Source organism: Delphinapterus leucas, chromosome 11 (assembly GCF_059928025.1).
Source record: "Delphinapterus leucas isolate spDelLeu-1000000601 "Yukka" chromosome 11, BTC_Dleu_Yukka2, whole genome shotgun sequence".
Classification (NCBI taxonomy): Eukaryota; Metazoa; Chordata; class Mammalia; order Artiodactyla; family Monodontidae; genus Delphinapterus; species Delphinapterus leucas.
This window is the reverse complement of record NC_143139.1, coordinates 38,299,597-38,587,954: the sequence shown is the minus strand read 5'-3', so window position 1 is coordinate 38,587,954 and position 288,358 is coordinate 38,299,597. Positions and strand designations below refer to the sequence as shown.

General features: G+C 41.2%; 8 protein-coding genes across 26 annotated transcripts; 5 read left to right on the top strand and 3 right to left on the bottom strand.

Annotated features, from left to right (window-relative positions):
* The first annotated feature begins 30,492 nt into the window (after positions 1–30,492).
* On the top strand, positions 30,493–31,734 carry LOC115803517 (olfactory receptor 5BS1-like). Its single transcript, XM_089920633.1, is given in 2 exon segments — positions 30,493–31,439; positions 31,441–31,734. Coding segments are annotated over 2 exon segments (927 nt in total). The 5' UTR covers positions 30,493–30,741; the 3' UTR covers positions 31,670–31,734.
* Positions 31,735–53,561: 21,827 nt separating this feature from the next.
* Positions 53,562–64,525, top strand: ZNF641 (zinc finger protein 641). Of its 2 annotated transcripts, none has more exons than XM_089920632.1 (6): positions 53,562–54,005; positions 56,673–56,881; positions 57,505–57,596; positions 58,826–58,913; positions 59,712–59,825; positions 60,697–64,525. In XM_089920632.1, the coding sequence occupies exons 1-6, from the start codon at positions 53,599–53,601 to the stop codon at positions 61,449–61,451; spliced, it is 1,665 nt and encodes a 554-aa protein (XP_089776758.1). In that variant the 5' UTR covers positions 53,562–53,598; the 3' UTR covers positions 61,452–64,525. The 2 variants fall into 2 exon arrangements, with proteins under 2 accessions (XP_089776758.1, XP_022427996.1); XM_022572288.2 differs by having other exon boundaries at positions 53,758–54,005; positions 58,784–58,913.
* A 6,670-nt stretch (positions 64,526–71,195) lies between these two features.
* Positions 71,196–72,867, bottom strand: H1-7 (H1.7 linker histone). The gene has a single exon (XM_030763107.2). It carries the CDS (start codon positions 72,764–72,766, stop codon positions 71,960–71,962), a length of 807 nt encoding a protein of 268 aa, XP_030618967.1. The 5' UTR covers positions 72,767–72,867; the 3' UTR covers positions 71,196–71,959.
* A 50,281-nt stretch (positions 72,868–123,148) lies between these two features.
* Positions 123,149–125,635, top strand: OR10AD1 (olfactory receptor family 10 subfamily AD member 1). Its single transcript, XM_089920631.1, is given in 3 exon segments — positions 123,149–124,934; positions 124,937–125,149; positions 125,152–125,635. Coding segments are annotated over 3 exon segments (840 nt in total). The 5' UTR covers positions 123,149–124,477; the 3' UTR covers positions 125,322–125,635.
* A 14,327-nt stretch (positions 125,636–139,962) lies between these two features.
* Positions 139,963–141,463, bottom strand: CCDC184 (coiled-coil domain containing 184). Its single transcript, XM_022572338.3, has one exon. The coding sequence runs from the start codon at positions 140,985–140,987 to the stop codon at positions 140,400–140,402; it is 588 nt and encodes a 195-aa protein (XP_022428046.2). The 5' UTR covers positions 140,988–141,463; the 3' UTR covers positions 139,963–140,399.
* Positions 141,464–159,319: 17,856 nt separating this feature from the next.
* On the top strand, positions 159,320–167,389 carry ASB8 (ankyrin repeat and SOCS box containing 8). Of its 8 annotated transcripts, XM_089920629.1 has the most exons (5): positions 159,446–159,774; positions 159,870–160,469; positions 161,962–162,125; positions 163,589–163,693; positions 165,546–167,389. In XM_089920629.1, the coding sequence occupies exons 3-5, from the start codon at positions 161,997–161,999 to the stop codon at positions 166,176–166,178; spliced, it is 867 nt and encodes a 288-aa protein (XP_089776755.1). In that variant the 5' UTR covers positions 159,446–159,774; positions 159,870–160,469; positions 161,962–161,996; the 3' UTR covers positions 166,179–167,389. The 8 variants fall into 8 exon arrangements, with proteins under 8 accessions (XP_022428034.1, XP_022428040.1, XP_022428035.1 ...); XM_022572326.3 differs by lacking the exons at positions 159,446–159,774; positions 159,870–160,469 and adding an exon at positions 159,320–159,427 and having other exon boundaries at positions 161,966–162,125; XM_022572327.3 differs by lacking the exons at positions 159,446–159,774; positions 159,870–160,469 and adding an exon at positions 159,328–159,427.
* Positions 166,188–211,771, bottom strand: PFKM (phosphofructokinase, muscle). Of its 5 annotated transcripts, none has more exons than XM_022572277.3 (24): positions 210,525–211,771; positions 209,749–209,871; positions 191,125–191,217; positions 183,522–183,595; positions 182,586–182,663; positions 180,765–180,954; positions 180,371–180,536; positions 179,561–179,605; positions 179,031–179,139; positions 178,823–178,918; positions 178,470–178,562; positions 177,761–177,886; positions 176,610–176,674; positions 176,029–176,092; positions 175,146–175,295; positions 173,977–174,047; positions 173,534–173,621; positions 173,300–173,452; positions 172,639–172,803; positions 171,597–171,658; positions 171,262–171,373; positions 169,847–169,946; positions 169,662–169,767; positions 166,188–169,420 (listed from the first exon to the last, which is right to left on the bottom strand). In XM_022572277.3, exons 1-24 carry the CDS (start codon positions 210,604–210,606, stop codon positions 169,276–169,278), a joined length of 2,556 nt encoding a protein of 851 aa, XP_022427985.1. In that variant the 5' UTR covers positions 210,607–211,771; the 3' UTR covers positions 166,188–169,275. The 5 variants fall into 5 exon arrangements, with proteins under 5 accessions (XP_022427985.1, XP_030618962.1, XP_089776750.1 ...); XM_030763102.2 differs by lacking the exons at positions 209,749–209,871; positions 210,525–211,771 and adding exons at positions 202,236–202,274; positions 202,798–202,942; XM_089920624.1 differs by lacking the exons at positions 209,749–209,871; positions 210,525–211,771 and adding an exon at positions 202,798–202,942.
* Positions 211,772–211,783: 12 nt separating this feature from the next.
* SENP1 (SUMO specific peptidase 1) lies at positions 211,784–271,482 on the top strand. Of its 7 annotated transcripts, none has more exons than XM_089920628.1 (20): positions 211,784–211,904; positions 216,264–216,311; positions 216,834–216,933; positions 218,220–218,350; positions 219,395–219,476; positions 220,332–220,373; positions 224,572–224,731; positions 228,461–228,632; positions 236,346–236,449; positions 236,532–236,818; positions 238,369–238,423; positions 244,271–244,309; positions 245,158–245,242; positions 245,474–245,629; positions 246,505–246,636; positions 266,005–266,208; positions 267,070–267,149; positions 268,076–268,160; positions 268,688–268,783; positions 269,717–271,482. In XM_089920628.1, the coding sequence occupies exons 4-20, from the start codon at positions 218,237–218,239 to the stop codon at positions 269,777–269,779; spliced, it is 1,956 nt and encodes a 651-aa protein (XP_089776754.1). In that variant the 5' UTR covers positions 211,784–211,904; positions 216,264–216,311; positions 216,834–216,933; positions 218,220–218,236; the 3' UTR covers positions 269,780–271,482. The 7 variants fall into 7 exon arrangements, 6 of the variants coding, with proteins under 6 accessions (XP_089776754.1, XP_089776752.1, XP_022427991.1 ...); XM_022572283.3 differs by lacking the exon at positions 216,834–216,933 and adding an exon at positions 212,428–212,537 and having other exon boundaries at positions 211,812–211,904; XM_089920626.1 differs by lacking the exon at positions 216,834–216,933.
* Positions 271,483–288,358: the final 16,876 nt, after the last annotated feature.

Here is a 288,358-nt window from a genome sequence, read left to right as displayed (position 1 = left end):
ACATTTCTTGTATCTTCTCGGTCTGTGCCTCCATTCTTTTTCTGAAATCTTGGATCATCTTTGCTATCATTACTCTGAATTCTTTTTCAGGTAGATTGCCTATCCCCACTTCACTTAGTTGTTCTTCTGAGGTTTTATCTTGTTCCTTCATCTGGGACATACTCCTTTGCCATCTCTTCTTGCCTACCTTTCTGTGATGGTAGTTTCCATTTAACAGACTGCAGGGTTGTAGTTCTTCCTGCTTCTGCTGTCTGCCCCATGATGGATGAGGCTGGGTTAAGAGGCTTGTGCACGCTTCCTGGTGGAAGGGACTGGTTCCTGCCCACTGTTGGGTGGAACTGGGTCTTGTCCCTCTTCTGGGCAGGGCCGTGTCAAGGCATGTGTCTAGTGGGTAGCTGTGGGCTCAGGAATAGTTTAGGCAGCCTGTCTTCTGATGGCTGGTGATATGTTCCCACCCTGTTGGTTGTTTGGCCTGAGGTGTCCCAGCACTGGAGCTTACAGGTTGTTGGGTGGGGCCAGGACTTGGTGAGAAAATGGCAGCCTCCAGGAGGGCTGATGCCAGTGAGTACTCCCCAGAACTACTGCCACCAGTGTGTTTGTCCCCACAGTGCACCATAACTACCCCCCACCTCTGCAGGAGACCTTCCAATACCAACAGGTAGGTCTGGTCCATGCTCCTATGAGGTCAGTGCTTTTTCCCCTGGGTTCTAGTCATATGAATCCTTGTGTGCACCCTCCAAGAGTGGAATATCATTTACCCCAGTCCTGTGGAATTCCTGCAATCAAACCCTGCTGACCTTCAAATCCAAATGCTCTGGGGGCTCCTCCTCCCACTGCCAAACCCCCAGGTTGGGGAGCCTGATGTGGGGCTCAGAACTTCACTCCTGTGGGATGAAATGATATAATTATTTTCCAGTTTGTCGGTCCCCCACCCAACAGGTAATGGATTTGATTTATTGTGATTGTACCCATCCTACCATTTCATTGTGGCTTCTTCTTTGTCTTTGGATGTTGAGTATCTTTTTTGTTAGGTTCTGGTGTTTTTAGTTGATGGTTGTTCAGCAGTTAGTTGTGATTTTGGTGTGTTCATAAGAAGAGTTGAGCTTATGTCACTGTACTCTGCCATCTTGTCTCCACTCCCCGTCTCTAAGATCTTTATATATATTAACTAATTTAATGCTCTGAACAACCATATGAGATAGTTACATTATTATCCTTATTTTACAGATAAAGAAACTGATGCAAAGGGAGGAAAAGTGCCTTCTTCAAGGTCATTGGAAGAGCTGGGATTTAAACCCAGGCAGTTTGGACCCAGAATCTATGCTCTTAACTGCTAGGCTATAATGCTTCTGGATTCATTCCAGTGAATGTGTATCATTCTCCCTGTTGGAGTTCTCCTATTAGGATCATTTCTATTAGAATTTTCCTATTAGACTCACTAGCCTAGATGGTCTCTACGTTTTATCTCCTGCCCCTGCATCTAGCTGGTTTGGGTATATGCTTAACTTCTAGGATTTCTGCTTTCACTTCATTTGTGAACTGTGAAGAGCTAAAAATGTCATCTTGGCAACACATTAATTTTTTAAAATTCAGCTTGTTAGTTATTTAAACCAAAAACATTGTTTGAGTCAATTAGTGTACTATACTGTCAGAAGTAGAAGTCATCTCCTCAGTCAGTAATTCTTGACACTTTCTAATCCTACCATCCCAATTTCTGGCCCAGGTGTCTCTGGCTTCCAAATTTGTCACTGACATTTTTAGTATTTTATACTGAAAGGTAAGGAAGGTAAGGAAGATGTATCAGATGTATCAGAACCTCGTTTTCAATAAAACAATTTAATTAAACAAAAAAGTCAATAACTGCATTATATTTAATTACAATACTCATACTAATTTTTTCAAAAATAGAAATTAATCCTTTGGTGTCAGCTCCTTATTTATTTTGGAGGTAACAAATTTACTCCTTCAGAGATAAAGGGTCTTGGTAAAGAACATAACCAGCCACATATCTTATTTAGAATATCTGATTTCCCTAGAACTTCATCTTTAAGAAGCCAACATCTGAGAAATATTTAGAAAGTAGAATTAAGACAACTTGATAACCCATTAGATCTGATGAATGAGGGAAAAGCAAGAATCTGGCATGCTTTAATTTGATTTGGGTTAATGTGAACTCTTTCATAATTATGGAACTATTAGACTTTTTGTCAGGTTTTTCTGTTACAAGTAATATTGTTCTTGACATCTTTGTGCCTAAATACTGGTCTGTATTTTAGGTTCTTTGCTTTAAAAAGAGTCCCAGAAGTAGAATCACCAGCTCAAATTGTTTAACATGATATCCACATTGCTCCTGGCCATACCTGGGCATGAAAGATGGAGTGACATAAACTATTTGGAAGGATTTGGCAGAGGGATGCTTGCTTTCATGAGCTACTATTAGATATGTGTTCCCTCCCTTATGACCTGCCTTCATTTACAGGAAACCCCAGGAGTGTTTATTGGTTCTCTAATCATGTCCTCCCAAGTTCCATAAACTTCCAAGAGCAGTTGCATGGGAGGTATTGAAATGGCCCTAAACCACTACCACTGATGTCAGTGCCTGAGAATATTTTGCAATATTCAGTATTCTGATCCAGAAAAGTGAAATTCTCTACTTATTGAGATCTTCTACTTAGGACAGAAATAGGTGGTTTCTCTTCATACTGATTCCACATGTTTCTTGTTCAGGATTAGTCTTAGGGTTTTTTTAATAGATTATATAAATGGAATCTATTTTTCTGTTATTGTGATTGTATTTCCAGTGATTGTTACTGGAAAATAGAATATATAATAGTGAAAACAATGATACCATATACATGATATTTCTGATACACTGACAAATATATATGTACAAGTAGTGTCTTGGGAAAATGCTTGGTGTTTTCCTTTACTCTTACGCTCACACTTCTGTGACCAGATGTGTGGGTTTTTCCCCACACTGACCAATTCTGACACCAGTCAGCTGTCCTACAATTCAATTCAATTCTGATACTATCTACCTATGGTTAGCACAGACCCCAAAGTTTAAGGGCTTAGTCCCACAAGACTGCCCTCCACCCAGACTTCAGATATCAATCACAATCCAGGTTGTCACCTGTGCTTCTGACCCACCAGCTATAAATCAGGGATTCCCATGACCCCCTCCTTGGATTTGATAATTTGATAGAGCAGTTCACAGAACTCAGGAAGACATTTTGCTCACTAGATTACTTGTTTATTATAAGAGAATACAACTCAGGAATAGGCAGATGAAATAAATGCATTGGGCAAAGCATGTGGGAAGTGGCACAGAGCTTCCATGCCCTTCTGGAGGCCACCCACAGGCATCTCCACAAGTTTAGTTAGCTGAAAGCTCTCTAAACCCCATACTTTAGGAATTTTTATGGAGACTGCATCATGTAGGCATGATCAGTTAACTCATTTTCCAGCCCCTCTCTCTTCTCCAGAGGACTGGGTAGGTAGGGCTGAAAGTTACAAGCTTCTAATCATGGTTTGGTCTAATGACCATCCCTCATCCAGGAGCCCACCAAGAGTTGACACTCCTATGAGTCAGGAAATTGTAAGAGATTTAGGAGCTCTGTATCAGAGACTCTTATCGCTCAAGAAATTACAGTCATCCTCCCTTATCTGTGGTTTCACTTTTCATGGTTTCAGTGACCCACATTAAACTGTGGTCCAAAAATACTACATGGAAAGTTCCACAAATAAACAATTCATAAGTTTTTAACTGCACACCTTTCTGAGTAGCATTATGAAATCTCGTGCCATTCTGCTCTGCCCCAGCCAGGACATGAATCATGCCTTTGTCAAGCTTGTCCATGCTGTATACACTACCAGCCCATTAGTATAGGAAAAATCATAGTACAGTTGACCCTTGAACAATGCAGGGACCAGGGGCCTGGACCCGACACAGTAAAAAAAATCTGCATCAGCCTTGCATATCTGCAGTACCAAATCCATGGATTCAACCAATCAACTGCAGATTTTCTAGTACTATAATACATATTTATTGAAAACTAACTCTTGTATAAGTGGACCACCACAGTTCAAACCCGTATTGTTCAAGGGTCAACTGTATATTTAGGGTTCAGTACTATCTGGGGTTTCAGGCATCCACTGGAATTCCTGGAACTTATTCCCCATGGATAAGTGTTTAAGAGCCTTATATCAGTAATTGGGGTCAAAAACAAAATTTTGGTAGAAACATGGGGGCAGACCAATATATATAATGTACATATTACATATACTATGTATTTGTTATTTCACAAGTATTTATTACACACACACACACACACACACACACTCATTTTCACGGTGTTGTTTCTCTAACCCAAAAAGTGTACATACCCATTTAAATAAAAAAATCTTTCAATATTATCAATCTTTTCCTGCATTATTTCATTATAACATTTAAAAATATGTTCAAACAAGAGGAAACATAACTTCCTTACCTTTATAACATATAATATACTGTGAAACCAAATCAAACATGTAAATTAAACATGTACAATATTACGACTCATAAAACTCCAAATAACTACCTTAATGGGATGGATACTATGATTTGCTGTATTTGCTTGCTTTATGTTTGACTGGCCAATTTTATTCATTTGATTCTGAGCATAATGGTTTATCATTTGAGTCACTGTAATTATCATTATTTTTAACAATTGACTCTTTTTATCTCTAATGTGCATTTTGATTAAATAGTTTAATGTTATTTCAGTGAAATACTGAATAAACAACATTGTTTAATTAAAAGACTTTCATTCATATTTAATAATGCAGTTACTGCTAATTACCTTTATTTTTTACTGCACTGTGATGTCTTTCACCCTTCACTTCACCCAAGAAATGAATAGTCATCAGTATTTTCTCTCGATTGCCTATAACAATTAAAATATCCCCTCACTGTGGAAAAGTCTTTTAACTGTAAATTAGCACTGTAACAGAGGAACACATTCTAACTAGTAATTAGGAAAATAATTAATCATTAATAAAACAATGGGAGAGGATTATTGTAGGGTTTCTACATTGAACATGCAAACCTAATGGCCGCCAGAGTGCTTAACATATCAAATTAACTTCCACTGTTATTCCTTCTCTGATCTGTGGGTTACATGTAATTATATTGCTTTTTCACCAAACATTTAAGGTTTTCTAGCTATTTTTATTGATTTGTACTTAAATTAGAGACCATCATGCTCTGTATGATTTCAATCCATTGGAAATTTATTTAGATTTTTAAAATATTTTTATTTTATCTTGGCGTATAATTGATTAACAATGTTGTGTTAGTTTCAGGTGTACACAGAGTGATTCAGGTTTACATATACATGTATCTATTCTTTTTCAAATTCTTTTCCCATTTAGGTTATTACAGAGTATTGAGCAGTGTTCCCTGTGCTATACAGTAAGTTCTCGATGGTTATCTATTTTAAATATAGCAGTGTCCTGGCTTATGGTGAACTTTAGAAAATGTTTCCTGTGCCTAAGAATGAAAACAGTGAGCATTCTGCAGTTGTGAGCTGCAATGATTTGTGTATGTCAATGAAGTCAAGATGTTACTCATTCTTTTCCAATCTTTCACATACTTACTGGGTTTTGGTCTACTTTTCTATCAGATGGTTATTAAGGGTGGGGTTTGTCTATTTCTTTTTTTAGTTACATTTTTACTTTATATATATATATGTATATATATTGAAGTTTTGTTATTAGGTGATCTATCAGTCATTTGTTGTTGCACAACAAGCATCCACAAAATCTTAGTGTCTTACAGCAGTAACTACTTAGTTAGTTCTCACTCATGGGCATACAGATCAGCTGAGGTAGCACAGCTGCAGATTGGCTGGACTTGGTTCCTGGCTGTAATCTATTCCAAATGTCTCATTCTGGGGCTTAGGTTGAAGGGGCAGTGCCTTCCTGGGGCTATTAGTTTCATCATGGAGGTTAGAAACTCTCAGAAAGACAAATGGAAATATGCATTCCCTCTTAAAGCCCATGCTCAGAGCTGGCAATCTGGCACTTCTATTTACATTCCATTGGACAAAGCAATTCATTCCCATGGACAAGCCTAACTTCAATGGAATAGAGAAGTGTATTTCTCTATGGAGGTGGTGAGGAAGGGTTAAGTAGTAGATATTTGCTGAACAATGATCTAATCCACATGTGCTTACAATTAGCAATTTTATATGATCCTATTGGATAGACTCCTCTATCATTGTTAAATGTGTCTTATCTCCAGTAAATTTTTTTTGCTTTAATTCTACTTTGTTATTAATATAGTTTCACCAACTTCCTTTAGGTTAGTGTTGCTTGATATATAATTTTCCATCCTTTTAATGTCATCCTAAGTGTCTTTATATTTCAAACATGTCCCTTATAAGTAGCATATACTGGAGTTTTGTTTTTAAATCCAATATGATCATCTTTATCTTTTAATTGGAGTGTTCAGTAGATTAACACTTAATATAATTATTCATACATTCTGGTTTAAGTTGACTATCTGACTGTTTTCTTTAAGTTCCATATGTTCTACGTTCCTTTTTCTATCCTTTTATTTCCTTGCTTTCAATTTACTAAGAATTTTTATTATTCTATTTTTCCCCTTTACTAACTTGTTAGATATAAATTTTTTCCACTATTTTTAGGAGTGGCTCCAGAAATAACATGTGTTCTTGTTTTATTCAAGTCTAATGTAGAGTAGTACTTTTGTTACTTTCTAAATAGCAGAAGGACCCTAGAACCTTTTAACTGCATTTCTTTTTTTTTGCCTTTTATTCTACGGCTAGCATATATTTTGATTATATATATTATTTATAAACAGTTGAACATTGAACAACATGGGTTTGAACTGTGTGGGTCCACTTATACATGGATTTTTTTCAATAGGAAATTCTACAGTACTAAGCAATCTGTAGTTGGTTGATCCAGGGATGTGGGACAGCAGATGTGGAGGAACCCAACTGCATATATGTAGGGCTGACTATAAGTTATATGTGGATTTTCCACTCCACGGAGGGTCAGTGCCCCAACTCTCTCTTGATTCAAGATCAACTGTATATATATATATATATACATATGTATATAACTTCTGTATGTAGATAACTGTATATATATACGTATATATAATATCACAAGATATTGCTGTTTTTTTAACATCTTTATTGGAGTACAGGATATTGTTATTTTATTATTACTGTTGTTATTTCATGCAGTCAGTATTCTTTCAAATTTACCCATGTATTTATCTTTTATTTTTTTATTGAAGTATAGTTGATTTTCAATGTTGTATTAGTTTCAAGTGTACAGCAAACTAATTCAGTTATTTATATATATGTATAGATATTCCTTTTTAGATTCTTTTCCATTTTATAGGTTATTACAAGATATTGAGTACAGTTCCCTGTGCTATACAGTAGGTCCTTGCTGTTTACTTATTTTAGATATAGAAGTATGTGCATGTTAATCTCAAACTCCTAATTTATCCCTCCCTGCCCCACTCTCCCCACTCTCCCCTATGGTAACCGTAAGTTTGTTTTCTGTCTGTGAGTCTTTTCCTGTTTTGTAAATAAGTTCATTTGCATCATATTTTAGATTCCACATACAAGTGATGTCATATGATATTTGTCTTCCTCTAACTTACTTCCCTTAAAATGATACTCTCTAGGTCTATCCATGTTGCTGCAAGTGGCATTGTTTCACAAGTCCAGGCAGCACAGAGAGTCCCATACAGTATAAATACAAGGAGAAACAAGACACATATTACAAGACACATATTACAAGACACATAATACAAGACACATATTAATCAATATCAAAAATTAAATACGAAGAAAAAATATTAAAAGCAGCAAGGGAAAAACAACAAATAACACACAAGGGAATCCCCATAAGAATAACAGCTGATCTTTCAGCAGAAACTCTGCAAGCCAGAAGAGAGTGGCAGGACATATTTAAAGTGATGAAGGAGAAAAAACTACAACCAAGATTACTCTACCCAGAAAAGATCTCATTCAGATTCACTGGAGAAATCAAAAGCTTTACAGACAAGCAAAAGCTAAGAGAATTCAGCACCACCAAACCAGCTTTACAACAAAAGCTAAAGGAACTTTTCTAGGCAGGAAACACAAGAGAAGAAAAAGACCCACAAGAACAAACCCAAAACAATTAAGAAATTGGTAATAGGAACATACATATCACTAATTACCTTGAATGTAAATGCATTAAGTGCTTCAAACAAAAGACACAGACTGGCTAAATGGATACAAAAACAAGACCCGTACATATGCTGTCTACAAGAGACCCACTTCAGATCTAGGGACGTGTACAGACTGAAACTATGGGGATGGAAAAAGATATTACATGCAAATGGAAATCAAAAGAAAGATGGAGTAGCAATACTCATATCAGATAAAATAGACTTTAAAATAAAGACTGTTACAAGAGATAAGGAAGGAAACTACATAATGATCAAGGGATCAGTCCAAGAAAAGATATAACAATTATAAATATTTATGCACCCAGCATAGGAGCACCTCAACACATAAGGCAAATGCTAATGTTCATAAAAGGGGAAACTGACAGTAACACAGTAATACTGGGGGACTTTAACACCCCACTTTCACCAACGGACAGATCATCCAGACAGAAAATAAATAAGGAAACACAAGCTTTAAATGACACAATAGACCAGATAGATTTAATTGATATTTATAGGACATTCCACCTGAAAGTGGCAGAATACACTTTCTTCTCAAGTGAACACAGAACATTCTCCAGGATAGATCACATCTTGGGTCACAAATCAAGCCTTGATAAAGTTAAGAAAGTTGAAATTGTATCAAGTATCTTTTCCGACCACAATGCTATGAGACTAGATATCAATTACAGGAAAAAAAATCTGTAAAAAATACAAACACATGGAGGCTAAACAATACACTACTTAATAACCAAGAGATCACTGAAGAAATCAAAGAGGAAATCAAAAAATACCTAGAAACAAATGACAATGAAAACACGACTACCCAAAACCTATGGGATGCAGCAAAAGCAGTTCTAAGAGGGAAGTTTATAGCAATACGCTCCTACCTTAAGAAACAAGAAACATCTCAAATAAACAACCTAACCTTAAACCTAAAGGAATTAGGGAAAGAAGAACAAAAAAACCCCAAAGTTAGCAGAAGGAAAGAAATCATAAAGATCAGATCAGAAATAAATGAAAAACAAATGATGGAAACGATAGCAAAGATCAATAAAACTAAAAGCTGGTTCTTTTAGAAGATAAACAAAATTGATAAAACATTAGTCAGACTCATCTCGAAAAAAAAGAGGACTCAAATCAATAGAATTAGAAATGAAACAGGAGAAGTAACAACTGACACTGCAGAAATACAAAGGATCATGAGAGATTACTACAAGCAACTATATGCCAATAAAATGGACAACCTGGAAGAAATGGGCATTGTTTCATTCTTTTTTATGGCTGAGTAATATTCCATTGTATATACGTATATACACCACACCTTCTTTATCCATTCATCTGTCAATGGACATTTAGGTTGCTTCCACGTCTTGGCTATTGTAAATAGTGCTGCTATAAACCCTGAGGTGCATGTATCTTTTTGAATTAGAGTTTTCTCCAGATATGTGCCCAGGAGTGGGATTGCAGGATCATATGGTAACTCTATATTTAGTTTTTTGAGGAACATCCATACTGTTCTCTATAGTGACTGCACCAGTTTACATTCCTACCAGCAGTGTAGGTTGGTTCCTTATTCTCCATACCCTTTCTACCATTTATTATTGGTAGACTTTTTAATGATGGCCATTCTGACTGCTGTGAGGTGATACCTCATTGTAGTTTTGATTTGCACTTCTCTAATAATTAGCAATATTGAGCATCTTTTCATGTGCCTGTTTGCCATCTGTATGTCTTCTTTGGAGAAATGTCTGTTTAGGTCTTCTGGCCATCTTTAGATTGGGTTGTTTTGTTTGTGATATTAAGCTATATGGGCCGTTTGGATAGTTTGGAAATTAATCCCTTGTCGGTCACATCATTTGCAAATATTTTCTCCTAATTTGTAGGTTGCCTTTTCATTTTGTTTACAGTTTCTTTGCTGTACAAAAACTTTTAAGTTTAATTAGGTCCCATTTGTTTATTTTTTTTATTTCCATTACTCTAAGAGACAGATCCAAAAAAATATTGCTACAATTTATGTCAAAGGGTGTTCTGCCTATGTTTTCCTCTAGGAGCTTTATAGTATCTGGTCTTATATTTAGATCTTTAATCCATTTTTAGCTTATTTTTGTATATGGTGTTAGAGAATGTTCTAATTTCATTCTTTTACATATCCAGTTTTCCCAGCACCACTTATTAAAGAGACTGTCTTTTTCCCATTGTATATTCTTGCCTCCTTTGTTGTAGATTAATTGGCCATAAGTGTGTGGGTTTATTTCTGGGCTTTCCCTCATGTTCCACTGATTTATATGTCTGTGTTTGTGCCAGAACCATACTGTTTTGATTACTGTAGCTTTGTAGTATAGTCTGAAGTCAGGGAGCATGATTGATTCCTCCAGTTTCATTCTTCTTTCTCAAGATCGTTTTGGCTATTTGGGGTCTTTTGTGTTTCCATACAAATTAAAAAAAATATTTGTTCTAGTTCTGTGAAAAATGCCCTTGGTAATTTGACAGGGATTACATTGATTCTGTAGATTACCTTGGGTAGTATGGTCATTTTAACAAAATTGATTCTTCCAATTCAAGAACATGGTATATATTTCCATCTCTTGTTTTGTCTTCAGTTTATTTTACCAGTATCTTATAGTTTTCAGGGTACAGGTCTTTTGCTCCCTAAGTAGGTTTATTCCTAGGTATTTTATTATTTTTGCTGTGATGGTAAATGGGATTGTTTCCTTAAGTTCTCTTCCTTTTTTGTTGTTAGTATATAGAAAATCAGGAGATTTCTATATATTAATTTTGTATCCAGCAACTTTACTGAGTTCATTAATGAGCTCTAGTAGTTTTCTGGTAGCATCTTCAGGATTTTCTATGTATAGCATCATGTCATCTGCAAACAGTGACAATTTTACCTTTTCTTTTCCATGTTAGATTTCCTTTATTTCTTTTTCTTTTCTGATTGCTGTGGCTAGAACTTCCAAAACTGTGTTGAATAAAAGTGGTGAGAGTGGGCATCCTGGTATTGTTCCTAATCTTAGGGGACATGCTTTCAGCCTTTCACTGTGGAGTATGATCTTATCTGTGGGTTTGTCATATATGGCCTTTATTATGTTGAGGTATGTTCCCTCTAAGCCCACTTTCTGGAAAGTTTTTATCATAAATTTATGTTAAATTGTATCAATAGCTTTTTCTTCACCTATTGAGATGATCATATGGCTTTTATTCTTCATTTTATTAATTTTAATATTATTCTTTAATTTGTTATCACATTGATTGATTAGCAGATATTGAAAAATACTTGCATCCCTGGGATAAATCCCAGTTGATTATGGTGTATGATCCTTTGAATGTATTGTTGGAGTCCATTTGCTAGTATTTTGTTGAGTATTTTTGCATCTATGTTCATAAGTGATATTGGCCTGTAATTTTCCTTTTTTGGTGATATCTTTGTCTTGTTTTGGTATCAGGGTGATGGTGCACTCATAGAATGAGTTCAGAAATGTTCCTTCCTCTGCAGTTTTTTGGAATAGTTTCAGAAGGATAGGTATTAACTCTTCTCAAAATGTTTGGTAGAATTCACCTGTGAAGTCATCTATTCCTGGACTTTTGCTTGTTGGGTGTTTTATAATCCCTGATTCAATCAGTACTGATAATTGGTCTATTCATATTTTCTATTTCTTCCTGCTTCAGTCTTGGAAGATTGTACATTTCTAAAGATTTGCCCATTTCTTCTAGGTTGTCCATTTTATTGGAGTATAGTTGCTCAAAGTAGTATCTTATGATCCTTTGTATTGCTGTGGTGTCAGTTGTAACTTCTTTTTTATTTCTCATTTTATTGATTTGGGCCCTCTCCCTTTTTTTCCTGATGAGTCTGGCTAAAGGATTATCAATTTTGTTTATCTTTCCAAAGAACCAGCTTTTAATTTCTTTGATCTTTTCTATTGTTTTCTTCTGTATTTCATTTATTTATGCTTTGATCCTTATGATTTCTTTCCACTACTAACTTTGGGTTTTGTTTGTTCTTCTTTCTTTAGTTGATTTAAGCATAAGGTTAGGTTGTTTGTTTGAGATTTTTCTTGTTTCCTGAGGTAAGCCTGTATCACTATAAACTTCCATCTTAGAACTGCTTTTGCTGCAAGCTGTAGGTTTTGAATCATCATGTTTTCATTTTCATTTGTCTCTAGGTATTTACCTTTGCTTATTGATCTTCACTCCCTCTTGCTTCTGGCTTGATTCATTGTCCCTTTTCCTGAAGGACTGTTATTAAATGTGCTGGTGATGAATTCTCCAATTTTTTGATTGTCTAAAAGTATCTTTCTTTAGCCTTTTTTTTAAAGAATATTTTTACTGGCTGTAGAATTCTTGACAAATATTTTCTCCCAGTGCTTTGAGGATCACATGACTTTGTCCTTCAGCTTCCACTGAGAGGTTAGCTCCAAGTTTTAGTATTGCTAATTAGAAGGTACTATATCTTTTTATTCTAGCTGCTTTCGTTATTTTGCTCTTGGTCAGCTATTTCATTATATATTTTGTTGTGGAATTCTTTGTATTTATCCTGTTTGGAGTTTAGAGTTCTTCTTAAATCAGTAGCTTGATGGAAGCTTGTGTCAGATTGGGATAATCTTTAAATATTGCATCTGCCTAATTCTCTCCTCCCTCTCCTTCTGCGCATTAGATGCTTCCACCATTAGCTACATGTCTTTTATGCTCTTCTCTATATCTTCTGTCATGTTTTTCTCACTACTTAAGTCTGGATGTTTTCTTCCAACCCATCTTCATCAAATCTCTCTTCTGTTATATCTAATAGCTCTTGTACATATCCATTAAATTATTAATTTGGGTTATTTTTGTTTTCTGTTCTAAAACTCAAATGTGGTTTTTATTTTTTTTATAGATTTCAAGTCTCCTGAAAATGTCCATTTAGTCATCAAATTTCTTAAACATATTAGTTATATGCGAGTCCATGTCAATATCTGGATCTCCTATGGATCTATTGCTTTCTAATTTTCCTATTATTTTCCAATCATGTGGTATTGCCTCCTGGCATCCCTGATTCTTTTTTAAACTGAATTCTGAGCATTTTGTTTAACAAATTATAGAAATAATTTTACCCTATGTGATATTTTCTTTCTTCAGAGAAGATATAGCAATGAAGGTAGATGAAAGATAACCTTAATCCAATCAGATTTATGCTGCTTTGAAACTGACCATCAGCCTTTAATGATAGCTGGTCTATTTCCAGTTTATACTTACTCTCTTAGCATGTAGCTCTTCTGAGGTCCTAACTAAAAATCTGAAGTGCTTACCAGATCCTCTCTTCTTTGGTGGTGTTAAGCGCCAGTTTTTGTCCTCTCAGACTTATAGGACAATTAGCATTTCTGCTCAGATGCCACTTACTGTTCTGATTTTTAACTACTCTGCTTCTGATTTTGTGTTAAAAATCAATGGACGACTTAAGGCAGAAAGCAGTATCAAATGTCATCATAACTTCTCTTCAGTTATATTGATCCCTCAAATTTCAGCTGTTTTGGTACATCTCTGGTACTATCAAAATTCAAAAAAGTATATACTTATATATTTACATTTGCTTAATTTTTAAAGTTGTTTTGGGGAGGGAATTTGGTCTTCAATACACTAGTCTGCCATTACCAAATAGGACATCAAATTTAATTGCTTTCACTTTAATTTGGCATCCTTGCTATAATCAGAATGCATATCAGGTGCTAAAATCAGATTCCACTATCCAAATGATTTAGAATTAAAATAGTTTTATATTGCTTTGATGTGAAAACAATTAAAAGTTGTTCTAAGGAAATACAGAAATATCCACTAGACCAGAGAAAAATACCTGATCTAGGAGCTGCTGATAGGAATACTCCAGTTGAAATGGTGATTAAACAACCTAATTAGAGTCTCCTAATTTATGGACACTAAAGATAAAAGTCATAGGCTCAATGTTAGAAAAACAATATCCATGAGGAAAGTGGATTAGGGCTGCCTCTAATCTGAATGTACTCCAATTCCAATCCAACAACCTCTATCTTTTCCTTAAACTAATCTGACATTCTCCTTGTCCCTTAATGACCATAATGTGATATCAATCATATTATCGATAAAAAAGCAAGTTAGGTGTCCTTCTTTCTCATCCTTAAAATGTCCATTTCTTACTCCTATCTTTTAACATACACTAATAATTCCGTAATAACAGGAAAAAAATAATAGTTTGAGTGGTCAGTCTTGTTTAGTTTCTAATTTTAATAAAAAAAGCCTCTGATAATTCACTGTTAGTATGATGTTAGATGTCAGCACATAGCCCATGTTTTTATCAAGTTATAGTGATCCATTTTAGTTGTAAAGAGATATTATCAAAATAGATATTGAACTTTGTGGATTTTCAAAATTTATTGAGATTATTATATATTTCTTCTTGTTGGACCAATTATAAAAATTTCTAATATTAAAAGATTACATTCCATGAAAAAACCTATTAATTGATATACCATTTCATAAACCATTAAATTAACATGTATTTGAGAAGTGTTAACATATATTTATAATTAAAAGTGATTGATATTTAGGTTTCAGTATCTAGATTTTCTTAACTTATTTATTTTTCTCAATTTAATTTTTTATATTGGAGTATAGTTGATTTACAATGTTGTGTTAGTTTCAAGTATACAGCAAAGTGATACAATTATACATATACATATATTCACTCTTTTTCAGATTCTTTTCCTATGTAGGTTATTACAGAATATTGAGTAGAGGTCCCTGTGCTATACAGTAGGTCCTTGTTGATTATTTTATATATTGTAGTGTGTATATGTTAATCCCAGACTCCTAATTTATCCCTCCTACTGACCTTTCCCCTTTGGTAACCATAAATTTGTTTTTGAAGTCTGGTGAGTCTGTGTCTGTTTTGTAAATAAGTTCATTTGTGTCATTGTTTTAGACTCCACATGTGATATCATATGATATTTGTCTTTCTGTGTCTGACTTACTTCACTTAGTATGATAATCTCTAGGTCTATGCATATTGCTACAAATGGCATAATTTCATTCTTTTTTATAGCTGAGTAATATTCCATTGTATATATGTACCACATGTTCTTTATCCATTCCTCTGTCAATGGGCATTTAGGTTTCTGCATGTCTTGGCTGTTGTAAATAGTGCATGTATCTTTTTGAATTACATTTTTTTCCAGATATATGCCAAGAAGTGGGATTGCTGGTTCATATGATAGTTCTATTTTTAGTTTTTTAAGGACCCTCCATACTGTTCTCCTTAGTGGCTGTACCAATTTACATTCCCACCAACAGTGTAGGAGGGTTCTTTCTCCACACCCTCTCCAGCATTTATTGTTTGTTGAATTTTTTGATGATGACCATTCTGACCAGTGTGAGGTGATACCTCATTGCAGTTTTGATTTGCATTTCTCTAATTAATTAGTGACATTGAGCATCTTTTCATGTGCCTTTTGGCCATATGTATGTCTTCTTTGGAGAAATGTTTGTTTAGACCTTCTGCCCATTTTTTGAATGGGTCATTTGTTTTTTTGATATTAAGCTGCATGAGCTGTTTGTATATTTTGGAGATTAATCCCTCATCAGTCACTTCAATTGCAAATATTTTCTCCCATTCCATGGATTGTCTTTTTGTTTGGTTTATGGTTTCCTTTGCTGTGCAAAAGCGTTTGAGTTTAATTAGGTCCCATTTGTTTATTTTTGTTTTTATTTCCATTACTCTAGGAGACAGACTGGAAAAGATATTGCTGCAATTTATGTCAAAAGTGTTCTTTCTTTGTTTTTCTCTAGGAGTTTTATAGTATCCAGTCTTACATTTAGGTCTTTAATTCATTTTGAGTTTATTTTTGTGTACAGTGTTAGAGAATGTTCTAATTTCATTCTTTTACATGTAGCTGTCCAGTTTTCCCAGCACCACTTATTAAAGGATTGTCTTTTCTCCATTGTATATTCTTGCCTCTTTTGTCATAGATTAATTGACCATATGTGCATAGGTTTATTTCTGGGCTTTCTATCCTGTTCCATTGATCTATATTTCTGTTTTTGTGCCAGTACCATACTGTTTTGATTAGTGTAGATTTGTATTATACTCTGAAGTCAGGGAGCCTGATTCCTCCAGCTCCACTTTGTTTCTCAGGATTGCTTTGAATATACAGAATCTTTTGTGTTTCCATACAAATTAAAAAATTTTTTTGTTCCAGTTCTGTGAAAAATGCCATTGGCAATGTGATAGGGATTGCACTGAATCTGTAGATTGCCTTGGGTAGTACAGTCATTTTGATATTTATTCTTCCAGTTCAAGAACATGATATATCTTTCCATCTGTTTTTGTCATCTTTGATTTCTTTCATTAGCATCTTATAGTTTATAGAGTACAGGTCTTTTGTTTCCTTAGATAGGTTTATTCCTAGGTATTTTATTCTTTTTGATATGATGGTAAATGGGACTGTTTCCTTAATTGCTCTTTCTGATCTTTTGTTGTTAGTGTATGGACATGCAACAGATTTCTGTGTATTAATTTTGTATCCTGCAACTTTACCGAATTCATTGATGAGGTCTAATAGTTTTCTGGTAGCATCTTTAGGATTTTCTATGTATAGTATCATGTCATCTGCAAACAGTGACAGTTTTTTTCCCTAGAATTTTATTAGTTTTAGATTTTACATTTAGTTCTATGAGTTGATTTTGCATAAGGTGTAGGGTATTGGTCAAGGTCTTTCTTATCTATGTATACATACAAATGTATGTATATATATATATATATATATATATACACACACACACACACACACACATACACACACATATAATACATACATTATTTGCTTCTAAATGTCCAAATGTTCTAGCACATTTCTTAAAAAATACTGTAATTTCTCTGTTGAACTGTTTTGTAGCTTTATCAAAAATCCACTGACCATAAATAAAATGGTTTATTTCTGGACTCTCAATTCTGTTTCATTGATCTATATTCCTATCCTTTTGACATTATCATACTGTCTGTAAGTCTTGAAATTAGGTAGTATGAGATCTCCAACTCTGTTCTTTTTCTAATTTTTCTGTTTGTGTATTTTTAAGCTATTCTGGTTCCCTTGACGTTTCATATAAAATTTTTGTTTGTTTGTTTTTGTGGTACATGGGCCTCTCACTGTTGTGGCCTCTCCCGTTGCGGAGCACAGGCTCCGGACGTGCAGGCACAGTGGCCATGGCTCATGGGCCCAGCCACTCCGTGGCTTGTGGGATCTTCCCAGACCGGGGCACAAACCTGTGTCCCCTGCATTGGCAGGCGGACTCTCAACCACTGCGCCATCAGGGAAGCCCAAGAATTGACTTCTTAACAATACTGAATCTTCCAATTCATGAATAGTGTATGTCTCTGCATTTTTTAAGATCTTTGGTTTTTCTCATCAATCTTTTGTAGTTTTTAGCATATACATTCTGCACAAGTTTTGTAGGTTAATACCTAAGTACTTCACTTATTTTTGGTACTATTGTAGATGGTATTTTTAAAATTTTGAATTAACTGGGATTCCTTTTATTTCTTTTTCCTCTCTGACTGCCATGGCTAGGACTTCCAAAACTATGTTGAATAAAAGTTGTGGGAGTGGACATCCTTGTCTTTTTCCTGATCTTAGAGGAAATGCTTTCAGCCTTTGACTATTGAGTATGATGTTAGCTGTAGGTTTGTCATATATGATCTTTATTATGTTGAGGTTTGTTCCCTCTCCAGTTTCTGGAGAGTTTTTATCATAAATGGGTGTTGAATTTTGTCAAAAGCTCTTTCTGCATCTGTTTAGATGACTGTATGGTTTTTATTCTTCAGTTTGTTAATGTGTATCACACTGATTGATTTGTGGATATTGAAGAATCCTTGCATCCCTGGGATAAATCCCTCTTGACCATGGTGTATGATGCTTTTAATGTATCGTTAGGTTCGGTTTGCTAGTATTTTGTTGAGGATTTGTGTGTCTATGTTCCTCAGTGGTATTGGCCAGTAATCTTAGTTTCTTGTGGTATCTTTGTCTGGTTTTGGTATCAGGGTGATGGTGACCTTGTACAATGAGCTTGGGAGTATTCCTTCCTCTGCAATTTTTTGGAATAGTTTCAAAAGGATAGGTTTAACTCTTCTCGAAATGTTTGATAGAATTTGCCTATGAATTCATCTGGTTCTGGACTTTTGTTTGTTGGGAGTTTTTAAATCACAGTTTTAATTTCAGCATTTACTTGTGATTGGTCTGTTCATATTTTCTATTTCTTCCTGCTCAGTGTTAGGAGATTGTACATTTCTAAGAATTTGTCCATTTCTTCTAGGTTGTTCATTTTTTTTGGCATACAGTTGTTTGTAGCAGTCTCTTATGATCCTTTGTATTTCTGTGATGTCAGCTGTAACTTCTCCTTTTTCATTTCTAATTTTATTGATCTGATCCCTCTCCCTTTTTTTCCTGATGAGTCTGCCTAAACGTTTATCAATCTTTTTATCTTTCCAAAGAACCAGCTTTTCGTTTGATTGATCTTTCTATTGTTTTCTTCTCTATTTCATTTATTTCTCTTCTGACTTTATTCTACTAACTTCGGGTTTTGCTTTCTCTAGCTGTTTTAGGTGTAAGCTTAGGTTGTTTATTTGAGATTTTCCTTGTTTTCTGAGGCAAGATTGTACCACTAAAAACTTCCCCCTTAGTACTGCTTTTGGTGCATCCATAGGTTTTGGATTGTCGTGTTTTCATTCTCATTTGTCTCTAGGTATTTTTTATTTCCTCTTTGATTTCTTCAGTGATCCACTGATTCTTTAGTAACATATAGTGTAGCCTCTACGTGTTTGTATTTTTTACAGTTTTTTTTTCTTGTAGTTGACTTCTAATCTCATAGCATTGTGGTCAGAAAAGATTCTTGATATGATTTCAGTTTTCTTACATTTACCAAGGTTTGCTTTGTGTCCCAGCATGTGATCTATCCTGGAGAATGTTCCATGTGCACTTGAGAAGAATGTGTATTCTCCTGCTTTCGGATGGAGTGTTCTATAGATATCAGTTAAGTCCATCTGGTCTATTGTATCATTTAGGGCCTGAGTTTCCTTATTGATTTTTTTCAGGAGTCTGTCCTTTGATGTAAGTGGGGTGTTAAAGTCCCCCGCTATTATTGTGTTACTGTCAAGTTCTCCTTTCATAGCTGTAAGCATTTGATTTACATATGAGTTACTCCTATGTTGGCTGCATATATATTTACAAGTATTGTATCTTCTACTTGTATTGATCCCTTGACCATTATGTACTGTCCTATTTGTCTCTTGTAACAGTCTTTATTTTAAAGTCTATTTTGTCTGATATGACTATTGCTACTCCAGCTTTATTTTGATTTTCATTTGCATGGAATATCTTTTTCCATACCCTCACTTTCAGTCTGTGTGTGTCCCTAGATCTGAAGTGGGTCTCTTGTAGACAGCATATATACAGGTCTTGTTTTTGTATCCATTCAGCCAGTCTATGTCTTTTGGTTGGAGCAGTTAATCCATTTGCGTTTAAGGTAATTATTGATATGTATGTTCTTATGGTCATTTTGTTGATTGTTTTGAAGTTGTTTTTGTAGGTCTTTTTTTTCCCCTTCCACTTTTCTTCTCTTCTCTTGTGATTTGATGACTATCTTTAGTGTTGTGTTTGGATTGCTTTTTATTTTTTGTGTACGTATCTACTGTAGATTTTTGCTTTGTGGTTACCATGAAGTTTTGATATAGCAGTCTATATATAAACAATATTGTTTTAAGTTCCTGGTTTCTTAATTCCATATGTATTTCCAGTATCCTGCATTTTTACTCTCCTTATCTCATGATTGTTAGTTTTGATGCCATATTTGTTTGCAGATGATATCCTACCTTTCCTGTATTTTCACTTTTACCAGTGAGCTTTTCCATTCATAATTTTCTTGTTTCTAGTTCTGTGCTTTTCTTTTCCACCTAGAGAAGTTCCTTTAGCATTTGTTGTAAAGCTGGTTTGGTGGTGCTGAATTCCCTTAGCTATCCTCTTCTGTAAAGCTTTTAATTTCTCCATCAAATCTGAATGACAGCCTTGCTGGATAGAGTATTCTTGGTTGTAGGTTTCTCCCTTTCATCACTTTAAATATACCATGCCACTCCCTTCTGGCTGCAGAGTTTCTGCTGAAAAATCAGCTGATAACCTTATGGGGGTTCCCTTGTATGTTATTTTTTGCTTTTCTCTTGTTGCTTTTAACATTTTCTCTTTGTCTTTAATTTTTGATTAATAAATGTCTTGGCAAGTTCCTCCTTGACTTTTTCCTGTACGGGGCTCTCTGCACTTCCTGGACTTGAGTGAGTGTTTCCTTTCTCATGTTAAGGAAATTTTCAGTTATTAACTCTTCAAATATTTTCTAAGGCCCTTTCTCTGTCTCTTCTCCTTCTTGGACCCCTATAATGTGAATGTTAGTGCATTCAGTGCTATTCCAGAGGTCTCTTAGACTGGCCTAATTTCTTTTCAGTCTTTTTTCTTTATTCTGTTCTACAGCAGTGGTTTCCACCATTCTATCTTCCAGCTCACTTATTCGTTCTTAGGCCTCATTCATTCTGCCGCTGTTTCCTTTTAGTGTATTTTTCATTCCAGTTATTGTATTGTTCAACTCTTGGTTTGTTCTTTAAATCTTGTAGCTCTTTGTTAAACATTTCTTGTGGGGAATTCCCTGGCAGACCAGTGGTTAGGACTCCGTGTTTTCACTGCTGAGGGCCTGGATTCAATCCTTGGTCAGGGAACAAAGATCTCAGAAGCTGTGCAGTGTGACCAAAAAAACATTTCTTGTATCTTCTGGTCTCTGCTTCCGTTCTTTTTCTAATATCTTGGATCATCTTCACTATCATTATTCTGAATTCATTTTCAGGCAGATTTCCTATCTCAACTTCACTTATTAGCTCTTCTGGGTTTTTATCTTGTTCCTTCATGTAGAAAATATTTCTCTGCCATCTCGTTTTGTCTCTCTGTTTGTAGGCTCCATTCTGCAGGCTGCAGGATTGTAGTTCTTCTTGCTTCTGGTGCCTGCCTCCTGGTGGGTGAGGTTGGTCCAGGGGCTTGTTCAGGTTTCTTGGTGGGAGGGACTGGTGTCTGCCCACTGGCGGGTGGGGCTGGTTCATGTCCCTCTGGTAGGCAGGGCCATATCAGGTTGCATGTCTAGAGGTAGCTGTGGGATCAGGACAACTTTACACAGGCTGTCTGTTGATGGGTGTGGCACTGTTCACACTCTGTTGGTTGTTTCACCTGAGGCACCCCAGCATTGGAGCCTGCAAGCTGTTGGGTGGGGTCAGGTCTCAGTGCCAAAATGGTAACCTGTGGGAGATCTCATACTGAGTAATATTCCCTGGGGCCTCCACCACCAGTGTCCTTGCCCCCACTGTGGGCCATAGCCAACCTTCACCTCCCCAGTAGAACCTCCAAGACCCATAGGTAGGTCTGGCTCAGGCTCCTATGGAGTCACTGCTTTGCCCTGGGTTCCAGTGCATGTGAAACGTTGTGTGCACCCTCCAAGAGTGGAGTTCTGTTTCCCCCAGTTCTGTGGAGCTCCTGCACTCAAGTCCCACTGGCCTTCAAAGCTGAATGCTCTGGGGGCTCCTCCCCTGATGCCAGACCCCAAGGCTGGGAAGCCTGATGGGGGCTCAGAACTTTCACTTCTGTGGGAGAACCTCTGCCATATAATTATTTTCCAGTTTGTGGGTCACCCATCCAGCAGGTATGGGATTTGATTATATTATAAAAAGCACCCCTCCTACCATCTCATTATGGCTTCTTTTTTGTCTTCAGTTGTAGAATATCTTTTTTGGTAGGTTCCAGTCTTTTTTTGTCAGTGGTTGTTCAGCAGTTAGTTATGATTTTGGTGTTTTGTGAGAGGAGGTGAGCTCAAGTCCTTCTACTCCATCATCATGTCCTTGTTCTATTTATCATACACTCAAATCGTTTGCAATGGTGTTGACTTTCACTTCATTTCTTCTGTCAAAGACTGAAAAAATATGTATAAGTTTGACACCAACATTGTGCCTCTGGATGTATTTCATGGTATTACCATGTTTTTGCTTCATTTATTTTGAAACTGAATTTTGTAGCCTTAAAAGATCATGAAAGTTTTGTCTTCACTGTGGGTTATACCTCTTATCATTATATTATAATGATATTATAAAATGGAACTCTTTTATAGTTTAATGTTTTTTCTTTGAATTTCACTTTCTGTGATGTTAATATTTCTACCTTGTTCTTTCTTTTTTAGAAGTCACCATGTATATCTTTGCCCATCATGGCAGCTTTAATGTTTCTGTATCATTTTGTTATATGCTTAAAGCACCATATCATTAGATTTTTGTTTCTTAAATCTGTGCCTTTTAATGAGGATACTTAAAACTTTGTATTTAATACCACTGTGATTTTTACATACACTGTTATAAATTATGGGTTTAATTTATTCAACTGTCTTATTTGATCATTTTTGTTGTAAACTTCCTTTCTCTACTTTTATTTTTGCCATAAAAATAGACAAAAGAGCTAAAGTTCATCAAGCTATCAGCCAGCAGTGTTCTGTATACTATTAAAAAAAGTCTTTATTCATTATAACATCCTTGTAAGGTAGAAGTTCCATTTTTAAAAACGAAGATATTGAGTGTGTCTGAGACCATTAACTTGCCTAAGTCACTTAGCCAGTAAGTGATGGAGTCAGGATTGATGTCCAATACTTCTTCAGTACAAAATGAAAATTCATGACCAATCTCTTTCCCTTTCTCTCTCCCCCTCTCTCTCTCTCTCGGCTTCATTGTTTTATCATCTCTAGTGAATTGGAACATATAGCTTGTGACCTTCTGATTATAAAATGGTCTACTGAGCATATGATGCAGTATTTCTTTTAAGAAACAAACCATGGAAAAATATTAAAGAGGGTTTTTAAGTGAATTTACCTATTGTCAAATCAAAAGGGTGATTACTTAGAAGACCAGATATTAAGCAGTTACTGAGAAACTGAAAGCAGTTCTGATGGTACTAAAGAGAGAAATAGTAACTTGAAAGTATGCAGGGGTGAACAGAAAAGTACCAACACAAAAAAGTAGGAGAAAAATCAGAAAGTTTCCTGATTAGACAAGTAGAAGCCAGGAAGAGGGGAAAGTAAAAGGGTACCAATAGGGACTTTGGTTGGAGTAATGCATGAGCAAATACACATGGCATCAGACAGGCAACTGCAACTGGGTGACATGTTTCATTGTAGGACCAGAGCTCGGGAAGAAGAGAGTGCCTCCCTTTGGCTGATGATGTCAGGGAAGAACAATAAGTAAGTACTGGAGGCCAGAATAATATTACCTGGTGTACCCTATCTGGCAGCATATGCCCACATAAAATCAAATTTCTCCATAAAGGTATGGAGCTCAAGCCCTAGAAGCTGCTGCTACTTCTCCACAAAGCTATGTAGTTGGGAACCTCAACTGCAAAGTTCATGAGTAAAAGAGCAAAACAAAAAGTATATATAATACACAGACAAGCTCTACCCACCACCAGTCCCTCCCATCAGGAAACTTGCACAAGCCTCTGAGATGGCCTCATCCACCAGAGGGCAGACAGCAGAAGGAATAAGAACTACAGTCCTGCAGCCTGTGGAACAAAAACCACATTCACAGAAAGACAAGATGAAAAGGCAGAGGGCTATGTACCAGATGAAGGAACAAGATAAAACTGAAGAAACACAACTAAATGAAGTGGAGATGGGCAACCTTACAAAAAAAGAATTCAGAATAATGATAGTGAAGATGATCCGGGACCTCGGAAAAAGAATGGAGGCAAAGATCAAGAAGATGCAAGAAATGTTTAAAAAAGACCTAGAAGAATTAACGAACAAACGAACAGAGATGAACAATACAATAACTGAAATGAAAACTACACTAGAAGGAATCAATAGCAGAATAACTGAGGCAGAAGAACGGATAAGTGACCTGGAAGACAGAATGGTGGAATTCACTGCTGCAGAACAGAATAAAGAAAAAAGAATGAAAAGAAATAAAGACAGTCTAAGAGGCCTCAGGGACAACATTAAACACAACAACATTCTCATTATAGGGGTTCCAGAAGGAGAAGAGAGAGAGAAAGGACCAGAGAAAATGTTTGAAGAGATTATAGTCAAAAACTTCTCTAACATGGGAAAGGAAATAGGCACCCAAATCCAGGAAGTGCAGCAAGTCCCATAGGGGATAAACCCAAGGAGAAACACGCCGAGACACATAGTAATCAAATTGGCAAAAATTAAAGACAAAGAAAAATTATTGAAAGCAGCAAGGGAAAAATGACAAATAACATACAAGGGAACTCCCATAAGGTTAACAGCTGATTTCTCAGCAGAAACTCTACAAGCCAGAAGGCAGTGGCATGATATACTTACAGTGATGAAAGGGAAGAACCTACAACAAAGATTACTCTACCCAGCAAGGATCTCATTCATATTCGATGGAGAATCAAAAGCTTTACAGACAAGCAAAAGCTAAGAGAATTCAGTACCACCAAACCAGCTCTACAACAAATGCTAAAGGAACTTCTCTAAGTGGGAAACACAAGGGAAGAAAAGAACCTACAAAAACAAACCCAAAATTATTAAGAAAATGGTCGTAGGAACATACATATCGATAATTACCTTAAATGTAAATGGATTAAATGCTGCGACCAAAAGACACAGGCTTGCTGAATGGATGCAAAAACAAGACCCATATATATGCTGTCTACAAGAGACCCACTTCAGACTTAGGGACACACACAGACTGAAAGTGAGGGGATGGAAAAAGATATTCCATGCAAATGGAAATCAAAAGAAAGCTGGAGTAGCAATGCTCATAACAGATAAAATAGACTTTAAAATAAAGAATGTTACAAGATAAGGAAGGACACTACATAATGATCAAGGGATCAATCCAAGAAGAAGGTATAACAATTATAAATATATATGCACCCAACATAGGAGCACCTCAATACATAAGGCAACTGCTAACAGCTATAAAAGAGGAAATCGACAGTAACACAAAAATAGTGGGGGACTTTAACACCTCATTTACACCAATGGACAGATCATCCAAAATGAAAATAAATAAGAAAACAGAAGCTTTAAATGACACAATAGACCAGATAGATTTAATTGATATTTATAGGACATTCCGTCCAAAAACAGCAGATTACACTTTCTTCTCAAGTGCGCACGGACCATTCTCCAGGATAGATCACATCTTGGGTCACAAATCAAGCCTTGGTAAATTTAAGAAAATTGAAATCATATCAAGCATCTTTTCTGACCACAACGCGATGAGATTAGAAATGAATTACAGGGAAAAAAACGTAAAAAACACAAACACATGGAGGCTAAACAATACGTTACTAAATAACCAAGAGACCACTGAAGAAATCAAAGAGGAAATAAAAAAATACCTAGAGACAAATGACAACGAAAACATGATGATCTGAAACCTATGGGATGCAGCAAGAGCAGTTCTAAGAGGGAAGTTTATAGCTATAAAAGCTACCTCAAGAAACAAGAAAAATCTCAAATAAACAATCTAATGTTACACCTAAAGGAACTAGAGAGAGAAGAACAAACAAAACCCAAAGTCAGCAGAAGGAAAGAAATCATAAAGATCAGAGCAGAAAGAAATGAAATAGAAACAAAGAAAACAATAGCAAAGATCAATAAAACTAAAAGATGGTTCTTTGAGAAGATAAACAAAATTGATAAACCATTAGCCAGACTCATCAAGAAAAAGAGGGAGAGGAATCAAATCAATAAAATTAGAAATGAAAAAGGAGAAGTTACAACAGGCACCACAGATATACAAAGCATCCTAAGAGACTACTACAAGCAACTCTATGCCAATAAAATGGACAACCTGGAAGAAATGGACAAATTTTTAGAAGGTATAACCTGCCAAGACTGAACCAGGAAGAAATAGAAAATATGAACAGACCAATCACAAGTAATGAAATTGAAACTGTGACTAAAAACCTTCCAACAAACAGAATTCCAGGACCAGATGGCTTCACAGGTGAATTCTATCAAACATTTAGGGAAGAGCTAACACCTATCCTTCTCAAACTCTTCCAAAAAATTGTGGAGGGAGGAACACTCCCAAACTCATTTTATGAGGCCACCATCACCCTGATACCAAAACCAGACAAAGATACTACAAAAAAAGAAAATTACAGACCAATATCACTGATGAATATAGATGCAAAAATCCTCAACAAAACACTAGCAAACAGAATCCAACAACACATTAAAAGGATCATACACCATGATGAAGTGGGATTTATCCCAGAGATGCAAGTTTTCTTCAATATACTCAAATCAATCAATGTGATACACCATATTTACAAATTGAAGAAGAAAAACCATATGATCATCTCAATAGATGCAGAAAAACTTTTGACAAAATTCAACATCCATTCATGATAAAAACTCTCCAGAAAGTGAGCATAGAGGGAACCTACCTCAACATAATAAAGGCCATATACGACAAACCCACAGCAAACATCATTCTCAATGGTGAAAAACTGAAAGCATTTCCTCTAAGATCAGGAACAAGACAAGGATGTCCACTCTCACCACTATTATTCAACATAGTTTTGGAAGTCCTAGCCACGGCAATCAGAGAAGAAAAAGAAATAAAAGGAATACAAATTGGAAAAGAAGAAGTAAAACTGTCACTGTTTGCAGATGACATGATACTATACATAGAGAATCCTAAAGATGCCACCAGAAAACTACTAGAGCTAATCAATGTATTTGGTAAAGTTGCAGGATACAAAATTAATGCACAGAAATCTCTTGCATTCTTATACACTAATGATGAAAAATCTAAAAGAGAAATTAAGGAAACACTCCCATTTACCATTGCAACAAAAAGAATAAAATACCTAGGAATAAACCTACCTAGGGAGACAAAAGACCTGTATGCAGAAAACTATAAGACACTGATGAAAGAAATTAAAGATGATACCAACAGGTGGAGAGGTATACCATGTTCTTGGATTGGAAGAACCAATATTGTGAAAATGGTTATACTACTCAAAGCAATCTACAGACTCAATGCAATCCCTATCAACTTACCAATGGCATATTTTATGGAACTAGAACAAAAAATCTTAAAATTTGTATGGAGACACAAAAGACCCCGAATAGACAAAGCAGTCTTGATGGAAAATAACGGAGCTGGAGGCATCAGACTCCCTGACTTCAGACTATACTACAAAGCTACAGTAATGAAGGCAATATGGTTCTGGCACAAAAACAGAAACATAGATCAATGGAACAAGATAGAAAGCCCAGAGATAAACCCATGCACCTATGGTCAACTAATCTGTGACAAAGGAGGCAAGGATATACAATGGAGAAAAGACAGCCTCTTCAATAAGTGGTGCTGGGAAAACTGGACAACTACATGTAAAAGAATGAAATTACAACACTCCCTAACACCATACACTTAAAATAAACTCAAAATGCATTAGAGACCTAAATGTAAGACTGGACACTATAAAACTCTTAGAGGAAAACATAGGAATAACACTCTTTGACATAAATCACAGCAAGATCTTTTTTGATCCACCTCCTAGAGTAATGAAAATAAAAACAAAAATAAACAAATGGGACCTAATGAAACTTCAGAGCTTTTGCACAGCAAAGGAAATGATAAACAAGACAAAAAGACGACACTCAGAATGGGAGAAAATATTTGCAAACAAATCAAGGGACAAAGGATTAATCTCCCAAATATATAAACAGCTCATGCAGCTCAATATTAAAAAAACAAACAACCCAACCCAAAAATGGGCAGAAGACCTAAATAGACAATTCTCCAAAGAAGACATACAGATGGCCAAGAAGCACATGAAAAGCTGCTCAACATCACTAATTATTAGAGAAATGCAAATCAAAACTATAATGAGGTACCATCTCACACCGGTTAGAATGGGCATCATCAGAAAATCTACAAACAACAAATGCTGGAGAGGGTGTGGAGAAAAGGGAACCCTCTTGCACTGTTGGTGGGAATGTAAATTGATACAGCCACTGTGGAGAACAGTATGGAGGTTCCTTAAAAAACTGAAAATAAAATTACCATATGATCCAGCAATCCCACTACTGGGCATATACCCAGAGAAAACCATTATTCAAAAAGACACATGCACCCCAGTGTTCATTGCAGCACTCTTTAGAATAGCCAAGTCATGGGAGCAACCTAAATGCCCATCGACAGACGAATGGGTAAAGAAGATGTGGTACATATATACAATGGAATATTACTCAGCCATAAAAAGGAATGAGACTGGGTCATTTGTTGAGACGTGGATGGATCTAGAGACTGTCATACAGAGTGAAGTAAGTCAGAAAGAGAAAAACAAATATCATATTAACACATATATGTGGAACCTAGAAAAATGGTACAGATGAACCCGTTTGCAGGGCAGAAATTGAGACACAGATGTAGAGAACAAACGTATGGACACCAAGGGGGGAAAGCTGCATGGGGGTGGGGGTGGGGGTGTGATGAATTGGGTGATTGGGATTGACATATATACACTGATGTGTATAAAACTGATGACTAATAAGAACCTGATGTATAAAAAATATAGACAAAAAAGCCTAGGGCCTATGTGAAGAAAATAAAAAATTATACTGTAAGCAAAAAGAAAAGGCTGAAACAAAGAAAAGGTAGAACAAATTGTAAAGCTTACTGCCAAAGTAATATTGACATATTGGTGAAAAAACAACTCCAGCTGAAATCTCAAGGGAATTTTTCAAACTAAAAATCCAATTATGAAGTGAAATTATAAGAATAAATGAAAAAATAACATAAAAGTATAAACATTAGAAACTGGCATCGTTACATATTAAAGTATATAACGTATCTACAGTCATTAGAGAGTGCGGCACTACTGTAAAAACAGACACATCAAAGAATAGAATAGGAAACCTAGAAATAAAAGCCAGTGAATATAGAAATTTAAGACAGGTTTATAAGCTCTCATCTCCAATTCCAAAATCTCCAAAAATCTCTAAAAGCCAAACTTTTTTTTCCAGAACTAGTTTGGAGGAAACACTGGAAGTTAATTGATATGAGGCTATTTGTAGACTCTTAAAATCCCATGTAGAAAGGGTACTCAGAAGTTTCATTATAGAAATAGTAATATGTTTGACTACAGGGTGCAGCAGAGGTGTTATATAATATGTGGTATATTCCATATAAATTTTTTCTGGAGGATTGGGGTAACATCAGAAATATACTAAAATCTAGATGGGTGAGTAAAATTTTCACTAATGTGGACTTTATGTCTCAAACGAAAAGTTGTCTAAGTCTTATTACATGTAGAAAACTTTAAAGGCAATATATTTTATTACCGAAGGAAGGGTGCCAAATTCTATTATATTTTTAAGGCTTCTTATGGAAGAAAGAAGGTTATTAATCGTTTCTGCTCTATTTTAAATGGATAAATGTGAGTAGCTCTGCATATAAACTGAGTGGATATGCTTGATGGAAAGGGAGAGACAAGGGAAGTGAAAGAGCATGGTTGATTCAGAGAGATGCTCAAAGAGAAGGATTAAGATGGAATCCAGAGCAGAGAGAAGCACTCACCAGAGGTGAAGGAGAAGGGCCTCCTCCCCACGCTGGAGGGGAGAAAAGAAGAATAACTCCATGTGTGGGGATTAGGGAGTTAGAGATCGCCCATAACAGGAACAGGAACATGTCCTCTGCCAATTATCAGCTGAGAGCTAGGAGTGTGAGGTTAAAGGAGTAGGTAGCTTCACGAGAGTAATGAAATGGCTCAACTTGTCACAGTGAGAAAGGAGAGTATATGTACTTGGTTGAATAGAGAGAGAGAGAGAGAGAGAGAGAGAGTGTGTGTGTGTGTGTGTGTGTGTGTGTGTGTGTGTGTGTGTGTTTTCAGAATGCTAGGACTATCAGGGAATAAAGACTCTTAAGCAGAGTCTCACACATTGGAGTTCACCTGGTCCCCTAATAGTAAAGCCATTTATAGCCAGAAGCATTCTGCAGTCCTGTGTCCTCCACTGGCCACAGCAGGACTAGTAGCTTGTCCCTCTCTGGACTGAGAACCACTTCGGCTGTGGCTACTGCTGCCTCTCCCATGGGCAGTGAACTGGTCCTGGCTCCCAACGGTTCTTACTCAACATCTGTCTCCAGGGCTCAGCTGGCACAAGATTACCAACGAGTTGATGAAAAAAGAGATATAAGTCACACAAACTGGGCAGGCGCTGTCCTCAGGACTGAGGGAGACAAAAGGAGAGTAAAATGTTAAGGAAGAGTACCAGATTCTCTTAGCTGAGACCAAAAGACTCAAATCAGCGCAACTGGATACTGGGACACTTCAGCCTTAAAGAGTGGATCTTTTATAGATTAAAAAGTCCTATTCACTGAGTGTGACTCAGATCGTTGTCCCACCAAATGAATATTTGTTTCTCTCCAGGGATAGGATATCTAAGAAAACATGACAAATCTTAGCATTACTGATGAATTTGTGCTGCTTGGATTGTCTAGTGACCCGGAAATCCAGACCATGCTCTTTGTTCTCTTCCTGGGGATTTACCTCCTGACCCTGATAGGGAACCTGACGATGATCCTGTTGATCAGGGCTGATTCTCACCTCCACATGCCCATGTACTTCTTCCTTGGACATTTATCTTTCCTAGACATATGCTACTCTTTAGTCACTGTGCCCAAGATGCTGCAGAATTTCCTATCTCAGAAGAAAACCATTTCGGTGTGGGGCTGCATTACCCAGAGTTTCTTTTTCATGATTTCTGGAGTCACTGAGAGCTGCTTGCTCTCTGCTACGGCCTATGACCGCTATGCTGCCATGTGTCACCCTCTGCTCTACACCGTGGTCATGAATAGACCTCTCTGCACTGCAGTGGTTGGTACAGCATGGTTGATGGGGTTTCTGAACTCACTAGTGAATAATCTTTGTGTTCAGAACTTACAGTTCTATGGTCCCAATATCATCTCCCATTTCAGTTGTGAACTGCCTTCACACTTCCCTCTGTCCTGCAGTGATACCACACCTAACACCATCCTGCTGGCTAGGTTTTTTGCATTTCTAGGACTTGTGACACTTCCCCTGATTCTCTTCTCTTACTCAAAAATTATTCTTGCCATTCTAAGTACTTCTTCCTCTAAAAGCCAAGGTGCTACTCTCCACCTGCTACTCCCATCTCACCGTGGTGCTCTTGTTCTATGGGATGGCTCTATTCAGGTACATCAGCCCCTCTTCAGGACCAGTCCTGTAGTGAGTTATCTCTATACGGTATGGTGTGATCACTTCCTTATTAAACCCTCTCATTTACAGCTTCAAGAACCAGGAGGCAAAGGCAGCTCTGCAGAGGATGCTGAGGCAGCAAATATGTGTCTCAGGGTAAGAAACCTCAACATGATGTTTGCTGTATAAGAGAACCAATCTACAAGGGCTGAGAACTTTGTAAGCTTAGAGCTCATGTATAACTTGATTTTTAATTAAATGCAACTGTATTTATTTCTCATTCAAAGTTAAGTAACTTCCAAAAGATAAGCAATATAGTCAGAGAAGTATTTGGCCCATCCTGGGTTTTAGGGGAAAGGTTCACAGACATTAGCTCCTACCATAGCCTTTGCAAACTAATCCAGAAAGAATGACTTCACTACAGTTGAGGAGGCTGAACCAGAACAAAGACTCTGACAAGAACTAAGATTCTGAGCCCAGGACTTTTACCTGTGGAGTTACACAAAGGAACCCATTAGTAGAAGGGCACAGGACAAGTAAACTACACACAGACAATGCTCCAGGATAAGATAGTTCAGCACCCTCCATTCACCTGACCTGGTGGCACCATAGGCATCAAATGGCATGTGTGCCTGCAAATAGTCAAAGAATAGTGAACACAAAGAATGAACATATTAAATGTCCATGAACAGGTGAATGGATAAAGAAAATGTGATATATACATACAATGGAGTATTATTCAGCTTTAAAACAAGAAGGCAATTCTACAATGTGTGACAACATAGATTAACCTTGAGGCCATTGTGTTAAGTGAGATAAGCCAGTCGCAGGAGAAATACTGTGTAGCTCTACTTATATGAGATATCTAAAGCAAACTCACAGAAGCAGAAAGCAGAATGGTGGTTGCCAGGGACTAGGGGAAAGGGGGAACTGGGAAGTTGCTACTCGTTGGGTATAGAGTTTCAGTCAAGAAGATAAAAATAGTTCTGAAGATCTTCTACACAGCAATATGCATATAGTTAACAATACTGTACAGTTAAAATTTGTTAAGAGGGTAAAATTTATGTTTTGTGTTTTTTACCACAATAAAAATAAATAAATATATATATAAGAAGATTGAACATATGGTTATGCTAAAAATTGATTTTTCATTCTGCTACAGCCTCTTGCCTGAAGGCATACATTATAAAATGCAGCATTTGTATTTGATGTATAAACATTCTGTAAACAAAAAAAAGCAGAAGTAAATTAAAGCAAATTAAAACATCAAGAGAGCATTATTTTTATATTTATCTTAACAAACATAAAGAAATATCAAGAAATACAATGATAAAATGGGCACACAGATATGTGTATACATTGTTGACCATGCTTTATTTTAGCTAAACCTTTCATAAATCAATCTAGTTATATGTATCAATATTAAGAGTTTTAACATGATCATACAGGTTTTAAAACACCACTGTTATTATAAGTGAAGAAGTTCTTACACCTTCCCCTAAATGAATATGCACACTGTCCCACTAGTCATTGTAGCTACCCTGGCTAAATTCATCACTACACATATTCCACCACAGTATCACGAAATAATCTGTTCCTTAAAGATTAAACTGCGAGTGAGATCAGCAAAATGAAGAAATAGGAATACTCAATCGTTGTTCCCCCATAGAAACAGCGATGTAAAAATTATACATGAACCAAAATACCTTTATGAGAATTCCATATTCCAAATAAGAAGTTTCAGCACCCCAGATAAGCACAAAAACCAAGAACAGCCACGTTGAAACGGGTAAGAAGAGCAATTTCACTTTAACTGCATTAGCCCCTCCCTGCAAACTGCACAGCCCAGGGCCAAGAGAGATCTCCTCAGCCAATGACTTCTCCCATGGTGGGGAAAAGAGAATAGAGTGTGCGCTCAGCCTCCCAGCCTTTCAGTGCACTCACTCCCCAAGGGTCCAGGTCCTGTCTCACCTCACACCAAGTGCTGAAGGTACTAGCACAGTCCAGATGCCTGGGGCAGCTAAGAACAAAGGAAAAGCAGAGGGTGGCTTCCTACAGCTAGCAAGGATCTTCAAGATTGGGAAAATGTGCAGAACTGAGGCTTCTCCCTCAGAAGGGAGGCAGAGGAGTAGGGCATGCCTCCAATGTCTTTACCTTTCAGGGTCCTACCCACGGCACCAGCTTCTGTATAGCCTCACATCAAGTGCTGACAGAACCAGCAAAGTTAGACACCAGAGGGAATAAGAGATTACAGCCTCCATTAAAAAAAAAAAAAAAAAGGCTGGTCATCTGGAGCAATTTAGAGTGTTTGTGTCTTCAAAAAATGCAGACATCAGCACAAAGCTACAAGGGATTCGACGATCTTTCAGGAAAATATAACATAGTCAAAGGAGAAAAATAAATCTCTAGTAACTGACCCTAAAGAAATAGAGATCTATGAATATGCTGACAAAATTCAAAACAATCTTCTAAAAGAAGCTCAGTGAGTTACAGTAGAACTCAGTCAATTAAGCCAATTCAGGAAAATGATATATGAACAAAATGAAAAACATCAATAAAGAGATAGAAACAATAAAAAGGACCACTCAGGAATACTGGAGATGAGAGCAGATTGGTGGTTGCCAGAAGTGGGGGATGGGGGTTGGATAAAATGGGTAATGGTGTCAAAAGGTACAAACTTCCAGTTATAAAATAAATAAGTCCTGGGGATGTAATGTACAGCATGACGAATATGTTAATACTCTATTGTATACTTGAAAGTTGCTAAGAGAGTAACCTTAAAAGTTCTCATCACAAGAGAAAAAAAAAACGTAACTATGTGTGGTGATGGATGCTAGCTAAACTTATTGCGGTGATCATTTTGCAGTATATACATATATCAACCATTATGTTGTACACCTAAAACGAACACAATGTTATATGTCAATATCTCAATTAAAAAAAAAAACCTCACCATTTAAAAAATGACCATAAAGATACAGAAAAGGAGAAAAACTGGCAACGACACTATGGATTTAAAATGAGAGAGGAACAGTTGCTAAAATCCAGGTGGAATTTCAACCGTTTCATTGATGATGGACTGAAAACATACTTTTAAACTACTTTTCATGAGCCCTTCCCTCTGAAACATGACAGATGATGTCAAAACCCAGGGAAAATTTGGCATCCCCTACCCACACTGTCTGCATTTAATTCCAGTATGCAGGTACTTTGCTGACCATAAACAAACACCTACTGAGCCCGACAGAACTAAAGTTCTATTATTTACCTTCTCTTCCACCTCCTCATCTCATTAGCGTCTATCTCTCCTTTAATTCAGGAACAAGTCCCAGAAACAACACAGCAGAAAGAGGGATTCTGTGGGTCAGAAATTGGAAAGGGCACAGTGAGGATGACTTTTATGTGCTTCACCCCATCTGGGCTTCAGCTAGGAGGAGTCAAAGGCTTGGGGTGACTCAACAGCTGGGAGCTGAGATTACCTATATGCTCCTTCAGTCACAGAATCTGACACATAGGCTGGGAGGACTTGATGACAGAGAATGCCCATCAGAGTGGTTTGGCTTCATCACTGCATGGTACCCTTTGGATAGTCAGACTTATGCATGGCATTCCTGGGCTCTGAGTATGAGAGTTCAAGAGAAGAAGGTAAAAGTAGCATGGACTTTTCTGGCCTTACCTAGGGAGTCATCCAGCATCACTTCTACTTCACTCTGATTACAAGTGAGTCTAAGCCCACTCAGATTTGAGGTCAAGAGCAGACCCACTAATCAGTGAGAATGTCAAAGGAGATATTGCATCATCTTTAGAAAATAGAATCTGCCGTACCCTGTAAAAGAAACTAATGAAATAAAAATACTGGAGCTGAAGAGTGCAATGACTGCAGTGAAAAATTCAACAGCAGACTTAGAAAAAAAACAGAAGAAGGAATCAGTGAACTCAAAGACAAAGCATTTAAATTATACAGCCAGAGGATCAAAAAGGAAAAAGAATGAAAAAGGTGAAGAAAGCCTAAAGGGCTCAGGGAACTCCATCAACTGAGCCAATGTACACATTTTAGGAGTCCTGAAAGAGAAGAGATAGAGAAAGGGGCAGAAAGCTTATTTAAGGAAATAATGGCTGAAAACTTCCCAGATGTGGAGAGAGAAATGGGCATCCATATTCAGGATGCCAAAGGATGTCAAATAGAAGAAACCAAGAAGTCTATACTGATACATTATAATCACATTTTCACAGATAAAGAAAGAATTTTCAAAGCAGCAAGAGAAAAGCAACTCATCACATATAAGGGAACCCCATAAGGCTGTCAGTGGATTTCTCAGCAGAAACCTCTCAATCCAGGAAAGATTGAGATGATATATTCAAAGTGCGGAAAGAAAAAAATTAACAACCAAGAATACTGTACCCAGTAAAACTGTTCCTTAGAAATAAAGGCAAGATAAAGTCTTCCAGAAAAACAAAAGAAGAAATAGAAAACCTTAACTGGCCAATATAAATAAAGAGATTATCAGAAAAAGTAAATAACCACATTAAAAAATGGGCAACAGAACTGAATAGACATTTTCCACAGAAAACATACAAATGGTCAACAAGTATATGAAAAAGTGCTAAATATCAGTAATCATCAGGGAAATACAAATCAAAAACAGTGAGATATCACCTCAAACCTATTAGAATGACTATTACAAAAACAAACAAAAGATAAAAAGTGTTGTCAAGGATCTGGAGAAACTGGAACCATCTACTCTATTGGTGGGAATGTAAATTGGTACAGTGGCTGTAGAAAACAGCACTTATATTAGGTGCATATTTGTTTATGATTGTTGTATCTTCTTCTTGGATTGATCCCTTGATCATTATGTAGTGTCCTTCTTTGCCTCTTGTAATAGTCTTTATTTTAAAGTCTATTTTGTCTAATATGAGAATTGCTACTCCAGCTTTCTTTTGATTTCCATTTGCATGGAATATCTTTTTCCATCCCCGCACTTTCAGTCTGTATGTGTCCCTAGGTCTGAAGTGGGTCTCTTGTAGACAGCAAATATATGCGTCTTGTTTTTGTATCCATTCAGCCAGTCTATGTCTTTTGGTTGGAGCATTAATGTAGGACAATGTTAACTCTCATTTGGGAAAAAGGTTTAGTTACCCATTACGTAGTAAAGTTAATTCGGCCCAAAATTGTACTATTAGGGATTTATCCTAGAGAAACTCATACACACTGTACCAAAATAAATGTACAAAAATGTTCATGGTAGCCATGTTTGTAATAACCAAATATAGGAAATAACTCATGGACACGTACAATAGAAATTAAAAGATAAATTTTGATATATCCATACTGTGAAGTGAAAACAACCAAAGAAAATGAATAAACCTTTTCACATGAAGTAGCATGGATCAATCTTAGATATAATATTGAACAAAATGATACATAAAACATTATTCCATTCATATAAAGTTCAAATAAAGGCAAACAGGACTATACTATTTAGGGTTGCACGTCTAAATGATAAAACTATTTAAAAAGTAAGGAAGTCAGTAAGAATTTTAGGGCAACCTGTGTTATCACTAAGAGGAGAAGGAACAGGGTTCTTGTAGCAGAGTTGTGTACAGTCCCAGTGCTGGTAATGTACTATCTCTTAACCTTTAAAATTTTTTCTTGTACAGTGGTCACATAGATCTTTGCTTTACAATTATTCGTTAAATTGTACGTATATGTTGCGTGTACTTTTCAGTATATATGGCATATTTTACTTTCTTGAATAAACTGTAAACAACAAGATAAATGGTGAAATACTAAAATAATTTCTATTAAAACCAGATATTGGGCAGAGATGCCTGTTTTCTCCACTATTTCCTAACATTGTTTTGAAAGTTATAACTAATGTAATAGACATGAAGATGAAATACTTAGAATAATTATAAAATACCAAATTACTTATTTTGTATGCACATGATATGATTATATTCTTGGACTCAATAGGCTGAGGGTTGGGGGGAAGAATGAGAATAAGAGAGATTAAGTTGGCAACACAAAAAATAAATACACAAAAAATAGTCTTTCACTATCCTATTAATAATCAGTTTGAACTGAAAATAGGAGAAAATCCATTCACATTACAACAAAATCATAAAATAGTAATAAATTTAACCAAAACAGGTATAGAATTTGTACGACTAAAACTATATTTAGTGTCATAAAACAAGACCTGTATAAAAATTTCTGAAAACAAATGTTTGTAGAATTACTATCCTTTTGTTTAAGCTTGATCAAATACACCAGGAAAACCACCTGGACCTTGGGTTTCCTTCTGATTTATGGTTACAAATTCAATTTATTTAGTTGATATGGGACTACTGTGGTTTCCTATATTTTCTTGTAATTTGGTAATTTGTGTCTTTCAAAGAATCTGTCCACTTCAACTAAATTGTCAAATTCATTGGCATAAAATCATTTATAACATTCTCTTATTAGCTTTTAAGTCTGTGAAGGATCTGTAGTGATACACTCTTTTATTCCTGATACTGATAATTTGTCTTTTCTCTTTTTCTCTTAATCTAATGGAGGTTTATTAACTTTACTGATTTAAAAAAAAGTTTTTGGTTTAATTCATTTTCTTTATTGTTGTTTCTTATTTTGTTGACTTCAACTTTTCATTATTGTTTCTTTATATTTATTTTCAGTCTACGTTGATTTTTTCTGACTTCTTAAGATGGATTTTAGACCTTTCTTCTTTTCTAATATAAGCATTTAATTTCCCTTTAAGTATTAATTTAGCTGTACCCCACAAATGTTGATGTTTTCATTTTCATTCAGTTAAAAAATAATTTACTATTTCCTTTGTGGTTTCTTCTTTGACCTCTGGGGTTATTTGAAAGTGTGTTGTTTGACACTTAACTATTTTGGGATTTTCCATATACTTTCAAATATTGATTTATAATTTAGTTCCATTGTGATCAATTTGCTTAATGGATAATCATAGTTCTAGCTTCAGACTGTTCCATGTGTATTCAGCTGTTGTTGAATGGAGTGTTCTATAAATGTCTACTAGATAAAGTTTGTGGTTATGTTATTCAAGTCTTCTATATCCTTACTGATTTTCTGTCTACTTTTTGTATTAATTACTGAGAAAGGAGAGTTAAAATAAATTCACAGGTATCATTGTGAATTTGTCTATTTCTTCTTTCAATTCCATTAGTTTTTCCTTCATTATTTTGAAGCTCTGTTGTGTCTTCTTGGAAAATTGATTTTTTTATTATCATGAAGTGTCCTTATTTATCCCTAGTAGTATGGCTTGTTCTGAAGTATACTTTTCCCTATACTATGGCTTGTTCTGAAGTCTACTTTGCCCTAGATTTCTATAACGCCTTCGCTTTCTCATAATTGTATATAATGTTATATCCTTTCCCATCCTTTTACTTTTAAACTAAGGCAAAGGCTGCCATTGCCAATAAGAGTGTGCACACATAGAGGCAACAGAGCTGACTTGAACTCCAGACCTGCCTCTGAGCAGGGCAGAAGCAACCTTTCCAGTGTATGTGTTCCTGCCTACATTTGGGAGGAGCAAAACTAGTTCCAGGGTGGAGACCACCAAAGCCTGTAGGAGAAAAACCAGCTTAATAGTGTAGCACCAGGCACTGAGGCCCCAACCCAGCCTCTAACTAAGGCATATACACAGAGGAAAAAGTGAAACCAGCATAGAAGTGCAGTCCCTCAGGCCCAGCCATAGCCCAACCAAGGCAAAGATTACCATCACACCCAGGAGAAATACAACTGCTTCAGGGGTCCTGCTCCAGCACCTTGGGCCCCAAACCTGCCTCCAACAGGGTGGTAATAGCCATTAAGCATAGGAAAAGTCCTGATCACACTTGGCTCTGGCTCTAGCCCTTCAAATCCATCCCTACTTCCCACCAAGGTGGTGGTTGCCAGCAGAACCCAGGGTAAGATGTGGCCCATGCTCACTTCATATCCAGCTCTCCTACCAAAGCCACTGGGCACATGCAGACTACATAGGGATGCTCCCACACAAGGAAATGACTTCAAGACTGAGATAGGTAACTGCTTCACCTAATTTCATAAAGAAAGAGAAAGTTAAAAACAAGATGAGAAGACAAAGGAATATGTTTCAAACAAAAGAACAAGAAAAAAACCACCCTAATGAAACAAAGATAAGTAATTTACCTGATAAAGAGTTCAAAGCAATAGTAATAAGAATGCTAACTGAACTTGGGAAAAGAATAAATGAACACAGCAAGAATTCTTTTTTTTTTTTTAAGAATTCTTAAAAAGAACTAGAAAATATAAAAAAAAGAGCCAGTCAGAGCTTAAGAATACAATAACTGAAATAAAAATTACACTAGAAGGAATTAACAGCAGCTTAATGATACAGAACACACAAGTGATCTGGAAGATAGAATAATGGAAACAACCTTATCAGAACAGCAAAAAGAAAAACACATTAAAAAAAAATAAGGATAGTTTAAGGGACCTCTATGACAATGTCAAACATACACCAAGAAGAGAAGAGAGAGACAAAAGGGGGTAGAAAATGTATTTGATGAAATTACAGTTGAAAACTTCCTGAACCTAAAGAAAGAAATAGATGTCCAGGTACAGGAAGCAAAGAGAGTCCCAAACAAGATGAAACCAAAAAGACCCACACCAAGACATGTCATAATTAAAATACCAAAAGTTAAAGAGATAATTTTAAAGGCAGCAAGAGAAAAACAAAGGGTCACACACAAGGGAACCCCCTTAAGGCTATCAGCTGATTTTTCTGCAGAAATTTTGCAGGCCAAAAGGGAGTGGAATAATATGTTTAATGTGCTGAAAGGGAAAAACCTACAATCTAGGATACTGTACCCAGCAAGGTTATCATTCAGAATTAAAGGAAAGACAAAGAGCTTCTCAGACAAGCAAGATCTAAAAGAGTTAATCAGAACTAAACTGACCTTACAAAGTGTTTAAGGGTCTTCTTTAACTGAAAAAGAAAAGACTACAACAACAATAAGACATTATAGGAAAGGAAAAATCCCACATGTAAAGGCAAATATATGGTAAGGCTGTGGATCAACCACTTAAATAAGTTAGTACAAAGATTAAAAGACAAATTGTAAAATCAACTATAACTACAATAAACAGTTAAAGGATAGACACAAAGATGTAAAACATGATATTGAAAACACAAAACGTAGTGGGGGAGGGTAAAAATGTAGAGCTTTTAGAATGTGTTTGAACTGAAATAACAAGATTAAAACGAGCAGGTAAGCTATAATAGGTCAACATATATGAACTCTATGGTAACCACAAATCAAAAACCTCCAATAGATACATAAAAACTAGAGAGAAAGGAATACAAGCGTACCACTAAAGAAAATCATCAAACCACGAGGGAAGAGACTAAAAGAAGAAAAGAACAGAGGAGAACTACCAAAACAACTAGAAAACAACTAACAAAATGTTAATAAGTACATACCTATCAATAGTCACTTTAAATGTCAATGAACTAAATGCTCCAATCAAAAGAAACAGGATGGGTTGTTTGTATAAAAAACAAGACCCATCTATATGCTGCTATAAGAGACTTATTTCAGAGATAAAGACACAGAATGAAAGTGCAGGGATGGAAAAATATACTCCAAGCAAATGGAAACAGAAAGCTGGAGTAGCAATACTCATGTCAGGCAAAATAGACTTTAAAACAAAGTCTATAACAAAAGACAAAGGGCATCATGTAATGATAAAGGCATCGATACAAAAAGAGGATATAACACTCATAAATATGCACCTAATATAAGAGCACTTAAATATAAAACAAGTACTAACAGACATAAAGGGAGAAATTGAAAATAATACAATAATAAGAGGACACTTTAACACCCCACTTACATCAATGGACAGATCATCCAGACAGAAAGTCAATAAGAAAACTATGGCCTTAAATGACACATTAGACCAGTTGGACTTAATAGATATCCATAGGGCATTCCATCAAAAAACAGCAGAATAAAACAAACAAACAAACAAAAAACAGCAGAATACATATTCTTTTCAAGTGCACATGGAACTTTCTCTGGGATACCTCACATGCTAGATCACAAAGCAAGTCTCAACAAATGTAATAGGATAGAAATTATATCAAGCACATTTTCCAACTATAATTGCATGAAACTAGAAATCAATCACAGGATGAAAAATGGAAAAAACACAAACAAGTGAAGACTAAACAATATGCTACTAAAAATCCAATGGGTCAACAAAGATATCAAAGAGGAAATTAGAAAATAGCTTGAGACAAATGAAAACAAAAATACAACTTTCCAAGTCTATGGGATGCAGTAAAAGCAGTTTAAGAGGGAAATTTATAGTGATATGGGCATACCTTAAGAAACAAGAAAAATCTCAAACAACTTAAACTACCACCTAAAGAAATTAGAAAAAAGAGAAAAAACAAAGCCCAAAGTCAGGGGAAGGAAGGAAATAATAAGGATCAGAGAGGAAATAAATAAAATAGAGACCAAAATAATAGAAAAGATTAATGAAACCAAGAGTTGGTTCTTTGGAAAGATAAACAAAGTTGATAAGCCTTTAGCCAGGCTCATCAAGAAAAAAGAGAGGGCCCAAATAAAATAAGAAATGAAAGAGGAGAAATTACAACCAATATCACAGAGATACAAATACTACAAGCAATGTATTCATGTAGTATTCATGAGAAAATACTACAAACAATTACATGCCAACAAATTGGACATACTAGAAGGAATGGATAGATTCCTAGAAACGTACAATCTTCCAAAACTTAACCAGGAAAAAACAGATAATCTGAACAGACTGATTACTAGTATTGAAATTGAATCAGTAATGAAAAAAACTCCTAAGAAACAAAAGTCTAGGACCAGACAGCTTCAAGGGGAAATATACCAACATATAAAGAAGAGCTAATACCTATCCTTCTCAAACTATTCAAAAAAAACTGGAGAGGACAGAATACTACCAAATTCATTCTATGAGTTCACCATTACCCTGATACCACAACCAGACAAAGACACTACCAAAAATAAAGAAAACTATAGGCCAATATCCATGATTAATATATATAAATCCTCAACAATATATTAGCAAGCTGAATTCAACAATATATAAAATGAATCATACACCGTGATGAAGTGGGATTATTCCAAGTGTGCAAGGATGGTTTAATATTCACAAGTCAATCAATGTGATACACCACATTAACAAAGCAAAGGATAAAAATCACATGATCATATCAATTGACACAGGAAAAGCATTTGGCAAAATTCAACATCCCTAATGATAAAAAACCTCAACAAATTTGGTATAGAGGGAACATATCTCAACATAGCAAAGTCCATTTATGACAAAATCAAAGCTAGCATCATACTCAATGGTGAAAGCTGAAAGCTTTTCCTCTAAAATCAGGAACAAGACAATGATGCCCACTCTCACCATTTCTATTTAATATAGTATTGGAAGTCCTAGCCACAGCAATCAGACAAGAAAAAGGAATAAATGGCATCCAAGTTGGAAGGGAAGAAATAAAACTGTAACTATTTGCAGGTGACATGATGCTATATATAGAAAACCCTAAAGTCTCTACCAAAAAAATTTAGAATAAATGAATTTAGGAAAGTTGCAGGATACAAAATTAATATACAGAAATCCATTGCTTCTCTATACACTAATAATGAGCTATCAAAAAGAGAAAGCAAAAAAACCCATTCAATATCACATCAAAAAGAATAAAATACCTAGGAATAAACTTAACCAAGGAGGTGAAAGACCTGTACTCTGAGAAATATAAGACATTGATGAAGGAAAGTGAAGATGATACAAATAAATGGAAAGACAGCCATGTTCATGAATTACAATTAGAAAAAGTAATATTGTTAAAATGGCCATACTACCCAAAACAATCTACAGATGTAATGCAATCCCTATCAAAATACCCATGACGTTTTTCACAGAACAAGAACAAACAATCCTAAAATTTATAGGGAACCACAAAAGACCCTAAAATAGCCAAATCAATCTTGAGAAATAAGAACAAAACTGGAGGAATCATGCCCCCTGACTTCAGATTATACTTCAAAGCTACAGTAATCAAAACAGTATGGTACTGGCACAAGCACAGACACATAGATCAATGGAACAGAATAGAAAGCCCAAAAATAAATCCATGCACTGTGGTAAATTAATCTATGACAAAGGTGGAAAAAACATACAATGGGAAAAAGACAGTCTCTTCAATAGCTGGTGCCAGGAAAACTGGACAGCTACATGTAAAAGAATGAAATTAGAACATTTTCTCATGCCATATACAAAAATAAACCCTCAATTTGGATTAAAGATCTAAATGTAAGACCAGAAACCATAAAACTCTTAGAGGAAAACATAGGCAGTACACTCTTTGACATAAGTCTTAGCAATATTTTTTATGGATCTGTCTCCTTAGGCAAGAAAAACAAAAGCAAAAATAAACAAACAAATGAGACCTGATTAAACTTAGAAGCTTAGAAAGCATCAACAACCTACCGAATTTGGAGAAAATATTTACATTGGTATGTCTGATAAGGGGCAATATCTAAAACATGTAAAAAGCTCATACAACTCAATATCAAAAAACCAACCTGATTAAAAATGGGCAGATTGCCTGAATAGACATTTTTCCAAAGAAGAGATACAGGTGGCCAACAGGCACATGCAAAGATGCTCAACATCACTAATAATCAGGGAACTGCAAATCAAAACCACACTGGGTTATTACCTCACACCTGTCAGAATGGCTATCAGCAAAAAGACAACAAATAATAAATGTTGGCCAGGATGTGGAGAAAAGAGAGCCCTAGTACACTGTTGGTGGGAATGTACATTGGTACAGCCCCTGTGGAAAACAGTATGGAGTTTCCTCAAAAATAAAAATAGAACTATCATATTATTCAGCAACTCCACTCCTGGTTATATATCGAAAGAAAATGAAAAAACACTAATTGGAAAAGATATATGCACCCCAATGTTTATAGCAGCATTATTCACAATAGCCAAGATATGGAAGCAATCTAAGTGTCCACCAACAGATGAATGGATAAAGAAGCTGTGATTATATATATATATATATATATATATATATAAAATCATACATACATACACACACACACACACACACACACACACAATGGCATATTACTCAGCCATAAAAACAAGCATGAAAATTTGCCATTTGCAACAACATGGATGGACCTGAAGAGTATTATGCTTGGTGACATAAGGCAGACAGAAAGACAAATACTGTATGTTTTCACTTATATGTGGAATGTTAAAAATAAAACAAATGAATGAATATAACAACACAGAAACATACTCAGAGGTACAGAGAACAAACTAGTGGTTACCAGTGAGGAGAGGGGTGAGGGGAGAGGCAAGATAGGGGAAAGGGATTAAGAGGTACAAACTAGTAGGTATAAATGAAATAAGAAAGGCAAATATATTGTACAGCACAGGGAGTATAGCCAATATATTATAATTACTTTAAATGGGGGTAAAATCTATAAAAATATTAAATCATTGCTGTACACCTGAAACTAATATAATATTGTAAATCAACTATACTTCAATTTAAAAAAAGACAACAAATAACTAAATTAAGAAACTATACTATGTCAATGAGAAATCTGCTTAGAGTAAGTTTTTGCACTATAAAATAATGGCAATTTGAGATTATACCACTTTGAAGCCGTCTGCCTGTAACATGATATTTCACAAGTGCTAGAATTCCCTGGTGATCCTGTGGCTAGGACTCCGTGCTTCCACTGCAGGGGGCCTGGGTTCGATCCCTGGTCAGGGAACTAAGATTTTGCAAGCCTCGCAGCATGGCCAAAAAAAAAACCAAGTGCTGTCTTGACCCAGTCTTCCTGCCATGACTGAAACCCTCTATTCCACTTAACCTGCAATTTGTCAAATCCCCATCCCAACTACTTCCCTTATCAGGCTCTAACATTACTGGGTTATTTCTTTTTCTTTATTTTTTTGGCTGTGTCAGGTCTTAGTTGCGGCCTGAGTGGTCTTCGTTGCAGCCTGCGGGACTTTGTTGTGGCTCGCGGGCTTCTCTCTAGTTATGGCCTGCAGGTTTTCTCTCTCTAGTTGTGACGCATGGGCTCCAGAGTGCATGGGCTCTGTAGTTTGTGGCACGCAGGCTCTCTCGTTGAGGCGCACGAGCTCAGTAGTTGTGGCACGCTGGCTTAGTTGCCCCACAGCATGCGGGATCTTAGTTCCCCGACCAGGGATGAACCCGCATCACCTGCATTGGAAGGCGGATTCTCTACCACTGGACCACCAGGGAAGTGCCCACTCTTGGGTTACAATACATATATACCCAACTGCCAGAGGCCCCCTTCTCCATACCTATACCGAGGGACAGCCCCTTCTTTCTTAGGCCTGAAGAATTATTCAAAATACCCAATACCCTAGAAGCCTATGAAACCTAGCTACTCCATCCTGTTTGCCATACATAAGCATTTCCTGCAGTTCCAGCTTACTGTTACCTATCCCTGGGTGCAAATTCCTGTGTGGCCCTGTGTGACAGCCTTGTCTGGTTTGGAGCTATAAGTAACAAAGAGTTCTGCCTTTCATCTCTCTGTCTTTGAGTTGTGTCCCATCATCAAAAAAACTTTAAATCTTATAAAACATCTAGTCTTACCCTGACTGCAACACCAGCTGTCACTAACTGACAGCTGCCTGTACTTGGTTCACTATTTACACTGACTACAAATTATTTCTGCCAAGTAGCGCCAATTGCCAACTTCTTGCCTTTAAATAGTGCTTTATGAGTTTTATACCATATGCCTATATTTTTCCTTAATTTAGTCCTCACAACAGCTTTTAAGGAAAAAATGGCATGATATTACACCAATTTGATTGATGAGGTTAAGGCTCTAATCTGTCACCCAGAGGCAAAGCCAGAACTAAAAACAAATCTTCTGGTTCTTAGTTTAGTGCTATTTCTAGCACAACTTTGTGCCCACCATTCAATTTAGCACTACCTTTTAAATTAAAATTTTCCTATTTAAAGAGTACACAAGAAACCGTTAACTCCTTGTAAGGCCACTCCTTTCCTCCCCCTCAATATCAAGGACAATAGGACTTAAGGGTAAGCCACAGAACTCCCTAAGCCTTGACACCATCACCACCATTGCCAAGCATGATTTAAGGGACCTCGGAACTCTGGCACTTCTGGAAAGACAGCCCCTCTAGCCTTAACTCTGTCCACAATAGGATTGGAAGAGGGTCCACAAGTGCAGCACACTTCTAATGAGATCCTCATTCTACCACACACACCTCATCTACTCACTGCCAGCCAACCCTTATACCTTACCTCACCACTGACAAGATGACTAGACCAGTCCCAAGAAGGGGGCTATAATTAGAACTGATTATCCACCTACCCCTGAGAGTACTAAACCCCTCATGTCCTATATCTCTGCTTACAACACAAGAATCCTTGGCCTCCAGATCATTCCTCATCATAGAGATTCTTACCCTATCATAGTCCTCTACACTGCCTAATTTGAATTAGACTCTAACCCCCCAAATAACATCTAACTCCTTCCACTGTGACCTCTGGAATTCAGGATTTGTCATCAGTAAAATCGAGTAAATATTCTCTTTGCTCTTCATTGCTGCCTCAAGTACCACTTTCCTCCTTCCTCCCTAAATAATGTCCTGATCCTTTGAGACATCAAGCCATTCCACACACTACCCTTCCTTGTTATTATCACCTACCATAGTCCTGGTCATTCTCCTTGTTTCATTAAAGACTCCCTCAACTAGCTTGCTATCTCACTCTCCATAACCCCATCATCATTCCTGGTAATATCCATGTGGACGATCCATCTTATGGCCTGGGTTCGACTGCACAAGTATGATCATTAAAATACTGAAACATTTTCATAGCCACTAGTGCCTCCAAGACCCTGCATAGCACGATAGGCTACATTCATTTTGATGGATCCATGCCTACCCTAGTACTGGCAGTTAAATATTTTGATTACTATCCCTGCTAATACCAAGCCTCCCAGTTCTTTGACTTTTTCTTACCTTAAATGATCTTGTCCACCACCTCAGTCACCCACTTGCACAATCATATCCTATATCTAGTTAGTACCAACGACTGCAACCCGCATCCTAATCTCCAGTTGAAGCATCCTACTTTGCCACCTACACCTTCAGCTTCAACCAATTTGTCTACCTCGCTGTGACTCAGGAATAAAATTGATCTTTCATCCCATCTTTGCTCTGTTCCACCCTACTAAAGTCTTCTTTTCACCCATTATGCAGCTTCAATTCCTAAGTCTTATCATTTACTCTATTCTTACTATGTATTAAATTGTCTATTTTGTCAACTGAAAAAAATGCACAATGTGAAAGTTGTGAGTTAAGTTTTATTTGGGGCAAAATGAGGACTATAGCCTGGGAGACAGCCGCTCAGATAGCTCTGAGGAATTGCTTCGAAGAGGTGTGTGGGGGGGAGGTCAGTATATATGTGATTTTGCTGAAGGGCGATACGTGCAATCAAGCACACGTTTTGGCAGAAGGTTACTGCTGGTCACAAGAAGGTTGCTGATAGTCATAAGGAGTAGATGTCTCCATTAATGATTTTAGTGCTTTCCTAGATATGAGAAGATGCAAAAAATTGGGCTCACAAAACCTTCTCCTAAAAATATCTAACTATCTGAAGGCCTGTTCTGTCAGTTTTTCCCAGAGCACAGAGTGCCTCATTCCTGACCTCCACCCTGAACTCCTTTTAGGGTGTGTTGAAGGTCAGCAACTACAGTGGCTAGTGACCTAATCCTTGTAGAGGCAGATGGCGAGTGACAATTTCAAGGTGGCAGTTTACATCATCTCATTTACTCTTCACAACAACCCTACAAAGTAGGTATAATGATTTTCATTTTATTAATTAGGAAACAGGTATATCTACATAAATCTGCCCAGGATTATAAAAATAAAAAGTGAGATTCTACGATTTTAAATGTCTGAACCACTATTTCCTTAAATATAAACTAGGGATAAAGATAATTTATCTATCTCCCTGAGTTGTGAAGATCACATGTACAAAAAAGCACTTTGTAAATTGTGAAGTGCTCTACAAATACCAGTTTTAATTATCGACTACTGACTAGGGGACCCTTACCCTTTCTTTCCACAGGAATCCTAACCTGACACTTCCCTCAACCTTCCTCTTTCTTTTATAGTCCTAGACATAGTGGACACAAACAGCTGCACTGCCCTGTTGGTAGAAAACTCATCTCTGACATCAAGCTTCAAAACTTTGAATGCTTCCGAAAAGCAGTGTTATAAATGGTGATTAGACTCTAATTAGCAACTGGAGGTATGGTTTATTATAGCGGAAAAGGTTTTTGTAAGCCAAGCTGCTAATTCATTGCAATCAACTGACTAATAAAGAAACTCTTATAACACAATCCTAAACTGGTGAACACCTGCATTATATGTTTTTATTCAAACCACAGCAGAACAAGAGTTCAGAAATGAAGGAGCTAAGGCTGACAGGCAAGAGACTGAGTCTCTTAAGGTCTTTTGAAGTCCAAAGGAGAACTCGGAACCTTAAATGATTGTGACCTCTCCCTGAGCCCCAGGAAGAACACAGCTGTGTCCTGAGGAACTGTACTCCACACACTAGAATCTGGCTTTGGGTCCAACTCATCCCATTCAGTCGTTCTGAACTCTATCAACAGGGCAGCCCTGGATGACCAAGTTTCCTTAGAATGATATAATTGGACCCACCAGGTATATCACTTCCTTATAACACTAAATATAGTGACTCTCTATTACTTGATATGGCAAATTAAAAATCCTTGACCCACTATTCTAATCTTTCTATCAATTTCCCCATTTCTTCTCTACTCTAGATACGCATGTCCACACCTGTGTGTTCTTCACCCCACAGCAGGTACACTTCTGCCTTCTGATTCTACCCAAGATGCTGTTCCTACATTTTGCCTTCAAAGCTGATCTTGAAACTCTTCCACCAGAAAGTCTTAAAAAGATGGAATCACCTGCCTGCTACTCACTGCATATTTAATTACCCCACCTTACACAGGAGTTTGGACTCGTCCATATATTACTGTGAAAGGTAAAGTACCACTCTGGTGACAGGTGCACCAGATTATAAGTCTAAGGCCAGGGTTCAATTCCTAATTTTGCCTTTTGGCTCACTGAATGCTCCTAAACCCACGCTGAGATAATATCTACAGTTTGCCGATTGAAAGCTAAAAAGATGGCACATTAAAGCTAATAAGCTAAATATAAAGGTATTTTATATTTTTTTCCCTGTGATGTTAAAAAACAAAGTTCTGGCATAAAGTAGATGTTTATTAAATATTAATGACCCATTATTGTGCCATCAGGCCAAAGATGACAATTTTGCCTCCTTTTTCTTTCCTCTTTTGATATACTCTGCCAGCTCTCCCCAAATCTCTCTTTCAAGTAAAGACAGCTTGGTTATTTAACTTAATTTAATTATATGTGTGACAGAGGCAATGCTAATTGTTCATCAAACCCCATTTCCTTTTCTACTGGGGTGCACACACTTTACAGCCACCCCTGCAGTTAGGTGGAACCATATGATCATGCACCTTAGTCATGAATTCTGGCTAAGGAAATGGGTGAAAATGATGTAGAGCACTTCCAGGGCTTGTCCCTGATATCTCCAATAAGTCAGCCACAGCTTTCCTCCTTTATCTGAGGCCCACAGATTGGATGATTTCAAGGCAACAGGGGATGGTAGAACCACAAGATAGAAGAAACCTGGTCTTTCCATGATTGCAGGGAGCAGACACCCCACCCACTGGCTCCGACAAGCCTGCTACACACTGTGACTTATGTGAAACATAAGCTTTTATTATGTTAAACCACTGAGACACTGGTATTGTTAACATACCCAGATTAACATACCTTGTATTTCTCACCTGTGGAAACATAAATGCAAAGAACCCCTGGACTTAGTTCCAGGACCTGAGATACAAATCCTGGCTTAACACCTCCCCCAAATACCCTATGATCTGCTCTACAACATGGTCTATACCCTTCCTCAACTGCATGTCTAGCACATTCTCCTTTTTTTTTTTTTTTTTTTTCCTGGTACGCGGGCCTCTCACTGTTGTGGCCTCTCCCGTTGCAGAGCACAGGCTCCAGAGGCGCAGGCTCAGCGGCCATGGCTCATGGGCCCAGCCGCTACGTGGCATGTGGGATCTTCCCGGACAGGAGCACGAACCTGTCTCCCCTGCACTGGAAGGCAGACTCTCAACCACTGCGCCACCAGGGAAGCCCACATTCTCCTCTTTTTCATTAATGGAGCCCTCCCCACTCTTCTCTCCCTCAAGACTTCTGTCAGGCTTATCTCTGAGCTCCCACCCATACATGTTTACTTCTTTGCTCCTAGTGCAAAGTATATTCCTCTACTTCAGCATTTGTCACATTTTATTGCAAATATTTGTTGACATGTGTTTCCACAGACTGAGTTCTTGAATCCACAGACAGACAATTCCTTTGGGACCTTTGACTTCCAGGATTTAGTTACAGTGCCTGGCACATAGCAAAAAATAAATATATATTAAAGGAATGTTTGTCACCTATGACCTTAAGTGAGTCACTTAATTTTTAAGTCTATAAAATAAAATTGTACAGAATTGTTCAGATGATGAAGTAATGAATGTGATTTGTAGATTATAAACAGATTCTAATAGTAATCTGTTTATTCTGTTTTGTAGGCCCTTCCTCATCTTTTCCAGTCAAATCTGTCTAATGCTTCGAGGTAGCTTTGTCCAGTAGAAATAAAATGTAAGCGGCAAATATAAACACCTTAGTACCCATAATTTTAAAAGTTGAAAGAAAGAATCAACATTGTGAAAATGACTCTACTACCCAAAGAAATCTACAAATTCAATGCAATCCCTATCAAACTACCACTGGCATTTTTCACAGAACTAGAACAAAAATTTCACAATTTGTATGGAAACACAAAAGACCCCGAGTAGTCAAAGCAATCTTGAGAACGAAAAACGGAGCTGGAGGAATCAGGCTCCCTGACTTCAGACTATACTACAAAGCTACAGTAATCAAGACAGTATGGTACTGGCACAAAAACAGAAAGATAGATCAGTGGAACAGGATAGAAAGCCCAGAGATAAACCCACGCACATATGGTCACCTTATCTTTGATAAAGGAGGCACGAATGTACAGTGGAGAAAGGACAGCCTCTTCAGTAAGTGGTGCTGGGAAAACTGGACAAGTACATGTAAAAGTATGAGATTAGATCACTCCCTAACACCATACACAAAAATAAGCTCAAAATGGATTAAAGACCTAAATGTAAGGCCAGAAACTATCAAACTCTTAGAGGAAAACATAGGCAGAACACTCTATGACATAAATCACAGCAAGATCCTTTTGACCCACCTCCTCCTAGAGAAATGGAAATAAAAACAAAAATAAACAAATGGGACCTAATGAAATGTAAAAGCTTTTGCACAGCAAAGGAAACCATAAACAAGACCAAAAGACAACCCTCAGAATGGGAGAAAATATTTGCAAATGAAGCAACTGACAAAGGATTAATTTCCAAAATTTACAAGCAGCTCATGCAGCTCAATAACAAAAAAACAAACAACCCAATCCAAAAATGGGCAGAAGACCTAAATAGACATTTCTCCAAAGAAGATATACAGACTGCCAACAAACACATGAAAGAATGCTCAACATCATTAATCATTAGGGAAATGCAAATCAAAACTACAATGAGATATCATCTCACACCAGTCAGAATGGCCATCATCAAAAAATCTAGAAACAATAAATGCTGGAGAGGGTGTGGAGAAAAGGGAACCCTCTTGCACTGCTGGTGGGAATGTGAATTGATACAACCACTATGGAGAACAGTATGGAGGTTCCTTAAAAAACTACAAATAGAACTACCATATGACCCAGCAATCCCACTACTGGGCATATACCCTGAGAAAACCATAATTCAAAAAGAGTCATGTACCAAAATGTTCATTGCAGCTCTATTTACAATAGCCCAGAGATGGAAACAACCTAAGTGCCCATCATCGGATGAATGGATAAAGAAGATGTGGCACATATATACAATGGAATATTACTCAGCCATAAAAAGAAACGAAATTGGGCTATTTGTAATGAGGTGGATAGACCTAGAGTCTGTCACACAGAGTGAAGTAAGTCAGAAAGAGAAAGACAAATACCGTATGTTAACACATATATATGGAATTTAAGAAAAAAAATGTCATGAAAAACCTAGGGGTAAGACAGGAATAAAGACACGTACTGGAGAACGGACTTGAGGATATGGGGAGGTGGAAGGGTGAGCTGTGACAAAGCGCGAGAGAGGCATGGACATATATACAGTACCAAACGTAAGGTAGATAGCTGGTGGGAAGCAGCCGCATAGCACAGGGATATCAGCTCGGTGCTTTGTGACCCTCTGGAGGGGTGGGATAGGGTGGGAGGGAGGGAGATGCAAGAGGGAAGAGATATGGGAACATATGTATATGTATAACTGATTCACTTTGTTATAAAGCAGAAACTAACACACCATTGTAAAGCAATTATACCCCAATAAAGATGTTAAAAAAATAAAGTATTAAAAAAAAAGTTGAAAGAAGTAGGTGAAGTGAATATCAACAATACATTTTAGCCGAACATATTCAAAATATTGCTTATTAGCTATTGTACATTTTGTTAATTAAGTCTTCTAAATCTGGTGTGTATGTTAACAACACACCTCAATCCGGAGGCTGGTGGCTCCAGCAAATTGGACAATGCAGGCGCAAGGCCGACTTCAGACACACGTCTTGGTGAAGTCAACCTCGTTCAGAATTAGTGACTCCTCCTCAACGCTCTCTCCAGCCCCTTATCATCACCCTGGCTATCCTGAAACCTAGAAGGTGAGCTCCTTGAGGAATTCCAGACCGTTGTCTCGAGAAACCTCTCTCACATCGATCGTTGGCATGTGAGGATTGGTTGTTAAATGTCGAGGTAATTAATGAACCTGTGTGCAAAGGACCCCACGGGAGGCCGCGTGGCCGGGACGGAAGATGGTCAGTCAGGGAGAGGGCGGGGTCGAGCCGCCAAGGTCGGCCGGGATCCTGGCGCCTGGGCCCACGGCGTCCAGGGGCGGCGGGCGCCTGAGATGCGGGGCCGGGCCGCCTGGGGGCCCTGGAGGCGCAGCCCGTCCCCCGCCCCGGCCCCCACGCCCCTCGGCGCCGCCGCGGCCGCCGAGCCCCGGAAGCGGGCGGGGATTTCCTGTGCCCGCCCCGCTCGCGCCCGCCGGGCTGCCGTCTCCGCCTGTCGCTGGCTCCGCGGCCGCCGGCTCCGAGGAAGCGAGGGCAGAGGGGAGGGGCAGGCGGCGGCCGGGAGGGAGGCACCGGGCCGCAGGCCAAGACGACCGGGGTGAGTGGGGCCGGGCGGAGGGAGTCGCGGCTGGAGGGAGGGACGCCTGGCTTCCCGGGGCGGTGAGTGGGGCCGGTCACCCGTGGGGGCGGGGAGGAGGGTCGTCGCGGCTTCTGGGTCGCTGCCATTCTGGGGGGGGGGGTGGGTCGGCCACACTGACACTCTGTGCTCGCCCCTCCGTCTCCCCGTCCCCCCATCGTCGCTGTCAGGCCCCGCGGGTTCCCACCGCTGTCACCGCTCGCAGGTTACCCCGCGGCTCCTTTTTCTTCACTTGCTCATGCCCCAGTTCACGAGAAACCTGTTTTCTGACCTCACTTCCCCTGCTCCAGCTCTGCCTCTCTCGGGTTCTCTGAAATCTGACCCTCTCCAGGGGCACTGTGACAAGGAGGGCAGAAGCAACCTTACTCTGGAGTGGGCGCCCGTCCCGCCCACGCCCCGCCCGGGACAGGGGCCAGGCTTCTCTGACAGCGCGACTGTCCCTGTGTCCTTGGACTACTCATTTCGGTAGCATGGCCCTTTCTCTATCCAACAACACTTGCTGCAGAAACCAACTTCTGCAGGTGCCATGCCCCCCAGATATGTGAGGAAAAGGGGGAAGTGTCTTAGAACCCCGACTCCAGTAGGCCTGGGATCATCCTGGAGCCTGGAGAAACCAGGTTAGGGCTGACACCTTAACTGCCCAGATGCTGGCTCTGAGAGAGCAAATATTTTAGCAAATGCAGTTTGAGGACAAGTACCTGCCCCCTCCTTTGCTGATATTTCTGCTAGCACTTCCACAGGTTTTCTGTCAGTGGTCTGGAGAGGCTCACATCTGGCCTGCAAAAGAGGCTTCCTATCAAGGGACTCTGCTGCTGGAGAGATGGAGAAGTGGGTCTCAGGTGTCCAGATACTTACCTAGAGGTAAAGTCCTGAAGGAGGACTTTCAAACGGAGCTAGAGAATGAGGAAGACATCTGGTGAAGAGGGGGAATCCATGCTTTACATGTTAAAAGTTAAGTGAATACAGGGGCTGGAATTCAGAGGAAAAAGCTAAAATGGAACTTTCCCTTTATTGCTTTATTGGGAATTTTCCTTTCTCATGAGAAGTCTCTGAAAAGGAAACCTTGTAAGCTGGGAATCAGTCCAGGATGCTCCCATGAGGCCCTGAGACATCTCTGGACTTCTGAGATGAAAGGGAAATTTGTTCCCTTCCTGTGCATTGAGCTTAGAGTTCCCACCTACCTCTTTTGTCGAAGACAAATAGGCAAGAAAATAAACAACTTGACAGTTGTCATTACCAATCCTGGGCTCCTGGATTCTTGCAAATGTTTTTGGATGGATATGAGTTAGCCAGAACAGTTACCAAGGTTCTGACCTGTTTTTGGAAGACTTTCACTGGCTCTCACTGCTTGGACATTGAGTAAGAATCACAAAAATATGACGTTGCCAAGCAAAAAGGGACTCTTCACAGTCTCATAGACTATTTCCCTGCTGTAAGGCAGGGAGACCGCTATCACAACACAACCTGTCCTGCTCCTAAGATGTCCAGAGCAAAAAGCCTTCAACCAGGTCCTATGCACTGCAGGACTATTAGGAATTTTTTTTTAATCTAACCTAAATCTCTTCTCTTGCAATCAAGAGAAGAGATCTGCATAGAGATAGAAAACATCTCTTTTTATTCATTGGCAGCATCATTCATCAGCCTTCTTCCCTAGTCAAGAGAAGACTATGTCCACTGTTTTGAACTTTCCCCCAGTGTACATATTTCCCATCCCTTTCTTCACTTTTGTTTCTTCTGATGGAACACACTCTGGCTTGACCATACGCTTCTTTAAAATTGAGTACATTTTTATAATGAGATCTGACTGGTTCTATCCTGTGTCTCAGGTTCTTTCCTGTGTCGTAAATCACAGGGCTGTTAATTCACCCCAGGGTCATGTTAGCAGCACCTGCTTCCCCTTTTCTACCTAGTCCAAACCCTTTCTGTTCTTTTTTTCTTTTCCCAATCAGACATTAGCTCCTCACTGACCAACAGTTTCTCTTATCTTTTAGGGTTGCTTTAGAGTCTTATACTTGCTTTCCAAGTTATTGATCTTTCTACCATATTTACTACCAGTTCTCATTTTCTACAACAGAGTGACAAGTTATATGTCTGTTTGTTGAGGCTTGTCCTAAGTAAGGCACCATTTGGTACAGCCTCATAAAAAATACACCCTTTGACTAGGATTTCTACCTATAGTAATCATTTCATTCTAAACTAACTGATGAGAATGGGATTTGTGGCAGAAAATCTTATGTGTAGTTACATCTGTTTTTGTTGAGTGCAAGTCTGTTTGCATCCTGTCCTGCATATTTCCAGATTGCTTACATTCAGTGGTTGAAATTTCCAGTTAAGTATTTTCAGTTGTTGAAATTAATTTATAGCTTTTGAATTTCCAGGATTGTTCTTTTTTTTTAAAATGAAGTTCTTCCAGCCCCAAAATAACCATTTGTGACTTTGCTATGTAGCACCTGCTCTTTTCTGGCTCAGCTTCAATTGATTGGAACACATCAAGCTTTTAAAGTTCATCTTTCATCAAGCTCCTCCTATCCAGTGTCATCTTTTATCCCTGGGCTGTTCTCCATAACTCCCTTAGGAATATCACCCCTTTCCATTTTCATGGGCATAACTGATATGAATTTGTTCCAGGTCACAATTTGGGTTTGTAGCAAAGATGCTTTCAGAACAGACTGCAGCCCTGGGGACAGGATGGGAGTCAATGAGTGTTCAGCTGGATGGAGCAGGGCCCCAGGTGGAAAGGGGAAGCCAGGAAGAGGGGCCATGGAGGACAGCACCAGGGCCACTGGAGCACCTGTGCTGTGACCTTGAAGAGGAGCCACAGTCGCTTCAGGAGAAGGGTGAGAGCCCGGAGGGGGTGTGTGGGGGAAGCACAGTGCAGAGAATAGTCTTCTAATCTCTGTTGAAAAAGTAGAGTTAAAAATCCCCAAATCGCCATGGACTGACTGCACAGCATAGTCAGTACCAGGACTAGGTCACAGAAATATAAGGAACTTCTGGGCTCTGGTCACAGAAATACTAATATAATGAACACCTGGATTCTGCAAACCATGTAACTGGGCTTCTCCCGTTTCTTGCATAATCACTCCCTCCACATGCTACATGGTTAGTGGTAACAAATATGGGAGACAAAGGAAGTGACAGAAACACTGACTGCTGTTGGAAAACACACTCAGTAAAATGCACTTTACAAGATGAAAATTACATTCAAATAATATAAATTCTATCATTTCTAGTCGAGTAGAAATGGATGAGATAAATGCTCTACTAACAACCACTCAGTACCCTTTCAGGATATTTTGAGGGAGGGTCTTTTCTACTACATTTATGCGTTGGAGTCTTACCAATGGGTATAAATATAGAAAAAAAAAGTGACCCTTAAGCCCCTCTAAAATAGGGCCCAGGCTCTAATTGGGAAAGGATGGATGCTCCATCTCTAACGGTTCTTCTCTCCCCTCACCAGCTCAGTCGGCTCCCTGGGTTCCTGCCATTCCCCAGGAAGGGAGCACTGGAGATTGGGAGATGGCAGCTGCACTTCTTGCAGCTGGATCACAGGTGGGCTGTGTTCTTCCTTTGGCCTCTCTCAGGGTTTTCTCAACGCTGCCTTTCTACAGCCTTTGCATCATTCCACTGATTTGTCATTTCACATGACCACTAATGGTATGTCCATTTTATGTCTGAACAGATTCTGCCCCTTTCCAAGGGGCTCATAATACCCTTTTAAAAAATGAATGGAGGCATGATGAGAAGAAGGGAATTCCTAGAGGTTAGGTGTTTTTTTGTTTTTTTTTTTTAATGGATGGCTGTGCTATCCACAGGGGGAATTTAAGAATAATTCATTAACGTCCTTTAAGAAATAAATCTGGAAATATTAGGAAAATTCTAAGTTCCTGAAGGAAGCTTAGAAGAACATAAAGTAGACAGGATTGGGTGGATGATAGAGCATTTATGGAAAAGAATAGAAGATAGAAAGATGTAAAAAGGGGCAGAGCCAGAGAGAGAAAACAGGTTTAGATTCAGAAGGCAAGGGGAGAGCCATGGGAAGACAGTAATAATAGTAGTAGTAGTATCCATACTCCCAAAGTGCTTACCATGCTTGCTGTTCTCTGAGTGCTTTAGGTATATTAACTCATTTTACCCTGAGAGAAACTCAGTTATCCCCATTTTACAGATGAGAAAATTGGACAGGATAAGATTAAGGCACTTGTGTAAGGTCATACTGCTAATAAGTGGCAGAGCTAGGAGTCCTTTGGCTCCAGAATCTGGGCGAACTGCCACGCTGTGCTGCCTAAGGATATGGCACAGTAGGGGAAGGGGGCAAGGAAGGGCACTTTATCTGTATTCTTCTGTGCTGATAGGAAAGGAAAGGTCAAGTGGAGAAAGGAGGAGCTAGGACACAATTTCTACAAGGAAAAGAATAAGGCCGGTGAGAAGAGACTGGGCAGACACCTGTAACTAAACAGAGGGACCAAAGGGTTTGTGGTGCCTCCAACTTCTCATGGTCCCAATTTGGGGAAATCCTCTACAGCCGTTTTCCTCACTCATTCACGGACCATTACCTTTACCCCTTTCCTCATTTCCTCTTCACCAAAACCATGTGCCCTGCCCAGGGACCTCTGGGCAGTTCTTTTTCTAGACACTCTCTAGCCCTCTCCCCTCTACTACTACCTCAGCCTTTTATACTGAGAACCCATTTCCCTTAAGGAACAGCTGCTGACAGATGATGCTACATTTTGTTTCAGGGCCTGGTAACCATCAAGGATGTGTCACTGTGTTTCTCTCAGGAGGAGTGGCGGAGCCTGGACCCTTCTCAGACAGACTTTTATGGAGAATACGTCATGCAGGAAAACTGTGGGATAGTAGTCTCTCTAAGTAAGCATGACCTTCCCCAGCCACTAAATGACTGTACTCTGGGAGAATGGAGTCGTCTGCTCCAGGGCTGTTGGAGAGCGTCTATTTGGGGTTCTTTTCTAGGCAGAGAATCTGTCTAAGCTTCCACTAGAGAAAGAATGCTAGAGTTAATTCAAACGGAATGGAAGTAAAGTGTCATATTTTTAAAAACAACAAAATGATGTGAATTATTAGAGAAGAGAACTTTAGGCTCTTCTTGGTTGGGAATTGGGAGGTTCTTTCAAAGCAGAGAGAAGGACATCTAAGAGATGGAACTGAGTCCTTGGAAACTCAGAAACCACCTAGGGAAAGATGGGAGTGTAGGTGGTGAGACAGCTGCAGTAGGGCTAATTAAGTGAGGTTATGACCAGAAAAGACAGTTGGACTGGAAGTATTTGAAATTTGAGTGGAAGAGAGCACTCATTGGGAAGAAAGTATGATTTTCTGAAAGAAAGAAGAGGGACTGAACAGAAACGGGAGGGGGGAAGAGGGAAAGGCTTGTATCTGGCCTTCTATCTTTTCATTTTTTAATATTTCTCTACTGATGTGGTTGCGCTGTGTCTTAGCTGCGGCACACGGGATCTAGTTCCCTGACCAGGGATCGAACCCGGGCCCCCTGCCTTGGGAGCATGGAATCTTAACCGCTGTACCATCAGGGAAGTCCCCTGGCCTTTCTTTTATCTATAGAGTTCCAGGGAATAATCTAGGAAACAGCTTTTTTCAGAAATGAGAATTACGGTTGAACTAATTGACATCTCTGTTTTCCTTTCCCATGGGCAGGATTTCCAATCCCCAAACTGGATATGCTTTCTCAACTAGAAGGAGGGGAAGAGCAATGGGTTCCTGACCCCCAGGACTTAGAAGAGAGGGACATTCTGAAGGTCACATATACAGGTAATGACGTAGAATACACTCAGCTACGGCCTTCACCCCTTTTGGAGTTTCATCATTACATGTCCCTCTAATCTCTCCTCTGCCTCAGAGAGTTACAGTACTGAAAGGTTTAGAGATCTTTTTCTTCAAAAGCAAGACGGTGTAACACAGTGGTTTAGAGGGCAGGCTCTGGAGCTAAACTTTGTGGATCTGGATCCAGGACCATACCTGTGGAACCTTGGAAAAGTAATTAACTTATCTTTGGGTTCCTCATCTATAAATTATCGTGAGATTTAAATATGTAACCATAGTAGAACAGTACCAGCCACATAATAAGCACTCAATAAATGTTAATTGTTGTTGTTCAACCTGCCACCCATTGTGGAAATGCCTTCCACAATGTCTCTAGTGCTGACAGGTGGTCACCCGGCCAGTGATGATTGTAGCACGTTTCTTAACTCTCTCCATCTATGCTTAGGCAGGAAGATGGTGATTAATAGTTTTTTTTTAAGTGCTAAATAAATAACAGTAATAAATAAGTAACAACAATGGCATAGACCATTTACTAGTGCTTACTATATGCAGGTACTATCCTATCTGTCTTATAACATCTATCTTATAACGATTCCCATTTTACAGAAGAAGAAATGAAAGCCTACAGAAGTTAAGTGGGAAAGCTGAGATTCAAAATTGGGTATCTGTCTCCTAAGCCTAGGCTTTTAACCTCTGTACCTCTTGCACTGTCTTATACAACATTAAAATCTGTTCTCTCAGCCTTTATGGGGTGAGGTTTAGGCCCTAATAGGCATCATACAACCTCACCTCTGACTCAGGTCCTGGGGTACTCCCTTGTGACTCCCCTCTTGGGGTCGGTATTTTCCCTTCTCCACAGGAGATGGAAGTGAGCACGAAGGGGATACCCCTGAACTAGAAGCAGAACCTCCCAGAATGTTATCTAGTGTGTCTGAAGATACCGTTCTCTGGAACCCAGAGCAGGATGAGAGCTGGGATTCCATGCCCAGGAGCTCCAGAGGCATGCTCCTTGGCCCACCGTTTCTTCAGGAAGATAGCTTCTCAAACCTTCTGTGTAGCACAGAAATGGATTCCCTGTTAAGACCGCACACATGCCCCCAGTGTGGGAAACAGTTTGTGTGGGGCTCCCACCTTGCCAGGCACCAGCAAACACACACTGGGGAGAGGCCCTACAGCTGCCTCAAGTGTGAGAAGAGCTTTGGGAGAAGACATCACCTGATCCGACACCAGAAAACCCACCTACATGACAAGCCCAGCAAGTGCTCTGAGTGTGGCAAGAATTTCCGATGCAACTCCCATCTGGCCAGCCACCAGAGAGTACATGCAGAAGGCAAGTCCTGCAAGGGCCAAGAGGTTGGAGAGAGCCCTGGGGCTCGGAAGCGGCAGCGCGCTCCACCAGTGCCGAAGTGCCACGTGTGCACTGAGTGTGGGAAGAGCTTTGGCCGACGGCACCACCTGGTGAGACACTGGCTGACGCACACCGGGGAGAAGCCCTTCCAGTGCCCGCGCTGTGAGAAGAGCTTCGGCCGTAAACATCACCTGGACAGGCACCTGCTGACCCACCAGGGACAGAGTCCCCGGAGCAGCTGGGACAGAGGGACATCTGTCTTTTAAAATCTGTTTCTGTTGCAGCTGTGGTCACATCTTTCAACCGGTGCTACCAGGAGTCTCTGCCAGAGCTGACCCTCTCCTGCACCCCCGTGGCCAGAGTCATGAGTCCCAGTCCATCCCTAGAAAGATGAGGTTCCAGCACTGGCCAGAGTATTTCTCACCAGTTCTATGAGATGCCACATAAAGTAGAGTTCTTTGGGCAAAACTTTTGGGAAACAGTGCCTACTGCATGGGCTGATATTCAGCCTGAGCCCATTCTCCAGGGTACAGTGGTACCAGCAGTTTTTGGCTAAGGCCCAAACTGCTTGGATTGGTTGGTTGGAGCTTATGCCATACCAGTCGTTAAATATTTTGAGTATCACCCTTCCGTAACATAACTATTCTCTCTCTCTCTCTTTCTCTTTCCCTCTCTCTCGCTCTCTCTCTCTCTATATATATATATATGAAGAGAAAGACCATATTGGCATATTAAAGGCTCTGAAAATTTATGCAGTAGAGCAAATGGTTAAGCCTCTTTTAATGCAGTGTTTCCTAAATTTATTTGACTTCAGTATCCTTATCTCACATCCCACAGAACTGGTGACTCCATGAAACATACTGGTGAACACTGGGTTAGAGAGTAACGAGGAAACAGGAAAGAGATAGTGATCAGGCACCCAGAGCCCCCTTTTTTATCCAGATGAAAGCTGAGGGGCCGACCTCATTCTTGTGTGGGCCCATCATCCTTACACAGATCATCTGAACATACATCCACACCTCTCACCCAACCTGCTGAAAAACAGAAACAATAACCTTCTCACCCCTATTCCTGCTCCCTTCACCCTGCGTATACATATATCCAGCTGAGAGACCACACTACAGTGCTAAGAGATGGACCTTATACCCCCAAGTAACCCAGGCCCACACAGAAGAAAAATACTTTATCCCCTTGAACAGACCCCTTTCCTCTTGACAGTGTCTTTATGTGTCTGTGTATCTGTGTGCAGGGTCTTTGAAGAGAGCATGCAAAGTGCAAACTGTATAAGCTAGATTTTCTAGGGGCTGTGTTCTGGGGATGAGGGTAGTGGGGATTGTAAGGATTTTTTTGTTTTGTTTCAAGATAGTAAGTAAGCTGAGTGATCAAGGGAGCCCTAGTGGAAAGGGTTAAGTTGTGGGAGTTGAGATATAAAGCCTTCCCCAGTATCACTGAGATCAAGACAACTGGATATTTAAGTCTAGGTCTGAATCTCTGGGCCACAGATTCTTTTTGCCAAAGTGGAGAGAGAAAGAGACATCCTCAGTGAGGTGAGCTGTTTCTTAATTGATTTTAAGCAAGGTACATATAGAAGCTTTGTGCTTAGTGGATTTTTTGGTCTTGTTTTAAGTGCTGGGAAATTAAGGCAGGAGTCACAGTGCCTGCAGGTTGTTATCATCACTCTTGTTTGACCTTGACTGCCTCATCAAGGGGGCAGAGTTATTCTTGTGGATCTCATTCCCCTAAACAGAACTTTAGGGGAAATGGCTGTGGCTTAGCTATTCAGCTGATGGAGGGTAATGAGCTTTCTGGTTGATTTTCCTCCCAATTCTGGAAAGGTGTCTGCACTAAGACTCTTGACTCCAGAACTTGCATAAGTATTCTAGCATCCATTAGTTGATGAGTTGGTCATTGTTTCTCTTTGTTGATGATGTGTTAATACCAACCTTATCATTTAAAAATTACCTTGTATGTAAGAGCAGTTTGGGGTTAGGGAGGGAGAAAAGCAAAGAGGATGGAAGTGGGATATTTTCTCTTTAATGCTTAGATTCCGGTTTTTCCTTAACACACGTTTCTCAACCACAGCTGGTGGAATTAACCAGAGAGGCAAGAGGAAGTTAGCTGCAACAGTCTAGTTTAATGACTGTTCCACTTGCTTAGGAAAAACTGGGTGAATCATAGCTCCTTAGAGTCCTGGGCCCAAATGGAGCCAAAAATAGGGTCATTTTGCTCACTGGGCTTCTTAGAGTGGATATGACTTGAGCAACCCAGCCCCTACCTCCCTTCTACTCAGAGCAGCCTTCCCTCTTTGCCCAGAATGTACTTCTCTTGCTTATGTTCCTATGAATAGAGCAAAATGGCCAGCCCTTTGTAAGGCATCCTTGTCCCAGGTCCTCAGAGACAGGAGCATTTTAGGATCAGTATTAGGAGATGCCCCAGGGCACAGGAAAATATTGGGTTCCACTGGCAAAACTGGACTACGCCATTTCTTTTACCCTCCCACTATGCCTCATTCATTAATACAAGTCAGCTGTATGTGAGCAATGGTTCAGAACCTGTTTTGGATCACAGGCCCTTTTGAGAATCTGATAAAAACCAGAAACTCACTTTTGAGGAAAAAAAGATATTAGTAATTCACTTAGTTTTGCATACACACTTAACAGGTTCAGAGCCCATCCATGGATTCACTAAACAGGGGTCAAAGAAAGGGAGTCACCCTGTCCCAATATGGTCATTATATATTTGTGTCAAGAATTACAAGGCGAGGATCACTAAACATTTTAAGGACTAAGATACCAGAGGCAATAGGATATAAGGAGTGTCTAGTCTTTAATGACTTGAAGGGTATTTCTTACACTCTATGTTTTTTAAAAAATTCATATGACATGCTGACAAATCCAGCTCCTCACGAACCTTGTTTTAAAGACTTGTATGAGGTGACTGTCCGTACCATCGGATCATGCCTCTTAACAACCAGGTGTTAACCTCCAGCCTTTGATCTGTTTTAGTAATTGTAAGGTGAGAAAGTGAAGCCCCCAAAGTGTAGGTGCACTCATAGCACCCAACTGAAAGGCAACATGGCGTCTAAGGGCATTCTGCAGAAGGGGCATCCCTTTAGGTCATTTCTGCTGTACTGCTGTCTTCTCTACCTCTGCCCAACACCACTTCCCTTGGACGAAAAATAAAATAAGCAACAGCCATCAGCTGGGCAAAGAGATTTGAGTGATTTTTCCCACAGGGAACACTCCCATCTTCCTCCCAATTGCCTCTGCCACATGTCTACCCTATCCTATCCCCTTTAAATAAAAAATATCTCCGTGTTTTCTCTGAGCAAAATGGAAAATAGGGAAGTCCATCTTTAGGGACCTGTCACCTTTTTCCCTCTGTGTGGTGCCTCTACCCTCTTCAGAGCCCAAGTATCCTTGCCTTTCCACCCCATCAGAGTATCTGCAAAGAATCCCTTACAATGGAGATTGTAACCAAAGGGTTAGCTTTCTCAGAGCTATCTACATTTTAAGCTGTAGTTTTGATAGTGGAAGTGGAAAAGGGAAAAGATTTTCCCTTGTTAAAGTGATGTTACGCCTTCAGGGAGCAAAGGGGTGATAACTGGGGACAAAATCCTCCCTTTTCCAGCACTCCTACAGTCAAACCATTGTTTCCTATTTCCATCAAGGGCAAGGTGAGCCCTGACTCAGAACCAGAGGTTCCAGAAGACAAGTTCTTTCCATCTCTATTCAGTTGAGTACACTGGATGGGGGTGAGTGGGGTTGGGCAACAATGGAAAAGTGAAATCTATTCCCTTAGGCCCCTTAGAGATCCTGAGATGGCAAAGTTTACTTCTATTCCTCAGAGTGCTGTACTAGGCCATGGATCTCAAAATGCAATCTTTGGACCAGAAGCATCAATATCACCTGAAACTTGTCTTAGAAATGCAAATTCTCACCTTGGACAAACTGAATCAGAAACTTTGGGGATGGAACCCAGGAATCGGTCTTTTAACATGCCTTTTAACCAGGGTATTTGATGTAGGCTTAAGTTTAAGAACCACTGGCTAGGAGATTCAAATTCCATTTTAATCAGTGGTTCCTCACCGTCTTCAAATAGGGAGAGATGGAATCTTCACACCCCTGTTCTCAGATTTATTTTCTGCAAAATCCTAGGCTAGTTGCTCCTCAGTTCAGTTCCTCTCGAGTCCCAAGTTATTCCCCCACCCTTAAGTCAGTGAAAGAACTGCATTAGTCACCAATTTCAGAAACTGTGGTGGGGTAACTACCAAGCTGTTGTAATTGGTTGGGGCTGGAGCTTCTTAAATGGGTATTGAGAATTCATGGGTCTAGAAATCTGAAAAGACAAAAAGGAGCAGACACCTCAAAGAAGGTAAATCCAATGTAAAACCGAAAAATCCAAAGAAATGGTCCTCCTTTGTTAGTTATCTGGTCCTTTTGCAGGCCTAATAAGTTGCCCTGGAGGTAGGCAGGGTGGGCATTCAGCACAAAGGTAGAGAGTAAGGCCATCTGTCCCAAGCCCCTAAGGACCCATGTATTCCTACCCCACAATTGCACTGGAGACCAGTAAGGGGCCATGCAGAGGATTCCTAACCATGATTTGGCCAACCCAAATCATGGGCAAGGGCAGCAGGAGTATTAGAGAGCCCCCAGGACATAAGAGGAAACCAGGCTCATTTAGTAAGATATGACACAAGCAAGATTTGAACCTAGACTCTGTTTACTAGGTAGAGGTTGTAACCAATTAAGCCATGGTACCTATGTCAAAACTGCTTCCTCCTGCTTTGAAGATTCTGTCCAGTTCAGGCTACAGGAAGGGATCTGTCTTGCAGGCCCTGGCCCTGATACCTCCTCCATCCCCTCTCCTAGACATACCCATGAAGACAGTTGCAAACCTGCCACCTCTGTGGGGCTCTGCAACGTCAGAAGGTTAGAGTGAACCCAGGTTTCTTTGGGGGAGGCAATCAACCCCTGTCTCCTAAGGCAGAGAAGGTTGGCTACAGCTTTCTTCAATTCCAGGCCTCAGGCTCTCCCTCTCTCCTTTCCTGCCACAGCCTCCATCCAGTAAGCAGAGCTCTTCCTCCACTCTTCACTCCCACTTCTGTTTTTCAGTTGGTTTGGTTTGGTTTGGTTTGGCTTTCTGTTTTGTTTTGCCTGGGGAATGCCACACCTTTCCAAGGGTATTTGTTCTTCCCGATTCCTATCCTTCTTCCATTATACTTTCTCACTTCAAGTTTCTAGCCAGTTCCATTCCATCGTGAGCCCACTTGCTACCTGTCCCTCTGCCTATTATCCCGTTTCTTTTCTGTCATCTTCAAGCCTAAGTAGAGTCCATTGCTCATATTTCCCACTTTCTTCCCTCAGATTCTTGGCTTGGCTATAGCATCTCAGCTGCCATCTCCCCACTCTACCTCTCTCTCTCATACACATCTCCACACATCTGGACTTGGCCAAGGTTGCCTGTACTGCCAAATCCAGGCTCTTTACTCCCTCCCTACAGGCTCTTCTTCCCTTGATGAAGTTTCCGTTTTTTGCGTGCTTACTACGTCCCAGGCACTGGCTGTCCCAGGCCTGGGAGACTGAGTATGGTGATGGTCCCTGTACTTAGCATGTTCCTCAGCCAACCCCTCCACTGCCACCACTTTCCTGCCACACCTCAGGACACTGTGCGCCAAGGGACCCTCTTCCAGGCAACTCTGGGGGTGTATGCCACTGGCCATCCAGCCCAACAGCCTAGTGCCTGCCAGATTTCTAGCTATTGTCCGACTTGGTTCCCTCTGATGGACAGTGAACTTCCCATGGATTACCCAACCAGGGACCTTCATCTGTATCTTTAGAGATCTATAATACAGTACGATCCCTGTCAGTTGAATAAAGGATGTATTGGCTGTGTCGCTGACTTCCTTTCTCCATCCTCTCCTCTCGCTTCCATTCTCAGCTCTTCTCTCCTGATAAAAAGGCTGCAGCAGAGTGGGAAACACCAGATGGCTCCAGGGGGAGTCACGCAGCCATGCAGGAGCCCCCTCGCTGCCCCTCCCAAAACACACACCTCAAGATACCACAAGTTAGGTCTCCCCACCTCCCTCCTAGTGTCTTGGCTCCCAGATGTCATTCCCATCAGCTAGGGAGGCAACCCATTCTGGAGACTCAGGGAGCAGAGTGCTGAGCAGGCCAGGCCAAGGGTGAGGTGAGTGAGGGCCTAGCACATGAATTTAAGGAGGCCTTCCATCTCAGGGTCGTTTAAGGGCTGATCCACTCTTGAGAGACCCTTAGAGTGCTGAGCCTGAGTCTGGAGCCTGAGGTGGTGGTGGTGACTGAACTGACCCCCTAGACAAATTTGCAATTATTGGAAGTTTGGGGGGATCCAGAGGAAACCTGCACAGATGGGGTTAGACAGGAACTGGGTCCACCAGATGCATTCACCTTTGAGGGTGAAGAGGATGGGCATCTGGTAGAGGGTATCAAGAGGACAGGGTAAGAAACAGTGTGGGGAAAAAACATGGAAACCTGTCCTGGGTAAAACCACCAGCCTGTGACCCACTGACATGGCCTCTCACCTATGGATCTTCACTGGGGTGGGGAGAGGGAATCACTTTGCAGGCATTGGGTGCAGCCCAAAGGCTTTGCTCTTCTTCATGGGAGTTGCCTTCAAGAGCTTCAGTCCTACTGCTTAGGGGGTGATCTGCCTCTGCAGCTTTCTTAACACCAGCCAGGCTGTTTTGCTACCTGCCTCGTACTGCATATGTTTCATTATTTTCTTGCGTTCACTCTTACTTCCCCCCCAGGCACTTGGAGTAAAACGTTTGACATGTCTGATCTTTCCCCTAACCAAAAAGGGGAAGAGGGAAGGAACTGACAGAGGGAGCAGAAACACAACTGTGATTGTTCACTGATGGGCCTGTTCTCTCAGCCAGTTCCAGTGGTCGACTGAAATCCTGACTTCCTTCTACTTACTCTCCTATCAGTGTCTTTCCTAGCATTGACAGGACTCATGCTGACACTCCGTCAGTCTTCAGTTCCTCTCTTCCAAATCCTTTGGCTTTTTTAAAGTCCTTTCCAGCATGGTGTCCATCAATTAATTCCCCAAGCAACCTGTCTTCCTGTCCTTGCTAGGCACTTAGGTTTTGGCTGGATCTGCAGCCCAACCAGACAGCCTTGCCATGTTAGAAGTCCTCAGAGGAGAAAGAAGAATAGGACAAATCTATTGCTTTGAGACCACTGACAAATGGAAATATTTTCATGTTCTGAAAACACACTCCCCCCAATGTGTTGGAGAACACCTTTCCCTACAAGAAACCGCTAAATTATTAAAACACTCAAGTGTATAAATGAATTCTAAACTTCTGACCTTTCCCTACATAAAAAAAGATGTAGAGCTAATGAGTAGATGGTGAGGCCCCACTCAACATCTATAACTGTAGTGAAGAGAGCACTGGATTTGCAGTTAAAAGTCAATTTCTAAATTGTACATTTTCTAAACATTAGCTTTTCAATTTAAAATCTAAGAGATTGTAGTGAAGTAAAATGAAATAGTGCATGCGAAAGTATAAACCGCCTTATAAACGAAAAAGCTATAACTGACAATTATGTGGAAATTTCTACCTTTTTTGAACAAGTTACAATTTATACGAATCTGAAAATGTGTTAAATGAAACACATTTCTATGTGTTTCCTACAATTCCCATCACCTTCCCTCACAATAGAGAACCACTTAGATTTTTTTGTGTGTAATCTTCCAGAGTTTCTTTATACAATTGCAAAGAGATATGTTTTCCTTCATTTTACACAAAAGGTAGTTGGTATACTCAATGTCTTGAATTTTTTCCACTTAATCTATCTTGGGGAGCTTGTCATAACAATACATAGAGAATCTCCCCCTTTTTGTAGCTGTATGCTGTTTCACTGTATTGAATGTTCACAGTTTAACCAGTCCCCTAGTGATATTTCCATTAATATCATTTAGTGCAATGCTGCACTAAATACCTTGGACATAAGTCTTTTCACAAATGCATTAATATCTAAAAGGTAAATTCCTAAAAGTGGTTCCACTGGGTCAAAGGACATCTGAATTTGTAATTGTGAAAGCCAAATTTCTTCCACTGGGGTCATGGAGATTTACACTCCCACTAGCATTGTATGTGAGTGCCTGTTTCCCCACAGCCTCACCAATGGAGTAGGTTCTTAAACATTTTAGATTAAAAATGCTGTCTTATTGTTTTAATGTGCATTTCCCTTATGAGTAAAGTTACACTTTTTTCATATATATATATATATATATTTTTTTTTTTTTTTTTTTTTTATTTTTTTGCAGTACGCGGGCCTCTCACTGTTGTGGCCTCTCCCGTTGTGGAGCACAGGCTCCGGACGCGCAGGCTCAGCGGCCAGGGCTCACGGGCCCAGCTGCTCCGCGGCACGTGGGATCCTTCCGGACCGGGGCACGAACCCGCGTCCCCTGCATCGGCAGGCAGACTCTCAACCACTGCGCCACCAGGGAAGCCCACTTTTTTCATATTTTTAAAGGCCATTTGTATTTGTTTTTTCAACAACTATTGAATATTTGATGCTAGAGGACATTACAACTCTAAAGTCCAACAATTTTCTGATCATCGTTACACTAGGCAGTTGAGATAAAAGAAGAGCAAAGAATTGATGTCAGGGATGTTCTGTTTGCTCTGACCAAAGTTAAATACCTGAATATGCCACTAGAATGTGAGCACTGAAAAGTGGGGATTATGTTTTATCCATCTTTAGTCCCAGCAAAGGGTTGAGAATCTTGCAGACACTTAGTCATTTGTGAACAACAGGGATGAGATGAGCTATTCTTAGGAATTTCTTCCACAGAAGTATGGTCTAGATAATCTGGATAGCCTACCTATGAGTTAAGGTCATTTCTCATATTTCATCAGAACCACCCTAAGGCTTATCAATGAAAAATAATCTGAAATGACTATTGTTAGCTATGTAAGTTATATAAGTCTGGCACTTAATAAATCTGATAAGTTTACTGAGTGAATGAAGTTTGCTTAAATGAAGAAATCATCATAATACAAACAGAAGCATGAAGATTCTTAGGAAATCTAGAAAACAAATTGTTGTCAGTGTCCTTCCCATCCTAACTTAGGGGAAAAGGATTTCTAATTCCAGACCATCTTGTTCTTTAGGTAAAAACATCCTGGGACTATGAAGGAACAATACATCTGGCTATCATAAGAGCATCTGATTAATTTTGTTCTGTGTTCAATAGACAATGTTTCTCATTGCCTCTTTTCAGGTGTCTGTTTTCTGACCGTTTGCTTCATTCTGCCGCTCACAGACAATTCAAGTGCACAATAAACCTAACTACAGCAGGGGCAGATTTCAAAATTCAAATCATCTATTGATGAGATACACTGCAAGCATTTTGCTGTTACACTGTATAGGCTTAAAGCAGTGATTCCCATTTAAGGGTGTGAGAGTGAATATCAGCATCACTTAAGTCTGTTTGTTTTAAATACAAATCCTGTTCCCCCTTGTAGAAGATATCAGACTTTCCTGGGGAAAGATTGGTCAGGTATACTCTAAAAAACACTGATGTTTACTTCCCTAGGCATCATTTCTGTGTCCTGTCATGGCCTAGGCCCTGAGAACCACTCTCACACTGTGCTTAACCCCTGCTTTCAGAACCCAAAGAAATCATACATCTGCTCCAATTTGGTATATGAAGCTTAGTACATGTTGTTGTTTTAAGAAGAGCAAAGACCTAGCTATTCATTATTTAGCCTTCTCCATCTTATATTTCTGATATGCATTCTGTATATCTTAATAGTTTCCTCTCTAGGAGCTATTACTTTCCCAGTTGATAATTCCCTTAATGAATTTTGTCAATCAAAGCATATACCATGATGTCTAAGTCCCTCTTATCATTTTACTGACACTTAATATCACCTAAAATAATCCTAGTCCAATTCCAACATTTTTTTTTACAGAGAAGGAAACCAAGACCATGAATGATTAAGTGAATAACTCAGCTAAGGTCAGAGTGGCAGAACTCTGACTAGAATCCTGGTCTCATTAAGTACTGATCCAGTGTAGTTTTCTGCTGTAGCACATTATCACTCCATCACAAATTAGTTATACTCATACTTAACTCTCTGTGATAAGCACCTACCATGTGTCAAGCCTTGTGCTAGCTTTCACACACACTGTTACTTAACTAAGGATTAACATATGAGACATATTTTCTAAGTTAAAACAATTATCAAATCAGGGCAAAAACTACAAACCCATTACAATCAATTTTGGGAGAAGGGATTTTTTCCTAAAAGGAATTTCAGGTAAGAACACTTTGGATCAGTGGGACCACTTAGCCTAAAGGCTGTCTATTCTTCTCTTGCCCCAGTGATGCCCACACTTCTCTCCTTACATGCCCGTCCCCCCAGAACTCAATATGTATTTACTAGGGTATCTAACATTAATTCAACACTTCGTCTAATCCCATGAAGTTGCTGGCTTTCTTCTACCTGTTTTCTTTCCTTCTGAAAGGCACTTTCTTGGCTCCTGCAACAGGAACCGAATCTCAACTCCTTTTTCTCTCTTCACCCGTCATGCTTCTGCTACAGGTCTCACCTCAATACCCACCCTTTCCCTTCCAGGTGCGGCAGAGAGGAAACAGACACAATGTGGTGTAAAGGTCTTGTAAATAGTTTTGCCCATTTCAGTGAGTGCGGAGCTGCTCTCATTGGAGCCTGTGGGGAAAGGCATCTGTGCCCGGAGGAAGGGAAGTTGCTCCCGCACTATGGATTCCTGGCTGCATTCTGAGGACCTTCAGATTTAATGGAAGTCTTTGTGCGAGCAGCCCTTGGGTCATGAGTCCTCCCCTGCCTATTCGAAGCCCTGTCGGTTTTAACGGAGGTTGGCTTCTGGATGGTACATTTCACCGGCTTCTCCGGGGCCCGTTTCTTCGCTTCCCTGGGCTTCGAGCGTGGCCTCTTCTTGTCTGGGGTCCTGGGCCTGATGTCTTCCTTCTCGGTCCGTCCTCTCCCCTTGTCCACTGCCTTGGCCCTCCTTTCCTCCTTGGCTCTGGAACTCACCGGTTCCCTGGCCCTTGGCCTTATCCTCATGTCTGCCCTCAAGCTCTGTCTCCACACTTCCTGGGCCTTCTTGGCTGCCCTGCGTCTCCCGCAGCGCCTGCGTGGGCTCTGCGTCCAGAGAGGGGTTCTCCTGGGCGAGCGGACACCCTCCTCCAAACTCTGGCATCCCGGCTTTCTCTTCGACTTCATAATCTTCCAGACCCTGAAGCAGCCGGCGGCGTCGCTGCCGCTGACCCGGAGGAGGGTGCCTTTCACACGAGACCTGGACCCTTCGTGCAAGTGGTGGCCGTAGTTCCTGCTCACTCTGTAGCCGGCATTTCTGAGCTCCTTTTTGAGAGCTGCCAGAGTCAGCCCTTTGTGTGCAGCGATGGCTTGGAGCAACAGCTGGGACACTTTGAGCACAGAGAGCGGGCCCTGCCTCGGCGGTCCCCCGAGGACGTTTTCCGTGGTCTGCTGGGTTTTAACATCAGCACCTTGGGATTCGCCCATGGTCTCGGCCCCCTCAGCCATGGCCCCGCTCCCACTTCTGCGGGGCCGCTGGCTTTGGACCTCACTCACCAAGGTGTGAGCTAAGGCTGAGGCTGGCTGGGCCACGTCACAAAGGCAGGTAAGTCACGTCCTAGTAAGAGGGCGGCAGATTCCACCCAGGTAGCGGGTCTTTCTCACTTTGAATAGCCAATCAGACGCCACTTCCTTCTAGGTCTAAACCAATCCGGATTTTCAGAGCCTATGCAGACCTAAAGAATCACCATAATGTCCAGGGTTTTGTTTCCTGCTCTTATGTTCATACTTCTCATTGATCTTGATCTCAGCCGCTTTCTGAAGGTCACTATTTTTCCTGTGGTCCTGCACGCCATCTACCCACATTCTCCAAAGTGAGAGAAGTTGCTCCCAACCATCCACAAGTAATACAATGCCTTTAGAAAGTAGGTGTAGTAGTTTATAAAACACAACCCGGCCGAGAAATTCCCACTTTTAGGTCCCACCAGATAGATATATGCAGTCATATCTCTCTGACTCTCTGCACGGTCGATTTTTTGCAAGAGTATGAAACAAAGGAAGAACCCACTGTGGTCCCTCTATCCTAAACATAATTCCCACACCTAGGAAGTTCAGATGCTTCATTCAATTGGATTGGAACAATCCAGATTCCAAATAGCCTAAGAACATTGGTCTAATCATTATTCTCTGAACAGACTTTGTGCTTTTCTGCTTCTTGTCCTGACTGCCTATCCCTTCCCTGTCCAGATAAATCCTGCTCATCTTTCAAAGTCCTACTAAATGCTTCCTTCACTGAAGCCTCCTCAGACTCTTTCAGTCAAATAATTTCTCTCCTTTTAACTCCCACAATTACTTCTGCAATCCTATACTGTTTTTTCTTTATTTTAAATTAATTTGGTATTAGATGGTACAATGTGGCACAATATTTAAAAAAATAAAAAAACCTGGACCTGGAGCTGGAAAATATGGATACATATCCTAGCTCTTTAATAGCCATATGACATTAATAATCCCTTAATATTTTTGAATCCTACTTGTTTATCTAAAAAAATAAAATAAAAAGGCTTAATAATCCCTTCCTACCAATATCACAGAATTATTGCAAAGATTCAAAAGAGGTGATGGTAGATAAAAAAGGGCTACTCAAATATAAAGCATAAAATTATTTTACTCTGAATGTTAATGTCTTTCCAACTAAATAAAAAGGTCCCTGAGAGTCAGACAGTCTTTGAATTTCTATGCCCCATGCTGTACCTAACACTATCCTTCATTATATATAGCAGGCATTTGATTGAGTCTGCTTAAGTTCCTTGCTGGTGAGGACCTCTTATTTTGGACACAGTTTAGCTGGGAATAATTCAAAGAATACCTCAAGTTGCAAAGCATATCATACGTTTCCAGAGAACATTCACATATAATCTGCAGTCATAGGCTAGACTGTGGCATTGTTTCTTCCAGGAATCAAAGTTCCAGGAAGTTGCTTAGACCAGTGCTTCTTAAACTTTAATGTGCACTTACTTCATAAAGTGCAGACTCCAATACATTAGATCTGGGATGGATCCAAAGATTTTACCTTTCCAACAAGCTCCCAGGTAGTTCCTGGTTAAAACACAAGTGTTGGGGGGTGGGGGAGAGTAGACAATGAGAAGGGAAGTGGCAGGAGATGAGGCTGGAAAGGTGGGTTAGGGCCAAGGTGTGAAGGACAGATACAATAATAATGACACAGATGTCAGTGGTCACACAGTAGTACATGGTAGAGTTTGGATTTAAACCTAAGTCTACTTAATTCTAAGGCCTGAGCTCTTAAAACTACTATGCTAGGTTTCCTTTTCTCCAAGGTTGACCCTCCCCACCCCCTTATACATCTCCATTGTAGACTAGAGGGAAGTTTATAATCACAGCGCAGAATCAAGAGTATCCATAAGCACTCACTATACCTTCTCCCAATCTTTTAATCAGGGCAGAGTACTGTCACGCTGAGGATCTCCAGGGGCAGGGGCTAACACACCAGCACAGGGACAGTGCATCAAGGAAGAGTTGCCAGATGGAGAGGCAGAACCACATGGTGCTGATTTCTCCCATTTGTGGCTATTCTTCATGGTTGCATAGGCCAGTGGTCACAGGATGGGGCAACCACCAGAGAAAAAAAGAAACAAAAGCGTTTGCTTTGAGAATAGGAGGAAAGTCAATGAAGTCTGACCTTCAAATCAGCTGACTCCAGGTAAAAACAGGTTGGCTGCACATAATGGTATCATCACAAAAGAAAGACAAGAACCAGATCAAACAACCATGTTTACTGAAAGGAGGCCAACTGGAAACCTTTGGGAGAGGTTGAAATCAAAGGAAAAGAAATACATGAAAAAAATATCAAAAACACCTATGGCAAAAAAGAGCAAACATTTTGATTTATATATAACCATTCATTTCACATAGATTTCTGTATAAATATGCTGTAAGTAATAGAGGAATAACCAAAAATGGGAGGTAGGAAACAAATGCCCCACCACCACTCAGCTGGTTCAGAGGGCAAGAAAGCCAGTTGACATTTTCCATAGCACCAATCCCTCCCTCTTTAGAATAAATCTACTTGCTAGCCCCCATTATCTGACACCCCAAAAGGAAAAGATACTTCAGGAAAAAATGATTTCTTCAGGAAAACAGTCAGTGCAAACCAACATCATACCCCCAATCAGGAATTACCAACCCCAGCTGCAGAAATATAAGACTGAACTATCCCTTCCAATTTTAATAGTCTATGATTACAAACTAGAAGTTATCACCTAGAGAGGACAGCACCACCCTGTTGTGAGAAAGAGCAATAGCTCTTAATTTCTGGAAGTTCTGGGGGCTGGAGGTGGCAGGGGGTGGGGGGAGAGGAAAAAGCATACTTGGGAATAATGTCTGGTCGTAATCCTTCTGCTTCAAGTTCCAGAGCAAGATCGTTTTGTCCTTGGTTGGAAACAAGACCCTTCCTCTAGGATAGTCATGCCTCTATGAGGTGTCTATAGAGTATCTTCTTTGATTTAGACAATAAGCAACCTTTAATTACTATACTAAATTCTAAGAACATCAAGGTTTTATTAATCTCATTCCCTCATACAGAGTTATATAACTCTAACGTCACCAAGGATAACTCCATGTCAGAGCACAGCAAAATTTAGTAGCACACTCTGATCTAAACTCAATCTATATCTCACTGCCCTTCCCTGATCCACAGGCCTGGGGTTCCCAGGGGCTAGGTCTTTCTGACTCAGTTATCTTGCACTGATTTGATTTATCTCTCCCCAAACTGAATGACAGAAACCTGTTCAACAATCTATTACAACTGACCTTAAACTGCTAGCTCTTTTTTTTGCAAAAGTAACTTGCCATCTCATTTTGTTTTATATTCTAAAACCCTTTTCCTCTCCTGAACTATTGTGCCTTCCACTTTAATGCAAATAACCCCACAACAGTTATCTGAGCAAATAAGCCCCACTAGTCCACTCATGGCTTTCGGGAGGACTAAAGTGGTTTCACAAAAAGGAATGCAAAGATAAAATATCAAGATTCCTTAAAAGCATGGAGACAATCTGGCAATTGGACATTCATCATTTTAATCCTCAGCCCAACTGTTCAGAAGTGAGTACAGAGAATCTAGATCCAGGTGATCTTACTGGAGGACCAGGCAAACCTCTCAGCAATTAGCCTGCAGATATGAAGATCTGGTCTCCCTAACCCCTCCCAAGAAGCTCTAAGCATACCCATCCCCACATACATAAAATCTATATCCCCCCAAAAAATGACGGCAAGAAAGAAATATGGGCTTTGGTATTACTGAAATCTAACCCAAACAAAGATATGCTATACAAATTAAGCCTTTCATCCAAGGCTTATTAATAGTTAAGTCTTTCCATGAGTCTAAAATATGGGACATCTAAGAACTGTTCTACTACAGTCAGTTACATCTCAAGCTGAAAACCCATTTCTCTGAGGATTTATACTTTCAACATGAGGCTTGGGAAATCGTTAGACACAGTCATACTGCAGCCCCCCAATAACACTACATCCTGGGGATCATTCAATTCTGTTATCATAATTCCCAGCCATCCACCCCTTTTCAAATTCCCAGAATATTGTACAAATGAAGCCGAAGCAGAAACAGAAATTTGCAAAGTAGCAATCATTTACCATGTATATGTTAACTCCTATAGTCCGAGAATTAAAACATCTCATACCTACACGCCCAATTTGATATACCAATCCCACCATGAAGAACTTTATTTCTATCCTAATCTCTAAACACCTAAAGTTCCACAAAATTGAATTCACTTATTAAAAAATTCCTTTCCACCAAATTGAGTAACCATGTAAATAAATGTCCATGCTAAAGAATACAGCCAAAAGCAGGCTTTATTTGCATTCCCATTTAACAATACACATTCTTGTATTATACTGCATAACTTCCCCCAATTTTTTCTTCAAAATTCCAGTTCTAAATATTTCAATTCAAAAAACAATTCTCGGGCTTCCCTGGTGGCGCAGTGGTTGAGAGTCCGCCTGCCGATGCAGGGGACATGGGTTCGTGCCCCGGTCTGGGAAGATCCCACATGCCGCGCGGAGCGGCTGGGCCCGTGAGCCATGGCCACTGAGCCTGCGCGTCCCGAGCCTGTGCTCCGCAACGGGAGAGGCCACAACAGTGAGAGACCCGCGTACCGCAAAACAAACAAACAAAAAAAACAATTCTCCATTTCCTGGGAAAATCATACCCATTTTTAAATTTTAACACAACTACTCTCCCATGGACTTTTGTCAGCCTTTGATCCATCTAGGGAAGAAGAGCTACTATTTATTGAAGGCCTATGGACCAGGCATTATAATTAGTTATAAATTATCACTAATTCTTTCAACAACACTGAAAAGTGGATAATATTATTCACATTTACAGATGAGAAGGTAAATGGTGTATAAAAGAAAAATTTCAGAATGAGAATTCTCCACACCTCACAAATAAACCCAACAAGGATCTCAAATTTTCCTCTTCCACCTAAGGAAGAGAAATTGCAGCACCATCTCTCTTTTCTTATATCATCTCACTAATCAAAGCTTTGAACAAGCAATACATATTCTCCTTTTCCTACCATAATTTCTACCATACTAGCTATTCCAGTTACCAGTTTATTGCCTCTCCACCAAATCACCCTTTATTGCCAGATATGTGACAATGGATCTAGGCCTTTTAAATATTTTTCCTTTTCCAGCTGACATGATGTTAAGCCTTGTCAGTAGAGGGCACTGGAGAGATACTGCAGGAAGAAAGGGTTTCTCCTCCTCTACTCAACACAAGAAAATTCCTACTGGTGAGAAATGCTGTGAATGTAATTAATGTGGAAGATGTTTCAGTACTACTCTTAACTTTCTATGCGTATGGGAATACATAATGATGAGAAACCCTAAGAGTGTAAGAACTATAGGAAGGCCTTTGGTTATCACTCATCCCTTTGGATACATATGAGAATTCACACTAGAATAGAACACTATGAACATAAGTAGTGTTTTTGAGTCTTTAGCATTAGATCTGTCCCTGGAGGGCACGAGAATTCATACTGGGGACAATCCCTATAAATGAAATTGATATGGAAAGGCTTTCAGTGTAAATTCTACCTGCACTGCACACATAAGACTGGTGAGAAACTCTATGAATGCCATGATTGTGGAACAATCTTCAGGAAGCACTCATGAGAACTCACACCGGAGAAAACCCTATGTTTGTAATCAATATGAAAAATCCTTCAGGAGTAGCTTTTCCCTTACTGTGTACAACAGAGCACAAAATGGAATTCACTGACTGTGGGAAAGCCTTCAGTGCTACTTCATCCCCTAGGAAACATGACAAACCACATCAGAGAAAAGCCCTATGAATGTAATCAGTACAGAAAATCCTTCCACTGAAGTTCTTTGCTCACTGTGCATAAGAGAGTACTCAGTGGGGAGAATTCCTATGAATGCAATGTGTGTTGAAAAGCACTTATTGATCTTTCATCCCTTAGACAACCTAAGAGAATTCACACTGGACAGAAATCTTATGAACGTTACCAATGAGTAGGGGGCAATTTCTCTATCCTTAGATAATGGATGAGCAGTCACACCACGGAGAAACACTTTGAATGTCATCAGTGTGAATGAGCCTTCTATTTTGTACAAGATAAATAACAAAACAGGAATACATAAGGAATGTGTATCCCTCATCTTTTACACTGGAGAAAATAATGTAATTAGCAGGGCCAGGTTCTTGGGCATGTGACTAGTGCAGTCACACAGGGCTTCATGCATGAAGTTTAATACTGAGGTTGCTATCTTAAAATTCTTAATAACTTTATTTTTGAGTTTGTGTCTGGTAAGTGTAATTGTATGGGACAATTAAGCATGAGCTGGAAGGCTGGAAGCTCATGCATGGTCTTGCCTTATACCACCCCCTGCCTCTTGGGGACAAATTCTCTATATCAATATATATGAGAGTTCTGAAATTATTTTTACAGCTAAGTATTATACAAAAAAGTCTCCTTTGACACTAATATACAAAAATATGCCAAAAAGAGGTGCAACCTTCTCTACAAATACTAAAAGAAATAAATACAGGGACCTGTGGACCTAGGCTAGAAATCTGGATTATCGACCAATACTACAACTGCAAGACGGCTACAAACTTAACAGATTAAAGAACTAACTTTACAAAGCACTTAAACTGATTCAGAAGTTATACTATTAAAAACATAGAATTCTACTATTCATATTATGTGCTAGAGAATCATTTATCTAGCATAAACTGACACAAAACAGCACATGTTGGAAATAAATCCCACATATTTCAATCCCCACCCTCATCACCACCAGAAGTAGTTTTGTCCTTCAACAACTACACTGCTCTTCTAAAACAACAGATATGATGGTCCAACACTCAAGGATAACTCCAACTTGAAATCAACCCAAAGTTTTCATATATAAAATACTTGGCAAGCTTTTCCTCTTACACTGGATTCCTGTTGGCCTATCAGATTCCACCTTTCATAGATTTCAGGAAAACCGAGATACTCTTTCTTTGCCACTCATTTCCAATTTCCCTTATTGGATGCTTGAGAAACATTCCCCTTCACAGTTCCTGTCCCACTTTCTTACATGCTTCCTCCTTCAACCATCAAAAGAATAAAAGTTATGGTTTAAACTTATTTTTTAACTATTTTTAAAACCAATAGGGAAAAAGCCTCTAGGGTCTCTGTCAATAAAGTATGTTTAAACATTAGCAAAAAAAATTAGGTTTCAAGATTAGTATCCAAAGGCCTTAATTATCCAAAAGAGGGTAAAATCACATTCATTTCATATATCAGAATTCTAAAATATGTCTTTCCAGAAGAAAAGGACCAGACTACAGATAAAATACCTAGTCTGCTGAGAACTATTATTTCGGCACTTTAAGAACTTTCAGATACAGCTGCTCCTTTTTCCTAATCTACTAGTTGCTTTTATCTAGCCATTCTTCATATGTTCCTCACCTGTGTCCTTTCGCCAGGATTCAGTTGCCTTAAGATCCTTAAGATACAGTACCAAGTCTCTTTGTGCCTGTAGCTGGATAAGGTTGAAGAAGGCACCTTGAGTCCTAAAAAATTGAAACAATATGTTAGATAAACTAATTCTGCCCTGTCTGCAGCCTCTGAACTTCAACAGTTATTTTTCTTTTCAAATAATATTTATATCCTATTTTTCTGATTCATATAGGTGCATTATTAAGAATGTGGAATATACAAAAAGTGCTACAGATAAATAAATAAATAGGGGCTTCCCTGGTGGCGCAGTGGTTAAGAATCCGCCTGCCAGTACAGGTGACACAGGTTCGAGCCCTGGTCCAGGAAGATCCCACATGCTGCAGAGAAACTAAGCCTGTGCGCCACAACTACTGAGCCTGCGCTCTACAGCTCGCATGCCACAACTACTGAGCCCACGTGTCACAACTACTGAAGCCCGCACGCCTAGAGCCCGTGCTCCGCAACAAGAGAAGCCACCGCAATGAGAAGCCCGCGCACCGCAACGAAGAGTAGCCCCTGCTCGCCGCAACCAGAGAAAGCCTGTGTGCAGCAACGAGGACCCAATGCAGACAAAAATAAAAATAAAAAATAAATAAATTTATAAAAATAGATAAATAAATAAGAGTATTCCTAAAGGAGCCTTAAAAGTGAAAGCATCTACTCTGAAGAAGTTAGGGTAGGCCTTTTTTAGAAAGAGAAAATTAAGGACAGGGAAAGAATGCCCAAATAAATTAAGACTCCAAGGAGGACTGCTCCTCCCGTGGTCACAAAGATGTAGGGGTTTTCAATCCATAAAAGACAGGGAAATTTTCTCAAAGAAAATTTGAGAAATTTTCTCAAAAAAGTGAATCTTCCTCCTGCTCGCTTTACCCGCACTGATTACATAATGAATCTCCATCTGCCTCTTCCATTCCTTCCACAGTGTGTTTATCATTTATACATTCTCAAAGGCATAAACTAGCAGTAACACTGGGAGTTAATTTTAATAACACTACTTGTCAAAACTTGCTGATGGGCAGGAGAATGAGGTAAAGAGAAAGCGTGAGTGCTCAAGGCCACTACAAGCACGCTAAATGGAGACCCTGTAGTAGGAAAGAACATCAAAAAACCGTCAGAAAACCTCCATTAACGGGTCTTCTAAAACCCGGTTTCAAAAATTCTTAATCTTTCTCACCTCCAGAAGTGAGGGGTCACAACAGGAAGTCCTGTGAGTGATGTAGGCAGAAGGCTTGCCAGGGTGGTTGCGGGGCCCTCAGGAGCTCAGAGTAATCCACATTAAAACGATGGTTTCCAGAAAACCTCCTTCAGAGAGAGGGTAGAACCTCCCAGAGCTGCCCCGCCCACAGAGGAAGGTAACCCAGTGCCTTGAGGACCGCGAAACCATGCGCCCAATAGCAGTGAAGTCCAGTAATTAGGGCAGTGCTTCCCCTCCCAGGAACCCCCCCTCCCCAGAGGTGGGGGGCAGGGAAGCAAACGTTGGCCAATGAGAGCAGCTTTCCCCTGGCCCCGCCCATGCTGTGTTCCCACCCTTTGCCCCGAGGCGGGAGGTAGGAGGCTCCTCAGAGCCTAGAACGGGAATTGTGAAGGGAATTGGTAACCGCTGGCGAAGAGCACGTGCCGAGAGGGATACCCGGAGGAAAAAAAAGACAAACAGTTAAGGCGTGAAAAGTCTCTATTAGGGTAAGGCCAAAGAGCAAAAGGAACGCAGAGAGCAAAGGTTACTTCGCTAGGCCGGGGAGAGGAACACGCTGGCCAAGTGGACCGCTCAGGAGACTCCTGAGGTGAGGAAGAGTTGCTTATCAAAGGACTAGGCTGGGCAGAGAAAAGGAAACAAGGCATTTAGTCAGAATGAATGGCGTGGGCAGAGCCAGGAGACGGCCTTTCCCCAGCGCTTAGAGATTTCTGAATAATTAACGAAAATACCCTTTCCCTTCCTGCGTTTCCTCCGCCTTTTGATGTTCTTTCCCACTACAGGCTCTCCATCTAGCGTGCTTGTAGTGGCCTTGAGCACTCAGGCTTTCTTTTTCTCATTCTCCTGCCCATCAGCAAGTTTTGACAAGCAGTGTTATTAAAATTAACTCCCAGTATTACTGCTAGTTTATGCCTTTGAGAATGTATAAATGATAAACAAGATACTGATACTTGTAAATATATCTTCAGGAGAATTTCGGTTTTTTTGTCATGCTGGGAACTAATTCTCAAACTATACATATTAGAATCACTTGAAGAGCCTGTTAAAAAAACATTGCTGGGTCCTACTCCAGAAGTTTCTGGTTTAGTACATTTAGGGTTAGGCCCAAGAATTTGCATTTTGTTTGTTTTTATATAATTAACATATAGCATTATATGAGTTTCAGGTGTACAACATAGTGATTCTATATTTGTATATATTGTCTAGTTACCATCTATATATATAGTTACAAAATTGTTTTTCTTATAATGAGAACTTTTAAGATCTACTCTTAGCAACTTTCAAATATGCAATGCAGTATAATTAACTCTAGTCACCATGCTGTACATTACAACCCCATGACTTAGCTATTTTATAACTGGAAATTTGCACATTTTGACCCCCTTCACTTATTTCACCCACCTGCACCCCCCACTTCTGGCAACCACCAGTCTGTTCTCTGTATCTATGAGCTTGTGCTTTTTTTTTTTAGATTCCACAGATAAGTGAGCTCATATGGTGTTTATCTTTCTCTGTCTGAGCATAATACCTTCCACATCCATGCTTGTTGTCGCAAATGGCAAGATTTCATTTCATTACTCAGCCATAAAAGGCTGAGTAATATGCCATTGTGTGTGTGTGTGTGTGTGTGTGTGTGTGTACACATGTACATACCTCATCTTCTTTATGCATTCACCTGTTGATGGGCACTTAGGTTGCTTCCATATCTTGGCTATTGTAAATAAAGCTGTGATGAAATTAGAGGTGCATATATCTTTTCTAATTAGTGTTTTTGTTTTCTTCAGATTAATTTCTAGGAGTGGTATTGCTGGAACATACGGTAGTTCTAGTTTTAATTTTTGAGGAACCTCCATACTGTTTTCCATAGTGGCTGCACCAATTTACAAGACCAACAGCAGTGCACGAGGGTTCTCTTTTCTCCATGTCCTTGCCAATACTCATTATTTCTTGTGTTTTTGGTAATAGCCACTCTGACAGGTGTGAGGTGATAGCTCATTGTGGTTTTGAGTTGTATTTCCCTGATGATTAGTGATGTTGGGCATTTTTTCTGTACCTGTTAGCCATCTTTATGTCTTAATAATTTGCATTTTTAATAAATTCCCAGCTGATGCTGTTGCTGATCTGGGAACCACATTTTGAGAACCACTTGTCTAGCATATCTAATTGGTAAAATTTATTGAATTTCAGGCATTCTACTAAATGAGTGGTTTATTTTACATGAAATTCTTATAAAAACTGTAACAGAGGGCTTCCGTGGTGGCGCAGTGGTTGAGGGTCCGCCTGCCGATGCAGGGGACACGGGTTCGTGCCCCGGTCTGGAAAGATCCCACATGCCGCGGAGCGGCTGGGCCCGTGAGCCATGGCCGCTGAGCCTGCGCGTCCGGAGCCTATGCTCCGCAACGGGAGAGGCCACAGCAGTGAGAGGCCCGCGTAACGAAAAAAACCAAAACAAACAAAAAACTGTAACAGATAGGGGTTAATATTTCCCTAACAGCAGAAGAAACCTGACTGAACATAATGACTGATATTATTCATTCTCAGACAAGGCTACTGAAGTTTACAAAAAACACACCTCTCCACCTTCAGGCCAGCCACCAGCTTCACATTCTTCTCTGATCTAAAGAATAAGCAGTCACAGAACACTATTGCCCTATGGTTTAAAATACCTGTGCAGATAAAGACAGGCATATACACTACTGGGACAGAATGGAAAGCCCAGAAATAAACCCTCCCATACACAGTCAAATGATTATTTTTTTTTTTTGCGGTACATGGGCCTCTCACTGTTGTGGCCTCTCCCGTTGCGGAGCACAGGCTCCGGGTGCGCAGGCTCAGCGGCCATGGCTCACGGGCCCAGCCGCTCTGCGGCATGTGGGATCCTCCCAGACTGGGGCACGAACCCGTGTCCCCTGCATCGGCAGGCGGACTCTCAGCCACTGCGCCACCAGGGAAGCCCCAGTCAAATGATTTTTGATAAGGGTGCCAAGATCATTGACTAGAGAAGGATAGTCTTTAAACAAATAGTGCCGGTAAAACTGTATATCTACATGCAAAAGAATGAAGGTGGACCTTTACCTAATACCATATACAAAAATTAATTCAAAATGGATCAAGGACCCAGATGTAAGACCTAAAATAATAAAACTCTTAGAAGAAAACATAGGACCAAAGCTTCACAACATTGGACTTGGTAATGATTTATTGGATATGACACCAAAGGCATGTAACAAAAGAAAAAATAGACAAATTGGACTTACAAAAATTTTTTAAATTTGTACATCAAAAACCACTATCCACAGAGTAAAAAGGCAACCTACGGAATGGGACAAAATATTTTCAAATCGTATATCTGATAAAGGATTAATATCCAGAATATACAGAGAACTCCTAAAATTCAACAACAAAAAAGCAAACAGCCTGATTCAAAAATGGGCAAAGGACTTGAATAGACTTTTCTTCATAGAAGATATAGGAATGGCCAATAAGCACATGAAAAGATGGTCAACATCACTAAGCACTGGGGAAATGCAAATCAAAACTGCAATGAGATACAGCCTCACACCCATTAGGATGGCTACTGCTGAAAACAAACAAACAAACAGAAAACAAGTGATGTGGAAAAATTGGAGCCCTTGTGCTCTGTTAGTGGGAATATAAAATGGTATAGCTGCTATGGAAAACAGTATTGTTCTTCAAAAAATTAAAAATAGAATTACCATATGATCCAGCAATTCCACTTTTGTGTATATATCCAAAAGAATTGAAAGCAGGGTCTCAAAGAGATAGTTGTATACCCGTGTTCATAGCAGCATTATTCATAATAGCTAAAACATGGAAGCAATCTGAATGTTCATTGATAATAAATGGATAAGCAAAATGTGGTATATATATCTAATGAATATTTTTCACCCATAAACAGGAAGGCAATTCTGAAGTATGCTGCAACATGGATGAACCTTGAGGACATTATGCTAAATGGAATAAGCCAGTAACAAAAAGACAAATACCATATGATTCCACTTATTTGAGGTACTTATTAGAGTTGTCAAAATCATAGACAGAAAGTAGAATGGTGGTTGCCAGGGGTGAGTGGGAGGGGAGAATGGGGGGTTATTGTTTATAGGTATAGAGTTTCAGTTTTACAAGATGAAAAAGTTATGGGGTTGGATGGTGGTGATGGCTGCACAGTAATGTGAATGAATGTATATATAATACCACTCAACTGGACACTTAAAAATGGTTAAGATGGTAAACTTTATGTTATGTATATTTTAACACAGTAAAAAACATTTGTTTACATACCTTTGCTGAACTGTGTTCCCTAGGAGAGTAGCTTTGGGCAAATTATTTCACCTCTCCAAGCCTAGGTATCCTCAAAATGGGCAGGTTGACTACAGCAGTGAGACCATCAGGAACCCTAACTTGTTACTATTTTTCCTCCTTGGGTCTCATGCTTTGAAAGATTCTGTCTTGTAAGGTACATACCATATTTATTAAGAAACTGTTTTCTATTTCTTATTAATTAAAGAAATTTTTGTTTCTGATTAGCATAAGATAAACATGATTGCCACCCTGAGTTGCTATGTCAGTCAAAACCAAAAAACAAGGTTTTATTTAGCATGCACAGACTTAGGTAGCTATGTGATTTCTATGAGAACATTTGAAATATTGAAAATTGTTTATGAATTCCTACAGGTTTGGAGACCACAGGCTTGACATCCCAGAAATGTTTGATTTTCAAGGTTATTCTTCCTAATACTATGATTCTCTGAAGGTCTGGCTTCCTATAGGCTTAGTGCTGACATAAGGTTATGGAAACTTGTACTACATCAATTATAATTGGCTTGACCAAGGCTTGAGTCTGTAGGATAATTCCATAGATATCTCTGTTTCTTTACTTTGACCCAGAGATGAAATAGGAATGAGAAGTGAAAATGGAGTTCAGAAAAATGAAATTCAGTTTATATCAACACATTGCTTGGGATCTGGAGCCCAGTTCAAAGAGTCAGAGCACAAACTTCAGCCACAAAGCCTGGCTTGCACTGTTGTAATGCTTAAGAGCATAGACTTTGGAGTTGGGCCGACTTGGGTTTGAATCATAGCTCTGTCACTTATTTGCTGTGTGACCTTGGGGAAGTGACTTAACCCCTCTCAATTTCATCTACAAAATGTAGATATTTCGAGGAATAAATAAGGCTAATATTTCTAGAGCGCTCAGTGCTTTATAGACAGTGTTGTTATCATTTAAGAAAGCAAATACAGTAGTCTTTTACCTTAGCTCTTAATATCCTCCTTCTCATTTCAACATGTGGAAATCATAAATTCTCCTCTACTTTGAGACCAGTTTCAAAATATACCTCTTCATGAAGTTGTTCTGATTTCCCTCAATATAATATAACCTTTGCTTCTGCTTAAAATTCAAGCATTTTGTGCCTCATTAGTGTGCTCCTTTTGTCCCTCAGTAGATTATAATCTCCTTGGCACAAATACTTCCTAGAACCTAACACCTTACCTTGCATATAATATAGGGTCAATACATGTCTAGTGGAATTTATCACCAGTTACTTTTATATTTATGCTGTCTACGCTCTTCAGCCAAAAGCTACAGGAACACCTGCAGTTAAATTAGTTGAATCTATTACTCATTGTAGCAAGGTAGAACACACACCATGGGAAGCTGTGCGGTGTCTCAGTAAGAGGATGTTAGCAAAAACTTATTCTGGGATTTTGACTTTGATAATTTTGGGGAGAGTCTAAGGAAGTGGACATTCTAGATTTGGTGGTGTCAAAAAGCAGGGACAACACTGTGATTGGATATATCAATAAATTTTATCTATAGGGAGAGGAAACTAGAGCAAAGGTAAAGCTATAATGGTAAAGAAGAAGCAATCATTCATTTAGGTGACAGGGAAATATTTGGTATTTTGTGGGGTTGTTGAATAATCTTATCTGAAGTGGATGTTCTTGTGAGATTGTTTATGTCCAGGGACAACATAGCTTAGCTGTACCAAATCGGTTCCTGGATATTAAGGGTAGTTTTTTTTTTTTCTTTCTCACCACATTTCACTTATAAAAACCTCATTTGATGTTTCTAATTCAAAAATTATAAAAGGTAGTTTTGCTTTGCTCTTGTTGTTGAACTCTAAAATTTAGGCTATCACAAATAAGTGTTGGAGGGCTCTCTAATTGGTCTTGGACCTAAGAAAAATTTTTCCTTTTGGGAACTTTCTTCTCCCCTCAAAAGTTTTGCATTTTGAGCAGTATAAGAACTCCTTGATATACATGTAGATAGAAATATTTTATTACCCTTGATTAATTAACCCTGATCATAACATAAAGGTTTTAAAGTGACCTTGGAGTCAGGCCACCTAGGTTTATTTCTCAACTCTGACACTTGCTGGCTTTGTGATTTTTAGAAAGTTGTTTAATTTCTCTGTTCGTCAGGTTTCCTTATCTATAAAATAGGTTTAATAATACCTATGAGACATTGTTGGAAGGATTATATAAGATAACTCATGAGCTCTACTAGAAAATAAGCCCAGTGAAAGCAAGAATCTTGTCCAAGTTGTTAACCACCCTATTCTCACTAGCACAGTACCTACTAGCACATACCAGGTGCTCAATAAATATTGGTTAAATGATTGAATGTAAAGCACTTATCATGGCCTTACAACATATTAAGCATTCAAAACTGTTGGTTATTATATTTATTGTTATCACTATTATTATTCTCATAAGGATATGAGAATATCCTTTTACCCAAATGAAATTGCCCATTCATCTCATTCTCTAGAGCTATACCAGCAATGTAGGTATAATACTGTTTGGATCCAGTCATATTACAGCAGCTGTACTTTGCTTATATCTTTTAATTGGGTCTAAACTTTTGATTATGCTTATAAGCTTTCTACCATCAAGTTTAACCTGCCATCACAGTGTTATATAGTGAACTCCTTCAGCAAACCCACTGAAGCCCTTATTCTTACCCCCTCTATAAAACCATTTCAAAGTCTATGTGGCAGTTTCACTTGGAGCCTGACCCTTACCACACCATAACCCTGAAATATGTGTGAGCCCTGCTCTTACGCCTCTTTACCAGTTGGACTTCCTTAGACTTGCTTCTTGGTTACATTTTCTATTCTCTTCTTATTTATGGTGGAATTACTTGCATAAGCTCAGATGATATCTGCAACCGTGGGATACACTTTTGTCAAAATTTTAAAAGGCCTGGAGTTTGATCATATTCTTCTCCAAGTTCTGTGTTAATTATTAAATAATGGCTCATGGTGAGAGGAAATGATATATTTGGTTTTGAGCATTTTGCATTGAGTTAATAAAAGGAGATATTCCAGAAGGAAGTGAAAATATGAAAATTAAGCTTCAGTGAAAGTTAAGCATATAGAAACAGTTTTAAATATTTTATCATGAATAGGTTTATATCCTACTAGTATATTACACATTTTTCCCTAACCTCATTCCTGAACTCTCACCCAGTCCTTGACCCTATTTGGCAAAGCCCAGAATTGGAATAAAGCCAAGGATTTGGGTAAGGCTCAGTGATAAAAATAATAGGGCCTGATGCTTGGTAATTAAAAATAACAAAAGTGCATAAGAGCAACCAGATTTTAAAATAGGTCATGGAGTCTGGGTACTTTTGGAAAATCTTGTTTTCCCTTGTGAACTCTTCTCTGCATAGGGACTATTTTTTGACAATCGTTTAGCCAGTCCAGCTAGTCTGGATTAGTACTTGCTGACGTGTTGTAGGCTGCTACATTTTTTAAATGTTCTTGTTCATTTCTAAAAGAAATGCATACTAATTAATCACAGTTTGGAAATACTGAAAATTAGACAGAAGGGAAAAAATTTCCCATAGCCCCGCCATCTAAATGTACTATTCATATTTAGGAGTATTTCCTATCTTTTATTTTTTCCTTTGGAAATTTTTTTAAAAATAGAATCATACTGATGTATAACTATGAGTGCTGCTTTCCTTATTAAATGTTATGTCATAATTGTGTTCCTATGTTGCTACTTAGAGCCATAAATATTGACTTTCAAGTGTTTTTTTTAAATTAAATAACAGAAAGTTAAATAAGATCAAACTTAAACTACTGTGAATTATTCCTTTTTGCCAGTTATTTAGGTTTTCCAGTTTTTACTATTATAAACATGCTACAAAAATATCCTTTTATATTCCTCTTTGTGTACATGTGCATAAAATTCTCTAGGAGAGATTTCAAGAAATGGAATTCCTGGTTGAAAGGTACTTGCATATAATATTTTGGTAGATATTGTCAAATTGCCATCCAAAAAGCCTGGACCAATTTAAATTAACACCAACAGTGTTTTGCTGTTTTAATTTGCATTTTCCTATTGGTGCAGTTGAGCATCTTTTCATGTGTTTAATTATTCATTTTTATTTTTTCTTTTGTGAATTATTGTTCTTATACTTCCCTAATGTTTGTGTTTATTGTTTTGTTATTGACTTCTATGAGAAACAAAAATGACAGGTGTCAGATAGGAGGAGCTAGCCTGCAACTAGTACCTAGGCCCAGGCATTCCCTACTTAATATAAACAACTACAGAGAATAACCAATGTCAGACAAGGTTATTCTGTGATTCCAATGTAGCAGGACAACAATACAACCGTTCTGAAATTATCTGAGCACAGATAAAAACAAGAACACTGTACAAATCACAAAAAATGACCAAACATCCCCTTCTCCCAGGGAACAGGAGGGCCTGCTGCTGCTTTACCAATTACAGCTTCAGCTCCATTCGGTTTCTCTCACATCCCAGATAAAAATTAAGATATCCAATCATAGAATTGCCTCAATTTCTGACAGACTCTCCACAAATGTAACACAAGCCCAAATCACAAAACAATCCCCTCTTAACCCCATCTTACGGAAATGTCCCCCTTGTTGCCCGTGGTGTGCAGTCTTCCTTGTTGCAGTAAGTATTAGACTCAACTCTGCTTGCCTACTGTTGTGTTTCCTGGTACTTTTGGCTGGTGGGCACAAAAATCTGGATGTCGATTGCTCTCGTGCATGACACAGATATTTTTTTCCTTGTCTGTCTCTTGTCTCTTAACCTTGTTTATGGTATCTTCTGTTATTGATAAGTTTCTAATTTTATGTTGTCAGTTATTTTAATTAATTTTTATTGGAGCATAGTTGCTTTACAATGTTGTGTTAGTTTCTACTGTACAGCAAAATGAATCAGCTATACATATACATATAGCCCCTTTTTTTTTGGATTTCCTTCCCATTTTGGTCACCACGTTGCATTAAGTAGAGTTCCTTGTGCTATACAGTATGTTCTATGTTGTCAGTTTTATCAGTCTTCTCCTTGATGACTTCTTAGTTTTGTGACTTGTTTCCCTGCCTTAGATCATAGAAAGAGTATTAGTATCCTATATTTTCTTTTAATACTTTTACTTTTTTTTTTTAATGTTTAGCTCTTTAATCATCTGGACTTTAATTTTTTTTTGGACTTTAATTTTGTGTACAGATAATGAGGATTGAAGTTCTTTACAAATATAGGTCACTTCAGAACTTAATTCACATCCATCACTTTCTTTGGACGGCTTTCCTTGACTCTCTCCCCCTCCATTTTAATGGTCGGGGTTAGGAGTCTTTGCCTTTTGCTCCCATACCACACGTCACAACAATCATCGCTTCTGTCTTAGAATAGTTTGCAGGAGAGCAAGGGCAGCACTTTATTTATTGTTTTACCTCCGTGTCTAATGTGTTGCCAACATAGGAGTTTAATAAATATTTATCGATTGACTGTCATCTTTACTTCGTCTTCTAGAGAACAAGGGCCAGATCTTATTTGATGGGCCTCTACCAGTGTTTGTTGATCTGAGAATGAAAGAAAAGAGAAATTTTTGTCCCTGGGCTATTTATGTTGCCTTGGTAACGGGGCGGGCCTTTCAGGCCTGCAACTGCACTTGTGCATTACAATTGGATAAAAAATTGACTGCTTATCTCATTCTTGTTAACAATTTTCTCCCCACCTACTACACTTAAAACTAAAATTATGCAAGCTGCAGGAAAAATTTCCATGAAGATTCGCCAAAGCCGCTTTTGTGGGGCTTTGGCTCCTCCTTCTTGTCTTAAGGCTGAGGGGACGCACGCAGCGGACTCCCGTCCTCGAAGGACGACGGGCATCGAAAAGAGGGACGATGTGGGGTCCCGGGACTACCAAAAGAGGCGGAGAAAGACTGGGTGCCTGGAGTGGGTGAAAGCCAAAAGCTCCGGTCTTGTTGCTCACCCCTTTCCGGTACTCTGAAGGCTGGGTGGGTCTAACTTGTCAATACTCCAATCGCGGGGTTGGGGGAGATAGGGGGCGGAGGAGAATCTGGTGCTAATGGTCAGAGCATGCGCGCCCCCTCAAAAAGCTGTTCTGAGACCACAAGCGGAGCGGTGGTTTCTGGGAAATGTAGTCTCAGAGCCTCCTGTATCCTGAGGCTGATGTGGAGCCTGAGAAGCCGCTAAGCCTCAAGATGCTGTCGTGGTCATTTGCCTCTGAAGGAAAAAGGCTGTTGTGCTCCTTATTAATGAGACATATATGAATAAGAAATAGGTAGAAAGATAGCTATAGACAATCTGGAGTAGAATTTGGCAGCCTCCTAAATTTCACCCTCCTGAACAGACCCTACTCTCCTTCAGTCTCTTGCCTTGGAACTGCGGAGTGTTCCAGAATCTGACTAGGACTTTTATTTTGTTCACCCAAGCATTAGGTGTGGAAGTGAGGATGTGTTTAGTTTTTGTTTCTCCCTGAGAGTGCCAATTGGAAAGCCCCAAATATGTGAAGATGCTCAGCACAGTGCTTGGCACAAAAAAGCTAGTAGATATTGGTGTTTGTTTGTACCCTAACATGGTAAAGGGCTCTGGGAATAAAAGCATTACCCATTATGGGTTAGGAACTTGGAAGGGAGCAATATATGGTGTGGGTCAGAGGCTCCATGGATCTGCCCTTGTCCATTGCTTGACTACTGACAGTAGGTCTTGGCCAGCTCTCTCATTTCACAGAAGAGAAAACAGAGATAAAAGGCCCCGCCCAGGGTTCCACCACTGTATAGCAAAAACATTGAAACTAGTACCCAGGGCTCTGCCTCCAATGATTTAGCTCTAAGTGAGCCAATGAAGTATGGAAATCAGCTTCTCACACCTCCGGGGGTGCATAAAGGCCAGGCAGGCAGTGTCAGGGAAAGGTAATGTTAGAATCTGTGTTTTCTGCCTAGACAAATGGAAGCCTCCTGCTCCTAGGGAATATGTGGTGTAGCTTGGCTCTACAAAGAGAGCTTACCCTTCCTTTGAGCTTCAGGACAGGAGGATTAACTGTTTGAATCCCCAGTGACAAGGAACTTGGGACATATGAAATTGGTAAAGTGGACATATTCAGTTGTATCACACAGTCCGGCCTAAGCTAGATTATCCTTTCCATGTCATGTCTCTTCCTCCTCCTAATGATTCTTATCAATTCTAAACTAACCTCTGAAATGATGGATTTAGAGGGTTTCATTCTTTCTTTCCTAGATAACTTTAGAAATTGAATTTCTAATTGAGTGATGACCCCCAACATGGAAAATGGAAAGAACAGAGGCCTTGGTTTTAGAAAAGCCTAGATTCAAATCGCAGCTCTATCATTAAATCTGACATAATCAAGTTACTTCTCTGAGTTTTCTCATCTACTAAATGGGGATACGAATACTTCATAAGGCTGTGGTAGATAGTCTTGAAAAAAAACCTCACAAATGAGATTTTTATCAGAGTAAAGCACTAACACATGGTAAAGCACACTGGTTTCAAGGGTTTTGAACTTGGCTTCTCTCTGATCCCCAAATGTCCGTGAATTATAGTTGAAGAACTAGAAAAGCAGGGTACACAAATAAACGCTTTTAGAGGAAATCCTGGAAGAAGATCTTTCTCCCTGAGGGAACAATGTATAACAGAAATTTGGAATGCTATCACATAGACTGAGATAGTGTTTAATTTCCATATAGCTCCTGTATTCACAGGGCTGCACTTCTGAAGTCTGTATCTCTTTTCACCTGGGAATAAAGGAGGCCTAAGGAGGCCAAAGACCTGTATGCAGAAAACTATAAGATACTGATGAAAGAAATCAAAGGTGACACAAACAGATGGAGAGATATACCATGTTCTTGGATTGGAAGAATAAATATTGTGAAAATGAATATACCACCCAAAGCAATCTACAGATTTAATGCAATCCCTATCAAATTACCAATGGCAGTTTTCACACAACTAGAACAGAAGATTTTACAATTTGTATGGAAACACAAAAGACCCCAGATAGCCAAAGCAATCTTGAGAAAGAAAAACAGAGCTGGAGGAATCAGTCTCCTTAACTTCAGACTATATTACAAAGCGACAGTAATCAAGACAGTATGGTACTGGCACAAAAACAGAAATATAGACCAATGGAACAGGATGGAAAGCCCAGAGATAAACACACGCACCTATGGTCAACTAATCTGTGACAAAGGAGGCAAGGATATACAAGGGAGGAAAGACAGTATCTTCAATAAGTGGTGCTGGGAAAACTGGACAGCTACATGTAAGCGAATGAAATTAGAACACTACCTAACACCATACACAAAAATAAACTCAAAATGGATTAAAGACCTAAATGTAATACCAGACACTATAAAACTCTTAGAGGAAAACATAGGCAGAACACTCTTTGACATAAATCACAGCAGATCCTTTTTGACCCACCTCCTAGAGTAATGAAAACAAAACCAAAAATAAACTAATGAGACCTAATGAAACTTAAAAGCTTTTGCACAGCAAAGGAAACCATAAACAAGATGAAAAGACAACCCTCAGAATGGGAGAAAATATTTGCAAATGAAGCAACGGACAAAGGATTAATCTACAAAATATACAAATAGCCCATACAGCTCAATATTAAAAAAGCAAACAACCCAATCAAAAAATGGGTAGAAGACCAAAATGGACATTTCTCCAAAGAAGACATACAGATGGCCAAGAGGCACATGAAAAGCTGCTCAACATCACTAATTATTAGAGAAATACAAATCAAAACTACAATGAGGTATCACCTCACACTGGTTAGAATGGCCATCATTAAAAAATCTACAAACAATAAATGCTGGAGAGGGTGTGGAGAAAAGGGAACCCTCTTGCACTGTTGGTGGGAATGTAAATTGATACAGCCACTATGGAGAATAGTATGGAAATTCCTTCAAAAACTAAAAATAGAACTACCATATGACCCAGCAATGGGCATATACCCAGAGAAAACCATAATTCAAAAAGACACATGCACCCCAATGTTCATAGCAGCACTATTTACAATATCCAGGACATGGAAGCAACCTAAATGTCCATCAACAGAGGAATGGATAAAGAAGATGAGGTACATATATACAATGGAATATTACTCAGTCATAAAAAGGAAAGAAATTGTGCCATTTGCAGAGACGTGGATAGACGTAGAGACTGTCATACAGAGTGACATAAGACAGAAAGAGAAAAACAAGTATAATATCGCTTGTATGTGGAATTTAGAAAATGGTACAGATGAACTTATTTGCAAAGCAGAAATAGAGACATACAAGTAGAGAACAAATGTATGGACACCACGGTGGGAGGGGGGTGGGATGAATTGGGAGATTGGGATTAACATATATACACTGTTGATACTATGTATAAAATAGATAACTAATGAGAACCCACTGTATAGCTCAGGGAGCTCTACTTAATGCAATGTGGTGACCTAAATGGGAAAGAAATCCAAAAAGGAGAGGATACATTTATATGTATAGCTGATTCACTGTGCTGTACAGTAGAAACTAACACAACATTGTAAAGAAACTATACTCCAAAAAAATTAATTAAAAAAATAATAATTAAAGAAAAAGAAGCTGGCTTCCCGCTGGCCTGAAGTTGTTCTCTGAGCTAGATAATGCCTTTAGGGCCAGGCATTGGAGCCAGAAGGGTACCTGCAGTGAAACTCAGGAACATTCCCCCATGGAATCAGAAGTTCAGCCTAAGTGGGATCTCTTTTGGCCCCAATATTTTCTGCCATAGCTTCTTTGGATTAGTTCTGACTCAATTCTGGCAGCTATGCCTTGAGTTCAGGTCAGAACCACACCAAGGAACAATTCTGCCCAAGAATATCTAGTCCTGGGTTCAGTACCAGCATCCAAAATGTGGTGAAGAATTTGTGACCATGACATAAGAGAAAACTTGCAGAAAGAGTCCTGGAAGCTCACATAGTAGATGAAATGGGGTACTCGTATTAAGGGGGGGTGTGGGGCTAGAAGGGCAGAGTTGGAGAAAAGGAATGGAGCTCATTGCCTCTTTGTTTTCTGTAAGGACACATACAAATACAGTATGAAGAATACTTGTAAATGTTTTTGAGAATTTTCTCCCAGAAAGGAAAACAATGAACAGAGAGGAAGGAGTTTATGTTTGGGCCAGTACGCTTCCTTCATGTTACGAAGATTTATATTTCTTTTGGGCCCCTAATCTTTTGAGAGAAGAGGTTAGTGATTCTCTCCTGAGGCCCATTAGCCCCCAGTATTGACTTGTTTCTTTGCTTGAAGTTATTAAATATTGAAGCACAGCAGAGGTCATGATAGGTATGAATGAAACTAGAGGGCAACAAAGTAGAGTAGTGACTGGAAGGTCCTGCTAACTCTCGTTACCCTGTATCTCAGTAGATCCTAGCTCAAGCTTTAGGCCATAAGTTTTTGGAAATTTCTTTATTCTCCTTAACAGCCCCTGAAAACAGGACTTTATTTTCTGTTTTCCCTTCTCTTATTCTATGCAAAAGTCAGGCCACTTTTTTCAAGAAGCCTCAATCCTGAATGCTACAGCAAACAAGGAATGGTGTTCAGGTCACAATCCAGAAATAGGATCAGAGAGTTCTTTTGGTGGAGTTAGCATCACTGAGTTCCCCAGTAGCGAAAACTGTACCGTAACCTGAAGAAGAAGAGTCACAACATCTGTATCCCAGATTAGAGGAAGAGGGAAGGCCTAGGTAAGTGAGTGGAAGTTTCATAAGTTTAAGCCCGATATGGACTCACGGGACAGAGAACTGTTTATGACCTCTATCCTTTGTCCCCACCCAGAACTTTTTAATCTCACTTTCTGAGAAGCATATTCAGATTGGGACCAACCAAACTAACTTTCTAGAATCAATTTTATGGAGAGTGGATCTAGATTTCAAATTAATGATTAAAAAAACTACATTTCAGTTTTCATTTTCTTAGGGTCGCTAGTAGTAGTACCTTTGGGGAGATAGACCCTCTTGTAATGAAAAAAATCAAAATATTGCTTTTTTCTAATTACTTTCTTTTATGGATCATCCACCTTCCTAGTTTCCCTCTCTTCCTACTGACAGTAATACTAGACTGGAATATGGCATCCCTAGTTTTCTTACAGTCAGGTCCTCAGTTTTTCTCTGTTAATTGAGAAGATGACAGACTAAGTTAATGATTCCAAAATGATAGTGCTGGGAAATGGGGACTGCAAGGAAATTTCGGTGATGAAATTTGACAAAAAGCTTCAGTAGTGAAGCTAAAGGAGATGATTTTCTGATAGTTTAGAGCGTGTGTTCGCTTATATGTGCATGTATTTCTGGAATATGATTTCAGAAAGGTGCTAAAAGAGGAAGGATGGTCCTATGTGTACCCATCCTGTGATACTAAGCGTCCAGGTTATGGGTATACAAACCTTTTCTGTAGAGGGCCAGATGGCAAATATTCTTTACTTCTCTGGCCACAGTCACTGTCACAACTACTCAGCTCTACTAGTAGCAAAAAAAAAAAAAAAAAAGAGCCATGGACAAAAAATAAGTGAGTGTGAACGCCGAAATATGAATTTCATATAATTTTATGTGTCATAAAATATTCTTCTTTTGATTTTTTTCAGCTGCTTAAAATTGTAAAAGCCATTCTTACCTCATAGGTCATACTAAAACAGGTGGCAGACTGATTTTCTCTAAGGGGTATAGTTTGCCCACCCATGTTCTATGTCCATGAGATTTCTTTGTGCATTTTGGGACATAAAGAGGGGAGTGTAAGCTGTGGGCATTTACAAGGGGAGAGCAAGCTGGGTATTCAGAGTGAATATCCAATTTATATATAGGCCAAAATCAGGTATTATGGCCTCTCTTGGAACCCAGGAATTTTAAATATTACTTTTGATTTTGATTAACATAATACATGCACTAAGTATAAAGAGTTATCAAATAGTACTGAAAGACTTAGTGTAAATATAGTGACTACCCCGCTCCTCTTTGCTTCCCCAAGTCTTCCTCCTCAGAAGCAACAACTTCTGACTCCTTTTCTAGCTGTGTCTTCTGGCTTTTATACATCTCCGTTTACTTATCTCCAAATTTCTAATCTTGTTCATTCATTTATTTTTGACATTGTCCTTTGACATCCTATTTTGGTAGATAGGAATGGTAGAGAGAGGATTTAGCTCTGGTGTGCTTCCATCCTCTCTGGCTTTTCCTTCCCCATCCTCCCAGTGGAGTTATAGTATAGTTTTTTATTAATCAGTATTCAGTATTTATATGATTATTGTCTGTCCAGATATGTCTATCATATTATTGTAAGGTACTAGGATTACATTCTTATGTCTTTCCCTAAAGTACATGGGGAGGGGGAAGGGTAAGCTGGGACGAAGTGAGAGAGTAGCACTGACATATATACACTACCAAATGTAAAATAGATAGCTAGTGGGAAGCAGCCACATAGCACTGGGAGATCAGGTAGGTGCTTTGTGACCACCTAGAGGCGTGGGATAGGGAGGGTGGGAGGGAGATGCAAGAGGGAGGGGATATATGTATACATATAGCTGATTCACTTTGTTAAGCAGAGACTAACACACCATTGTAAAGAAATTATACTCCAGTAAAGATGTTAAAAAAATAATTGCTTTGTTTTTTTCGTAGTTTTTACGTAATTTTTCTTTTACCGATTGCTATTTCTTCTCATATCTTCCAATAATCTCTCACTATAATTTTCCACAAGAGCAATTTTATCAGCTAATATATCAGTTCCAGAGTGTGTGTGTGTGTGAGTCTATGGGGGATTGAGAGAGAGACAGACACACAGACAGATACTTAAGACTCTTCCAAGAGATTCATTCTGCCCTGATTGCTTTTTGGTCCTGCTCTGAAACTATGATCCTGGGACTTCCTTTTACTGCCATCCTAGGAATTTCCTTTGGCTTTCTTCTGATTTGGATTCCCTGTTTCCTGGATCTCATGCTTTTGTGTTTTGGGGGGGAATACACTTACTAGTAGCTTTGTGAAGATTAAAAAATGGAATAATGACAGGGAATGGGGATGACAGCCCTTAATATGTATTTTTTTGAGTGGCACTGCTCTAATCTGGTACATAATTCTCATTTTAGGATATCTCTTCATCCTTGGGGATTTCTTTCACCTCTCACTTCTGCTGGATCTCCTGTCTTCTGCATCCCATATCTTCCTCTTAGTTTACTCCCTTTTTTTGAAGTAAACTGTCCTCTATTATCTACTGAGAAAAAAGTGCAAAGAAGATAAATGTAAGAACTTGCATGTCAAAAATGTGTTTATTATACCCTCTCATTTGATTGGCAGTTTCACAGGATACAGTATTTTAGTTTGGAAATACTTTCTTCTTTGGTATTTATCCATTGTTTTCTAGATTCTGGAGTAACTTTTGAGAAGTACAAAACCATTTTCGGTTTATGATTCTTTTTAACTTATTATTTCTATCCTATTTTTCCATATTTCTATCTGTCTGGAAGCTTATAGAATTTTCTTTGTGCCAGTGTACTATAATTTTACAGTGGTGCACTTCAATGTTTTTTTATTTTCTTTATCACAATGATAAAGAACCCTTCAATCTGAAAATTCATGCAGTGTAAGAAACTGTTAGGTTCTAAGAAAAAAAAATTATCGTGGTGATGGTTTTCTCCCACGTGGTAGCCTCTTTGGCTTTTTGCCTTACTTCCTGGGAGATATCTTTAACTTTGTTTTCCAATTCTATTGAAATTTTCATTTCTGTTATCATATTTAATGCTAAGAGCCCTTTCTTTGTTTTCTAAATATTCTTTTTTATACTTGCTTCATGGATGCATTTCATCTCTCTGGGTGTTGACTTTTGGTTTTCTTCTCTCTGCATATTGTCTTTTTCTTCTAGCTGCTCTTTTTTTTTCTATTAGTTTGATTTGGTCTTTATCTTTCATATTGAAAGCTTTCCCCATTTGCCTAGTAATACTTTGTTGCCTGTTCATATTTACAGTGGAAGACGAAAACATGGATGAAATTCCAAGTTCTTTGGTGGGACTTGTCAACTTTGAGGGGTTTTTTATTGTTTAATTTGGTTGGGTCTTTGGTTAAGAAGCCCTGATGTCAATACATTTAGGCCTTTCCTCTTAGGCTGCTCTGATTCCTCAGAGAAGACTCTTCCAGTCTTCTACCTGGAGGCTTAAGACGTGGCTGTCAGCATCTGGAAGTTAAGGTGGGAAAGAGATCTGGGCCTCTTAGCATTTAGGAAGCATATGTTTCTTTAATCCCTCCTATTTTAAGCATAATATTAATGCTTTCAAGTAGACCTAGTGTGTCTGAGACCAAATCACTGCTTCTTCTCTGCAAAGAATAAACTCCCAATTTTCTGCTAGGGTGAGTGAGAGATGATCTCACAACAGTGTGCAATGCGGAAAGGGATGAAAGGATTGAAAAGTTTTTAAGGTAGCTTTCAACCAGTTCTTCCTATTTTAGCCTTTACCTCATACCTTTCACTCCCAATTCCAGAGGATTTTGCAGTACACATCAGTTTATTCTCAGTTCCATACCCCTGCCTAGCTACTGGCCTGGAATTTATCTTTCTTAGCTCTGCAAAATCAGATACCACACATCTATCTACCTTCAGTTTCCAAAATATATTGTTGCTGATGTTTTATCTTTTGTTTACTCTGTAGGTTTGTATCTTTTGAAAAAAAAAACAAAACCCTCTTTCCTATAGCTTATGCAAGGTTTAGGAGAGAGCAAAATTAAATGTTTGTGTTCAGATTACAGTTTTCTGGCTCCCATAAACTTTGACCTCTCTCGTTGGCCCTCAGTTAATTCACTAACAATATGTAGAATGCCAGTTCAACAAAAGCAAATGGCTAGTTTGCCAAATTGTCAATTCACCAAATCATCATTTCAACAAATTTACCTCTTTATTTTAACTATATACTACTATTTAAAGCTTTTTAAAAATTATTTGTTGCCTAACAGCGTTTTAAATAATGTTTTGTTTTCTTTACCCCATCTCTTGCTACTATAGCTAGATTTTGAGGGACAGATAGAGGAAGAGATTAAAGATCATAAAAATAATAGAGTAATAAGAATGTATTCTGGAATATGAAGACTTCTCGTAATTTTATTTAAGAATATATTTTTCATGAGTATATTTTAATAATTACTTAAGTAGATTCTATTTATTAGGATAAAAGTATTTGTTGAAAAATTCTTATTAATAGAATATTAATGTTCTATTATTATATAATAATCAATGCCAATAAAGCTCTCCTTTGGGCAGAAATCCTTATTTTTTAATGTATTTTTAAATTCTTGTTTAAGAATTCTTTCTCAGCAGATTATTTCATAATTGATGCTAGATATAATAAACTATCTTGAAAGCAAAAAGAAAAGTTCAACCAGAAACTTATTCATTTGACTTCCTCTATGATGAAGTTTTTATGAATCCTACTATAGAGAATTTTGTTCCCTATACATGTAAAACGAAATTTAGACTCCTTCCCTGACCTACACTCCCTGCATGAACTGTCCTCTGGACACCTGTGCCACTCCTCTCCACTTTGCTCACCCTGCTCTAGTCACACTAGTTTTTCTTATTTCCCTCTTAACACTCGGCACTTTCCGTTCTTTCTGCCTGTAACCCTCTGTTCCAAAATCTTCATACTTGCTCCTTCATATCATTCTTTTCTCAGGTCATTCCTTGAACACCCAATATAAAGTAGTATAGCATTTATTATTATCTGAATAATATCCTGTTTGTTTACTTATTGATTTGATAGTTAACTTCCCCTTCCCCTAGAATCTACAATCCATAAGAGCAAGGGACTTGTCTGTCTTCTTCACTGCTAGATCTCCTGCATCTAAAAGAGTGTCTGGAGCATAGTAGATTCTCGATAAATATGAGGCTGAATCTCAAATGTTTAAAGTTCTAGAATACAGTGGTCTAGAAGCCCCCTGATACATGGATAAAGGAGGAACCCATATGACACACACATATAACAGTGTGTGAAGACTTACGTGTATCTTTCTTCCAGAAAGAATGGAGGAGCAAAATTCCTCAATCAGAAGAGGGACTCAAGCAGGAGACCTGCTGAGATATTGTTTCACTGGATAATGATTTGTGCTGGCTTTTTTTCATTAAGCAAGAGCTGACTTTAATTTTATATAAAGCAGAGTGAATGGCCCATAAGTAGAAAAGGAATTACAAGAATTTACTGGAAATAATTGAGCAGTGATTTATCATTAAGAGGAAGTCTATGCCAATAGGAAGTCTCTGCCCCTTCTGCTCACTTCTGTCTTTCCTTAAAAAAACTTCTTACCTTCTATTTGGCTTTCACCTCTTTTGCTTGTTGCCTACTCTTTTCCTTTTAACTAGACCCCTTTCCATCACTTACACAATAACTTCTTGGGTTATAAAGAGAGACTTGGTTTCTCTGTTAAACAGTGCAGGAGTCAGGAAATACTACCACATTCCTCAAGTATTAAATCTCAAATTTACTTACCTTTGTGCATTTAAAAAATTTCTATAGACTTTTGCCTTTCTACTATTTGAAGAAAACATCCAGCTAAGGAAAGAAAAAGTGAGGAATTTTTTAATGGGATACTACCAAGGTTATGGGCAGACTTCATGTGGGGGAATGAATGGTAAATCTTGCAGGATAGTACTAGACTGGCACTTTATCTAATATTGTTCTTCCTTCTGAAATTTCATTGGGCCTATTCATGACTGACCTTATCCTAGACTTAGAAATAAGAAGTGACAGAATGGGAATCGTTAATTAGTTGAGTCAGTGTCTAAAAATTCCTAGTATAGGACTTTCTGGTAAATTATGAGTTAGCAGGTATTGCTTAGGCTCAAGCCTTAAATGAAGGCTTTCTCTTTTCTCTGATCCCCAGCTCTAAATTTTGGGACCTATACTCCCAGGTGTGCTTGCAAAGAGAAAATAATAGTGTGGCTCCCCAAGAGGAGCCCTAAGTCCACTTACGCATTTAGCTCTATGTGGAAGAGAAATGTTAATAAGGGTAGCTGGCCTGCCCCCTAGGGACTAAGGTCAGCGGAGGCAAGAAGGCAAGAAGGTGCTTGGGGACTTTAGAGCTTATATAATTTCCATGGTTTCTAAAGCTTCATGCATAAACGTGAAAACAGGCTGTTTTTTCACTGATGATGCATACTTGCAATAACAGCAACCATTTAATGGACCAGTGGAATATATTGTGGAAGGAAAAGGTGATCAAGATCCTTGCAAACTAAATTATGAAGTAGGGCTGGAGAGTTGGTATATCTCTGAGGTAGGACAGTGAAGGTGTATTGCTTGCCTTGTCAACTGAAAGCGAACTGCTTCTTGTGGTCTTAACTAACAGGTATCAAGAAAAAAGCATTTGGTTAAGCATTGAAACCACATCTGGTACAGAAGCTGCAATTGGAGTCACCACCTGATAAGCTTATGATAATCCACTCTCATTCTCCAAGATCCATCTGCCTTCTGCACAGGCCACATAGGAGAGTTGAATGGGGATGTAGTGGGACTCACCACTCCTGCATCCCTCAAGTCCTTGATGGTGGTACTAATCTTTGCAATCCCTCCAGCAGTATGGTAGTGCTTTTGGTTTATGATTTTCCTAGGTAGAGGCAGTTCTAGTGGCTTCGACTTTGCCTTTCCCACCATAATAGCCCTCACTCCGCAAGTCAGAGAACTAACGTAGGGATTCTGCCAAGCGTGTATTCTTATTTTTTAGTAATCTTTTATTTATTTGTTTATTTTTATATTTATTTTTGGCTGTGTTGGGTCTTCGTTTCTGTGCGAGGGCTTTTTCTAGTTGCTGCAAGCGGGGGCCACTCTTCATCGCGGCGCGCGGGCCTCTTCACTATCGCGGCCTCTCGTGTTGTGGAGCACAGGCTCCAAATGCGCAGGCTCAGTAGTTGTGGCTCACGGGCCTAGTTGCTCCGCGGCATGTGGGATCTTCCCAGACCAGGGCTCGAAACCGTGTCCCCTGCATTGGCAGGCAGATTCTCAACCACTGTGCCACCAGGGAAGCCCTAAGCGTGTATTCTTGAAATGGAGAAATAACCACACAATAGGTTTGGTGACCCACTGCGCCCTCTCTGAGATGGATCTGACCTAAAACTTCATTGATCACCTAACTTCTATAAGCCTGTATTCTGCCTGGTGGACCACAGTGACATTTTGGGTTTCCTGGAATTTGTATCAGTTCAGAATCAGTGTCCAGTAGTCCCTGAAAGGTTTGATTATTTCATTTTCTTCAGTGCACAGTAACTCTGATAAAAGGCCATAAGTCCCTTTGGGGAAGGCCGGGAGAAAGATTAACAGTATAAATGTCATATATCTCGAGAGGTTTATTATGAGGAACTGGCTTGTATGATTATAAAGGCTGAGAAGTCCCACAGTCTGCCATCTGCAAGCTGGAGACGCAGCAAAGCTGGTGGTATAGTTCTAGTGCAAGTCCAAGGGCCTGAGAACTGGGGCACCAATGATGTAAGTCCCAGTATAAGGGCAGGAGAAGACCAATGCCAAAACTCAAGCAGTCAGAGAGCACAAATTCTCCTTTCCTCTGCCTTTTTATTCTTTTCAGGCTCTCAACAGATTGAATGATGCCCACCCACACTGGAAAACACAATCTGCTTTACTCAGCATACTTATTCCAATACTAATCTCTTCTGGAAACACCCTCACTGACACACCTAGAAATAACATTTAACCAAATATCTGGGCATCCTGTGGCCTAGTCAAATTGACACATAAAATTAACCATCATACTTCCATTGTCCCCTATTACCCTACTAGCTCAGGTTGCCACAGCAAGCCTCTTACAATCAGACATTTCAAGGCAAAATGTAGGCACACGTCTTTAGGAACATATAAATATGACAAGATCCCTACAAAATTTGGTGACAGCTCATCAGTTCCACCATTCTGTGAGCATCCAATCAGGGATTTACACACCTGCTTCCCTTTTCTAAATACAGCCCCCCAAACTAACTGGAGGTTTTCTTGGGACCTCCCTCCTCGCTTTCTGGGGTGGTGGTGGAGGAAGCTGCCCTGTCCTCTATGAGAAAGAAGAAGCTGCTTAGGGTGAGAGTAGCTGGAGGAGGAACTAGAGCAAGCAGCCCCAGGCCTGGGCATATATACCCTGAGAAAACCATAATTCAAAAAGAGTCATGTACCAAAATGTTCATTGCAGCTCTATGTACAATAGCCCGGACATGGAAGCAACCTAAGTGTCCATCAACAGATGAATGGATAAAGAAGATGTGGCACATATATACAATGGAATATTACTCAGCCATAAAAAGAAATGAAATTGAGATATTTGTAGTGAGGTGGATGGACCGAGAGTCTGTCATAAAGAGTGAAGTCAGGGCTTCCCTGGTGGCGCAGTGGTTGAGAGTCTGCCTGCCGATGCAGGGGACACGGGTTCATGCCCCGGTCTGAGAAGATCCCACATGCTGTGGAGCGGCTGGGCCCGTGAGCCATGGCTGAGCCTGCGCATCCGGAGCCTGTGCTCTGCAACGGGAGAGGCCGCAACAGTGAGAGGCCCGCGTACCAAAAATAATAATAATAATAAAAGAGTGAAGTCAGAAAGAGAAAAACAAATACCGTATGCTAACACATATATATGGAATCTTAAAAAAAAAAAAAGGTCATGGAGAACTTAGGGGCAAGACGGGAATAACGACACAGACCTACTAGAGAATGGACTTGAGGATATGGGGAGGGGGAAGGGTAAGCTGGGCCAAAGTGAGAGAGTGGCATGGACATATATACACTACCAAACATAAAATCGATAGCTAGTGGGAAGCAGCCACATAGCACAAGGAGATCAGCTCGGTGGTTTGTGACCACCTAGAGGGGTGGGAGAGGGAGGGTGGGAGGGAGGGAGACGCAAGAGGGAAGAGATATGGGAATATGTATATGTATAACTGATTCACTTTGTTATAAAGCAGAAACTAACACAACATTGTAAAGCAATTATACTCCAATAAAGATGTTTAAAAAATAAAATAAAATAAAATGGTGCCCCATTGAATCTCGAATAAAATGGATGCTAAATGGAATTTTAATGGGCATGTGCAGCAGTTTTTGTATTCTAATAAAAACCATTATTGATTTTCAAAAGTGGAAAGAAATATGCAAGGATCTCTCTCCCCTCCAATTCAGATGCCTTGCTCTAGATCATGTTAAAAAGTTTTTTATTAATTTCTGAATTTTTGTTCTGAGCAAGGCATTGTTGGATATTAAAAAACAGACCCTCTTTCACTTTTAGGAATTTATCATACAGAAATAGTTGTTTGTTTAACTGTGTCAAGGATATGTGTTCAAGGTGTTCATTTACTTGTAACAGTGAAAGTTTAGAAAACTAATTATCCAACAGTAGGAGAATGGTTCAATAAATTATGATTCATCTTTGAAGGCAGTACATGTAACAGTGGTTAAAAGCATGGGCTCTGGAGCTAGAAAGTCTGTCTTCAGAGTTTTGCTTTACTGTTTACTAGACGTGTGACTAAACCCCAATTTCCATATCTATAAAATAGAGATACACTAATCCCTACCTAATATAGTTATTGTGTGACTTTGAATACATTTTTTCTCTCTGCTTGATCTCATTTTTTCACCAGTAAAATAAAAGTAGTAATATCTACCTGGAAAGAAAATAATGACTGTGTAAGTTGCCTAGTTTAACGTCTGACATAAATAATAACAACAACAGTAATAATAATATCTCACATTTATTGCACCCTTGTAATATGTGAGTCATTGTTTATGTACATTGATGGATTTAATCTTCACAAAAGATATGTGACATAGGTATTATTATTACTTCCATTTTGCAGATAAGAAAACTGAAGAGAGGTTAAATTACTTGCCCAAGGTCACAGACTTTAATAAGAGTTAGATACTCAGTGTGGCATAGCTGCTGTTTAACAAATAAGTCATAGTGTTGTCTGTCGGGATACTTTTAGTTGAACTTAATATAAATTCAACCAAAAGTGACACAACAATGAATACATCGTTAACTCACATAACAAGGACTATAGAGATGGATGATCTGGGGTTGGTTAATTCAGCAACATTATCAGAATCCCAGGTGTTTGCTAAATCTTTCTGCTCTGCCATCTTCACTTAGTGTTGGTTTGCCTTCTTAGTCTGGATGCCCACATGCTTCCAAGATGGCTGACATGGTTCTGGGCATCAGATGCAAAAAAACTACATTCATAGGAGCAAGAAGTGTCTCTGTGTTTGTGTCCCTTTTAAGAATGAGGGTGATCTTCTCAGAAGCCTCCCAGGAGGTTAGCCTCACATAGTTTTTGCCAGAATTGTATCATACACTTATACTTAAAGTAACCCTTGGCAAAGGAAATAGGATAACCATGTTTGGTTTAGGCTAATTAAGATTGACCCCCTGGAGCTGGGAAGGGACCCAGCTACCTCTGAAGCATTTGGTTGTTAGGAAGAGGGGCACAAAATTAGCCCTCTATTAGAGAGAATGAAGGGGGCCGTGTTGTTCACGTTCTTATTTAATTCTTTCCCCTTGAGTGTGGACTAGACCTACTGACTTGCTCCTGATGAATACAGTACAGGAAAAATGATGGTGTGTCACTTCCATGATTAGGTCATAAGAGACTCCAGCTTCCATCTGGCTGGGATTTTCTCTCTCTGGATCTTCTTGAGTCTTTACTTTGATGAAGCAATGTAAAAGGCTCACATGGCAAGGAACAGCCTCCCAACAAGTACTAGGGAGGAACTGAGGCCTCAGGCCAAACATACAAACATTCATGACACTAAATAAATATGCAGTGTTCTAGGTAGCTTCCTTTTGCCATTACAACTCCATTCCTCACGCTGCTCAGTGCTCCCAGAGGATGATGTGTATGGTCTCCATCATAGGCTTCCTTGCCCTCTGGCTTCCATTTAGGTTCTACCATTTGGCTAGAGATGGGAGATAGAACAGAGTAAAGTCTGGGTATTTATTCTCCCAGTAACCTCTCTGTGAATGTGACCTTATTTGGAAATAGGGTCTTAGCAGATGTAATCAAGTTAAGATGAGGTCATACTGGATGAGGGTGGACCCTTATCTAATGACTGGTGTCCTTATAAGAAGAGGGAGATTTGGACAAGAACACACAGGGAAAATGCCATGTGATGATGAAGTAATATTTCTACAAGCCAAAGAATGCCAGGGATTGCCAGCAACCACCAGAAGGAGAGCTGTATGGAACAAATTCTCCCTCAGAGGCTCCAGAAGGAACAAACCCTGCCAACACCTTGATTTTGGACTTCTAGCTTCCAGAACTATGAGAGAATAAATTTCTGTTGTTTTAAACTACCCAGTTTGTGGTAATTTGTTATGGCAGCTCTAGGAAACAAATACATTGATCAGTGATTTTTCTTTGGTGTTATGTGAGACAATCAAATCTCTGTGCTGAATGGCTCCATTACAATTTTAATGTGTTTTTCCTTATTATGATAGCAATACATGCTATTGAAACTATAGAAACATTTAAAGAAAAATAACAAGTAGGAAATATTATCTATAATACTTCCATTGTTCTCATTTTGGTATATTTCCATTTATTCCTTCCCTAAATGTGATTTTATATAGCCTTTTCATATTACATATAGAATTCTTCATCCTGACTTTTCACTTAAAATTATAGGTAAATAGGTATTCATGGAGTAAACAACTCATAAATATTTTTATGACTGCATAAAATGTCATTATATAGGTGGTCCATATTTTATTTAACAGTTTATCTATTGTTGAATAATTGGATTGCTTTTACTTTTTTGTTATTGCAAACAATCTGTGATACAGGGTAAATAAGATGAAAGTCTTGTTTCCAGAGGAATTTAATCTGTCTATGGGTGATTGGGATGGATTAGAGAAATGCACAGTTAACAGGGATGTCCCAAAAGCAGAGACCTGCCTTTCCTGACTAATCCAAAAGAGACTGCAAAGGAAAGATTTGTGGTGGGAGTAGAGAGAGTCTTCCAGGAACAGTCTTTAAGTTACTTAGCAGGGACAGTTGGCCCTGGAGTTGCCAGGCTACTCAGGATGTTCAGAACAAGATCTGCAGGGACATCTCCTGGACGTATGCCCTTTGCTCACTCCTTTAATAAATCCCAGCTGCTCCTGATCCTCTTTAGGCTGTCACTCAGGGAGTTCCTGTAGGCATCTTCTTAACTAACCTCCTGAGACTCATTTAGAGTAAAACCAAAACTCAGTCTGGCCTTAACTGGTCTGAAGTAAAGCTGCCTGTTGGGATGTCCACACTTGGAACCTCTGGGAATCTCTGAGTAACAAATGCTAATGAGGCCGTGAGGGTCTCAGTTTCATTCTACCTTCTCTTCCCCTTAAACCTATTCCCACACACACCAAAGGAGGGAAGAGACTGGCTGGGACCCAAGTGCCTCCTCAGAGTGTGTTCAAGACTATTACCAGGTTTCCCCAGGGAGAAAAGTTTGCAAGTTCAAAGTAATTTCTATTGGCCTTACTGGGTTGTGCTGGGAAATGCTCTGTATTATAATCATTTGGGAAATAACAGACTTTTTACTCAAGATTATTAATTCTGGAAAGAGGTCAATCCATTATTTGTATATTTCTTTGGTCTCCCTCAGAAAGTGAAGCATGGCAAGCTCATGCCCTGGGCAAAGAACTTTTGTGATGAGATTGGAAAACTTTCAAGAAGCATGAGCCCCTCCCTCCCCTCATCCTAGAACAGGAAAATGTTCAGATCATCCCCTCATCCTTTCATTCAAAACATATATTCAGTCTACTATTTGCCAAGTCAGGTGCTGCATATTATGGGAGATAGATGAATAAAATACAGTCTTTGCTTTAAGATAGGTAAAAATCTGACAGGAGAGAGTAGTTGTTCAAAACAATCACTACAAGAGTTAGAGAATGTTAAGTACCACAAATTAGGCAGAAACAAAAATCAGAGATCGTTCAGCCATGGAACACTATACTCAATTTCTTAATAGAGAGATAAGGAGAGGCCTCAGAAAGGATTGGACATTTAACCTGGGTCTAAAAAGTTTCAAGTGTTCTTTCTTTTCTTTCCCCATGGCCACTGCACTGGATAACAACTTCATTATTTCATTTATTCATTAATACACTCATTTGTTCAACATTTTTTTTAAACCTACAAAGTACCAGTGTCAAGGCCAGGTGTGGGGATACAACAGTGAGCAACACAGAAATGGTTCCTGCCTTCATTGTGCTTACACTCTAGTTGAGGAGATAAGTAAACCAACAAGTAAGAGTTATGATAGAATCAAACAAAGAGCTAGGTAGAGAATAGCAGGGGGACAGACTTTAGAGAGGAGGGTCACAGAAGGCCTATCTGAGAAAATGATACATAAACTAAGACTTAAGGGATGATGATGAGCATTCTAGAGAGATTAACAGCATATGCAAAGGGAATGATACAGGAAAGAGCTTGGAAATTTTTTTCTGAAATAAGACTCTTGTGGCTGGAATATAGTGAATAAAAGAAGAAACCAGAATGAGATGAGATTAGAGAGATAGGCAGACGGAGAATAATATATGGCTTCCAATGCTGTTAGGAGTTTAAATTTTATTCTAAGTACAATAGAAAGTCTTTTTTTAAGTGAGTGAACAATGCAAACTGATTTACATCTTAAGATCAGTCTTGCTGCAGTGAGGAATATTGATAGGCGAAGTGTAGGAGTAAAAGCGAGAAGACCAATTAGGAGACTCTTGGAGCCCAGGCAAGAGGTGATGGTATCTTAGATTAGCGTGGCAGAAAGAAAATGTATGGACTCTATGTACTTTGACAAAAGATTCAACAGGATGTCCTGATGGAGTAGATGTGAAGAGTGAGGAAAATGGAGGAATCAAAGGAGACTCCTAGGTTCTTGGAATGGCAATTGCATAGCTTGATTTAATAGACTAGTTTCTATCTCCTTGCAATAAGATAATAATCCCTATCCATCATCATGTGACTATACATTTCTACCCATTGAATCTAACTTGACTAAGTGACTTTCTTTGACCAACAGAATGTAGGCAGAAGTGATAGTATGCTAGTATCCTCGAGGTCATCTCATAGTCACAAAGAACTTTTGTTGTCAGTTGTTTCAAGAAGAAAAGAGAATATCTTTAAAATATCCATACTACCCAAAGCAATCTACAGATTTAATGCAATCCCTATCAAAATACCTATGACATTTTTCACAGAAGTAGAACAAATAATCCTAAAATCCATATGGAAACACAAAAGACCCCAAATTGCCAAAGCAATCTTGGGAAAAAAGAACAAAGCTTGTGGTATAGTCCTCCCAGATTTCAGACTGTACTACAAAGTAATCAAAACAGTATTGTACTGGCACCAAAAAAAAAAAAAAAGACACATAGATCAATGGAACAGAACAAAGAGCCCAGAAATAAACTCACACACCTATGGCTAACTAATCCATGACACCGGAGACAAGAATATACAATGGAGAAAAGACAGTCTCTTCAACAAGTGGTGCTGGGAAAACTGGACAGCAACATGTAAAAGAATGAGGTTAGAACATTTCCTCACACCATATACAAAAATAAATTCAAAATGGTTTAAAGACCTAAATGTAAGACATGAAACCTTAAAACTCTTAGAAGAGAACATAGGCAGAACACCCTCCAACATAAATCATAGCAATATGTTTTGGATCTGTCTCCTAAGGCAAAATAGCTAAAAGCAAAAATAAACAAATGGGACCTAACAAATTTTAAAGTTTTGCACAGCAAAGGAAGCCATTATCAAAATGAAAAGATAACCTATTGAATGGGAGAGAATATTTGTAAATGATGTGACCAATAAAGTGTTAATATGTATACAGCTCATATTAACTCAATATCGTAAAAACAAAGAACCCAATCAAAGAATGAGCAGAAGACCTGAATAGATATTTTTCCATAGAAGACATACAGATGGCTAACATGCACATGAAAAGATGCTCAACATCTCTAATTACTAGAGAAATGCAAATCAAAACCACAATGAGATATCACCCCACATCTTTCAGAATGGTCATCATTAAAAAGTATACAAATAACTGCTGGCAAAGGTGTGGAGAAAAGGAAACCCTTGTACACTGTTGGTGGGAATGTAAATTGGTGCAACCACTATGGAAAATAGTATGGAGGTTTCTCAAAAAAACTAAAAATAGAACTAGTATGTGATCCAGAAATTCTACTCCTGAGTATACATCCAGAGAAAAACAAAAACACTAATTTGAAAGGATACATGCACCCCAATGTTCATAGCAGCATTGTTTACAGTAGCCAAAATATGGAAGCAACCTAAATGTCTATCTTTATGTTATTGATTTCTATTATAATTTTGTTATTATCAAGTAACATAATTTGAATGATTTAAGTTCTTTAAAATTCCTTATTTATTGCCCAGAGTAACGTCTATCTTGGTGAATTCTCCTTGTGCATCTGGAAAGGACATGGTATTTATATTGTTAATGCTAGGTTCAGTGTTCCGTAAATGTCACTTTGGTTAACATGAGTGATAGAGTTGTTCAGATCTATTATATTTTGGGATTTCATCTACTTGTAGAATTGATTACTGTGACATCTCTGACCATAATTTTGTAGTCTTTTTCTCCTAGTTTTATTTACTTTTGCCTCAGGTATTTTGGAGGTTTTTTTACTAAGTTATACTTGACATACAATATTATATTTGTTTCAGATGTACAACAAAGTATATATGTTCAGTATTTTTATACATTATGAAATAATCACCACAATCAATCCAGTTACCATCAAGCGCCATACAAAGTTGTTACAACATTACTGACTCTATTTCCTATGTGTACATTACATCCCCATGACTTATTTATTTTATAGCTAGAAGATTGTACCTTTTCATCTCCTTCACCTGCACCCACATTTTATCCATCCCTGCACCCATCTTTCTTCTGGCCAGCATCAGTTTGCACTCTCCATCTATGAGTCTCTTTCTGTTTTGTCTTGTTTGCTCATTTCTTTTGATTTTTAAGATTCCACATATGAATGAAATAGTACAGTATTTGACTTTCTCTGTCTGCCTTATTTCACTTAGCATAATACCCTAAAGGTCCATCCTTGTGGATTTGATTTGCACTTCCCTGATGATTAGTAATATTGAGCATCTTTTCATGTGCATTTGTCTGTCTTCTCTGGAAAGATGTCTATTCAGGTCCTCTGCCCAATTTTTAATTTTTTTTTTAGTTGTATGAATTCTTTATGTATTTTGGATATCAACCACTTATCAGATACATAGTTTGCAAACATCTGCTAGTTGCTATCTTCTACATATTGTTGGTGGTTCCCTTTAGTGTGCAAAAACATTTTAGTTTGATAGAGTCCCATTTGTTTATTTTAGCTTTTGTTTCCCTTGCCTGAAGAGACAGATCCAAAAAAATATTGCTAAGAACTATGTCAGAGGCTGCCCTACATATGTTTTCTTCTAGGAGCTTTATGATTTCAGGTCTTACATTTCACTCTTTAATCCATTTTGAGTTCACTTTTGTATATGGTGTAAGAAAATGGTCAAATTTCATTCTTTTGCATGTAGCTGTCCAGTTTTCCCAACACCATCTATTGAAGAGACTGTCCTTTCCCCATTGTATATTTTTGCCTCGTTTGTCAAATATTAATTGACCATATAAGTGTGGATTTATTTCTGGGCTCTCTCTTCTGTTCCATTGATCTATGTGTCTGTTTTTGTGCCAGTACCATACTGTTTTGATTATTATATCTTTGTAGTATAGTTTCAAGTCTGGGCATGTGATACCTCCAGCTTTGTTCTTATTTCTCAAGATTGCTTTGGCTTTTGTGGTTCCATACAAATTTTAGGATTATTTGTTCTAGTTCTGTGAAAAATGCCATTAGTATTTTGATAGGGATTGCATTGAATCTGTAGATTACTTTGAGTAGTATGGACATTTTAATGATATTGATTCTTCCAATCCATGAGCACAGTATATCTTTCCATTTGTGTGTCATCTTCAGTTTCTTTACTCAGTCTCTTATGCTTTTCAGAGTACAGGGCTTTCATCTCCTTGGCTAAATTTATTCCTAAGTATTTTATTCTTTTTGGTGCAATTGTCATTGAAATTGTTTTCTCCACTGCTCTTTCTGATAGTTTATTATTAGTGTATGAAAATGCAACAAATTTCTGTATATTAATTTTGTATCCTGCAACTCCACTGAATTCACTTATTAGTTCTAATTGTTTTCTGGTGGAGTCTTTAGAATTTTATATATATAGTATCATGTCATCAGCAAATAGTGACAGTTTTTTCTCCTTCCTTTCCAGTTTGGTTGAATTTTTGAGTTCTCTTGCCTAGTTGCTCCAGCTAGAACTTCCAATACAATGTTGAATAAAAGTGGTGAGAGTAGGCATCCTTGTCTTGTTCCTAATCTTAGAGAATTGAGTTATGATGTTAGCTGTGTGTTTGTCATATTGGCCTTTATTGTGACGATATATGTTCCCTCTGCACCCACTTTGTTGAGAGTTTTTATCATACATGAATGTGAATTTGTCAAATGCTTTTGCTGTATCTATTAAGATGATCATATGACCTTTATCCTTTGTTTTGTTAATATAATGTATCACATTGATCAATTTACAGATGTAAAATCATCCTTGCATCCCTGAAATGAATCCCACTTGATTGTGGTGTATGGTTTTTTTTAATGTTAACTTCAGTTTTCTAATATTTTGTTGAGAATTTTTGCAAATATGTTCATCAAGGATTTTGTTGTTAACGTTTTTTGCATTGTCCTTGTCTGGTTTTATAATCTGTCCTCATAAAATGAGTTTGAATATGTTTCTTCTTCAATTTTTGGAATAATTTGAAAAGGATAGGTATTAAATCTTCTTTATAGGTTTGGCAAAAATTCACCTGTGAAGTGTTCTGGACCTGGAATTTTAGGATGCAAGTTTTCTTATTACTGATTTAATTTCATTACTAGTAATCAGTCTGTTCAGATTTTCTAATTCTTTATGATTCAGGCTTTAAAGATTATATGGTTCTAGGAATTTATTCACTTCTTCCAGCCTGTCTAATTTGTTGGCATTTAATTGTTCATAGCATACTCTTATAATCCTTTGTATTTCTGCAGTGTCCATTGTAATTTTTCCTCCTTAATTTCTGGTTTTATTTATTTGGGCTCTCTTCTTTTCTTGGTGAGTCTGGCTAAAGGATTTTTTATTTTTTAAATTTTTATTTATTTATTTTTAACATCTTTATTGGAGTATAATTGCTTTACAATGGCGTGTTAGTTTCTGCTGTATAACAAAGTGAATCAGCTATATATACATATATGTCCCCATATCCCCTCCCTCTTGCATCTCCCTCCCACTCTCCCTATCCCACCCCTCTAGGTGGTCACAAAGCACCAAGCTGATTTCCCTGTGCTATGCGGCTGCTTCCCACTAGCTATCTATTTTACATTTGGTAGTATATATAAGCCCATGCCACTCTCTCACTTCATCCCAGCTTACACTTCCCCCTCCCCTTGTCCTCAAGTCCATTCTCTATGTCTGCGTCTTTGTTCCTGTCCTGCCCCTAAGTTCTTCAGAACCTTTTTTTTAATATTCCATATATATGTGTTAGCATACAGTAGTTATTTTTCTCTTTCTGACTTACTTCACTCTATATGACAGTCTCTAGGTCCATCCACCTCACTACAAATAACTCAGTTTCGTTTCTTTTTATGGCTGAGTAATATTCCATTTTTTATATGTGCCACACCTTTTTCTTTTAACATCTTTATTGGAGTATAATTGCTTTACAATGGTGTGTTAGTTTCTGCTTTATAACAAAGTGAATCAGTTATACATATACATATGTTCCCATATCTCTTCCCTCTTGCGTCTCCCTCCCTCCCACCCTCCCTATCCCACCCCTCTAGGTGGTCACAAACCACAGAGCTGATCTCCTTGTGCAATGCAGCTGCTTCCAACTAGCAATCTGTTTTACGTTTGGTAGTGTATATATGTCCATGCCACTCTCTCATTTTGTCACAGCTTACCCTTCCCCCTCCCCATATCCTCAAGTCCATTCTCTACTAGGTCTGTGTCTTAATTCCCATCTTACCACTAGGTTCTTCATGACCTTTTTTTTTTTTTCTTAGATTCCATATATATGTCTTAGCATACAGTATTTGTTTTTCTCTTCCTGACTTACTTTACTCTGTATGACAGACTCTAGGTCTATCCACCTCACTACAAATAACTCAATTTCGTTTCTTTTTATGGCTGAGTAATATTTCATTGTATATATGTGCCACATCTTCTTTCTCCATTCATCTGTTGATGGACACTTAGGTTGCTTCCATGTCCCGGCTATTGTAAATAGAGCTGCAATGAACATTTTGGTACATGACTCTTTGAATTATGGTTTTCTCAGGGTATATGCCCAGTAGTGGGATTGCTGGGTCATATGATGGTTCTAATTTTAGTTTTTTAAGGAACCTCCATACTGTTCTCCATAGTGACTGTATCATTTTACATTCCCACCAACAGTGCAAGAGGGTTCCATTTCTCTACAACCTCTCCAGCATTTATTGTTTGTAGATTTTTTTTGATGATGGCCATTCTGACCGGTGTGAGGTGATAACCTCATTATGCATTTGATTTGCATTTCTCTAATGATTAGTGATGTTAAGCAACCTTTCATGTGTTTGTTGGCAATCTGTATATCTTTTTTTGGAGAAATGTCTATTTATGTCTTCTGCCCATTTTTGGATTGTGTTGTTTGTTTTTTTGATACTGAGCTGCTTGTAAATTTTGGAGATTAATCGTTTGTCAGTTGCTTCATTTGCAAATATTTTCTCCTATTCTGAAGGTTCTCTTTTCATCTTTTTTATGGTTTCCTTTGCTGTGCAAATGCTTTTAAGTTTCATTAGGTCCCATTTGTTTATTTTTTTATTTCCATTTCTCTAGGAGGTGGGTCAAAAAGGATCTTGCTGTGATTTATGTCATAGAGTGTTCTGCCTATGTTTTTCTATGAAAGTTTTATGGTTTCTGGCCTTACATTTAGTTCTTTAATCCACTTTGAGTTCATTTTTGTGTATGGAGTTAGGGAGTGTTCTAATTTCATTCTTTTACATGTAGCTGTCCAATTCTCCCAGCACCAGCGTCTTATTGAAGATGCTGTCTTTTCTCCATTGTATATTCTTGCCTCCTTTATCAAAGATAAGGTGACCATATATGCGTGGGTTTATCTCTGGGCTTTCTATCCTGTTCCATTGATCTATATTTCTGTTTTTATGCCAGTACCATACTTTCTTGATTACTGTAGCTTTGTAGTATAGTCTGAAGACAGGGAGCCTAAGTCCTCCAGCTCTGTTTTCCTTTCTCAAGATTGCTTTGGCTATTCAAGGTCTTTTACGTTTACATACAAATTGTGAAAGTTTTTCTTCTAGTTCTGTGAAAAAATGCCATTGGTTGTTTGATAGGGATTGCATTGAATCTGTAGATTGCTTTGGGTAGTACAGTCATTTTCACAATGTTGATTCTTCCAATCCAAGAAGATGGTATATCTCTATATCTGTTTGTATCATCTTTAATTTCTTTCATCAGTGTCTTATAGTTTTCTGCATACAGGTCTTTTGTCTCCTTAGGTAGGTTTTCTCCTAGGTATTGTATTCTTTTTGTTGCACTGGTAAATGGGAGTGTTTCCTTTATTTGTCTTTCGGATTTTTCATCATAAGTGTATAGGAATGCAAGAGATTTCTGTGCATTAATTTTGTATCCTGCTACTTTACCAAATTCATTGATTAGCTCTAGTATTTTTCTGGTAGCATCTTTAGGATTCTCTATGTAGAGTATCATGTCATCTGCAAACAGTGACAGCTTTACTTCTTCTTTTCCAATTTGTATTCCTTTTGTTTCTTTTTCTTCTCTGATTGCTGTGGCTAAAACTTCCAAAACTATGTTGAATAATAGTGGTGAGAGTGAACAGCCTTTTCTTCTTCCTGATCTTAGTGGAAATGGTTTCACTTTTTCACCATTGAGAATGATGTTGGCTGTGGGTTTGTCATATATGACCTTTATTATGTTGAGGAAAGTTCCCTCTATGCCTGCTTTCTGGAGGGTTTTTATCTTAAATAGGTGTTAAATTTTGTTGATAGCTTTTTCTGCATCTATTGAGATGATTGTATGGTTTTTCTCTTTCATTTTTTTAATATGGTGTATCACATTGATTGATTTGCCTATATTGAACAATCCTTGCATTCCTGGGATAAACCCCGCTTGATCATGGTGTATGATCCTTTTAATGTGCTGTTGGATTCTGTTTGCTAGTATTTTGTTGAGGATTTTTGCATCTATGTTCATCAGTGATATTGGCCTGTAGTTTCTTTCTTTGTGACTTCTTTGTCTGGTTTTGGTATCAGGGTGATGGTGGCATCGTAGAATGAGTTTGGGAGTGTTCCTCCCTCTGCTATAATTTGAAAGAGTTTGAGAAGGATAGGTGTTACCTCTTCTCTAAATGTTTGATAGAATTCGCCTGTGAAGCCATCTGGTCTTGGGCTTTTGTTTGTTGGGAGATTTTTAATCACAGTCTCGATTTCAGTGCTTGTGATTGGTCTGTTTATATTTTCTATTTCTTCCTGGTTCAGTCTTGGAAGGTTGTGCTTTCCTAAGAACTTGTCCATTTCTTCCAGGTTGTCCATTTTATTGGCATATAGTTACTTGTAGTAATTTCTCATGATCCTTTGTATTTCTGCAGTGTCAGTTGTTCTCCTTTTTCATTTCTAACTCTATTGATTTGAGTCTTCTCCCTTTTTTTCTAGATGAGTCTGGCTAATGGTTTATCAATTTTGTTTATCTTCTTAAAGAACCAGCTTTTCGTTTTATTGTTCTTTGCTATTCTTCATTTCTTTTTCCTTTATTTCTTGTCTGATGTTTATGATTTCTTTCCTTCTGCTCAGTTTGGGTTTTTTGTTTGTTTGTTTTTCTTTCTCTAATTGCTTTAGATGTAAGGTTAGGTTGTTTGTTTGAGATGTTTCTTGTTTCTTGAGGTAGGATTGTATTGCTATAAACTTCCCTCTTAAAAGTAACTGCTTTTGGGCTTCCCTTGTGGCGCAGTGGTTGAAAGTCCACCTGCCGATGCAGGGGACACGGGTTCGTGCCCCGATCTGGGAAGATCCCACATGCCGCGGAGCGGCTGGGCCCGTGAGCCATGGCCGCTGAGCCTGCGCGTCCGGAGCCTGTGCTCCGCAACGGGAGAGGCCACAACAGTGAGAGGCCCGCATACCACAAAAAAAAAAAAAAAAAGTAACTGCTTTTGCTGCATCGCATAGGTTTTGGGTCATCGTGTTTTCATTGTCATTTGTTTCTAGGTATTTTTTGATTTCCTCTTGGATTTGTTCAGTGATCTCTTGGTTATTATGTAATGTATTGTTTAGCCTCCACATGTTTTTATTTTTTACATATTTTTTCCTGTAATTGATATCTAGTCTCATAGCACTGTGGTCGGAAAACATGCTTGATACAATTTCAGTTTTCTTAAATTTGCCAAGGCTTGATTTGTGACCCAAGATATGATCTATCCTGGAGAATGTTCCATGAGCATTTGCGAAGACAATGTATTCTGTTGTTTTTGGATGTAATGTCCTATAAATATCAATTACATCCACCTTGTTTAATGTATCATTTAAAGCTTGTGTTTCCTTGTTTATTTTCATTTTGGATGATCTGTCCGTTGGTGAAAGTGGGGTGTTAAAGTTCCCTACTATGATTGTGTTACTGTCAATTTCCCCTTTTATGGCTGTTAGCATTTGCCTTATGTATTGAGGTGCTCCTATGTTGGGTGCATAAATATTTACAATTGTTCTATCTTCTTCTTGGATTGATCCCTTGATCATTATGTAGTGTCCTTCTTTGTCTATTGTAATAGTCTTTATTTTAAAGTCTATTTTGTCTGATATGAGAATTGCTACTCCAGCTTTCTTTTGATTTCCATTTGCATGGAATATCTTTTTCCATCCCCTCTCTTTCAGTCTGTATGCATCCCTAAGTGTGAAGTGGGTCTCTTGTAGACAGCATATATACGGGTCTTGTTTTTGTATCCATTCAGCCAGTCTGTTTCTTTTGGTTGGAGCATTTAATCCATTCACATTTAAGGTAATTATCGATATGTATGTTCCTATTACCATTTTCTTAATTCTTTTGGGTTTGTTATTGTAGGTCTTTTCCTTCTCTTGTGTTTCCTTCCCAGAGAAGTTCCTTTAGCATTTGTTGTAAAGCTTGTTTGGTGGTGCTGAATTCTTTTAGCTTTTGCTTCTCTGTAAAGGTTTTAATTTCTCCATCAAATCTGAATGAGATCCTTTCTGGGTAGAGTAATCTTGGTAGTAGGTTTTTCCCTTTCATGACTTTAAATATGTCTTGCCACTCCCTTCTGGCTTGCAGAGTTTCTGCTGAAAGTTCAGCTCTTTACCTTATGGTGATTCCCTTGTATGTTATTTGTTGTTTTTCGCTTGCTGCTTTTAATATTTTTTCTTTGTATTTAATTTTTGAGTTTGATTAATATGTGTCTTGCCATGTTTCTCCTTGAATTTGTCGTCTGTGGGACACTCTGTGCTTCCTGGACTTGATTGACTATTTCCTTTCCCATATTCAGGAAGTTTTCAACTATAATCTCTTCAAATATTTTCTCAGTCCCTTTCTTTTTCTCTTCTTCTTCTGGGACCCCTATAAATCGAATGTTGGTGCATTTAATGTTGTCCCAGAGGTCTCTAAGACTGTCCTCAACTCTTTTCATTCTTTTTTCTGCTCTGCAGTAGTTATTTCCACTATTTTATCTTCCAGGTCACTTCTCCATTCTTCTGCCTCAGTTATTCTGCTATTGATTCCTTCTAGAGAATTTGTAATTTCATTTATTGTGTTGTTCATCATTGTTTGTTTGCTCTTTAGTTCTTCTAGGCCCTTGTTAAATGTTTCTTGTATTTTCTCCATTCTATTTCCAAGATTTTGTATCACCTTTACTATCATTACTCTGAATTCTTTTTCAGGTAGACTACGTATTTCCTCCTCATTTTTTGGTCTGGTGGGTTTTTACCTTTCTTCTTCATCTGCTGTGTTTCTCTGTCTTCTCATTTAGCTTACCTTAATGTGTTTGGAGTCTCCTTTTCACAGCCTGCAGGTTCGTAGTTCCTGTTGTTTTTGGTGTCTGCCCCCAGTGGCTTAGGTTGGTTCAGTGAGTTGTGTCATCTTCCTGGTGGAGGGGCAAGACTAGTGCCTGTGTTCTGGTGGATGAGGCTGGATCTTGTCTTTCTGGTGGCCAGGACTGCATCTGGTGGTATGTTTTGGTATGTCTGTGAACTTTGTATGATTTTAGGCAGCCTCTCTGCTAATGGGTGGGGTTGTGTTCCTGTCTTGCTAGTTGTTTGGCATAGGGTGTCCAGCACTGTAGATTGCTGGTTGTTGAGTGGAGCTGCGTCTTAGCGTTGAGATGGAGATCTCTGGAAGAACTTTTGCCACTTGATATTACGTTGAGCTGGGAGGTCCCTGGTGGATCAGTGTCCTGAACTCAGCTCTCCCGCCTCAGAGGCACAGCCCTGACACCTGGCAGGAGCACCAAGACCCTGTCAGCCACACGGCACTATGGCCTCCACGGTCGAAACACCTGCATCCTGCTCTGTTTTCAGGTTGATGGGTCCTCGAAGGTCACACAGAGGACTCCAGAGACTTTTGGATCACTTGACATCAGGTGCTGCAGCCTGTCAGGGCCAAGGAGGCCTCCAGCTCCGCCTGTGACCTGCCCCGAGAGGTGTGGCTCCTGGAGACCCCACAGGCCGATGACTTCTCGTTTTTTTCTAATTTTGTTTACCTTTTAAAAAAATCAGCTCTTAGTTTCATTGATTTTTTTTTAAGTCTCTTTTTCACTTATTCCCACTCAGACCTTTATTACTTCCTCTTTCTACCTATTTTGGTGTTTGCTTGTTCTTCTTTTTCTAATTTTTTTAAATGTACGTTTAGATTTTTTTTTTCGGTATGTGGGCCTCTCACTGTTGTGTCCTCTCCCGTTGCGGAGCACAGGCTCTGGACGCGCAGGCTCAGCGGCCATGGCTCACGGGCCCAGCCGCTCTGCGGCATGTGGGATCTTCCCGGACCAGGGGACGAACCCGTATCCCCTGCATTGGCAGGCAGACTCTCAACCACTGCGCCACCAGGGAAGCCCCTACATTTAGATTTTTATTTGAGATTTTTTTTTCTTTCTTGAGTTAGACCTGTATAGTCACTATAAACTTTTCTCTTAGAACTGCTTTTGCCATGTCCTATAGATTTTGGAAATCTGTGTTTTTATTTTTATTTGTCTTGAGGCATTTTCTCTTTGATTTCTTTTTTTTTTAATTTCTTTTTTGACCCATTGATTATTTAGTAGCATGTTATTTAGTCTCCATGTGTTTGTCTTTTCTCATTTTTCTTCCTGTAATTGATTCCTAGTTTCATATCATTGTGGTTGGAAAAAATACTTGATGTAATTTCTGTCCTTTTAAATTTGTTGATACTTGTTTTGTGGTGTGTATTCTGCTATTTTTCGATGGAATGTCCTGCAGATATCTATTAAGTCCAACTGGTGTAATGTGTCATTTAAGGCCAATGATTCCTTATTGATATTCTGTTGGGTTGGTCTGTCCATTGATGTAAGTGGGGTGTTAAAGTCCTCTACTACTATTGTATTATTGTTAATCTCTCCCTATACATCTGTTAATATTTACTTTATATATTTTGGTGCCCCTATATTAGGTGCATATATGTTAACAAATGTTATATCCTCTTCTTCTATTAATCCCTTTATCATTATATAATGCCTTTATTTGTCTTTTATTATACACTTTGGTTTTTTTAACTTTTATATTGGAGCATAGTCGATTAACAATGTTCTGTTAGTTTCAGGTGTACAGCAAAGTGATTCAGTTATACATGTATCTATTTTTTTCAAATTCTTTTCCCATTTAGGTTATTACAGAATATTTAGCAGAGTTCCCTGTGCTATACAGTGGGTCCTTGTTGGTTATCTATTTTAAATATAGTAAGTGTACCTGTCATTCCCAAACAGTACTTTGTTTTAAAGTCTATTTTGTCTGATATGAGTACTCCTACCCCAGCTTTCTTGTCACTTCCATTCGCATGAAATATCTTTTCCATACCCTCACTTTCAGTCTGTGTGTTTAGCGCTGAAGTGAGTCTCTTTTAAGAAGCAGGTAGAAAGACCTTTTTTGCTTATCCAATCAGCCATCCTATGTCTTTTGATTGGAGGATTTAGTCCAATTGACACTTAAAGTAATTATTGATAGTTGTATACTTATTGCCATTTTGCACTTGTTTTCCAGGTGTTTTTGTAGTTCTCTGTTCTGTTCTTCTCCTTTTAGTTTCTTCCCTTGTGGTTTGATGATTTGTTTCAATGGTATGTTTGTGTTCCTTTCTCTCTAGTTTTTGTATATCTGTTGTATATTTTTGATTTGTGATTACAATGGGGTTCATATATATTGACCTATAACTATGTCTACTTGTTTTAAACTGGTAATCATTTAAGTTCAAGCACATTCCAAAAGATCTACATTTTTTCTCCCCTCCCCCACGTTTTGTGTTTTATTATGTCATATCTTACATCTTCGTGTTTATCCCTTAACTGTTTATTGCAGTTATAGTTGATTTTATATTTTTTGTCTTTTAATCTTCATACCAGCTTATTTAAGTGGTTGATCCACAGCCTTTACTATATATTTGCCTTTACTAGTGGGGGTTTTCCTTTCCTATAGATTCTTACTTCTTGTTGCAGCCTTTACTTTGCCATTTAGAGAAGACCCTTTAACATTTCTTATAAGGTTGGTTTAGTATTGATGAACTCTTGGTTTTTGGTTCTCTGAGAAGTTCTTTATATTTCCTTCAATTCTTAATGATAACCTTGCTGGGTAGAGTGTCTTGAGTTGCAGGTTTTTCTCTTTCAGCACTTTAAATATATAATGCCCCTCCCTTCTAGCCTGCAAAGTTTCTACAGAAAAGTCAACTGATAGCCTCAGGGTTCCCTTGTAATATGACCCTTTGTCTTTCTCTTGCTGCCTTTTGTATTCTCTCTTTAACTTTTGCGATTTTAGTTATGATATGTCTTGGTGAGTGTCTGTTTGGGTTTGTAGTTTTTAAGGAACCTCCATACTGTTCTTTGTCACGTGGTTCCTAGATCATTCGCAATCTTTTTTGTCTCTGAACATAATCCCATTGGTATATAATCATTTGAAGTAGATATCACAGAACTGGATACAGTATTTCAGTTCCAACTTGATTCATACGAAGTACAACAGAATCTCTCTTGGTTCGTAATATGTTTCCATTATTCCTGCCTACGGTAGAACTGGTATTTTCAGTGCCCATGACACTGCCGACTCACATGGAGTTTACTGAAATTCCCATCTCTTTCACCCTTTTGCCCTTAATCTATTTTTATACAAGTGGATAAAACCTGTATACAGGTATCCTGTCTGTGTTTTGCTGTCCTCCCTCTCCAAGCAGGCCTCAGATTGTGGATATAGGGAATAGGAGCACAGTGATAGAGTTTATCCTCATGGGCTTCGAGCAGAGCTCCCCTTCCACACGGGCATTGCTCTTTGTCCTCTTCCTAGCCCTCTGCCATGCCCATGAATGGCCTCATCATCTTCATCACCTGGACAGATCCCAGGCTCAACAGCCCCACGCCGTTCTTTGGCCACCTATCCTTCCTGAATATCTACTTCGTTCCTACCACCATTCCACCTGGTGGAATGCTGATGCGGATCCACCTGGTGGTCAAGAACTGTGTTGTCTCCTTTGCCTCGTGCTTGACCCACATGTATCTGGTTTTTGGTGTGGGTGTGGCTGAGTGCATCCTCTTGGCTTTCATGGTCTATGACCATTATGTTGCTATCTGCCACCCACTTAGCTGTGCCCAGATCATGAGCCAGCAGGTCCGTGTGACGCTGGTGAGTACTGCCTGGTTCTTTGGGCTGATCAATGGCATCTTTCTTGAGTATATGTTATTCCAGAATCCCTTCTGCAGAGATAACCACATAGAAAACTTCTTCTGCGAGGCCCCCATAGTGATTGCTGTCTCTATGGAGACCCCCAGTTTAGTCTGAGAGTCATCTTTGCCGATGCCATTGTGGTGCTGCTCAGCCCCATGGTGCTCACTGTCATCTCTTATGCCCGCATCCTGGCCTCCATTCTGGGCAGAGCCTCCTCCTCTGGTCTGGGGAAGACCTTCTCTACTTGTGCCTCCCATCTGACTGTGGTCATCTTTTTCTACACCTCAGCCATGTTCTCTTACATGAACCACACAGCACACATGGTCCTGACAAAGACAAGCCTTTCTCTCTCCTCTACACCATTATCACCTCCATGTGCAACCCCATCACCTACAGTTTTTGAAATAAAGAAATGAAAGGGGCCATGGTGAGGGCCTTTGGGAGGAGCAGCTTTTCCCAGGCAGAGTCTGTCTAGTGGGAAGACTCCTGGAGGGGAAGATCCCTCCTCCAACCCTGACTATTGGGTAACTCTCCAGTGCTGAAAGGCTCCAGGAAAGAGCATTCATAGCTTCCTTTGCAATAGCATCAGACCTGGAAGATCCTATTGATGTCTAATGCTCATCTGTCTGATGTAACTTTAAGCACTGTTTTCTCTTGGACCCTCCTCAGGAGAATTTGAGACTTTCCTGAGTGATTTTCTTCTAAGTTATCACAACAGGATCTATAAGCACACTTAAGTCCATTTCATTTTCTTTCTGTACATGCTCTTCTTAGCCTGAGTTCTGCATATACATTTAGGTAAACTTTTTTCTCTTTCAACTTATCATTTTAATCTGTTTTTCTTTCTCACACTCCACTCTCACTTCCTGAATCTGCCCTCATCCACCCTGCTCCTATATGAGAAACAGTAGAGGACGAAGTAAGAAAAAGGGAATTAGGGAGCAGTGTTGACATTAAGAAAAGTCAGTTAGAGAAAAGAAGAAAAAGAAAAACTAAGGATCAGCAGCCTGAGCTTCATCTTGTTTGCCTCCACTAGGCCATGAGGGAGAATTTGTGGTGGCATTAAATAATCAACACTGCATTCCATGTGTGTTTATGCTTGTGTGTGTTGGGGAAGGGGAAGGGGGAGAGGCCAGGTGTCAAACCCCTTCTTCCTAAGTCCTCTAGTTTCCTTAAATACATGACTGTTTGATATTTCCCTTCAGATCCAAGTAATAAGTACTTCTACCAAGCTTCTTAGGCTACCAGTTTCCTTCCCTGTTACCCATACTCCTAGTTAACTCCCCTCTCCCTACTGCCTGTTTTTCTCAACCATCTTTCATTTCATTCCAATTCAGTCCTACACCACTTTACCTCCTCATCGTAAATGGGTCCACTTAATTCCCCGTACTTTAAGGAACACCTCTCCACACTACCTCCACCACTGCAGAATGCTTTCTATTTGCAACCCTTCCTCTCTGGCTTAGCTTCTCTTCTTAACAAAAGCCAGTGTCCCTTGAGAGGGCATTATATTCTCAGCTGTTCTCTTTTTTTGAAAATTACATCTTTCTCATGCTCCTTTCATAATAGATAGGAAAGGAAAGGGCATAGGCCTGTGCTTTGTTTTCTGGTGCTAATTCCATAAGATGAACACACCTCACTTGGGATGCCCTCAAATAGATGTACTGCCCTTTCCACATCCTGCACATCACATACTAACTACCCTGCAGTGAACTGAAGCAGTAGCTTCACTCCACAAAGCTCTACTCTTTTCAGTCCAAATTGGTGAACCTCTAGATAATAGAGGACATGTGAGAAGCACTTCTCAGACAGCAAGAAGTAAGAAATGAGACAACACTGTAATCAAGAAGAAACAATAAGCACAGAACCTAAACATTTACATTATCAAAGAAAGACTACACCAAGGCAAAGTTAAGCAGGCAAGAAAGATTTTATTTAAGGCTACTGCAAGAGGTAGGAGACTGAATTCAACTCTGCTGAAACAAGTGGCTGGAGAGTTTTTAAGAGCTGCAGTAGGGAGATCTTAGGCCACCTGTGGGTGGTAATTGCTCTTACCCAAAGGAAAAGTAAGTTTATATGCTGTATTTTACAATTTGGAGCAAGACACCCAGTAAAGTTGGGCTCCTACCCTCCCACAGAGACTAGGAAACAGGGGTGCTATCTTCCTTGAGGATTACACTTCAAAGGGATGGCTCTTGAGAAAACATTCCCTGGGTCTTAAAACTGGCAAGGGGCTTTTAGGGAGATTTCTGTACATTTCAAAGGGGCAGAGAAAGAATTTGTAATTGCAAGTTTCTAAAGTAATGAGTAATGCGCTGAGAAAAAAGAGATCAGGAGACAACAGTCAAGAAGAAACTTGCCCTAAGTGTAGTCAAGGGAAAGGGAAATGTTAAGGCTTTCCTGGTCACCATGGAGAACAAAGAAGTGCTTATTCTTGCCTCAGGATCTCAGCTCCCTCTCCAAGTTTGAAAATTCCTGTCTCAAGGAGCCTTTAAGAGTAAAAAGAAAAAGTGAAGGAAAGAAAAAAGGAAAAAAGCGAAAAGAGAGGAAAGGGTGCTTTTTACAAAGTTTTCTGAGAAATAATATAACATTTTCCCAGCACTGTTTACGCTGATGCTATAAACAAAACACAGTTCCAGCTTTTAAGCTCTAACAGGGCAGATAAGAACAAATAATGGTAATACAATGGGCAAACTTAATAACAAGCCTATACAAAGTACACTGGGATGACAGATAATAACAGAGTACAATGTACAAAGTACATTGGGATGACAGATAATAACAGCATTCACAACTATTAAGCACTTAGGTTCTAACAACGTTACATCTAAACCTCACAAAACCCTTGAAGTAATACTACTGCCTCCATTTTGAGAAGCAAAACTGAGGCTCAAGGAGGTTAAGTAATTTGCTCAAAATCACAGCGCATTTCAAATGGCATAGCCGCAATACTAACTGGGCACCACTTCCTGAGCCTGCACTCCTTAAGAGGTAATAGAATAACTATCCTGAAGAATGGGCAGGCTTTATGCTGAGGTGATACTAGATCTAAGCCTTAAAGAATAGTGAATTAAAAGGTAGAAAATGGGGCGGGGTGCGGCGTTGGCAGGGACTAGTAATTCCAGGCAAGAGGAACTGCGTGATTCGTCATAAAAATGTTGCGTTCAACATGGTTGGAGAAGGGCAAGTAAGGCCACGAATGCTGGAAAACCAGGCTGAGTGACCTAGAACTGTCTTCTCAAGGCCACGCACTTTCTGGTCCAAGGTCCGGCTCCCAGGAGCCACGGGCGCCAGACGGGAACCGACGCATGGTGGGGCTGTAGCGCTAGAGATACACCGCCCTGGCCCTGTATCCCTTGCAGCCTCTGCCTTGGTCCCTGGGGGCACAAGAAGAGCCCACAGGGACAGCGAAAACTGCTGTAAATGCATTAACTAGAAGCCATCCTGAAATGCGCGTCATCTCCCGCTACAAAGTCACTGGTCACCAGACCGCGCGACCAGACTCTAGGGTTACCACAGCCCGACCGAAGGGCCGAAAATGTGGGAAGAAAACCCAGGAATTCTACCGAGAGTCCCGACTCAGCCCGACCTCAGCTGTGGCCCGGCCCTGCGCTCCTCCCATCTAAGTCCGGCGCCATGTTAACCAGCCCGGTTTGGCGCCGCACCAATAAACTACCCAAGAGGCCTCGGGGCCCTGACCTGATTGCAGCTGGCAGAGGAGGTGGGCGTGGTCCGCGCTAAGAACCTGCGGCCAATCAGCCTTCCTCAGCCTCTCGGATCGCCTCTATGGCAACCAATGAGCGCCTTGTCCTTGGCTACCCCTCCCGGGCAAGAGAGCCCTAACCAGACCAGTCTGGGAGACACCAGCTATTCTGGGAGACTCTGCAGACATCCGCCCCAGCTGGTGATGCGGACCTCGGGCTTGGGATGTCCCCCCAGCCGAGTGCAGTTGTTGAAATGCCGCGCCCCTTTGGCTGTCGGTGGGGTGGGATGGGATGGGGGCGGAGCAGGGCTGGAGGCTGGACTGAGCGAAGATCTTTGCCCGTCACGTGCAGTCACCCTAGCTCCGAGCCTTGTACGCGGATCTGTATCCTAGTTCTTTCCAGGTGATAGCCCCCCTTTCAGCGAATTGCATAATGTTGGGCTCCTCTTCCCTCTTTAGACAACGGCAGTGTCCTCTGAGCTTCCTTGCCTCCCTTTCCAGTTACCGACTCCGGGAAGCCTTCCTTGATCCCTCGCCCCTTCTGGGTTCACTGGACTGTCTTTAACCCTTCATCACCTGTGCGTTTTCCTAACACTGTACTGTTACTTTTCTGTCTTCCCCACTAGTCTGTGGTTCGAGTCCTTAGCACATTGCCTGACTATAGGTGGTGCTATAGCGCTGTTTCCTCAATGAAATCTTAAGCAGAATCCTGTTGTATTAACCAAATAAAAGCAGAGCTGTTCTGATAGGAGTGGAGAGGGAGTGTCCAGAGTCCTGGACCTCCAAGGAAGCCCCTGAGGCACCATAATTAGTGACTTCAGCTGAAGTGATCAGTTTAATATATATGGCTTACCCAGGACATGAAAATTAAACATATCTAGAGCCTCTAGGAACACCCTTAAAAATCTCATTTTTGGGTTTCAAATCTGACTACACGTGTTTATTTTTATTTTCCAGTCTAACGATCTAGATAGCTGTTTCTTTCTTCTGTTTAATTCCTTATCTTCTTCACCCAGCTCTGGGCTTTGAGGCTAACCTGTATGGACCACATCAACAGATTCCCTTACTTCCCTGGCTTTCTATTGGGTTCAGCCAGTGAGTAGCATAGGCAGAATATCAGATGGAAGTAGGAGTGTAAGGTTGGGTATTTAATCCTCTGTTTCCCTGTGAGGGTTGTGGACTCACTTGAGTCCCCTTGCTAAGATCTCACTCCCGCCATGTGACCCCCTCTACATAGCTCTCTGTTTCTAAGTTTGAACCACCATCTCCCGTTACCTCTTCAGGCTCAGCCTCTCTAATACTAGATTCTGGGAACTGCCCACTGCCCTTGTGATTTCCCTACACCATGCCCACACCTTTGCAAATAAATCTTTATTAAACTTCCTCAAATTATTGTGATTTGAATGTGCCATCTGTTTCCTGGGTACGCCCTTATACAAGACCATTCTCTTTTACTGAGGTAATGGAAACAGTTATCTCACATGCAAACATTTGAAGGCTACATGATGTATTAGAAAGAGCATGCACTTTGAAGTTGGAGAAACCTGAGTCTCCTGTCATTCAATCATTCATTCATTTGGCAGATACTGCACAGTCCTATCAGTTGCGGTAGAGATTTTAGGGAGTATCTGCTATGCACACAGCCCATTCCCTAAGAACCCTTTTCTCCTCCCATAATGGTGAACCTGGCAATCAAGTTAGTAAGTGCCATGGGACACCACCCTCCACCATCAGCACAATCAGTGCAGCAAAGCTAGATGGATTAAGTCCTCTTTCACAGGAGTTTGGAATTGGTATGCAGTGGGTATAATCAGTTCAGGGCTGGAACAGGCAGACACTCAACCTATGGAGCAATTGTCTTCTGCCATGTACCTGAAGAAACAAAGAAAGTTAGCAGGGAGAATAGGTTGAAGTCAGAGGAGAGGGAAGCAGAGATAAAACACCATATCTCTAAAGAAAGAGCCCAAGATAATGACTGCCCTGGTTTTAGTCAGCCTTGGAGGCCCACCTGCATTCTTGCTCTTGGGTTTTATGAGATAACCTTGCATCCTTATAATAAGCTCCTTTTTTGTTCCCCCTCAAAACTAATACAGATGGGTTTCTGTTGCTTGCAACCAAAAAAGTCTTAGCTGAGGCAGTATCTACCACAATGAGGTTATAAGGACTAAATGAGATAAAGTATTTCAAACATCTACATCAGTGCCTCCAAAAATGTTACTTTCTCCCTTCCAACTGTAAATGGCACCCATGTGCTCTGAGCATCAGACTTCCCTGTTCTTTGTACTTCTTATTTGGAGTGACAAGCCCATTTCGCTGTCAGTATTTTTGCAAGATTTTCTTCATTCCTGCTTTTCCTCTTCCAGTTGCCATTCTGTTCATGGTCCAAGCGCTGATATATTTGCGTTTTGCTATGTTTTGTTTTGAAGTTTTTGTTCCTCAATGGATGGAATTAATCATAATCCTCAGTTCACGAGACACCATCATTGGTCCCTGCAAGGAAAGGCTCTCTTGTTTTATGTCTTTATTTATTGCTTTATTCTATCTTTATACCCTGTATCTTCACTCCCTCCAAAACAGGCAGTTTTCTAGTGTGTATATATCTGTTTAAATGTGTCTTCAGAAAATAGTTATCATTTTGTAGGCATTTATTTTTAAATGTACTCCAAAGCTACTGTTACATGTCTCATTCCGTGTCTTACTTTTTTCACTGAGCACTGTTTTTCATCTCCATCCACATTGCCAGATGCTAATATTTAATTTGTTGCTTCACTTTGTTGCCTGCTATTCCACTGTGTGCACTCTTCACTCACGATGTTGCATCTGTCCACTCCTCCATTGATGAACACCCACATTGCCCCCAACTCCATACCACTACAAGTAACCCTGCAAAGAACATCCTCCTATTAGTCCCCTGCTGGACTTGTAAAGAATTTGTTTTATATTTCTTAGGGGAGGAATTGCTGGGCTATAGGGTATGAATCTATTTAATGTAACCAAGTTTTGCCAGATTGCTTTCCAGAAGTGGTGAAACTAGTCTTGCAGCAGCGCAAGTTTCTACATTTCCACATTCCTGACAACATTAGTAATTGTCTAGATTTCTAATTTTTGCTGTTTTTATAGATATAAACTGATCTCATCGTTGGTTTAATTTGCATTTGATTAATAATGGTTTTGATCAAATTTCCATATCCATATTAGTTTTTTTCTATTCTGTACATTGCCTATTGATATTATTTGTACCCTTTTTTTCTATTGGGTTGCTGTCCTTTTCCTGCTTATTTGCAGGAGTTCCATGTATATTTTAGGATTATATTACATCCTTGTCAGTTTTAGACAAATATTTTCTTCATTCTGCCATCTGCCTATTAACTTTGTCCATGGTGCTGTTGATAGAACATAAATCTTTAATTGTTTTGTAATCGAATTCCTCAGTTTTTGCCATATGGTTTATGCTTTTGAAAGTGTCGAAATATGTGGACTACTCTCTTAGTTATACCTACTCTCAGCCTGGCGTCTCTAAATCTGAGTTCACTGGAGAGGTCCCTGTAGTCATTGCATCTACTCCTCTTCATTGGACTCCAAAGGACTTGCACTGACTGAGTTTCATTCTTAACAGAATCACATCTTCCTTGAGCCTTTTCCTCCATAGAATCTCAGGCTATGAAAATCATATCTTTTATCTATTTGAAGTCAATTTTCCCATAATCCTGGACACACATCTCACTTTATCTCCTTGGCTGTCAGGGAGAACCAAATCACCATAGTTACTGTCTTTCAAGATTTTCTTCACTCCCATTCCACTAGTCAATTTCATCTTTGTTGGTCAAAATTAGATCCAGAGTTGCAATCTATTCTCTGCCAACCTCTTCCTTATGAAGGATGAGACTACACTAAATCAACGTTCTCCTCACTTCTGGAACTTGGCTTTGTGCCGTTTCATGACTTGCCCTGGGATCTGTAATAGAGTTTATCTGTTTTGGCAGACTCTAGCACATTTTTACAATGATATTACTTATTTTCCTCTCCTTTATCCTCACCTAAATAATTCCTTTCTTGTTTCCACTCTCAAGGTTATAAAATCCCATAAAAGACTCTATCTTCGTGATGTAAAGTACTACTCTGACTTTCCTTCTATCATTTTTTTTTGTTTTTATTCCTCCTCCTTACTTCCTTGTGTCTCTTTTCTTGTTTCCTTCTTTCCCTCCCTGCCCTTTTTCTTCCTCCTTTCCTTTCTGAATTTCACAAATACTGAGGGCCAGGGCAGGCTTTCTGTAGATCAGAGCAAAGAAGCTGCTTCTATCCCAGAAGTAAATTCCCCACAAACAGGTGGTGTGTGTCACATGACTGGCAATTCCTTTCCAGTTGCACATCAGAACCCAGTTCTGTTTCTTTGGAACAACGTACTCCACCTTTTTTCACTGCCATGGTCCAGGCATAAGTACCATCCTACCAAGTTTCTTTATATATGTGACATTTTATTTTCCTCATTGTGTAAAAACTCAAGTTCTATTTTATATTACCTGTACTTTGTGCACTGGTGTAGAGACCATAACTACTTATTTTTTTCCCCAACCCTTTTCTACTTACTTTTTCCAGAGAATTATGGGATGCCGCTTCGGCTACTGCTTTTCTTCTGGTGTCATATCTGATATCCTCTGTGGTATAAAATTTTGTGAGCATTCTTTTTAACTGTTGTCCTCTCCATTTTATCTTGTCATCCCACCCTCCCACTGACTCCCAACACACCACACACACACACACACACACACACACACACCCCATTCCCATTTTCAAATTGAAGTTCTCTTAATTCAGTTAACATTGCTCACAGAAAACATTCCCTTCAATCTTTTTTTTTTTTTTGCTGTACGCAGGCCTCTCACTGCGGTGGCCTCTCCCGCTGCGGAGCACAGGCTCCGGACGTGCAGGCCCAGCGGCCATGCAGCATGCGGGATCCTCCCAGATCGGGGCACGAACCCGCGTCCCCCGCATCGGCAGGCGGACTCTCAACCACTGCGCCACCAGCGAAGCTCTCCCTTCAACCTTTTGAGAAGCGCTGCGTTCCAGTTCAAGAACATATCATCCCCTCATCATTAGACTGAGAGCAACATAAGGACAGGGACCCTGACTTCTTGGAGTCTTCTCCAGAGCCTACCACCTTCCATGAGACATGGTAAGCAGTTGGTAAATACTTCCTGGTAGATTGATTCAGTCATGGTTCTCTTCTTGGATGTCTTTTTCCATCATCCTTATAAGAATTATTCACCTACTCTAAAAGGAATTTTCAATTTCCCTTTTTATTCCCAAAGCAGAATCCAAGCCACCATAAGCTTCCCTTAGTATATTGTAATTACTTATAACAGAGTAAGATGCAGAACCATTTAATGAGAAAAAAACAAAACAAAACAAAAAATCCCTGATTTTTATTTCAGACGAACAGGATTCTAGTCCTAATGCTGTCATTGACTATGCAAGCTTTCACATGTCATTCCATCTATTACTTTATTTATAAGCAATGACATAATGTTTATTCACTGTTAACCTTCTTAAAAGGAGACCATACATTTTTTTAAAGTACTTGAGGTAGAAATAAGGTAAATTTCCCTGACCCAGGGGTCTAAATGTGAGATAAACTATTTGATAAGAAAAAGACTTTGCTTTCTTCAATATTCTGAAGAAATATTAGTCCTGGTCGTTGTCTGAACATCTTTCTTGACCTCTCACTGGCAAGATCAAAAAAGTCCCCGTTTTAAAACTTTCAGCATAGGTGATGTGGTCTGTGAGAAATTCCCAGAGATAATAGTCACCCTCTCTTTCAAGAAATGCTGCTTCACTAACACTCAAAATGGCCCAGAGAATATAAATGCATGAAAAATACAGGCATCAACAACTCTGAGTCAAAAAGTGATTCAGAAGTGTCAGACTCAGTATGAAGAAATTACAATAATACTATAATGACTTTCAGTTATGTTTGTGTGCATTGTAGTGATATAAAAAAGTTCATTTTCTAAATAAGTCTACATAAGCTCTTTAAATAAGAATGAACTTTTAAAATATGTGATAAGAAAGCATGGTGATAGTTGAATTGGCAGTATTTTTTCTTTCTTAATGGTACCTAAAATAATGACGTGCCACACAATTGATAGTGCCTTAAAGTCAATAAAATAAGATAAATATTTCAGAGACTATAAAAATGAGAAAGCAGTTCCAGCTCAAGATATTCATAATCTGGAAGGGGGAATAACAAGCATAAAGAATAGTAGAAGTGAGGGAAAATATACTAATTGTCCCCCAAAGAGTGACAAACAAAAAGATTTAGATATTTAAGGGAGGAAGAGATCACATTAGGAAAGGTTCCATGGAGGTAGTAGCCTTTGAGAAGGGCCTCGAAAAACTGATAAGATTCCAACTGGCAGAGATGGAACAGAGTAAGAATAATAGAGAGCAAGAAATCAGCTGCAGGAAAATGGGCATTTCTAGAGAATGGTGAATAGCATATTTTGATTCAAGGGTTTGTTAACCTTTTCTGGCTTTAAGAATTTTATGAAAACTATGAACCCAATTCCTAGAAACAAAAGCACAAATTTCATAATCAAAAGGTTTTTTGCATACTGTTTCTGGGGATTTCCTACTTACAGATAGCAGAAGAGACAGGAGGGAAAAGCAGCCTTGCAGGACACCCCTTGAGAGGCTGGTGCAGGTGACCAAGGCTGCAGAAGTCCCTTTTCTGAAGGAGAAATTTGGACCTGACTGCATTTGGGAAGAATGGCTAAGAGAAATTGTAGCAAGGGCCAGGGGGACACATCCAGTCCACTCATCCAGAGATTAAAAGAGCTGAGATACACTTGGGAATCGTTTCTAGCTGACTGGATGATATAGGCTTCCAACTGATGGTATGATGGCTAAAAAATGTACCTCTGAAATGAAATGTATGGGTTTAAAAGTATGCCATGGCCTTAACTGGGGGGAGCTTGGCTACCGCCACTGTATTTTATGCTTAATTTGAGAAGTAATGGGACATGATGCAGATTTCTGAGGAGAATGAATGTTCAGAGCTGTGGTTTAGGAAAATCAATCTTCAGGATTATAGGTGAGTGAGAGGCCAGGGGAGACCATTTAGGGGTTCACTGCAGTTAGTTTTTATATCCTTCAAATACATCCTATTTATTCGGTTCCCCTTCTGTCCTCGCCACCCATTATTTGGCAGAGCCAGGCCTTTAGTAAGCATTTGGTGGTGCTTGCTGAATTGAAAACCACAAATTTACTTTGAGGGTCCCTTTGCAATGTCCCTATTACTCACCAGGTGGCACCATTACAGCATTACTTACAGAGCAGACGTCCTTCTATATGCACAGTGCTTCCAAGCAGAAAGGCTGTGTTTCTTTGAGGGAATTCTCCTTCTGGGGACAATCTAGAGGTGTGGGGTTGGGGAGGGGGGTGGAGGGAATGGTAGCTAAAGATTCAAGAATATTCTTTTTGTATTGTACATCAACTATCCCTCAACTTTTAAAAATATTCCTTTTGTACTTCTATATATCATTTCTTATTGTAGCTGAGAATCTTGGCTGAATTTCTATTCCTAGGCATATAAATGGAGAAAGATGCTTAGGAAAACCTGCCTTTTCAAAGGTGCAAGCAGTTTTCTGTCTTGCAAGGAGTATTAGACTCAAATATATCTGCGGAAGAACTGTCCCTTAGTTCTGGGAATACTTCTAGGTGAGCCATTTCATTATACATATCAAGCAAAGACCATACTCTGGTGGATACTGAAGCCACAAAAAACTGCATATTTATGTTGTAGGCCAGTTTGCATCTCTTAGAGAAATAACTATTTCTCTAGAACAGATTTTAGTTTTACCACGCTAAAGTTGTAGCTTATTTCTATGAAGTTGTATGTTTTCATTTTGAGATTTAGAGCTAACCCTGAGAGATTTCCCAGTGAGAGATAGGAGTGCCAGAAACAGAAAGAGCTGTGATGACTTACATGCAGCATTGCGCTGGGTTCAGACATAAAGTGCAGCATAAAGCTATGGGGGGAGGGGATGGGAACCATCACCTCACTGCCACACATCAGCAGTGCTCTGACAAACTCCCAAGTACTGGAAGACTTGGAAATAATGGTAGACAAGATCCTTAGTGCATTCTAATGGGTATCAGTATAATTTGAATTTGTTGAATAAGTGGTAAGTAATCAGGTTTATGCAAAGATTTCAATTCAGTGTAGGAAATACTCTGGAGGCCCCAGGAGGCAAGGGTGTATCAGTTCAGGCAGGGTCATTTCTTCTTTGTTATTTTTTGAATTTAAAAGTCTCATTATCTTTTAGTTCAGTGATTCTTACCTTTTTACTTAATTCTTACCTTTTAGAATTAAGTTAAAACAATAGATCTTCTCTCTAGAGAATATACGTACACGATTTTGCATTCAATTTCAAGGGGCTATGGCCCCCTGAAATTCATAGTGACCCCATCCATGAGTCCCAGGTTAGAAATCTCACCTGAAACTCACTCATCAGAAGCATTACAAAGGAGAAATGCCAGAGGAGAGTGGGGAATCTGGAGAAAGGAGGAGGTGGGAGAAAAACCTGTGCTGTATCCCTCTGAAATGCTGATGCAGGTCACTAAAGAAAGCTGAAAAATTGCTTTATCTGGGGAGATTTTTATCTATCTGGACTTGGAAGAGCTGGAGAACTTCTAGGAGCCCTGGGCTAAAGGACTGATGACCATTTAGGATGGTAGGCATAGGAAGAGGAACTGAATTGGCATCAAGGGTTAAAAGCCTAAACCAGACATTTCTACAGGTGCTAAAGAGCTAAGCTGCCTTGAGATTCATGTCACTCTCTGCGGAATCTGAGCTACAGGGAACAGGAAAGAGGCACACGAATGGATCTGTGTCAGGGAATATCTGGGGACATCAGCTTCTTCCTCTCAAGAAGCAAGTCCAGAAGACCATCCTCTCTGTGCCATTATTGAATTATCACCCACTAGACTCTGAGAAGGCTCACTAACCAAAACCTGATCTGCGATTACTTGTTCCCACTGAGAAGATGAAAAGTGAGTAAACCCAGCATTTCTTCCTGTTCAGGACTCTTAGACTCTTGATTGGGGAAGTAAGGGATTTCCTTCTCTGAAGATGAAATAATAAAGCAATTAACAGAGTGGTTCCCATCTAGGGTTCTTTAAGTCAGAAGATCTGGATTAAGTCCTGGTTCTGCCAAGTACTAGCTGTATGACCTTGACCAAGCCTTGGAAGTCTGTTTTTGGAACTGTTAAGTGAAAATAATAATAGTGCCTGCTTCATAGGGCTGTTGGGAGATAAAATTGGGCACAGTGTCTGGCACACAGTAAGTGCTCAATAAATGATAGCTATCATTGTTGTTATTGGTGCAGAATGCTGGAACTGTAACAGGAAACTATCTTCCAGCCCTCAGGGACACTTCCCCACTAATATACTTTAGCTGCCCTCTCTAGAGCCCTGGCACATATTCCCCAACCACTGCACAACTCAAGGCTTCCTCTGGTCATCCTATGTGTACAGAGCTGACTTTAAGTCCCTTTTGACCCATAACTACATGACATTTATGAAGAAAGTCCATGTCAGCTTGGGAATCTCATCATCCCCTTGACTATCTTGAATGATAAGAGTTTTAGATAGGGAAGGATTATATTAAACAAGAGCTTCTAGAACCTTCCCTAAGTAATTGTATTTTCCCAGAGGAGCCAGTCACCACCACCACCGCCTATCCCAAGAGAACTGTAAGAAAAAACTAACATTTGCACAAGACTTCCCAGGAATCTTAGATATTTTTCTCCTTAACAATTTTTGTCCCCATTTTACACAGGCAGAAACTAAGCCTCAAGCAAGGAAGCAAGTCTCAAGCACTCATTTACTGTTGGAACTGAGATTCAATGCCAGTGCTCTTTCCATCTCTCTGCAACAACCACACAGCAAGAACACACACACATACATAACACACATACACATACATATGCAGATATGCAAGTGCAAGTGCACACACACACACAGAACCCCAGCTCATTCTTCTCCCAAATTTTGTTTGGAGCAGCTTGGAAAATCTCCAGTGCCCCAGGGAGCAGACTAGAGCTGATGTCAATCTAAGCTCCCGGGGGAACACCTTACAGGCATTCTCCACAAGAGGCCTGAGGCAGTTTTTGTGGTTTCCTTTGTGATATGTCACTCTACTGCCAGAGATTCCGGGCAATCCCTCCTGAACAATACCCCTTCCCTAACCCTCCCATGGAACAAGTGTCATGCCTACTGTTCCAGGACTCAGATTTGGAAATCATCTCCCAGGAGCCAGGTGCTTCACTGAAAAGAAGTCTCCTGCACATCTGGAGTTCTAGCTACCAAAAACCCTTGTTAGTTTGGGAGTCTCAACACGTACCGTCTCCAGCTTGAGGTGAAGGTCCAGGTCGGAAATGACCGCAGGTAGAGTTGGCAACGCATGTCCCAATCACGGCAGGGACGGTCAACTCCTTGGAACCAGAGGCAAGAAGAGAGGAGGAAAGGCATGGTCCCTGTAGTTCCCGCTAAGCCTGTGTCCATGCAGTGGGTCCAGAAGCCCCACCCTGACATCGCCCTAGTACCAGTCAGCAAGGAGGGGAGATGACGCCGCTTTATTAAGGTTAACACCAAGGAAAGCACTGAGAAGGGATACACGGAGGAGGAGAAAGGGCACACAAAGTCACCACTTGAGGAGGTGGGAAGGAAGCACATCAGTTAGGAACCTCAGGGCAGCCACATGCTCCATGCCCTGGTTGTGGGGGTGAAAGAGGAGAGGAGAGGGGAAAGCGCCGTGAGAGCCTGGGCCTCACAGAAGGGTCTGAAGCCCCCTGAACCTAACACCAGAGCCACAAGCCCTGCCCCTCAGGGCTCACACACTACTACACAGGTCGACACACATAACGCACACAAGACATTATGGAGGCAGCACCAAGAGGCAGCGGGCAGGGAAGTGTTGACGGGAAAAGGAAACTGAAGTTAAGCAGGTATAGCCAGGAAAGAGACAGTTTTTGGCTGCGGCCCCCAAGAGCCCCTCAGTGTCCCCTAAATCTGGGCTGTTGCTGAGCATCCCCAAGTCTCTGCCTGTGAACTGGGCTCTTTGTTCTCTAAGCCTCAGTGAATGGATAAAGCAATCCCAGATGAAGTCAGTGACAAGGCAGGATCCACTCTGCATGCAAAATCCTAGAGGTTGAGCTATTATGTCTTCATGCACATTGATAGTCAGCTCCTCCCAGCCCAGAGGCCCTTGGAACCCCATTCACCCAGACTCCTAGGGCTGCAGTTCCCTCCTCAAGCTTCTTTTACCAATCAGCAGCCGCAGAGATCTGAGAGGGGAGAGGCTTCTGCAGAATGCTGAATAGCTTGGAGTTCATCAGAAGGGTAAATTTTCTGTTGCCAGAACAGAATACCCCCAACTCCTTAATTTCTAGGTAAATCGTTAGAGATTATTTGCCAGAGTCCTAGATAAGTCCTTTTTCAGAATAGAAAAAGCAGAATTTTATTTACACAATTCAGGGGTTCTCCTGTTGGCTGGAGAGGGGGAAAGGGCAGGGTAGGGGGTTGGATGGGAGTCCAGAGATGGGCGCTTCCTCTCCTGCAACCTCACCTTTCCGCAGTTTGCTACGTCTCGCTTGGTCAGGCAGAAAGAATTCCTGATGCTCCCAAAGTCCTTCACCCTATAAATGCTTCCTCCAGGGAGTCTCTTCCGCCTGAACCGCAAGAGTAGCGGTCGGAGTGAAGCATGCTGCACCGCGCGGTTCAGTCCTCTCGCGTCATGCTCTCGGAAACCCAAAGCCAGCCCGGGAAAGTAGTGCCCCCTCGGAGTCCCCTCACAGAGAGGCCTCTCCCTCCAGCTGCAGCAGGGTAATGTCGGGCAGGTCGAGGGGCTCCACAAGTGGCCCGTCCCCCCCAAGGAGGCCAGCACAGGGGCTCTCGGGGCGCTCACAGTGACTAGTGGGTGTGGCGGAGCTGGGCATCTCCTTCTCTTCTGAATCGTCGTCCTCCTCGTCCTCAGGATCGCGACCCAGCAAACCGCTGTCCTCGATCCCAAGCGAAGGGGTCTCCGGCTCTTGAGGGGCGCCCGGGAAGCTCCCCTTGCCGCCGACCACGCCCAGGCTACCCTGGCGGGGCGCGGTGGTCATAATCCGGCACATGGAGACGATGGCTCGCTGGTTGGCGCACACGTCGTCCGAGAGCACCTGGATGTGCGAGGCCTGCTCATCCAGGGCCCCCCGCATGGCCCTCACGTCCTCAAACAGGGCCTGCAGCTGGGCCTTCAGGTGCTCCATCAGCTCCTTCATGCCGCCGTTGTACTCCCCGGAGATCACGTCCCCCACGGCCGGCACTGTGGACACCTCCAGAGGTGCCGGCATGTCGCCGCCGTCCTTGGTCATGATCTCCAGCAGACCGTCCTCCATTGAATGGCAGAAGCGGGCGGTGGCGGCTCCGGGTCCGGTCCAGCCCGGCCTCGAGGTGGGAGGAAGGTACGGGGAGGGGAAGAGGTGCCTGGAGGGGCTGGGAAGAGGAGGCTCCCGAGAGGGGCAGGGAGCCGACGTGAGGAGGTGAGTCTCGGGCGGAGGGTGCGGGCGGGATCGGGGAGGCCGGGAAGAGCCTGCGGGACGAGGATCGCGCTACAGTCCCAGGGCCGGCGTCTCTGCGGCTCGCCACGGGGCGAAAGCGCCCTGCCCTACCTAGCCTCCTGAATTGCACCCGTGTCAGCTCCGCCCTCTGGGCGCCAAGAGCGGCAAGTGCCTGCGGGTTTCCTGGGTCACGGAAGCGCTCGCACAGGGGCTCAGGTCGAGGCAGAGGCCAACAGCGGGTCGAGCTCGGGACTCCCCTCGGCCATTAACGGGCAGCGTCCGCGAGTGTGGTTGGAAGTGACACGGACGGGTCTCCCAGCCGAGCCGCGGATGCTCCTCTGTTTCCAAGGCGACGCACGGCACTTAAATGACGTGTGTCTCCATGGCAACCAGGAAGTGGAGAAGAAAAGGGAGGATGGTTGGGAAGCTGCAGTGGGGCTCTGGAGTCTGAGCTAGCGGGCGGAGCGGGAGGGGAGGGGACGCTGCAGTGGCCTCAGCTGAGGCTGAAAGAGCGTGTGGCTGCAATGTTTAATAGGGAAGCATGAGAGAGCAGTTTGCTGCATAAATCCCCAGGTCGGGGAGACATCGTCCCTCCCCTAGCCTGGGTGGTAGACACTGAGCGCGACTGCCTTGGAAGGATTTTCACCCGCCCGAAATCCTTTCCCTGAGGATGACGGTAGAGCCGTGTCCTACTTCTCTGTCCTCCAGCAGGGAAGCAGAGCGGGTAGCGAGGCCGACCCTATTACCCAGACTAGAGCTGGTGCGCGACGGCGACCTGGAGCCGGCCCCGCCCGGCCTTAGAGGTGCAGAGGCGCGGGAGGGCACGACGGAGGTTTCCGCCACTCCCTTCTGCTTCTGCAGTAAATCAGCCCTCGCTGTAGATAAGATAGTACAGGAGCCGAGAAAAGATGGGATTCCCTCCCATATGAGACCCAACCGCTTCTACTCAGGGCACTGGGGGTTCTTCCAGCACGGTGAGGCAAAGCGCTTCAGTTTTGAGAAAGAAAGCTCCGTAAGAACAGAGATTTTTGTCTCCTCCGTGTCCTCCAGCACGGAATCCCCAGCACCCAAAATAGAACCTGGCGCGTAGTAAGTAAATGCTCAGTACGTTTGTTGAATGAATAATTTAACAAGAACCACTGCGTCCCATTCCCTCATCCATTACTCTCCAGCTCACAGGTAGTGGATTTTAGGAGACCTGAATTCAGTTTTGTTTCTTCCATTTATTAGTTCAGAGACCCTGAATAAATCATTTCCCTGATCTGTTAGGGGATTGGACTGGGCAATATTGGGTAATATTATTTCTAACTCTGAATAACACTGCATCAGCTCACAGTTGAAAGGGCGAACTGTCGAAAATGTGTGGAAGGGATGGGGAGGAAGGATTATGTAAGGGTAATTCCCCCTCAGCAGGCCCACCACCCATGTACAGACATACATGGGGTGTCTCAACCGTTGTGACAATGCCTTTCCCTTTTTGAGGAGCAGAGTGGGAAAGGAGGAGGAGGAAGAAAAGTTGAATTTAATACATTTACAGATGACTTCAGTTTGCAAAGCAAGCAATACCTAGGCAGCAGCATATTAACTAATAATGACCTTAGTAAATTGGAGAAGCCAAGTGTTCAGAAACCAAAAATGAAGTTCACAAGAAGAAGTAAATCTGAGGAAGAGAAAAGCTGTATCATTTCAAGATGGGGAAGAGCTAGGTATGGGTGAGTGTTTTGTATACTAGTGGTTCAGTGATAGCAAATGTGTTACCTTGAGGTTTCCCTGCTTGCATACTCTAGTGGTGAGGAGTGGGGCTGGCCCAGAGAAACTTTTCTGGCACTAAAAAACTCTTTGGCTTATTCCTTGTCTTACTGCTATTAAAATAGAAACAAGTGGGAAAATATCCTAAACAGCAAAATGTTTAATCAAATGTTGATATAATAAAGTATTATGCAGCCATTAGAAATTTGATTTCCCAAAACAAATATATGGAGAAAGTTTTTAAACCTATTGTATTTTCTCTGATTCCATTCTATTTGCTTGCTCATTCCATCCTTCCTCCGTTCCACAGACTTGTGACTCTCACCTCAGTTATCACTCCCACCTTCACCATGTGTCCCACAGGTTATTCCTAAAGCTCAGGAGAAGACAGAAATGCTTTTCCTTGGTTTCCGTAAGCACAGCCAAAGTGCGCTGATATTCACAAAAAGACTTTACCAAAAAGGAGCTGTAGGAAAACTAGAAACAGACAAGACACACCAAAAACAGCTGAGCTTACACAGTATAAGTTTATAGCAAGCATAGTCTCAGGGTTTACGGAGTCAACCCTGCTGTTCGTCTTTCCCTGGAGACTTTTGCTATAGTCAGAAAAGACTGGCATGATTTTCAGATTTTTTGCCTGGGTCTGTTACTTCACATCTCTTGACCAGCACTTTGCAAGGATGATTTCACCTTGCCAGCTCCCTCACTCTTCAGATAGGCCCCTGCCTTCTACCTACAAGAACTGACCCTGTCCCCAGCACAGGGCCTCCCGTCTGAGCCTTAACCTTACATTAAACATAGCCCCTATACAGTAGGAGCTGGTTTATGCCGTCATACAAGGCCCTTTGCCACTGTTGTTGTGGATACCATTATGTCAAGGCTTTCAGCATAGATTACATTATGCTCCCCAGAGACGCTGGCATGAGGTCTGCTGAGAGTACAGGGGGTCTGAGCCTTGAGGAAGTGGAAATTATTGGAGAAGCAAGAAAGAATATGGGAAACAGTGCAGAGATCAAGGGGTGTGGCTGATCCAGTCAAGTTCCAAGTCAGACATTGGAGAGCCAAGGGTAGGTGGGATCTGGGGGTGTGGACTAGTAGCAAGACTTGAAAATACAAGGAGACAATTGGCGCCTCAGATTCAGAACCAGATAATTTTAGGAATTCTGTGTGAAATTGAGGCAAGGGGAAATAGGAGAGGTCTAGTCTCAGAAAAGTAAGGGGGACAGATGCAGAGAGTGGAGCAGAGCCTCAGTCAGCTGTTTGCGTTACAGTGCTGGACCCTCTGGAAGCCAGGGCCCTGGGGTTTGTTAATTGGGTCCATCCCCAAGCTGAATGGATAGGTACTCTGGCCATATCACTAGAGTGTTCGGACACAGCAAGAAAAAATAAGCCCTATGCACTCCTCTTCTGCTTCCTGCCTTTTTCTTTTCCTCTGGGAATCACCTTAGCTGTTCTATTCCTTCATCCCAATCTCATCAGCTCATGGGGGGAAGAGAGTCATGCTGCATAGATAAAGGTCTCCATCAGGTACACCTAGTTCCAAACTTCAAATTGTCACTAAAATTGTGATTCTTAATAGTCTTTGCCATTTTCCTCTGTCTCGTGTCTAGTTTATCTCCAGTGTCTATTTTATATAGCTGGTGTACTTTTTGCACTATAAATCCAGCAATTGTAATTAAGATGCTCGCTTGACTCAGATCTAGAATGATGGTCAAAATCAAGGAACAGCTGACTGCTGCACCACAGGTCTGCAATTCCAGACAGTACTCCCCAAATGTAAATTTTATGAAGCTGAGCTGCCTTGTGGCCCATCTCAGCATGATATCACATTCAAAAGAAACACATCTAATAACAAAAAAGAACTGAAAAGCAATTGAGATTTTTATTATGTCTCTGGAAAAACTCTAAAGGGGTTTACATTCTTAGCACAGAGCAAAACATCTTAAACTTCTCTTTCCTCCTTCTCTATTCATCTCGCTCATGTGAGCATAGCTGTTGCTGCCCTTCTCTCTCCCCTCTCCCCTAACACCGCCAAACTTTCTCTCAAGGCTGGCCCTTGCTTCTTCACTCCCCCACCCCCTTTACTTCTTTTTTTTTTTTGGCGGTACGCGGGCCTCTCACTGTTGTGGCCTCTCCCGTTGTGGAGCACGGGCTCCGGACGCGCAGGCTCAGCGGCCATGGCTCACGGGCCTAGCCGCTCCACGGCATGTGGGATCTTCCCGGACCGGGGCACGAACCCGTGTCCCCTGCATCGGCAGGCGGACTCTCAACCACTGTGCCACCAAGGAAGCCCCCTCTTTACTTCTTGAGTGTATTCTTTTTCTCTTCTGCAAGAAGAAACTCCTTGTCCTTGTTTCAGCTCCTTTGATTCTGTCCCTCAGTTCCCTGATCTGCACAGGTACCAGGAGCCCCAGCTGTCAGTGACAGGGGTCTCCTTCCAAGAGGGTAAGAAAGACTGAGAGGCTGAGAATAATCATATTATTGTGGATTTTGTCTGTCACATAGACTAAATTTTCTCATCATGAGTGGGTGGGTGGCCTGGTGTTACAGCCAACCTGCTTTGCTCATCTCCACACTTGTACGGAGAAATGAGCGTGGTCATTTGCAAAGATCCGAAATCCATATGAGCCTCTGACTGGAGAGGGGGTCCAACTGTTCACACGCTCAGGAGTCTCTACTGTCACAGATATGGTCATGAGGTGAGACACACACACACACACACACACACACACACACACACACACACACCCCTCACTTAAGCCCAGAGCTGGGCTTTCAGTTGCTTGCTTTGTGCCTTCAACCTAATTTTAGGAATCCTAAAGGCCACCCCTCCCCATTTCTTTTTCACTCATATTAACTTTACTCAGAACAAGAATACCAGGGGACCTTCCGACTTCTCATGCAGTCTGCACTTCCACTGAAAATAACCTGTCACTTCAATTAAACCTGCTTTACTTGTTTTTACACTACTTCCCCTTTCTTCATTGCCCACTGCAACAGCTTTTCTTGTTTCAACACTTGCAAAGGGTTTTTCCCTTTTCAGTGCATGTTTAGTCATTTATCCTGTACCACTCTGGACTAGTTCCAGTCCAAGTGTCGCTGGGCAGTTGGCCATAGACACAGACATTCCAAGCTCTGGAGCCACCCATGACCTCTGGTGCAGGGCCTGGGGCACCCTCCTCATGCATCCTCTCCATATATTTTTCTGCCGCCGGAAAGTTGCCAATAGCTCAGGGCCTGGTTTGTCCCCAAGTGAGGATCTTCATCAGGCATGGATAATGCTGCACCACCTGAGAACACCCACAATTTCTGGTGCCATGGGGCAGTTTTGCTTGGCAAATTGCCTCTCCCAGAGTATCAGTCAAATTTGGAGGAAATTATGTCCAAGTATCTGGGCAGGGTATGGACTGTGGTATGTCTGCCTGAGACTTCTCTTCCATTTAAAAGAATTTTTAGAAATTTAGTTCCTTAATACTGACTTATGCAAATTTCTAGGCCCCTTCTCACCTGTCATATCGTAAGGAAGTCTGTGGACAATATATAAAAAATTTTTCAGGTCTCACTCTTACTAATGCCTCTAATTATACTCTCTCCACACTTCTCAAAGGCCCTAAAAATACTATCAAAAGTGGTTCCTACCACTTCCCTTTTGCTATGAGGTGGTATTCCAAGGGCCAACAAGGCACTGTCAGCTGTACTAGTAGAGCAACCACTGTGAGGGTGCACTATGGTTCTACTCAACACAACTACACTAGTATTCATGATTATGTCATGAACAGGGTCCCCCAAAAGTAATCCACATCTTCCAAGGACTGCAAAGGTGCTGCATCTTAGGCAGAAGTGAGGAGGAGGGCCCTTTCTCCAACTTTTTCACCAAGACCCTGAAGCCCCTGTTTTAAGAAGTCTTACATGAAAGCAGCTCCATCTTCTGTGGTCAACTACGCATTCACAGTTTATAGACACAATGCCTGCTTTATTTGTTTTAAGGCACTAGGATCCCCTTTGCTCTGGAAAGCTCTAGTCCCTCTACTTTGCTTTATACATCTCCACAGCCATTAACATCTGTGATACTGTATTTTTACTTGTTTGTTTATTCAGTTATGTATTTATTTACTGTCTTTCACCTCCAACTAGGTGTAAGATCCATTAGGACAGAGGTTTGGTTTTGTTCACTGCAGTACCTCCAGCGCTAGAATAATGCCTGGCACCTGGGAGATGCTCAATAAATACATGTTGAATAGATGAATGAATGAAGCCTGAATCCATACCTAGAAAAGGAAACATCTCCCTTAAGGACACATAGCCTGCAGAGCTCCAAGTCTGCCTTATCTTAGAGAGCAGGTTATCTTTGGTTTTAGCCATCTACTTTGATGATCTGTGGCTTATGTTCACACAGTTAAATGGCCCTTTTACTGGCTTTCCTTGTACAAAGGAATACTTACTGTAAGACACATGGAAGTCCCCACCTCCTGCAAGATAGCAAAGTGCTTGTAGCTTTGAAATAAGAGTTATCACTTAGCCACCCACTGGAACCCCCAGCAGCATATTCCACCACTATCCCCATTGAAGTGTCAAAGAATGGGGCCAAGTTTTAGTCCAACTTCAAGGTCAGAGGACTGCATGCTCTCCTCTCCCCTCAAATGTTTAAGAATGGGATGATGCCAAACCTGTATCCCCACCCTGTATGTCACAGAGAAGAACTCCTGATTTATACTCTTATTCTACTGGAGACAGGCTCAGAAAAAGTACCCTGCTTCTGGTTATAAGATTGGTAGCTGGGCTTCCCTGGTGGCGCAGTGGTTGAGAGTCTGCCTGCCGATGCAGGGGACACGGGTTCGTGCCCCAGTCCGGGAGGACCCCACATGCCGCGGAGCGGCTGGGCCCGTGAGCCATGGCCGCTGAGCCTGCGCGTCTGGAGCCTGTGCTCCACAACGGGAGAGGCTACAACAGTGAGAGCCCCGGTTACCGCAAAAAAAAATAAAAGATTGGTAGCTAACTGAGAAGGGATACTATGAAGAGAAAGGTTACTGTGCTGTAAAGCTAGGATTTCTCTTCCCTTTGAGTTCTTGAGCTGATAGGCTAGTAATTTAGTGTAATGTTAGCCCAGGGTACTTTATACTATAATAAAATTGAGGCCTTTTTGTCCTCTGCTTAGGCCTTCCCTACTTCTGTTCTATGAGCAAACCAAAACAAACAAACAAAAACTCTCCACATTGATCAAATATATAACAAAGGAGATATAAAGATCAGTTTTTCCAGGATAGTAAAATCAAATTAAAGACCAAACAGCAAACCTGGATCAGAAAAACAGTATTCCAGGAATTGAGGTTAGTTTTAAACAATATTTGTAGGACAATTTCAATAAGAACTTGCTATTCTCAGCAGGGTTATCTGGTCCTCCAAGAAGCAGAGGGCAATTTCACTGGTAATTGACCAGATAAAATGCATTAAACTGGGACTCAGTTCCCCTCAGAGGGTGATCCTGAGTCACATACCCAATCTCCTATTCATCCTAGCTCATCCATCACCATATCACACACCCTTCCAGTTACTTCATGTATTATTAAAAATCAATTCCCTCTTACCAAGGACATTAGTGGCTTTTGCTGCTCAGCAGAACAATGAGTACCATCCAAGACACTTGCAGGTGTGAAAGACAATAAACTGCTCACAATTTTACATTACTAGAACATTGAAATCACTGGTGTTTCAATTGTAATGATATCTCTGGGACATAAGGCCTCTCTGCTTCATACTTGTGAATTTTTATTAGTGTTTCGGGGATATTCTTTTCATAATAAAGAGTGATTAAGGAGACAGGTTCAATGCAGATGGAGATGGAGCATGGAGATGATACCAGGGCTATAATTTGAGTCTAAAGTCTAAGGGAAGAAAGGAAATGATCAACAGAGGTGAGAGAGAAGGAAAAGCTAGAAGGAGATTCTCCATAGATTTTAAACTCTGAAACAAACCAGCACAGAGGATAGAGGGCAGCATCATACCCTGATTCCACTATGAGGACAAGAGGCAGGATGAAGCATTTAAGTAAGATTTCTTAAAGGACTTCTTGAGAGTGCTGCGTCCCTGAGAGGAAGGAGCTTGCCTTTCCTTTCCAGGAGGACTTGAAAACTGCGAGAGTCTTACTTGTCTGAGTTTAGCTTGGAAGGAAATAGATTTATTTACCCTTGAGACCAGCTCTGTGATATTTTTGGCACCCCACTGCCTGCATTTGAAGCACAGACCTAAAGCTGAAAGAGTCCTGAAGCAATTGTGTATTTTTCAAAATAGGAAGATCTACAGTAATCTCTGGTCCTATAGACCCTTCTCTAATCCATTCCCTCCTCCCTTTTCTATAGGCAATGCCATCTTTCAGGCCCTGGTTATCTCATGCCTGGAGGATTGGGACAGTTCCACTTTCAGCCTTTTCTCTGCCCCTCCCCTCTCTCCTCGCTGTAAATCCCTCTCCTCACAGCATTTAGAAGAATCTATTTAAAATTCACATTTGAGCCTTCTCACAACCCAACTTAAAATATTCCAAAGGTTTCCCATAGCTTCCAGCTTCATTTTTTCCCACCGCTTTCTGCCTCACTGTTTGCCTTCTAGATGCACATACACCCAGCCTCACCTTTATTCATGCTGCTCTCTAAGTTTTCTCACCTTTTTCTCCCTTTCCTTTTCTTTTCTTAAAATATATTTATTTATAAAAGTTTCAATAACTACATAACAAAATAAATATGAATAATGCTTTTTTTAAATTTTTAAATTTTATTTTATTTATTTTTTTATACAGCAGGTTCTTATTAGTCACCAATTGTATACACATCAGTGTATACATTTCAATCCCAATCGCCCAGTTCACCACACCACCACCACCACCACCACCCCACGGCTTTCCCCCCTTGGTGTCCATATGTTTGTTCTCTACATCTGTGTCTCAATTTCTGCCCTGCAAACCGGTTCATCTGTACCATTTTTCTCGGTTCCACATATATGCATTAATATATGATATTTGTTTTTCTCTTTCTGATTTACTTCACTTTGTATGACAGTCTCTGGATCCATCCACGTCTCAACAAATGACCCAATTTCGTTCCTTTTTATGGCTGAGTAATATTCCATTGTATATATGTACCACATCTTCTTTATCCATTCCTCTGTCAATGGGCATTTAGGTTGCTTCCATGACCTGGCTATTGTAAACAGTGCTGCAATGAACATTGGGGTGCATGTGTCTTTTTGAATCATAGTTTTCTCTGGGTATATGCCCAGTAGTGGGATTGCTGGGTCATATGGTAATTCAATTTTTAGTTTTTTAAGGAACCTCCATACTGTTCTCCGTAGTGGCTGTATCAATTTACATTCCCACCAACAGTGCAAGAGGGTTCCCTCTTCTCCACACCCTCTCCAGCATTTGTTGTTTGTAGATTTTCTGATGATGCCCATTCTAACTGGTGTCAGGTGATACCTCATTGTAGTTTTGATTTGCATTTCTCTAACAGTTAGTGATGTTGAGCAGCGTTTCATGTGCTTCTTGGCCATCTGTATGTCTTCTTTGGAGTAATGTCTATTTAGGTCTTCTGCCCATTTTTTTATTGGGTTGTTTGTTTTTTTAATATTGAGCTGCATGAGCTGTTTATATATTTTGGAGATTAATCCTTTGTCTGTTGATTCGTTTGCAGATATTTTCTCCCATCTGAGGGTTGTCCTTTCATCTTGTTTATGGTTTCCTTTGCTGTGCAAAAGCTTTGAAGTTTCATTAGGTCCCATTTGTTTATTTTTGTTTTTATTTTCATTACTCTAGGAGGTGGATCAAAAAAGATCTTGCTGTGATTTATGTCAAAGAGTGTTCTTCCTATGTTTTCCTCTAAGAGTTTTATAGTGTCCGGTCTTACATTTAGGTCTTTAATCCATTTTGAGTTTATTTTTGTGTATGGTGTTAGGGACTGTTCTAATTTCATTCTTTTACATGTAGCTGTCCAGTTTTCCCAGCATCACTTATTGAAGAGACTGTCTTTTCTCCATTGTGTATACTTGCCTCCTTTCTCATAGATTAGTTGACCATAGGTGTGTGGGTTTATCTCTGGGCTTTCTATCTTGTTCCATTGATCTATGTTTCTGTTTTTGTGCCAGTACCATATTGTCTCCGTTACTGTAGCTTTATAGTATAGTCTGAAGTCAGGGAGTCTGATTCCTCTAGCTCCGTTTTTTTCCCTCAAGACTGCTTTGACTATTCAGGGTCTTTTGTGTCTCCATACAAATTTTAAGATTTTTTTGTTCTAGTTGTCTAAAAAATGCCATTGGTAATTTGATAGGGATTGCATTGAATTTGTAGATTGCTTTGTGTAGTATAGTCATTTTCACAATATTGATTCTTCCAATCCAAGAACATGGTATATCCCTCCATCTGTTGGTATCATCTTTAATTTCTTTCATCAGTGTCTTATAGTTTTCTGCATACAGGTCTTTTGTCACCCTAGGTAGGTTTATTCCTAGGTATTTTATTCTTTCTGTTGCACTGGTAAATGGGAGTGTTTCCATAATTTCTCTTTAACATTTTTCATCATTAGTGTATAGGAATGCAAGAGATTTCTGTGCATTAATTCTGTATCCTGCAACTTTACCAAATTCATTGATTAGCTCTAGTAGTTTTCTGGTGGCATCTTTAGGATTCTCTATGTATAGTATCATGTCATCTGCCAAGAGTGACAGTTTTACTTCTTCTTTTCCAGTTTGTATTCCTTTTGTTTCTTTTTCTTCTCTGATTGATGTGGCTAGGACTTCCAAAACTATGTTGAATAAGAGTGGTGAGTGTGGACATCCTTGTCTTTTTCCTGATCTTAGAGGAAATTCTTTCAGTTTTTCACCATTGAGAATGATGTTTGCTGTGGGTTTGTCATATATGGCCTTTATTATGTTGAGGTAAGCTCCCTCTGTGCCCACTTTCTGGAGAGTTTTTATCCTAAATGGGTACTGAATTTTGTCAAAAGCTTTTTCTGCATCTATTGAGATGATCATATGGTTTTTATCCTTCAATTTGTTAATATGGTATATCACATTCATTGATTTGCGTATATTGAAGAATCCTTGCATCCCTGGGATAAATCCCACTTGATTATGGTGTGTAATCCTTTCAATGTGTTGCTGGATTCTGTTTGCTAGTATTTTGTTGAGGATTTTTGTGTCCATATTCATCAGTGATATTGGTCTGTAATTTTCTTTTTTTGTAGTATCTTTGTCTGGTTTTGGTATCAGGGTGATGGTGGCCTTATAGAATGAGTTTGGGAGTGTTCCTTCCTCTGCAACATTTTGGAAGAGTTTGAGAAGAATGGGTGTTAGCTCTTCTCTAAATGTTTGATAAAATTCACCTGTGAAGCCATCTGGTCCTGGACTTTTTTTTTTTTTTTTTTTGATGTTGGGGGTAGGAGTTTATTAATTAATTAATTAATTTTTGCTGTGTTGCATCTTCATTTCTGTGCGAGGGCTTTCTCTAGTTGTGGCAAGCGGGTGCCACTCTTCATCGCAGTGCACAGGCCTCTCATTATCGCGGCCTCTCTTGTTGTGGAGCACAGGCTCCAGACGCGCAGGCTCAGTAGTTATGGCTCATGGGCCTATTTGCTCTGCGGCATGTGGGATCCTCCCAGACCAGGGCTCTAACCTGTGTCCCGTGCATTGGCAGGCAGATTCTCAACCACTGCGCCACCAGGGAAGCCCTGGTCCTGGACTTTTCTTTGTTGGAAGATTTTTAATCACAGTTCCAATTTTATTACTTGTGATTGGTCTGTTCATATTTTCTATTTCTTCCTGGTTCAGTCTTGGCAGGTTATACCTTTCTAAAAATTTTTCCATTTCTTCCAGGTTGTCCATTTTATTGGCATAGAGTTGCTTGTAGTAGTCTCTTAGGATGCTTTGTATTTCTGTGGTGTCTGTTGTAACTTCTCCTTTTTCATTTCTAATTTTATTGATTTGAGTCCTCTCCCTCTTTTTCTTGATGAGTCTGGCTAATGGTTTATCAATTTTGTTTATCTTCTCAAAGAACCAGCTTTTGGTTTTATTGATCTTTGCTATTGTTTTCTTTGTTTCTGTTTCATTTATTTCTGCTCTGATCTTTATGATTTCTTTCCTTCTGCTAACTTTGGGTTTTGTTTGTTCTTCTTTCTCTAGTTCCTTTAGGTGTAAGGTTAGATTGTTTATTTGAGATTTTTCTTGTTTCTTGAGGTAGGCTTGTATAGCTATAAACCTCCCTCTTAGAACTGCTTTTGCTGTATCCCGTAGGTTTTGGATCATCGTGTTTTCATTGTCATTTGTCTCCAGGTATTTTTTTATTTTCTCTTTGATTTCTTCAGTGATGTCTTGGTTATTTAGTAACGTATTTTTTAGCCTCCATGTGTTTGTTTTTTATGTTTTCTTCCCTGTAATTCATTTCTAATCTCATAGTGTTGTGGTCAGAAAAGATGCTTGATATGATTTCAGTTTTCTTAAATTTACTGAGGCTTGATTTGTGACCCAACATGTGATCTATCCTGGAGGATGTTCCTTGCGCACTTGAGAAGAAAGTGTAATCTGCTGTTTTTGGACGGAATGTCCTATAAACATCAATTAAATCTATCTGGTCTATTGTGTCTTTTAAAGCTTCTGTTTCCTTATTTATTTTCATTTTGGATGATCTGTCCATTGGTGTAAGTGAGTTGTTTAAGTCCCCCACTATTATTGTGTTACTGTCGATTTCCTCTTTTATAGCTGTTAGCAGTTGCCTTATGTATTGAGGTGCTCTTATGTTGGGTGCATATATATTTATAATTGTTATACCTTCTTCTTGGATTGACCCCTTGATCAGTATGTAGTGTCCTTCCTTGTCTCTTGTAACATTCTTTATTTTAAAGTCTATTTTATCTGATATGAGTATTGCTACTCCAGCTTTCTTTTGATTTCCATTTGCATGGAATATCTTTTTCCATCCCCTCTCTTTCAGTCTGTGTGTGTCCCTAGGTCTGCAGTGGGTCTCTTGTAGACACCATGTATATGGGTCTTGTTTTTGTATCCATTCAGCAAGCCTGTGTCTTTTGGTTGGAGCATTTAATCCATTCACATTTAAGGTAATTATCGATATGTATGTTCCTATGACCATTTTCTTAATTGTTTTGGGTTTGTTTTTGTAGGTCCTTTTCTTCTCTTGTGTTTCCCACGTAGAGAAGTTCCTTTAGCATTTGCTGTAGAGCTGGTTTGTTGGTGCTGAATTCTCTTAGCTTTTGCTTGTCTGTAAAGCTCTTGATTTCTCCATCTAATCTGAATGTGATCCTTGCCAGGTAGAGTAATCTTCGTTGTAGGTTCTTCCCTTTCATCACTGTAAGTATATCATGCCACTGCCTTCTGACTTGTAGAGTTTCTGCTGAGAACTCAGCTGTTAACCTTTTGGGAGTTCCCTTGTATGTTATTTGTCGTTTTTCCCTTGCTGCTTTCAATAATTTTTCTTTGTCTTTAATTTTTGCCAGTTTGATTACTATGTGTCTCGGCGTGTTTCTCCTTGGGTTTATCCCCTATGGGACTTGCTGTGCTTCCTGGACTTGGGTGGCTATTTCCTTTCCCATGTTAGGGAAGTTTTCAACTATAATCTCTTCAAATATTTTCTCTGGTCCTTTCTCTCTCTCTTCTCCTTCTGGGACCCCTATAATGCGAATGTTGTTGCATTTAATGTTGTCCCAGAGGTCTCTTAGGCTGTCTTCATTTCTTTTCATTCTTTTTTCTTTATCCTGTTCTGCAGCAGTGAATTCCACCATCCTGTCTTCCAGGTCACTTATCCTTTCTTCTGCCTCAGTTATTCTGCTATTGATTCCTTCTTGTGTAGTTTTCATTTCAGTTATTGTATTGTTCATCTCTCTTTGTTTGTTCTTTAATTCTTCTAGTTCTTTGTTAAACATTTCTTGCATCTTCTTGATCTTTGCCTCCATTCTTTTTCCGAGGTCCTGGATCATCTTCACTATCATTATTCTGAATTCTTTTTCTGGAAGGTTGCCTATCTCCACTTCATTTAGTTTTTTTTCTGGGTTTTTATCTTGTTCCTTCATCTGGTACATAGCCCTCTGCCTTTTCATCTTGTCTATCTTTCTGTTAATGTAGTTTCACAGGCTGCAGGATTGTAGTTCTTCTTGCTTCTGCTGTCTGCCCTCTCTCTCTTTCCTTTTCTTGGACCTTCATTAACTGTGAAATATAGGACAAATATATAAAAGTAAATAAACATACATGTACAATTTAATGAATAATCACTCTACCGAGGTCAAGAAACAGAGTACTGCAATCATCTTTCCTCCCCTCCCCAATGTCCCCCACTGCTATGCTGAAGTCAAAACTCCCTCCCTCCTGTGGGTAACCACTGCCTTGATTGCCATGATGAAAATTGTCTTGCTTTTCTTTATAGTTTATCACATATTTTTACAGTGCTAAAAATGTAGTGTGATTTTTGCCTGTTTTTGAACATTATATGGATAGAATCACAATGAATTCATTCATTTGAACTTCATATGAATGAAACCATACAATTTATCATTTTGTGTCTTGCTTCTTTTTCACAACATTATATTTGTAAAAGTCATCAGTGTTTTGGGGATACCTGTGCATTGTTTATATTTATTTTTCTACTGTATTCCATTGCATGAATATACTGCAATGTATTTATCTGTATTCTACTGCTGTATTCTACTGTTGATGGACATTTCAGTTGTTTAAAAATTTAGGATATTACTATTGTTACTAATGTTCTAGTACATATCTTATGGTGCACATAACGAGTTTTTCTAAAGTTTATACATACAGATGGACTTGCTGAATCATAAGGTATGAGCTTCAGCTCTATTAGAAAGTATCAAATTATTTTCAGAAGTGGTTTTGTAATGATTTACACTCCACCAGCAGGGTAAAAGTTCTCATGACTCCACATTCTCTCCAACATTTGGTATAGTCAGACTTTTAATTATAAATTTCTCTCTGATATAGTAATCCCAAGTGTCTAGACTGTGCCTGGCTTATAGTATGCATGCATTAAATATTCATTGAATAATATTTCTTATTTTCCAAACGTGGGAGTTTTCTAATTATCTTTTGGTTATTAAAACTTAAATCCATTGTAGTTGAAGAACGCTTCCTGTTCAATATCAACCTTTGGAAATTTGTTGAAATTTTTCAAATAGACAAGTTGTTTGCAATTGTTATGTATATGCATCATGGAAGAATATGTGTTTTGTGTTTGTTGGATGCAAGGTTTAGAGACACCCATTAGTACAAAATTTAAAACAAATTTATAAATTGTTTATTAAAAATTTTTATATCCTAAGTGATTTTTTCTATACATATTACTAAGAAGAGGTTTTTTTTGTTTTTTTTTTTGCGGTACGCGGGCCTCTCACTGTTGTGGCCTCTCCCGTTGCGGAGCACAGGCTCCGGACGCGCAGGCTCAGCAGCCATGGCTCACGGGCCCAGCTGCTCCGCGGCATGTGGGATCCTCCCAGACCGGGGCACGAACCCGTGTCCCCTTCATCGGCAGGCGGACTCTCAACCACTGCGCCACCAGGGAAGCCCCTAAGAAGAGGTTTTTATAATCTTCCACTATATGAATTTATTCTTCTGATAAATTTTTTGTAGTTCTGATAATTTTTGCTTTATATATTCTAGTGCTATGTTGTAAGTATAATTTAAATTTTTGAATTGTCATATTTTCCTGGTGAATTGAACAGTTTTCATTGGGCAGTGTTTTTGTTCTCTAATAATGCTTTTTGCCTTAAAGTCAATTTTGACTGATGTTAATATAGCTACACCAGCTTTCTTCTTTTTTTCTTTTTTTTTTTTTTTGCGGTACGCGGGCCTCTCACTGTTGTGGCCTCTCCCGTTGTGGATCGCAGGCTCAGCGGCCATGGTTCACGGGCCCAGCCACTCCGCAAAACTCCAAAAAGGAGTTGTACAAAAGCCCACCACTGTTAGGTTGCTGCAGCACTCAAGAAGAAAGACACCCAGATTTGTAACCTGGGACAGTTCGATGGCATCTGTCCATGGAGACTGGATGCTAATATATGTTGAACAGTGATAGCAGCATTCATTACAAGCAAAACATTATTATCAGATTTCTAGTTCCAGTTTATGCCAAGGTCTGAAAATAGGAACACTAGTTGTACTGTCAATCAACACCATCTCATGAACAGTTCTTCAAAACAGAACTAGAACTAGCAAGGGAGAGAAGAAAAAATAAAAGTCTTATGAGAGACACAACATATTAAAAAAAAAACCAAACTCAGGGAATCACTTGTAATCAAAGCATGAAGATCGTAAATAAGCTGAAATATATAGAGATGGTGTTGAGATGTTGAATGGAAGATTCATGGGATATGATCAAAATACCACTTTACTTTTTGGCTTTTATCATCTTTTAAAAATATTTATTAGGAGGGGATAATTCATGCCCCTGAATGGAAAATTGGGCAGATTCTCTGACTTTTTGGTTTATTCTTTGATAATGGACAGTATTTTAAGTAACAGTCATTTTAAGTCAAGAAAAGAGTCTTGATTTAGTAATTAGAATGTTTCCAGTCCAAGATGGTAACTTCAGGCTTCATTCTAAGGTGCTAGTCTAAGCCCTCTCCTCCCCTCCCCCATGAGGGGAGGGCTGGTGGCTGCCTCCTGTGGCTGGTGGCTGCTGCCTTCAGGTTTCTCCTCAGCTTACCACTAGCTAACTGCTGTTTGATCTGCTGTGTAAAAGTGGGAGGAGGCAGGACAGCCAAGGGGATAGGGCGGTTCTGTTTTGATAGGATGGGTCTGTACTACCTGGGTCTGGTACATGGTTACTCTTTCTCTTGTAAGGTGCTTTTAGAGGTTCTTGGGAGATTCCCATCATCAGAGACCTCTCACTTGAGTCCCTTTGGCCTAGACAGACACAGGTGGTTGCCTGCAACAGCCTCTCTGGTTTCTAGGATTCCTGTGTTCATCTCTAACTTCTGGTCACTGGGTCCCTCTACACTTCTAGACAAGTCTTTTGAATAGACCAAAGGCAACCTCATGCTGACTGTCCTCTATGTGGCCCACATTGGGTCCAGGAAAACATTTCACATTTGTCATCCCTACCGAATCTGGGTGTGCTGGTGGATCCCAATGCAGTCACCTCTGTTTTATGGCCACTGCCTTCTTTTATTTATATGCAAGAGTCAGTGCAATCCTCTGTGTTTTACAACTATGGGAAACAATTTCCAAGCTCTCTGGTCCCACAGAGTCCCCTCTTTAGGCTTGAGAAGGATGCAGCACCAGCACTGCCTCTTCCTCTGAGTGGGAAGGGAGCGGGATCTCAACAAAACACATTTCTCCACAAGAAACCTCTTCACAGACCCTCTCTCTCCACACTCTCTTGATCTCACCATGAAGTAGAACTGTTCTTCAACATCAGCTTTGTACAGTAAAATGTTGTTGAAATAGTGATCTTTAACTGCAATTGACTGTTTGCAAATCTGTCCCCCAATCCTTAATAATAAGGAAATGTACTAAGCATCCTTAATTTACAAGATGCTGGGAGGAGGCTCACTGAACTTTTCCAGTTCGCCATTCCCTCGCTGACATACAAGAACTATCCGGGCCCTGCTTTACTCTCAAACTGGTTAAATTCTGTTGCTCAGAGCAAGCTTTGAGGAAGGGGTGCTGGGGAACTCTTGGTTAAACGGGCTGCGGGGTAGATCACGGCTCTTAACAGTCTGCCTGTGTGGGCTGCTTTACTCTTCGCATGCACCACTACGTGCAGCTGGCTTCGAAATGTTTATGCTTTGTATGGAAAAATCATCACTCGGAGGTGTCAGCATCTCTCTGGTTGGGAAAGGTTAATGTCAGCATGTACGTATTTGTTCAGCCCTCAACATTTGGGCTAGTACTCCTCATGAGTGCTTGTTTATCTTTGATATATCAATAGTTTCCTTTGAGGGAGGGTGGACAATAACCAGAAGGGTTCCGAGGAGCATCGATGCGTTCCAATGTTATGAAAAATGCTGGAAGTCTCTTTTATTTGCCAAAGACACTTCTTACTAACAGTGTATTCTCCTAACGAACCGCATCGGAGTCGCGAGCTTGGGAATAATCTGGGAATTGGCTGTTCAGGTCCGGTATCAGATGGAGACAGTGGGAGGCAGCGGAGGGCTCGGATGAACTCATTGCAGGCCTGCTCCACGCAGGCACAGCCCCACGGAGTTGGTCGAACAGCCAGCGGGGAGTGAGCTCTTTGCCCACGACCGCCACGGACTCAGCGCCCGGCCAGCAGCCGACAGCGCCACATTGCGCCTGCGCAAACCCTGTGGCGGGCCTAGATAGCAAAGTGGTTAACTAAGCCTCGGTTGGACCAAGGCGGCGTCACAAGTCTGCGCAGGCGCGTTCCGCCTTCGGACACTGGTCGCTGCGCAGGCGCCCGTTCTAGTCACCTATCCTGTAAACAGAGGGGCCCCCGGGAGGCAACTTCTGCTTCCGGGTCACGTCTTGACAGCGGCTTTCACCACCCAGGTCAGCCCTGCAGTTCGGTGAGTGTTGCCCCGCTGCAGAAATGTCTGCAGCCTGGTTCCCTAATCCGGGGCACCACGCCCGGTAACGCTTCCTCCACTCCCAGCTCGGGGTCCGCCAGCCCTCGAGGCTGGGACCTCGTTCCGGGCCTTGGGGAGATCGGGGCAGGGGTTGGTCCGCCTCAGGGGCTCTCCCGCCGGATTTCGCGACCCCGTTTCAATACCGGCCCCGGGACCTGCTGGAATTGCTGCGGTCTCTGAGGAGCCCGTGCGGAAAGTGACACCACGTGTCTTCGCATTTCGTGCAGTTGTCCATCGCCCCCCTAGATTCGGCGAGACCAAGCTGCCGCGACTCCTCCCCCAAGCAGGTGCGGTGGGGCGGCGGCCCGCCTGGGCGGGCGGAAGCCTGGCCTCACTAGCACCAGAGCTCTTGAACGTCACCTCTCTCCTACTTTGCTTCTAGCTTCGCAAAAAAAAAAACAAAACCTTGGGGTTGTCTCTGGATCCGAAGTGAAAGAAAACGGGAGAGAGAGGACTTTCAGCACCAGCAGAGGAAAGGGGAGACTTGGGGTCAAACCGTGCATAGGCTGCTGCCCGGAGATACGTCGAGTTTAGATTTCGTTGACCCTCCCTGACAGTGAATGTTGTCTATGTGCCCCGAAGTTTCACTCTTCAGCACGAGCTTCGAGGCGGCAGCAGCAGAGGACCAGTGGTCATATTCTGAGTTAGGAGTTCTTAGCCTGGAGCCCAAGGGCGCTCCGAAAATGATTGCAGGGTCTAGTATTTTCAGATTATCATGACCCAGAAATGGTTAACAGAACCACTTCGGTGTAAGCCTTCCACTTTGGACGCTCTGTTTTCTGCCCCCGTTCTTGAAATCGCTGACTCAAATGCAGCTATGCCTTTCCCCCCTTTTTCCTTGCAACAACGAAGTGTAAGATACAGACCCTTTGTCTGTGAGGAGTTTCGTGGCTGTTGGAGAGATTAAAACGTATGCCAAGTCTAAACTATCTAGAAAATTTAAGGGAGGCATATAAACAAGTGTGTAAGCTTACTTAATAAGGTAGGGGAGAATACCCAATTTGAATCATTGATACTTATGAATTGAATATTTTTAACTTGCATTCCATTAATTAATACGGTATATATTTTAAACAGATAAATGGCTACTGATTAGCAAAATGGAAACTATTAGAGTTTATAGTATATTGCATAATGTATAAGGGGATAGGCCTTCACAAAAGGCAAAAACTACATAGTATGAAATGACCAAAATAATTTTTGGATTTTTCCCTTAGTAGTCATCATATGCATAAGATGTTTAATTACTGCAAGTCTTGGATTTTTTTAGGATCCAAAGTAATAAGCTTTACACTGGTTCAACAGATATTTATTGAGAACCTGCCATGTGCGGGGCACTGTTAAAAATAACACTGTATTTACCGCCAAGGAGTTTATAGTTTGATAAGAACATGGATTCCTAAACAGTTATACCTAGAGAGCCGTACAGCATACCATGCTTTCTCTACAATTTGATATATGCTTTTTCATAGAAATACTCCACCTTCTTTGCTGTAATCTTAAATGTTCCCCAACTGATACATGGCTCTTATACAGCCGAAACTTATCATAGTTGAATTTATGTATATTGCATTATTTTCTTCTTCCAACGCCGAACTCAAGTCTGCTTCACAGTTGTCACAAATGGCCAATTTTTAAATTCATTTTTCACTCTTAAATGTGCTTGTTTTCGTACAACTGCAAGCATGTCATTGGTGTGAACTTTGAAATTTTTTTCTAATTTTATATAGATGACCCCAGAGTAATTATACTTTGGCGTTCCTTCCTTATTTTAGAATATTACCTCAAAAACTTCCTATTTTTTTCTTTGCTGAAGACATTTTAAACTGTTTCACAGATGCCTTGTCATTTGTATTTGTTCCATCTCTTCTCACAAGTAGCAATCACTCCCATACCCTTTAGTCAGTCAATCAACCAGTATTTATTAAGTACCTACTTTTTGTAAGACTCTGTGGCTGGCCTTATATGGGCCAAAAAAGTAGAAGACAAGGACCTTGCCTTCCAATTGATTACAGTTTAGATGGAAGGACAATATGACCATAACTATACTGCAAGTCCACATGTAACAAGTAACCTAAAGGGGGTGCTGATAATAAAGACCACATAATTCAAAGGAGGAAAAGAATGTTTTGTGGCATCTTTAGCCTTTAAAAGAATCCCCTTCCTTGCCTAGTCTTTTTTAAACCACACAGAGCTCCATGGGGACCTTGGAGCCTCTTGGGAAAATCTTGTGCTAGGCTAGGTCAGAGAGTAGAACTGAGATTTCAAGGGTCAGAACATTTGCATCCAGGTTTACCAGCTCCTTCAGCAACTATTATAATCTATTTCTTATGATTAAGAAAAAATGATATTAATGAATGAATCATTGATCTATTTGAAATCTGGTTTTAGTAGTGGGAAGGCCTCAGAGAGCCTCTAACTAAGGACAGGTGTGCTCAGTGAGACTGTGTATGCCTAAAACATCTTTGTTTCAGGCAGTTTGGAGCATGTGAACGTACTCTGAGCCTTGATGAGTTCCAGTATGTGGTATATTATGCAGAGCATTCAGAGCAAATACTCTCTCTCAGAGCGCTTAATCCGAACAGTCGCTGCCATTCGCTCCTTCCCACATGACAATGTAGAGGACCTCATCAGAGGGGTGAGTGTGCTGTGTTGATGCGAGAGTCCTTGGGGAGGTGAAGTGGGAAAGCTCCCGGGGAATCCTAATGGATGACAGGTTTACAGCTCTGACTCAGCACAAGATCACAGGGAGTTTTTACAGTCTTCTAAAATGTATTAGCTTGACCATTAAAATATATTTAGCCTATGTTTTGCTTCTCTTCCCTTCTGCCTTTCACTTTGCGCCTATGATATTTTTCTTCAGGAATTATGTTCTAGATAAACCTAGTCCCTTGTTCTCTGTAAAAATCTCCGTCTGCATATGGTGCATATGGGACCCAGCAAGCTCAAAGTCTTCAACACATGCTGTACTAAGGGAGGAAGGAGGCAAGCAAAGCATAAGCGGCTTTCAAATCCTTGTGTTTTGTAATAATTACATGGAGAGATATCACTGGCCTTCTGTCTTACCAACAGCCACCACTTAAAGTTCCACAGAGAAGATCAACCCCTAACATGCATGGTAATTTTTGACTTAAGAAAACTGAACTATCTGATGTCTAACCACTACTATTCAGTAATTCTGTTGAATGACTAGTATCCTAGAAGGGCTTTGATGCCTTTTTCTGTGTATTATTCCTGTTGAAGAGAAGTTACAGGGTAATTTTTTTGGTCACTAGAGAATGCATCCAGATAGTTACTTCTGTACATTCTTTTTTAACAACTTTAGAGTCCTTACTTAAAGCCTAGAGCCCTGTAGCTGCTTCAGAGTTGTGTGGCACAGCTGTGAGAAGAAAAAGTCATACAGCATTAGCTTGTTCTCGGCAAAAGTGGTATCAGAAGACTGAGCAGTAGAAACTTGGTCACGTTCTAATTCTAGCTCTGCTGCCGAGTCATTCTGTGACTTTGGTCTGCTGTGGTATCTCCGTCTTCTTTACCAGATTTGAAATAGAAGTACCAGTGGGGGGCTAGGTGGCAGAGAATGCTGATAATAATAGGCTACTTTGAAGATGTTTATAAACAAAGAAATAACATTAAGATGACCTTACTATTAGTGATGGTCATCTGTCAGGTGGCAAAAGAGCATGCCAGTTCTCCTGGCTTCAGGCTGAAAGACTCCCTTTCCTGACTTTTTCAGAGCATGGTAGCCATAGAAAGTTGATTGCTTTTCCAACCTTCCTGCCTGATGATAAGGTTCCACTGCTTTTACATATAAGGTTATGTCCTCAGTGATGTCCAAATGACCATCTGGCAGTCTAGCTTGTGGAGAAACTTAATGACTTGATCTAAGGGATCGACAGTTCCTTTCGTTCATCTTCAGTGTATTCTCTTGGTTTGGATATTGGCATTATAGTATCATTTAATGAATAGGAATAGAAACTGGGGCTGGTAGTATGTTTACAGTACAGAGTTAGGACCCTTTTCCCCCCGGACCTTGTTCTGAGTCTTGTCCTGCGTGGTGAGCGAGAGCTGAAGACACCGATCGAACTTTCCTTCCGCCCACAGGGAGCAGATGTGAACTGTACCCACGGCACGCTGAAGCCCCTGCACTGTGCCTGCATGGTGTCCGATGCTGACTGTGTGGAATTACTGCTGGAGAAGGGAGCTGAGGTAAGGTTTCTAACGCTGTCACATCAGTGATGCACTAAACTTGAGCTTCACACTTTCCTACAATTTCTTGTCTCTTCTCCCATTTCTTCCCACCTTCTAGCTCCTGGTAACATTGGCATGGCCAATATTAAAACAAAATGTAATGGTGAATCATCCGAAGTATTTCATTCCTTTGTCTTTCTTTCTTACACTGTCCATGACTCCAGGAAGAGGGAATTTTTAATCTCCCCTTAATCTCTCAGCCTTCCTTCTAGGGTTGTTTATATTTCCATTTAATCCTCTCATTGCCTGTTGACTATCCAGGCCCCTCAACCCTGATCCAACGTAAACCACTTGAGACTTGCTACTGGATGTACACTCCTAATACCTCTGTCACTGGAAAATAGATCACTAGGCAGTCCCTTCCCCAGGACTGAGCTACTTGTGCTCTTTCTGCCCACTGATTTTTTTTCTGTCTTAGCATATCTTGTTCCTATTTTCTTGCGAATGTATCTTAACATAAAAAAACACAGATTACTTTTAATTGGCATTAGCAAGAAGCAGCATAGTATAATGAATGATTAAAAGAACAGAGTCTGGAACCGTACTTCATAAATTTGAATTCCAGCTCTGTCACTTCCAGCTGTGTGACCTTGAACAAGTTACTTAACCTTTCTTTGCCTCAGTTTCCCCATCTGTAAAATGAGGATGATAGTGGTGTCTTCTTCATAAGGTTGTAAACTGTTTAGAGCACTGGCATGTAGTAATTACTAAGTAAGTGCCTATTAAATAAATAAATCAGCAGTTTCGACAGCTTTTGAGGCATCCTCAAGGTGCACACGCTGCGGCACTCATCTGAATCACACACGCCATGAAGCTGGTGTGCAGGCCCCAGACACAGTGGTCGGTAAGCCTGCTGCAGCCCCCCGCATCCTCACCTCCACACCGCCATGTTGTTCTCTACTTGTCATTAACTATCCCGTAACTTTTATGAGTGACCCTGAAGTGAAAGCCAGTGATTAATGTCAATGATAAAAGTGAAACTACCCCAGGGGGCGGTGGGGGAGGCAGTTTTTAGCTAAGTAGAAGGTTGAACTCAGTTAAATATTGCAGGGTTTTTTTTTTTTTAGTGCCTTTCATGGGAGAAGATAATTCGCTATTTAAACCTGGGATCTGAAGTCTTTGTAACCTTCAAAAATTATAGGTGATGCTGAGTTTTAGCAAGCCAGCTGCTCTTCCAGCACTGGAAGATCTGTGTTCTTTCCTCCACATGCTTTCCTCCAGGCTCTCTTGTGACCTCACAGCAGATGTTTGCAGGGGGCTGACTTGGATGAACAATCTGAGCTTCTCTGGATGGTTAAAGAACACAGCAGAGCTACACGGGCAGAATCTTGACCTCATTATTTTTCAGTCTGGTTGCCGTTAGCCACGGGATACAGAGTGAGTCAGGATAAGTAAAATAATCCAAAACCTTTTCTCTGGCCAGTATATGCAAGCCGCTTTCTAATAAACATCTTTCAGAGTAGTTACGAGGACTTAGACTTCATCTTCTCTTTCTTTCCCCTTACTCTGTGGTAGAGGTCCTAGTGAATAGTAAATAAGAATGTGGAAGCAAAACCCTAGATAATGCAGGCCAGCTAATCGGTGGACATCATAGTGTCGGTTGTCTGGGGACAGTTGTTTTCCTATTTGCTCCTCAGCTCCTGTCATAGCTCCATCCTGATCACCATGACTCCCTGGGAATTGCTTGTTGACCCTCATGTTCAGAATGCTACATAGCAAAGGCAACGGATAGACACATGCAAGTGTCTTTGCCAGCCTGTCGTCCTCTCAGTCGTCTATACACTGTAATGTAGTTGCTCCCCCTTTACAGGTGAATGCCCTGGATGGTTATAACCGAACAGCCCTCCACTATGCAGCTGAGAAAGATGAGGCTTGTGTGGAGGTCCTGTTGGAATATGGTGCAAACCCCAATGCACTGGACGGCAACCGAGACACCCCACTTCACTGGGCAGCCTTTAAGAACAATGCCGAGTGTGTGCGCGCCCTCCTGGAGAGCGGGGCCTCTGTCAATGCCCTGGATTACAACAATGACACCCCGCTCAGCTGGGCTGCCATGAAGGGAAATCTTGAGAGCATCAGCATCCTTCTTGATTATGGTGCAGAGGTCAGAGTCATCAACCTAAAAGGCCAGACGCCCATCTCCCGCCTGGTGGCTCTGCTAGTCAGGGGACTTGGAACAGAGAAAGAGGACTCTTGCTTTGAGCTCCTCCGCAGAGCTGTGGGGCACTTTGAATTAAGGAAAAATGGCACCATGCCACGAGAAGTGGCCAAAGACCAGCAGCTCTGTGAAAAACTGACTGTTCTGTGCTCAGCCCCAGGGACCCTCAAAACCCTCTCTCGCTATGCTGTGCGCCGGAGCCTGGGACTCCAGTATCTGCCGGGTGCGGTGAAGGGCCTTCCACTGCCAGCTTCTCTGAAGGAATACCTGTTACTCGTAGAATAGCCCAGAGGAGACGAGTGCACCGTCAGGCAGGCAACTCTGGGTGAGGTTTTGCCCTGCAGCACTGTCTCTGTCTTGGAAAACAGGGAAAGCAGTTGTTCCTGCTCTGTGGTTTCTATTTCGAGGCAACATGTCACAACAGTAACCTCCACGTCACCTCCCCTCCCCAAACCAAGCAACCAAACACGTCCCTCACTTTTGTTTCTGTTTCTTACTTACCTGGCCTTTCATATTGCACCCTGAAAAGGAAGAGGCCTCCCTAACCCTCCCTTTAGGGAAAAAGTCAACAGCGAGACTAAATTTGTCTCCGAAGATGAAGCGTATTTATAGAACATGTGTTTGGTTTTCCTTTGGGGACCTGATTAACGTTTTCAGAAGAATCCCTCTTAGAAACATTTTAATTGATCTGTGAAGACGTTTAAGAAAATTCCAGCTAACAATTGCAGCCCCCAAATGAAGATACTACAACCTCAAATGGTGTGCAGGTTCAGAATTGGGCTGGATGATATCCCTAGAATCATCCTGGGGCATTCAGAAGGGACTGGCCCCCTTTCTCACCATCGAAGGGAAGGGCAGCCTTTGCTTCTTTTCCATGGGTGTGCCCAAGGGTCACAGTAGTTCAGCAATATTATTTTAGAAAGACTGTCTTGCTGCTTTCCATATAGTAGAAGGGATAGGAGGTTCTAAGCAGTCCTAAGAACTAACAGTCCTCAGAACTTTTCTTCTAATGCAGTTCTTTCTCCTCCTGACAGCCAGTTTGCTCTAGTGGGCTTGACAGGCACTTCCTGCGCCGTAGGCAGAGGTGTTTGCTGTAGCACAGGAGGACGTGGGCTGGGCTGCCTTTTCTCTCTGGTCTTCTTCATTCACTCTGCTAAGAGTTTGGAATTTGTTTTGTTTTGTTTTGTTTTCAGGTGTTTTGGAAACTTTACTTTTTACTGATCTATACTAGACATTGGTGGAGGGGGTGGAGAGTTGAGGAGTGGGGGAGGAGCATTATAAGAGCTTCCTCAGAGATGACCCACCTACCCAAAAAAGATCTGTTTTAGTGAACAATACTTAGTCTACAGTACTCTCCCTTTTCATGTTCCTAAACTAGATCAAGTTGTTATTGATCCTAGATGACCTTATGCAAATGTGGAAAACTTTTTTTTTTAACTGATTGGGAACTATAAATAAAAATGAACAGAATCTGCTGACACAGCTAATTTGAAAAAGTTTGTCCGCTTTTGTCCTTTTGCTGTTGGTGTTTTTTGCTCACTTAAAAAAAAAAAAAAGAAAGAAACAGTTCTAAAAGCAAGTTTGGCAATTTCTACTGTTCCTACTTTTCTGTACATTATTTAATTACCATGAGCCTCAGTGTCCTCATCTCTGAAATGGGGCTGTCACCACCACCTGCATTGGCTGTTTTGAAGAATCAGTGATAACAGTGCTTGATATTAATTTTTCTTCCCCTTAAAGAACTGTACAAAGAGCATTTGGCTGCTTTAATGCTGGGCTCTGACAAGACTTCTCGGTCATTTTTTGTTTGCTTTATAAATTATTTTATTTTATTTATTTTTGGCTGTGTTGGGTCTTCGTTGCTGCGCATGGGCTTTCTCTAGTTGTGGCGAGCGGGGGCTACTCTTCATTGCGGTGCACAGGCTTCTCATTGCGGTGGCTTCTCTTGTTGCGGAGCACGGGCTCTAGGCGCGTGGGCTTTAGTAGTTGTGGCACGCGGGCTCAGTAGTTGTGGCCCACGGGCTTAGTTGCTCTGTGGCATGTGGTACCTTCCTGGACCAGGGCTTGAACCCATGTCCCCTGCATTGGCAGGCGGGTTCTTAACCACTGCGCCACCAGGGAAGCCCTCGGTCATTTTTTAGAACTGTTTTTAGGGTATAGCAGTTATACTTTGGACAGCCAGCAAAAGTGAAGTACTACAGATAATCCTTTCCTCCATCCCTTGTAAAACCTCAAACTTCCGTCCTGCTTCAGCAAGCAAGCGAGGAAACTGTGTAGGTTGGGAGGAATATGTACACTTGTGCCAAGAGCCAGGATCTGATTATTGGAGACTAATCTCAAGCCTGGCATTGACAGGGAAGCATCCTATCAACTGGGGGAACAGTCTGTAGTCCCAATCCTAAGAACCAACTGTATTACATGGATACTTGCCCATGAGGCAGTATGGGACAGAAAACAAATTGAGCTGAATAAGAACTGACAATTTTCCTAATCAGTATTTCAACCACCCACCAAACTAGGTCCAGGACTGGGTGTCTCTATTTCCCAGGCATTCAAGATGTACCTGTCTCCCCACCGATGGTGTCTGGCTTTCATCGAGGAAGAAGCACAGGGGAAAAGTTGAGAAGGAAGAACCCTGTATTGTCAGAGGAAGAGTAGAGATTGGGGGATGGCTGGAAAATAGCAACGCTGGGTAATGGGTAGATGATCAAGAGGTGAAACACAACTTCATGCTTAAGGAAGACGGGAGCGTCCTGTTGGCTGCAGAGGACGCAGGAGGGACTAGTTGCGGGATGAGGATAAGGACAGTGTCCTGTGTTTTAGGACCCTGTGTACAGAGTCAAGAGATGTCCAAGAACAGAGAGAAGTACATGGGGTTAGCGCGTGGGCTGCATTTTCCTAGGTGTCCGCTGGGCAGAATCTGGTGCTTGAGGCTGACAGGAATGCACTTGTGAAGATGGTAACAGGAGAACCAAAAGCACAGTGACCAGTTGGCATTTATTAGTGTAGTTATGGTTTGTCACTGTCATAAATGTAGTAGAGGAACCAAGACTTTGTTATCACAAAGAAATAAATAAAGCTTATTTTTAGGAAAATTCTAACCGAGTAACTGAAATGGAGCAGTAGCACTAGAGGAGCCCAGCCTCATGTGACACATGAAGCTGGGGTAGAAGTCAGGATAAATTCTAACTACAAGGAGCTTACGCTTACTTGCCCCCTGCCCCAGCTCCCTGGCCAGAGCTGACCATGGCTGCAGTTACAGAATAAAAGGAAACCTAATTGAAAGTGAGCTGAGCTGAAACACTTGAGAACGCATGGACTTGGATCTATCAGGGTGAGCTGACCATGATCAGACGATCCGTTCCTCTCACTGCAAAGAGGTTTAGATGGTAGCTTCTCCGGACCGCTTCCGACTGACGTGCTCAAAGTGGGCGTGCTCTGAGGTATCCAAGTCAATCTCATACTTGGCTAGGATTTTGAGGATGGGCCTCAGCTTCAGCCACCACTGTTCCTTGGGGATGCGGTGCCTACAGAGGAACGAAGTAGATGATGATTTAATCTTTAGCACCCCAATCAACTTCTATCAAAGCCTATGGGAAGAAGTTGAGCAGAAGAGGCTGCATTTGGGGCCTGGGCATCAGATCTGAAGTAAGTACGACTACAGGTGTTACTCCTAAAAGAAAAGGACTGAAGAAGGTGAGTAGCTTGGGAAGGGTAGATCTCGAAACTACCGGGGAGGGAACCACCGCAGGAGGTAGAGGTACTCACTCAAAATCTGTCTGTTCCTTCAGCTCAGTCACGGGTTGAAAGACCAGGGCCCTCTTACGCATCCCCAGAACACAGCCCGAGTCTGGGGTATTGGCAAAGATCCGCCCTGCAACAGGGATGGTCAGTCAGCTTCTATACTGGGAACCAGCTTCTAGGAAGGGGGCTCACCCTCTTACCCCACCTACCATTACGGTAACTCTCTTTGATTTTCCCAGACATCCAGTTCATAGCCTTTGCACCCATCTTAGTGGCAAAATTCCTGTCAAATGGAGTTGGGCTCCCACCCTGGAAAAAGAATCATAAAAATTACACGGGGAAGGACTCTAATGAAGTGGCAGAGAGATGGGAATACACAGAGGAAAGTTTATAACCAGAAAGAGGAATCCGGAAGTCTAACTGTGAAAGGAAATCCTGAAGCAGGGCCGGGAGCCAGGGCAAGCTGGCCTGGTGTATTTGGCCGGTCATCAGACTTCAGAGTAACTAATCGGTACAAGGGGATGACTGGTCTCACAGTCGCCTCTTCCAGCTCCGTAGCTGCATGACCCTGTTCATTTCCTTCTAGTCTTACTGGCCATTCAGTCAATTCCCTGCCCCTCATTAGCTTAGCAGCTTCTGTCAGTCACCATCATCGATGACACAAGTGTTCCTTGTGACCCAATTTGGATGCTCTCGGTAGCACCTCAGAATAATATAAAACATGGTGCAGAGTTTCTCTGAACAAAGCAGAAGTGGGAAAATGGGAAGGAAGGAAAAACAGAAAATAGGTCATCATACTTTATCCAATGGTACCCCATTCCTGCAGGAGCTGCTAAGCCCATTCAAACTGAGATAATGTGAACTCATCTGTGGGTATAGAAAGGTCGAAGGTCAATGCTTAAGAGGCATCTGTGGGGACATTTGGGATGGGGTAGGCCTCAGACCACTAGTGTCATCTGTGAGTGAGGCCTGCCTTGGGTGGGGATTGAATGTGGGTGATAGAAAGGGATTCCTTTCCCCTTGAAACTCCAGAGACGGAGCCCAACCCTAGCAAGGTGCCTGTACTCATCTCACAGGTTCCCCACAAAAGGCAGCATGCTATGGTGGCGAAAGCACTGGACCAGCTCATTTTGACCTCATTCCAGCTTGACTAGTGACCCTGAAAAAAGCATTTCTCCTCTGTGGCCTCATTTTCTTCATCTGAACCAGTGGTTCTCAACTGGAGACGATTTGGCCCCCCAGGGGACATATGGTAATGTCTAGAGACATTTTTTCAGTCGTACAAGTGAGGAGGGTGTGCTACTGGCATCCAGTGAGTAGGAGTACAGGGATGCTGCTAAGTAAGCAATCCTACACCACACAGAACCACCACAAAGAATTTTCCAGCTCAAAATGGCAAGAGTGCCAAGGTTGAGAAACCCTGCCCTGAATAAAGATGAACCACAGAATGTCTAAGGCCATTTCCAAGGTAAAGATTGCTGATTCTGTGACTGTAAAAGCCTGCAGGCCCACGCTCTGTGGCAGCCCCGATAGCCTCCAGCGGGTCGGAGTCTACTGGGAGATTCAGTGACTCTTGGGGGTTATTTATGGCTGTCTGGTGACGGGCATGGCGTGTCTTCCGCACCTGCTGCATGTGGCCGAGCACATTCTTCCTGCTGTCGAAGATGCCCTTCCCCTCCTCAGAGTACAAGCTGAAGATGAAGTCGGTGGTATAGTTCTCATTGCACTTCTCATTCCTGCAGGAGAGACCGAAGCCTGTGCCGGGCATTGTCCCCGTCCCTCCACCCGCCTTCTGCCTTGGTCAGCTTTGCCCCTCCCGGTTCCATCTACCCCCGCGGCCAGGCGCTCTCCATTTGTATCCAGACTCCTCAGGGTGTCCCAGCCACGGATGCAGTCTGACTAGGGCCAAAGCCTGACTATTGCTTCTCTTCACTTAGTAGCAAACCGGGGATGAGGTACCTTAACACCAGTCCCCTCTTCACAGTTGTTTTCATCTTTTGTACCAGATGTTCCACATTCACCTGAAAATGAAACAGAAAATCCAAAGCCCGGCTGAGAGTGGATCCGGCTGGGCAGGCTCATAGATCCCTTCTTCCCCGCCAGGCATCTGCAGGAGGGAGAGGGACATGAAGAGGGCTATTTACAGCCCAGGGCCTGAACCGTGCCTAAGCCCTTTAAGAAGGTCAGTGCAGACTGAAATTAAGACTCCAGATGCGACAGGCAGAACAGGCAGAGGGAAAGTTGGACAAAGCGTGGCAACTGTCAGTTTTCGGCTCCTTCAGGGGTTTCCAGTTCTCCCTCCCTCAGATGGCTGACCCTGCTCTCCGTGTAGGTCTCTAAACGGGTTGCGTCCGGGTCCGTGTACAGCAGTGATTCACCCAGAAGCAGTCGCTTCATTGGGCTTTGCGTTGGGGGTGAAGGAGGGAAAAGGTCACCCTCCACTGCGGGCAGGGGTTGGCTGGGCCCTTGGATTAGGGAGTTCCCTCAGCCGGCGGCCCTCCACTTTGTGGCTCTTTTTCCTTCCAATGAACGGGGATCTTGGAAAACGAGGATCATAAAGGTATCCCCTCAAAAAATGGAATGAGGACTCCGGTTTGGTAGCAGGGGAAATCTGGCGGGGGTGGGGGGTGGGCGTGTGACTTTCTCAGTCAGTTAAACCACCTACTCAAAGTTTAGAAAGGTTTTGTAACCTCACTAAACCTTTCTGATCTGTAATATGGAGATAATAGCTCCCTTGCATGTCTGTTATGAAAATAAAATGCAAAAACGTACGTAAAGTGCTTAGCTGCATACCACCCTTCAAACAAATGCCCCGGCAACAGGAGCAGCGGCCACGTACAGGAGGTTACACCAGAGAATGCCCGCCTGGTGCTCCTTCTAGGACTCCACACACAGACCACACATCAGCTCTGTCCTCGCCTTGGGCTCTCACAGCTTAGGTCGCCATGGGGACAGTGGGGAGAGACTGGGGCGGGGAAAGGGGCTCTGGGTAGCCGTCTACCTGCAGGTCTCGAATGGTGAAGGGCTCCTCAAAAATATAGGCAGCATCGGCCCCGGCTGCCAGGCCCGCCATGGTGGCCAGGTAGCCGCAGTAGCCACCCATAGTTTCAATGATAAACACCCGGCGCTTGGTGCCTGCCGCTGACTGCTTGATGCGGTCACAGGTCTGCAAAGACAACAGGTCATAGAAAGACACGGTCAGGGGTGTGATTCTTGTCACTTTGCTGGCCCCTACCATCACCGAACTCTGGGGCGACATCCTCCCCAGGCCAGCGGGGCCCCTACGCCTCATCGAGTGCTTGCCTTCCGGGACGGCAGGCACGTCTGCTAAGCACAGTGTGGAACTCCTCCCCTGGAAGGAAGCTGTCCCTACCCCTCCTGTTGCTCGGAGTAGGGGAACTAGGCTGTAGGACCTCAGAAAGGAAAAATCATTTGATATGCAGAGTACAGACGCCTTTCTAGGTGACAGGACTCACAAGGCGTGGAGGATGGACACCATATGCACGGTTAAAGGCAGTGTGTGTAAATGCCGGGGCTTGAAGAAGCATTCTTCTAACACTGTGACTTGGTTGGTACAAAACAAGTGGCTCACTTTCTAGGCCCAGACTCGGTCCAGGGATTAGAGTCCTGGCCAGAGGCTGGAAAGCAGTGGTGGCCCTCACCATGCAGATGGTGTTGAGAGCCGTGTCGGTCCCCACGCTGAAGTCCGAGCCGGGCACGTTGTTGGAGACTGTGGCAGGGATGACCACAAACGGGATGCAGAGCTCGTCATACTGCTTCCTGCCCTCCATCAGCTCTAGGCCCCCCGTGTAAGCCTGAGAAGACGAGAGCAGCGGGGGCGGGAATGAGGGGAGAGGGAAGGTGGGGGCGGGGGGAACGGCGGTGGGGGCACTCACCTCAAAGCCCCCGATGATGACAAGGCCCTGAATGTTGAACTTGGTGATGTTGGCACTGATCTGTTCGAAGCTCTTCTTGGGTAGAGTTCTAGTTGATTGGGGCAGGGGGAGGGGAATAGAATTTGGGGAAGAGACAGCAGAATTGAAGGAGAGAAACGCTAGAGTTAGAAGGCACTTTGCTTATAGTTTCTTAACTTGTGCCCCCTTCCCTACCCCACTTTCTCATCCCCGTCCGAGGATACACGCTGGGGCTCTGAGTTGCCAGAGATGCTAAGAGATGTCTGGATTGGCTCGTCTGCCCCCATGAGGCAACTGTGAGCTTGTGGGGAGCGGACCCAGAGACAGCACTGGTCAGGCAGAGCCCGACTGGATGAACTGACGCCCGCGTGCCGAGGCCCGCCTTTCAGGGCGACGAGGAGGAGGCGCTCCTGTAATGCACTGACCTTTTAGTTCCAAGTTTAGAACCACCTTGGCCAGTCCAGCCCCCAACATAGCTCCAGCCAGCCTCCTCGATCTGCAGGGAAAGGTTGCACAGGTCCGCCCGGTGGCCTGACACAACTCCTTCAGATCTGACCCCGCCCCTACACCCACCTGCCCGGACAGAGGAACGCCAGGCACCAGCTTTTCCCACCTCACTCAACGTCCTCCCCTTTCTGCTCGTTCACAAATCTTAAGCGCCTTAGATTACGCCAGGCCCTGTGCTGAACTCTGGGACAGAGAATTAAATCAGACGCATTGTTTGCAAAGGGTTCATTTCAGCGGCCTGTTCCCACTGCCCTAAAATTAAATACAGTAGTCCCCCTTTATCTGTGATTCCACTTGCCAAGCTTTCAGTTACCTGTGGTCAATCTCAGTCCAAAAATATTAAATGGAAAATTCCAGAAATAAACAATTCACAGGTTTTAAATTGCATGCTGTTCTGAGTGGTGTGATGAAATCTTGCACCATCCCACCCAAGACGTGGGTCATCCCTTTGCCCGGTGTGTCCACGATGTATATGCCACCCACCCGTTAGTACAGAAAAAACACATAGTATACAGCTGACCCCAAACAGCATGGGGGTCGGGTGCCAACCCTCTGCGTAGTCAAAAGTACACGTGTAACTTGACAGTCAGCTCTCACATCCACCGCTCTGCACTCGTGGATCCAACCAACCCCGGATCATATAGTACTGCAGTATTTGCCACTGAAAAGTTCTGGGGACTTCCCCGGCGGTCCAGTGGTTAGGACTCGGTGCTCTCACTGCCGTGGGCCCAGGTTCAGGTCAGGGAACTAAGATCGCACAAGCCGTGCAGCATGGCCCCCCCCACCCCACCAAAAAAAAAAAAAATTCTGCATATAAGTGGGCCCATGCAGTTCAAACCTGAGTTGTTCCAGGATCAGCTGTACCTAGGGTTTGGTGCTATAGTGGTTTCAGGCATCCACTGGGGATATGCCCCCAGCAGATAAGGGGGGACTACTGTATCTACTTCTGCTTGAACCCCAAGAGGAGAAAAAGGCAGTGCGGGATGGGGGAAGGTACGAGAACAGGCAGGCCAGCCACCACGCTTATCCTCTGCACCACTGCTCCTTGGCCCCGAAGTAAGCGCCCTCCTTCCTTGTGTCCCTGTACCTGACCCCTGGCCAGGCCCTCGAAGCCGTCGTGTACAACCAGCACTCGGTTGCCCTGGATGAGACCGATTCTCACGGTGGAGCGGACGGCGGCATTCATGCCTGCGGCCGGGGCCCCCACGTTCATCACGGCCACTGTGTAAGAGCCACTCTGGAGAAGGAAGCAGAGGGGGAAAGGGGGGACAGCAGTGGGGTGGGGGGACAGGTCAGTGAGGGGAGCTACACTCTGAGTCCCTTATGGTCCTGACAGCACACCCCTCCCCCAGGGAACGCCCTCCCCCATACGAGGGAAGCAAAAGTCTTCATCACAGATCAATAAATAAAGCTGTGCTCCCTGATCCCAGGTATCACTGCAAAATGAATAGGAGACCCTCCAGAGCAGTGTTTCCCAAAGTGGGATCCTTGGACCACCTGCTGTATCAGATCCACCCAGCGAGCTTGTTAAATCTGCATATTCCTAACCCTACCCCCGATCTGAATCCCCTCTGAGGCGGGGGGGGGGGGAATATGCATGTTTAATAAGCAACCCAGATAATTCTGGTATATGGTAAATATTAAGAACCACTACACCAATGGAAGAGGTGGCTCAAATACACTTAGATGTGATTATTCCAGATTTGCCCAGAGAAAATAATACATGAGCCTTCTTTCCCATTCCTTGCATGCTATCTTGTCAGCCTTGAACTGGATGTGGGTCTTGGCTCAGAGACCTTCAGGGCACTCTAAGAACATGGGCTTACATCTGGGGTGACTGAGAGAAAATTATCTTAGTGGGGTCTAGGACTCAGCACTGAAGATTACAGGCGGGCAAAGAAGTAGGTTGTGTGGATTGAGGGTAGCACTTCATAATGGGAGAATAAGGGAAGAGAGCAACTTGCCAGTACCTTAGATACTGGGGGTCTGACATGAGCCAGAAGCTTGTATACCTCCCAGTTGTTCATGAAGCTCCTAAAAAAGTACAGAGAGAGAGAGAGAGAGAGAGAGAGAGAGAGAGAGAGAGTGAGGGGGCGGGAGGGAGAGAGGGGTGGTGTCTCCAGGCCATTCCCCAAGGCCAGCAGCCAAGGGGATCTGGTCTGAAGTTTTGCTCCCAGCGTGAAGTTCCACAGGGCAAACCTCTAAGGACATAACTGGGGCCGAGCAGGGATTGGGCGGGGCTGCAAAGAGGCCACTAACTCACCAAACACTCCCTGAGCACTCTTCCCCCCTCGCCTAGAGAAACTTATGATCTAGCTGGGTCCACATAGAGAAATGACAGACTATGAAAGGCTAAGGCCAGGGAGAGAATCCCTGGGCTGAACTGAGCCACCTGGTCATCTCACAACTAATTCTCAGAAGAAACTGTTGCAGAGACAATAAGAAGAGGAGAAAGCAGAAGCTCCTATTTTGGGTCTGGAGCTACGTCGATTTTTGGCTTCATTCTGGCATCTGATTTCTGTAGCTAGTGAGCTCCTGGTCATTTCCTCACCGGCCTCTCAGCTTCAAGGCTTCATCAAATCTCCTCTCATCCATGGCCTTGGTCACGTCTTTGGTCTGAGGGAGAAGCACGGCAACAGTCAGACTCTAGCAGCGCTGGATTCCCATCCCACACTGAGACCCTGCTCATCTCTGGGCTTGTGACTGGATCCTGCCCATCCTGTACCCCACCTTTTCTATGCCCCCCAAACTTTCACAGAAGAAGTATCTTTGTTTTTCCTTAATCTTCTGAGTCATGAGCAGCAAAAGAAAAGGGCTGATTCTATGCCCTATTTATTCGAAGATGGGCAGAGTGGAGGAGTACACACAGATAAGACAGCACCCTCCTCTATTCCACACCCAGGGCCCCAGCCTCAGAGTAGCCTCTGAACTAATGACTAAATAAAACGATCCTGCAGATAACCAGTTAGGAGGAAAGGCTGATCCCTGCCATGTGCTTCCCAACTACTGCTTTCTGCTCCGCGAGCCACGGCTTCAGCTTGGGGCTTCTAGAGATACGGTTCCAGGCAAGGCTGGAGCTTGTCTGGGCTGTAGGTCATTAGGACTCCCAAGTCTCAGAGAGAAGCAGCCAGGAGACGGAGAGCCAGGCCTGAGAATCAACCGGACACCTGGGCTTCCAGCCGCAGCATCTGCCCTGTGGTATCAGAGGAGCAATTCCCCCGTAACTAGAGCCACCACTTCCTGGGCACTGAGCATCTTCCAGACCATGTACATGCCTTCTCTCCAGTCCTTATACTCACCCTCGGGGTGAGTGTTTCTTAGTAACCTCATATTGGTTCAGAGAAACATGTTCAAGGGAGAAATCAGAGAGGGATAAGCTACCCAGCCAGACCTTAATAGTATTCCCCTGCTTTTAATAAGTTTGGAGAGAGACTGCATGGGTCTCATTACTAGGTAGGATGCAGAGTTTCGCATCGTCTTTAGCAACATCTGGAGGATGGGAAAACTGAGGCTTAGTTAGACAGGTGACAGCTCCTGCACAAAGCCCATCGTTTGCCTTCCCCACACGCCTCTTCCTGTGCTGCGCCACCTCTCCACCTGCCCCCGCCCTGGTAGCCTCGGCAGCTACTCTCTTTCCCCATTAGCTCTAGCTCAGAGACGGGTTTGGGGCTGGCAGGAAGGCAGGTTGGGGTCAGTACTCACCACCTGGACACACTCCATGAGGGGCAGGCGCACAGCCTGGTTACCAGAGAGGCTCACCACACAGGCTGGGGTGTCCGGGGTCCCCTCCAAGAGTGCCATCACTGCTTCCACACCCATCCTGCTGCCCTGCAGGGAGCAGAGACAGTCTGGTTCAAGCCTCTCCATCTAGTCTTGGCCTAGAGAACCTGGGTATTCAAGGCCCTTTCCAAATCACGAGTTGAGTTCCGCATTTAAGGACTGTGGCCAAGAACTCACTGGGCTTTACCTCCTGACCCAGATTTTGTCTAAAGCTTGATGACTCTTCATCCTTTTGCCACCTGAACCCCAAGGATTCTACCTGGTTCCAGAGAAACATATCCACTATAGTAATCAAGGGGATTACTGGGGCTGAATAATATTCCCTTCCTGATGAAAGTAGGATAAGAGGGTACAAACTGAGTATCTGAGGTTAGATCTTAATACTTTCACTCATGCTCAAAGCTCTAAGATATCAGACCTTAGGGGAGCATATCGTTTCCCAACATTTTCTGCAACAAAAGAGAACTCTTGAGCACATGGGAATGGGTCAAGGGCCACTGCAGTCCAGAGTCTGGTGGCAGGGTGGCATGAGCAACGGTTGAAGCCCCTGTGCTGGTCAAGCACTGTCCTGCTGGGAAAGGACAGCAGGTTGAGGGTTCCATGGTGAGGGCCCCAGAGCCCCATGACTTACCAGGATTCTGTCAAAGGCTGACGGTGTCCCACCCCGCTGCACATGCCCCAAGACGGTGACCCGGGTATCATATCCCAGACGCTTGACCACCAGCTGAAGGGATCAAGGGAGGGGCAGAGAGATACAGAGTCAAGGACCTAGACTTAAAGTCAAGGTCCCTAAACAAGCAGGGACCTAGATAAACCAAGGATGACTTAGCCTCTTATCTTGTAATGATTCCTAGGTGGGAGGAAACCAGGGGGCAGGAAAGCTGGGGAGAGACGTGCAGGACTCAGGGGAGACTCAGAAACCACCAGGCAGTGGGGCCAGGATGAGTAAGGCGTCAAGGCCTCTGTGGCTCCATTCATACTAACATTTTTGATGTCTTCTGAGCTGATTGGTTTCCCGTTCCTGTCAATTGCACCCTCAGCCACAATGATGATGTTGAGACGAGAACCACGGTTCCTTGTCTGGTCAAGAACAAAGGAAAACATGGTCAGTGTTATGAAACTGCTGGACAGGAAAGGGATCAGCAGCAGAGCAGGGCGAGGGGTTTCAAAGGGCGAAATAAGGCGCCAGTACCTCGCTGAGCCGGCGACACAGGTGCTCCTCCCAGTCATCATCTGGCGGACACTCAGGAATAAACACCCAGTCGGCCCCACAGGACAGAGAGGTGACAAGGGCCAGGTATCTGAGACAAGAGCCAGAAGCGTCGCGCCAGGAGCTACGCTCCACCAACAGCCTCTCCCGTTCCTGACAAGGCCTAGTCCCATAGCCACTGAAAGGTCTGAGGAGCCCCGTTTCATTCTTGGGGCGAGGGGAAGAGCCCCACTGGTTCCGCTAATCAGCGGGATTCTGTCCCTGAAGAGCCCCTCTATCCACGCTCACCTGCCACAGTGGCTCCCCATCTCAGAGCGCTGTCTGCTCTTTCACACGTGCATGTGTGGGATGTAAGGGAGGCTGGGTGGAGACGGGGAAAGGCAGCCACCCCAAGAGGAGTGTGTACACCTCCAATCTGCCACCACTGGGAGGCCTCCCTGGACTCCCCGGGGAAGAGGAAAGGGCTATTGCCTGGTCCATGGCATAAACGAGTCAAGGTGGGGGGATCTTACCCACAGTGCCGGCCCATCACTTCTAACACAAACGTCCTCTGGTGGCTGTAAGAGACAGACATAGGGCTTGCACAGTCCAAGTGGCCCTACGGCCAGGACCAAGCCCCCACCCACACTGAGGCCAAGGAACCTCTCGGCGAGATGCATTTACGCCGTGGGCTTTCTAGCAGGTCTCCTGAGACACTTGGAAGACGCAGGGTAAACACTTTAGCCACAGGGTGTCCCAGGCCTGAGAAAACACCACAGAAAAAGGTGACAGTACTGAGGCTCTGTGCCTGGGAAGGAGGGGGCCTGGGAAGGGAAGGAGCGAAGGGAAAAGAATCGGAGGGAGGACTCCACTAAGCTTGAATCCTCCAGGACCAACCTGCAGGAGACTGTCACCCGCACCGCCCTCCCATTCTCCTGCACTGCTTCCCGAGTCCCTGCCCTTCTGAGCAGCGGCGTAATGGCCACTACTATCTCTGTGACACGGTTGGAAAGGTTTGGGGCTCCCTGGATTTGTCTCAGTCTGGAGAAAAATCATTTAGACAAATCATTTTTAATCATTTAGGAGACCGCACAGGTATTAAAGACCTCAGAGCGACACATTTGGACAGTGGGTAGATAGTGGCCAGAGGCAAGTCTTATGGCATCTATAGAGCAGTGCAATTCAGTGCTCTAGGGATAATTTTTAGTTAAAAACAATGTTCTGGTCCCAGAAAACTGGTCACTGTAGTCACCATAGCTTAAGCACTTTCACCTTCTCTAGTCCCCAGCTGGTTGGTCTGTCCCAGCGCCACCCTCCCACGCCTCCTCCCACTGGGCCCTCACCTCTGAGCGGTAGTGGTGATGGCATCTACAATCTCCATGATCCGGTGCAGGGCAGAGTCAGTGCCAATGGTCATGTCAGTGCCGCAAAAGTCGTTGTCAATTGAGCCAACCAGACCCACAATGTTCAGGTACCTGGACTTTGCAGCCTCCTCCGCTGTGATCTTACCTGACAAGGGGAAGCAAAGCAGGAGGCACTGGGTGAGGTCCCTGGCATGCTAGGGAGCAGGTGACTGGAGAGGAAAGGGGCTGCAGCCAATGGCAGCTGTTGACAATGGCAGATAAAAGAGGGCAAAGACGGCCCTCTGTGTCTGGGCAACAATTTTCTTCCATGGGAGGGAAAGGCGGGTGTGTGTGCCCATACGCAGAAACCACACTCACGAGAGCAACGTCTCACCTGATTTCTGGAGGTCGCTCAACAAGTCACTCCACTCAGAGCGGAAGGTGTCGGCCCCGGTGAGGCTGCCGTCACCCCCAATGACGCACAGGTTGGTGATCCCGCGCTTCACCAGGTTGTGGGCAGCTCGGAGCCGGCCCTCTCGTTCCCGAAAGTCCTTGCACCGGGCGCTTCCAATCACCGTGCCTCCCTTTGGGGAAGAGGTGGGAGTCAGCTCCCCAGGTGACGCGGCCAAATTTGGGCTCAACACGCTAAGATTGCCCTATCCCAACACTGTGATGGGCTGGCATCACCACGTGGCTCCCTAGGAAGTTCCCTGACATCCTGAACAGTCACTGGCCCCTTCTTTTGTGTGTGTGTGGTTTTAAAGTTTTATTCTTCATGAAAAGGATGAATGAAGTTCACATGAGTTTCAAATTCCGGAGTCACGAATACTGACGTTTAACTCTGTTGTCTGAGGGTACATGATTGTACAAGCTTAGCCATTGATAGAAGACATGCGAGTCTTGATTGCCTCGGACACGTTTCTACTTCATCTGCCTAACTCCTCTGACTGCATTCAAGATTGTTCACTTTATCTTAATTTTCAGCTTGGTTTGCATGGGCCTACCCAGAGCTTTCCCTGTTTTTAACCTCCTTGTAGTTCACTGAGTTGGTTTTTTTTTGTTTTGTTTTGTTTTGTTTCTGGCCCCTTCTAAAGGAAGGCGAGATGGTACTGGCTGAAGTATCACAGGGTCATTCCCATGTTCTGCTACACTTCTTAGAAGACTGCTAAGATGGGCCCATTCCACTGAAGGCTTTGTCACTGTGACTGTCCTAAAGAGACCTAGGAATACACATGTATCTGTAGGCTTCTGAAATAATCTCCATCTTTCTCATCTTAGACGTGTAAGAAGCAGCAGCAGTGACTTCAACAGGGACAAGGCACCGCTAATCCTTTCCCCTTTGCGCCTGGGGATCTGTGTGCTAGTGGGAGGAGCCACAAGACCCAGGCATTCACAGGAAAAACCCGCTCTGAATATGGAAAGCCCTAAATCCCCAGGAGCTTGTAGACGCCCCAAGAGAGGAAAGTACACTTAGGGTTTTCACAAATCATATGAACTCCTGGCATCCATGACTTCGGGGGTATTGATGGACAATCCTGGCTCATTCTCAGACCACTTTATGAAGGCACCATTGCCTGTATAAAACCTTCACAAAGTGCTGCTCATTAAATTTCTTCCCATGGATTTTTTTTAGGGGATTGAGGTAAAGAATGAGGATACAAATGTAATGTGCAGATTTTTCAGTAAATCAGAAGATGAGTATAGAATGACGTAGAGAAAGTAGCAAAAAGGGCTGTGGATACAATAGAAATCATCTTAGATTCTTCTTTAAACTCTAAAACGCTCACTCCGTTCCTTCCTTCCTTAAAAGGTTTGGTATCAGGTCACCTCATCGCCATCACATGAGGACTGGCAAACTTCAGCTCTACTCTGGCTCTGGCCCCAGTCCTCTGATGAGGTTATTTTCAGGGCCTGACCTTCCCTGTGACCCCAGAGCAGGACCTGTTACGTGCCAGTTCCTCAAGTCTTGCCTCTGACCTTTCTATAAAGAGCAAAGTGTCCTGTGAGCACACCCCCAATCCTCCATCCCGCCCCAGGAAACCAGGGTGATGTTTTCAAATGTAAAGAGTAAAGGACAAACATAGCCCCTCTCTGGTCACAGAATCCCTTCTTATCAAACCACATGGCAGGGAATTCAGGAAACCACGAGCCCCAATCCAAGTAGGGGTGAGACAAGAACAGGACAAACACGGGACAGGAATCCTCTGGAACATACCAGCTGAAGCATCATCGAAACACTCTCCCAGGTGGCTTCCCTGATGTTATCTCCACCATCCACCAGGCCTTGATAACCCTGTGGGGTACATTACACCCATTCAGCCTCTGCTAGGCTTCCCCCAAACCCCCAGGATTAAGACCAAGTCCCTGGGAAGAGGTTCTCTGAGAATCAAGTCACCCATCCCGCCTCCCATTACTGACGCCTGGGTGCTCCTGAGAATAACACAGTCCAAGGAAGGAGACGTCAGCTTTTTCAATACCCTCTTCTAGTTTCTCTCATTCTCTAAACATCAGAATGCCCTTCCTAATATTTGATCTTGATTCCTCTTATTTTTGGTTCATCCCATTTCCTCCCAGGGGAACTAGATGACAGATGGTTTTGATAACCAACAATGGAGGAAGAAAAGAAGGGTATGTTGGAAGGAGGAAGGGAGATAAATGTGACTTGAAAAGATAAGAGACTATAACGTTTGAGAGAAGAAAGGCAGACAGACCTTATGGAAAGAAGAGTGGATAAAGGATGAGAGGAAAAGGAGAGGAGGGAACCAAAGAGGACTTAGAACCTCAGAAAGTAAGGCAAACTGCAGAAACACAGTGGGACTCTAGGGCTCTGTCCCTCCTAGGGCTCTGTCTCTGGATGTATTGAATTTGCTGTGAAATACTAACGCATTTCACCTTCTCTTCTCTTGGGGGAAGTAAAGGGAGGACAGAGCTACTTCCTACTTTAAATCGAATAGGCAACACGAGGACCCAGCCTGCAGATCCCTGGGACCCACCGTCATTACTGGAGCCCCGAGTGGGGAGGGGTGACTTGTGAAGACAGGGAACCGAGACTAACCAGACACAGCAACGTAACTGGGAGGTAAGGAAAGAGGGTGGGGAGGGGAAGGAGAAACCAGAGAAAGAACAATGGGGAGCAGAGCAGAGAACCAACCTCATGGACAAAGAAGACACGGGCACCAGTATAGATGCCAACTCGAACCACAGCCCTGACAGCAGCATTCATACCTGCAAGGAGGAAAGTGTCAGAGAGAGGTTATCCTAAGAAAAGCAGCCCTGGACTCTAGGATCTGAGACAGTCCTTTTCTAAGGCTTTTCTCTGAATCTAGAATCCTCTCATCCAATTCTTCTGGCCTCACCACTAACACTGAATTACTTCATTCAATGTTAATATAGCACAAGTTACCTCCATTCCTCTCCCCTGCCCCCCCAAACCCCATCTTTCCTAAGACCTTTCCTTGCCAGGGCAATCTGGGGGATAATAATCCTGAATGCTTATTGTGGGGTTAGATGCTGCTAGACGCTTGTCGATCGCCAACTCATTTAATCCTATCCACAGCTCTGGAGTTGCCTCCATTCTACAGATTTGGAAACTGAAGTTCAAAGAGGTCGAGGTCACAGAGCTGGGACGAGCTCAGCTTTTAATCCAAATCCTAAATGTCTCAACCAACACTGCTGACCTCCATGCTAATCCCAATGTCTGTACGAGGCTTTTCCTTGCCTTCTGCATTGAATCTAGGTATCCAGCTTGTATAGGCTTTTCAGGACAAAGACATGGCTCTCTGGGGCTCAGTAACCTGACCATTCACAAGCTGTTCTTGAGCACAACAATTACTGGCTGGCGGATTCTCCCAGTCTCCACACACACACAGCTTTTTTTTAGTGTCACTGAGTTGGTGTATGTCCCAGTGTGCACCACACACTGAGATTCTCTGGCTCCCAAACTACCAGAAGAGGTTGTGACCAAGTGTGCAGACAGAATTTGTGGAGACTCTATGCTCTCCTTCTCCCGCACTGATCTTCTCCTGTGACCCTGTGTGTAACATGTGTATGACGAACTTACAAATCACACTGCCAATTATTCTGTTTCCACTGGGAGAAACAATTAGGGCTGAAACAGAGAGGAAAGCCTTTCCTCCTTTTCCCATGTGAGTACTATCCTTCTCCTAGTAGCTACTCAATGACAGGAACTCTCTCCCAAGAGTATGGGGAGGAGCTGACCTGTCTCAACACACAACACACGGTTGTGAAGACCTCCACAGTAGAAACGATGCCACTGCTTACTGTGCTCAGCACAGCCTCACTGGTGAGACATTCCTGGGTCTTGATCCTGGTAACCCTGTCTTACCTTGTAATGTGAGGAGGTGATGCTGTGATGGATCAGCTTCTTGTGAACCACTTTAATCACCCTCCCTCAGATACCCCTGTATACATTACACATTTTTGTTTCAATCTAAAATCTATTCATAGGGTCCTTAACCCTGCCTGGGGAAATATCATATACCAGTGAGCACTAGAGAAGTCAGTAACTGGAAAAGTCTGCAGCAGCAGACTAAAATCCATAACAAACCATTGCATTATCCAAAGCTATCTGGAATGGAATAGAATCAAAAAGACCAGAATGTCTGTTTTGGGGGTTTGTTTGTTTGCAGGCCGACAAAGGTTGGTATTACATGGCGACAAGCTCCAAATTAAATTGAAGGTTAATTCACTTACTGAACAAATATCTATTAAATACCTCTCATGCTCCTGACACTATGTAGGCACTGGGTACGCACCACGGAATGATAGAGAGTCTGGGGACACAAAGATAAAGGACTCAGGAATGGTCCTCAAGACTTGGGAAGAATTATAGTGTTATTCCAAATTGGATCCATGTGGAGGGGATTTATACAAAGTGCAGCGGGGACAAGGAAAAGGAACATCTACGCTGCCAGGAGGAAGCCAGTGAAGGTGATACAGAAAACACAGCATTTGTCCTGAGGCCTAAAGGATAATTTCCTTTCAAATCTTTTTGCTAGGTGGATGAATTTGGGGAGAGTGTTATAGACAGGAGGAATAGCACAAATAAAGGTGAGGGTCAAGAAATAACCTTAGGAAATTCAGTATTATAAAGAATAAAATGTAAAATGATGGCGAGATGAAGCTACACAGATGGGCAGGCACCTGTGTGCCCAGCGAGGAAGTCTGGCTTTTATTCTGAAGGCCAGGGCTTGACTGGGGATCCATGGGTGATAGTTTCAGGGAATCCATGAACCCCATGAAACTATATGAAAAGCTTTGTGGGCACAGGCATTTCTTTTGGGAGAAGGTCCACAACTTTCATTTGATTCTTTTTTTTTTTTTTGGCCGCACCGCATGGCATGCAGGATCCTAGTTCCCCGCCGGACCTGGGATCAAACCTGCAGCCCCTTCAGTAGAAGTATGGAGTCTTAACCACTGGACCACCAGGAAAGTCCCTCACTTGATTCTTAAAGGGGTCTGTAACCTTAAAAAAAAGTTGCAAGCAACAGAGAATCTTTGAAAAACTTTGAGAGCGGTGGGACATGATGAGATTTAAGTATCAGAAAGATCACTCTGGCAGCAATGTGAAAGACAGAATGAAAGAGGTGACACTAGGGTTAGATGGCAGCCTAGACAAAAACGATGAGGGCCTAGACTGGGAGAGTGGCATTTAGGAAAAAACAGAGATATTGGACAAGAGACGCCTAGGAAACAGAAGCAACAGGACTTCCATCTAATCGGCCATGTGATTAGATTTCAAGGTGTTGGAGAGGAAGGAGGAGATGTCCTGTGACTGGCTTAGGCCACGGGGAAAACGGTGGTGCAGTTAACTGAGCAGAGGCGGCTTTTGGTTCGGGAAGGTAGGGGTGGGGGTGATATATTTATATTTGGATCTGTTGAGTTTGAAGTTCTTGTGGAACATCGATGTGGAGTTGGAAGAGACTGCCTCAAGAAAATATGTAAAATTAGACGGGAAAAGGGCAAGGAATGGAACCCTGAGGAAAACCAACATTGAAGGAATGGGCAGAGAAAGAGGAGTTCCATGATGAAAACTAACACTAACACTAACTAACATTAAACTAAAACTAAAACTAACATGAAAACTAACAGGGGTTCCATGATGAAAATTAACTAGCAAGAAAGGCAAGAGGAGAACCAGGACTTAGCAATGTCTTGGAAGCCAAAGGAGACAGTTTCAAGAAGTGGGAACATTGCCAAATGCATCTGATAATTGATCTAAGGTGAGGACGAGAAGGTTGGGCTTGCCAACAAGAGGTCATTGGTGAGCAATGATGTCAAAACTTACCTCAGACAGAGTGAAGTAAGTCAGAAAGAGAAAAACAGATACTGTATGCTAACACATATATATGGAATCTTAAAAAAGAAAAAAAGAAGGTTCTGAAGAACCTAGGGGCAGGACAGGAATAAAGACGCAGACGTAGAGAATGGACTTGAGGACACAGGGAGGGGGAAGGGTAAGCTGGGACGAAGTGAAGAGAGTGGCATGGACATACATACACTACTAAACATAAAATTGATAGCTAGTGGGAAGCAGCCGCATAGCACAGGGAGATCAGCTCCGTGCTTTGTGACGACCTAGCGGGGTGGGATAGGGAGGATGGGAGGGAGACGCAAGAGGGAGGGGACATGGGGATATATGTATATGTATAGCTGATTCACTTTGTTATAAAGCAGAAACTAACACACCATTGTAAAGCAATTATACTCCAATAAAGATGTTAAAAAAAAAAAAGAAAACTTACTTATGACATCACTAAGGCAAAGCCCCATGAAGTCTAGAAGTCTAATTGAAGGACTTAAACGAATCAAAACAAAAATCTGTAATGGAAGGGGGCTTCTCAGAAGCTTTAGGAAAAGCCTGTGTGTATGAAAAGGTTAGAGTCAACACAAAGCCATCAGTGCTTTAGGAAAGATGAATAAACTCAACTTAAAAAGATCAGAACAGATACGAAACTATTGTTTGTTTATCTATTTTCTAGACTTTCACAAGGCCTATGGAATTCTCTTTCGGATACCTGGAGTCCCGGAGTATAAATCTGTAATCTTAAGAAGTAAGGAAAAAACCTTCTGAAACATATAAGCTGGAATGCTGTTTCCTGCTCCGTAGGTGAGCAAGAGTAGGGGAGAAAACATTTAAAGAAAACAAATCACTTAAAAGGTTTTAAGTGTAAAGCAAACAACAGATGGTGGACAGGAAATATCCAAATCCATTGGGCAGAAGAGAAATCCCATAAGAAGATTCTCTTTTCTCCTCCCTCTGCCTTCTCACTTCAACCGTATCAACCTCCAGAGGTCATCCTTCCTGCCTCTGAATTGGATATCTGAGTGTTTCCCTAGAAATCGAGTTTTAGGACCCCTTTTGTGCCTCTGTGCCTGTGTCTCAAACCCCTAGTTCCCTAGAAATCACAGACTGGGCTGTATAGATAGCTTACACTAGAAAGTCCCAGCAATTCTTTTTTTTTTTTTTTTTTGCGGTTCGCGGGCCTCTCACTGTCGTGGCCTCTCCTACCGCGGAGCACAGGCTCCAGATGCGCAGGCTCAGCGGCCATGGCTCATGGGCCCAGCCGCTCCGCGGCATGTGGGATCTTCCCGGACCGGGGCACGAACCCGTGTCCCCTGCATCGGCAGGCGGACCCCCAACCACTGCGCCACCAGGGAAGCTCCCCCAGGAATTCTTTGGGCTCTCCTACTTAACATCACTGGCCTCTTCTGGTCCCAGGCCAGTCTTTGGCTGCTCCATGTTGCCCTAAATAACCCTCTATGAGCAGCTGTCTGACTTATTAGAAGCAAGATGAAGGATAAGATTACAGGCACCATCCAGTAGGTACTCTGGGTACAGCCAGGAGGGGCTCTGGAGAGCATCAGACGCACATACTTTGGAGTCTCCAATTACAGCCTGTTGGGAAGAGGCTTTAGGGAGAGCTAGGGGTGATGGGTCTCTATGACATGAGATAGAAGAAGAAACAATGTATGACTTGGTCACTACCTTTTTGCTGAAAAGTTTCTTTCTACCCTAACTGAACATTAAATAAGAAATAAAGGACATGAGGAGCAAATATTTGTTAGATGTGAATTATACTTTCTGATGGATATGCAATTAAAAATTGTAAATCCTACAACAGCAATCCAGAGAGGGAATAGAATCCTGTTCCTATGAACCTTTAAAAATAGGATAAACATGCATTTGGAACGGACTGCCTGTCTGGAGACAGAGGGATAGAGTAGATGACTGAGGCCCTCTCCAGCAGAATATGCCGATTTCATAAGGCCAAGTGTAGCATGGTTTTAAGAGGACTGGACCACTTCTGGGCTGGAAAGGGAGTTAGGATTTCGTATCCAATCAGCCCAGTTTCTGAGTTCAGGATGTCTGATTCCTGGCCACTCTTCTACTTTAAGAGGTTACTAGCCTTGCTAAGTTCAGGGAATGACAGAGCTGAGGCCCCTCTTGATCTTACAGAGCCCAAACTCACTTTCCCATGTGTCCCACAGCCTCTAGGGAAAAACCTTTCTGTGCCCTTTCCCTGTGAGAACTAGGGCCCCTCAAACCCATCTCCAGGAAGGTCACTTCTGCATTTGAGCTGCTCTCTCAGTTGGGACCTCTCAGCTCTACTTTGAGTTTTCTGTTTTGCTTCCTTCCTCCCTAGAATTCCATCCTCTACATCCTCTACCACGCTCAGTCCCTACTGACATGCACCTGTGATGTTATGGGGATTCACAGTGGGGTGTTTCCCTGGGTACACTGTGCCTGTCACAGAATCCCATAGGCGTCAGTCCAGTTGGGCCCTCTAGAAATGAGCTTATCAATAGCCCCTGCCTCCACAGAAGACGATCCTTCCCTTAAAGTGGGTGATGGGCATCTCTAGAATAAGAGGGTCTCTCTGCTCAGGATCAGAAGCTGAGAGGGCTCTGCTGCTCTTGGACCCACGTTAAATCTTAGACCTTTTTTTTTTTTTTTAACCTCTTTCCCTTTCCAGGAAGCTCTACTTTTTCATAAATGCAGAACTCTGTGTGCTTCATCTGGAATTTTTAGCAGGCTCTCACTTCCCCTAATCTGACAATCCAATTCCACAGGCCATCCTACCAAGGTTTTAGGATCAACACTCAGAGTTCCTGTTGAAGAACTCATTATTGGCATGGGATTCTTTCCAGGAGAGGAGAGAGAAGCAACAGAAGCCAGGTCAGCAGTCTCTACAGCCTCCAGGAGGGCTCTGCATTCCTAATCTGGCTCCTATTCCTAAACTCAGGCCTCTGTGCCCTCCTTCCTGTTTCCTCATTAGAGCGTTCTCCTGTTCATAATACATATCACAGTTATAAACATTAGTTTAAAATATACTTAAAGTCTAGCTTAACTAATATACTAATAAGAAGGATCAGCAGAGCAAAGATGGTGTGTGACTCTTCCACTGATGTAGCCTTAGTGCCTGCCATCCTGTTTGGCACACAGCAGGTGCTCAACAATTCACTTTTTATTTAATTAGTAATGCATTTATTGCATCATGTACTATTCTAAGCACTTTACTTAAATGAAGAGTTCAGTTTCTTGAAATCTATCTTTTTCATGAACTTTTCCCTGGTTAATCCAACCAACGCCTATCATTTCATTACGTAAGTGGATTCTACTTGGTTAAGACACACTTGATTATTTTTATTTATGTGCCTTACGTAAGAATTCTAGTAATGTATGATATCTTTCCTCATTAAAGTTCCCGAAGGAAATCAACTTCTCCACAACACACAGGACAGGGCACTATACAAAGTGGGTGCTTGACACAAAGTCTAGGAAAGCCTAGGGAGAGTGGAGCAGAGGGAAGGGGAGGCTAGCTGAGATCCCCTTCTTTCTCTCTTTTCCTCATCACAGTCTCCATGTCCTAGTATCCCTTTCAAAGAAATTCTGCCTCTCTTCAACAGATCACAAATTACGATATACAAGAACGTACATCAAAGAGGGAAAACAGTAAAAATAAATAAATAAATAATAAATTGAGAAAAAAACACCACATCCCCTATCTGCCACTTCATCTTTCCATATACCTGATATTTCTGACTCCTAGGTTTCTTGGACTCAACCCAGAGACGGGTTCTCTCTGGCTTTGCTTTCTGCCCCACCCCCTTGGATACGTACTGATTAACTGCTGCTGTTTCCGTCTGTTCAAGGGTTAAAGGAATGGAAGGGGAAGAAAGGCCAGAGAATGACAGTATGATGCAGAAGTGTGCCTAGTAGAAGGAACTGTGCTGTAAGAGTGAGGCACCTAACCCTGGACAGTGCAGGAGCTCTGCAGACATCAGAACTGGTACCTTAAGATTCACTAGGCCCCACCAAATACCAATGCCAAATCTCCTCCTTTCCCCATCATTTCCAACGTACTTGAAGTGAATCCACCTACTGCCCCCTCAACAATTTTATCTCTTTAGTCTATTTCTTTCCAATGTTGCTTGAGAAAACACCAGTTTTCTAGGTACCAAAGGACCAAATGGTCCCAAATCTTCAGAGAAACTTGGAAAGATGATTTATGGAGACTTAAGTAAATAAAAGCAGAGCAAATGAAATCCAAAAGTACTTGTGGACTTAGATCTAACAGAGTTTTAGGGAAGCCCAAGATTCCAGTGTGAATCTACAGCAGGAGGATCTTCAGGAGGGTAGTTCTGTTCTACAGGCTAGGGGAGTGAGGAAATTCAAGGCAGCCTCCAAGCCACGGCTTTCGTCTCCCCCCAAGCTGGGCCCTCCTCCTTACCTTGGGCATCGCCACCGGAGGTTAACACGGCGATGGCTTTGCCAACCCCCAGGGTTTTGGCTGCATGGTGCTCTTCATGGGTCATGATCCACTCTAGAATTCAAGAGAATGGCCAGTTAAGACACAGCGGGATCAAGGTGCTATGAGCTCAGGGAATGATGGCTCTGTTAGACTGGCTACAGCCACCTCAGTCAGGTTCTCCCACTACACTGAGTCTGAGCTTTGCAGCCTGGGAGCTTTGGACTTCCTCCAGAAGAGAGCCACACCCCACAGAGTGACAAGCTGAAATGTCACAGAAATCAAGCCCAAGACTGCAAAAATCCTCGCTAATCCCTCCCACCCCAATTGGAGCCTATTTGGAGAATGCGCTAAGGTCAAGGAGAAGGGTGGGTGACTGAACAGAAATGAGAAAGGAAAAAGTTAAGTTAGCCTCAAAGATTCCTCCCTTTTAATGAAGGGAAGGGCTGTTGCAGTGGATAGGAATCAGATGAGGCTTGGGGCACTGAAAACTAGCAAAGTGGAAGCAGAAAAGCAAGGGCAGGGTGGGTTATGGTGAAGATTAGGGTCTGGTGTGATGGAATTGGGCTAAGCTAGAACAGGAGTTTGAGGTTATAGAGGCACATTGGAGCTCGGGCAAAATAATGGTTCAGGCTCAGGAGTGGTTAGGGACTTTCTCTGGCTTTTCCCATCCCTCTCAGGGTCTCTGCCTCCTAAGCATCTCTTGATCCTTTATCTTCAGGCCTTGTTCCTCACACTAAATACTATCAAATGGGAAGAGTAACACAAAATCACTGCCACATATACACAGATATGTACACGTGACATGTGAACACCTTCATATTTTTGTCTTTAGGGCTTCTCTCTCTCAAAGGAAAACAAAAGACCTACTTTTGTATCCATAAAAGTGCCAATGGAATCATCACTCTCCCAGTTATCCGGGCTAAAATCTGTTATTTTTTAAATTTATCTCCTCTTTACTCTCAGAATCAAAATGGTTACCAAACCCTATTATTCTTCCTTCTTATTATCTTCCCTTATCCTTCTCTTCCTTTCTGTCCTCATTGCCCCTTTCCACCTGAATTGCTTACTACAATAGCTGGTCTCCCTCTGCTTGTGCTTCCCTTCTCCACTCTATTTGAGACACAAAATAAACCTCCATGGGAAGGTCATAGGCCCCTGAGGCCTCGGTGGAGGGAGGATTCATTCACACGAACAGGAGCTGATGACCTTTAAATACAGCTCATGTTTCTGCTGTGAACCCAGGGCAATCAGGGTAGCTGCTGATAAAGACATAGGTCACATCCACATACAGATCCACACACATGCCAATAAAATACATGCAATGAGACACTCATGAAGAAAAACATACAGAAACACACATAGTGCTGTTAACAAACACAGATTCACAGACATGCTACATATAATCAGTGCTGACAGATAAACCCAAACTTTTTGGGTTGGCATTCAAACTTCCATGATCTAACTCTTGCCTAGAGTTTCAACCTTTGCTCCCATGAATTCTCTGCTCCGTTATCACCTGAACATTTCTTTGTTCCTCCCCACTTTTGTGCCTGTGCACACTGCATCACTTGTCCGGAAGGCCACCTTGGTTCTTTCCACAGATCAATATCCTACTCCATTATTTAAGGCCCGTCCTACTCACATCCCTGTTAAACCTATTAAGCCCTCACTGATTACCACAGGTCAAGGAGGGCTTCTTTCTGGACCTCCTCTAATCACACATTGTCTGAAACCAGATCATTCACTTAGCACTTAATTACTACTTTATGCGATAGTTTAATTGCTTCTTACTTACTGAAAAGGTTGGACTAGATAAGGAGTCAGCAAACTACAGCCCACAGGCCAAATCAAGCCCTTCTAATGTTTTTGTATGGCAGAAAACTAAGAAAAGTCTTTACATTTTAAGTGGTGGAAAAAACAATTCCATGACATGTGAAAATTATATGAAATCCAGATTTCAGTGCTCATACCACTCACATTCTTTCGCATATTATCTATGGCTGCTTTTGTGCAGAAGAGATTATTGTGACAGAGACCCGATAGCCTGCAAAGCCTAAAACATTTACTATCTGGCCTTTAACAGAAAAAGTTTGCAGACACCTGGACTAATGATTGCTAAAGTCATTTCCCCAACTAGACTGAAAACTCCTCGGGGGGTGGATCATGTTCATTTTTTAAACTCTCCCACGGCCTACCAAAGCCTAAAGAAGTCTATGCACATAAGAACAGGAGTTCAATAAACTCTTATGGAAAGCATCAGTGAACTGACAAACAACAGGAAATGCACACAAATATAGAAAAATTTTAAAATATGCTTGGATACAGATGTACCTCTATATTCCCTCTACTTCTAACACATACAGATACAAATGGGACCTAAGAAAGAAGATAGTGACAAACAGTGAGAGGAATACAAACACACATAGATAGAAACACTCTCCTATTTAACCAGAGTGTTCCTGTGCAAATTTCTGCAGTTCTCAAAAAAAAGAAAGACTAAGTGGTTGCAAATAGGAAGGCAAAATTTTGGAAAGAAAAGAACAAAACATGTGAGTACTATGCTGATCCCTTTTTCCCTGAGTTTTTTTCTTCTCAGCCACTCTGGGAGCTCATCACTGGCAGAAACCCATACAGGGATCTTCCACCCACAGAGGCTTCAGTGAGGGAGAGAATTCATCATAAACGGGGAAGGTTAGGAGTGCGGACCGGCAAAATACAGCTCAAATTCTTCTTCTGCATCTCTATGTTATAGAAGCACCAGTCACAGATATGCAAGCAGATTCATGAATAAACAGATCAACAGTGACACACGTAGAAACAGATATGTTAAAACCTATATATAAAATCACAGGCGCGGAGATAAGCACGCGGGAGGGAGAAATACTGGAGTGGCAGCATTCTAGGTGCACTGATTTGAACTGGATGAGTGCCAGGGTAGGAGTCGGGCAGCCGAGGGCCACGAGGTCCGAATACCACCCACCCATCCGTGATTTCCAGGCAAAGGGGCAGTGCGTGCAAGCCGAGCGAAGGGGCTAGGATTCTTCACCCATCCCCCGCCTCAGCTCCTTCTTCTGATGCTATGCCACCTCTTTTTTTCCCTTCTGCTCCTTTCTGTTCTCCCCACCGCCTCCTCCCAGCACGTTCATTCCCACCTCGCTCTCAGCTTTCCCCCTCGCTCTTTACCCAAGGGCCCCTCTTGCCTTACAGTCTTAGCTCTCCTCCGCCCGGTCTTCCTTGCAGATTGTCCTTGGGGAAGGGGGGAGGGGAGCTTGGCGAACACGGGGAGGAGCCAGGTGGAGGCAACAGGGGAGGGGAAAGAGGAGAGCCTTTCCAGCCTCCACTAAGCTGATGCTGGCCCGGAGGCTCCGCCTCCTCCTGGTCGATTTTCTCCTCCCCTTCCCCCTCCCGCTAAGAACACAGCTCAAATGTGACACCGGTTTAGTCTCTTCACTCCGCAGAGGGTTCTGGAGTCCCCGCATCTATCTCGGGAGCCATCAGCTCCTGTGTACAGTGGGAATCAGAATTTATTTAGTTGCTTCCCTTGTTGTCATCAGAGACACTTCTTTTCCGAGCGGGGGCTGCCTGAGACTCCTTGCATTCAAACATCCTCCACAGCCAATAATAAGCCTCCCTCTCTGGCCCTATCCATTGTCTCCCACCTCTATCACCCTTTGAACAAACATTTATTGGAAGTCTGTGTGCCAGGTTTTGTATTAGGTTCTGAGAGATGAAAAGACAAGTGAAACAGAATCCCTGCCCTTGAGGAACATTGATCACTGGTATTTTCTATGGAAGGACCTCAAAAACTCCTTTTACATTTACGTACCTTTCTCAGAGAAAATACGGAGAAGCTACCTAGGAATGAGAGTACTAAGAGGCAAGACCCCTGCCTTGATAGCCTCATTCTCAAGACTGCACTAGAAGCGGGTGCAGGATTCTGTTGATATGTGTTGATATGTTGATATATGTTGATATGTTGATATGTTGATATGTGAACCAAGCATATCTGTTGGGCTACAAAGCAAACAGAATCCATTCTGGGAACATAGGTCCAATACTACCACAGCAAGAGGTGCAGCCTTTACTCAGATCCTCTTTACTCTTTCCACTGCTCCACCCATGCCTTGTTTCAATGCCTCTCCACAGTCATCTCTCACCTCCTTGCTGTTTCTACTGCCCTTCCTCTCGCTTTCTTTCGTCTCTGCACCTGCACATTCTACAAACAATAAGAATGCAAGTGACTAGGAGATAAAACCATGTGACTACACAAAATTAACTTTTGTACTGCAAATGATACCATCAAGAAAGTGAAAAGACGGGGCTTCCCTGGTGGCGCAGTGGTTAAGTATCTGCCTGCCAATGCAGGGAACACGGGTTTGAGCCCTGGTCCGGGAAGATCCCACAAACCGCGGAGCAACTAAGCCCGTGCGCCACAACTACTGAAGCCTGTGCGCCTAGAGCCCGTGCTCCGCAACAAGAGAAGCTACTGCAATGAGAAGGCCGCACACCGCAACGAAGAGTAGCCCCCGCTCGCTGCAACTAGAGAAAGCCCACGCGCAGCAAAGAAAATCCAACACAGCCAAAAATAAAAACAAATAAATAAATAAATTTATAAAAAAAAAAAAGAAAGTGAAAAGACAACCCATGGAATGGGAGAAAATATTTGCAAATCATATATCTGATAAAGGACCAGGTATCGAGAATATGTAACTCTGGCAACCCAACAATAAAAAGATAACCGAATTTAAAAATGGACGAAAGATCTGAAGAGATACCTCACCAAAGAAGACAGAAGATGGCAAATAAGCATATAAAATGATGCTCAACATCATATATCATTAGGAACCACAAATTAAAACAGAGACACCACTACAATCTATTAGAATGAAAAAAAAAAAACTGACAATACCAAATACTGACAAGAATGTGGAGCAACAAAGAACTCTCATTCTTTGTTGGTGCAAATGCAAAATGGTACAGTCACTTTAAAAGATAGTTTTGCAGTTTCTTACAAAGCTAAATATAGTATTACCATATGATCCAGCAATCACACTCCTAAATATTTACACAAATGAGTTGAAAACTATATCCATACAAAACCCTGCACATGAGTGTTTACAGCAGCTTTATTCATAAGTGCCAGAAACTGGAAGCGACCAAAATGCCCCTCAAAAGGTGAATGGATAATCAAACTGTGGTACATCCATACAGTGGAATATTGCAATTAAAAAAAAAAATGACCCGTCAAGCCAAGAAAAGACATGGAGGAAGCTTAAATACAAATTGCTTAGTGAAATAAGCCAGTCTGAAAAGGCTACGTATGTATGATTCCAACTATATGACATTCTGGAAAAAGTGAAACTATAAAGACAGTGAAAAGATCAATGGTTGCCAAGGGCTCGGAGTAGAGATGGAGCAATAGATAGGCAGAACACAAGGGATTCTTAGGGCAGTGAAACTATTCTGTGTGATACTCTAATGGAGGATACATGACATTATGTATCTGTCAAAAGTTATAGAACTGTACAACACAAAGAGTAAACCCTAGTGTAAACTATGGACTTTAATCAATTATAATGTATCAATACTGGTTCAACAATTGTAACAAATATACCGCACCACTGCAAGATGTTAATAATAGGGGAAACTGAGGAGAAAACAGAGAGGATATATGGAAACTCTCTGTGCAATCTGCTCAATTTTCTGTAAGCCTAAAACTTCTCTAACAAATAAAGTCTATTAATTTCAAATATATATTCTGTTCAATGAAATATCAAATAAAATTGTGATATTAAAAAAATGGGCAAGGGTTTGAAAAGACATTTATCTAAAGAAAATATACAAATAACCAATAAGTACATAAAAGGCACTTTCTTTTTTTGAAGATTATTATTAATTCGATTTCTTTAATACATATAGGCATATTCAAATCATCTGTTTCTCCTTGTGTGAATTTTGGCGGATTGTGTCTTTCAAGGGATCGGTCCTTCCCATCTAGGTTATCAAACTTGTAGGCATAGGGTTGTTCATCGTATTCCTGTATTATACTTTTAATTTCCATGGGATCTGTAGTGATGTCCCCGCTTTCATTTTGGGTATTAGTAATCTGTGTCCTCTTTCTTTTCTTCTTAGTTACCCTAGCTAGGGATTTATTAACATTATTGATCTTTTCAAAGAACCAGCTTTTGGTTTCATTAATTTTCTCTGTTGATTTCTTGTTTTCAATTTTATTGACTTCTGCTCTAATTCTTTTGTTGTTTTTTTTTTTCCTGCTTACTCTGGATTTAATTTACTCTTCACCTATAGTTTCCCAAGATGGAAACTTAGGGAACTATAAGAGATTTAGATCATCTTCTTTTCTGATATATACATTCAAGGCTATAAATTTCCCTCTAAGCACTGCTTTCTCTGTATCCAACAAATTTTAATAAGTTGTGTTTTTCATTTAGTTCAAAATATATTTAAGTTCCCTTGAGATTTTTTCTTTGACTCATGCGTTATTTAGAAGTATGTTGTTTAATCTCCAAGTATTGGGGGATTTTCCAGTTATCTTTCTGTTATTGATTTCTAGTTTAATTCCACTGTGGTCTGAAACCAGCCATCGTATAATTTCTGTCCTTTTAAATTAGTTAAGATGTTTTTTATAGCCCAGAATGTGGTCTAGCTTGGTAAATATGTTATCATGTATGTATGAATGAATATGTATGGGTGAATCATGTGACCCTGAGAAAAATTTATATTTGGCTGTTGTTGGATGAATTGTTTTTTACGCTTTTTTCCTGGTAATTGATTTCTAACCTCATAGCATTGTGGTCGGAAAAGATGCTTGATACGATTCCAATTTTCTTAAATTTACCAAGGCTTGATTTGTGACCCAAGATGTGATCTATCCTGGAGAATGTTCCGTGTACACTTGAGAAGAAACTGTAATCTGCTGTTTTCGGATGGAATGTCCTATAAATATCAATCAAATCTATCTGGTCTATTTTGTCATTTAAAGCTTGTGTTTCCTTATTAATTTTCTGTCTGGATGATCTGTCCATTGGTTAAATTCTCCCACTATTATTGTGTTACTGTCAATTTCCTCTTTTAAAGCTGTTAGCATTTGCCTTATGTATTGATGTGCTCCTATGTTGGTGCATATATATTTATAATTGTTATATCTCCTTCTTGGATTGATCCCTTGATCATTATGTAGTGGCCTTCCTTGTCTCTTGTAACATTCTTTATTTTAAAGTCTATTTTATCTGATATAAGTATTGTTACTCCAGATTTCTTTTGATTTCCATTTGCATTTTCTATCCCCTCACTTTCAGTCTGTATGGGTCCCTAGGTCTTCAGTGGGTCTCTTGTAGACAGCATATATATAGGTCTTGTTTTTGTATCCATTCAGTAAGCCTGTGTCTTTTGGTTGGAGCATTTAATCCATTCACATTTAAGGTAATTATCGATATGTATGTTCCTATTACCATTTTCTTAATTGTTTTGGGTTTGTTCTTGTAGGTCCGTTTCTTCTCTTGTGTTTACCACTTAGAGAAGTTCCTTTAGCATTTGTCGTAGAGATGTTTGGTGGTGCTGAATTCTGTTAGCTTTTGGTTGCCTGTAACGTTTTTGATTTCTCCGTCGAATCTGAATGAGACCCTTGCCAGGTAGAGTAATCTTGGTTGTAGGTTCTTCCCTTTCATCACTTTAAATATATTGTGCCACTGCCTTCTGGCTTGTAGAGTTTCTGCTGAGAAATCAGCTGTTAACCTTATGGGAGTTCCCTTGTATATTATTTTTCCCTTGTTGCTTTTAATAATTTTTGTCTTCAATTTTTGTCAATTTGATTACTATGTGTCTCGGAGTGTTTCTCCTTGGGTTTATCCTGCCTGGGACTCTCTGCGCTTCCTGGACTTGGGTGGCTATTTCCTTTCCCATGTTAGGGAAGTTTTCGACTATAATCTCTTCAAATATTTTCTCGGGTCCTTTCTCTCTCTCTTCTCCTTCTGGGACCCCTATAATGCGAACGTTGGTGTGTTTAATGTCCCAGAGGTCTCTTTGGCTGTTTTCATTTTTTTTTTCTTTATTCTGTTCCGCAGCAGTGAATTCCACCATTCTGCCTTCCAGGTCACTTATCCGTTCTTCTGCCTCAGTTATTCTGCTATTGATTCCTTCTAGTGTATTTTTCATTTCAGTTATTGTATTGTTCATCTCTGTTTGTTTGTTCTTTAATTCTTCTAGGTGTTCGTTCTTTAATTCTTCTAGGTCCTTGTTAAACATTTATTGCATCTTCTAGATCTTTGCCTCCATTCTTTTTCCGAGGTCCTGGATCATCTTCCCTGTCATTATTCTGAATTCTTTTTCTGGAAGGTTGCCTATCTCCACTACATTTAGTTGTTTTTCTGGGGTTTTATCTTGTTCCTTCATCTGGTACATAGTCCTCTGCCTTTTCATTTTATCTGTCTTTCGGTGAATGTGGTTTTTGTTCCATAGGCTGCAGGACTGTAGTTCTTCTTGCTTCTGCTGTCTGCCCTCTGGTGGATGAGGCTGTCTCAGAGGCTTGTGCAAGCTTCCTGATGGGAGGGACTGGTGGTGTGTTGCTCTGGTGGGCAAAGCTCAGTAAAACTTTAATCTGCTTGTCTGCTAATGGGTGGGGCTGAGTTCCCTCCCTGTTGGTTGTTTGGCCTGAGGCAACCCAGCACTGGAGGCTACAGGCTTTTTTGGTGGGGCTATCCAGGAGGGCTCATGCCAAGGAATATTTCCAAGAAATTCTGCTGCCAGTGTCCCTGTCCCCACGGTGAGCCACAGCCACCCCCCATCTCTGCAGGAGACCCCCCCAACCCTACCAGGTAGGTCTAGTTCAGTCTCCTGTGGGGGTCACTGCTCCTTCCCCCTGGGTCCTGGTGCACACACTACTTTGTGTGTGCCCTCCAAGAATGGAGTCTCTGTTTCCCCCAGTCCTGTTGAAGTCCTGCAATCAAATACCTCTAGACTTCAAAGTCTGATTCTCTGGGAATTCCTCTTCCCGTTGCCAGACCCCCAGGTTGGGAAGCCTGATGTGGTGCTCAGAACATTTACTCCAGTGGTGGACTTCTGTGGTATAATTGTTGTCCAGTCTGTGAGTCATTCACCCAGCGGTTATGGGATTTGATTTTATTGTGACTGTGCTCCTCCTACCATCTCATTGTGGCTTCTCCTTTGTCTTTGGATGTGGGGTATCTTTTTTGGTGAGTCCCAGTGTCTTCCTATCGACTGTTCAGCAGTTAGTTGTGATTCTGGTGTCTCGTAAGAGGGTGTGAGTGCATGTCCTCTATTCCGCCATCTTGAACCAATCTTTCGATGAATTGTTGATGTCAGTAATATTCAGTTCATTGATGGCATTGAGTTTAACTATGTCTGTACTTATTTTCTGTATGCTACGTCTGTCCACTCCTGAAAGATGCTGAAGTCTCCATTTCTGATAGTCAATTCATCTATTTCTCCTTTTAGTTCTATCAGTTTTTGCCTCATGTAGTTTGATGCTGTGTGTTAGGCACAGAGACATTAAGAATTATTATATCTTCTTGGAGAATTGAGCCCTTTTCAACCCTGGTAACTCTTCTTTGAAGTCTGCTCTGTCTAAAATTAAAATCATCCTGCTTTCTTTGATTAGTGTTAGCATGGGATATTTTTCTCCATCCATTTACTTTTTATCTATAGATATCTTTATATTTAAAGTGGTTTTTTTTGTAGATAACACATAGTTGGGTCATGTTTTCAGATCAACTCTGACAATCTGTCTTTTAATTGGTACATTTAGACCACTGACATTCAAAATGAGTATTGGATTAATATCTACCATATTCATTACCATTTTCTATTTGTTGTCCTGTTCTTTGTTCCTATTTTTGTCTTCCACTCTTTTTCTGCCTTTTGTGGTTTTACCTCAGTATTTTATGTGACTATTTTCTCTCCTTTCTTAGCATATCAGTAATACCTTATTACTTCTTTTAGTGGTTGCCCTAGAGTTTGCAATATACATTTGCAACTAATTCAAGTTTCAAATAATACTATTTCTGAAGATTTCCATCTCTCTGCTTACATTGCTTGTCTGTCCTTACATGCTATTTTATCCATTAGAACCCTTAGCACATTAATCATAGGTGTTCAAAATTTCTGGTCTGATAATTCCAACATCACTGCCACGTTTGGTTCTGATGTTTGCTCTGTCTCTTCAAATTGTGTTTTTTTGCCTTTTTATATGCCTTATAACTTTTTCTTGGCAGCCAGACATGACATACTAGATAACAGAAAATGGACTTGAGGATATGGGGAGGGGGAAGGGTGAGCTGTGACAGGGCGCGAGAGAGTCATGGACATGTACACACTAACAAACGTAAGGTAGATAGCTAGTGGGAAGCAGCCGCATGGCACAGGGATATCAGCTTGGTGCTTTCTGACCGCCTGGAGGGGTGGGATAGGGAGGGTGGGAGGGAGGGAGACACGAGAGGGAAGAGATATGGGAACATATGTATATGTATAACTGATTCACTTTGTTATAAAGCAGAAACTAACACACCATTGTAAAGCAATTATACTCCAATAAAGATGTAAAAAAAATAAAAAAAGAAAGTGCTGTAAATAGGCCTTAATGATGTGGTCTTAAATATGGAGGGAGGGAAAGCATTCTACAGTCCTACGGTTAGATTTCAGTCTTTTACAGTGCCTATGCCTCTGGACTATGAATTTCACAAGTGTTTCTTGCATTTTTTTCCTCCCCACCCCCCTTAGGTGGGATAGGACAGCTAGAGTGGGCTGGAGTTGGGTATTTCCCTTCCTCAGGTCAGTTAGACTCTGATAACTTACCCCAGTAAGTTAGGCTCTGGTTAACTAATTTCTCCTGAAGGCAGGCCTTGTTAAGAAGAATAAAGTACTCTTGTAACAGGCAGGAACAAATCTGACACCATATTGGATCTATTTCTTTTACTTTAACCTTTGTAGTCTATTCCTTTTGCTACAAGTCAGTCACTAATGGGATGTTGCCTATAAGCTTAAATTATACATAATGGTCCATCTCTGAGAACCCTGCCTCCCATATAATGAACGTTAAGCTAATATACTTTGTTTACCTTACAGGAAACCTTCTGACCAGGTCCACCTGTGAATGGCTGCAGGGAGGAAGAAATGAACACATGTAGGAACCAGGATTTTACCCCCCTTTTAGTATAAAAGAAGCCTGAATTCTAACTCAGGGAAGATGGTTTTTGGGGACACTAATCTACCATCTTCTCAGTCTGCTGGCTTTCCAAATAAAGCTGCTATTCCTTGCCCCAACAACTCATCTCTCAATTTACTGGCTTGTCATGAGTAAGGCAGTACAAGCTTGGACTTGGTAGCACTCTGGCTTAGTTCAAAATGGTTCCTCTTCTCCTCTCCCTGCTGGAAGCCCAAGGAGATTTTTCTCTGATATTTACTGTGGGAATCTGGTCAAACTCCTGGAAGTAAATCTCACAATATTATGAGGTCCTCCTTTGATTGGATCCCCCTATAGTTTTTTACTCCTAGAATTGTGTGCACTGAGCCTCCAGCAATTTATCAATTACAGTTCAGGCTTTCCTACCCCTTCACTGGTTCCCGAGATTTCCACTCATGGGTCTCTGCTCCAGTTAAGCTGTGATAAACTGTATTCACCTGTTTGTCTCTCCAATTTTGGGGTCAACAGTTTGCCCTTTGTCTTCCCCTCTCTTACAGATTCAAGAAGAGTTGTTGGTTTTCCAGTCTTTTTACTATTACTTGCTGTTAGCACGGAGTATGACTTCCAAGCGCCTTACATGGGGAAACTGGAAGACAGAAGCCCAAATTATACATATTAAATGGGTGAATTTTATGATATGTGAATTACATCTCAATAAATATGTATTTAAAATTTGAAAAAGGAGAGGCTGGAAAAGCTCCCCATACATTCTGGGGTTTTTAACTCCAAAAATTAATCTAAAGGCTGAAATTTAAAAATCAACCCACCCCTTCCCCTTTCTACCCACTACAGACTCCTATATCTTCATTGAAAGTGTTCTTAATGAATTACTACATTAATGAGTCTACCTTAATTAGGTAAAGACAAGGAAATGTCACTCACTGACTCATAGCCTTATCCCAAGATACTTGATCCTTTAGATCCCTTTTTCTGTCCAGGGATCAATCATCCCTAGGAGCTCCTAGAAAACTATATGAGCACAATTCAAAGGAATATCATCTTAAAAGGCACCTAGGGAACTTTCAGGTCAGTTGGAGGTTGGAATCACAGAAAGTACTTAGGCCTTGCCTATGGTCATCCTGGTGTAATACCCAAATTTGAAGATGTTACTCTCTGAGAGCTAAATTAGTAAAAAACCAACCCAAAATAGAGAGTAGCTAATGGAAGAAATACATCATATTAAGAAATGGCTGTAAATGTCTTCTTGATAAGAATTTTGAGAAACCCCTATTCATTATTAATTTATTCATACATTCAACAAATATTTACTGAGGACTCATTATGTGCCAGCCACTGTGTCAGGTACTGAGGTATAATAAGCTCTCAAGAAGCTTATCTAGAGGGGCTATCAAAGGTTCATAGGAAGCTTATTATTTCATTGGACCTGGGATATAATTGAAGAAGTCAATAACCCAATTAACAATTATAATATATCAAATTCTTATGCCATAAATATATTAGTTGAGGGAAAATGGAGTAAGAAAAAAAATGGGACCTGGATAGTAAGAATTTGGCAGTGTTTATTTAGTACTGTTTGAGAGAAGAACACCAATGGATATACATATTCCAGTATTAGAGAGATGGATGATATGATAAAACCATGACAGCTCCTTATATGGATTTTCCTTAATTTTAATCTTAAACTCCAAGACCATACATTTCACTTTTTCATAATTTACTGTTTCAGAGAAGAACACCAATGGATATACATATTCCAGTATTAGAGAGATGGATGATATGATAAAACCATGACAGCTCCTTATATGGATTTTCCTTAATTTTAATCTTAAACTCCAAGACCATACATTTCACTTTTTCATAATTTTCTGTTTATCAAAAAACTTAAATTACAAATATAGTTTCCCAGGAATCTTAACAACTTGGAAGGGGCATTTTAGTGAGCTATGGTTGACTTATGAATCAAAATTTGTATGTATAATTTGATGGTGGAATGATTACAGAAGGGAATGTTTGAGATCTGGGAAGTTCTAAAAACTATGGTATATATCCAATCCTCGGGCCTCTAATAGGGGAGTCTGAGAAGCATCCCTCAGGGCATGGTGCTGGTATGTGACGCCTACAGGTAAACATAGTATGGTGACTAAGGAAGAAGAGGTTGAGAAAGGGGTCTAAACATTGTCATACAAGTTAGGGTGCCTAAGGAAATTGTCAGGAGTAAAGCACACAGCTTAGCAGAGTTAAGGACCAGGAGTCACAAAAACAAAGCAGCAAGTTAGGCAAACAAGAGATGGTACCCCAAAAAAATCTTGAGGTGACCAGACTAAGCCAGTAGCTGAATTTGCCCTATTACAAGATTATTTTCATTACTGGTATGGTTTAATGGGGCTGAAAAAGGACAGACACCCTGGGCCCCTCTTCCAGAGGAGAAAGCTAAAATGTCCTGGGTTTGCACTGGAAAAAAACCTGGGGTCCTCAAATAGGCTTCTCAAGGGGGGCTTATGCCCATTCTAATGACTCAATGATAGGAATTAGCTAGGGTTCTGCTGGAAATCTAGAACTTTGTCCAAAATATAATCAGCTTTCTTCAGTTGTTGAGGTTGGTAGCTAGAATTCAGGCTTTAGGGGACCTGGCAGAGAGTGAGGGGAAAAAAGACTTGAACCCATAAGAAGAAAGTCAGTTGGACCCAGAAGGCCATGTGGTTAAAGTCTACTATTTCTTCTACCTTGTACTATCTGTTGGTGGTCTTCTTGTTTTCAGCACATTGGGTAAAGCTAATGTGCACAAAGGAGAGCCACCTTATACGACAGCTCACCTTATACGTCATACGCTGGTACCAAGCAATGAAAGACATATTGTTTACATAGATCCTCATAGTACAGGAAGATATTTAGAAGGTCCTCTTAGACTCCCCAGAGCTTTCTAGGTATTACACAGCTATTTGGGATATTGGCATGAAGTCCAGGCTAATAATAGGGGCAAAAATTATAATTATCATGAAATAAGGCATTCTGGGGGAGAGAAGTACAAGAAGATGTTTAAAGAGAATTCTGCAACAGCTAGATAGGAAGAGCACTTGAGTAAACCAGCTGAGGTATCCTAAAGTACTTGGTTCATATGCTCTGCCCATTAACCCTGTTAAGTAATGGTAGTTAAATAAACATATAGAGAGCTTTGGAGAGGACCCTCTATACTAGGATAAAATTAGACATTACTGCCAGGAAGTTGAGTAGTTCATGAAGACAGAAGATCTCTTTCACAATGATTACTAAAGGCTGGTATAGATGAGGGGCAATAAAGAGGATGTTGTATGCTATACTCATGAGTCCATTCACTACCACTAGGATGGTATGAGAAGGTAAAGATTATGTTGATAATGCTAGTGATGGTGTACCAGGACCATCATTTAGGAATGAGAAGTAGGTATGTCAGTCATCCAGGTGTAAGTCTAACCCAGGAGAAGAGGAAATAGCATACTATAGGTTTCTTGTGTTCAGTCAACAAATATTGAGCACCTATTACATGTTAGGCACTGTTCTAGACACAAGGGGATCCAGGATTGGGAAAAAAAAAACCTGTCTATCCTTATGGAGCTTAAATAATAGTGAGGAAAGCAGATAATGGACAAGTTAGTCAATTAGTGATAAATGCTTTGAAGAAAAATAAAGCAGGGCAAAGAAGCAGAGCAACAAGTGTGCTATCTGAAGTAGGGTGTTCTGGAAAAACTTTGCTGAAATGACATTCTAGGAAGAAGTCTGAACAAACAGTAGAGAAAACCATGCTACCAGCTGGAGGGGGAGCTTTCAGATGGGGAGAATAGCAAATGCAAAGGTTCTGAGGCAGGAAGAAGTTAGGAGTATCATACCCGAGGATCACCAAGATTTCCTTTGGGCCAGAATCAGAATTGTAAATGGGTTACTATGACTTGGTGGGATCATATTGTGAAACATATGTAGCACTTAGGTATGGGTCTCTCTCTGGGTTGAAACAAATATCTATCTGGTCCTCTCACTTCTACACAACCCCTGGATCTCATCTAGTCCTTACCTGACTAATATGCTATTGTGTGTTTGCCTCCACTAGAATGTAAGCTCCCTGAGGACAGACCCTGGGCACAAGCATGAAACCACTGTCTGCGCTGGAGAGTCATCTTTAGCTCTAGTTGGCATAGGATGACCCCTGGAGACCCTGCAGCCTCTACTAGCAACAAATATTAAAGTTTCTGACACAGTGCACTGGCTTAAGACAAAGCTTCTTGATTCCAGTCCAGCAGATTCAGCATCACCTGGATCCTTGTCAGAAATGAAAATTCTTGGGCCCTACCTGGAACCTACTGAATCAGAAACTCTGGGGCTGAGGCAGAGCAATGTGGTTTAACAAGCCCTCCAAGTGATTCAGATGCACAATGAAGTTTAAGAACCATTGTTCTAAGTTGTGGCGGTCCAGGAACACCAGTCACTTGAAGAATAAATCTGCATGTCTCAAAGGCCTGGGGGGTTCCTATGGAGTCATTTCTGCCAATGAGGATCAACTTCTTGAGAAAGCTAGCTCAAGAAAGAGGTTACAGGTAACAAGATGACCCCTACCGCAGGCTGAAGCACCACATTCAAGTCTTGATAAAGGCAGAGGTAAACAAAGTCTTTAGCCGAGGTGTGAAGACTCAAGCTTGGACCAGATACACTTTTTCTTTTCTTAAAGAAGAAAGTTTAGGGGGATATCAGAGAAGAGAAGACAAATAATCATTATATAAGACAATATTGGGAGTGAGTCTTCTACTTCAGATCTTCTGCTTTACCTCATCGAGCATAATGTGAAAGGCCTAGCTGTTTAGCAAGTCCAAGGAATATATCTTCAGGCTCTTATACACATTTCCCTGGGTTAACTGAGAGGCAGTTTAACAGGGGGCTCAGAGTAGGGTGGTCCAAGAGGATAAATAAGATCATTTCTATTAACCAATGGAAGATGAAAAAAAGGGTTCCACAGGTCTACTGGTATCCTTGCATACTTGACTGGAAGAAAAGCATCTTTAAGGCTATTTTCCCACTCAATGATCTTTCCAATTTAGTTGACATTATAAAAGCCCTGAAAATTTTAGCTTCATGAAAACACAAGTTCCTTGGAGCTGGTCCTGAGAGGTTGGGATCGGGAGCTCAATGTTGAATGGTGACTAGGCTGAGATGAAGGCAATCTTGATAGAGGCAGAGCTCCCACTGATTTTCCTTTAGCAAGAATACAGGTTCTTACAGCTTAGAAGTGGTAAGACCCAGAAGGCATAGCATGATTTGGCTCTTCTACTATCTTTATAGTTGGCTCCCCAGCTACTCCTCACCTCACTCAAGTTGTACTGGCCTCTCTACTCCTCCAATGAGCCAAACTCCTTCTCATCTCAGAGCCTACTGTCCCTTTTCCCAGAAAGCTTCTCTTCCCCCTTTGCCTGGCTAATGCATACTCATCTCTCAGGTCTTCCCAAGAAAGGGTCTTTCTGACTTCTCAGGCCAGGTTAGGTGCTCTGTTTTACACTCTGATTACATGGTATTTTTTTCCTTCATTGTACTTGCATCATTCTAATTATCTAGCCACATGTGTGATCATGTGATTACTGTCTTCCTCCCACAAGACCATAAACCTCATGAGGGCAGGCAATGTACTGATTTTCCTTACTTTTTTCCCAGTGCCAAGCACAGTACCTGACATAATATGTGCTAAACAACTTTTCTTGGAAGGAACAAAAAGGAGGGAGAGAAGGAGGGAGGTAGAGAGGAAGGAAGAAAAGGAAGGGAAGAGGAGGGAATGAAGGAGGGGAAGTAGGCAGGGAGAAAGGCGGAAAAGGAGGAATGGAGGCCCCAGTGGGGCAAATTGGGAAGATATTTGATTCTCAGTCTCTAATGGGAGAGTTGGAAGGGTTAAATGTAGCTCTTACCTGAGGCCTCAGTGCTTAAAGGCAGAAGTTGAACATCAAAATTTTGTCCATGGGATAATGCTGAGTTCAGACCACAGAAGCAGTTCCAAATGGGTCATCAGAGCAAAGGGGGTCTGAGGTGAGTATTAAGTATAGAGCAAAATGAGAATGGGAAAAGCAGGGAAGAAGAGGGCAAATAAGAAATAATCTATACAAATTCGGGAAACTGTAGGACAAGTCCACCAGCTGGGCTTATTTCTTTACCTAGCAGCTTTTTATGCATGGGCAAAGCAATGTCTGATTAAAGGGACACAGACCACACACAGTTGCCATATATAGATATGTATTCTTCCAACAGCTTAATAAACTGGAATTCTTGTATACAAACCATTTTCTTGTGAGTCTGGTTAACCCTGGGTACACTAAGGGGACTGAATTAAGTTAGAGTGTATGCCATTTCAAAGCTTAGGACTGGATCCTGGACCATGGTGCCCTGCTAACATGCTGGAGCTCAGTGAAACTCTACCTAAGCAGTCAGCTGGCCCCTCCCTTTCCTACATCTTCAAGGTATCCTCTTTTCAAATTCAACATTTTTGAACCAAAGTTATCAAGCTCTTAACTTATTATCTCCCTTCTTGATCGTCAGCTCCTGGGGGAGAGGGAAAGCATCTAGTTCATTTTCTCATCTACTGAGTCTAGTACAATGACTTCAAATAGTAAGTGCTCAAATATTATTGAATAAATATTGCTATATACTTCATAGGTGCTGGGAGTAATTACTCCAATGAATTCGTTAACTTCTTGAGAAAAACCTTTTTAGACCTGAATTCCTTCTGGAAATATAAGGAGTTGGACTAAAGAAACTCTAAGGCATTTCCAAATTGTAAACTACTGGGACAATGACAAGGTTATGTTACAACCTCTCTTATCATTTCTAGCATATTATTGGGTACGTAGTGGGAACTCAATAAATGTTTGCAGTGAACTGACTCCAATACAGATATATTTAAGTTGAGAAGAAACACAGAAATGTGTTTCTGAAGTTTCATATAAATTGCCTAAGAGTTGGACACTACTTAAAGAGAAATTTGTTATTAAGTGGATTCTGAAGGTGCATATTTTTTATGATATTTGGAATCACTTTGTGATATAATGACTCCTTAATTTATTTTTTTAAGTTTCACATTTTTATATATCAAGGTTCCTCATAATAGGTTAAACCAGATTAGCAGCTTACAGTTATGAGGGAGCCAAATGACTTACTATTGACTAAATCAAGCTATTCTTCATAGAGGGAACTGTCCCTCTTTCTGTAATTTTACAGATTTCTCTCTCTCTCTCTCTCTCTCTCTCTCTCACACACACACACACACACACACACACACACACACACCCCAACTTTCTCCCCTGCGTCTTAACTCATATTTTGAATTCAGTAAGTCTATCCTAATTTATAATGCTACTCATAAATTTTTCACTTTCCAATACTCCTTTCCACATTCCTCCCCCTTGTTTAACCACGTGCCTCACCATTTTTAAAAATAGGTATGCCTTCCACGGTGTCTGGATCATCCATAGTATCTAGACTCTTCAAGGCGTCTGTCTTGGATGGTGGCTTTTGTATGAGCATGCTGCAAGTTGAAGCTTCCTCAGCTGAGAAGCAACATTTCTAGGTCACCCTCAAGGTGGGATTCAGGGAGGGGAGTGCTCTTTATTCTCTTTCACTTTCCCTAAGGCTCTCAGTTAGCTTTCCAGGGCACTTTTCACATAAATCCAGTGACAAATTAGAGAAGTGATGACTCTTATCAACATCTTACCTCCAAAAGGTTCTACTATTTTGACATAAATGAGGTAAAAGCAGAACACATAACTAGAAACTTTAAGACTGGGGTGGAAGAGAAAGCCATTTTTCTTTGGGACTCTATTTATCTTATAGGTTTTGGAGTGTCAATTCCAATGGCAACAAGGACTCCCACAGATGAACCTGGAAAGGTTGAAATAATTCACAAAGGACAGAGAAATCAACTACCAGCTCATGTGCTATAAATCTTGTTCTCCCTCAACTTCCAAGTCCTCCTTACCTGCCTGGGGCCTATCCCCACACATCAGGCCAAAATTTCACCTGATACTTGTACAAGGAAAAGACAAGACTCAGTCATAAACATTTTATCATAGTGGGGATGGAAAAACAAGGTCAGTTGACTGCTAAAGCCTGCCTCTACACTAGTAAGTCTCATATCCTGTACTGTGATTCCCTGCAAGAGAACCCATTCTGTCACTTGAGTATGATCAGGAGACACTGGTACCTGTTCTCTGAGGAGTCCTGACTAACTGGCGAGACTGAATCACACACATGAAAAATTTCAGATGCAACTCCTCTTTATGCATGGTTGTCTCCTAGAAATAGAGACAGAGTTTAATGCAAATCAACAGATCTGTGGAATGATTAAGATGGACAAAAGTGACATGGACCAGGTATGTTCAATACTAACAGGCCTTAGGACCTGACAGTATAAAATGTCAGCATATGAAGAGATACATATAATCTACTTTTATACATTTGACAGGGCAAGATATCCTGAACTCAGCACGCATCTTCTCCAGCAGCTGGGAGTAGCTAAATGGCTGGGGGCCTCCAGCTCAGCCAAGTCTGACCTCAGACTGTGGCTGTCATCTGGGTCTAGAGTGCTTACTCAGAAGCATTTCTCCAAGACTTCTAGACAGGGCTTGGGTCCTGAGGCCCGCCAAGCTGAGGGACTTGGTAACAAGTCTAAATGAACAAACACATTTCTTCTCATTATTTTCTCTTAAAAATAAAGATTAAAGGTTAATCAATTCGGTCCCAGGAACAACAACATGACCATTTAGTTCTTCAGAGGGCAGAAATCTGGGTTTGACCCCAGATAGCTTTCCTCACACCTCCTGGAGGAGTGTTTCAAACTCCTCCAGAGTTCTGGAAATTTCTACACGTTTCTAGAGTCCAACCTAAGCCAATCCCAAGCTGCTCCCCACCCCCTTTTCCCCAATGGCCAATCAAGCATGATGTAGTGCAAAGAGTATAGGGTTGCAAGTTAAGAAACTTGTTTACTAGGCCCAGATCTGCCATGTACTTTATAACTTTGGGAAAAGACTTCACATTTCTGAAACTCAGACTGAATGATCACCAATAACCTCTACACGCACTAACGTTTTGTGATTCTCAATAAAACATGAATCTAGCCTGAGTTAGATTTAGCTCTCAGGTCAACATCTGTCAAGGTGGCCACAGGTTCCCGCAGATCGAGGGCCACAGCAAGAAGCTGCCATGGAAACCAGAGCGTAAGCAAAAATCGCCAGAGCGGAACCAGAAGGCAGCAGGTAAGGGGGCCGAGGGAACAGAGAAAAGAGAAGGACGAAGGGCAACTAACAGTATTCTAACAACGAGAACGAGAAAAAGCCAAAACTGAAAGAGGAAATTATAACCACAGCCTCAGATGATCCCTTGGCTTCTCAGGCCTCGCCACACTGCGCAGGCGTTGCGCGGGTCCTCGACTCTGCTCTTTGACCTCTCACCCCACCCCCTTCCTCCGCTGCCACCGAACAGCTCTTCCGGTGTTGTGGAGGCGGTTCCGGTTCGCGGCGGTTCCCGGGTTTTGCTTTCCGCGCCCGGCCGGAAACCCCTTCGCATAGCAGCCGGTTCCGGTTCGGTGAGTGGCGGCGGGAAGCTGGGGGAGGGGTGAGGATGGAGGGAGCTTGGGCCGGGAGGCAGTGCGGGCCCGGGCCCGGCAGCCTGGGCTGGGCTGGACGGAAGCGGGGACGGCTGTGGGGACGGCGCTTTTTCCTCTGCCCCGCCCCCTGGGACCACCTCCCCTCACCCCTGCTGTCTGCCGGCCGCGATCTGGCCGGTGGCCGTTAGTTAGGTTTCCCGAGGCCGTTCCTTGAGGCCTCTTTCTCCGGGGTCGAGGAGAGGCCGTCTCCCTAAGGTCACGGCCGGCCCCATCTCAGCACCCAGCCCTACGTGTGAGGAAAAGGCCGGTTGGGATTTCGGGGCTTTCCCGCCAGAGCAGGTTTTCTCTCAGGGGAAAGCTGTTTTCACCGGGAAGCTCAGCTTTTCTGTTATACCTGCTTCACCTCCCGCCTTCCTTGAGACCTGAAAGATATTTCTCGACTACTTCTGCGTCTCACGTAAACATTTCTCCAACTCTTTTTACTCTGTGGTGTCTCCCCGAGATGTCATACCGCTAGTGCCACCACCAGAGAGAAACGTCCGGACCCTCCTGCCCAGGTTATGAAAATCCCCTTAACTGCCACCGTTTGCTTACCTGGCTCATCGCCTTCTGGTAATTCCCTTCAACCGTCTGTTTCTTGGGGTCCCCTAACGTGATCTCTCTGGATATATGCCCAGTTTCTCTTGAGCTTGGTGATTTCTGTTTATCGGTGCCTCTGCAGTATTTCCACTATCTTGTTGGCAATAACTTGCTTCTTTATCACTTTCACGTCAGCCTTGTTAAGTCATTTCACCTCACGTTTGGTTCACTTATATTTGGGGTGGTGGTGATTCTTATGAAATTTATATAAAGCCTTTTATAGGCCACTAACTATTTGATTTAGGGTCCCTCTTCCAATTGGATGTTTTTGGATGGAGTAGATCGCATCATCTCCTAAATCTTTCCTCTCTATAAAGATAATTTGTGTTAAGGACTCGTGTTGAAAGATAGATTACACTGAATTTGAAATTGCAGTTACCGTGAAACCTTAAGCATCTCTTTAAGCATGATCCCTTAACCTTCCAATTTAGAGTTTCCCTTTTTTCCCTCTAGTCCCATTTTGGAAGCCTCATTTGTTTTTATCTTGAGAAGCCTCATTCACTCTTAACCTAATTCCAATTAATTATCCCAACTGCAAAGATGGTCTTCGTATCACCCATCTGATGGCAAATCTAGAGGGAGCAAATGGATTAAAAGACAGGTTCTTCTGCCTCAAGCTAAGATGATGTAACTCTTGACTGCTGCTTCGGAAGTCTTTCCTTTTCTTTAGCTGACTCCTACACCTCCTACCAATTGCACCAGCTTTATTTTATGGCTGTAATATCTATTGATGAATCTGGTTTCCTCCCGTGGACAGTAAGATTCTCAGCAGCAGGGACCAGTTCTTATTCATCTTTGTATCACCAGTCCCCTGTATGTTATTGGTGCACAGTAAATGTGTATGAAAGAAAGTGAATCTTTGGTGTTTAAAGTGTTAGAGTCTAATTGGAGAGATTCCTTGTAAAAATATGAAAAACAAGAACAAAAGTACATAATGATATGGTACAAACTGTCTCATAAACATAATTTCCCAGAGTTCGTAGTAGGATAATTCATATGATCACTTCCACACCCTTCTCATATCATAAATTGTTCTTACTACATCTTGGTCCTGCATAAAGCTAATTGTACAATGCCTCTCCTCAATATATACTTTCAAAAAACTTCATCATAGCTCTAAACATTCACTTTTATTATCACCTCTTTGCATGTATGTAAACTTATAAATGTTTTACCATACTCATTACATTCTGTTATTGCCAGGACTTTGCCATCTTTTTTTTTCTTTCAGATTTCCTATTATCTTGTGTTCAGCTACTTACCTGACTTCACCTGAATACCTGTAACTACTTATGTTCTTTTAATAAATTAAATGAACAAAGTGAAGTAGAAAATGTGTTACTAGAATGCTCTTCTTAGAGGGAAAAAATTCTTACGCTTGAAAGAATTTGGTGGTATCAGAGGTTCCAGGTCCAACATTTCATGTTGAATCTTGGGGTAAAATATTCCTTCTCCCACTGTATTTGCAAAGTGGCAAAAAGGAAGTAGCACACTGAAGAAGCTGGATGTATTTGTATTAAAATGTAAATGTGGGGCTTTAATTCTTAAAATTATAAAAAAAGTGTGGATTCCCCAGAATTAACTAGGGATTACTTTTATCTTGCCAATGTGTATGAATCCTTGAATAAGGATATGCTAAAGGATGTGATTTTGTATTGTTTATTGAAAGAACATTTGCTTGGAAGTGAGGCTGCCTGGATTTTTGTCTTCCCTTTGCCCCATCTTTGTGATTTCAGGCAAGTCACTTAACCACTGGACATAATCTCTAACATTCTTTGATTTGCCTGCTTCCCTCTTCACATCTATCTCAGCAATGCAAAGGAAGTTAACATGGGATTGTTCTAATGGGCACCAGGCTTTTAAATTGGCATTCTTCTTAACACAACAAAAAAGACTAGTGATGACTCCTGGCCCATGGGCCCCCAGAGCTGGGGGCGGCTGGGGGACAGGGAGAGAAGAGAGGCAAAGTGTCCTAGGGAACCTTTGGAAGTGCTGAAATGATTAGACAGTAGAAAATGAGCAAATATTTTAAAACTAAACCTGAAAAAAATGTCCCCTCACCCCTCCCCACCCAAGCCAAACAGGTGTGTTCTGAAACTTTAAATAAATATTAAAAGGGTAGGTTTGTTAAAAAAAAAAAAAAAAAGACTAGACTAGCGATGACAGTTACGGGATGACCTGAAAGAGTGAAATGTGAAAAAGCCACTGCTAGTTTATTGATTGATAGGATTTTTTTTTTTCCCTTAATGGGGGACCCAGGGAATTTGGCTTTATTAAAAAAGAAAGAAGCGGAAAGAATAATGTGTAGAATTACCAGATCGAAACCTTTTAGTAAGTTGAGCATTTGGAAATACATTTGAAGCCTAAATCTAGGGTTTAAATTCTTTGGGAAACCTCCCTGGCAAGACTAGGTAATCAGATGATTACTCAGCTTAGTCTGTACCTATGCCAGGAGAAGCTCAAGCAGCCTTCCTTTATGTGTGCACTTCCTTATTGGGGCCGTAAAGAATTCCTGTTATCATCATGCAGTTTCCTTAGATTGCAGCTCTGATAGTGCTATGTATTTGGTGAAGTGCTCAATCTTTTTAAAAATATGTGATAAGATTATGACTATATATATGTACCATCTCTAGTCTCCTCCTATTGTAAATCTGCCAAGAAGCCTGTGTCCAAGGGTACATTTATTAACCTAGTTCCATCAGTTAGACTTTTTTTTTTTTTTTTTTTTTTTGCGGTACACGGGCCTCTCACTGTTGTGGCCTCTCCCGTTGTGGAGCACAGGCTCCGGCCATGGCTTACGGGCCCAGCCGCTCTGCGGCATGTGGGATCTTCCCGGACTGGGGCACGAACCCGTGTCCCCTGCATCGGCAGGCGGACTCTCAACCACTGCGCCACCAGGGAAGCCCCATCAGTTAGACTTTTAACTTCTTTTTCTGGGCAAATTAGATATATCGAGGAAAAAAATAATTTCATGTAGGCAAAGGGGCTTTGGTTTGCAACTGTTTGAGTAGTGATGGGGGAAAAAGTACTTAGTACAACTGCGAAGTGTTCCTTGATAACTTTTTGTTTGGCTGCTAAGACATATGGAAGAGAAGTCCTAACAGGACTACCACAAGATCTGTCACTTGTTTATAAAATGGTTTAGTGGGACTTCCCTAGTGGTCCAGTGGTTAAGACTTTGCCTTCCAATGCAGGGGGAACCCTGGTCAGGGAGCTAAGATCTCATGTGCCTCGGGGCCAAAAAACCAAAACATAAAACAGAAGCAATATTGTAACAAATTCAATAAAGACTTTAAAAATGGTCCAAATAAAATAAAATAAAATGGCTTCGCATGAGGTAATAGAAAGATTAATGGATTGGGAAGAATGTTTAGGCTGTAATTTAGTGCAGTCACTAACTTTATGATCATATGCAAATTAATCTGCAAAGGGTTGGCTTTCCTGACCTGCTTTGTGCTGTAATCTGTGATTCTGTGGGTAGTCCATAATTGCTCTGTAGTATTACACAGGTTGCAGAAATGTTTGGAACTACCTCAGGCTAGTTTTAGTTCCCATTCTCTTCCCATCAACTTGCCTTACCATGTTCTATTTTTCTCCACTAAGAATACAAGTGTCACTTCTGAGTGGCTTCCTGTTGTGTAATGACATGAAAGAGATGTTTCAGAATGTAACATTTCTATTTTCTGTCTTCTTTTATAGGACTTTGTATCTTTGCTGAAGTCAGTGATGTGAAAATACCTGACATGGGTAAGACTGACTATGAAGTAGTGTTCTATCCTTTTAGTTACTCTGATTAGATAAGCTCGAGTGAAAGAATATTTGCATCTTTGTGCTTAATAATATTTTCAATATTTGTGTCTTTGTGCTTAATAATAATTTTAAAGGAGATCTCATCCTAATTATGTAATACAGTATACCAAACAATTTTCTTTTGGTTGGGATATTGTTTATAGCAACATTTTAAAGCACTTTCTCATTCATTGTGTTGAAAAAGCTAAATACACAGTAGCAAGCATTTCTGTGTGCAAGGACTTGCTTTTTAAGTACTTAAAATACCTAATAGAGTAAGTCCCCTACATACAAACCTTCAAGTTGTGAACTTTCTTTTCAAAGATGCGAACATGCGTTTGCATGTCCAGTCACGTAAGTTAGTTCACGTGTCTGGTGTACATTGTCACGTGTGTGCATCCTCTACAAGTCCTTGTGCTTTTGTGTACTTTACTGTACAGTACTGTGTAGAGTACAGTAGTACGGTGTCTTTATTTCAAGCCCAGGATGTCTGGAAGCAAACGTGAAGCAGCAGTAATGTAGGTGGTACTGCTAAGAAGCACCAGCCGTTTTACTGCACTGTACTACTGTACTTTTCAAGGTACTGTAAGATTAAAAATGTTTTCTTTTTTTGTGTGTTTGTTTTTTATGTGTTATTTGTGTGAAAAGTGTTATAAACCTATTATAGTACAGTACTATATAGCCAATTGTGTTAGTTGGGTACCTAGGCTAACTTTGTTGGACTTACAAACAAGTTGGACTTAACGGACGCGCCCTCGGAACGGTACTCGTTTGTATGTAGGGGACTTACTTTAGTACCTAGTAGGTACTATTATTATCTCCATTTTGTTGACAGAGAAACTGAGACACAGAAGTTAAGAAACTTGCCTAGGATCACACAGCTATAACTGGCAGAGCCAGGATTTAAACTCAGGGACTGGTTCCAGGGTCCTTGTTCTTTAGTACTGTTATACTGCCCTCTATGTGATAAATAATTTGATTAAGGTAAAATTTAAATTTCATTTAGCTAGTGGCATTGAGAATTAATTGTGATTGGAACATTTTCTGCTATTCATAGTACTTTATGTCTATAACAGGGAACAGTATAAGGTCAAGACTAATAGTCAGTTTAGGCATAGGTTGAAAAATCTATACAATTCGATCTTATAATATCCCATAGGCTCCTCTTAAGTCCACATTAGTCTTCCCTCTACTGTTTTTTCCTTTTGTTTAGTCTACCTTCTTTCTCCTGGTCATTTGTTTCCCTTTTCTCTCATTGCTGATAGCAGTATAAATCCCTGAGTTCCCTTGCTCTCACTTGTTCCTATTCTAACTCTTTTATGGTAACAAAGGTCTCAAAAATGGTAATAAAGTACAGTTCTGCCACAGTATACAGCAACTGAGCTGATATCTGTTAAGAGCTATATGAATAAATTACGCTTCTTGCAGAAAAAATTTTCAAGTGGATTAAATTTTAAAGCACCTTGTTGAGTTGAAACAGAGGAAATAAACCAGGGTTAAGAGTATTTGCTTTGAATGGTGAAATTTTTCCCCCTTTTTTTTTTCTACAGTTAAAATAAAAATATTTTTCTTTTGGGAAAATTTCATTATTTTTAAAACTTTGAATTAAGCTCTTTTTATTCTTGTACAAGTTTTGAACTATTTAGTAGATGATCTCGATTCCAAATTAACCAGTTTCTGCACATGGGCCTGTTTTTTTTGACAGTGACATTTTGAGATTTCTTGCCAAGAGTTATGAAGGAGCGGTTTTATTTGACTGTAGAGGTATTTGGGGGAAATCATTTTTATTAGGTGAAAAGATTGGTTCATAGGAAAGTAGGTATTGAAGAATTATGTGACTTGAACTAATCCGGACTCTTTCCCCAGATGATACTGCTGATAGGATGAGGATGGATGCTGGAGAAGTAACTTTAGTGAACCACAACTCCATATTCAAAACCCATCTCCTGTCACAAACAGGTTTTCCAGAGGACCAGCTTTCACTTTCTGACCATCAGGTTAGTAATAATTTTCTTTCCTTAATTAATGAATTATTTTGGCTTAAGTTTTCATCTGATAGAGTTTAAATGCCACACTCAAAAGCACAAGAATATATGTAAACTTTTTACACTCAGTAATGCTAGTATTTGGAATTCTGTTTGATATGTTAAAGTTAAATAAGAGCCAGGCTATGTACAACTTCTTGGAGAATGATACCTTTTAGAAACTCTTTATTATTCCTCTGAATATTACAATTAACTAATACAGAGATCAGCGTTCTTTTAAACTGGTGTCTTAAAATTGCTGAGCATTAAATGGGGGGAAACTATGAAAATATACAGTAGCTCTGAAATTCCTCTGTTCTATAAAGCTTAGTTTCTCAAGGGACCAGCAGCAGCAGCATCACCTGAGACCTTATTAGAAAAGCAGAATCTCAGGCTTTACCCCATACCTGCTGAATCAGAATCTGCAGTTTAAAAAATCTCCAAGGTTTGAGGACTGTTAATAAAGCAGTCTTTCTCAGTAGGCAGCCATTACTAATTAGGATGAGACCATTCTTTGCTGTGTGCAGAATGTTTAGCATCCTTGGGCACTGAATACCTGTAGCATCTGCCCCCAGTGATCATTTTGATAACTGAATATATATCTACACATTTCCAGATTTGTACTGGGGTGCAGCAGCACCTCTGATTAAGAACTGTCCTGTAAAGTTATGAAGAGAATCAAAACCAGGTTGATTTTTCAGCTGCTTTGATATGTGATACACCTGGCTTTGAGAACAGGCTATATTAAATACGTATTACCTTCTAATGAGCATTCTTTGAATTAAATTGTGTAACAGATATTTTGCCCATTTTTCCCCTTGAAGCCTTAATCATTTCATCATGTTTTCCTTTCTTACTAGTATGTAGCTTAATTTATTTATAATATATATAATTATAATTAATTATATTGCATTCTGAAATATGTCATAATCTTGTTTAATTATATATTTTTCCTAGTGTAAGTTTTTGTTTTATTGTAAAAAATATGGTTTAAGAAAGAACTTTTGTTTTGTTTAGATTTTACCTTCCAGGCGAGGAAATTTGGACCGATCGTATACTTGTTCTACAAGAAGTGCAGCTTATCCAAATTATTATTCAGGTATGACACATTACTTGGAGTCAAGGCATTTCTACCTTTCAGACTTCTTCCTAGCAAGTTGTTTGTGTTTACTGTCTCTAAAAATGAAAACATTGTCAAAAGCAAAATGGTATTTTCTCCACTAAAACATCATTTTAATGAGCTCTCTGTGTATGGTTGCTATAATACTTCACTGATCTAGTCTCAACCAGATATTTTTTAAAGGGAGATTTTTTTTTAGAATCCATTCTCCTCGTCTATTATGCCCTTGTTAAAAGCAATACAGCTTTGTTTTTGGCTTTTGTTTTTTTTTTTTTTTTTTAAGATATGTGTATGTGGTGTAAAGGTTACTTATACTGATTTGAAGCACAGAGCTAGCCTATTTGTATTCTGCTTGAAATCATAAATACTGAAAATTTATTTCTACCCAAGCTTGTCCCTCCATTAGGGCAGGAAATGTTAACTACATGTTTCTGTCTAGCACCTGCCACAGCCATGCTTGCATATTCAAGGGCTTGCCTTTTCAACTTGTGATCCATGACAGAAGTCAGCATTCTCTAGGCTTTTCCTAGCCCCTGGCCTGCCTGACTTTTCATCTGCCCCCTTTCTAAGGTTTGGATTTCCAATGATCTGGCTCTGTCTTGGGGAAACTTGAGAGTTTTTTATTGGTTAGTCTCCTGGCAGTATGACCCAGGAAGATTATAGTGGTCTTCCAAAGTCTTTTCACTCCTCATGCTTTAATCTCCTCACCTGACCCAAGTATGGGAATATTAGCCATACCGTTGAACCTGTTTCAATGGGATTTTTATAAAGATAAGTTGAGATAATAAATATGAAATGCAAATAATAATTATTGTTGTTATTTGGCTTCCTCAGGATTCTTTGTCAGCAAGATGAGATCTCCTCCCCTAAAAAGACGTTAGTATGATGCTCTTTTAGATTTATATTATATTTAAATATCATTTAGGTGGGTGGTACTTTACCCTGGGCACTGGATTTCCTCTTCTGGGGTGGGAAATGGTGTCCACATAGTATGTGCATAATTGTATAGAAAAATCAGTTAATTTTTTCAGAAAGTTAACTCTGCCATCATTATTGTTGAAAAGGCCTTTCTGATGAGCAGAGAGCCTGAAATATGGCTTGATAGCTTATTAGTATTGATCATAGGGGAAGGACAGTTGAGTGGAAAATATTTTCATTTGAACTCAGGCTGCGTTTGCTTGTAATTTTGTATGCTGATTTACCATTGGACAGAATATTTGGTTTTTGTTTAAAGTAATTGCTTAATAGTAAATAATCATATATAGAAAATTATAATCAAGGTCTCCTGGCTAACTCAACTCTTACTTAACCCTGTGGTCTTCTCTGTTTTTTTATCTGAGTATATATCTATGTACACATTGTATGATTTGAAATATGATTTTTTTTAGCCCAATATATATTTTTAAAATTTTCTATCTGCTTACCTGTTATTCTTCTTATTTACCTTTTTCTGTTGATTTCTCATAATCCATGGAATTTATATGCACATTCACAATCCTTTATGTGCAATTCCAAAATCCAAAAAGCTCTGAAAACCAAAGAATATTTTCATAATTTATTTGACATCAAAACCTGACCTGAGCTCAATTCATTACTTGGCAAAAGCTACACGAACTGACATTTAACTGACATTTAAATGTTTTGTCTTTTATTTATCTCTGTAAATATGAATATTTACACATTTTACTGTAGACATATCAGTATGTTTGATAACAGGGTGCTGCTTCAGGTTATACTTAGAAGTGCTACATAGTATATACCAGGTTATCTTTGTAAAATCATCAAAATTTTTAATGTAGAAACACAACTGGATCCAGGGGCCTGTGATTTAGGATAATGGGCCTGTGTCTTCATTTCCTTCATTTTGTCTATGGTTTAGGTCCCATTCACCCTCTCCATTTTCAGCTATTATAAATAACATGACTTAAAATAATTTGTTTTAGCTTTTTTCTTTTAAATTTCAGTGGACCCTTGATACTCACAAAGGATATTTCTGAGATCATCTCAGGTCCCTATATTTTTGACTGTGGTGGTATTTAACCAGAGTGCTGGCTTTCTACTCAGTTACATGATTCTTGAGGGTTATATTTTTTCTGTTTGTCCTCATGCCACAATTTGATCCCTATATCAAAATCTTATGCCAGAATTTTTATCTCTCACTTGAAGTCCATTTTTTTAGGAAAAGAAAAAAATTCATAACAGTTACTTTATACATGGTGATGACTAGAGAATACCAACAGCAAATAATAAAACCATATTGAAATGGGGTTGTTGAGCTATTAGATTCATTCTCTAAAATACAGCCTGAAGCAGAGGATTCAGATTTATGCCTCTACCAAGTTTAGCCCCTGACCAAGCAAGCTTAGGACATGCCACAGACCTTTTAGGTTGCTCACGGACAATCAGAACTTTCAACCTGTGAATGCCAAGGGTCTGTATACTTTTTTCTTATAATAAAGACTTTAATTCAGATCTTTTTACTGTGTACTTTTTTAACTTTGTTCCTTTGCCACACCCATTCTTGTTCATTACAAGTCCTGCAGAATATTGTCTCTTAGCTCCTATTCTTTTCCAATAATTTCCACATTGATTTCTGTGGTCAGTCACCTTGAGATTTACCTCTTGATTGGACTAGATGTGGGTCCCCAGTTTACCTGCCTCAGCCTCCTCATTCTGACTGTACTGGTCTTTGTCTCCTCTCCTACCTTACTATCCTCTCCTCCAATAAGATGAAAACAAACACAGGAAAAACTCAAACTTCAGAAACTAGAGTCTGGAGCTTCCCATTTATACTTTACTAGATCTGCCTCTCTGTATCAAGCTTTTTAAATATTTGCTTCTTAATCTCAAGATTAGACTGTTAAAAACATTTTTTTTAATTTAGAAAGCAGAGAAAATGCAGCATTTTCACTTTAATAACTTAGTGCTGGTCAGACTTGAAGACCTCTTGATTTTATTAAGGGCACAATTGAAAAGAACATTAAAACATTTTAAACCTTAAAGAAAAGTAGCTTAAGATGAAAAAAAATGATTTTGCTCAAGCTTAGAATCATTGTCAATGTCTTATCTTTGGAAAATACGTTAACTTAGGTTGCCAAATAGGCATTTAGTAGGTAAGAGGAACTAAAGCATCCTGTATTCATAATAACTAAATAAACCTGAAAGTTAACAGGAGCAACTGATGGTTACTTTCATACTAAGTGATTGCCTGACACACTTTTTTTTAAAATATAAAATTTCGTTATGTCCATAAAATTACTGCCTGTCCTTGTAGAAAATTTGTAGAGAAAAGTAGAAAAATCCCCATCATTCTATCATTGGAACACAACCAAAGTTAAAATTTTGGTGTATTTCCCTATAGTTCTATGTGTGTGTATGTACACATAAGTAATCTTATTTGTGACATTTGCAGTCTGACTTCTTAATGATGACAGAATACTGGGTTAAACTGTCAACTAAAAAGGAATGAGTGCAGCCTCCTGTTGGTCCCTTTCTAGCTTTGCTTGATCCCATCAGCAGTAGAGCACTATTCAGTGATTTCATTGAGTGGGGATGGAACCACCTTATTCTGGTGAAACAGATTGCCTGATCCTGTGCTTTTCCCTTGAATTTTAAAGCCCAAACCTCTGTCAGATGCCATTGAGGAGGCTACTCTGGTTTATCCTTGGTCTCAAATTTGCATTTTTTGGTAGACTTATTCCTCAAGTAGACATCTCTAGTTAGATCATTCCCTAATCAAATTTTAACAAAAAAAAAGAAGTATGAGAGAGGAAGATTTCTACTGTTATTACTTTGCTTAAAGATAATGATTTTCTGGTCCTTTAATGAAACTCATTTTCATTAGCCTCACGTCTCTTATTTTTACATTAATAGTAATAGATGTCAAGCATAGTTGTTGATTACAAAGGGAAAAGGTTGTAATTCATTTTGAAAGTAAATTAGGTCATCCACTGGTGCATCAACTGGTACTAATACCACCCCTGACTGCTGCTTTTTTTCCATCTTATTTAGCCTAAATTCTGATAATCCTGATCAGCTTAAAAAAAAAATTCCAATACAATACAAAGCTGATACTTTTGTCAGCTGCCAAACTTTTTGGATAGAGTATCAAAAGCTACATTAAATAGTTTAAATAACATAAATACATAATATTGTGCAAAGTTCCATAGTAATATGCTTTGAAAGAGGATCCTCAAAGTGATGTTGGCATTAGACAAAATTCAGGGAGCAGAGAGTTAAATTTTTGTCTTTCTACTGGTGCTCCTCAGTTACATAGCCTAACATCTGAAGTTATTTTGAAGGTGTTGTTTTAAATTGTCCCATCCTGCTGATGGAGAGAGGAGGCTATAACAATTATTCTACTCCTAGCTGAAACTTACAAACTTACACCCCAGTTTGTAAGCCACAAGTCAGAAAATTCAAATAATAATTAAACCTCGCTTAGTCTGATTGCAATAGCAAGCATCCGAGTATTGATATGTCTGATGATTATAACATTAAGTGACTGAAGGTTATCATACCAGAACCAGATGCATAATGACGGGTCATTCCTGCCATAAGCCGGCCAGAATAAGCAGCAATTAGGTTATCTCTGCTCTTAGAGCCCCTGAGTCGTGAACACGGTAATTAAAACAAGAAAGTGACACCAGCTGCTTATTAAGCAATAACTGTTGTTCATTTGAATTACAATTCTCCTTGGCCCTCCACCTGCTTTCTTACTGGTCTGGCCTACCTTCTTTCAGGCCCAGGCCTGGGAGTGCTTGCAAGATATAGTTGGGGTAAAATGTTGACTTTTGGTGGACACCACGGAGTCACATTGATGCAGATAAGGCACATGGCTGTGGCAGGATTCAGCTCCTTCATCAATTTTCAGGTTAGTATGGCTGAATCAATTATAGTTTGTAGAAGTTCCCTTACTGCAGACTTTACTGGCAGTTGAGACCGGGATCTTTCTTCCATTAGAGACATGGTGATATGCCACATTACTTTGGAATACAATGTTGGACATGGTTGCAGTCATATGGAGAACCAGTATAGGTATTTGTTTAATTTATTCAAACTTTTATTCTTCTAGACAACCCTTCCTCAGACAGTTTTCTTGGCTCAGGAGACCTAAGAACCTTTGGCCAGAGTGCAAATGGCCAGTGGAGAAATTCCACTCCAGCATCAGGTTCAACTTTACAAAAATCAAGAAACAGCCGAAGTCTTTACCTCGAAACCCGAAAGACCTCAAGGTAAGTATTCTGGCTGCTCAGTTCACAAGCTCTTCCTCCAATATAAAGGAAAATGGCTATAAGATGGTTGTTACATTGGCATTTTTAAAAAGTAACAAACACCACTTTTGAACTTTAAACCATAGAGATACGGACAAATTCATTTTGAACTTTCAACTTTTAATTTATCTTGTGCTGGATTTTGGTGACAGCCAAATCTTATAATTAGAGGGAGAGAATTTTGAGGGAAATCTTGGTGGATATGAGTGTATTGGGACCCTTCAGAATCAATATGGCTATTTTGAACCTTAAAGTGAAAATTGATCAATTTCTGCAACTTCGGTAGCAAAGAAACCAGCACATTTTATAGGCTCTCATGTGAGCGGAGACCTGACTTAAACCAAAGCAACCTTACACCTTAGTCAACTACTTCTATTGTAAAATTAGACTCAGAAAAAACTTGATCATATTTAGCCTAACTTATAAGCCTTGCTTATTCCCTCACCAAACTTCTACTGATTATTAAAGGCAGATGAAGTTTGGCTTAGAAACTTTTCCCTCAAGTACTTTATTATATTAGTAAATATTTCTTTTTTAATATGGTATTTATGACTTCTTAAATATTACTCTGGTGATGGTTTTAGGCATGTGGGATCATTCAATTTCCTGCTTAGTCAAAGCTAAGCTTTCTGGTGCTGATTAAAACCAACAAGATGGTTTTTATTTTATTTTGTGATTATCAGCACATGGACTCTGGAAACATGTGTGAGTACTCCCAGGGATTGTCTTCCCCACTTCTTAATATTTTTAAAAATTACATAAGTATTCATTAACACAGTCACATTGTAACAGTTAAAACATTGCCAATAAAGCCAAAGATCCCTTGACCACTACTCACAGTCTTACTCCCTTCCCCTTCATGTGTTTCCTTCCAGATCTTTTCTTATGCTTGTTTCTTTTCACTTTCTCTTGCTTAGATATAGAATGATATATATGCTGTGTAATACTATAAAATGTATAATATGTTATCTTCATTAAAGATATTCTGTATGCATCATTTGGCAAGTTGCTTTTTTTCCTCAATAATGCCATGCTGTTATTTTTTTAAATAATGTTATTACAGAAACAGTGCGCATGCTTTGTACAGAATCAGAAAATACAGATAAGCACAAATAAACAATAAAAACATCATATTCCCACCAGTCAGAGGTCACCTTTGTAATGTCTTAGTACATGTCCTTCCAGATATTTTTCTGTTTGCACACATTTTTTTCCAAAACCGAGTTCATATTGTGCATACTCTTTTGTAATCTTTTTCAGTCAGTCATCTTCTCTTTTTCATTCAGTAAATTTTATCTTATACACTGAATAAGTTATATTTAAGTTTTCCTAGTTGACCCCAAAGTGTCCTTTACAGCTAGTTTGTCCAAAGCAGTATGCAGTTTAAAATCGCATCTGGTATTTATCACCCTTAAGTCTCACAATCTTGAACAGCACCCCCTTTTTTTATGACATGACTTTTTTCTGCATAATGTTCCACCTTTTGGATTTGACAAGTTGCTTTCCCATAGTATCATGATTTTGTCCTCTATCCTCTGTATATTTTATAAACTAGATTTTTGACTTTAATAAAAGCTGATGCTGTGTTACATCATATTAGAAAACCTACAGTCCTATCATTAGTGATGCTGGATTGACCTCTAGATTAGAGTGATAGCGCTCTGGTCCTTAATTGTACAGTTAGGTTTTCTTCCCCCTTGTGACTAGAATGTAATCTAAATGATGTTACTTTGGCATTTTATGAACGACCAGTTTCACATCAGCCTAGGAGTTATTAATATCAGTTGATAATCCTTAGCTGATAGTACTTTTTAAGTTGAGGTATAATTGACATATAACATTATATTAGTTTCGGGTGTGCAGCGTAATGATGCAATATTTGTATATTGATCACCACAATAAGTTTAGTTAACATCCATCACCATACATGGTTACAAAAATTTTTTTCTTGTGATGAGAACTTTTAAGATCTACTTTCTCAATAACTTTCAAATATGAAATATGGTATTATTAACTATAGTCACCATGCTGTACATTACATCCCCATGACTTACTTGTTTTATCACTGGAAGTTTGTACCTTTTGACTTCCTTTGACCTGATAATAATTTTAGTGTTAGTGAAGTAGTATTTTTCTAATTTTATCATTTCTTTTACACTAATTAATTGGCACTCTGCTATAAGGGAGAGCTTTCTACCTCATTAATTAGGGCTGTTTGGTCACCCTGAAATAGTTTTCCTACTGGGAAGGCAGGGTATGTGATTAGATCTTTCTTCTGCATTACCAATTTTCAAAGTAAGTTTTTTTTTTTTAATCACCACTTGATGTGGTTCAAATGAATTTTTCTGTTCTTTTTTCAGTGTCATGGATTCAGTGTGGTTTAATCCACTACTACAATCATTATTCTTTGAATGCTTACATTCTCACAACTTTGGCTAGTGGAAGTTCCTTCAGGCTTCTGTCTGTGTCTGACTCAACCTCGTTAGTTGTTGGTAGCACCCTTGCTTTCTGGCATCGCAAATGCCCTCATACTGTTTCTTTAGGAAGAAGAATCTTTTGCATTAAACACACACACACACTCTAGGAAAAATAAATACAAAAGACATTGTGGGGAATTCATTATATCTTTACCAAGCAAATTATATTGCCCTTGCCATTTTTTCCTAGCCACATCTACCCATCCTAAGAAAAGAACCGTGTTTCTGAAATTCCAAGTTCTTGCCCCTTTCCCCACTCTAACACACATAGGAAACATTAGAGATTGAAGAGTCAGAGGGAGTAGATGTACTTTTTAATTTTCTTTAGACCTAGTCTGATTTCATTTGGATCAGACCACATGTACTGATTTAAAGAGTTCATTTCTATAAGTTCAGCTTAGTCAGCTATGTACTTTACTCTTCAGCCTCAGCAGAAAGAAAGAAAATTAATTATATTGAGCACAAGTACCTGTGCTGGGTAATGATATTTGAAAAAGAGCACATAGAAAAAAACTTTAAATTATTAACCTAACCTTAGAGATACAATTGGATTTTGAGTCCACAAAAATATTTTTCTCGCCAATTTTTCCCATTATTTGAGGCACATATGGTATAAAGAAACAAAGCAAAATTCTCCTTCAGAAGAGGTAGATAGTGAGGGCAGAAGGAGCAGTCACAGCGATGCAGCCTCATAAGCCTTCTAGTTTTTTTTAATGGAGGCTGGGAGCCCTCTGTTGGTCTTTTAGGAAACTTAAATTCAATTGAAAAACAGTTGAGAAGCTTCAGCTTTATCCACCTTTGCATATTTAATCTTAAAGTAATTCCCTCCAAAAGGCTGGGAGAGGGGACTGCAGGGAGTAAATAGAAAGTGTGTGCATATTAGCACACCTAGAACCCAGGTTTTCTGAAGAAGTCTAATCTGATAGGCTTTTTGTCATACCACAGGTCTATGGTTCCTGACCAAAGGAACTTATAGATGGCGAAGCTAAGAAATACAACTTTAGGTGTTTGGTAATTACATAGTTTGGCAGTTTAAGACCTCCTAAGTGGCAGAACCTAATGCAGCAACTCATTTCTTGTGTATTTCCCTCACAGGGTACATCTGTCATTCTGCTAATTTTTGTTTTTGTTATTTCTTAAAAGTGAAAATAATCACCTGGTTAGACTTTTACTTACTGTTCTTGTCTTTTACAAACTTTTTTTTTTTTTTTAGTGGATTATCAAACACTTTTACAGGAAAGTCAAACCATCACTGTCATGTGTCTGCATATGAAAAATCTTTTCCTATTAAGCCTGTTCCAAGTCCATCTTGGAGTGGTTCATGTCGTCGAAATCTTTTGAGCCCCAAGAAAACTCAGAGGCGGCACATTAGTACAGCAGAAGAGGTAAGGAAAACCTGCAACAAAAGCTTCTAAAAGGTAGACCCTCCCTACATTCAGCCATGTGTTCCCTCTGACTTAGATGTTTATTAACCATTCCATTAATCCTTTCTGTGTTTTTTTTCTTTCTTAATTGCTCTTTTTGAGTGCCAGCATCTCTTCTAAAGAAAGTAAGGAGATATTTTAGCAGGACTTCAGTATTTTTCTTACCATCTTCTATTCCTGTTGGACAGCACACTTAATCTTCAGTATTGTCTGAGTGGCTTCTCATACATCAAACTATCTCTGTTCTCTTTTGGACCCTTATTAAAGCTCTAGTTTCATGTGGCAAAGCTGTTAACCTTGCTGGATTTGATACCTGCCCTTCTTACTAGGATAATTTTTCCTCAATATAAAAGAAAAATCAAGAAGCCAGCTAAATAATTTACATCCTTTCATTTGAGTAAGATCTTTGAGATCATAAACTTTCTCCACAAGAAAGATGTTGTGTTGACACTATGTTACATTCATTCAGTAAACTTAGGAAAAAATCAGTTCCTTATATATAACATATAATTTATACAATAAGGAGATGTGCTTACACCTGTTCAATTAAATATTTATTGTGCATCTAGTCAGCTTTGGACTGGTTGCTGTGGAGATACAGATAAATAATAATGACCTCATACTTATATAGCATTAGAGTTTCCAGTGTGCTTTCCACATGTATTATTGTTTTGAATTCTTTTAACCTTGTGAAATAGGTAGAGATGAGGTAATAACCACATTTTACAAAGTTGAAAAGTAAAGGTCAGAGGTCACACAACTAATAAATGGCCAGCCTGCAGCCCAGTTCTTCTGCAGGAGTCTAGAAGGTATGCTTTCTGTTATACAGCATGGTTATGTGGTTCCTGTCCACTGGCGCTTACAGACCGTGGAGTCAGCAATATAGCATTATGTGCTAAATAATTATGTAATTTGGCGGTGAAGATCTCTTAGGTGGCAAAACTTGATTATTTGTTACATAGTTTAAAATGCTGTATATTTTTTGGCTTTAAATTTGTATTGAATCTAAAATATTCAAGCAGAGGATGACAGAGCTAGTAAATCATAATTATCCAGGGGAAGGATAGACAAGAAACTGGCCCCAGTTGCATTTGGTGATAAGAGCTGAGCAACAGTTATGAAAGGGCGATTTATTTTTCACTGTACCTTTTGAAACATTGAATTTAGTACGATCTGCGTATCAGTTATTACATACATAAATAATTCTTTTTTAGTTACTGGAGCTGTGGGGGTTGTGCTTGTGCTAGAGTGCAGGCAGCCAGCAGGGTACCAAGAGACTTGTGGGGACCAAGACGGTAACAGCATGGCAGCTGGTACAGGCCTCCCAAACCTGTCCCTGCCCCGTGTGGCTGCTGCTCGCATCACCAGTGCCCTTTAGAATGTGTTCATTGTAAGCCCCCCATTCACCCACTAGCCAGCCAGTCCTTGGGACCATTCAGCCCCTCCTCCTTTCACCTCCACTTCCAGCCTGAAGACTTGGGCTGACCCAATACTTTCATCCTTCCAATCCACCTTCCAGGCCACAGGCTGGGTCAAGGGAGGACATGAAGCTGGTTCATCTTTCCTTTTGCAGTGTCAAAAAGATGCCAAAGATTGAATCTATCCTATGGAACAAGAGATGCAGGGAATTTTGCCTCCGTTGTTTTTAGGTCTATAATCTGCTGTGAAAAGCAAGTCACCTGTAGTGTAGAAATAAGGAGTAACCCGTGTTATATGCACGAGACGAAATATTGGACCAAACTTTATTAAATGAAACTCTCAACAGATTATTTAGATATTTAGTCTTGGATATTACAGATAATCCAGATTAAAATGTTACTTTTTCCCCCTGGACTAAAATATTGATGGGAGCTTATAAGCTGGAGGAAAAGTTATTTTCCATGGAAATATTGGGATCTCCAAGAGACATCTGTTGCTTATGTTAAAGAAGGAGAATTGTGTATGAATCTTACTTCTGGAGTTGTCTAACACCTTCAGGAATATGCAGCTATCTGCGGAATTAACATGTCACCACTGTGCTGTTCAGTCTTACGACGGGTTTGAAGATAATACGTGAGGATGAAGAATTTGGAAATATGCAGGTGGTGGCTGTACCACCACTTGGCTGATGGCTGGTTCAAGGGCAACATTAAAGAACGATACTATCCAATAGGGCAGGGGTCCCCAACACCCTGGCCACAGACCGGTACCGGTCCCTGGCCTGTTAGGAACCGGGCTGCACAGCAGGAGGTGAGCAGCAGGTGAGCAAGTGAAGCTTCATCTGTATTAACAGCCACTCCCCATCGCTCGCATTACCGCCTGAGCTCCGCCTCCTATCAGATCAGCGGTGGCATTAGATTCTCAGAGGAGCTCGAACCCTACCGTGAACTGTGCATGTGAGGGATCTAGTCTGCGTGCTCCTTATGAGAATCTAATGCCTGATGATCTGAGGTGGAGCTGAGGCAGTGACGCTAGCGCTGGGGAGCGGCTGCAAATACAGATTATCATTAGCAGAGAGGTTTGACTGCACAGAGACCATAATAAATCAATTGCTTGCAGACTCACAAAACCCTATCAGTGAGTGGCAAGTGAAAACAAGCTCAGGGCTCCCACTGATTCTGTATTATGGTGACTTATATAATTATTTCATTATATATTGCAGTGTAATAACAATAGAAATAAAGTGCACAATAAATGTAATGCACTTGAATCATCCCGAAACCATCCCCCCCTCCCCCCGTTCCAAGGAAAAATTGTCTTCCACGAAACCGGTCCCTGTTGCCAAAAAGGTTGCGGACCACAGCAGTAGGGTTACCACCAGCCACGTGCACTATTTAAGTTAATTCAAATTAAATAAAAGTGTAGTTTCTCAGTCACACTAGCCACATTTCAAGTACTCATTAGCCATATATGGCTAGTGGCTACCATATTGGACAGTACAAACAGAGATCATTTCCATTATCACAGAAGGTTCTCTTAGCACTGTTACAGAGGATAAGAGTTTCTGTTTAGGAAAGAAAAAAATATTAGGGACAATAGAAATGTTAAATAGTAAAAACACAAGTAGTTTCTTTTCAATTATATGTTGTTTCCAGACATGCTTCTCTGCTACATATTGAGCAGCATTTTAAAATGTTAGACTGCCTTATAGATGTCACTGATGGTTTTCTTCTTTTTTTTGTAAGAAAAACATACTTTACTAATTGTCCTTATACTTACTAAACTTTCTTTGGTCCTCTATTAGGTTTGAAACATAACGTTAGCCAACTTCCTTTAACATTTTATCCAATTATAGCTTCCTTTCCTCTCAATTTCCTAATTTGCTTTCTCAGTAGAAAATAGTTTAATGTTATGTACATAGAAAGAATTTTTTTTTACATTATAGTACCAGATGCTCCAAAAAAGGATTATGTTTGAAGTTTCAGGTGACTTATCTCCTTGCATCTTGCATTTGCTTTTGGTAAAGCCAAATCTTATGTGTTCTTTTTTTTTATAATTTCAGTTTTTCCTTTTTTTAAAATTCTTTTTTTTAAAAAAAAAACCCCACATTTATTTATTTATTTTTTTGGCAGTCTTGGGTCTTCGTTTCTCCATGCAAGGGCTTTCTCTAGTTGTGGCAAGCGGGGGCCACTCTTCATCGCGGTGCGCGGGCCTCTCACTATTGCGGCCTCTCTTGTTGTGGAGCACAGGCTCCAGACGCGCGGGCTCAGTAGTTGTGGCTCACGGGCCTAGTTGCTCTGCAGCACGTGGGATCTTCCCAGACCAGGGCTCAAACCCGTGTCCCCTGCATTAGCAGGCGGATTCTCAACCACTGCACCACCAGGGATGTGTTATTTTGAGAGTTGCTTAGACTGTTCTTTCTTTGTCCGAAATGGTTCTAAATAAAATGTAATATACCCAGTGTTTTATTGTTTAATGAAGCCCCAAAAAGAAAAGTGCCTTGCATCATTTAAAAAAAAACATAAATTCTTGTAACTTCCAAATAAACATGTAGAACAGTGAAAACTTCTTAACCTTTTTTCTGTAATTTCTTTTTTTTCTTTTTTTTTTCTTTTTGCGGTACACGGGCCTCTCACTGTTGCGGCCTCTCCCGCTGTGGAGCACAGGCTCCGGACACACAGGCTCAGCGGCCATGGCTCACGGGCCCAGCCGCTCCACAGCATGTGGACCGGGACCGGGGCACGAACCCGTGTCCCCTGCATCGGCAGGTGGACTCTCAACCACTGTGCCACCAGGGAAGCCCTGTAATTTCTTTTTTAAACCATAAATCAGTTTAAACTGAAAGTATGGGATTTGAAGGAGTTCAGATAATTATTTGGAATATGGATTTATTTCTGTTCATTTTATGTTGTCTAATGACTGAGGTTGTTCATGCTCAGACAGAAGCTTTTCTTTGAAGATACTGGGGAAAAAGATTTGTGGGGGACTTTTGTGTGTGTTAAATTATTTTTAAAAATCAACTCTTTGTGTTCAGTTAATCTAGATTTCTTGTAATTTGCATTAGCTGAGTTGCTTAATGGCTCCTTGGTTTATTCATGTTTTATTTATAAAAAAAATTTTTTTTTTTTTTTTTGGCTGCGTTGGGTCTTTGTTGCTGCACGCGGGCTACTCTTTGTTGCAGTGTGTGGGCTTCTCATTGGGGTGGCTTCTCTTGTTGTGGAGCACGGGCTCTAGGCGCACGGGCTTCCGTAGTTGCAGCTGCGGGCTCAGTAGTTGCAACATGTGTGCTTAGTTGCTCCGCGGCATGTGGGATCTTCCCAGACCAGAGATCAAATCCATGTCCCCTGCATTGGCAGGCAGATTCTTAACCACTGCGCCACCAGGGAAGTCCTAAGTATAAAAATGTTTTTCAAGAAAACATTTCGCTATGTGATATCAGGAAGGAGGGAAATGTTTCTTAACTTTTTATGGTTTAAGTCTTTTTAAAAAATTTTTTATTGGATTATAGTTGATTCACAATGTTGTGTTAGTTTCAGGTTTACAGCAAAGTGATTCAGTTATACATATACATATATTTATTCTTTTTCAGATTCTTTTCTCATATAGGTTACCACAGAATATTCAGTAGATTTCCCTGTGCTATAGAGTAGGTCCTTGTTGGTTGTCTATCTTATATATAGTAGTATATGTACATTAATCCCAAGCTCCTGATTTATTCTTCCCCCACCTCATGTTTCCCCTTTTGGTTGAAGTGTTTAGGGTACCACAAATAAAGGTCCTTTCTATCTCATTATTCTTGGTGTTCTCTGGAGGTCTTTAAGTGATGGGCATATTTTTTATTTTCCCTTGGTATGCAGAGTAACCTCCTACACCAGTTTATCTGCTTTACTTTCCTCCCTATGTTATGATAATACAGTCAGAGCTTTTTAAGATGTAGTTTGTAGGGTCAGTGAAAATGAACTAAAATGGTTGAGTTAATATCCATGACTCAGGTGTGGTATTCCGCTTACGGTTTCCCTTCCCTCCTTCCATTTTACCACCCCTGAAAGCAACATACTGTTAACCCCATAGTATTGTGGATTAGGTTACTTGGTGTAGTGGGAAGGTGGAGTCAAGATTTACATGGAGGGGTATTCAAAATTCCAGTCATTAAAGTGCCAGATAACACAGCTTTCCTGTATATAGATCACAGTGGAGTTGGTTGGCAAAGATCTCTCTTACAATCTAATAATCTGTAATGATGCTTCATTCTTCATATTATCTACTTGAAGAATTTTCATAATAGCCAATTTATGTTTTAATAAAGAGGCATTTATTTTAATTATGGTTTTTAATACTGTAGACAGTCTTTTCACAAACACTAAAAAAGAAGACCACCATCATCTTGAATATAATATTAATGTCTAAGGGATAAAATAATGGTGTGTATTTTCTTCATATAGAATATTGCAAATTTGTTTTTTCTCTTGGGTCTATTTTGCCACCAAATGCTCAACTAGTTCTACCTTTTCTGATCACTCAACTGTTCAGATTTAAGGATAGCTCTTTCTCATAAGGAGTTGTCATGCAGCACAGTACAAGGTGTATCATGTTAGAGCAGTAACATTACACTGACAATGTAATTGAAATTTACTATGTACAAAAAAAAAGATTCAAGAAGAAAAAATTTAGTGTCTCTTTACCTTTGCATAGGTAATTGCTTTATTTATTGTGCTTTTTAAAATTAATTAATTATTTATTTATTTTTGGCTGTGCTGGGTCTTCGTTGCTGTGCACGGGCTTTCTCTAGTTGCGGCAAGCGGGGGCTACTCTTCGTTGCAGCGCACAGGCTTCTCACTGCGGTGACTTCTCTTGTTGCGGAGCACGGGCTCTAGGCACGCGGGCTTCAGTAGTTGCGGCACGTGGGCTCAGTAGTTGTGGCTTGTGAGCTCTAGAGCGCAGGCTCAGTAGTTGCGGCGAACGGGCTTAGTTGCTCTGCGGCATGTGGGGTCTTCCCGGACCAGGGCTTGAACCTGTGTCCCCAGTATTGGCAGGCGGATTCTTAACCATTGCGCCACCAGGGAAGTCCCTTCACTGTGCTTTTAACAAACATTTGAAACTGAATGAAATGCTTATGTGCATATTGAAATGTCACAGTGTAGGATGTTGCTAGCACTGGCACAAAGTATTAAAATTATTTTGTGAAGATTGGTGCTTGTATTAAACTCTATATAAGATTTTGAAAATGCTGGGGCATGTTATTTAATGAATGCAGCCCATTGCTTCAGGGGATCTGTGCAGAGTAGATGCTTTACCATGATTATAGTTACAAGTCCTTATGTAATCTGGTTCTCTGCTAAGTGACCTCATTTCTTATTATTCTTCTCCTGATTCACACTGACCTTACTATTCCTTGAACACATCAAGCATATTTCTGTCTCAGGGCCTTTGCATTTGCTCTGACTCTACCTGGAATACTGTTTATAAATTTCTATGACTGATTTCTTCCTTTGATTTAGGTTTTTATTGAAATATCACCTTTTTAGAAAGGTCTTACCTGTTCTTGCTGTTCCTCCTCCATCACTTTCTATTCCTTTATCTTTCATTTTCTTCATACTACTTGACTAGTTTGTCAGTCTTTCAACTGTAATGTAAGCTTCACAAGGGCATGGACTTTATTCAGTGCGGTATCTTAGTGACTGGAGCACAGTAGGTGTTTAAGTCAATAAGTGAATTATGTTGTAGATGTAAAGTATGTGCTTTTCCCTAAATTCAGTATTGGGACTTGAGGGGGGAAAAAAGTAAATAATGAAAACCATCTCTGGAAAATATTTACACTCTTAAAAATTGGATAGAATAGGAAACTTTAGCAAGATATCCCACTTGACTGTTCTGGTTACCTCCTCGTGGTTTTTCTAACAGGTATTAGGAGTCAAGGGATTTGTTGGAGTCCTATTTAGAGGTCCTCAAATGTTTTATTTCTGGCACTCTATAAGTGACACAAAAGTGGCCTTCTGTTTTCATATCCTGTAGTTTCTCTATGCTGTTATTTACGTATATGCCCCATAATTTTCCAAAATATACTGTCTGGTATTTGCTTCACTCAACTCCTCTTATGTATACTTTATAATTTTCTAGCGTATTATTAATGAACCATAATTCTTAATTATTGTGAGGACGCTGCCAGAGCTTTGACAGAGCTTCTGGGAGTCTAGATACTACTTTGGGAAACATTTGCCTCATTGCATGTATTTAAGGTTTTTTTTTCTTTTATAGACAGTTCAAGAGGAAGAACGAGAGATTTACAGACAGCTTCTACAGATGGTCACAGGGAAACAGTTTTCTGTAGCCAAACCCACCACACACTTTCCTTTACACTTGTGAGTCACGGAAACATTCTTCAAATGAATTGAATTCTGCATTTTGTTATTTGATATTGAAGTTTTATTCTTCTCTTCCTAGGTCTCGATGTCTTAGTTCCAGTAAGAATACTTTGAAAGACTCACTGTTTAAAAATGGAAACTCTTGTGCAACCCAGATCATTGGCTCTGATACTTCATCATCCGGATTGGCCAGCATTTTAACTGCCCAGGAACAATTGTCCCACAATGTGTTTTCCATATCATCTTATACCCCAGATGTTGTTGCATTTGGATCCAAAGATTCTGATCCTCTCCATCAACCCCAACATCACCACTCTCTTTCACATCAGCCAGATAACTTACCAGCTTCAAATACACAATCTGAAGGTAAAAATGGTGTGTTGTATAACTGTATTTTGAACCCTAATAGCCAATTAACAGTTTATTGGATCCATGTGAATTATAGGCAAGGTAGTAATACACATGTAACTTAATTAAGATATAAGATACAAGATACCTTACATACATTTAATTCAGTTAGCTGTGCCACGAGTAAATGAAGCATATAATAAGTAGCTTACTTTTTTCTTACATGGAGATGCAAATGATTTCCTATAATATTTTATTTAAAAGATTAACTTCCTGAGCAGTCTTGTGTCAGAGTATATTAAGCCCAATTACTTCAGTACTGTCTCTGTTTCTAGTACTTTACAATGAAAATTAAGCACTCTGAAGTTCTAGGAGTTTTGGAACATCAATTAAGAACTAAAGTAAAAGTTCTTGTACAAGTACTACTTACAAAACCTGTATAGTAGCCTTATGCATTTTGGAATGGTCATCGGCAAGTTTGGAGAACAAAGTTTCCTACCTTACTTTCAGCTAACCAAAATATTCCGTCTCTTAGCATTCCAGTTAATTAAAAGTTTTGCTCTGGTAGTTTTTTTTTGTTTGCTTAGTTTGCCCCTTCTTTAAGTATGCGTTATGTGTGTATTTATGGTATGTATATAGGCATGTAACTTAAAACAAGTTTTATGTTAAGTGGTTAGCCATTAGGGATCTTTTGCTAGATCAGTCTCTAAGGCTTTCCCCTCCTTCTTCAGGTCATTTAATTTTTTTTTTTAATCTATTCCTCACTTTCTTAAAATTCTCATTTGGAGATTAAAATTATTGGTGACATCATTATATAGCTACACATATTCATGAAAACTTAAATTTTGTGAGGTGATTTACTGAGAACTGTTATTAAAAGCTGTTAATTTCAGAAGCATGCATTGTATGGCAGATGCTTAGATACAGCTAAACTGGAACAAATATACTACACTGAACTGTTTAATTACTTTCCTTGTACCATTTATTAAATATTCTAAATGCGATTCTAATCATAGTGCTTTAGAAGGACATGATTTATTCCTCTATCAATAGAAAATAAATGGTAGAATAATAGAATTTATACTCTTTAGACTCTGCTACTTCTCACATAGCGGTTGCTCTCTTTCTTTCTGCCTTCCCTCCTCTTCTTGTCCCCTCCCCTCTCTTCCCTTCCTCCTTCCCCTTCCCTCTTTCACCTTATTCAGTCTTGTGGTAGCTCATGAACTAAAGACTTTTGAGAAATCTTGGCACATTCTTGTTTCCCAGGAATAGAAAGAAGAAGCACAGGGAGCAAGCTCAGCCCAGGAGGAGATGATGAAGGGCATATATACTTTCTTTTAGAGTGATTGCTTTATTTGTGAGGCAGGCTCTTCACTAAGCCCTATTTATGGCTCAGTGAAAATGGACCTGCCTCTCTTTCTCTTCCATCTTACCTTTATCCTTATGCTATGTTATGTTTATGGAAATAGAATATAACAAAGTATAGGAACTTAAACTACAGACATCTAGAAGGTACAGCCATGTGGAATTTTGTTAATAATGATATGCTCTTGTGTTTTATTGTTTAGGATCAGACTCTGTGATTTTACTCAAAGTGAAAGATTCCCAGACTCCAACTCCCAGGTAAACTTTGGTTAAAGGACATTTTTAACATATTGTTCTCCCTCTATTTAATCACCATTTCTTCACTAAGATCTAAGTAATATAAAGTGGCCTCAACTCAGACCTCTCTTATATGTTGTTTGAATTATTTCAGTAACTTCCTGATGAATCTCTTTTCCTCCAGCCTCCATTTTGTTCTTCATTCCATTTTCCACCATGTTTTCTAATGCATTCTTTGCCTTGTTCTTTAGTCCATCTTCCATTCTGCAGAGTGATCTTTCTAAAATGCTTATCTAATCATTCATTAAACTCCCTTGAGGGTGGCTTATCAGACATAGAATCAAGCCCAAACTCCTAGTATGGTATACACCACCCTTCCTCCACAAGTCTTGCTTCCTATCATGCGTTCTTTCCTTTAACAAGTATTTATTGATAGTCTATTGGGTGCCAGGTACTAGTATAGACATTGGAGATAACAGCAGTGGACAAAATGAAGTTTCTGCTCTCAAGGAGTTTACATTCTAATTGTAAGGGGTGTAAGGGGAGGGATGGGGGACAGATAGAGAACAAATGGGCAAATAAACACATGCCTGTTGGTGATGAGTGCTGCAAAGAAAAATAAAGCAGGGTAGTATATAGACTAGGGTCTGGGGGTGCTATTTATCTAGGATAGTCATGGCAAGTTTCTGATAAGGTGACATTTGAGGAGAAACACAGTGGAGGTTAGAGAAGGAACCATGTGTAAATACTTGATTCTTTCATGTGTTTATTATACGCTGACTTATAAGATGATAGGTATTTTCTTACCTTCACATTGTGTGCCTTCTGCCTGGTATGCTCCCCTTCTCCCCCCTCCACTTGTCTATCTGGCAGTAGTCTTTTTCTTATCTTTTAAGTCTCAATTCAAATGTGATCTTCTATATGAAACTTGACCCCTCTGAGAGGTACCAAGTACTTCTTCCTCTGTAATCCAATAAGTTGCTACTCAGATTGCTATGTCTTTGCCATATCTGGCCTTAGCAATTCAATTGCTAGAATAATAATGGTATCAGTTTTCCATTGAGAAGATTAAGGATAATAAAATGTTCTTTCTCATCTCAGTTCCTCTGTGTCTTTGCAGCTCCCCTGTATGTTCTAAACTTTAGATATTTTAAAAAATTCTCCCGTTGTTATAGTTTCTCAAGGAGACTTTATAGTTTAGATGCTTTATTCTTTATACTTTTTTATTTTTTTGAGTTAGACCTGGGTTCTGACCTTGCCTTTTCCAGGCTTCATGTAACTGTGGACAAGTTACTCTTCTAAACCTCAGTTTCCTTATCAATAAAATGCGAGTATTAATACCTTACTATTGAATTGTTGTGAAGATTAACTTCCAGATAAAACACTTATAAAAGTGCTTTACATGTATGTGCAAAAATAGGTGTTCTTTCTTGGGAAAAAGTTGATTTCATGTAATGGGTGCTCTCAGTTCTTCAGTTCTTTACTGAGTCTGCCTTTCCTTTATGGAGAATTTCTCCTAGTGATGACTGAAGAGTGAGATGGACAAGAAGTAGTCTTGGGTAAGGCTTATTGGATGATGCTGTTTATCAAAGTTGGAGCCTGCTCTCCCAAGGCTTGGTTGATTGATTGGCTCTTTATTCTTAATCTCCCAGCATTCCAGCTTGGTTAAGTTCCAGCAATGCAGATCTGCCCTTATTTCCCAGAATGTGCCATGTATTTTATGCCTTTGTGCCATTGTACATTCCAGCCCTTCCCCTTCTGCCTGGAATTCCTTTTCTCTCCTTGTCCACTTGTTACACTCTTATTTTGCTTTTCAGAATCTGACTCAGGTGTTAATTTTTTCTCAGGACATTTCTCTGGCTTCTCCTGATAGCATTAGTCTTTCCTTCCAATACTTCTATCTCTGTACTTTGTTCGGTACTAGTACCTTTGCACTACCACCTGGTGCCCATAATAGTGCATGGCACATCATGGGTACTTAGTAAATAAATCTGTATTAAATAAGTGAATTTCCTAGAAAGCCTGAAATACCCTCTTGAGTAGCCCAAATACTCATCATCTCCATTTTGGCTTAATACTTTGGTTTATTAGAAGATACTTTATAATAATAGAAAGAACATAGTCTTTGAAATTGGACATACATAGTTTCTGATCCTGGCTCTTCCAAAACAAATTATTCTTTTGAACTCAATTTCCTTTTCTGTACAGTATAAGTAATATTTCCTTATTATACATTATATTGAGTCTTAATTTTTTTTCCACTGCCTCAGGTTCCTTTGTCTTTATTATTTTTTTTTTTACATCTTTTTTGGAGTATAATTGCTTTACAATGGTGTGCTAGTTTCTGCTTTATAACAAAGTGAATCAGTTATACATATACATATGTTCCCATATCTCTTCCCTCTTGCGTCTCCCTCCCTCCCACCCTCTCTGTCCCACCCCTCTAGGTGGTCACAAAGCACTGAGCTGACCTCCCTGTGCTATGCGGCTGCTTCCCACTAGCTATCTATTTTATGTTTGGTAGTGTATATATGTCCATGCCACTCTCTCGCTTTGTCACAGTTTACCCTTCCTCCTCCCCATATCCTCAAGTCCATTCTCTGGTAGGTCTGTGTCTTTATTCCTGTCTTACCCCTAGGTTCTTCATGACATTTTTTTTTCTTAAATTCCATGTATATGTGTCAGCATATGGTATTTGCCTTTCTCTTTCTGACTTCACTCTGTATGACAGACTCTAGGTCCATCCACCTCATTACAAATAGCTCAATTTCGTTTCTTTTTATGGCTGAGTAATATTCCATTGTATATATGTGCCACATCTTCTTTATCCATTCATCTGACGATGGACACTTAGGTTGTTTCCATCTCCTGGCTATTGTAAATAGAGCTGCAATGAACATTTTGGTACATGACTCTTTTTGAATTATGGTTTTCTCAGGGCATATGCCCAGTAGTGGGATTGCTGGGTCATATGGTAGTTCTATTTGTAGTTTTTTAAGGAACCTCCATACTGTTCTCCATAGTGGCTGTACCAATTCACATTCCCACCAGCAGTGCAAGAGTGTTCCCTTTTCTCCACACCCTCTCCAGCATTTATTGTTTCTAGATTTTTTGATGATGGCCATTCTGACTGGTGTGAGATGATATCTCATTGTAGTTTTGATTTGCATTTCTCTAATGATTAATGATGTTGAGCATTCTTTCATGTGTTTGTTGGCAGTCTGTATATCTTCTTTGGAGAAATGTCTATTTAGGTCTTCTGCCCATTTTTGGATTGGGTTGTTTGTTTTTTTGTTATTGAGCTGCATGAGCTGCTTGTAAATTTTGGAGATTAATCCTTTGTCAGTTGCTTCATTTGCAAATATTTTCTCCCATTCTGAGGTTTGTCTTTTGGTCTTGTTTATGGTTTCCTTTGCTGTGCAAAAGCTTTGAAGTTTCATTAGGTCCCATTTGTTTATTTTTGTTTTATTTTCATTTCTCTGGGAGGTGGGTCAGAAAGGATCTTGCTGTGATTTATGTCATAGAGTGTTCTGCCTGTGTTTTCCTCTAAGAGTTTGATAGTTTCTGGCCTTGCATTTAGGTCTTTAATCCATTTTGAGCTTATTTTTGTGTATGGTGTTAGAGAGTGATCTAATCTCATACTTTTACATGTATCTGTCCAGTTTTCCCAGCACCACTTATTGAAGAGGCTGTCCTTTCTCCACTGTACATTCCTGCCTCCTTTATCAAAGATAAGGTGACCATATGTGCGTGGGTTTATCTCTGGACTTTCTATCCTGTTCCATTGATCTATCTTTCTGTTTTTGTGCCAGAACCATACTGTCTTGATTACTGTAGCTTTGTAGTATAGTCTGAAGTCAGGGCGCCTGATTCCTCCAGCTCCATTTTTCGTTCTCAAGATTGCTTTGACTACTTGGGGTCTTTTGTGTTTCCATACAAATTGTGAAATTTTTTGTTCTAGTTCTGTGAAAAATGCCAGTGGTAGTTTGATAGGGATTGCATTGAATCTGTAGATTGCTTTGGGTAGTAGAGTCATTTTCACAATGTTGATTCTTCCAATCCAAAAACATGGTATATCTCTCCATCTATTTGTATCACCTTTAATTTCTTTCATCAGTGTCCTATAATTTTCTGCATACAGGTCTTTTGTCTCCTTAGGTAGGTTTATTCCTAGATATTTTATTCTTTTTGTTGCAATGGTAAATGGGAGTGTTTTCTTGATTTCACTTTCAGATTTTTCATTGAGTCTTAATTAATTTGAGGATTATTGTGAGGCTTAACTAATATGTAAAACCCCCCAAAGAGGGTTTTATACATAAAGCACTAAGTGGGTGCTCAGTAAGTAGCTGTAATTATTATTGCTTCAATTATATGAGAAGTAATGTATAATCTCTGAAAAGCAAACAGATTTTGCTTTTTACTCTGCATTTTGCTTTCCTGCGCCAGCAGATACCTTGATCCATTAAAGAGAAGTGCTCGGCCCTTACATTATTTATTTTTTCAGTAAATACTGACTGCCTGCTATGTGTCAGGCACTATTCTTGGTGCAGAGGATACAGTAGTAAATACAAAAGAGAAAAATTCCTACCCTCATCAAGTTTATATTCTAATAAGGGGAGCAGACAAATTTGAATAGCATGATCCGGTACCATGAAATTCTGTGTGATTCTTGTCACTTCATTATATTGTTCAATAAATGTATTCTCACGTTCATTTGTTTTTAGTATCCCACACTAAGTAGTTCCTCACAGTGCTTCCACTGATCTCTGTGACTTTCTTTCTTGGCTGTTACATCAGTCATTCACTGTAGGCTACCGACAGTGGGGAGGTAATAGAACAGCAAGTTTGTCACCAAAACCCAGAACTAAGGATGATTGGGAATACTAATTCTCAGAAGTTAGGCTAAGGAGCAAGGGGATAATCTCTGAGCCCTTATTCTTGCCTTTACAGGACAGACTGTAGAAATTTAAGAACTGGAAGGGACTCTAATCTCCATGTTTACAAACCCAGAAATTGAGGCCCATGGAAAGGAAGTGACTTGCTCAAGGTCACAGAGCAGCTCCAGGAGATACTGGTCTCTTAAATGCCAATTTGATGCTCTGTTTACTTGTTCTACATATCTGAAAGTTTTCTTCGGAAAACTGTTCACTCTTCTTTGATTTGGTTCTATGAGAACTCCTTCAGTTAGGGGCAAGGAGATAAGAAAGGAGACAAGAAAGTCTGAGAAGAGCAAAAGGCTCTAGAACAGAGAGCATACCTGTGACTCTGCTAAGCACTATTGACTTGGGTTGTCAGCAAGAGCTGCATGGAGTAGAACTAACCTTTCATCTTTGGAATGGAGTTGTATTGCTGATTATCCGCTTTGGTTCATTGGCTCATTATCCATTTGATATGGGCTGTTCTGTGGCGGGGGGATTTTCAGTATCTAACGTGATGTGGTTGAATGTATTTTTACTCAAGTAGACCTACGAGAAGTCCAAGAACCCATAAGATTTTTTTAAACCATTAATAAATCTGTCAGTCTGAGCCATTTGGAAAGAGGAACGTTCTAGCTTAATATATTGCCTTGACAAGTGATGTACTCTTTCACATCGTGTTGGTCTCTCTTCCAAGTAAGGAGCATGCTAAACTTAGTTTCTCGGCTGAATGTTGGGTCATCTTTTTAACTGTACGTGTGCAGATGACTCATATTTGTATTCCTTTACTTCCTGGTTAGAATTGTTTTATGTAATTTAGGTCCTTTTATTTATTGCATAGTTGTAAAGCATTTTTATAAACTGTTTAAATAATTGGTTTTCTTGATGAAAATATTTGATTTTCCTTTACGTCTCCTGCTCATTTGTCACATTTTTCTTTTCCCACCCATAGTCCTACTTTTTTCCAGGCAGAGCTGTGGATCAAAGAATTGTAAGTTATTATTTTTGGTATCATTTTTCCCTCTCTATCACTTTCAGTTAGAAGAAATCAATTAGCCAATCACCCTACCTATTTTTAGTCAGTAATAATTTCCTGTGTTTGTCTATATAGAAAATAACTTTTAAGTTATTGGGTTTCAAAGGTTCTATTGGAGTTGGGACATATCTATGCTCAGGTTTATTAAATCTGCAACAATTGTTGAAGCTCAACTGAATTGGAAAAATATTTCAAAGTTAGCTATTATATAGAAAGGAAAGTAAGTGCCTTTATTTTCACATTGATAAAACGAATTCATTGAATAATCTTTATTTCTGGAGCTTGGAAAATCACTGAAAGTTTAGTCTCTAGTTTCAAGGACTCACTTTGAGTTATCCAAACCCCCGGTCTAGTTGATTTTTTTTTAAGAAAAAAAGAAACCCATATTTCTTCTTCTGGATCATAAATACAATATTTGAACTAAAACCTCGATGATATCTTGTATTATTCTCTTCTTTGGGATTCAGTTTCATTTTTGGATTTCTAGAATGAAGCTTCACTTTTTCCATAATCTTAGAAGCATGTTTTTTACAAAGGACTCCACATTTACGAACACAACAGTCACTTGTTCATGTTTAGCAACAAACTAGTAATTTTCATTATTTCAACAAAAAATAATAGGATAATTTCAGTAACACCATGTGGTTTCACTCTGTCTTAAAGTAAATGTAGTGATAAGTTAGTATAAGGATTTTAGACTTTCTCTCTGAGGGTTTTATATTTAATGCTCATTGTGCGTCAGCAATGTTCTTGACGCTGAGAGAGTGGTCTGCATTTGTGTCACATTCCTTTTCATTTCCAAGGACTAGTGTTTATGATTCTCGAGCACGGGAAAGATTGCGCCAGATTGAAGAGCAGAAAGCACTGGCATTACAGCTTCAAAACCAGGTAAAACAATATTTTTGAGATAATAAATGAATAGCACATCCAGGTTGAAACTAATTTTAGAAGGTTACCTGGATTTGGGATCAAAGTTGTTGTAACTGCAAGATAGTGTGGTAGCATAGCATTGTATGATAAGTGGTCTATGTTCTTGGTCTCTTCAGCTAGTACTACTTAGTGTACATAGACAAATAGTAGATTTCTTTATTCCACTTATTTTGAAGCTCTGTTTTTCAGAGACTGCAGGAACAAGAACATTCAGTACATGATTCAGTAGAATTGCATCTTCGTGTGCCTCTTGAAAAGGAGATTCCTGTCACGATCGCCCAAGAAACAGGAAAAAAAGGTCATAAATTAACGGAGAGTGAAGATGAATTTCCTGAAATCACAGAGGTAAACTATATACTCTAAATTCCTACACTAGCAAGTGTTGTGTTTAGAGAGAATTCTTTGGACAAATTTCAAACATAAAAGTAATCTGGTATTTAAATTGTATTGCATACTCCTGCTTTCATTTGTACTGCATACCAATCTTGGCTTTATTTTTAAAGGATTATTGAAAATTCAGGAAAGAATTATGGGTGACTTAGAGTGACTTCAGTAAAAAAGCATTTAATAAATTTGTGTTTCATTTCATGTGCACTTTTACTTAATGCATGTGTCTGGTACTTTGATATCAAATAGTAAGTTGAGCCTTACCTTTTTTTTTAAGCAATAAAACACAGAATAAAAATTTGGAAAATACATAAAAGTCTGCATACATTTAAAAATCTGTTCCTTAATTCATTCTTCTGTTTGAAAAACTATCATATAGCTGGTGAGTGTAACACATTTATTATAGTTGTGCTGAATTCCACAGTTTTACATTAAAAAAGTAAAACAAATTTTTCTAGGAAAATGTTTCTAAAAGACTTCACTACCTTTATTTCCTTATTGCCTTTGAGAAAGATTCTATTTCTCAGGAAATTGTTTGGACCAAAGATATAAAATATAACTAGGTCTTCTCATGAACTTAGGAAATTTGACAGCAAAAGGTTATTTCAGACTTCAGGAATAATATGAAACAAGGGTCTGAAATGTACTGAAACAGAGAAGGGAGGACAAGCTAGGATGGAAGGAAGTAATCAGGGAGATTACTGGAAGGAATAGAAACCAAAATGTTAGAAGTAAATAGTTGATTTAAGTCTAGGGATTTCATGGAGCTTGGTGAGAGATTGCTATGTCTAAGGCCATATATGCTTGACCTCTGACACTTCTTGGTTCCCTAGGAAATGGAGAAAGAAATAAAGAATGTATTTCGTAATGGGAACCAGGATGAAGTTCTGAGTGAAGCATTCCGCTTGACCATTACACGCAAAGATATTCAAACTCTAAACCATCTGAACTGGCTCAATGATGAGGTAATCTCACACTCGTTTTTATATTCAAAGAGTAAGTGAACATCAAGTGGAAACGAAAGGTATTATTTCACTGTTTCTCAAAGTGTGGTCCTCGGATGACCTGCTTCAGAAGCAGCTCTCACAGGCCTCTCCATTCTCCTGAATAAGTTTGAGGCAGTGTGGTAGAGTTATGTATTTTAGACAAACATCTCAGGTGTTTTTTTAATGTACCTTAATGTCTGAGAACTGTTGATTTATCTTTTTTTTTTGACATCTTTATTGGGGTATAATTGCTTTACAATGGTGTGTTAGTTTCTGCTTTATAACAAAGTGAATCAGTTATACATATACATATGTTCCCATATCTCTTCCCTCTTGCCTCTCCCTCCCTCCCACCCTCCCTATCCCGCCCCTCCAGGCCGTCACAAAGCACCAAGCTGATATCCCTGTGCTATGCGGCTGCTTCCCACTAGCTATCAATTTTACGTTTGGTAGTGTATATATGCCTCTCTCTCGCTTTGTCACAGCTCACCCTTCGCCCTCCCCGTATCCTCAAGTCCGTTCTCCAGTAGGTCTGTGTCTTTTTATGTGTTGAAGATTTGGATGCTGAGGGAGAGGACATTCGCTTATTGGTATTCTCGCTCTGTTTAAGGCACCACCCGCCCTGCAGTTCACATCTTTTGAGCAAATATTTAATAGCTGACCATGTTGCAGCATGAAGGAATACTTTGGGATTTCCATATAGGAATCCATTTCTACTACCCTTTCTGTCTCTACTTAGGTCATTTACGTTATGAGTGGGAAGCTTTCTAAAATAGTCTACATTTATACGTGTTATTTTTTAAACTGACATAGAAGTTACATTATTAAATATTTGATGTATTGAGTTAAAAAAGAAAAAAGGGTATGGCTCTCAGCTCCTGAGAGTTCTAATTATTTTATGTAGGTTAGTTACATTAGAATCTTTAAACTGATTTGTCCTATTCCTAAACCTGTAGGAGCCTACAGGCTTAGGAAGGATACTTTCACAGCAAAAGAGAGCTGGGTTGGGATTTTTTCCCTAAGTACCTGCCTCCTTTCTTAGGCCCACTAGGAGCATTCCTGCCTGATATCTTGGGTGTACTCAAGCTTCATAGCTATGGATACGTTTTAGATGCTCAATATAGTAAGCAGTAGATATTCTAGGTACCTGTATCCTGGCCTTGTATGTTTAAAACCTTCCAAATACTAATATTGGCCAACGTCTGCTGGGCATTTACCTCATGTTATGCAGTATTTTTTTTGAACTCAAATACCTTTTTTTTTTTTTCCGGTACGTGGGCCTCTTACTGTTGTGGCCCCCCCTGTTGCGGAGCACAGGCTCCGGACGCACAGGCTCAGTGGCCGTGGCTCACGGGCCCAGCCGCTCCGCGGCATGTGGGATCTTCCCGGACCGGGGCATGAACCTGTGTCCCCTGCATCGGCAGGCGGACTCTCAACCACTGCGCCACCAGGGAAGCCCCCAAATACCTTTTTTTTAAAAAACATCTTTATTGGAGTATAATTGCTTTACAGTGGTGTGTTAGTTTCTGCTGTATAACAAAGTGAATCAGCTATATGTAAACATATATCCCCATATCCCCTCCCTCTTGTGTCTCCCTCCCGCCCTCCCTATCCCACCCCTCTAGGTGGTCACAAAGCATCGAGCTGATCTCCCTGTGCTATGCGGCTGCTTCCCACTAGCTATCTGTTTTGCATTTGGTAGTGTGTATATGTCAGTGCTACTCTCTCACTTTGTCCCAGCTTACCCTTCCCCCTCCCCGTGTCCTCAAGTTCATTCTCTACGTCTGCATCTTTATTCCTGTCCTGTCCCTAGGTTCATCAGAACCATTATTTTTAGATTCCATGTATATATGTTAGCATACGGTATTTGTTTTTCTCTTTCTGACTTACTTCACTCTGTATGACAGACTCTAGGTCCACCCATATCACTACAAATAACTCAACTTTGTTTCTTTTTATGGCTGAGTAATATTCCATTGTGTATATGTGCCACATCTTCTCTATGCATTGGACACTTAAGTTGCTTCCATGTCCTGGCTATTGTAGATAGTGCTGCAGTGAACGGTGTGGTACATGTCTCTTTTTGAATTATGGTTTTCTCAGGGTATATGCCCAGTAGTGGAATTGCTGGGTCATATGGTAGTTCTATTTTTAGTTTTTTAAGAAACCTCCATACTGTTCTCCATAGTGACTGTATCATTTTACATTCCCACCAACAGTGCAAGAGGGTTCCCTTTTTTCCACACTCTCTCCAGCATGTATTGTTTGTATATTTTTTTGACGATGGCCATTCTGACCGGTGTGAGGTGATAACCTCATTATGCTTTTGATTTGCATTTCTCTAATGATGTTGAGCATCCTTTCATGTGTTTGTTGGCAATCTGTATATCTTTTTTGGAGAAATGTCTATTTAGTTCTTCTGCCCATTTTTGGATTGGGTTGTTTGTTTTTTTGATATTGAGCTGCATGAACTGCTTGTATATTTTGGAGATTAATCTTTTGTCAGTTGTTTCGTTTGCAAATATTTTCTCCCATTCTGAGGGTTGTCTTTCGTCTTGTTTATGGTTTATTCTAAGTGTTTTATGTGTTCTACTCATGTCATAGTCACCACAACCCTTGAAGGTAGATACTGTAATTTTATCATCTCCATTTAATAAAGAAACAAGGCATAGAAAGATTAAGAAACTTGCAAGGTTACATGACTAGTAAGTAGCAGAGCCAGGATTCAGACTCAAGCATTGGGTCTTATCTATTATGTCATACTGCCTCAGAATCTTAAATTGGATCCCGTTTTAGGATTAGATGTATAGGATTTGAGAACCATGTCTTGTCCAGTAGGTTGCTTTTCTATGGGGCCAGCTGAACTAACCCTACCGTCTTTGCCATTGGTGAGTTTATAAGATATAAATTTCAGAAGTTCATCGCTCCCTGAATAATATCTTTGACAAAGAATAGTAAAGAAATTATGGTTTGATACTGTCTTGCTTTAGGAGAAACATCCCTTGCTTCTTGTGGCTCAGAATAGTGATATTAGAACATTGGGTCAAATAACAGGGGAAAAAAAGAGCTCACGAAATCAAAGGGCAAAATGAAAATCAAGAACAGTCATAAATATCCACCAATTAAGTGTTTTTGATTTGGAGATATTAATCTGTGGTCTTTTACCGTTTCTTGACTGCCACTGCTAAATGGGAAAGAGTCAGTTATTCTATAGGGATTGTAGCTCGTGTTTGTTGTAAATTATACAGAACCTTCTAGGGGGCAGCAATGAGTAGGATATGAGCTGAGTTCTTGCTATATATTCTGGTATTACCTCAGTGAGCTCCCTTACAGAGGCAGCATTCATCAGGACATATTTTCCATTCCCTGGGCCTACCAGAGGCTGGATTTTTACCAAACAAAGTTCATGGAAATTACATTACTTAGAAGAGACAAGGGAAAGGAAAGATTCCTTGCCTACTTTATCTCTACCACACCTACCCATAACTTTTGTAAGGAGTACTTGTCTTCTGAGTTCAGAATAATGCTAACCTTGAAAGCAGGTGCAAATTCGTATGTCCATGATGATGATGAGAACTGTTATGATAAGTACTTTAATAACTATTTTAACTATTTTAAAAAGCACCATTTGCAAAGTACCACATTTCTCAGGCTTTTAGAATTACTGCCCTTGAGAAGCTAATACCATTCTGAAGGGGAATTAGTAGATATCCTTAATTATTCATAATCATTTTAAAATACTTAATTCCATTTCTCAATTGTGAACTCTCAATCTTTTGCAAGTAATTTGCTCTCTCTTCAATGCTATTCTCCTTCCCGCAAACAGATATTTTCATTAATAACCATTTCTTTTCTTTTCATTTCTCATGTCAGTTTTATAGGCTGCATTAAAATTTTCTCCAAAAGAAGGTGGTTGACACGTTATTTCTACTGTTTTATAGACAAGGAGTATAAGGTCCTAGAAATGAAAGGGATCAGGTTTAGTTTATAAGGAAAGTAAAATCCAGAAATCCTGTCTTTGGGATATGTACAGAAAGCCATTAGGCTACCCTTTCTCTGCTCTCTTTCCTAAAAGAAGAGTAGGCCACAGTGCCTGTTCACACAATAGGCTTTCTAACATGGTTTTTTTTTTCTTAACATCTTTATTGGAGTATAATTGCTTTACAGTGTTGTGTTAGTTTCTGCTGTATAACAAAGTGAATGAGCTATATGCATACGTATATCCCCATATCCCCTCCCTCTTGCATCTCCCTCCCACCCTCCTTATCCCACCCCGCTAGGTGGTCGCAAATCACTGAACTGATCTCCCTGTGCTATGCAGCTACTTCCCACTAGCTATCTGTTTTACATTTGGTAGTGTGTATATGTCAATGCTACTCTCTCACTTCGTCCCAGCTTACCCTTCCCCCTCCCCATGTCCTCCAGTCCATTCTCTACGTCTGTGTCTTTATTCCTGTCCTGCCCCTAGGTTCATCACAACCATTGTTTTTTAGATTCCATGTATCTGTGTTAGCATATGGTATTTGTTTTTCCCTTTCTGACTTACTTCACTCTGTATGACAGACTCTCAGTCCATCCACCTCACTACAAATAACTCAATTTTGTTTCTTCTTATGGCTGCGTAATATTCCATTGTATACATGCGCCACTTCTTCTTTATCCATTCATCTGTCCCTGGACACTTAGGTTGCTTCCATGTCCTGGCTATTGTAAATAGAGCTGCAATGAACATTGTGGTACATGACTCTGTTTTTTATTTTTTACTTTAAAATATTTTTATTTATTTGTTTTTATTTTTGGCTGTATTGGGTCTTTGTTGCTGTGCTCGGGCTTTCTCTAGTTGTGGTGAGTGGAGGCTACTGTTCGTTGCGGTGCGCAGGCTTCTCATTGTCGTGGCTTCTCTTGTTGCAGAGCATGGGCTCTAGGCACAAGAGCTTCAGTAGTTGTGGCTTGCGGGCTCTAGAGTGCAGGCTCAGTAGTTGTGGCGCATGGGCTTAGTTGCTCCGTGGCATGTGGGATCTTCCCAGACCAGGGCTCGAACCCATGTCCCCTGCATTGGCAGGTGGATTCTTAACCACTGCACCACTAGGGAAGCCCCCACGACTCTTTTTGAATTATGCTTTTCTCAGGGTATATGCCCAGTAGTGGGATTGCTGGGTCATATGGTAGTTCTATTTTTAGTTTTTTAAGGAACCTCCATACTGTTCTCCATAGTGGCTGTATCAATTTACATTCCCACCAACAGGACAAGAGGGTTCCCTTTTCTCCACACCCTCTCCAACATTTATTGTTTGTAGAGTTTTTGATGATGGCCATTCTGACCAGTGTGAGGTGATACCTCATTGTAGTTTTGATTTGCATTTCTCTAATGATTAGTGATGTTGAGCATCCTTTCATGTGTTTGTTGGCAATCTGTATATCTTCTTTGGAGAAATGTCTGTTTAGTTCTTCTGCCCATTTTTGGGTTGGGTTGTTTGTTTTTTTGATATTGAGCTGCATGAGCTGCTTGTATATTTTGGAGATTAATTCTTTGTCAGTTGCTTCGTTTGCAAATATTTTCTCCCATTCTGAGGGTTATCTTTTCATCTTGTGTATGGTTTCCTTTGCTGTGCAAAAGCTTTTAAGTTTCATTAGGTTCCATTTGTTTGTTTTTGTTTCTATTTCTCTAGGAGGTGGGTCAAAAAGGATCTTGCTGTGATTTATGTCATAGAGTGTTCTGCCTATGTTTTCCTCTAAGAGTTTTATAGTGTCTGGCCTTGCATTTAGGTCTTTAATCCATTTTGAGTTTATTTTTGTGTATGGTGTTAGGAAGTGTTCTAATTTCATTCTTTTACATGTAGCTGTCCAGTTTTCCCAGCACCACTTATTGAAGAGGCTGTCTTTTCTCCATTGTATACTCTTGCCTCCTTTATCAAAGATAAGGTGACCATATGTGTGTGGGTTTATCTCTGGGCTTCTATCCTGTTCCATTGATCTATATTTCTGTTTTTGTGCCAGTGCCATACTGCCTTGATTACTGTAGCTTTGTAGTATAGTCTGAAGTCCAGGAGACTGATTCCTCCAGCTCAGTTCTTCTTTCTCAAATTGCTTTGACTATTCGGGGTCTTTTGTTTCCATACAAATGGTGCAGTTTTTCGTTCTAGTTCTGTGAAAAATGCCATTGGTAGTTTGATAGGGATTGCATTGAATCTGTAGATTGTTTTTGGTGGTATAGTCATTTTCACAATGTTGATTCTTCCAATCCAAGAACATAGTATATCTCTCCATCTGTTTGTATCATCTTTAATTTCTTTCATCAGTGTCTTATAGTTTTCTGCAAACAGGTCTTTTGTCTCCTTAGGTAGGTTTATTCCTAGGTATTTTATTCTTTTTGTTGCAATGATAATGGGAGTGTTTCCTTAATTTCTCTTTCAGGTTTTTCATCATTAGTGTATTAGAATGCAAAAGATTTCTGTACATTAATTTTGTATCCTGCTACTTTACCAAGTTCATTGATTAGCTTTAGTAGTTTTCTGGTAGCATCTTTAGGATTCTCTATGTATAGTATCATGTCATCTGCAAACAGTGACAGTTTTACTTCTTCTTTTCTGATTTGGATTCCTTTTATTTCTTTTTCTTCTCTGATGGCTGTGGCTAAAACTTCCAAAATTATGTTGAATAATAGTGGTGAGAGTGGGCAACCTTGTCTTGTTCCTGATCTTAGTAGAAATGGTTTCAATTTTTCACCATTGAGAACGATGTTGACTGTGGGTTTGTCATAGATAGCCTTTATTATGTGAGGTAGGTTCCCTCTGTGCCTACTTTCTGCAGGCTTTTTATCATAAATGGGTGTTGAATTTTCTCGAAAGCTTTTTCTGCATCTACTGAGATGATCATATGGTTTTTCTCCTTCAGTTTGTTAATATGGTGTATCACATTGATTGATTTGCATATATTGAAGAATCCTTGCATTTCTGGGGTAAACCCTACTGGATCAGGGTGTATGATCCTTTTAATGTGCTGTTGGATTCTGTTTGCTAGTATTTTGTTGAGGATTCTTGCATCTATGTTCATCAGAGATATTGGCCTGTAGTTTTTTTTTTTTGTGACATCTTTGTCTGGTTTTGGTATCAGGGTGATGGTGGCCTTTTAGAATGAGTTTGGGAGTGTTCCTCCCTCTGCTATATTTTGGAAGAGTTTTAGAAGGATAGGTGTTACCTCTTCTCTAAATGTTTGATAGAATTTGCTTGTGAAGCCATCTGGTCCCGGGCTTTTGTTTGCTGGAAGATTTTTAATCACAATTTCCATTTCAGTGCTTGTGATTGGTCTGTTTATGTTTTCTGTTTCTTTCTGGTTCAGTCTCGGAAGGTTGTGCTTTTCTAAGAATTTGTCCATTTCTTCCAGGTTGTCCATTTTACTGGAATAGAGTTGCTTGTCGTAATCTCTTATGATCCTTTGTATTTCTGCAGTGTCAGTTGTTACTTCTCCTTTTTCATTTCTAATTCTGTTGAGTTGAGTCTTCTCCCTTTTTTCTTGATGAGTCTGGCTAATGGTTTATCAATCTCCTCAAAGATCCAGCTTTTAGTTTTATTGATCTTTGCTATTGTTTCCTTCATTTCTTTTTCATTTATTTCTGATCTGATCTTTATGATTTCTTTCCTTCTGCTAACTTTGGGGGTTTTTTTGTTCTTCTTTCTCTAATTGCTTTAGGTGTGAGGTTAGGTTGTTTATTTTAGATGTTTCTTGTTTCTCGAGGTTGGATTATATTGCTCTAAACTTCCCTCTTAGAACTGCTTTTGCTGCATCCCATAGGTTTTGGGTCATTGTGTTTTCATTGTCATTTGTTTCTAGGTATTTTTTGATTTCCTCTTTGATTTCTTCAGTGATCTCTTGGTTATTAAGTAGTGTATTGTTTAGCCTCCATGTGTTTGTATTTTTTACAAATTTTTTCATGTAATTGATATCTAGTCTCATAGCATTGTGATCAGAAAAGATACTTGATACGATTCAATTTTCTTAAATTTACCAAGGCTTTTGTTGTCCCAACACATTTGTTGTCCCAAGATATGGTCTATCCTGGAGAATGTTCCATGAGCACTTGAGAAGAAAGTATATTCTGTTGTTCTTGGATGGAATGTCCTGTAAATATCAATTAAGTCCATCTTGTTTAATGTGTCATTTAGAGATGTGTTTTCTTATTTATTTTCATTTTGGATGATCTGTCCATTGGTGAAAGTGGGGTGTTAAAGTCCCCTGCTATTATTGTGTTACTGTTGATTTCCCATTTTATGGCTGTTAGCATTTGCCTTATGTATTGAGGTGCTCCTATATTTGGTGCATAAATATTTACAATTGTTATATCTTCTTGGATTGATCCCTTGATCATTATGTAGTATCCTTCTTTGTCTCTTGTAATAGCCTTTATTTTAAAGTCTATTTTGTCTGATGTGAGAATTGCTACTCCAGCTTTCTTTTGTTTTTTTGGTTCGGTATGCAGGCCTCTCACTGTTGTGGCCTCTCCCGTTGCGGAGCACAGGCTCCGGATGCGCAGGCTCAGTGGCCATGGCTCACGGGCCCAGCCGCTCTGCGGCATGTGGGATCTTCCCGGACCAGGGCACGAACCTGTGTCCCCTGCATTGGCAGGCGGACTCCCAACCACTGCGCCACCAGGGAAGCCCCAGCTTTCTTTTGATTTCCATTTGCATGGAATATCTTTTTCCATCCCCTCACTTTCAGTCTGTATGTGTCCCTAGGTCTGGAGTGGGTCTCTTGTAGACAGCATATGTGCAGGTCTTGTTTTTGTATCCATTCAGCCAGTCTGTGTCTTTTGGTTGGAGCATTTAATCCATTTACATTTAAGGTAATTATGGATATGTATGTTCCTATTACCATTTTCTTAATTGTTTTGCATTTGTTTTTATAAGTCTTTTCCTTCTCTTGTGTTTCCTGCCTCGAGAAGTTCCTTTCACATTTGTTGTAAAGCTGGTGTGATGGTGCTGAATTCTCGTAACATTCTCGTAACTTTTGTTTATCTGTAAAGGTTTTAATTTCTCCCTCGAATCTGAATGAGATCCTTGCTGAGTTGTGTAATCTTGGTTGTAGGTTTTTCCCTTTCATCACTTTAAATATGTCCTGCCACTCGCTTCTGGCTTGCAGAATTTCTGCTGAAAAATCAGCTGTTAACCTTATGGGGATTCCCTTGTATGTTATTTGTTGCTTTTTCCTTGCTGCTTTTAATATTTTTTCTTTGTATTTAATTTTTGATAGTTTGATTAATATGTGCCTCAGAGTGTTTCTCTTTGGGTTTATCCTATATGGTTCTCTCTGTGTTTCCTGGACTTGATTCACTATTTCCTTTCCCATGTTAGGGAAGTTTTTGACTGTACTGTCTTCAAATATTTTCTCAGACCCTTTCTTTTTCTCTTCTTCTTCTGAGACCCCTATAATTCGAATGTTGGTGTGTTTATGAGACTGTCTTCAGTTCTTTTCATTCTTTTCTCTTTATTCTGCTCCCTGGCAGCTATTTCCACCATTTTGACTTCCAGCTCACTTATCCATTCTTCTGTCTCAATTATTCTGTTATTGATTCCTTCTAGAGTATTTTTAATTTCAGCAATTGTGTTGTTCATCACTGTTTGTTTTCTCTTTAGTTTTTCTAGATCCTTGTTAAATGTTTCTTGCATTTTCTCTATTCTGTTTCCAAGATTTTGGATTATCTTTACTATCGTTCCTCTGAATTCTTTTTCGGGTAGTTTGCCTATTTCGTCTTCATTATTTGGTCTTGTAGGTTTTACCTTGCTCCTTCGTTTATAACATATTGTTTTGTTGTTTCATTTTTTGTTTTTTTTTGATGGTTGGTGCTGTATTCCTGTCTTACTGGTTGTTTGGCCTGAGACGTCCAGTACTGGAGTTTGCAGGCAGTTGGATAGAGCTGGGTCTTTGTGTTGAGATGAGGACCTCCAGGAGGTCTCACTCTGATTAATATTACCTGGGGTCTGAGGTTCCTGTTAGTCCAGTGGTTTGGACTCAGAGCTCCCACTACGGGAGCTTGGGCCCAACCTCCACCCTGGGAACCAAGATCCCGCAAGGTTTGTGGCACAGTAAAAAAAAAAAGAAGAAAGAAAAAAAGCAGTACAATATCAAAGAATAAAAGATAAAATAAAAGTAGAAAGATAAAAAATATATTAGGAAAAGTTAAAGTATAATTGAAACAACTGCAACAAGGCAAAATAAAACCACAAAAGAAAAAAGGAAGAAAAGGCAGGGGTGGAGGACAAGCCAAAAGGAGAGATCACTAACAAAGTATAAAGAATAAACTAAAATTAGAAAAATAAAAGATTTATTAGTAAAAATAAAAATATAAAAGAATCAACAACAATGAATCAACAAAGTAAAACAGAACCCCAATCTAAAAGAGGAAAAAAAAAAAAAGCCTTGGCCATGGGGGCGGAGTTTAGGCTGGGGTGGCACTTAGGCAGGGGCGGTGTTTAGGGTGGGGCAGGGCCTAGGCGGGTGGGGGGCGACATTTGAGCATGGGGTGGGGCCTAGGTGGGTGACATTTAAGTGTGGGGCGTGGCCTCTGCTTAGGACCTGTGGGGAAGAGGAGAGGCAGCATGTCGAAAGGAGGGCCTCAGGAGTGTGGAGTTCCGGAGTTTGGAGGTAGGGCGCTGAGTGAGGGTGTGTGGGTGGGGTTTAGGCCCAGCTCGTTGGAGGGGGTCTCCGAGTGTAGAGTCAGGGCCCTGGGTGGGGGTGTAGGGGTGGGGCTTGGGCTCTGCACTGCAGGAGGGAGGCTCCGAGGGCAGCGGATTAGGCCCGGGAGCCCAACAGGCTTCCAGGTGCCTACGTGGACAGGGAAAGTACTGGCCCTGTTCCCTTCCGTTCCTTCGTGCCCCTCCCCCACTATCACCCCCAGGGTCTCCTGTTGCTCCTGGACCCCTAACCGTGGGTGGGTCCCGCTGGTTGGAGGAACTCTTCCCCTCCCCCAGTCACCCCTCAGGGGTGCTGGTCCTGGAGGTCCGGCCTTAACTTTTGCTCCCCCTTCCCTCCCTCCCACTCCCTCAGGACCCGCGTGGATGGAGGGGGCCTCAGTGGGCAGAGGATCAGGCCCGGGATCTCAGCAGGTTCCTGGGGGTTCAAGTGGGCAGCGGAAACCTGGCCACACTCCATTTTGATCCTCTACCCTCCCAGTGGTTCCCCGATTTACCCCTTCTCCTCCCTCAGGCACCCCTCGGGGCACCAGTCCCATCCCGCCTCCACCTCTCCTCCCCCTTCCTTCCCCCAATGACCCACGTCCTACCCAGTTGCTGGGGGTTCCTCCCGCCCCCTTAGGTGTCCGTGGTCCCCCACTGGTGCCTGGTAGGTGCCCTAGTTGTGAGGAGGCGTGAATTCCGCGTCCCCCTAGTATGCCATCTCGACTCCACCGCCCCCAACATGTTTTTAAGAATGGATTTTTTTTTTTTGCGGTACGTGGGCCTCTCACTGTTGCGTCCTCTCCCGCCGCGGAGCACAGGCTCCGGACGCGCAGGCTCAGCGGCCATGGCTCACGGGCCCAGCCGCTCCGCAGCACGTGGGATCCTCCCGGACCGGGCACGAACCCGCGTCCCCTGCATTGGCAGGTGGACTCTCAACCACTGCACCACCAGGGAAGCCCAAGAATGGATTTTTGTATAGGTGAATAGTTAAATTCTATACAGCTTCAAAGGACTAATGATTGACAGGATTAACATTTTACCTTACTATAAGAAAATGAAACTTCTCAAAATTGGAATGTGGGAAGTGTCTGCCTTGTAAAGAATAGAAAATGAGGCTGGAAAGCTAATAACATATAGATGGGGATTTCTTTACCAGGTCTGGTGATTAGTTATTAAAAGAAATTTCTAATTAAGGGAAGGAAGACAGGGTTAAAGAGAGGAGGAATTAGTTGCAAAAGTAGATTGAAAGTCACAATTAAACAAAAGGAAATATTTTTAAGTGTATGTCAGTACTAGAAATGATTATTTCCTGGAGATTGAGTTGAATAACTTCTGGAATCCAAGTCTAAGATTTTAGGTTAATGATCCTGAGGAGAGGACTACTTTAGGCTTTGTGTTTCTCTTTATGGCCTGCTAATTCTGCTTCTTAGAGGGCCTAAAAGTTGTTTTATAAAGCATCAGATAAATTTAGAAATACATGGAAATTATTTAGGCATACAAGTAAATGAATCTGACTTCTTCTGGTCTTGATAGAATAAAATGGATCAGATTTACTCTTTCAACTTAACTAGAAAACTAGATAAAACATCAAGCAAGAATTTTCAGACATTGGATAACAGTGATTCCTGAGAGAAGGGAAATGAAAAGGATGAGCCTATGATTTCCACAGCTTACTGGGGTGGTGTGCTGAGGGGAGACAGCTGGTAAAGCCTGGCAGTGCCTGGCAGTCTTGTGAGTGGAGGAGACAGAGTTCAGGGAGGCCAAAGTGGCTAAGGTTTGTGAGATAAATACTGGAGAGGAAGTTGCTGAACAAAGAGAAAAAAGCTCCAGAGATGTGCAGTGGGCCCCTCTCAAATCTTTGGCTGAGTACTGATCTGTACATATATGGGAAGAAACTACCAGAGCCTGGAGAAAGAACCACCAGGAAGAAGGAATCAGAACAAGCCTGAGAGCTAACACAGGTGCCAAGAATAGTTCATGTCCCAACCATCTAGAGTAGAAAAGTTGTGGGGCATTGAATAGAGTCCTCAAAAGGGCATTGCTTCAAGAGTGGGGCCAAAGTGACCCTAGAATAAAGGCCGCCTGAACCCATGGTACCAAGCTTAGATACAAGTCTTGAAAGCTTGAAACTGATCCAACTAACTTAACTATATCACAGAACAAAGCCCAACAATATTTAAAGGAACACAGCAAATTCTGGTAACAACAAAACCCAACAACATGAAATTCACAATGTCTAGCATCCAATTAAAAATTCTCAGGCATGCAAATAGAAGAAAAATATAACAAAGGGAAAAAACAGTCACTATAGAAATACCCAGAAAAGACAAAAATGATAGGATTAGCCAAGAAGGATATTAAAACAGATATCATGAACATATTCACATGTTCAGGAAAGTAGAGGAAAGTGGACATTATGAGGAGAAAAATGGAAAATATAAAAGACCCAAATTGAACTTCTAGAGATGAAAAATACAGTATCTGAAATGAAAAATACATGAGATGAGATTAACATATTAGACTCTGTGGAAGGAACAGTTAGTGAACTTGAAAATAGAGCAATAGGAACCATTCAAATGAAATAGAAAAAAGGCTGAGAAAAGATGACTAGAGCTTAGCAAGCTCTGGGGCAGTGTCAAGCCTAAGCATGTAATTGAAGTCCCAGAAGGGAAGGTGGGGTATAAGTGGTATCAGAAAAAAATGTTTAAAGAAATAACGGTGGAAGATTTTCCAAATCTGGAAATATACTGACAGATCCAAGAAATTCAGCATACCTCAAGTAGAAGAAACACCATAGTGAAATGTATAATAATCAAATTGCTAAAGACCACTGATAAAGAGAAAACTAATGAAAGCAACCAGAGGAAAAGAGACATATCATGTACAGAGGAACAAAGATCTGTCAGAAACCATGTAGGCCAGAGGACAATATAGCTACATCTTTAAAGTTCTGAAGGAGGAAAAAAAAAAAGCTTGGCAACCTAAATTCTATACCAGCAAATATATCTTTCAAAAAATAAGGCTATACTTTTTTAGGCAAACAAATGCTGAAAGAATTCATCACCAGCAGACTTCTACCATAAGAAATGTTAAAAGATATTTGTCAGGCAGAAGAAAAATATGAGGTAAAAGTTTCAATCTACACAAGGAGTGAAGAGCAGTGGAAATGCTCTCAGTTTTTAATATCTCTGAAAGACAATTGACAAGTCAAAAATAAAACAACATACTGTGGGGTTTATAACATGTTGAAGTAAAGTATATGACAATCATAACACAAAGGAGGGGAAAAATGGAAGTACATACTTGTTTAAGGTTCCTATACAATACATGAAGTGGTATAATGTTATACGAAGGTAGACTACAATAAGTTAAAGACATATAAATCCTAGAGCAACCAGTTAAAAACAAAAACAAAAAACAAAGAGGTATCGTTATAAGCCAGTAATGGAGGTAAAATGGAATTAAAAGATACCCAATCCAAAGGAAGGCAGGGAAAGAGGAAGGATACAAAGAACAGATGGGACAAATAGTAAAAGAAGAACATGATGGTGGATTTAAAACCAGCCATCTCAGTAATCACATTAAATGTAAATGACCTAACCCAGCACACCCAGTAGAAATATAATGTGAGCCATCTATGTAATTTTAAGTTTTCTAGTAGTCACATTAATAAAAAAGTAAAAAGAAACAGGTAAAACTAATTTTATAATATATTTTATTTAACCCAATATATCCAAAATATGTTATTTTGGCATGTAACAAATCTGAAAATATTGTTAATGAGTATTTTACCTTCTATTTAAAATGTGTGTATTTTACACTTAGAACACAACTTGCATTAGTCATATTTCAAGTGCTCAAGAGTCACATTTGGCTAGTAGCTACCGTATTGGACAGTATAAACATCCTGTTAAAAGGCACAGATTGTCAGATTAGGTTAAAAAATATGTCTACAGGGAACCTGTTTTAAATATGAAGACACATATAGGTTAAAAGTAAAAGGATGGAAAAAATATACCGTGCCAACACTAAACAAAGGAAAGATGAAGTAACTATATTCATATCACACCAAGTAGATTTCAGAGCAAGTCATATTACCAGTGATAGACTTTTCATAATGGTAAATGGGTAAGTTCATCAAGAGGATTAACAACCTAGATATGTGCACACCTAACAGAACTTCAAAATAGATGAAGTAAAAACTGAGAAAATTGGAAGGGGAAATAGACAAATTTATAATCACTGTTGAAGATTTCAGTACCTCTCTCTCAATAATTAACTGTTTCCAAGGCGAAGTTAAATCTAAGTGATGCTTGGTAAGAGAGGAAACATCTTGCCAAACATTAAGCCCAACTAGACAAACCTAGCACAGGGAGTAGCTTTTCCTTAGGAAATAAAAACTGCGTAAGAAGGGAAAAAAAATCAGAGAAAATGAGATAAATTAGTTAAGTGAATATGATGGGGTCTACGATATGCTATGCACTCTAACATGTGGAATAAAATGACCAGAATGGAAGTTATGGTGTTTCTAACATGACTCATGGGAAGATTCCACGTCATTATAGTTTACCTCTTTAAAGTGTTTCTTAGTAGAACTAGTCCTATTGATAAACCAGGGATTTATGTGAGGTCACAGGGAGAATAATTACAGTTGTCATGACTCCATAAAAATAGATGTTGCCTGCCTCTCTTTCTCTAAAACCTTGGCAGTAAATCTAATAATTTGTTACTTGAATTTGCATGTGAGAAAAATCCTGGACACAGTGAGGGGTGCAGTAACATAGAGCTTACCTGAAGTCTGCCTTCTTGGTTTCTATAATATTATTAGATCTTTTTAGGAGTGAGTGACCTTCTGACTCAATATTCAGGGGTTGTTGCTTGGTTAGTCTTTCGGGTTTTCTGGTTGACAAGGATAAGTCTAATTTAAAAATCAGAATGAGGGAGACTTCCCCAGTGGCGCAGTGGCTAAGAATGCGCCTGCCAATGCAGGGGACACGGGTTCGAGCCCTGGTCCAGGAAGATCCCACATGCCTCAGAGCAACTAAGCCCGTGTGCCACAACTACTGAGACTGCGCTCTAGGGCCTGTGTGCCACAACTACTGAGCCCGCGTGCTGCAACAACTGAAGCCCACGCGCCTAGAACCTGTGCTCCACAACAAGAGAAGCCACCGCAAGTAGCCCACGCACCACAAGAAAGAGTAGCCCCCACTCGCCACAACTAGAGAAAGCCTGTGCACAGCAACGAAAACCCAACACAGCCAAAAATAAATACAATTAAATCTTTAAAAAAAAAAATTCAGAATGAGTATGTAGAGGGGAAAATCTGGAGGGGTAAAATAGGAAAACAGCTTTTTTTCCCCCTGAAAGTTATCTTGGTCTCTGCTCAGGAACACTGTCATGCTCAGGACTTTTAGAACATTTATTTCCTAAGTCAATTATAAGGGTTCAAAGTGTGAAATTGGAAAGGGTTAAAGTCAGGATTGTATTGTGAAATGTTTTACTTCTATATGCATGAGAAAACAATAGTTTGGCTGGTTTACTGCGTGAGAAGGAGGATACAAATAACAGTCATTTATGTCATTGTGGTAACATACAGGAAAAGGATTGAATCCTTAGTTTGAAAACATGGTAGGCTTTTCTTTTAAAGAGAAGCTTTTTTCAGCTTCAACCTGGCAGCTCTTCAAATAAAATCACAAAGGAATAAGACACTATAAACAACCATTCCACCCCCAGACAGGGCTGCATAGACAAGTAGGCACTCATGGCCAAAGCTGCGAAGGCAGCAGGAAGGGCAGCTCTTCAGGCACCAGGAGCTGCAGCAAGCAGAGGCAAGTGTGGGCCCCCAAAAGAGGGACAAGTGCAAGACAAACAGTAGGCACAGGGCTGACTTATTACTCCTAGCCCCCTATTCCAAAGGGAATTGAAGATCTTCTGAAGCTAAGAGAGTCCTGTGTGCAGAGAGGCTCTCACCATGCAAGGGGAGGGACCCTCGTCTTCACAAAATGCAAGCAAATGCTCTGACCATCACTGCTCCTCTTTCATCTTAAGCACTGTGATCCCTTCTCTCATTTCTTTTTCCTTTATCTTCAGCCCTCTGTGAGATGACGTGTAGGATTCTTTTTGTTCTCCTAACTCCTAGCTTGTTTTTTTGGTATGATTGTGTCTTGGCTGAACTATGGCAATTTTCCTCATTTGTATAGAGTAAGAGCTGAAAAACTGAGGAGAAAAACTCGGATCTAAATTCTGCCTCAGATGTCAGATTACATGTCCTCAGTTAATGGGAGGGAACATTGAAGCCACTAAACTCCCTCCTACTGAGATACAGTAGAAATGAAAAAGAACCCAGACGACTCCATAGAGCTAATTAATGAGCTGACTTTGGAGGAAGCCATTTCCCTCTCAGTGGAGAAACCTTGGTTGGAGGCAGAACTGAAGCAGTGGAAGAGGGATTCTTAGTGTGGTGTCCTGATCACTAGGTCTCTGTTCCTGTTCAGCTGGCTTGGTCTTTAGCTTTATAGGTCCACTCTCTCAAAATAACAAAATGAAATAAGAAGCCAAACAGCTCAGTCTGTGTAGGTCCAGCTAAACTTAATTGGTTTCTGGCACTCTTTCCCCCTGAAAAATAGGATAGTCATGTGTAGCATGACACTCATTTATGTCATCCTTTTCACTTCAGGATAACGATCCCAAAGGTGGTATACCCCTCGGATGGGCACCTGGGGGAGATATATCTCCGTGGCTTTCATGTGCTTGGCTATCCTTGTCTCTCTCTGATTTCTTCTACTTCCGTCCTAAGTCCTTGTTGCCTGTTGTAATATATAACTTGTCTGCCCCCTTGGAGGGTTTGGCTTACAGTGACTGACATGTTGTCTGCCTGTTCACTTCACCCCCTGGATTGAAGGGTTTATTTAGCCTCATAGCATGGCTAATATTGTGGGATAGAATGCCAGAGGAATCAGTCCCTTCCTGCTGATTTTCTCTCACTAGAGGATGTAGATTATAGCTGTGAAATCTGTGCTTGCTGAGCAGATCCTCCTGCATTCCTGGCTGCCTTCACAAGCCGAGAAGCATCCTTTAGCACCATTATCTTCGGGGGCAGGGTTAGATTAAAAACCTGGATTGGAGAAATCTGTGACCCTAATTGTGTCATAATTCATTGTCATTATTGTAAATAGCTGAGCTCCAGTTACCTGTTGGGCATCACTCAGCAGAGAATTAACCACAACCTGAGTCCTCTGGGCCTGTTGTTCTGTTCAGAGATGCAGGAAGAACAGTGTCTTCCTTCAGTCCTGGGTCTCCCTCCCACCACCCTCAGAGCTCTGCTTCATGGTGAATGTGGTTTCCCTGCAGCTGCTTAGGCATCCTCGTCTATAGGCCCTTTTTCTGGTCTAGACCGCGCTCCGGTGTGTTCCTGGCAGTGTTCCCTGCTGCCTCCCCAGTATGTAGTTGCCTACTATTGGGCAGTAGCTCACTGCTCTGGCATTCTAGTGTGTAAATATTTGTCAAAGGACGGTGGTGTTTTCCCTTTCCCCAAAAAGCATTCTGAAAAATGTGCCTGTTTTCTTAGTCATATTTCCAAGCTTTGGATCAGTTAGCCCATTCATTCCTTGCAGTTGACAGACACTGGCCTGACCTCAGCTGGCCACATAAAGTAAGTATGCAGTAACTTCCGGCACAGTAACTTTCAAGCTTTGGTACCAAGGAGTCCTGGACTTAAAGGAACCATGGACGACATAGTCATTGTTAGAGAACACATTGTTTCATTAACATATCTCCTGTATCAAGCATTTTAATTTCTTTCACTTGTACTTGATATTGAAGGCATAAATGAAATCAACAAAAATGAGGCAGCTAACCATATAGATTCTGGGGGAGAACTTTACTCTTCATGTGTGTCATTTTACTTTCAGGTCTCATGTAATGTAGGTTATACTATATCCATGTCTGCCTCTATAAAGGTGACATTGCTGAGCTACTACCAGTTTAGAGATGTTTTTCCAGTATAGTTGATGGTTTATTCTGTCACTCAATTCTACTTGAGGCCAAAACAGTTTGCTTCTGCTACGTGGCTTGTTAGGCTGAAAATGCAATCTTTAGTCATGGAGCAGAATTTTCTATCTTTGTGCAGAATCAGGAGACCTACATAGAAGGATTGAACTACTGATCTTAGCTTTATTAACACTAGACTCTGAGCTCAGGATTTATTTAAATTACTCGCACAGTCCCGATAGATTAAAGGAACTGCTAGTGTGTACCTCATTAAACTGCTTGTACTCCTTCCTTTCCTTTTCTCTGAGTCTCACCTTGTACCACCCCTTCCTCCTCATTTTCCAGTTTTTTTAACCTGATCTTCAGTCTTCTACAAGTCCTGCCAACATCTTCCCATATGTATCTGGACCCATATATATACACATATGTGTGTGTGTGTGTGTGTGTACACACACACACACACATCAGCTTTTTCTGTTTTCACTGTTTATAACCACCTCAACACCTTCCTCCCTTCTAGTCAGAATTTGATATAGGGACATGAGGCTGTTGGGTGTTGAAGTCATAATTGAATTGATTAGGAAACTAACCTATGCTGTGCAATATAGCAACTGTGTTTCCTTCTTACAGCACAACTATTTTGAAAGGCTGGAGTATCTATTTTAATACATATACTTTCTTCCCACAGATCATCAATTTCTACATGAATATGCTGATGGAGCGAAGTAAAGAGAAGGGATTGCCAAGTGTGCATGCATTTAATACCTTTTTTTTCACTAAGTTAAAAACGGCTGGTTATCAAGCAGTGAAACGTTGGACCAAGAAAGTGGATGTCTTTTCTGTTGACATTCTTTTGGTGCCCATTCACCTGGGAGTGCACTGGTGTCTTGCTGTGAGTGCCTCTTTTATCACTGATAAAATTTAAAAGAAATCTATATAATTATAGAATACACAGAGAGTAGTGAATATTAGTTCTACATTTTCACTAGATGACTGACAGAAAAAGTAGCATTTAGTTGTCTAAAAATTGGATAGATCAGTGAACTCCCTGTCAAGAGTGGGAGATACTTAGTCTTGGAAGAAAGCTGTGGAGTTTTCCTTTTCTGGAAATATTTTAAAAGGGAGTTATAAGTCAAAGCAGGCTAAAGGCAAGGCATGGGGAGTAAAAGTGACTTCTTAATGATGCTGCCAACTCAGATTCTATGACTGTTATTTTCTGCCTAATCATGACTTGTCTTGCATACTTGGTAATTTAATATTTTTTATGACTCTGAGAACATGGATACATGAGCTTAATATATTAATAAAAGTATTTCACAGTCTGTTTTGAGTTACCTTTGAAAAGCATAAGCCAAAAGGAAATTCTCCAAGTAAAGAAACAAAACCTAGACTCTTTTACCATCTTTCAGAAAATGTATGGAAATTATCTCACTCAACTTACGTCCTCTGAAGAGCATGTTTTGTCTTCACTGTTACCCACAGTGCAGATGGAGAACCTGAATACTAGAAAAAGGTTTCAGGGCAATTACTGGAGCCACCAGTCAATTAGCCCCCATCGTAGTTCTGAGTAAATAATCCCCCTGTTCTTCTCTCCTCTGCAGATTAAGCATGGTATAATGCTAAGCATCCATCAAACTTGTCATGCTATCATAGGAAATCTGGCAGAAGGTTCCAAATTCCAGGGAAGGAAAAAGCTGAGAAACCAGTTTTCTTCACTTCATAAACACAGATTTTTTTTTTTTTTAATTCCCAGGTTGTAGACTTTAGAAAGAAGAATATTACCTATTACGACTCCATGGGTGGGATAAACAATGAAGCCTGCAGGATCCTCTTGTAAGTAGGGAGTTGAGGACAAAGAGATTGATGTTGGGTATATGTTATGTTTTTCCAGCTATTGAACTCAGTTCTCTGATCCCTTCAATGTAGTGATTAACAAAGGAAATCTTTATCTTGAATAAGAATGGGTATTTTCCATCTAAGTAAGTAAAGCTTAATAATAATATAATACCAAAAATACACCCTAATGGGGATAATTACTGTCCCAGTGCTCTAAATATAGAGTGGATATATACATATAGATATAGAAACTACTTAGAAATCATCTACTCCAACCTCCTAAATTTTCAGATGAAGAAACCAAGACCCACAGAGGTGATTTACATTTGCTCAGGTCCTACTAGTTAGTGGCTCAACTGGGAACCAGAATGCAAATCTCTTTATATCCCATCTGTTTCTCTTTCCAAAATGTCTATTCCTCACTGTACCATTTTGGCAGCCAGGAGGGGGCTGGGTTCCAGAATGGTGAGCAGTTCACACTTAAGAAGAGTGCTGTATATGAGGTATGCACTCAACAAATTGTTGATTTGGATTGAATTTTCACACAGGAGAATCAAGACCATAAATAAATAAATACCTCAGTATTGCTGGAGAAACAGTTTTCTTCCATTAGATTGAGTTCTGTAGGCCCATATAAACCAAGGAGAAGAATCAGAACTTGTTCCTCAGGACGGACAGTAGGTAGAAAGAGCCTGGGTATCAAAGGCAGATGTCATGCTTCTCTTGGGTTGACAGGGCAGGCCTGAATTGTGGGACCTCCAAAGGAAGCTTAGCAGTCCAAAGATTCCCTGCCCAGTAGTATATACAGTTTTCCTTAGACGTGCAGAAGAAAACTCTTCCTAAGGATTGTCAACCCCATTCTTGCAGTGGCAGCTGTCATCACTGCTCCCCAAGCTCATCTCATTCTCTCCCAATACCTTTAGGCAATACCTGAAGCAAGAAAGCATTGACAAGAAAAGGAAAGAGTTTGACACCAATGGCTGGCAACTCTTCAGCAAGAAAAGCCAGGTACATTGCTCCTTGATGAGATGGAAATCCTGAGACTAGGGTATTAGAAAGAAAAGGATTTTACTGCTTGGTCCCCAGAGACCTTCTGTGTTAGTGTCTAGCCTCACCTCAGCTTGGTCGTTTGGTTCCTTGGGGAAGATAGAGTAAGCTGTCTGTGGGAAACTAGTATTGTGTTTCTTATAAAGAACTAGGTTTTATAAATGCCCAGCTATTTTGCTAAACTTTCATCTGTGGGAAATGTTTGCAGATTGTTTGGCCCTTGTGGGAGGGGCCAGCTTTTACACCCTTGGGTGTCATGGAAATCTAAGATAGTCTCCTGTGTGATTAATATGAAATACACAGGCTGGACTGAGATGCTGAATTTTTTTCTCTGAGCCTCTGTTGTTCTGAGTGGGGGACCAGGGTCATCTCTTCAAAATTCAGGGAAACCTGTAAAATTTATATCCTTTGGCTCTTACTTATAATCAAATAAGAAAGAAGGAAGCTTGGAAAGATGTCACTTTTTTTTATTGTTTTTGGCCTTTCAGGAAATTCCACAGCAGATGAATGGAAGCGACTGTGGCATGTTTGCCTGCAAATATGCTGACTGCATTACCAAAGACAGACCAATCAACTTCACACAGGTGAGCCAAACCTTCAGGAGGGATGAGTACCCCATCTCCAGGCTGCCAGATAGATGTTTTTCCCTCCACTTGCTCCACTTAGGGGGCTCTGCTTCAGCTTGTGGCTCATAACACGGGTGGTTACTGCCTGTGCCGCCTCACAAGAAAAAGGGTAGTGATAGGCCACATCCTATATCACATATTGTGATGTATGGGCAGAGCCTTCTTCTCCGCCCATCTCTCCCACCTACCTCAAATCCTGTGAGAAGCAGAGAACTGGGACCAGAGCAGGTTTCCTATAGTTTCCCTTTATTTGGGTAGCAGTTAAGTTTTGGAACAAGCCACACCTTGATCTAGTATAATTTGTTATGCTGCCCTCTTCCCCTGCCCCTCACTTGATGCAGCTGGTCAGTCTTCTTATAGTTTGTGATTGTTTATTTCTGTCCATGTGGTCCTTCGGAGACCAAGGTGGATTGAGACTAGAGATTAGGGGTTATTCTGTGTCCTTCACTTAACTCTTTACTTCTGTTTAAATCAATGGCTTTACAAGATTTTTCCACCATAGCCCTTGGGTGGAGCTCACTCTTGCAGTTCCTATAACATCTCCTGTAAAAAGTGAGTTTTTGATTTTCAAGCTCGGATCTCATATCCTCTTAAAAGTTTAACATAGAGGACTTGATAGACACCGTTCTCAAAATTCTTGGAGACATTTGGGTGTACCCTGGGGACTCCTGGCAATGCCCAACAAAACTCCTAAGGTTACAACAATGGAAAATAGCAATAAAAATAGTAATAGAAAACAATAGAAAGGAAAAAAATCACATGTGATAAAGAATGAGCCATTTGAAAGATCAGAAATTCAGCTGAGATTATTTTAGTTGAAAACCTCAAGACGGAAAGGAGTGTTAGGTCTGCATACAAGAAATGAAAATAAGGGTGTCTCTGTCCCTACAGCAACACATGCCCTACTTCCGGAAGCGGATGGTCTGGGAAATCCTCCACCGAAAGCTCTTGTGAAGACTGTCTCAATTAGCAGACGTGGACTTGTGGGAGACCAGCTCTTTGTTGTCTACGGCCAGAGACCTTGGAAACAGCTGCTCCCAACCCTCTGTTCTTGTAAAGTCCTTGATCCTGGACCAGGCCCTGGAGAGATGCACTCACAAGCACATCTGCCTTTCCTTTTGTATCTCAGATACTATTTTTGCAAAGAAACTTTGGTGCTGTGAAAGGGGTGAGGGACATCCCTAAGCTGAAGAGAGAGACTGCTTTTCACTTCTTCAGTTCTGCCATCTTATTTTCAAAGGGCTCCAGCCTCACTCAGTCTCTAATTAGGGGCCTGAGAGAAGCTTGGAAAGACTCTTGATTTCATGTAAACTCTTGTTGTTAGGCCTTACTAAGAGGTAGGAAAGGACGTGGGCAAAAAGGTAGGGATGAAAACCACCAGCATATACACGCACACATACATAAACACAGGATTTTCAAGATATGTCACTGGGAAAGTGACTGTAAACTGGACTTTGGGGCACCTGCGTAATTCCCTCCTCCAGGACTTTTCCTATTTATATGCCCCTTTGTGAAATCCGTCTGCTTCTGTACAAGGCTGTTTTATCATCTGTAGCTTCTTCCTCTCCTGAGGCACAACACGTGAGCCCTGGATGGACCCCAAAGTCCCAGGCAGTCCTTTCCTTAAAAGCAGAGGCTTGCATGTGCTCACAACACATGACATGGGGAAGACCCACCCAGGGAGCGGTTTAGTGGAGCGACAAGGCACCACTTTTACTGCTACCTACTTCTGACCAAGAAGAAGGACCTCAGTCTTTAGCATAAAATTCCAGCATTGGATGAATGCAGGTCTAGTTTGGTCTGTGGCTAGCTAGTTTAAATATGTTTCTAACCACAGAGAATTTAATATATATATATATTTCACAGGGATATGTTTTTGTTTTTTTTTTTTTGAAGGCTGAATGTGTTCACCATTTTAGCCTGTAGGTTTATTACCATTTTCCAAATTTAGCTCCAGCACGCACAGATCCCAGCCCCTATGTGTAGGGTGTTTGTGGACTTCCTAACAGAATATTTTGATTCCTGGATGGATTTGGCTTAGGGGTAGAGGTTACAGAGGGAGGCGAGATTTTCAACTGGAAAACGGGTGGAATTTGTACTGATCAACCTGAGAATGAAAAACTGCTATTCCTTTTGTTCTATGTGGCATCTCCCCACCCTCTGAGCGCTCCTCAGGCTAGATAGTGAAATGATCCAATGCCAGTGTCATTTTGTACTTAAGCTCCAAAACAGGAACATTTTATACTTTTTTCTGTATTGTAATAGGTAGTTTTGTACGAAATCTTTTCTTCTCTTCCCATGTACCTCATCCTTTCCAACATTGTGCTTTCTCCCTGGGCTTATTTGAAAATTTTACTCTGTTTTATATCAAGCTTGTTTAGTACATTTTTCTATGTGTTACCACAGGTTACAATTTGAAAAGAAAACTATTTTTTTTAAATATTCCATTGTTAACTGAATGTTACTGTTTTCCACTCCAGCAACTAGATGTCCTACGTTTTTCATACTGCCGGCCTTTAGGGGGAAGACCACCTTTTGTTTGTTTGTTTTCTTTTTTTTTCTTCTTTCTTTCTTGCCTGTTTTGTTTTGTTTTGTTTTGTTTTGTTTTGGGTTTTTTTGGTGTTTTCTATAGGAAATAAATAGCTTTCTATATATGAGTTCCTGGGACTTTCACATTCTCGTTTAGAGAGCTATGGCATGCAGGCTCATTGTGGGACTCCTGAACATTGATTCTTGGTACTTAATGTATTTAAGTGACAACTTGAAAGGTGACAATATCGTATAGATTTTGGACCATGAATCAAAAAGACCTGAGTTTTTCAGGCACTCTTGCTATTGTCTGGGGGACTCAAAACAAGATACTTCTCTGTATTTATTGTTTGTCCACTTAGATAACATCTGTCTTACCTTCCTCACAGACTTTTTGTACAGACCAAAGCAACAAATATTTATTGCCATGTACAGCAGAAAATGAAACATGCAACAAAAGCACTTTGAAAAATATACAAGGAATTGTTAAGCCTGTCTGAATTTGGCCCCACTTTCTGACCAGTGCAGTTTTGTACAAGGTGAAGTTAGTGATCCTGAGATGCCCTGCATGAGTGGGCCAGGCTGAGACACAGGTTGTGGTCCAGGGTGGGAACCAAGTAGACTTAACATAGTGGGGGCCATTCTTTCCAGAGAGCTGCCCAAGAAGAGCAGGACTAGCATCTGGAAACTTTCTTCTTCATTTAAGGGCGGACCTTGATGACAGGGGGAAAAACTAGGACGTTCCTGTATTCCATGGCCAAGGGCATGTTACCAATGCCTTGTTTAACCTGCTTTAAACTAAAGCCTATTGCTTTCCTTTTCTCTGATCTTCCCCTCTCCTCTGTGTCCAGTGCTCATAATTACTTGCCTCCCCTAAAAAAAGGAACACTTGATGGATGATAAGCTCTACATGCCAGATATGAAGCCTTCAGCAGAAACCACAGTCTCAACAATCACTCCTGGACCCTGTACAGAGAAAATCAGACCATTCCTGCCCATTTGAGGATACATGGTGCGAGACGCAGAGGCTAGTTCCATCCCATTTGTCACCTGGGACCCACCGTTGCTCCCGGGAGCCGTGTTTAGGGTTGTATGTAAGCGCTTTTCCCTCATCTGGCCTGGATACTTTGTGTAAACTGACTCCTCTGTATATGAGGTGCTACATATTTCTCTGTGGTATCAACTTCTCTCTTATTTTGCCCTTGTAATTGTGCTAGCCTCTTCTACCCACTGCCCCTAGCAAGATTAGCCCCAAAGTTTTAGTGTTCTGGGATAGAAACAGGTTGCCTGGAAAAGCACTGCCAGCAGCCATATTCCATAGTCTGTCCATCGCCACCTGGTTCTACGTGGCCCATAAAAGGCTCTAGTGGGTAGAGAGGGAGGGTTCACTTCAGAGCCCTAATGTTTTTAACGTTTCAGCTTCTGGTCCTTCTCCTGTGCCATCCCTCCAGCTCTCAAATATGTCTTAACCCAGAGTGAGAGAGACAACTGACACTCGGCATTTGTCTTCTCCCTTGCTCCACCTGGATGGGCCGGGGGGTTGAGGTAGGGTGGAATATGATGCTTTCATCCTGGGAGCTCACATACTCAAGAGAGTCAGAAAAGGACGTGAAATGCTATCAGGCCCTATTGTTGACTCAGACTACATGCTGAGCTCCTGGCAAAGTGGCCATATTTCCCTACCCAGGAGCAATCTGTCCACAGCTTCAAATTCATCCTAAAATTTGGGAAGGGACAAGTAAGGCTCAACCCAACAGCTTTCCTAATAGCCCAGGCCTTATTTCACCTGTGCTGAATCCTAGTATCTGTCTTTTAAGAGCCCATAATTCCTATTCCCAGCTTTGGGGGTGGGGAGTGACGTAACGTAAGGGTAAATGGGGTTATGCTGGTCACCACTAAGAGAAGAGTACTTAGACATACATCCCCTGTGGGAGAGAAATGGGAAACTAGGAGACTTTTAGCTACAAGATAAACCTTGAGGAAACCTTAGTGCAGGCTGCCTCTCTGGCCTGTCAGGGAGAGGGTGGGGAGAATTCCAGTTGGGAGTGGTTGAACCAGATGTCCAGGGTCTGGTCAAAGTCTAAGATTCTGAAATGTTATTGAGGGTCATAATGCTGCTTGGAATAGAAATTGGTCAAGGTAGAGATTCAAAGTCAAGTTTAAGGCCAGTGTTAACACTGGCTTGATCTTAGAGTTAAGGCGCAGGTCAGTCTTTCCTAATGGAACGGATCATAGCTGCTGACTTTTCTCCATTCTAAACTGAGGAGTAACCATCAACTGCTTGACTTCTGGAGATTGTCCTTCCTTCCTTAGCAGAACTTTAGTGCTGGGAAAGGAAAGTTGTCGGGGAGAGGCACACAAGGAGCCCAGAGTCTTCAACCTGCTGGGCACCCCTCATCCAATTTACTCTTACTGCTTTGAAGAATACACAGCGCACACACACCCAAATCTCACCTCCTTGAAGCCTTCCCTGATTACATTAAAATCTCTTATCTGGACATCTGCAGCGCTTAGAAAATAATACAACTCCACATGGCATATGTATTGTAATCTGTCCTTTACATCAAGAATGGACTGAGACCTGTGTTGCCAGTGAAGGCAGGTGAATGATTTGGTGCTTTTTTTCCAGGCCGGGAGTGCAAGCTGCTTCTCTCTGGCCTGCTAGGGAGGAGTAGGGGTGACTGACTAAACATTTACATAACCAGCATTGCACGAGTCCGGGGTAGAAGGTACACTCACATCAGCCTGCAGTGAGGCTGCACCTCCTTTGTGACCCTAAACCTAATGCCTCACTCTGCCCTTAACAAAAGCCCCTTCCTCAGCAGTTTGGCATGTCCTTCAGTGGTTTCAGTCTCTATGCAAGGGGCCTAATCAAAGTATTTTTTCCCTAACCACACACCTTTCTATTATATACAGTTTTCTTTATGTTTTTTTTTTATTTCCAGTGATGTTGTACATCCATTATGGATTGTGGGTCCCCTTCTGTCTGCCTTGTCCTTTAAATGGACTGTTTTACATGCTGGCTGTGTCTTGTCTATTAGCCAGAGCTAAGTCCTGGAGGGCATTTTCCCCATCTAATACTTCTGGGGAGCCTCTTATGCTAGGTGTTTAATAAGCCTGTGTTTAAGCACTGGGCTTGGGGGCCCTGGAGGGTGGAGTGAAGAGATGGTTTGACCATCTGGTGGAAATGGTTTGACCATTTGGTAGAAATAAAAGCCACCCATCCTCGAAGACCTTAGAGTCTAACTCATGTAGGAGGCCAGGCAGATACCAAGCAATGGACCTTATCAAGAAGGCAGACTCATAGGCATATGGTCCAGTTTGAAGCTGGGTGTAGATGATGGAGGGGCAGAGGTGGAGATAAGTCATGGGTGATGTTGCCTTTATCTGACTATCTATGTGTGACTCTCTCCCTAGTTTTTAAAAGTTGATTTATTTTAAAATAAATTCTGTGGATTTTGCTTTCTTGCTTTGACTTGGAAACTCCCTGGTAAAAAAGGACTTGATGGTGTTTGTCTCTCTGACTGTCTCTCTGTCTCTTTGACTGTTTGTTCTGTCTCTGTCTGTGTCTGTGTCTCCTGATCCAAGCTGGACCAGTGATTGGATCCTCAGTGTGGTCTGGATTCCGGAGTCCACGCCTTAACCAGGAGTCTGAATACTGTTCATTCATTCATTTCATTCCACATACCTGGAATTGAAGTCTGAAACGCAAATAACATGCAAATCTGTGGCTCCTTGGCACTTTTTAAAACCAGACCTGTCTGTGGAGCCAGCCAGAGAGCCCTCCTGAGCCAAACACACCAGTCGGGACTTCCAACCCACCCTGGATACCTAACAGCATCCCTTGTCTCCTTGCCCCTTCCCACACCCCTTTCTCCTCCCCATCTAACCTCCAGGAAGTGCTTCCGCTGGTCTACCTGTAAAACTTGCACTCCAAAGAATAAAACAAGAAAGCACCAACTTCTGATAAATCTTCCACTACCCTGGTGAAACAGTTTTATCTGTGTTGAGTTAGAAGAGCTGCTTGTCATCTCCAGGACATTCTTTTTTTTTTTCAATAAATTTATTTATTTATTTATTTTTGGCTGCTACTCTTCGTTGCGGTGCGCGGGCTTCTCATTGTGGTGGCTTCTGTTGTTGCGGAGCATGGGCTCTAGGCGCGTGGGCTTCAGTAGTTGTGGCACGCGGGCTCAGTAGTTGTGGCTCCTGGGCTCTAGAGCACAGGCTCAGTAGTTGTGGTGCACGGGCTCAGTGGCTCCAAGGCATGTGGGATCTTCCCGGACCAGGGCTCGAACCCGTGTCCCCTGCATTGGCAGGTGGATTCTTAACCACTGCACCACCAGGGAAGTCCCTCCAGGACATTTCTTGAGTTCTAACATTTTTCTGACACAGTTAAGATTTTTCAGCCGTTTGAAAATGGTTGGAGTGAGGAGAGAAACCTTCAAGCCACCCTTGTTTTCTGATTCCCCAATGTGGTTAAAGATAGCTGACAATTGCCTGGGTCTACAGATGGGGAGAAGACTCCATCACAGTGGGGACCTGGACCCAATCGTGAGTCAGAGACAGCCTCTACCCCCAGGTGGCTGGGTTGGTCTTGGGCCCTGCAGAAGGTTACAAAGGGAAGGGGGGTGGAATTCACGTTCCTTAAGGAATTTGTGTTCCAGATGCGCTTTTTATTCTTTTTCAGATTCTTTTCCATTATAGTTTATTACAAGATACTGAATATATAGTTCCCTGTGCTAGATAGTAGGACCTTGTTGTATATCTATTTTATATATAGTGTTTGTATCAGATGCTCTTCTGAAACCCAGAAAAGAAAGTTTGCTTCCTTGTACACCTGAGCTCCGTTTCCGGTCAGCCCACCACCGGCCAATTACCTGTGCCTACACGGGCCACGAGGCCCTGCACGGTGGCTCACCACCTTTCCAACAGCTTCCCCCATCACTCTGCCCCGGCTCCTTGGTCTCGGCGCACAGGCCTGCTTGGCGTTCGTGTAACAAACCCACCTTGCTTCTGCCTCAGGGTCATTCTACTTGCAGCTACCTGTGTCTGGAGGGCTTTCCCCCAGACACTCTCCCCCCCCCTCACTCACCTCACCTCCTTTGTCATTCCCACACCCCAGTTCTCACACTCCCTAGCTCCCTTCATGTTTTCTCTGTCGCATTTCATATCTGACTATATTATTTACTCATTTGCTTTGTCAGTCTCTTGCTAAAATGTTCTGTTTATGCTGCATCCCAGGTGCCTAGAACAACGGAAGGAGAGAATTGTTGAAGGAGTGAACGAACTACAGTTATTCAGCAGCTCTGAGCAGTGCCTACCTTCCGTATTGAGAGCCTCCACCCAGTCAAGTCCTCACTCACTTCCTCGTGTATGGTTGAGAGGGCAGCCTCCCCCAGGGCCTCTGGCTTCAAATTCATCACCCACTTAGCACTTAGAGCTGTCTTCTTCCAATAATAATAATAAGACTCAGCATTTATTGAGGCCCTGGCCCCAGCCTTATGTGCCAAATCTTCATATACATTACCTCATTTAATCCTTACAAGTGTATGAGGTAGGTACTTTATCCCCATTTCTCAGATGAGAAAACGAGGAGCATAGGGATTGCATAAGTTGCCCAAAATCTCACAGATTGTCAGTGATAGAGACTCCAAGCCAAGAGCCTGTGTCCCCGAATCCTGTGGCCTCACACAGCCAGCCCTGCTCCGTCTCACTCCGCAGGGGTCACGGGGCTCCACCAGCATGAAGCCAGTGAGAGCCTCCGACGAGGTCCGCAAAGGCCAAGCCTCCCTCTGTTCCCTCATGAGCAGGATTGAGGCCCTTACTTGTCTCTTCACCTTAATTTGGAAGGTCAAGTGGAATGTCAGGGCACCTCTCCTTTGGGGTTCATTTCCTCTTGACTTCTCTAGCGAGGGGTACCAAGGAATTCCCTCACCCCTCCTTCGACAGCTCTTTCTCCAACTGCCCTTCTTTTTGCCTCCCACTCTTGTCCCCAACTCCAGGTTGCCCATACTAGCAACACTTGTCCTTTGAGGCCTCTGGTTCTAATCCCGAAAGGGGCAAGGCTGAGGACTGGAGGGTGGTGAGTAGGGAGACACCAAGCAGATCCAGCGCATCCCCACCGATTCTCAGGGATCAAGGGCGTTGCGTGGGGGGACACTTGGAGACATTTTGGGTGCTCCACAGTGCTCCATTTTATCTTTTCACTTTTGTCTGTGTCTAGGGCTCTGTCCCCTCAGTATGAAGTTTCCTCTGCCATTCCGTTCCGACTGGTTTGAGAATCTCAGGAATGCAGAGCCCAGTGCCCTCCTGCTCTCCCCTCCCACCTCCGGACAGAGAGCCCCTGTAGAGGCCGAGGGGGAGGAGTCCTGCTGTCTTCCTGGAAAAGAAAGACAGCACACACTCAACCCTTCCTCCCACCCTCTGTCTCTGATTTTTTCCCCAAAATCAGCCTGCCACTTTCAGCTTCCTCTTAAACAGACGGCCTTTCCCACCCTCACCCCTCACTGGGGGCCTCTCTTGATGGTAATTACTCCTAATTGTTTCCCCTTGGCGCACGAGGCCTTTTCTTGCCTGCCCTGAGCCAACAGTTCTGTGTCTGCTCAGAAAATGGACTCAGCACAGACCAGAGGCAATCCCCCTCCGGCCTTAAAACCCAGGCTTTCTAGGTCTGATTCAGAGGGCAGCTCTGACCATGCATCTACTTTAAGGGAAGGCTCTACTTGGACTCTCCCAAAACAAATTGCAGCAGGGAGGAGTGATTAAACTCCAGGAGCACATCCCAGCAACAAGAGCCCCTGAGGAGCTCTGAGAACTTCCTTCCATGAAGATCTCAGCACCAGAGAAGATCTACTGGATCTGGCCTGGGGACAGGACCCCTGAAGGGGGTCTCCAAGCCCCACAGCACTGGCCTTGGTGGTATGGAGCCACCCGTCTCCTCAGTCAAGCCCCCTCATCACGGCCACTCATGCAAGCACACATGCACTCATGTACACACAGCAGCTTTGTGTTGCTCCCTCCTGGCACCCCCAGCTTCTGGATCAGCACCATGATAGCTAGTGATGGGGCTGGAGGAGGAGGACGAAGGAGGGGGGACCATGGGTAGCAGGGCTGGGGGTGAGAAGAGTTTGGATGGGGGCAGAGATGCCACTGTCCCTTTTTCCCTCAGCAGGGCTGCTGACCCTGATTCGTTCTACCCTCAAAGGAAGGTCCTTAGTGGCCTAGCGCTCTTGAGAATTCTCTATACCTTTTGGAAAATGATTTGGGGGTGTTATCTAGAGAGAAAAAGACATAGGAATGTTTTATTCATTCATTCAAAAAAATACAAGTGCTTGCTATGTCAGGCCCCTGTGTTAGGTGCTGGAAATGTTCTCCACCTCCTGGTCCAAGCACATAACAGTCTGCTCTAGCCCCAGCCTAAAACATTTTGTGCCCAGGGTCCTGTTCCATGGCACCCCCATCAGCCTGAGCCTCATCTCTGCCCATCTATCTCCTCCCTAACTCAGTGCGGCTTTGCCCAGCTGCAGAGCACCTTTTCTAGTGGCAGAGAAGTCTCTGCAAGAAGAGGCCTGAAGCAAAACATGAGGATGGAGAAAAGGCCAGTTTCACCCAACCCCAGACCTCCAGGGGAGTCTCAAGGACACGCTGTAAAGAGTCTGGAAAAAGAGATTTCCTTTAGATTCAGGAATAAGTTGGCTGCACATTCTAGACCTAGGTTTCTCCTTCCTTGTGTCCCACGTTTGGACCAAGAAATCAGATTAGGTTTATCAGAATGTCTACTTGGATCTAAGCGTCTTCATTTATTTATCTATCTTTCTACCCATTCACCCATCTACACATCTACTTATCCATCCAACCATCCAACATTCACTCACTCACTCTTTTAGGACCTACTCTGTGTCAGGCACTGGGGAGAGAGGGATGAATATGGTATGGTCATTGGTCTCTGTGGGCCTATTCTTTGGTCCCCAGGGCATCTCTCTCAGCCTCAGCTACTTCCACAGAACCCAGATCTCCCTTCTCTCCTCACATAAGAAGCCAGACTCCTACTGAGGAGGACTCCCAATGGATAACTAGAAGTCCTGAACCAGAAGCCACTGGTAACAAGGGCCAGTGAGGGGAATGGAGGCCAGGCTAGTGGTGGGAGGGATGAGGAAGGCTCCCAGCCAGGCCACTGAGCCCAATCACTGTGGCTTGGCTCTTTTTGGTGAAAAAAAGAGCAAGTTTGGACAAGTGTCTCCCTGTGTCCTGAGCTCTGGGTTGCTCCCGACAGGAGTCACTCCATTAAACAAACCACAGCCAAGGGCCACAGGGGCCCAGAGAGGACTCGAAGGGGGAGGAGGAACATGGGGCTCAGGACAGGACTTGGGCCAAGCCCATCCATCACAGGTACAACGGTGCAAGTGAGGCCTGTTGGCCGAGTTGGAGTTCTGAGCGCACATCGCGGGAGCTGCAGGTGAGGCAGGGGAAAGAGAAGCCACACCTAGACTCACAGACAAGGAGAAGACAGACACACACAGTACGAAACTGAAACCACCCCAAAAGCAAATAGGGTCAGGTCTCTAGAATCTGTTTTAGGGTATTAGCTAAAGATCCTTCCCCCAAAGTACCCAGATGTGTAAAAGGAGGTTGACAGTAGGGTTGAGAAGAGGAGGTTATGACAGGGCACCAGAGCGTGTGTGTGTGTGCATGTGTGTGCGCGTGTGTGTGTGCACGCGTACATGTGTGCATGCTCTATTAATATATGAGTTTGGGTCAGTATAATTGTCTTTCTTCTGTGGCTTCTACTTCATTCTAAAATCAGAAGGACTCTGAGTGGTTTGGGCTTCTCCAGGTCTCTCCTCCCCTTTCCACATGTGGCCGAGGGCGAGTTAATGGGACTGCACACACAGAGACTCACACAGCCTTGAAGACAGAGACCCATTCATCCCAGGACACTGCGGCACCTCTCTCCCAGGCTGGCCTGCGGTCCGTAGCTCCCACATGCGCGAGTGAGAGACGTGCGCCTTTGCACATGCCACCTTGCCCTCGAGCACACACACAGAGCCACACTTGGGCTCTGTTAACCCTTCACCACCACGTGCGGGGGGCTCTTGGCTCCCAGCCTGGGCTCTGGCCTTGCCTCTCTCAATCCCTTTTACCCAAGCCTGGCCACACCTGAGTTAACCCTTGAACAACCTCCTCAGGATCCCCGGGGAGCCCACCGCAGGCCTGCAAATCCCCTGAGTACCCGGGAGGGGAAGTGAACACACACTCAGCCAAAGAACTGGATGAAGGCATTCCTCCCCATGAAGGAAGAGAGAGGGCTCTGAACATCTGGGTTCAAGTCACAGCTATGCCGCCTGCAAGCTGCGGTCCTCAGGCAAGTCAGTCAGCCCCTCTGGGCTCCAGTCTCTGACTGGGAGATGAATAGAGGCCACCCTGAGGTCCATAGAGAAACCTACTAAAATCATACGCAAAACATGTAGAAGTCTATATTTTGCTGGAAAGAGGTTTCATGAGTTTAGCCAGCTTCTCATAGGTCCGCTGAACTCCCTCAAAACCAAAGAATCAGTGAATTTCTTGACCATTCAGGGCTCTACTTGTATGAGTCATGTGCTTTGCAAGCGACGCAGAATGGCCATTGTAAGTCCCCTCAATCATCTAAGGTCAGTGTCAGCCTCACCCGACACCTACTGTCTGAAGTTCTCCCACACGACCCCCATTCCCATACCCCCATACCCATCATCTCCGTGGAGAGTCTAGCTCAGGCTCAGACTGAGGCGCTCTCATCTGACGGACCCATTTGCTGGGCTGGGGTCGTCAGTTTGGAGGGTCAAGCCTGGTGGTGGTCATGGAGCAAGAGAGAATGGAGGATGGGGTGGACATTCGGAATAATAAGCATGATACTAATGTCTATTGAGTGCTTTCTATGTGCCAAGCATTGTGAAACCAAACAGTGCAGTGAGTAATATCATTATTCTCATTTTGCAGGTGAGGAAACTGAGGCTCAGGGACATTGTGTATTGCTCAGGGTCACTTGCCCGATAAGTGGCAGAAACTAACACTGAAATCAGGACTGACTCCAAAGTCTTTACTCTTGAAAGAGAAGGACATCAAGGGGATGAACCCATCACTGGTGACATTTCAGATGAATTGGGCACAGCACTCTTCAGCATTTGGGGTACAAAGCTACCTAAGGAATCCCCTTTGGAGAGAAGGGACAGAGCCAGAAGTCTGTCTGAGTCAGACCTTGGGAGTATGAGGGCAGCAAGAAGGCTGGGCCAAAGGCACTGGCTCTTCAGAGCTTTTGCCAAGGCCTGGTTCAAAGCCCTCTTTGTTCACTGCTCTGACTTCTACAGGCTCCTCCATCTCCATCCTCAGGGACCTTGGGCGGCTTCACCAACATCCGGGGGTCTCCAGTCCCTCCCACCCTCAGCCGGAGAACGTCCAGCCCCCATCATGCTGAGGGGTCCCTAAGAGGGTGGGTGGCCAGGGGCAGGGCTGCTCAGGAGATGGGGTGGGCAGGAGGGACTCTGTCCGGGAGAATCAGAGCGGAGGGACTGCATGCCCGCTGCTCCCCAAACAAACAGGCTTTACTTCTTTTGAGGCAGAGAATCAAAGACTTATTAGCTGTTTATTTTTATATTACTTAAAAGAGTTTTACAAATTCTTATTAATTTGCTACTAAAGGGCTCAGGATTCCTCCAAACGCTTGTTAATACAGCTCCCCTATCTTCTTCTCCCTATAACCCTTCAGCCCCCTTCAGCCTCTGCTGAAGTAACGAAAAGAGAAGGGAAGATGGGAAAATGTGCCAGCCGGATTCTTGATAGAGAGCCCAGAACTTCATTTCAGCTTCCTCTTCCCCAGACCGGCGTCTAGAAGGAACCAGAGAATACAGGAAGGAGCCCTAGCTCTAGGAAGCTCTGGACGATGGGGTCCACTCCACTAGTGAGTGGGGAGTCGGGAAATCTCCAGCTCCTTTCCTGGTCCCCTTGCTGGATACTCCTAATACTCCATTCTTCTCACACTGTTACCTTGGCCCTTCCGGATTTGAGCTCCATCTCCTTCCTGAGGGTAGCGATGGTAGTCATGGCTGCATTTCCCAAGGCCGGGAAGAATATGACTGACAGCTTTGCAGGAGCCTCCATGTCTGTGGCCTCGTTTCCTTGCCCTATTTGCCAGGGAGGACGTGAGGCTGTTCCCAGACAGGGCTTGTTCCTCCTGTGTACCTGGGTCCCCCTCAGGGAGCGCCTCTTTAGCAGTCAGGCATCCTGCTCCGGTCCAGGCATCTTCCTGCCCTGTTCACAGACAATTCTAGAGACTTCCTCTCAGTTCAGAGCAGCGTGTAGCCTGGGGGCCCAGGGACCTGTGATGGTGGGATGTCCTCGGAGCTGGGTGGTCCAAAGGTGGGCTAGAAACTACTCGGGGCACCAGTAGGGCAGGGTCGCTAAATAAAAATTTAATCATGTAATCTCTGCTATCTGATTTTTTTTTAAGCATACAGGTGGTCATCATGGTAAAAGCCAAAACTCTGTTGGACTTCTTTATACTTACTTTACCATTTGAATTGCTTTTATTTGAATATCAATCTTTTCAAAGTTGGCACTTGTAAAAGTTTTAATCCAGCTCCAAGGGCTCTGCATTGTCCCTAAGCAAAAGGAAAATCAGCCTGGAAAAGTCAGTCCTATGTGGCCCCCAAAATGGGGGTGGAGTGAGGGCAGTGTGACAGAAATAAGGGGTATAGGCTTTGGGGCCGAGGGGCTTAGGTTCAGGCCCCAGAGCCATAATGTGCTACCTGAGAGACCCTCAGCTCACCCTGTGTTCTCTCCTCTCTAGACGGTGCAGTATTATCTGACTCTACTGCAGTGGATTGAAAAGAAGGTCAGTAGGACTGCAGATGCCCGGGCACGTTGAAAATAGGCACGGCATCAAAATCAGTCATCATTAGAGCAAAGGGTGGAGGGAATGTCCCAGAAAGACCATCAGACGCTTTATGATGGCCTCTTGTCCACCTCTTGGCTTCTAGTCCAACCCAAATACACACAGGGAAGGAGACCCCAGGCCTTCTCAGTCTAATTCTGGCCTCACCACACTGTGAGGGTGGTCTCTCTCTACTGCTGAAATAAACACCTTTCGGTTAGTAAACAACAACAGTTTAATTCAAGGTAAATTTCCAAAAGGACTCCCTTTGCTAATTACAAACACAACGCCACCGGGCCTGCAGGGAGAGTGGACCCCACCGTAAGGAGCCCTGTCCAAGTAGGGCTTCTTGGTCCCTGTGGTGTCAGCGGGGACTGTGATCTCTGAGTTCACCCTCTTCCTTCTGGCCAGGGCCGAGTGCAGCCCCGGGTGCTGTTTCTATCGTGTGAGCGCACTGTCACAGCCTACTAGTTGAAAATTGGCTCTCCTTGGATGGCCCTCAAGCACTGCATTTTTTTCCAGCAAGTCTCACCAGACCCACAGATGAATTTATCTTCCCTGCGTGCTCCATTCGGCTGTTTCTGTTTCAGGAACTGCTAGCTCAATGAGAGCCACTGTTCTAGGGAGCTGGCCAAACAGCCGTGGCTCTGTTCTCTCCGCCAGACCCTGGGGCCTGGAGTTCTACCTCCGGGAATTCCAGAATTTGAGAATGTTAGAGCTGGAAGACGCCTCAGCCCTCACCTAGTCTTGCCCCAACCTCTGTACAGATGGGGAAACTGAAGCCTAGGGAGGGGAAGTCCTTCAGGGGCACAGAACGTCAGCCTTTCCTTTAAGCTGTGCAGGTACCACTTTCCCTGGCCTGCTGGCCTCTCGGCCATGGAGAGCTGGGACCCTCCCAGGCAGCCCACTCCATTGATGGAACACTAGGAACGTTCTTCCTAACATTGGGCTAAAACTGACCCCCTGACTCCCTTTGTTGTTCATCTTTTTGTGCATTCTCCATGGAGAGACAGGACCGACCTATAACGAACAATTTAGAAACCAGTTCATCCTCGAAGGGCGAGGAGCAGACCGGCCCGGGTCTTTCCCAGGCAGCCTCTGCCACCAGATTGGAGAGAAGGCCCAGCATCTTCATCACAGATGCTTGGATTCAAATCACACTCGATAGCTTAAGAGCTATGTGATGGTGAGCATGTTACTTAACCTCAGTTCCCTCATCCGCAAAAATAGGGATAATGGTAGTTTCCACCTCTAAAGGCTGTTGTGAAGATGCGACGAAATAACATGAAAAGTGATGAGGCACAGAGCTGGTCTACGGTCAGAAGGCGAGCAATGTGGTTTGTTGATGCTGTTGGAAGAGCATAGGCTCCGGGTTCATATCGCTTTCATTGAAATCCCAGCTCCTTCACTCCTTCATTTATGTATCATACTTGACTTCGAACAAGTTACTTAACTTTCCTGGGCCGCATATTCTGCATCAGTTTGGATACTTGCAAGTTACAAAAAAAAAAAAAAAAATTCCAACTCAACTGTCTTAAATAATAATGGACTTCATTAATTCACATAACAGAAAATCCTGAGGTCATAATAAGAGTTTCAGGAATAGTCTAATCAGGGCTTCAGCTTGTACTCTGTGATTCTCTTGGTTTGGCTTGGCTTTGCTGATATGTTGGTTCATCCTCAACTATGATGATGGCTCACCTATGATCCTAAGATCGCCACCAGCAGTCCCAGGCCTCACACTTGCACATATACGGTCTAACATAAAAAGGAAAGAGATGAGCAGTATTTTCTTTCCTCGTCATTAAATCAACTTCTGCTCTACACTTCGTTTGGATCAACCTGAAAGAGTTGCCCGGGCATGAGCGATAGGATTACCCTGATTGGCTCAGATCTACCAGGTTCTACCCTTGGAATTGGGCATGGTGTCAACCCTACCAAACTGCGAGTTTGCTCCATAGTGGGGGTGGGGTGTGATGGATGCTGAGGAAGTAACCACAATGTCCTCTGCAGAGGACATTTGTCAGGGCTGGATTAGATAAGGTATGAACAGTGTTCAGAGTAGCACCCGATTCACAGGTGTTTTGGTTGTGTGTTTGTTTGTTTTTGTCAGTAGCACCATGCGGCATGTGGGATCTTAGTTCGCCAACCAGGGATTGAACCTGCGCCCCCTGCAGTGGAAGCACGGGGTCTTAACCACTGGACCACCAGGGAAGTCCCAATGCTAACCTTTTTTTTTTTTTTTTCCCGGTACGCGGGCCTCTCACTGTTGTAGCCTCTCCCCATTGCGGAGCACAGACTCCGGATGCGTAGGCCCAGCGGCCATGGCTCACGGGCCCAGCCGCTCCGCGGCATGTGGGATCTTCCCGGACCGGGGCATGAACCCGCGTCCCCTGCATCGGCAGGCGGACTCTCAACCACTGCGCCACCAGGAAAGCCCTTGTGCTAACCATTTTCTATGAACTATCATTGTTATTAGCATCCTGAGCTCATGCCGTGAATCAGTTTTTAAATGCATTTCTGATGGCCAGTTTGGGGTACAGTCCCAGCAGCATCACCAGGCCTATTCCTTTCTATTTCACAGCAACCATGTTGCTGCCGCCCTACTCCTTGTTTCTTTCTGCCTTAGGACTCTGTTCAGCCTCAGGCCACTGGGAACCCTTTAGGTCCTGCAGTGCCAACAGCCTGCTTGTGATTAGGGCTTCTGTAGCTCCCTAGCCCTCTCCTAGCTTTGCTGGACAGCTGTGCTGCATGGCTCTTTGTTCCCAAAGTAGAGCTTCCTTTATAGTCTTTCCACATTTTAACTTCTCCCTCCAAAAGTTGCTTTAAGGCATCCAGGACCCCAGCTTTATTCTCCCCTTTGATCTGTGTCACTCAAAGTACACCAGCTCCAAGTCCCAGGGAGATAATATGTCCCCTCTGCTGACCCCATAAATTATCTCAGGAGAGATCAACCTTCCCTCCTAGACAAAAGTTTCAAGGGTGTCTTCAATGGCACGTGTCCTACCAACCTCTGATTTTAAGTGGATCAATCCCAAGTTTGGGTGATAAAAAACTATGGGAGGTTTCTTACAGCAAAGGACTTCACTTACACGGTTAATATTAGAACCTATTCTTCTCCAAATGGCTGATGCTGGAGGCCCTTCTTTGACCTTCTGGCTGCAGAACAGAGAGCCTCTCCTGCAGCTTTCAGGTGGCGTGACTGGTCTGGTTACTAAGACTCTAATGACGTCTAGGTCAGCATCAGCCCGTTGCCACTGCCTGGAGAAATGTGTCCGAATGGGTCATCCCCTCTTGTCATCTTGCTGGCACCGTACAGCTTACAGAGTCCATTGGACACCCTTCTAGGGATGTGCCCAGTGGCAGTTGGGGATGGCGGGGGTTAGTTGTTATTTTTCTAGTTTACAGAGAAGAGAATGAGGCTGGAAGACTTTAAATGGTTTGTACAAGACCACTTAGCTCAAAAGTAGGAGAGCTGGGACTTGAATCTAGGGCCTCTTGAACCCAATGCCAGTGTTCTTTTTACTCCTGCAGATTCGTTTCTTGCCTTTGGACCTGTCTCTGGGGAAGGAATACCCTGAGAAACCTCAGTCAGGCTTGTCTTCCTGCCTCGCCCAGCCTGAGCCAGAGCAGGAGCTGGTGCAGCTAAGCAGGAATGGGCCCTAAGGCCCAGCTCTGCCCCTGCGCGGCCTTCCCTTGGGGCTGGGGGCACACACAGTGGGGATCCCAGGAATTGGACCAAATCCTTAGTTACATCTGTAAACACGGCGGCAGTCTCTTCCGATCCCTCGAGCTCTATAGCTGTGTGGGTGAACATTTCTCACTGTTTTCTTTCTCTTTTAACTTCAGTCTCCTCCCCAGGCCTCCTCTCCATTGAACTTGATTTTCCTCTTAGTTTCTCTCTTGATATCCAGCGTGCCTTTATCTTTTTTTTTTTTTTTTTTGCGGTATGCGGGCCTCTCACTGTTGTGGCCTCTCCCGTTGCGGAGCACAGGATCCGGACGCGCAGGCTCAGCGGCCATGGCTCGCGGGCCCAGCCGCTCCACGGCATGTGGGATCTTCCCGGACCGGGGCACGAACCCGTGTCCCCTGCATCGGCGGGTGGACCCTCAACCACTGCGCCACCAGGGAAGCCCGTATCTCTTGTTGATTTCTTCTTTCTGCCTTTCCTCTCCCTCCTTTTTCAGAGCTTCCTGGGTTAGGCAGGCAGGGAGATGCTTCAGCAGTGCTAGCGGACAGAGGCTGCTGAGCTGCCTTCCCCTCCCCCTTCTCTCCCCCCTCCCCCACACCATGCCCTCCATCGGCAGCTGCCCTGCACCCCTCTCACTTGGGCCCTGGACCCTCCTCACCTTAGCCAGCTCCTCCTTGATGTGTGGGGCTGAGACGAAGGTACACGGGGGCCATCAGAGCCACTTCTCTGGGTACAAAAGCTTCTTTCTCCCCTTCAGAGATGAGGTTTCCAGGCAGGTTATTTTTATAGCAGGGCTCAGGCAGGAGCCTTCAGAGAAAATAAACAAAGTCACACACACCAGTCCTTCACACTCCTCAGCCCCCTTCCCTGGAGAGGGGCCCAGCCTGGCTGTGCCGACACAGGGACACCCACCTCCCCAGAGGGGCCACGGAAGCTGCTGCCTGGATGGAGAGAGGCCGGGAGGTCCGTGTGGGGGGAGGGGCTCCTGCGAGGGAGACAGACAAAAGCCCTCTGCCGCTGGTCCTGGTCGTCCAAAGGGGGTCCGGGAGGAGAGTGTTGAAACCCTGGGGCCCCATCTTGCAATCTGGGCCAGGGTCTTGGGTTCTGCCTCTGTAGGGGAGAGTCAGATTTAAATTCAAATCTAACCCCGATTTTCTAATTGCCCGCCAAAGCCAGCCACTGTGCTTGGAGCTTTCAAAAGCATTTCGTTTATTCCTCATCACTGCATCCAGTAGAATTCAGCTCAACAAATTGTCACTTTGCATCCACCGCTACGTGGCCTGTTTCAGGCGCCTGAGAGACAAGAATACACGAGACACATAGAGGCGAGTCCTCAGAGGGCTTTCTGGACTGGGGAGAGGTGCAATATGGGACTCCAAGAACCTGAGGGAGGTACTGTCATGCTCACTTT

Bases quoted from the DNA above. Each gene is read 5' to 3' on its own strand.
- CCDC184 (XM_022572338.3), bottom strand. From the start codon at position 140,987: ATGGAGGACGGTCTGCTGGAGATCATGACCAAGGACGGCGGCGACATG.
- ZNF641 (XM_089920632.1), top strand. From the start codon at position 53,599: ATGAACCTGTGTGCAAAGGACCCCACGGGAGGCCGCGTGGCCGGGACG. The intron at 56,882-57,504 runs GTGAGAGCCCGG...TCCCCTCACCAG, and splicing joins ACAGTCGCTTCAGGAGAAGG to CTCAGTCGGCTCCCTGGGTT. The intron at 59,826-60,696 runs GTAATGACGTAG...CCTTCTCCACAG, and splicing joins TCTGAAGGTCACATATACAG to GAGATGGAAGTGAGCACGAA.
- ASB8 (XM_022572326.3), top strand. From the start codon at position 161,997: ATGAGTTCCAGTATGTGGTATATTATGCAGAGCATTCAGAGCAAATAC. The intron at 162,126-163,588 runs GTGAGTGTGCTG...TTCCGCCCACAG, and splicing joins TAGAGGACCTCATCAGAGGG to GGAGCAGATGTGAACTGTAC. The intron at 163,694-165,545 runs GTAAGGTTTCTA...CCCCCTTTACAG, and splicing joins TGCTGGAGAAGGGAGCTGAG to GTGAATGCCCTGGATGGTTA.
- H1-7 (XM_030763107.2), bottom strand. From the start codon at position 72,766: ATGGCTGAGGGGGCCGAGACCATGGGCGAATCCCAAGGTGCTGATGTT.
- PFKM (XM_022572277.3), bottom strand. From the start codon at position 210,606: ATGCATAAAGAGGAGTTGCATCTGAAATTTTTCATGTGTGTGATTCAG. The intron at 191,218-209,748 runs GTGAGGCACGTG...CTTGAATTCTAG, and splicing joins CATACCTATTTTTAAAAATG to AGTGGATCATGACCCATGAA. The intron at 179,140-179,560 runs GTAAGATCCCCC...CTCTTGTCTCAG, and splicing joins GTGATGGGCCGGCACTGTGG to ATACCTGGCCCTTGTCACCT.
- SENP1 (XM_022572283.3), top strand. From the start codon at position 212,486: ATGAAAATCCCCTTAACTGCCACCGTTTGCTTACCTGGCTCATCGCCT. The intron at 236,819-238,368 runs GTAAAAATGGTG...TTTATTGTTTAG, and splicing joins TTCAAATACACAATCTGAAG to GATCAGACTCTGTGATTTTA. The intron at 244,310-245,157 runs GTAAGTTATTAT...TTCATTTCCAAG, and splicing joins GAGCTGTGGATCAAAGAATT to GACTAGTGTTTATGATTCTC.